A 278,261-nucleotide genomic window follows, 5' to 3' on the forward strand; every position below is an offset into this window, starting at 1 on the left:
AGTTCAAATGAAAATCCTTTTTAGGCTGACATGAAAATCAGCATATTTTTCTACTATGTGACCTTGATAAGGCTCTTGTTTTTGAATTCAATAAATGTCAGCCATGCCTGTCATTTCAGTGTACATGTGTGAAAACATTGATCATTGAAACTCGGTCTTTAGGGGATAAGAAACAAAGATAATTTCTGTGAAAGGGGAGAAACTTGGCTAGTAGAGATACAGTTAAATTCTGAGAATATTGTTAAGATGGAGGTTGGGGGTCTCAGAATGCACTAATTCATTCTAAATACTTGCTGGTCTGGAAATACATTTTTTTCTCCTTCATACAGTGTGACATTTAATCTTAGCAGAAAGAAAATGAATTTGTGCTCTTTTATTATTTATTTATTTATTTTGTGGGATCTCTTTTAAAGAGAGATTACTATTGGGACTGGAGAGATAGCTCAGGGTTAAGGACACTTGCTTCTTCAGAGGATCCAGGTTCAGTTCCTGGCACACATATGGCATCTCACAAGCAGCGTATGGCTCCAGCTTCAGGGCAGTAGATGCCCTCCATGGGCAATACACCCATGTGATACACAAAAATATATGCAAGCAATATGCCCATACTTATACAATAAAAATAAGCAAATCCTTAGAAAAAATTTCAGAACTTTAAGTATTATACTGAGTGTGGTGGCTCATGCCTGTAACCTCAGCATTTAGTAAGTTGAGGCAGGAAGATTGCCACGAGGTTGAGGCCAATCTGGACTACATAGTGAATTTCAGGCATCCCTGGGCTACCAAATATGATACTTTCTCAAAGCAAAAATAAAAACAAAAAAGAAAATCCTCAAACAAACAAAACTTAAAAGCCATCAATACTAAAAAGTGAAGAAATGAGACTAGAAAGAATATGGTCATATCAGACATTAGCCTTTCTTATTTGCAGGCTCTACATTTACCAATTGAACCAACCTTAGAACATATCTGAAAAACTGCACCTGTACTGAGCTCGTACATACTACCTGCTTGCCATTACTCCTTAAACAACTATTCAGTTAGCACCTATATTGGATTAAGTTTGTAAATAATCTAGAGATGGTTTAAAGTAGAAGAGAGAAGGGCTGGAGAGATGGCTCCTTTGTGAAGAGCATTTACTATTATTCCAGAGGACCTGAGTTCAGTTCTCATCACTTACACCGGGCAGCTCATAAACTCCTGTAATTCTACCTTTAAGGGACCTGAAGGCCTCTTTTGGCATCTTAGGGCATGAACTCTCACATATCATACATGTAACACAAACACACTGATGTGTATACGCAATTAAAAATAAATCTTAAAAGGGGAAAGTTGAAGGGAGGATGAGTACAGCTTTTATGCAAATGCTCTGACATTTTGCATGAGATTTGAACATTCTTGGAGTTTGGTATCCATGGGGGTCCTGGAACCAATTCCCAATGGATATCAAAGAATATGTAGGCATGGTGACCAAAATCAGTCATTGATTATATCCTGGTTTTTGTTTTTGTTGTTGTTGTTCATTTGAACTACTATAACAAACATTTTATACTGGATTATTTTCAGATAGACATTATTTCTGCAGTTCTACAGGCTGAGAAGTGCAAGAGCAAGGTGCCAACAAGTTTGATAGCTGGAAAATGCTTGTCTCTGCTTCCAGAGTGGCATCTTTTTGCTTCATCTCACGTGACCGATGGCAAGAAGGGCCTACCTGGCACCTGCAAGCCCTTTTGTAAAGGATTTAATCCTATTCGCGAGGGTAGAACTCTTCTACATTAATTACCTTCTAATGGCCTTAATTCTTAATAGCATTACATTAAGAATTATGTTTTAACATTTTTGTACACTTTAAAAAACTTTGTGCATGCATCCTCTCTCTCTCTCTCTCCCTCCCTCCCTCTCTCTCTCTGTGTATGTGTGTGAATGTGTGTGTGGGCAGGGAGGTCAGAAGGCAACTTCTAGTGAGTGAGTGTTGGTCCTCACTTTTGGCCTTGCTTGAAACAGAGTCTCTTTGCCAAACAAATTGGCTGGCTCAAGAGTTTCAGAGAGTTGCCTATTTCAACTTCCCCTCTCAGAGCAAGAGCTGGGATTGTAAGTGTGTGCTGACAGCCTCCAATTTTTTGTGTGGGGTCTATGGATCCGAGCACAGGTCCTCAGGCCTATTCTTCACACACTGAACCACTTCCCTAGGTCCTACAGCACTGATTTTTCTAAAACAAAACAAGCATAATCTTTGATAATTTCCTTTCCTCCTCTCTCCCTCCTCTTCTTTTTCCTCTCCTCTCCTCTCCTTCCTTCCTTCCTTCTTCTCCCTCTCCCTCTTCCTCTCCCACTCTCCCCCTCCCCTCTCCTCCTCCTCTTCCTCTTCCTCTTCTTCTTCTTCTTCTTCTTCCTCTTCTTCTTCTGGTTTGTTGTACTAAGGATTGAACCTATGGCACTATGCTCACCAGGTAGGAGTTCCACTACTGAGTTATATCTCTTTTTAAATTACTTTATTTTATTTTGTAGCATAGTCTCTCTAAGTTATCCAAGTTGGCACTAAACTAGTGCTGTAGCACAGGCAAGCCTTGAACTTGAGATCCTTCTGCCTCAGCCTCCCAAGTAACTGAGATTATAGCCTTGGCTGAAAATTTTCAAAATAAAAAGCTGAGGGAAAGCATTAATTCCAGCTCAAGTTCTTAGCAAACAAAACACAACAGAATAGAACAGAACAAAAGAAAAACCCTTAGGGAGCTTAATTATTATGGCTAAGATTTAGAACAGAGCACTTACAAGGGGAGTCTACTGTGCCTGGTTATGACTCGTCTCCATCAGACTGAAGCTTTAATTACGACATCGTGGAAACTCATACTATACCACCCTCGTTTATTTCCAATCAGAACTTTGAGTCATCAAAATAACTCTGCAGGATGTGCGCACACGGTTTGTTACTGGGCAGCCCAGATCCATGTTTCCAGGGATATCTGACACCCTCTGCCCTTTTGTTGCAGATGTGTCTCTGGCTTTTCCATGCCAAAACACAGCCCAAGATTAGAGCAGCATATACTTAAGGGTAGGTTTTCCCAGATGGTGGTGGTTGGGACCTGAAACGTAAGAGTGATTGAGAACTATGTGGAGACACTGCCTTGGAAAAGAAAATAGTTCTGGGAGAAATTTAAGTTACCACCAGTGGATAACCCCTTCCTTTCCCTAATGAATGGGTGTATTCTTCTCGTGTTTGTGTGTGTGTGTTTGCGAGCACGCAAGCACATGTCCAGGTAATATCTTCATAAAACGACATTCAAATAGAAGCACAAGTCTTTTGAAAAGAGGACTTGGATCTGTCTGTCATGTATAGAGACGTGAAGCACAGGGATTTCTTCTGTGTTTGGGGGAAGAATGACGAAAATCCAAGGGAAACAATTCTATGCTGGTGCATGATCCCATCCTTATTAATATAAAGTAGATTTTGACCAGAACCACCCCTCTCCCGGTAGCTAAGTAGAATTCCCCAAGATACTCTATTGTCCCTGCGATTCACTGTCCCAGGAAATTTTCCTGCCTTACCTCCGAGTAGAATACAACTATTCTCTGGCTGAGCAGTTTGCCCCACGCAGCTAACTGCCCCCTCAGGTCACACTGTGTCAGTTCAGGTTGCTGGGTAAGGGCTTGCCAACTCAGGCAAACTTCGTTACCAGTGATGACTGAGGTTTCGGGGTTTCCCCAGCCCTCCCACGCTGGGCCACGCAGCTAGCGTCAAAGAGTGCACCAACTCTCTACTCTGAGCTGCAGGGACGAAGCGGAGAACCCAATGCACCCTGGATGCAGCTGCCGCCAGCCCAGGGCTCCTGGCTGGGGGACGGCGAGCGCAGGGTGATTTTTCACCAGATGCCTTGTTTTCCTGCGGCAGAAACCCGAGGCGGGCTCTTTCCACCAGACCTAACTGGCCCGCAGCGATAGCCATGGAAGTTGCTGTGGCGCAGAGCGAGATCCAATCACTCTGCGCGGCTTTTTTTTGTGGATGTTTTTTCCCTACACAGGTCACTTCTTTCTTCCTCCGTTGGGTAAGTGGACTCAGTTTGTAAATAACCAATGAACGGGAACGGGTAGGGATTGACAGTGAAGGAAGCCGGTGGGGGGTGGGGGGGTAGGGGAGAGGAGCACAAAGAATTAATATGCTAATAGGTTTTTTGTTTTTGTTTTTGGTGGGGGTGGTCTTGCACCTCAGTTTTGCAAGAATTACATTTAATTTCACCACATGCATTGCAGGGAGGATACTGGGATTTATTTTTGTTCGGACTCCCCCCCTCCCAATAAACTTGTCTTTGAACACATCCTGAAGGGGGAATGAGAGAATGCCCCAGAGGTGGGTGACCAGTGAAAGGTAAGAGGGAAGGAATCCAGGGATTCAGTAGAGAGATGTTCCTCTAAGCCAGTGACCAGAGCAAGACTTCAACCCAACCAGCAGCTATATATTCATTCTGTTCCAAGTCTCACAGCCTCCACCTAACTGCCCTGATGCTCTTGGGGTTGGGAGGACCTTCATTACCCGGAGGTCAAAATCACTTCTAAAGAAGACCTACAACTTAACTTTGCACACAAGGGATGCTCTGTGTTTGTTGATTGGCTGAATGGTAAAGCATGGGAAGATGGCTGTTTGTTCCACAAAACCGTGCTTTGGGCAGTGATAGGATTCTTTAATGTTGACTCCTGAATCCAAGGATAGTCCAGTTCATTCTACAGAGGGCAAGAGGCTGGAGTGTTCGGTAGTCCATTATTTGGATCGTCATTGCTCCAAAAAACCCGTATGGTCAGATTCATGGTCCTGGGCCCCAAGGTTTTGCTATAGGTCTTTGGGTCAGGTACACTTGGGGTTTTGATCTCCCCTCTGTGACCTTGGGAGTGTTTTTTTATCCTCCTGAGCAGAAGTCTGTAAAAAAAAAAAAAAGAGGCTAGGGAAGGCATCCTCAGAGAGGTGGAGGAAGCTGATGGAAGAAAGAAGGTGAAGTTGCAATAAATCAACCTTCCTCACCTGGGAGGGATTTGGAGAGAAAGTGCTTCCGGCTGATTCCCCATTGGTACCCATGGAGAGGCAGGAGGGGAGAGCAGAGTCAGTGAAAGTGCTTCTGAGACCCCCCTTTTGGGAATCCTATCCATACCAGAGTCTCTGAACCTCACGATTGGGATGCACACATTGAATTTGCCTTCTTTTCCTGCCTTGTTCATCCTCACAGTCCAAGGAGGGGAAAGTGTGGAAACAGCCCACAGGAAGTCAGCGCTGATACTCCTTGGGAAGCCATCAGGGAGGGGCCCAGGAGGCAGGGCAGCACTCCTCTGTGGTGCCAGCTCTCCTTGAGCACGGACTGCAGAGAACTACAGGCTCCAGTTTGGGGCTTGTGAAGTCAGTGACAAAGCACTTCCCAACCTTTGCCACAGTCCATCTCCATAGAGCTTGCCCTCGGACTTAAAGACATGGATGTGTGTGTGTGTGTGGGGGGGGTGTTGAGAAGATAACCCAGGCCTCCACTGAACCTCAAGGTACCTCTTGAATGCTAGGCTGTTGTACGATTTTAGGACCACAGCTGGCAGACTTGGCAAGAGGTTGTCCCTTTCTCTTCCATGTGGTACGGCAATGGCAATCAACCTGACATTCTGACACTAGTTCTATGAAGGAAAGGTCCACTACAGCCTTACTCTTTGCCAGGTGGCCAAAACCTGGCACAGCAACGACACACAGAAGGGTTCTGGCATGTGTACTCTGAATGAACAATGGACTTAAGTAATCTTACCGACAAGGGTACCGAGTTGAACTTCCTATTGAACACCACAGTGTGCTAATCATACCTTCCTTTAGCAAACATTTTGGGGGGGCATCCCAGGGAACTTGTAAGCAGAATTCATGGTGATGCTTGGGTGGCTCTTTCAAGAGTACCGCAGCACCCTTGGCCTTTTCTGGAGACTTAGACTTTATCATAAACTCGGTGGGGTGGGGTCCTAACTCTGAGAACACAGCTGAGGTCTTCCTGCACCCACCGTTGGTGCTGATTTTCAAGGGCTCCCCGGACCACCCCTTTAGCTTCTCAGAGTCGCCCAGCCTTAGCGACTCGACTTTCCTCCGGGGCCTCAGTGCCTCTCCCCATCCTATCTCCCTAGCCTCCAAGCATGAGCCCCAGTCCGACTACAGGTAGCTGGGGAAAGGACCAAGCTGTGTCTGGGGAGCTAGGTGCTGTGAGATCTCAGCAGTGAGATACCAAGCAGTCCCAGAACAAAAGACTCATGGCTGGTGCTGGCCTCCTCCACTCAGAGCGCAGTGGGGACATGGGTTCGGGACTCAGGCGGGAGAACCACGCTGTGGAGCAGGTTGTGGAGTACCAAAAATGAACTGACAAAAGAGCAGGCACCCAGGGTGGGAGCGGTGAAAGAAGGTCAGCCCCCCCCCCCCTCAGGCCGAGGTCTGCGGTGGGGCCGGGGCAGGCCCTTTCCTCCGCCTCCTGCAGAGCTTCCAGGCAGCCAAGCGTGTCTCCGGCTGCAACTCCACCGAGCACGCTGTGGCCGCGCCAGTAAGTAGCAGCCGCGCCCTCTGCTCGCTGTCTCTGCGCAGCCCGGGGAAGGACAGGTCTGCCACCGCCCAGCTTCCAGACCGGGTGTCCGGATCCACGCGCGCTCCGCGTTCTCCCGCAGTGGCGCGGCACCTGCAGCGCGCCACGGGGAGGGTCGCCTTGGCCGCTAGCTTCTCCGGGCGCCGCGCCACCCTTCCGTCCAATGGCTTTCAGAGGGTGGGGAGTGGGGGGCGTCTCCCGGGAGCGAGGAGCCGCGGCTGGGGTGGGGCGAGTGCTCTGTGATCAGCCGAGTGAGGCTGACGTGCCCGCCCGAGCGCGCGGCTGGGTGTGTGCGCGCCTGTATGTGTGTGTGTGTGCGCGTGTGTGTGTGTGCGTGCGTGTGTGTGTGTGTGTGTATGTGCGTGTGTGCGAGCGAGAGAGGGGTATGAACACGCCTTTGGGGACCCGAGGGACTCTGCGGTGGGCTTCTCTCCGGCGTCGGCCCTGTGGCTGGCTGCTCAGCTTTGCATCTGCCTACCGCGCTTCTGCAGAAGCAACCCCGCTCTTTCATCCTCTCGGAACCACCCTCAGCATCCAATCTTACTTTTTCTTTCACCCACGAGGGCAGCAGCTGGCCGAGACCTCCTTAACCGGTGCAAACATCCAAGCCAGTGCTCAGTGTTTTCCTCAGCTAGTATTTTCCCGCTTGTCTCTCTTTGGGGGCTCCCCACGAGCCACTCCAATGCTCCTCCACCCTTAAAAACTGTTCCGTTGGTCTCTTTAACCGAAGAGTTGTAAATCTTGAAGACTTTATTATTATTATTTTGATTCTTTCCGTTTCATCCCCCTGTGGACAACGGAGCAATGAAATTTCCAATCGAGACGCCAAGAAAGCAGGTGAACTGGGATCCTAAAGGTTGGTATTGCCTACTTCGGGCTACCCTGGCTCTCCTCCACCAGCAGGTCCCTCACTGGCAGGAGTGGATGAGCTTGCTCCCGGCAGCACGCGTCCGGAGGCTGGGAAATGCGCCTGGCAACTGCAGCGTGGGTGGGAGGAGGGCGGAGGCAGCGTGGGTTCGGAGCCCAGATCGCGCCTGTCAAGATCACATAACCGTTGTCCCTCTAGGATGGCTTCACAATCTATTTAAAGATATACCAAGCTGGCTGTTTGTTTTGAAATTTCACCAAGTGTTGGTATTTGCTTTTGACTTTGTGAGTAAGTGTGTGTGTGTGTGTGTGTGTGTCCTTTGTTTCTGGTGATCTTTGTCTCTCTGGCAGATGGGTGGGGTGGCTCTCCCTGGACCTGGTGCTGCACTGCTCGGCCCCGGGTGTCCTCAGGGGGACAGGTTTCTTGGCAGCATCTAAGGCTGCGATCTGCAGCAGCTGTCCCTGGGGTAGCACTTCTCTCGTAGGACATGTAGAATAATGGAGCCCACAGGACCTCCAGAGTCTTTGCTCGGTCTTATTACTAATCCTGCCCGCTAGTTTGGCTCAGGTTGTAGAAAGGGTGTGGGGAGTGGTTTTCCTCGACAATGATGAGTCTGGGAAGGACTCATGGGATGACCTACAGTGTTCCCACTCACACAATGGTGTGGTATACTTTTAGGAATGTGAGGTCACTTTCTCTTCCTGTAAAAGAGATTAATACAAGTGTGGGGGTGCACCACACCCCTGGCCTTGGCTATTGCCTCTGACGTTAATGTACAGATATTACGGCTCTTAGAGAACAGCATGGGAACAGGAGAAGTTGAAATGGTGTGTCTGGTCGCCCCTTAGCTCATATACAGACTGAACTGAGGTAGGCAGTCAGTGCTTGAGTGTCTTGGGGTTAAAATTTTGTGTGTGTTTAAATTTCTTTTTTAAAGAATGTTTTTATGTAGTCTTTGACAGTTTCAAGCTATGCATCCTGATCATATCTAATTCCCGCCCAGTTCCTCCATTTAGATCTCTTTATGATTGCATTTCTTCTCTTCTCCAGACTGAAACCAGGAAAGCAAGTTATTTGTGGAGTAAATGTCTTATGAACTGGCTGGCTCACAAGTGAGGGAAGAGGCATTGCCCTTCATTCTGCAAACACCTTCAGTACAGCCCCAGCCTTCTGTTTGGTCTCTAAATCTCTGAAAATGACAAGTGTGATTTGGCTTTTATTTTTAATCCTTGCAGGACATATTTATTTGTCAAATACATGCTTCCCACCAGACACAGCCATGGCCCTGGAAATACAGTCAGGACAGAACAGACAAGATATGTGTCTTCTTGTAATTTACAGAGTGTGTGTTGGGTCAGGGAAGTAATTAAACATGTAGCACGTTCTGTGAGCACTGTGGGACTTTAAAAGAGTCTGATAGGAAAGACTGGATCCGGGTGCGGTGGTTCATGCCTACAATGCCAACCGAGCCAGGATTTCTGTAAGTGCCAGGTTAGCATGGGGCTATATAGTGAGTCCCAGGGCAACCTGGACTTCTATACTGTTTGAAATAAAGCAAAACAGATTGACAAAGGCCAAGGGAGGGGATGTTCAGGAGGTTTTTGTAAGGCTGGACTGACACCTCGAGTGGGAGTTACCTGGCCAGTGAGAAGGGGGTCTGCCTTAGGAAGACTGAACTACAGTGCAAAGGTCCCAGAGCAGAAGGAATGTGTGCGTTTGATGAGCTGGAGGTGGTGTCCCATGACCAGAGGAGAGAGGAAGTAAGGAACAGGTGCCGCAAGGTGTGTGTGGCTAGGAGAATCTACAGACTAGCTCTAAAGCTCAGGTGGTGGTGTTGATGATGGAGCCCGGTTTGGGATCCAGGAAGATGGGTCTTCATTTTAAGCCCTGAAGAGTTTTAGCTGGAGACATGTTATCTAAGTTTCAAAAGCATTGCCATGGGATGAGACTATGGGAACCAGATACAATGGTGACAGTGGGGATGGAGAGATGATGGATGGACGAACTGTGGTGACCAGAAATCAACAGGATTTGTGAAGGAAGCACCCAGGAGGGGCTTACAAAGGACTGGGGTGTGGCTGGGGCGAGCCCGGTGTGGAGAAAGGAGTATGCCCACTCTAGGGTGAGATGTCCCCAGGAGGCAGGCAGTTGACTGGGGAGGGGTAGACAGCTTCTGCACTTTTGGTAGAAGACACATTGAGGGACTGTCTTCCAGATGCTGGCTTTGACTTTGAAAACTTATTTCTGTAATAGCTTCTTGGGTCCCAGTGACAAGTACTTCTCACAAATTTCCCATATTTCACAGCCTGATATGGAGAAGAGAAGCATACAAGTAGCTTCTACAGTTACAACCATGGCTGCTAAAAATGAACACCTCAATAAAAATAACAGCATTTCATGAGCCAGTCCAGCGTGCCAGGTGCTTCATGTCCATTATTTCATTCAGGCATTCTCACAAATTTTTAATGAAAAATTTAGCTGTCATATGAAGAATGGGTTTCATGACGACATCTTCATTCATATATATCATTGTACATTGCTTATATTCATATCCTCCACCCCAATTATCCACACCAGTCCTCCTCCCTCCCTCTCACTGGTCCCCTCCTGGTTTGCTTTCCTTATTAAAAAAGAAACTATTTTGTTTTGCGTGTATGGCTGTTTTACCTGTGTATATCCGTGTGCCACATGTGTGTAATGTCCATGGAGGCCAGAAGTGTAGGTATCAGATCCCTCTCAGAACTGGAGTAACAGATGGCTCTTCAGCTGTCGTGTGGGTACCAGCAACGGAACCCAGGTTCTCTGGAAGGGCAGTCAGTCTCCAGGCTCCAAGTTTACAATTCTTATTTGATGGTGTGTTACTGTCCTATTTGAGCTTTGCCTGTCACTGTGAAGCTGCCTTCCCCTGAAGTGGTCCGGTTCACACCTTTAATTTCTGATGGTGCAGGTGGCTAGAGTCTGGCTATGGGGCAGGAGGAGAGTGGGTGTGTCTTAGGTTTATGTGCCGGACACTGGTCAAATACTTCACGTATATTAGTTTCCTTCATGTTGACAAATATCTTAGGGGGAAAGTATTATCCTGCTTTTAGAAATGAGGGAACCGAGGAATAGAGAGGGCAAGTAACTTGCTCAGAGTTGCATGGCTAGTAGGTGGTGGGACTAGATTAGAATCTGGGCTCCTAAACATTCTCCTAGCCTGTGTCCCATAAGATACTGGGACATTGGACTTTTGCCTGGTGAGTCTTCCATCACTCAGGGACTGCAAAATGTAGCTGAAGTTTTTCTCGTCTGGCCTGGTCCCACAGCCACTTTTAAAATAACCACTATGAGGTTTAATATTAATTACAAACTGTTTAGCCTATTAGCACAGGCTTATTGTTAACTAGCTCTTACAACTTAATTTAACCCATTTCTAGTAATCTGCTTATCGACATGAGACCTGCAATTTACCAGTGATGCTTGGATATCTTTTTCCTTGGCAGCTGGACGGTGTCTCTTAGACCCCACCTTCTATTTTTATTTATTTTTTACATTCTAATCCTAGTTCCCCCTCCTTCTGCTCCTCCTGCTCCCCCCATTTCCCATCTGCTCCTTGGAGAGGGTAAGGCCTCCCCTAGGAAGTCTACTAAGTCTGTCCCATCATTTCATTGAGGCAGGACCAAAACATCTCTCTACCCCCATACCTCTATGTCTAGTTTGGGCAAGGTATCTCTCCATAGAGAATGGGCTCTACTAAGTCAGTTTGTGCATTAGTGTTAGATCTTGGACCCATTGCCAGTGGCCTCTTATGTTGTCCCAGTCACACCATTGTCACCTATATTAAGGGAGTCTAGTTCAGTGTTATGCAGGTTCACCATTTGTCAGACTCCACCTTCTTTCTCCCTTATCTCTGTTTGGATTTCCTGCCTGGCTCTATTCTTCCTGGCTATTGGCCAAATCAACTTCTTTCTTAACTAATGGTAATAAAACATATTCATAGCATACAGACAGACATCCCCCATCAGTGAAAACTCTCTGGAAGGAGGAAAAAGAGAAGGAAGAGAAGGAAGAGGAGAGGGATTAGAAGAGGAAGGGTATGCATTCAATGTCACCAGAATCATTTAGTTGTACTTTCCTGCCTAGTTGGGATTTGCTTGCTGTGAAAGCATGTTAAAGGCTTTTAAGCCCCAGAAATATTAACGCAGAATGTTCTCATGTCTTGAGCGAATTGGATCAATGCAGTATAGAAAACTCAAGATTTGGGTGTAGAAGAGAATTAGCTTTTGGAGCCAGCTGTAGCAGTTAGTAGCTGCGTGTCTTCAGGTTATCCATTTAGCTTCTCTGGGTCCTACTGCTTTCCTCTTCCCCGTTCTCCAGAACTGAAAGACTATATGAGTGTGAGGTAGTGACGCCAGATGTGTGTGGCCAGCCAGACAAAGATCTGGTCATTATTGAGTTAATAGTAGACCTATGGCTGTTTTCAGGCGCTTAAATAGACTTAGGAAATAAGTAAGACCTTGGAACTGGGTTCCTTAAGAAGTTGCACTTTTAGAAAGGCCGTCTTCACCTCTTGTGTAGTACTTTTCAGTTTACAGAACACCTTTAACAAACGATGTCATTTGTTCTTCAGGAAACTATTTTTGCAGATATTAGAGTTTAGTCTTACTGCTGGGAAAGGTAGGATATATAAAAAGGATAAACAGCTTATTTGGGGCCTCCAAACTTCAAATAGGTGGAGCAGAGGCAGGCCCAGGCCATTGGCTGCCTCTGCCTGAGTAGTTTCCCTTACACCTTCTTTCCCTCCTTCCCTTCTGTCAGTTCCAAGGTCACTTCACATCCTACTCAGCAGTATATTCACAAATCTCTTTGAGAGGTATAGGTTTCCAGCTGTGGGCTGTTTCAACAGCTTGCACCTGCGTAGACTGACATACATGTCACCCCATTAGTCAGCATGTAGAATACAGTCAGCCTGTAGAAGCCCACCTTCCATTCTGCCTAAAAGAAGTCTGTGGTGAATGGGAGCTATATTGAGTTTGCGAGGTCCCATGAGTGCTGTCTTTGTTAGCATGTTTCCAAACACACATTTGCACAGTTTAGGTTTCCTGGAAAGGAAATCATCTATTTCTGATTTAATATCCAACTTTCAGAAGATCAGCATTCCAAATGCAATTATTAACGAGCCCAAATCACCATAATTAGTTCACAAAATAGAGCAGGATGATGTTCCAGAGACTTTCTGGGATGAGATTTGGTTCAAGCTTCCTTTACAGCATCGTTGGTTCTTCCTTTGTGGAATGAAGACAGGGTATGTGGAGGGTTGCTGTCCATCCCATTTCTAACACATCTATGCTTTGGCTTCAGCTTAAGTCAGGTCATTTGAGAAACACAGTGCTGTTTTGCCCCAACTGGAAACTTCCACTAGAACTGAGATACGGTTTGAAGAAGGCACACACACACACACACACACACACACACACACACACACACACACACACACAGAGATAGAGAGAGAGAGAGAGAGAGAGAGAGAGAGAGAGAGAGAGAGAGAGAGAGAGAGAGAGAGAGAGAGAGAGAGAGAAGAGAGAGAGAGAGAGAGAGAATGTTGAGTGATAGAGCAGAAAGAAGCCATTTGCCCACGGCCAATTAGGAGGCTTCAGTTTAGTCCCATGGTGAAAGCAGAAGTGTGAATAAAAATAGTCTTTTGTCAGATTTTGTTAAGATGAGTTAGATCTGCTTAGGGATCCATCCATAGGCTTTGTTGGGGACCCTAAATGTGGTGTTGGGAGTAAGGTCACTGTATTGATTTATACCCACCTGGCTTATTTTTGTCATTAAGAATCGTCCTCTTCTGGATTCTGGTCCTTTGGGTCCTTCACAGCAGCTTAGTGTTGTCTGTGACACTCATCACTGTCACCCAGAATGGGGAAAGCAGAGACCTCATATCTACTCTACAGAACATTTATCCAAGGTTTATGAACAAAATTTGAGATTTCTGTTTTATTCTTCTAATTGTCTGGAACTGCGTGCCATGGAGTGACATGAAGCCTGACTTTCCCATCCTTTACTTGAGGTTGGGGAAGGTGTGCGGACCACAGCCACTGGCCCAAGAAAGAGTGACCATGAAGAAAGTGCTCTTCCTTTACCATTTCCAGCCCTAGAGAGGCGGTGAGGAGTGGGCATTAAGGACTGTAAGTGTAGAATTATGGATGTTAAGGGTTATGAGTAGGGATGGGGATTTTGTGTATAAATTTGACTTTATTGCTTCTGAATAAAGAAACAGGGTTTGTTGCTGCCACACACAAGCAATCATCACAGGCAACTTCTCTCTCCTTCCTTCCTTCCTTCCTCTGTCCTCACTCTGTTCTTACAGAGTTCTGATCTCAGTTGCTATTACCTCTGTGAAATATCCTCTCTTCCTCCCTTACCCAGTTATTCAATGTAGGGAGTTTTGGTTCTTAAATGGATAGTGGAAGCACAATGAGATTTTTTTCAGATGAAAAAGAACTTTGAGTTTACTGATGCCTTTGTAGATAGGCTTGAAGTGCCAGTCCTTGTAATTATGACACAGAAGCCAGAAACAAGTATACTATGCAGAAAATAAGCTTCTTATATAGATAAGTAGACTATAACTCTCCTGAATTACAACAAAGTATTCTAGTTGGATAAAGATAAATATTGTAATTTAACCTGTGTGTATTGTGCATGTGTTATTGTGTGTGTATGTGTGAATGAATGTGTGTGGAGGTTAGGAGGTATCATCCAGTGTCTTCCTTAATTACTTTCTACCTTGTCTGTTATCTGTCTTTCTGTCTGTTTGTCCGTCCGTCTGTCCATTCATCCATCTATCTCTTTACTTTTTTGGAGACAGGGTCTCTCACTAAATGAAAGTCATTTGGGCCAGACTGACTGGCCAGGAGCTTCAGGGATCTTCACAGTCCTAGTCCTGGTGTTACAGATGTGTACTGTTGCACACAGCTTTTCATGGATGTTGTGTGGCTGAACTCAGTACAGTGAGTAGTTTACTGAGCCACGTAATTTACCCATTTTAATGTGATATGAACCTGGTAAGCCAAAAGAGATGCTGGGTGTCAGTTGAACATTCACCAACTTTGCCAAGTGAGAAAAGAAGTTACATAAATATTTAAAGAAATGACAAGAGGAAAATATTAAAGAATAAACGTTCCTACCTGATAGTTTATTTCCCACCTTTGCAAATTGGAAATGGTTTATTTTTTATTCATTTTAATCACAGACCAACCTGAGTCATACCCTAAATCTACTGGTTAAGATTGTTGCTTTAGGCTAAAGGTGTTCATTTCTCACTGCAGATTTTGAGATCGTATAGGAAGAACTTAGGTCAGATCTGGTCCAGCATATATATTATTAGAATTCAAGTTATAATTATTTAACTTAGACTCAAGGTGCAGATGGCAGCTGTGGAAAGGATCAGAGTTCCAGGCTGTCTCTGCTGCACCTATAGAAAAGAAGGGAACAGAGTTGTTGATCACATGAATCCCTTTGGTGTTCTTTTGAGCTGCATTGTTTAGTAGTAACTGACTGGAGGAAATTTCTTCATTTTGACTCGGTCTCTTTAACTGTAAGATGGACAAATTATAGCCAGCACATCCTTGGCTTGTTATACGGATGACATGAAATGAAATGATGCATCCAGAATTCTACTAAGCATGGCATAAATGATGGCTGCCCTATGCTGGTGTGAAGGTTCCAGCAACTCTCAGCTTCTTGAGATACATCTGAGTCATTGTCCAGGTTGCCAGGAAGAGTGACCCATGGCAGAGGCACACCTCTTGGGAGTTTCCCAGGGTCCCAATACACTTAGTTCAGGTTTATGAAACCTAGGCTGTTCTAGTTTTTTAAAAAGAGATCAGAGAAAGAACATAGGTTGCAATTAATGTTTGAGTTTGAGTTCTTGTTTTACTGACTTTATTGGCTGATGGTCTTAGTCCATTTAGACCAGTGTGTGGACTTGGAAAAGTCGCTTAATCTTTTGAGTCTTACTTTCCCATCCTCCATCCCCACCCCACCCCAAATAAAACACATCTTACAATAACATTTTTGGCCATTGAGAGAATCAATTGAGATAAATGTAACAATGATTTATAAGTTGTAAAATTCTGCACCAGCATTTCCCAAAGTGTGTTCTTGTGAAATACAGCTGGTTTCAACAAATGCTCTGAAGAAAAAGAAAAGTGAGGCCTGTTTGGGAATGGATCCTCCCCATGAAAACCAGAGATTGAATGGAAAAACTCAAACTTCCCTATTTTTAAGATTCTTCATAAGCTCTCATCTTTCATATATTTAGTGGCTGAAAGTCCAGCCTTTGGCTGTGTGTGGTAGATCACACCTGTAAGCCCAGCATTTGGGAGGATGAAGCAGGATGCTGTGAGTGCTAGGCCAGCCTGAACTACACGGTGATACCCTATCTCCAATACACACACACCCACCCACACCCACACCCACACCCACACCCACACACACACACACACACACACCCCAAAAAACAATGCCCTAAAACAAACTCCACACTCCAGTCAGTGTTCTCAAATAAAGTCAGAAGTAGCAGGGTGATCTCTGGACTGAGCAATCCAAATGTTGAGGAATGTGGTGTCCATATGCGTGATGACACCATCTGAATCGTGTGATTGCAACATGAATTGGTAGCTCGTTAAGATGTCAGGGACAGTGTGCCTGGGGTAACAGGCATACACAGTGACATGCTGGTGGAGGAGGACTGTTGGCACTCCCTGTCATGGTTCCAGTAAGCACTCTTTTGACAAACCGTTGCATCATCTCTGTAATCTTGAATAAATGGTTTCCTGGGAGTAGGCTGTATCAGGGCTCCCACGATTTCCCCGCATCACACACCTGGTTCATTCCTCGTGTGATTTGTATTTTGAGAGAAGTCTGGAACAGAACAGTGTGAGAGGATGGTATCTTTGAGTGTCACTGTGGACTTGAGCAGGATCAAGAGCTGGCAACTGTTGAGCATATCATTCTCCACACAAAGTGACAAGGATAGGGTCTAAAGCAGGGCGAGAGGGACTTCTGTGAGGCTGCCTCAAGCCACAGGCCTGTACTAGAGCCAGTTATTATGTTGTCTGTAGCCATGGTAACTAAAGACTGAAAGAATCTTAGGATGCCCATATGCCACTGTAACACCGCCCCTCAACTCCACCGAGCCTATTATTTTCCCTCTGTTCTTTCAACCTGGAAACTCCCTCTGCCCCTATAGGATGAATTCTTCCTTGGTACTTTAAACATTAAAAACTTATTTATTTGTCATATATGTATGTGTATATATTACGTGTGTATATTTTATATGTACATAATATGTACATACATACAGAAGGAGGGAGGGAGGGAGGGAGAGACAGAGAGAGAGAGAGAGAGAGAGAGAGAGAGAGAGAGAGAGAGAGAGAGAGAGAGAGAGAGAACAACTTGAGGAGTAGGCTGTTTTCTTAGACATGGGTTCTGGAAATCAAATTAAGGTAGTCAAACTTGGTAGTAAGCACCCTTACACACTGAGCAATCTTGTTATCCCACTGGTGCTCATGTACGTGTGTGTGTGACACACACACACACACACGTCTGTGTATAGATGTGGTTGCTCACATGTACCTGTGTACAGATGTGATTGCTCACATGTACCTGTGTATAGATGTGACTGCTCACATGTACCTGTGTATAGATGTGATTGCTCACATGTACCTGTGTATAGATGTGATTGCTCACATGTACCTGTGTATAGATGTGACTGCTCACATGTACCTGTGTATAGATGTGATTGCTCACATGTACCTGTGTATAGATGTGACTGCTCACATGTACCTGTGTATAGATGTGATTGCTCACATGTACCTGTGTATAGATGTGACTGCTCACATGTACCTGTGTACAGATGTGGATGCTTGCTCAAGTAAGCATATTTGGAGCCTAGAGGTTAGATTTGGAATATCTTTTTCCATATCTCCCCCTGCCCCTCCACTTGGAAGCAGGGTTTCTCACTGCACCTAGAGTTGAATTATTTTGCAGATTGGATGGCCTTGATCTCCTGTGACCCCCAGTACTGGGGTTACAGACATGTAAGTGGGCACTGGTGTTTCTATGCTTGCATAGAAAGCACTTTACCCACTCAGCCAAGGCCTGGGGCTTTTAACTTTCTGTTAATTGTACACTTCCAGAACCCTGTTTTCCTTCATTTAATTTATATTTCTGTGTATGGATTTTACCTGCATGTACGTCTGTGCACTGCATGTATGGCTGGTGGCTGTGGAGGCAAGAAGAGGGCGGATCCCGTGGAACTGCTGTTACATATGAGTTTCCATGTAGATGTTGCCAATTGAACCCAGAAGGTTCTGGAAGCCAGCTCCTGGATCCACAGTGGCTTTGTTATGACCTAGGCCTGGGTCACATGTGCATGATGTACTCAGCATTTCTGTTTCTGCTGTGAAAAGTTTCATAAGGGTGGGGTTGCACATGCTGCAGGTGTAATTACAATGGCCTGATAATGGTGGCTCTCACTCTGTGATGCTGACAGTGTTACTTCACTGGCAGCCCCGTTAGATGCTCAGAGTTTTGGATGTGTTCCCCGGGGAAGAGAGAAAGTCAACTGGATACATTCAAACTCTGGTCCTTTGTGGAGAGACTTTGATATTGACTTGAGGGGGATGTGTGGCATGGTGACTTCAGGGTGGTGACACGAAGAGTGGTCGCATTATGACCAGTGTAGCAGGTGATAGATGGGGTGCTTGTTTATTTCTTCAGGACAACACGATCCCCAGGAATAGTGTGACACAGGAAGATGATGCTAAAAGTTCATTTTAAAGATAATTTAAACCACTTGTAAACTGCACAATGGATTTAGCAAATGCTTATAATGTATAGTTGCTATGTGGCCAGAACACTGGACTTACCTGGGACATTTGGATCTTCTTGTGGAACTCATAGGAGCTGAAGAGCATCTTTGGTTGTGAGAACCAATTATGCAAAGGGGAGGTGTGTTGTGAAGCAATGGCTGTTGCATATTCAATTTCTTACTTGAAAGAACCTTTTCTCTGGCTTTGTCACTCAGCCCTTGATTCTATGGTAATTTATGCGTTTCGAGTGAACAAATCAATAAACGGAAAGCTATGGTGTGTCCATATTCCCCTGACTTCAAATGATTCATGGAAGCGTGCAGCTGTCGGTCCAACATAGCAGGCCTAATAAAGATTGCCAGCACCCCCCCCCCAAGCCGGCTGTTGCTTTGTTCATGGTGTGTCCGGAGGTATTGTAACACTGTGGTATTTTTCCTTTGACTATAATAGGACCCCTCCCTGCTTGTCCTGTCCTTGTGGCCTCAGCTCAGAAGTCCTCCTCCGAGCCTGAATTAATGAGAGACTATGACACATTGATTCCTTTCTCTGGCAGGGTGAGAACACAGCTTCTATAGGCACATGAATGCCAGATTATCAGGCAGTAAGTTCTGTATTCAGTCCCGGTTATAAAGAGAGGCAGACCAGACAGCCACAGGGGGCTGGATTTGGGGAGCTCTGGAAGCCCTTGTCCACTGTCACACTCACTACTGTTTCCCATGGCTGTCAGGAGGCCTTGTGTTGTTATCCGTCCATCTGGTTATTCTGAACACTTACTGAGTGAACTGAAACAGAGATGGGGCTGGGTACTGGATATAGACACATGGAAAGTCCCAAGTCTGGGCACCCAGAGAAGTCCCAGTCTGGCCATCAAGGCAAGTGTCAAGTCAAGCAATGATGACGCACCGTGAGAAATTCATTGCTAGAGATGGGGATTAAAGCCTGGTGCTTTCCGTCCAACCTGAGTTTCCTCTGGCGTATATTCCTGCTGTATGATGTCTTGCCTGAGCGCATGGAGACGAGCAAACATGAAGTGAACCTGCTGGGTAATAAGCTAAAACAAATAGTTCCTCCTTGCTTGGGGTTGAGTCTACACTGATCTTTATAGGCTCATGCTTTGACAGCCTTCTCCCCAGCTGGTAGCACTCTTTTTGGAGGCTGTGGAACTTGAGGAAGTAAGTCTAGACTGGAGAAGTAGGTCACGAAGGATGGTGGGCTTCTGAAGTGGTAGCCAGGCTCCTGGTTCTGGTCCTGTTCTGTTTCCTGGTCTGCTGTGGTATGAGGAGCCTCTGACACATGCTTTCTTCTCTGTGCTTTTTCCTCCACGATGGGCTGCAATATCTCTGGAATCATGAGCCTGGATACATTTTCCCTCCCACAAGTTGTTTCTGGTGGGTATTTTAATCACAGTCATTCAAACACAACCAACTCACCCCTATGCTGTTTCTAACAGGTATTTTTGCCACAGATTTGCAAAAAGTAACTAAAGCAGCAGGTTCTTCATAAAAATAACCCCACAGCTGGTTACAGTTGATATATGACTGATACCACCAGTATCTAACACACACACACACACACACACACACACACACACACACACACACACACACACCAGTATCTAACCTTATTGTCTTAACTCCTATCACTTCAGTACTCTCTGACTTTTTTTCATGGAGAGGGTTTTACTATGTAGCCCAGTCTAGTGTTGACCCTGCCACCCTCCTGTTTTGGCCCCTGGCATTACAAGCGTGGACTACCTGATGGTCGACAGTGCATCAGCACCTCAGCAATGGGTATGTTTTGCACGGGGCCTCAGTTTCCTCACGGTGATAACTCACTTGATGCTCTATCTTTTATTGGTTTCTTAGCAACCTTTCCTTCTGGGGCTCTCTTCTCTAATTCCCTCATGGTGCTTTTTGCACCTCCCAAACAAACTACACATTATCACTGTGGGTTCAGCTTCTTGGGGGAACTCAAAGGAAGCCATATGGTGAAGAGTTTTCTCCCCTGTGTCTCTGCCTTATGCATTAGGCACCAGCTTTGATGGTTGAATGAGGGGAGAGGGTATAGTACCCCAGAACACCTAATTTGTCGCTAATCTATACCTAAGAAGCCACTTCTCCAAAACATATTCCTTGAATCCTGGTTCTGGCAAATGAACCACAAGAATGTGATAAGCTAAAGCTAGATGAGGCTCACTCAAGCTCATCAGACCAGTTTGTTCCCATAATTCTCTTTCTCACGAGAGGGAAAATGAAATGCAGTTGATTTTCATTATTTACAATAATTATCATGTTCTACAAAGTTGCTACAAATACCCATTTAGCAAATGAAAACCATTGCCTCTATGGGAGGCACAGGGTTAGGTTCCTACCAACCTCTGGTCACAACATTCTCATCAAGTGATTAGGACAGACTGTCATCCTGTTGAATTTGTACTGTTGGTTCGTTTCACATTGAACTCCTGGCTACAACCCTGCCACGTGTGCCTGGAGGAAGCTCATTCAACACACTAGCTGTCCTCTTAAGTCCTTCATTATCATCTCTTATTTTTCTAGATAGCACTTCCTGGTAATGCTTACATATTTTAGACAGTGAGATCATAAATATATCATAAATAACACAGATGCTTACACTATGAAGGCTGAAGTGAGAAGGTACAGCACAGCTTGGCTGATCTTCAGCTGAGGGTGTGCCTTGTGACTGGATTCCCACCCCCTCACCCATTGCTTACCTCATGTCTGCAAATGACCACAAAGGCACCACAGATACTGATCGTGAGGGGATCTAGATAAAACTTTCAAACAGGAGAATACATGAAAGTAGAATTCATGAGTTATAATGAGAGACAACTGTCTTTCTGATCACACTGAGACTTGATTTCAATTTAGTATATTATTGAACACATGAGTCAGACTCCATGATTGATACTGATCTCGAGATATGAAAGAAATAGTCTTTGCCCTTTAAGGGTCCATTCCAGTAACTCAGAGACATCCAGTGACATAATACAGTAGACAGAAACATCCAGAAGAGAGAAACAGCCCTCATAGAGGACTTGGAGGGACATACCAGGTAGGTCTTGACAGGTTGCATTTTGAACACTCTATGTATCACTGGGAAAACATAGAACAACCTTGATTACTGTGACTGACTGTGCTAGGCTAGGTGCCCAGTACCCTCTGGGACCCTCCTGATCCGCAATGAATCAGGTATGTCTTTTTAAGATCAGCCTTTCCACTTAACACTGGGGTTCGCTTTGCCCTTTGGGCATTCTTTCTTCTCTGTAACCCCTGGTCTTTCCCTCTCTACATGAATGTTCCCATCTGTGTATAAATGGGCTTCAGTATCACATGTTTTCTCTCTGACCCTCCATCTCCTCTAGTCATCACTTCGTTTCTAGAAAGAGTGCTCTTAGGATGACATCTTCACTTACCTCACTTTATAGGTGGCCTCGGCTTCCCAGGGTCAACTTTCACAATGAGGGTTTCTTCATCTGTATGCCTTTTGAGTATGCTTTAAGATACTAGTGCTTCAATTTGCCAAGACATCGCCAGAAGTTCCTTGTTCAACATGGACACTGACTCACCAAATGAAGAAGTTCCAGGATTGACTCTGTTGTTCTCTAACACCATCAAGAACATCGTTCTTGTGGGTTCATTCACTTTGTTATTCTACTTCCTTGAAATACACCAGCACAGGTCCTGGATGGCAGTACAAAGACCCAGGAGCTCCCAAAGCCATTTTACTCTAAAGACAGCAAAGGGAATGAGGGAGTGACAGACTCTCCATCTACCCTTCCCCCCTAGGATATTTCCTTTCCTTTCTCCTTTTCTACCCCTCTCTTTATGCTTTTCTTCCCCTTGTCTTCCCCTTCCCTACTGTCTTAGTCATTGTTCTACTGCTGTGAAGTGACACCATGACCAAGGCAACTCCTTAAAGAAAGCATTTAATTGGGGGCTAGCTCGACACTTTCAGAGACTTAGTTCATTATCATCACGGTGGAGAGCATGGCAGCAGGCAGGTGTGGTGCTGGAGATTTAGTTGAGAGCTGCATCCTGATCTGCAGAGACTGAGAGCCTGGGCACGCTCCCAGTGACACACTTCATCCAGCAAGACCACACCCACTCCGACAAGCCCACCCACACCTCTTCATCCTTTCAAATAGTACAACTCCTTGTTGACTTAGCATTCAGATATATGAACCTATAGGGCCCATTCTTATTCAAATCACCATGCCTCCTTTTGCCCTTTATAACTCCAGCTTCTTTTTTCTTCCTCCCCTCTTCTCTCCTTCTCACTTCTCCCTTTCTTTTCTGTCTTGAAGGAATTTTCATTTCCCTGAGTCCTTCACATACTTCTTGTATATAAACCCTAAACACCATCACTAGCAAAGGGAGATAGATGTTTTATCCTTCTTAGCAAAGAACAATGAAGACTCATTCCTTGCTTCTGTAAGTGGGACCCATTTTCACTGATACGTTGCCATTTAACCAATCTTCAAGTAAAAATGGCCGTTTTAGCAAAAAAGGAAGAAAGATCAGAATAAAAGTCCCAGGCAATGGCTGCCCCATCTTCCTGGACACTTTGAAGCAGTTTTTACTTTTAGAAGGACAGCTGAGCCTTTTAAGAAAGTATTTCATTCTTGTTTGCAACAGGATGGGTTTTCTTTCAACACTCTTGCTATTCCCTGCTTTTCTGTTGGCTATTTCTCGTTTGCTTTTTCTCTACATGAATGAATGCTTAGACTGAAGGTCTTTCTTGTTTCGTTCTGTAGATTCTTCTTGGTTGACCTCAGCAGCCCTTTAGTGACATGCAAATGCCATAGTTTCTGTGTGTGTGTGTGCGTGTGTGTGTGTGTGTGTGTGTGTGTGTGTGTGTGTGTGTGTGTGGCTAGTTGCCCCCTTGATGTTTCTACTCTCATGCCTCAAGGCCCCCTTTCACCACGAAGATCATCACAGAACTGTGGCCTCTGCATTCCTAACCTGTGCTTCCCACACTGCCTTATCTCAGGGAATGGTACCACTTATAAAATCCAGTCATACCACCTGAGTCCTTTCTTTCCTGTCTCCCCTGTGGCCCTTGCACATTCTATTCTCCAGCAAGTCCTATCCACTGGACCTCTAAATGAAACCTAGAATCTTGGTTTCTGTTCTTTTCTTCTCCCACCTTCGATCTGTGTGTCTTCTTGGTTGGAGGGTTGAAAGTGCCTTCATATTGGTCTATGTACTTCTTTTCCTAGCCACTGATGCTCTATGGCATATCATTCCAGCCAAGCAGTCTCTACGGATGCTGGCTTGCAAAGCCTTGTTGTTAGCCTGCCTGCAACCTTGTTCGAAATCATCTCTCCTCAGTTTCCTCTGGGCTTCTTCCTTTTCCAAACTCTGTCTTATTGAAAGACCATTCCAAAACCTGAATTTCCTCCTTGAATTCTCTTCCATGCAGTCTTTCTGTGACTGGCTTCTCTTCACCTCTGAAATCCCAGCCCAAATGACATATCCCCAGAGAGCCTTCTCTAGCCACCCACTTTCACCAGCCACCTTCTGTTATAATTCTCTGCATTGGGCCTATAATTCCCTGCAAAACTTCTATTTGGTAATTTAAATGAACCAAAACTAATGAAATTACTAAACTAAAACCACTAAAATGATATCCGCATGCACTAAGGGGGCAGAGACTTTTAAGGAGGCAAACACAGCTAGCAGCATTTCATGCTCTTGCAAAGACTGAAGATAATGGTAATGATAATGAGGATGGCCAGGATGATGATGATGATGATGATGATGATGGGGACCACAGTAACAACTGATGCATATGGTTACTGTGGACCAGGAACAGTGCCAGATATTTTGCATATGTTGTAGTACTTAGTTCTGACATGGTTCACATTGTTGGGGAATATTGCAACTCCTATTCTATTATGAGATTTTAGGTGGTTAGTCATAGTGTCTGTACATGAAACTTTCAATGAATGTTTTCTATGTGGATAAATGAGTTTCCTCAAGAATTTGGTAAATAGTAGTTAGTACAGTTGAGAATCTATTTTAGGTCTGAGTGAACCCAAAGCATGCATTGTGAATGTGGTCTGTATTTGTTCATATGATGATTAAAATAGCCCCTAGCAGATTAAGAAAGGGAAAGACAATATAGGATACATGCTTGACTATATTTCAATATGTGGTAAGTAAAATTAGCTTCCACACAAGGATCTCTTAACTGTTGTCTTCCACCTGATTAATGGATGGTATAGTTACTGAGTTTTATGACAGTATTAGGAAGGAATGAGGTCAGGTATGATGGTACGTGTCTGTAATCCTAGCACTTAGGAGGCTGAGGAAAGAGGATCGAAGGTTTGAGGCTAGCCTGTGCTACAGATTGAGACTTGGTTAATAAAAAAGGTAAAGAAGAAGTTAAAAGGGAAATCCAGATTGAGTTATTTTCTCATTGCGACACCTGAGATGCTCTCTTACCATTGTATGGTAATTCAGCAGATCATCATATTTCCAGGTCTTTCGAGACTGTCCTCTATTCCACAATGTTCATTGAGCTTTAGGTTCAGGAGTAGTATTGCAGATCTATCAAGTGGTGGTAGGCACTCCAAGGTCAGTTGTTCTCTGCATTTTGGCTAGTGGTATCTTTCTGTAATGGTTTCTGTCTGTTGCAACAAGAAGCTTCTCAGATGAAGGATGATGTCTAAACTTATCTGTGGGTAGAAGGATGAGTGTTTAGCATGTGCTTAGGAATTTTACTTGTTTAGGAAAGTGGTGGTAGTAGGTTCTCCTCTAAGACTCACGACCTCAACAGCCATTTCAGTTGGTTAGATTTACAGGACCAGACATGCTTCCCTTCCTGTTCAGTGGGCCTTGAATCCATATAGACAACTATTAGTTACCAGCAATATATAAATACTACTATTGCCCCTTTAGGAATAGTTTGTCATGTTTGTCATTGTTACAGACCATAGGTGTTACAGCTGGGTAGGACTGTTGATTGTTTTCACAGCCTTAGTAAGTTGCACATCACTTTCTAGTACTATGAGAACTTGTCTTCAGGAAGACTTTCAGGTCAAATTCTGTAAGTCCTATGTCCAAAGAACATGGTGTCTTCAGCAACAGAGACCTTCCTTTAACTGTTAGGAGGCAAAATGGCAATAGCAATAGCTTATGTTGTTTAGGGGGGGTCTCTTGGACTCCCCAGACCAACAAACTCTAAAGGAGGTTCTTTTTTCATACCTGGTACTGGAGTTTTTGTTAGATAGTCAATGGCTCTTGAAGTATTATCTATAGAGTATTATCACTCCAAGTAGTATCACACACATATGAATATAATATATGCACATATACACATACACATATATATGAATATAACACACACATATACACATATGATTTTAGGTAAGTATAGAATAATAATACCCTATGTCTTTTTCAAGCATCCTTAGTGTTAATCTCCTTCTCTCCCTTTCTCTATTGTCCTCCTTCCACAGTATTTCCTATGCTAACTTCACTTTGTATTTAATTAGGAATTTTGAGATTAGATCTTATTATATAAGCTGAGATGGTCTCAAACTCTTGAGTCTCCTGCCTCAGCCTCCTAAATTCTGAGATTACAGATGTATACCACCATACCTAGCTAAGTTTCACTTTTAAAGACTTAAAAAAAAACATCAGCTTTCCTTTAAGTAATGATTTGTGCTGTACTTAGTACCTTTATTTAATTTATTCAACCATTTAAAAACAAATAAATATAGTCTTATCTAAGATAATAGCACCTATGTAATCACAGGCATTCTATTCTATTTTTCTTAGTGTTTACTATAAAATACACCCATAACCACTGCAAAAAAGTTAGATGTGTGTCACCTACTATTATCTTGCATACTTGTGAGATATACTTTTGGGACTACTCAAGGTACTATTGTTCACCAAATTACAGCTCTTTGATGGGTAATTTCAAGTGTCAACTGATTGAATTGGTAGCCTAGACGATTAGTAAAACACACTTCTGGGTTTGTCTATAGAGCCCTTTTCAGACATGATTAGATTATCAAGGTCCCGACCTCATCAAAGGTTTAATACATTGTTGGTTTTAAAATATGAACAAATCACTAGGAAATATTTTAAACTATGGAAGGTGGGACCTCATTGGAAGATGTGGGTTTCTTGGTATGTGTCTTTGAAGGGTTCGTCTTGGTCCTGTTCCTTCCTCTTACTCTCTCGGCTCCTATCACAAGGTGAGGAGCAATGCTTTCCCACACACACCCTTCCACATGATCATCTGCCTCACTGTAGGCTCAGGAATACTGAAGCCAGATGACTATAAACTGGAGCCTCTGAGACCACAAGCTGAAATCAATCTTACCCCTTTAGTTGCCTTTCACAGTAATGAAAAAGTTTACTAACACCAGCTCTCTCTCTGGTTGTGGCAAGAATGAAAACACATGATACTCATCCTATATCTATTAGATGCTTGCCGTGTCCAACCTCACATGCTGCAAAAGGTGAAAGTATGAACTGTATTCAGTCTTTAGTCTTAATGGATTTGGAACTAAGTGACTGGAGACTGTCACACCAATAAGAAAGTAAGATGTGGGTGGGCTTCATGCTCCCAATTCCAGTGGCACGGATAGTGGCTCTTATGTATGCCACTTGCCATCAGCTTTGCCAAGGGAGAAGCAGCATGAGCTCTCAGTTCGCAATCAGGGCTGGGTAACCTCTTTTCAAATTCAGTTTGCTCCAGTATTTGCCAGGGACTACACGATGCCTTGGGGACTATGAAGGAGATTATCATGGTTTATGGAGCAATAAAGGACTTTAAAGGAAGAGATGGTACAAAATGCAATAATAGAGGGAGGGTCCATCAAATGGAAGGGAATCAATTGGACACCAAAGAGGGAAACACGTACTTATTTGTGAAAGATCAAGTCTCCAGTTTTGTGGGGAGATGAAGTTAGGTGGGACCCTTGAGGTATTAGGTTGAATATAGATTTATTTCTGCGGGCAATGTGGAGCCTTAGAAGGCTCTCATATGTAAAGAATTGACCTTTTGGAAACAATGTGGTGCATGCATGTAGTCTAAATAAGCGGGAAAGAAAACAACAAGCCAGGAAGAAACTGCAGTAACCTGGGCGGGATATAATGAGGCCGTGGACTGCCACTGTGCGCCAGGTCTGGGCTAGAGAGGCCCCCGGGAGAGTGAGGTAGAAAGGCGTAAATAGCATAGAAGAGAGGACATTGACTGGTGACGTACTCTGCAAAGGCAGTTGTTTCTCTTAAATTGCGAGAGCTCAGCGTCATTTGGGAGCTAAGGTTAATGGGGACAGTGATGGTCTGCTAAGAAGACAATGATCGCAGTTCTAGTGTACAACGAGACAGGCCGTGGGTCTGACACACAGGTTATCCTTCACTGTGAAAGAGCAGAGGCGGTCCAGGCTGCGGTTAGTTTCCCATTTAATCTTTAAGCATCCTCAAGGATAAGTGGCAGTATCATTTCTGTGTAGATTTTCATGGCTAAGAGGCAAGAAGGTGGAGCTGAACACCGGCATTATTACTCTTAACTTGAACAAGGTTAACTTGCCCTGGGAAGCTGGCCCACCGCATTATGTGAGAAGTCACATGAATAACTCATCTACAATATTAGTTCTTTAAGGATTTTGTACAATGTATTTTGATCATATTTATCCCTCCACTAACTGTTCTCAGACCACCCCTGTTCCCTACTCTCCTGGCTTTGTGTCATTTATTTTCAAACCATTGAGTTCAGTTTGTGTTACCTACATACTCTTTGTTTATTTTCTGGAGTATGGCTGACCTACTAGGGGGCATCATACCCTTAAGTAGCCTCTCCCAGCAACTGTTAATTACTAACAGCTGCTCAGCTAGGGATGAGACTTCATACCAACCTCATCTGTCAATGCTGGGATTCTGTCTGACTTGAGCTTTTGAAGGGATTACACATGCACTCACAGTCACTTTGAGTTCGTATGTACAGCTCCCTTGAGGGACTGATTTTTGTCCATCAAGTAGGTGTTTCTTCTTAAATGTCTTCAGAGTCAGGGGTAACCACAAGTTCATCTGCTTTTGTGATATGTTTTCCACCTCAAAAGGGTCTGGTATTTAGTGGCTATGGATACAGTTCTGCCATCATCCAAAAGACTGTATGTTTATGCAAAGAGAGGACAGAAGTTTACTCAGAGCACAGTCTGGGATTTGATACTCCCACTGGAGAGCAAAGAGTACATGCAAATTTCTCCAGAGAACTCTGTCAATGTTTGGATGCTTAAAACCCAGGCACTGGAAGATGATTCATTTGCACCCTGAGTTCAAATCCTTAGCACACATAGAAGACCCGGAGTGATTTTGTAAAATCAGCACTGGATGGGGTATAGTCAGTTTAGTTGAATTCAGCAAGAGACCCTGTCTCAAAAATGATGGATAGCATGGCTCATTGTCTACCTCTGGTTTTCACACTTGCACATCCACCCACACATACATGGCTACTATACCCCTCCTCCACACCCCCAATCCATCCCATTTTCATCTGGTATTTCTTTTTCTTGATCTTTTAATTGTTTTATCTGATGCCTATCCCTGTAGTACTTTGGATAAGATGTACCAATTTTAATTGCAATGACTTGGACAAAACAACTCTTAGGGGTAGCTCTATGTAGAGAGTGGAGGCTGGGTTCTTTTAATGGAAACTTCTTTGGGAAACATGACTCATTGGCCTTCATCCTCATCACCATGCAGGGACTGGTTGAGCGCCAGGAAACAGCTGCAGGTCTACAGCTAATTTAGTGGTACAAAAGGGAGATGGTAGTGTTAAACGGATCTACATTTTCAATCAGCAAAGATGCTGATGCTGTCTCCTAGCTGATAGGAGACTCAAGTACACCCCAAGGATGCTGCCAGATGTTACTAAATAAGTACCTTACATCTCATAGTCTTAGATATTGAACAGTTAAACACATGATAGCCTTTGAAACTGTTGAATAGACACTGCAGTTTTAGATTTTATTACTGGATCAACGTCTAATGCAGTGGGTACATACTGTTTAGAGAGAATTTCACTATTATTTTAAAGATACATTTTAAGTGGAAGGATGGTGATGAGTATTTAATTTTCTTGTTTCACCAAAATTCTCTTTTTATGTAACAATGACTTACAGTAATGTGACTGTTATGAATTCCATGTATTCACATGTACATTTGTTCATTAAAGGCACATTTATTTGTTGGTTACTGGATTCTATACAGGAGTCAAAGAAGAAAGGCGAACAGTTTTATGTTGTATCAAGAGAAATGTTCTATTATCCACAATAGATTATAAAGTCTATTTTGGCGGTTTAATGATTTTGAAACCAGAATGTAATCCATCCACCTATTTGTTTGTCTGCTCATTTATTTACTTTTTCGGGGACAGAAATAGAACTCAGGGTCTCACACAAGACAGGCGAAAGCTCTACCTTGGATTTGTATTCCCAGCCAAAGAATATATTTTTAAATCAATGATATCAACTTTATTAGTCATTTAACATTACATAAGTTTCGAAGAAGGACACATTTTGTGACTGATGTGATGTTGCACTAGACTTGGTAGGAAATAGTTGCCCAGTACTAAACCAGCAGCTCACTTTGACCAGTGTAATACCTGGATTAATTGGAATTTACTTATTTGTTGAGCGTCTAATTTTAGAGGTTGAGGTAGATCAAGGGACACCAGAACTCAGATGGCTGGATGTCCAGGTCCAGGGCAGAAGCAGCAGAAGGGGGAGAAGGGCAGATCCTGCTGTGTAGATAGTAACAGCAGGATTGAGAGACATTTCCCAGTTTCTTCCATCTCTGCATCTTCTCACTTTTCTGGCCTGCTACATCAATTTGAGGAAGCCAAGTAGTGGGACTCTGTTAGACAGCAAACAGAGAAGGGGGCATGAGAGACAGCAGCATGGGCTGCGGCATGTGAGATGGAGATTGCCAAGAAAGATCAAGGCCAGTGAATGTACCCAGTTGTGCCTAGAGCTAATGTAGTGTCAGTAACATCAATTCATCTAGTGTTTGACGGTTGCTCACTTTAAAGACACTATTACTTTTAGTAATAAGACAATCCTGCCAGTTGGGTACTTCTTAAGCACCATTACTATCCTTCTTCATGTGTGAAACTGTCAGATGCCTTGTCTTACAGTACACAGGAAGTGGTGAGAGCAGAATCCAAGCTTTGGTGTGCAGGCACCAGCATTTTCATATTCAATGTGCTTCTCTGTGTCCCCAAATCTCAAATATGTTAGAGACATAGACTTAGCTTTTAGAGGGGCAGACATTTTGCTTTAAAAACTGTGGCAATATCGGGTAGTGAGTGCTAGTGTGCATAACGGTAATCACAGTTTCTTCAGAGGCTGAAGCAGAAGGATTTCTACATAGTGAGATGCTGACTTGAAAGACGTCCCTGAAACTTTAACATAGAAACCAACATCCCCAAGTCTCCCCAAACAAAAGGAATTGTGTCAATTTAAACTGTGATGCCAATGTTGGAGAAGGAAGGAAACATTTTCATAGAGGACTGACAGTCTGCCAAGCACTTGCTAGATGACTCACATATATTATTATTCATGAGGCATAAGACTCAAAAAGCACCCCAAGTACACTGTGTCTGACTCTGGAGAAAGATGGCTAAGTTCAATTCCCAGCTAAGCCTCTTACTAGTGGCATGTCTAGATTTAGCTTAAATGTAAAATTGAGTGGCAATTGTGCCTTGTACAGAAAGTAACTTTGATACTGAAATGAGGAAATGCATGGAAAATAGTGGGAATGATACCAGCTGTATAAAGGCTCTCAATGAATGACAGTGGTTTTTATTGTCTCCATATGGTGTATCTTAAGAGGTGAGAGAGTAGCATACCCTAGAGTGCTGTCTTCAGCTTGTTGACCAGCCAATGTATAGGATTCTTGGGTTCTATTCTTGGGTTTTGGCCCCTTTCAATTTCTTTTGATATGTTCTTATTGCTGTAATAACAACTCCCTGGCAGAAAAACAGCATTTTATTACATCACAGGATTAGGGCTGTAGAAATCTAGGCAGCACAGAGGGGATGGCTTGTGTTCTGTGATGTTTGTTATTTCACCAGGGAAGATGGGAGAGCTATGAGCACTTGTGGGAAGGTGGAGCGTGGAGGCTAGAATCTCCAGGAGACATTGCAGCCCATGTGACTGAGGGCTGAACATGGGATCAATCTTTAGTGGCTCTTCACATGAACTGACTTGGAGTTCCTCACAACATGGTCATCGATTCCAAGGCTTAGTGTCCCAAGAGAACCAGACAGATATGGCAAGGCTGTCTTTTCTGCCTTAGTCATAGCCTGTTCAGATTCAAGGAGAAGTAGCCTAGATTACACAGTTCCTTGGGTAGAGTGTTAAAATAAATGTAGGATGGGAGAAATGGTTGTGGTCAGTTTGCTTTGGAAAAACTGAATTGGACCCAGAGCTTAAATAGGAGGTGATTTATGAGATCATTGGACCTAAAGAATTTAATACATGATTTATAGTAATGATCCCAAAACATCAAAGAAATGGTGATTTCTAGACATAACAGGACATTTGCACATATGAACTCACAGTGACTGTGAAGGGATCTATAAAATCTTCACAAGTTCAAGCCAGATGATAGCCCAGCATAGAGGGGTTGCGGGAGGTGAGCATAAAGTCCCATTTGTAGTTGAGGAGTTATTGGCACTTGATAGCTACTGGGAGAAGGAAAGTCAATTTTGTTAAAGGATATGACTCCTAGTATACCAACCACACCCCAGGACAGGCTCCCCACATAAGAGTAATTAGACAACACAATTATACTAGATGTGTTTATAGTAAGACAAATCATAGAGTAAGGTGGGAAGGGTAGTAGGGATGGAACTGGGAGAAGTTGGTGGAGGGGATAGAATATGATCAAACCATACTCTATGAAATCCTCAAAGAACTACTCAAACTATGTTGCTGGTGGTTTCTTTCCAGGCAGGTCCTGCTGCTACTTCAGCCTGAAATACGCACACAAAGGTTTATATATTAATTATTAAATTGATGGCCGATGACTAGGGCCACTTATTGGCTAACTCTGTCTTAATTATTAGACCATAACTACTAATCTATGTATCTCTACATGGCCTTATCTTACCAGAGAACGTCTGGCATTTCCTATCCTTCTGGTCCCTCCACGGCATTTCTTTCTAGCACCTTTCTGCCTACCTTTCCCAGAATTCTCCTTGTCTCCTAGTCCCGCCTGTCTTCCTGCCTCTATTGGCTATCAGCCAAACAGTGTTTTATTCATCAACCAACAAGAGAAACATATATACAGAAATATATCTCCCATTAAAAATATATTAAGGAAAAGTCTCAATAAATCTCTAAATTCTGGATATACTCTGTGATTAGGATGTCTTTTACAGAGCAGGGTGTAATCTTTTGTTAACTAAAAGGTCTTGAGTGTTCTTAACATAAATTATTTCAGAATTCAAGAACTGAGTCATTACGACCAGTAAGCTTTCACTTACTTAATGAACACCGAGTACAATTGTATGGATTCTGAACTGTGCAAGTGTTTGTGCTAATTGCTGTGGAGGGTATATCGAAAGGCTATTAGAAGTCAGTGAGCTAACAGGTGAAGACAAATGCTTTGCCTTTCAATTAACTGGTCTCTGGGGAGACAGATGCTGACAATCCCTAATGACAGCTAAATCTAGTCAAAATAAGACAGAAAATGAGTTTATATTAAACTTTTAGTTAGCGTTGTAGCCCCTATTCAGGTGCACATCTCCAATTCCATAGACATTATCCATTAATTAGTCATAACTATAGCTAGTAATTATTTAGTGACTAGTATAGCCATTCAATAGACTAAGTACACTGAGTGATGCTATCCCTGGCCTGGCAGTCCTGACTTCTATAAGAAAGCAGGCTAGTATGCCATGGGAGCAAGCCAGTAAGCAGCACCCCTCCATGGCCTTTATTGACATTAGCTCCCGCCTCCAGGTTTCTGCCATGCCCACTGTTTTTGATGATGAACCGTTACACAGAACTGTGAGTGAAAAAAACGCTTTACTCCCCAAACTGCTTTTGGCCATGGAGTTTCATCACAGCACTATTAACCCTGACTAAGACTAGTATGTTGGAGTAGGTGAAGGAATCAGGCAGATCCCTGAGTCTTGCTGGTCAGCCAGTCTAGCTGAATACATGAGCTGCAGATTCAATGAGAACCCTTTTCTCAAAAACAAAAGCAAAGAGGATACCTGACAATGACCTCTGACCTCCACATACATATATGTACATATCCACAAACATACACCGCACACACATAACACACACACACATGTTTAAGTTTGATTATATGTCTGTTGCAATTTCCTGAGTAGTTTTGTACATAAACACATGCCAGAAAGAATGATCAAACTGAAATCTTTATTTCCACACAGCAAAGTTTGCCAGATGAGAAGCGATTAAAAATAATCTTAAAGTATGACAATCTTGCTTTTCTAGAGTAGGCAGAGAAGTTCTACAGACACATAGCAATTCTTCATTTGCTATTAAAATAAATGTGGATTTTCTGATGCAAGGACACTTGTAATATAATCCCAAATAAGCTGAACCAAATCTTTAGGTAAGATAACCACATATGGTGGTGCTGGTTGTATAGTGTGCACCTGTGAATGACACTTCCTAGAATTATGCAATATGGCAGCACTATGGGGAAGTTATGGACTTCAGCCACCATCGACTCTTCAGGATGGAAGGCTTGTTAGGAAGCTTCCAGGTTATAAGAATAAAAAGATCTTATGTACCGTCATTTCCAAGGTCGTTCCTCCATGTGCCTTTTAGAATCTTGAGAGGATTCCTAGGAATAAAAATGTGAATGTTTTGACATAGTGTATAATGTAGAATCCTTGGGGTAGATGCCCTTAGCCTTCATGCCATTAGCTGGTTGGTTTAGTATGCTGATTTGTACTAGGATATTCTCCCAAAGATGGAGTCTCCCAATCCGCAGCATTTGGACTTTGAGGTATTGTCTGGCTGCTTCCCTTTTGCTCCCATAGACCTAAGTGCAATCCTGAACACCAAAGACTGAAATCTGATTAGACTGAAGGACTTATTAGTGCTAAATTGAGAAACTCAAGCCAAGTTTCCGAATAAATGACATCATGGCTCAAGCAATTCTCTCATACAATTCCTTGCAACAGAATTCAAAGGTGATAAGATACGTTGATAGAGGTTACACTCGAGAGTTGATAGATGCCTTGTATCTGGGTTCTAGCATTTGCCTTGGGCAAATTACTCAGATCTTCCGGTTGAAGAAATTGGATAGCTAGCTGCTATCCAAAATGCCTTTTAAGCAGATTATTATTACAATGTTTTTGGTATAGCTATTTAACTGCAAACTTTTTTATTTTGGTATTGTGCACTAATTGTAGCATTATTGTTTACCAAGTGCTCACTTAGACCAAGTATGTTTAGTGTTTAAGAGTGAACTAAGTGAACAAATTATCTCCCCATGGGGGGTTTGTAGTATAGTGGGAAAGGTTCTGGGAATAATGGCGTATTCAACAGTAGACCATCAAATCATATATTTACATTCATGAGCCTTGCTGAGATAAAGAAAAATGAGGCGGTCCTTCAGATAAACAGAGTTCACAAGGGATGTTCTGAATACATTTTGAATTATAAGGACTTGGCCTGCATGACTGTAGAGGTGAGCGGATCTTGAGATCTACAAAATGAGTCAGCAAGCTGCAGGCCCAGGACAGCCAGTTGTTTAGTTCCGGTTCAAGTCTGAATCAGGGAAGTCAACAGAAGAATTCCCACTGGGAGAGAAGTCTGGAGGCTGAAGAAAGCTCTTGCACTTAAGAAAGCATAACCATCAGGTTCCGTTCAGTACTCTGGCTGACTAGATGACCACCCCATCATGGAGGATGAACTGTTTTATTCAGTTCATTGATTTAGTTGTTAATTTTACCTAAAAGGAACCACCTTCTATGGACCACCCAGAAGAATGTTTCCATGGATATCTGGGCATCCTATGACCCAGTCAAGTTAACACAACAATAATGCAATTATTTAAAGAGGCTAGAAAATACCTCCCTGATGTGATAACATTTAAACACAGACCCAAAAGGAAGAAGGGGGTTATTCACAGAAGATTGGGGGAAGGCCTTCCAGGCAGAAAAGAACGAAAATGGAATGAAGGCTGGAGCATGGAGGGAGAGATGGAGGGGCATGAGAGACGGAGGCAGAGGCCCTGTTTCCAGACCTTGAGTCATGTTAAGGAGTGTGCGTGTTATTCTAGATGGCTTCTTATGCATACAACTGGGAGACTGAGTCATGTGTGGCCATGATAGCGGCCTTGGGACTTGGTAACATGGAGGTTTTGGATATTTTGGCAAAAGCAGTCCTGATAGCATGACAGAAGTGGAGGCTTGCTCATTTGTACACATTTTCATGATTGACACTTAGTGCGTTTGCTGCTACTTTAACAAAACACCACAGACTTAGTTTTTATTAGAGAGAAGAAACTTGTTTCTCACAGTCGCGGAAGCTGAGAAGTCTAAACTCAAGTTGCTGGCACCAACATATGCAATCTCTGGGTCTGTATGTGTTTCTTGTGCTTTCTCTTTGGCTCTTTTTCTTCTGTTTGTTTTGTCATATTCTGGTCAGTTTGTTTTTATTTTATCTTGTTATTATGATTTGATAGGTTTGCAGTCTAATGGGAAAGAGAAAGAAAGGGTGTGGATTTGGGTGGATGGGGAAATAGAGAAGATCTGGGAGGAGTTGGGGGAGGGAAAACCATAGTCAGAATATACTGTATGGGGAAAACAACTGATTTTCAATAAGAAAGAAAAAGATGCTGGCATCCAGGGCCTCCCTGCCATGTCATCCATGGTGGAATATGAGAGGGTGAGAGAAGAGAAGGAGAAGGAACCTAACCCAGTTACTTTTAGAGGTGGTCATTTCATCTTAGCCCAGTCATGCATATGATAATAAAACAAGGATGCCCAAGAGACTGAGCATTTGGGATAGTGTATTGGCTGCTACTAATCTTAATGTGTATTGTTTCTTCATTAGTCACTAGGAGGGCTGCATTTACTCTAGAAGAATCAATTTACTCCATAGTGGTACCTTATATTTAAACTTGTGATGGCCTAATGACATTATTTAAATATGTAAGTCTGAGCAACCCTGCTTTTACAGCAAACCTACCTGCTCCCTGGACAGTGAAACTGGCTCACTTTTGAGAGTAGATCTTGTGTGGTCGGATTATCTCTTTGGGTTTTGTTCTGGGAACTGAACTAAGGGCCTCACACATGCTAAAGACATGCTCTGCTACTGCTGCTGAGTCACCTCCCCAGCTCCATCATGCTTATAGGTGCCACTTTTTAGCACTGTCACTTTGGCCATCAGGGTTGTTTGCAGCACATAAACTCTGAGGGACACATTCAAGCCACAGCATTGAGCATAGAACATCTAGTTTGGTTTTGACTGGTGTGCTGGATGGTTAATGGCTGTGCCAGATATCCAGTGAAATTTGAATTGCAGAAGAAAATTTGGGATACACTTAAAATTTCATTGTGGTTATTTGTGTAAAACCTAAATTTAACTGGTTGTCCTGCATTTTTCCTTGTAGGAATATGAAAGCTCACCTTTGAGTGTTCACTTTACGATGGTTAAGATGGCGATTTTTACCCACTAGTTCTAGTGGTAATTAATGCATTTACTAAATTCTCTTAGAACATTTTAGAACACAGGCTTCTGAGCACATAATTCTCATCGAATGCTGGTTTGATAGACATTACATTATTGTCTGGATGTAGCTTAGCTGGTAGAGTGTTTGGCTAGCACCCACGGAACCCTGAGTTGGTCCTTCATTACCACATAGGGAAGCTGTGGGTATCAGTGCATGCCTGCAGTCCTAAAACTTGGGATGTAGGGACAAGAGGAACAATTGCTCAAGGTCATCCTTTGTTAATTAGTAGTTTGAGGCCAGCCTGGATTCATGAGACCCTGTCCTTTAAAAACAAGGAGAGAGGGAGAGAAAGAGAGAGGAGGAAAAAGAAGAAGCAAAGAACAATTGTACCATGTATTCAGGTACTATGAAGAAAATAGGTTTATATTGACAGTTGAAGGGAAATGACTACCCTGTGCTTGATGTATAACACAGAGCAGTTGAGAACTGGGCCTCATGTGAAAGTCCTTGGTGAGCTAGTTGTGGAGTACTTTGGCCTGTACTTGTGGGATCAGACACCCCGTGTCCACGGGGCAAAGTCTGTTGAGTAGATCACCTTTTAGCATGGTGGTGTAAGTACAGCTGGCCTCTGAGGGGCCATTAAAAATCTTTAAGTGGCAAAGAACTCTCAGAAATGCCCACAAATTCCACAAGAGCCAGGCCGAGTCATTTGCTCTTTTAATTGGGTATGGCAATCTTTTCGCCCATTCTCCTCTTCTCCAGGAGGTGGAGGAGGCGAAACCACAAGACTATTGCAGACGACCTCTTTAGAGGCAATTTCAAGGAAATGAAGCACGGCGTGAATTAAAAATGTCTGATGAATTAAACATGAGCTAGAATTTTCTGCAAATATTCTCTCCCTTGGCTCGAACCTGAGAACCCGAAGGCTGGATCTTACTTTCTATGAAAATGGCTCTTTTTGTTTTGTGGTTTCCCCTGGTTGTGTTATATCGAAGGATCACATGCCAGCTGTTAACATTTCACTTAAGCTGGCAGGAATTCTTTTATTCTACACCAATTATGTAACACTACTGTATGCTACTATTAAGTATATAATTCGGTTTAGCTTCTCAAATAATAAATCTCGTGATTCCTTGGAGGTGAGTAGGCTTATAGGGGCTGCTAGTTGCATCTAACTGATTGTAGAGATTTTTGCCTGGTTACCTGTCTTGAGTCTGAGGATCTAAGGTGAGAAAAGATTCAGCTCTTGAAAATGTCTCTGGAACAAGCTTCTGCCCACCCTTGGTTTTGGACCGGCTACCCTGGATGGGCAGAAGGAGCTAGGTGAAGGTTGGCAGCTTTCTATAGGAGCCAACTGAGGGTGTGTGTAACCTCTGAGCCCTGGAATGAGTGCTGAGCCTTTTCTGCATCACATGATGGTAGAGGTGAAGGCCCCACCCTCTACTCCCTACAGCCAAGAAGATGCTTCTACCACAATAGCTCAGCTCCTGTACAACGGGGTTTCTGCTGCTCATCTTTGTGCACCTGGTGCCTCAGTTACAACTGACACTTGGTGAACTTTGTTGAGTTCCTTTTTCGGACTTGAACCAAGGTATTTATATTCTGTGCATTGAGACTGGGATTATGAAAGACCCAGAAAGAGATGAAAGGGCCCTCTGTCAAGGGACATTCTAAGGAGTTTACCCTCTGGCAGAAGGAATTGCTAGCAAGCGGTGATATTTTGGGGATGGGATGAGGTGTTCAACAGCTGGTGTGGAAAATTCCCTAGGAGGCTGGTTCAGCCCCAAGATATCCCAGGCAGTGCTGACTCTTGCCTTCAGCAGAGGCCAGCCTATTTTCCAGACCTGACTGCTACTGGGAATTCACAGAGCCATCTTCCTACAGGGAATCTAGTTCCTCAAGTTTTTAGTTAGTCTCTTGATTCCTTGAAGACTTCCCTAATCAGAGATACTACTATCTCACTCATAAGATGAATGAATTCACATGCCTCCGATGTCACTGTCTACACAGCCTCACGAGTAACTCTGTGGGCATCCTTTCCTTTCTAGTCATTCTCTTCCTGCAACCCACACACACTCCTTGCCTCTGATAGCTGCATTAGCAGCAAGTCACATGGAGATGGTGCTGATGTCAGCAGCACGGATGTGCATTTAGAGGAACCTTTTTATAGGGGAGATTACCCAGAGGGTGATGCTCAAATGCAAAGCTGTCTTGTAGGATGTTTTGTACAAAATGTCTTCTCCCTTTGGTGGATCTTGTTTATTTTCGTAGCTTAGTAGGCGCAGTGAAGGAAGATGTGTCTAAACAAATTTTTTCCTACTGAAGTTTGTCTGGAGGTGGTTTCAAGTGGCTGCAATGATCCAGGAGCACTGAGCAACTAGGCTGGCAAATGTGGTTAGCTGGGACAGCTTGCAAAGCAGAATGTGCTGGGGGCATCGAGCCTCCATCTCAGCAGCCAGGAAATAGGCAGACGCGGAAGGCACACCTCATTTGACATAAATAGTTTATTCTTTGAAATACATGGATAGAAGGCAGGTCCAGTTTAGGCGTACACAAGAGTGTACTATTTAACACTTTCTGCAGAAAATCCTTTTTGTAAATATGTATCTTGTAGAGTGTCTATGTCCATATCATGTCTACTTATAGTGAGGTTAACCTTAGTGTCTTCTTTCGTAACATTCCGCATGACAGCAGGGAAACAGGACAGGACCAGCTGGCGAAGGATACTGTGGCCTGAGAATGGCAGCAATCCCCAAGGTGATTTTGTCTCTCCAGAAGTATTCAGCATCCCACTTGTAGAGGCAGAGCACAAAGAAAGTACTTGTGAGAGGAACACTTCCAGGTATTCCAGGATATATGAGTTACTTTGCTCAATGCTGCAACAAAATAGGTGACAGAGCCAACTTGAATAAGTAAGGGATTATCCTGGCTCACAGTTCCAGTGGAGGTCATGACAGCAGGAGAATGAGGTGGTCGCTTACATTGCATCCACAGTCAGGAAACGCGGTGATGAGTGCCCGGTGCTCAGTCTTTCCCTTTTATTCAGTTCAGGCCCCAGCCCATGGGAGGGTGCTGCCCACACTCAATGTAGGATTTTCTTGCTTTGCTAAACACTTTTATAAAAAAAAACCTCAAAGACAGAGGTGTGTTTCTATGGTGATTCTTGTTTTGTTGCTGTTTTTGTTTGTTTTTGAGACAGGGTCTCTCTGTGTATCTCTGGCTGTCCTGGAACTAGCTCTGTAGACCAGGCTGGCCTTGAACTCACTGAGATCTGCCTACCTCTGCCTCCTGAGTGCTGGGATTAAAGGCATGCGCCACCATCTCTAAGTCTAGTTAAGATACAATGAAGGTTAGTCATCACAAAGAAGAGGATAAATGGAAAATTGAGTCCATTGGTTGAAGAGAAGTGTTGAACTCGAGATCTAAGCTGGATGCAGAAGAGATGGTGGGGGCACGTTGGTGGGGAGTGCAGGCAGGACACAGCAGAGGAGAAAGCAGAGGCAGAATATAAATCTGAGAGTAATTAGGGAGAAAGCTGGAGCGAGATGCTCAAGTAAATGTCTCAGTTAGCTTGTGCTGCTGTCACAAAATGTGGCGGGCTTTGAAAGGACAGAAATTTATTTCTCATGGGTCTGAGAAGTCCAAAGTCAAGACAGACTCAGTGTCCTGTGAGGGCCTGTTCCATGGTCCCAGGAGGGCTGTCTTCTCCATGCATCCTCACATAGATGTTGCTGTCTCTCAGCTCTGCTCTTCCTTGTACGCCATCTTCTAGTCTTGTGTGTTTTTCTCTCTGGCTTGTATCTATAACCTTCCTTTGCCCACTGGGATCTCTTTCTTGATGCCTATAGGAGTCCTTATCCCCCAGGGTTTTTCTATATATGATTACATGACTGGCTAAGAGGGTGAGAGCCCAGCTCCTGGGCTTCAAAGTTGGACAAACACTGGGAAGAAATTCTGACTCAGGAACCTCCCACGGGCTCAGTCAAAGACTAGAACTTTGCTTGGAATTACTCCCTTACTTACTTCTTACTTCCCTGCTTCTCCCACTCTCTCTAAAGGCCCCTTCTAAGTAAATTAAGTTGCCCTAAATCACAAACAGATCTGCTTTGGGGATCTATTACAAGTTCCCAGTTGAAATGGGCAGGGAGAGTGATGATGTAAGTGATGAGAGCTAGAGGCACCGGAGGCTTTGGTGTAGCATACTTTTTCACAGGAAAGGTGGTCTGGATGGAGGGATTTGGAGAATCAGGAAGAGAATTCAGGTCTACCCTTAAGGCCCACCAGGAAGATTGGGACGGGAGGGGCCAGGCCCATGTCTTAGAGCAGCAGGGTGGCCCTGCTATTACGGAGATTCAGTAGAGTCTACCCGAGCCTCATGTGGGGTATAGTGGGTTCTAGGAAAATGTGTAGGCAGATGTACCAAGAGGCTGAAGAAGTGGGCACAGTTCTGAGCAGAGGTTTGGGGTGGGGGTTGGGACAATGGGGAAGTGGATTGGAGGAGAGGAGGAAGCTCTGAGCAAGAGAGACATCGAAACTCAAGGATCAGCTAGGTGAGGTAGCACACACCTTAATTCCAGCACTCAGGAGGCAGAGGCAGGTGGGTCTCAGGAAGTTTGAGCACAGCTTGTTCAGCATAGTGAGTTCCAGGACAGGCAGGGCTGTGTAGACAGACAAACCAATAGCAACAACAACAACCCCTCCTCCCAAAACTCTAGGGTCATGGACACCCACTCTTGCCATGTACTACTCCTTGGTTGGCTTGCACTTCGAAGACTGGCTCTTGCAGTCTCCTAATGAATGGCAGCCTGGACATGGGGTATTAGGAAGTGTTCCTGGTGCAGAGTAGACATTCACTGATTGAATTAAAACTGATGAATATATTTAGTGTCTAGGTTATTATATATACCAGTGCATTTCCCTCTTTATAAAGTATTTTGTCATAGAATTTATTGACACTTCTGCAGCTGTTCACATCAGTGTGACTGGCTGAGAGTGAGGGACAGATTTCTTAGGCAAGAGGTATGGACTGAAGTTGTAGAGTTTTTCTTTCCCATAGGTTGAAATACATTTTTTTTGTTTCCCACTATGGATCTGTAAGGAAAGTTGGTGATAGCAGAACAGCTATTGGAAATCTACTCGAGTATATCTGAAGAAGACTTTGCAGAGTGAGAGAAGAGTGTGCGGAGGGGAAAGAAGGCTGGAGGAAGGAAGGGAGCCCTGTTCACATGGGCGCTGGAAGTCTTTGAAAGTGTTTGGTGGCACATGCCTTTAATCTCAGCACTCGGGAGGCAGAGGCAGGCGGATCTCTGTGAGTTCGAGGCTGGGCTGGACCGACAGCCTCCAAAACAATACGGAGAAACCCTGTCTCGTAAAACAAAAAAAAAGTGTTTTGGGGTTTTGATCAGGAGAAAGGTAGGGCTTTGGGGCAGGATTTCCTGGCTGTTGCTTGGAGCGATAGGAGGGAACCCAGTGAAGAGGGTAACAGCTTTTGACAAGACTCCTGGGAGAGGTAAATCTCTAACTTAAGGAAAGACCCTGCCAAATGGCATTCAGAATAGGATTCCAAATACTTGATCCCAGAAGAAAGAACATACTTTGAGAGAAGCAATTGCATATATTATTTTTAATCCTAAAGGGTGGGGAATGATCTTTCCCTGTAAAAGTGTTCTAGTTTATTTAGATTTCAGAGGGAAAAGAACATGGGGCATGAATCAAAATATATTACAGGAGCATTTTGAATTAACAAAAGGACCTCAGTGGTGGCTGTTCACCTCTACAGTCTTGACCTTGGTGGTCAGGTCAAAGGAGAGCACAATGGGTAGCTGGGTCCCCAGCCCAACAAATACAGGAGTCACTCTGGGTCCCAGGCAGTTTGTGCCTGAGCAGGTGGGGGAGGGTTTACTTTATTGAGGGAGGAGGTTCAATGAATTTATTCTGTCAGGTTCCAAGAGTTCCAGCAAACCCACGTGTTCTAGAACAGGTATTCTATTGAAGAGGGGTTTCTGGAAATCGGGAAGGCGTGTGGTGCAAACAGACACATGATTCTCTAGGACAGTAAAGATTCATCCGGCACATGTCCACCCTTGTGGGCCAGGCCACGTGAATGACGCTGGGTATGCCACATGTAGAGAACCCTCCGTCACTCTGCCTGACAATTCATCATCACTCCTACATCTAGGGTACGTCCCCACTTCCTCTCTGTTTTTTTTTCTCCGACTCCTTTCTGCATTATGCTCATTCATTGTCCCTTAAATGCTGCTCCCCTGAGCTCATCGTTTACTTTCTTCTCACCGTACAAACCCCTCTGGACTACTTCATTCAGTCCTGCGGCTTCAGTACCACTTAGATACTCATCACACTCATACCCTGGGGTCCAGATGCATTTCCCCTTGAGTTCCAGTTCCTTGTGCTTCGTGTGTGGAGGACAGCTCCTTTGGATGTTCTGAGAGATGGCACACCCAAGTCTCCTTGCAGAACACTGTGCCCTTTAACCCCCCCCCCCGCCCCAACACTTCTGACTGTCCATTAATCATAGGGACCTGTGGGTTTTACTTACTTCACGCCTCTTGTTGCGCTCTTTGTCTTCTTTGTGATTGTCTAAGTTGGGGACACAATGTAGGTGCGCATGCCTGGTGCAGAGATCAGAGGAGGGCATTGAGCATCTTCCTCTATCACTCTGTGCCTTGTTACTTTGAGAAAGAAAGGGTCTCCTGCTGAATCAGGAGCTTGAGGTCCTTCTGTCTCTGCTGCCGGCAGCTCTGCTGTAACAGATACACAAGGGCCCACACACAGCTTTTATATGGGTCCTGGGACCTGAACTCTGGTCCTCACGTTTGTGCAGCAAGTGCTTTTAATAGCTGGCCATCCCTCAAGCCCTTATCCCGTTAACACCTACCCACACTGTCCCCTGTTAGTCTCTTACTTCACAGGCTCTTTCACAGTGTTGCTAGACGCCGCTTGCTCACCCCCCACAGCATTCGGTGGCTCTTTTGTTGTGTTGGTCTTGATGGCTTCCCATGCTCACTAAGAAAACTTAAACCCACTTATGCCTCCTGCTGCTTCCAGATTTGCTTTTAAACCCTGTATCTTGACCCACAGACCTGGTTACATTTTTAAGCATCCCTGGAAGGCTCACAGTCTAGTGTGTTTGTACCTGTGACTGGCTCTACATCCTTTCTGCCTCCCCTTGCTCTATGGCAGACTTCTGATCCTCTTCCTGTATCTGTGGGCACCCTCTCTCTGAAGCCTTTCCCGGTCTCTGTACCCTCGCACCTCTGCCCAGCATAGCCGTTGCACACTTGTTGCCTGTATTTGTGTGGATTCCACAGTCCTTTCCACTCTGGATGATGTAGAAAGCTCATGTTCATTGAGTACTTGCTTGTAACTGAACATGGAGCAAGATGTATTGCCTCATGTATGGACCCTTCTGAATAGCATTCTGCTTCCTTACTTTCCCATGTTGAGGGAGGGGGCATGCTTGGAGCAGAGTCAGGAGAAGAAATGGGGGAACTAAGCCCTCTTTCTCCAGGGTGCTTGCTTTCCATCTGTCTTTCCTAATGCTTCTTATGAACTATGGCGCTATATTGGATTGCAAACTCATGGCAGGGAGTAGCCTGGATGACCATTTCTCCAGTCCTAGGAGCCTTATTCTCTGGGTTCCTTCTCACCCTGTGATTGCCATTGCTTGTGCTATAGCCGTGCTTAATAGATGCAGGAGATCTTGGGACAATCAGGAGAAACCGTGTGCTTACTAGTGCCCCAAATGGGGTTGCTGGTACATTAAGCCTCAAATGAGCCCGTTTCCTTTATACTCTTCCTGTTTGGGGTATGCGGTAATGGAGCATGGCAAGAAAAGCCCTACAGTCTTGGTTGTCTTCAAATCTAAGTTTCTTAGTCAGAAAGGAGGAAGACAAGAGGGGAACTTGGCCTGTTTAGGATGAGAGGTGAATCCTTAAGAGTGATTGGTGCCACTATATACATTCCTTTTTTTTACATAAAAAGATACCATATATATATATATATATATATATATATATATTTCTAGCACTCCCTTAAAAGAACAGGAGAGCCCAGAATGGAGTGTTTGGAACACAGTGCAGTGTCTCCTTCTAACTCGCTTCTATAAGTCACACACCACATGGTGCTCCAATCATTTTGTCTTCTGAGAACTTTAACTCTTGAGTCTGGATGTCTGCCTCTGAAAACATACAATAGCACCAGGACTGCTTCTCCATGCTGATTTAGCAACATCAATTTTTCTTTGGAGCAGGCATGTGAACTCAATATTGTAAGTGCTAGTAGGAATGAATGGATGAATTCAGGAGTCGAACAAACTCTAGTTAAGCGCCTTCTACTTCTAAGCACTCATGCATCCTAACCTGAGGCAGAGACGTAGGGTGTGTGACCATCCTGGGGTGTGACTGATCAAGGGGGACTTCTCAGTGTTGACACATGTGAGTTGCTGCAAGTTTGTCAAAAATGGAGTAAGAGGAAGGGAATGGGGGAACAGGGTCCTTTTTCTCCAGGACAGTGGTATAACTAGGCGGCTTAGCGTGGGCAGGCTTGGCTCTGGTTGGAGCAAAGGTTGTTTGTAGGGGTGTGGAAGGGGGTGGGACAGGGAGATAGGTGAGTGCCAAGTCCTGGGTGGGAGTCTTGGAGCAAGTCACAGGGAGTCTGCTCTTTACCCTGGACCTGGGCTACCTGCAGCAGGTCTGCTTCACTGGGGGCTCCAGGTAGCTGTGATGTGCAGGATGGAACTAAAGGAGAGGGGGCTGGAAACTGTGGCAGTGATTCAGGTGAGAGAAAAACGGGCATCTTGCTGGGAGCTAGAAGAAGGCAGGGGGCCAGCTTGCTCTTAGCCATCTTTTTCTCTTACTGTTGGCTCTTTAGGCTCTTACACCTTGGTCTGTTCTATCTTGAGCTTATTTTTGAAATGTTTTTATCATCACATAGTAATTATACATAATAATGTGTTCCACTTGGACATTTTTATACAAATCATACATACATATTTTGACCACGTCAATTAGCCTCTTCTACTTTTTCTCCTTCCTTCCTTCCTTCCTTCCTTCCTTCCTTCCTTCCTTCCTTCCTTCCTTCCTTCCTTCCTTCCTTCCTTCCTTCCTTTCTTTCTTTCTTTCTTTCTTTCTTTCTTTCTTTCTTTCTTTCTTGTCTCAATGAATTTCATCATGGCATGGGCAGAAAGAGTTATTGACAGGAACACGGACAACTTAGCAGTGGCCCCAGCACTGAAAAAGATGTCTCCCCTTCCCCCAGCAACCATTACCTGCTTATAGATCCTCGGGAGCAGAGGGAGTGCTAAGAGTTTAAGATCTTTTAAAATTCTGTTATTCCGCTGTGCTGAATTACATGTGGTTATTTTCATACATGTTTATAATATGCTTTGGTTACTTCTATCGTATCTAGGGTCCACAAATGAGAGGAAACATGCAGTATTTGTCTTTCTGAAGCTGACTTAATGAGCTTAATATGATTACCTCCAGTTGTATCCATTTTCCTGCAGTGACGCAATCTCATTCTTTATGGCTGGAAACAGCTCCATGTGTTCCTTACCTGGTCCTCTGTTGGTGGACTGCCAGATTGCTTCCCATAGCTTAGCGATTGGGAATGGAGCTGTACCAAGCTGTTGATGCTTTCGGGAGAGAGCAACGCTTAACTCAAAGGCACAGCTGCCCTTTCCGTGTCACACTGTGGGGCTTGTTCATTGTGTTTATACACTGGACTAGATTGCATTTCTCAAAGCGACTAGCTCGATTGCCTTTACAGTAAGGAACTGTCACACATCGGGGTCACATGGAAACAGGACAAGCCATGTTCTGCTGCTGCGGTATCTGGAATCCTAGGAGGGCACACTCTCTCCAAATGGTTGGCTGCTGGTCGCCTTAATAGCTACAGGCAGGTATGGTTGGTGCCTTGAAGGTGGATTTGTTGGCCTTTCACCAATCCTGCCCTATGTAGAAAGTGAATTCCACCTGGGCTTGGGGGAAGCCCTTTATGGAGTCTGGGCTGGCCTTAGGCTGGGGCTTTTAGGGTGCTCTGAGGCTGATTTTAGGCCTTGGGGGTAGTTGGGAGGTGAGGTAGGGAGGAGAGAGGGGGTGGATCTCCACTTCTGGTGAGTGCACCACAGACACAGTTGTACTCTGCCTGGTTGCCAATGGAAGTTCTGAGGTGGCTGTTTCAGGTTTTCAGGAGATCTTTAGCCCTTTGGATGCTGTTAGCTTTCAGCAGTGTGACAGGGTGGAGCGCTCAGGGTGAGGTGTCTGAAGACAGAGTGGAGCCTGACTCGTTCAGTAAAAAAGTGACTAGAGCTCATCTCTCTAGGCCTTAGTTTCCTTACCTGTGAAGGGAAAATAGGTTAGGATCACTGCCCCCATACATGACCTTGTGAAGGTAAGCTGGATTTGTGTATGCATAGGTGTGTGCCAATTCTGCTGCTGACTCTGAAGGCAAAAGAACGTGTCTTCTTCATTTACATATCCCCAGTACCAAGCATGGGACAAGGCAAGATCAAATGTGTGTTGATTGAGTTGTGTTGAATGAGCAATACCGTAAAGTCTTCAGGACATGGGAAAACCAAGTAATATAAAATTCACCAAAAATCTGACTTCCGCATGTGCTCCTGTTTCCATCCCCACACAGGCCATGAGGAAATGCTCTGAATATTCATGAGAAAACGTTTAAAAATGAACGGAAGGGAAGTTATCGCTCTTTGAAAATTTCATTCGTGTATGCATATATGTTGACCACATATACCTCTCACCCAACGTTTCCTTTCTCATCAACTCTCTATAGCCCTTTTACTGCTGTATACTTTTCTGTGGGAGCTGTGAAGTATGATAGACCATTGTGCTATGGGACCTATCCATTATCGATACACTCCATGGGGAAGAACTCCATCACGGAAACACAAGGTGTTTCCCCCACACATCAGAAAACATTTTCAGACCTGTCTGAAGTGAATTCCTTTCTGCATTTTGAACAGAAGGGCCTTGTTTCTTAATTGTGCCTTTCCTATGCTCCATTGCAGAGGTGACTTCCAAGTCAGAAGATTCTAGTTGTAGCCCTGCCTCTGCAATCCCAGCCACTTGCTCTTGGCTTAGTCCTCCTGTCTGTCTGGGTCTCATTGTCTTTGTCTTTGCAGTGGAGCTGTGATGACTGTGGACGTGCACTTGCAGGCCTCCCGTTGGAGGGTGTGAGATTGATAACGAGCTGTGGGAAGCTTCTGTGAGATCCATTGCCTGAGCTGTAGAGCAGGTGTGCTTCTCATGAGCTATTCTCAGCCCAGAATTGAACTTGCAAGGATGCTATGGTGGGATTTCATGGGATCCCCCAGAAATTCCTGGATGGCTGACTTTGGCTCAAGAACTCTTTGACAGATTTTCCAAACCTTTCTCAGGCTGTGGGTGTCTCAGAGTGCCAAAAACCATCCCTCTCCCCTCTCTTCTTTACTCAAGGGCAGACTAGCATAGTGTCTGATGGCTGCTCTAGTCAACTGACACTCCCCCATTTCTTTTCATGTATGCATTCCCCTTAATAAAAATATAAGCCTATTTAGCTCACTTTTGGTATCTGCTTCTGGGAAGATCTGGACACACATAGTGTGAAGGTGCCAGAGTGAGGATCAATGCAATGGTGTCACCAGTGTTTATTGGAGCGACAGGCATTGATTCGGACTCTCACCACCACCACCACCACCACCACCACCACCACCACCACCACCACCGCCACCACCACCGCCACCACCACCACCACACCCAAATTTGTTTCTTTGTAAAAGAAGTGAGAGACCATTATGACTCATCTAAGGTTACTGCTAGAGTGAAAGCAACTCTATGTTTTGAGAATAGGCAGAGTAATGAAAATACCCCCTGAAAATGTATTCGACCTCAAGGAGAAACAAACTCCTAATCCATTTCTAGCTGCTGAAATGCACAGTCATATTTGCTAAAGCAGCCAACTCCATTTTTAGTCAAATGCACAAAAGGTTTTGTAGCATTCTGAAGTCCCTGCCAGGACTCCTGATATCTGCAAATACACTCCAGTCAGTAAACCAGAGCAGCTCATTTGCCGTTCCTGAGAGCCCAAGGAGTTCAAAAGAAGTGAAGTTATTATTTACATTTCACAGATAAGCAAACAAAGAACACAAGTGACAGTTTCAAGGTCACCCAGTTGATTTTTTTTTTTGTGTGTGTGTGTGTGTGTGTTCCAGTGCTTTGCAAACTTAGTGATTTTCAGATTTGCTTCAGATCTGTTCCTGGGACAGCCCTTAGCAAACTGGTACAAAGAACTGGCCCAAAGCCTAAAAGACCGTTTTCCAGCCCAGTTCCACCTAGCACTGGGAGTGCTGGGATTTCTGGAACAGTCTGTTGTAAACTGACTGGAATAAAGAAAAACAGCAATCAGATGGGAAAAGACCTTTAAATAAGGTGCTCACACCTCGAGTAAGGCGGATGACTGGGATAGCCTGATTCAAAAAGCAAACAAAATTGGGGCGGGGCTACAAACATTCAGTAGAAATTGACAGGGGAAGCCCCTGTGAGGCAACCAGCTGGGGTTTCCCAGCGAGAGTCCCGTGTAGAAAGTATGCACCCTGTGAGGCTTCTGAGTTAAAGGAACGAATAGTAGCAGATAGACGTCACCGAGGCACCTGAAATCGGTAAAGACTAGGAGCCAACTGGAGAAGCTGAGGCAGGCCGCTAGAGTGCTGAAGGACAGAGCTTTGGATAGAACTTCCTCTGCATTCTCTCCATGAATGAGTTTCTGGCTTCCTGTTTCCCCTGCTGGCATGTTTATCCTATAGGATGGGCAATAGCAACTGCATAGTTCCCCTTCCTGCTGACCTCACCGACAGAGTATTGATAATGCCCTTAGAGGCTTGCTGTTTTCCTTCCTCTTTTATAGAGTTAAGACAGCAGTCATCCCTGGGACAGGGAGCTTTTTGGAGCCTCCTTGCTCCCAGAGTTGTTCCCTTCTTCTTTTTATTAGTTTCATGAGAATTTCATATATAATGAATTCTGATCATATTCACCCCCAGTTCCTCCAAGATCCACACCTCTTCCCTGCACACACAACTCTTATGTCTTTTTTAAAAAGTCTGTCAAGCTCCGTCTGTGCTGCCTATGCACTCTTGTGTGTGTGCCTCTTCATCCACAATGATTCCTGAGCCTTGAGGAAGGTGGTAAAGCCACCCCATTTAGGGCTGAGCATTCTGTACTCTTCCATTCTCTCACCTCGATAAGCTGTGGGTCCCTATGTCAATGGCATCTACTACAAAAAGGAAGCGTCTCTGATAGGGTTGAGAGATGCACTGCTCTATACCAATTGGCCTTTAAGAGTCAGTGTAATACAACGTCTATTTAGTAGAATAATAGGGGAGGTTCTCCCTTAGGGTCTGTGACCCGTGTAACCACAGGTTCTTGATGTTTTCAACAGGCTTTAGACAACACATGACAATTTACCTTTATACTGTATGTTATGTAACATCACATAAACAGTTTAAAGGCCAAATTATTTTGTAATATATAAAGTAGATAGATTTAATGCATTTAAAGCCGAATGCAAACAAAGACTTGTTAACTTTTAGCTTTTATTTTTGTCATAGTCCTGTTTCTTTTCTTGTCTGGTTAACTTGTCTATCTCATGTCCTGCTGCAAGACTATTTATTTGCCCTTAAGTTTGACGTTTCAATATTTAATTTATACATTTGTTGTAATCATATCACAGCTCCCTCCTTAAGACGTTGGGACCCAGTTCTTTGGAGTATGGTACAATGACTACTTTTGGCTGCTTCAGAGCTTTATAGGGACATCTGGGGGGGGGGGGGCGGGCAGTAAGAAGAGGTAGAATGTGTGGTGTTTGGTATTGGGCACATTAGATGATCCAGTTACCCTTGGTGGGAAGCATTCTTGGCCACCCTTAGTCAGCCTTGCTAAATGAAATTTTAGGACTTAGAATCTGGATAATATCGGCCGGGCATTGGTGGCGCACACCTTTAATCCCAGCACTTGGGAGGCAGAGGCAGGCGGATGTCTGTGAGTTCGAGGTCAGCCTGGTCTACAAGAGCTAGTTCCAGGACAGCCTCCAAAGCCACAGAGAAACCCTGTCTCGAAAAACAAAAAAAAAACAAAACAAAACAAAAAAAAAGAATCTGGATAATATCTATCACAAACGAGCAGAAGCCAAGGACACAAAGCAAATTAAAATATCCACAGTATGGCCTGATGCCTCAGGATTCAGCCTGGGAGAGAAAGGACCATATATTGTTGCATAGCAATTTGTTGAGCTCTGGAAGTGGAGAACCAGATCAGCTGTCTAAGGAGGCATGGGGAACCTTGCCTAGTCTCTTAGGTCCATTCAGTGTTAAACAAATACTTATTGTTGAGGTAATTAATGTCAATGCTTATTGTGGAGGCAATTCTGAGGTTGTGATTGTGGTAGTTTAAAATAATCATTACCAACAATGACTGACAGCAACAATAGGGAATAAGCACCCTTTCTTTGGTGCTGTAGCAAGAACTGAAGATGGACTTTCCACTGAGCCATGGTGCATACCTTTCATCTAGCATTTGGGAGGCAGAGATGGGAGGAGTTCAGATTAAGCCTAGCCTGGGCTACATATAGAGAACACAGTTGTCTAAAGAAGAAAGAAGAGTGAGGCTCTGCCCCAAAAGCATACAGGCTCATGGAGAGATAGGCTGTGGAGACAGGCTGAGGCGTCTGCATGGAAGAGTCCAGAAAGATTTCACAGATGAGGTGGCTTTGGGCTGAGAACCATGTGGATATGAGTTTGCAGGTTCTGGGCTGCTGTGTGGTGATTAGAACAGGGTGCTGCTGTGTCCAACCTGCTTTTCCATACTAGTAAACCATCATTATTTTTAGTCTGATAGTGCTTGTTCGAATTGTATGTGTGATTGCACTGGGCCAACTCTTCATTCCTTATTTGTCACCTTATCCAGTCATCATTGGCTGCCTACTGTGTGCCAGTCACCATACTGGTCCCTGGGTACAGAGAAGTGAAGCAGCCGATATGATGCCTGATTCTGTAGATCTTTTAGTCTAACGAGGGATCTGGGAGGTGAGTGTGCCATGTTAGTTGCCTCACAGCTGTGTGACTCCAGTCTCTGCTTTCGCCTTTATTCTCCACGTGTATTACTGCCATGTGGCCTTGTGATGACACCCACAGTCTAGGATAAACTCCGCACTTCAGGATCTTCAATGTTTGGCTATGTAAGGTACTGTTTTTACAGCTGACTATTTTTTTTTTCTGCTCACCTTGAGGTGGATGAAAAGAAGTACTTCAAGAAGTAAGGTTTAACTTGAGATTAACTGGCCAGGCTTGGGTAGAAGCAGAAATGGGGAAGTAATTTAGGAGACTACTAGTTTGATAGGGACAAGACATGCCAATGGCCTGCGTGAGGCTGTAGCCATGGATGGAGAGGGAGAATGGATGAGAAGTTCAGGCTGTGCTGAAGGAAACTGTCCTGGACACAAAGGAGGGTTCTTGGTGTCTACAAGGCCAAGTGGGACCCTGAGTTCAGTGTCTTTAGAGGAGGGTCAAAGAACATGATGCCCAACTGGATGATTCTAAATTATATAGATAGTTTGGAGACTATGAAGAATTTTGTATTCACGTTAAGCCCAAGAATAACTTAATTTTGAATAACTGTTGAACAGAGTAACATCAGTGAAAGGTGGGTAGTCAGCCTGGTTTCAAAGAGAAAAATGGATTTCTAGGGTCTGCCTAGGAGAGCAGATGTTTATAGACATAGATTTTTCTAAGAAGCCACCCCTGTATCCAGGTGGGTCAGGTTCAGACCTACTTTCCAGGAAGAGTGGCATGACAGAATCACCTTGACACTCCCAGTATAGAGATGGAGCAGTGTAGCCCCACTGGGCCAGTATTTATTTGCACATGTTATGCTAATACCTTATTTACACAACACCTGGGGGTGCTGCACAAGCAGAGGCCATAATGAGAATCAGGATAATAAAAGCAAGAACACGTCTCAGTGCCGTGACTGCTCATTGCTGCACAAGACAGAGCTCTGTCGTGCGTGGCACTATCTCCAACCCCCTGTTCTGGCAGAAAAACTGCCAGCTTAATGTATTTATTCCTAAGGTAATGAAATTGCCTTTATAGAGAACTGGGGACCTTAACAAATGCTGTGTTCTGAGCACCAGGGGAAATTTCATTTCCAGTGGCTTCTTATTGGATGACAACCGGAGGAAAAAAATTCCGTTGCTAATAGCTCAGCAGTGGTTACACCAAAGTCATTGCATTTTCTATTAGGCAATGCACTTGGGATCTATTTTATTCTTATTATTTTTTCAGGCAAGAGGGCTAATTGACATAAGCCATCACTCTTGCTTCCTTCCCCAATTATAGCCTAGCTAGGCAAGTCCCAAACCTTTCTACTGTGCCTGACCTTTGACCCTTCTTCCTTAGCTGGGAATCAGCTTCTTTGCTTCATTTTGTGAAAAGACAGGCTTTTAATTATTCGCTCTCTCATCTCTGTGTGTGTGTGTGTGTGTGTGTGTGTGTGTGTGTGTGTGTGTGTGTTTTGGGGGGTGGATTGTATGTATGGGAATGTTTTTGTATGTGGATTTCTTTGCATGTGAGTATGCGTGCCTGTGTGTGAATGTGGAGGTCAGAGGTCAGTGTTAGGTGTGTCCTACTGTTCTTTACCTTATTTTTTCTTGAGACAGAGAATCTCTCATTGAATCAGAAACTCCACAATTGGATAGACTGGTTGACCAGCAAACCAGGCATCTGCTTGTCTCCACGCCCACCAGTGCTAGGGTCACAGGTGTGGGCTGCTGCACCCACTTGGCTTTTTATGTGGGTGTTGGGGATCCAAACTCAGGCCGTCATGCTTGCCTGCACCATCTCCCTGGTCTCTGAGATGGGCTTTTAAAGTCACTGGATGTCCGTCTCTTCTCTGCTTCTGTACTTAGAGTAGCTGTGTGCCCTTCTTCTGTTTGCTTTTCTTCAATCTGAATAATAGGTTTGTTTTTCAAATATGATGATTTGTACACATTTGAACATGGGAGCCGAGGGAGGAGTTGAGGTATCAATAAATATAACTTTCCAGTTTGGATCTTTGTAGGAAAATATAAGTGCTTCTAACTCATTGATAGCCTTCCCTTTAGAATTAGAGCTCCTGATGCTCACTTTTAGGAAATCATTAAAAAAAAAAAAAGAACAACAGAAACCAGGTACTTAACAACTGATCAAATTCCCCAACTGCAGGCTCGGTGAACGATTCTTTCATCCTTACATTTGGAAAGGTGACTGAAGGAAGGCATCTGTTCTTTGTTTCTGATGACTTCAGTGTTTTGCTTTTATAAACAAATTCTCTCCTCTTCTCTACCTGCTTCCTCAGTGGCCGTGCCTGCAGCAACTCCACCCGTGTGCCAGCCCAAGAGTGCCACTAACGGGCCCCATCCGGTTCCCCGCCTCTCCATTTCCTCCCGAGCCACGGTGGTAGCCAGGATGGAAGGCGCCTCCCAGGGAGGCCTGCAAACAGTCATGAAGTGGAAAACAGTGGTTGCCATCTTTGTGGTTGTGGTGGTCTACCTCGTCACAGGTGGCCTTGTCTTCCGGGCGTTGGAGCAGCCCTTTGAGAGCAGTCAGAAGAACACCATCACCTTGGAGAAGGCAGAATTCTTGAGAGATCATATCTGTGTGAGCCCCCAGGAGCTGGAGACACTGATTCAGGTGAGCTGGGAGTGTGTCTACCATACAGCAGCCTTTGGCAAACGATGATGGGGTAGGTGTTGCCTTTATGGGTCACCAAGTTTTGTCTTTGGTGGTCAAGGAAATCTTCTCTAGGGAGCCAGCAAGTGAGGGGTGTGCCAATGTCGGAGATGAGGGGCCATGAAATGGGAACAGGCTGTGTTTTGTATAATACATTTTCAGATCTGGTGGCCAGAGGTGGCAGCGGGCAAAAGGATTTTAGAGTTTTCAAATTCAAGTCCCCTAATGCATGCTGATGAACTCTTTTTCTGGGAAAGAGCAGGGACAACAGGGTGCCCTGTAAGACAAAGATGGGAAGAAGTGTAAATAAGCATGGATGTATTAACCAATTCCGGGTTAAGGAATTAGTGAAAGAGAGAAAGAGCCTGCAGATGTAGGGATGAAGAAGGTATTTGTGGGTCATTGAGAGAGTTATAGAGTGGGCTTATGGGGGAGAAATAATGAAGATTAGAGTAACACTAGTCACCAGTCTGGTTGTTTGAAAACACCACACGCCAGATACTGTGCTAGGCCCTTTATATTCTCTGAATATTAGTGGAAGACAGATCCACTAGAACACAGAGGTAGAGAACCTGGAAGCCAGCTAGCATCAACAGAGGTAGGGTGAGGTTGCCGGCGGTGGGGGGGGGTGGGGTGGTGGGGGGGGGGGGGGTGGTGGTGGTGGTGGTGGTGGATGGGATAGTGACAGGCAAAGAGTCGTCTGAGGTGGTGTGAGCAGAAGGAATAGGCTTGAAAAGTCTGGGAGCTTGAAGAGGAGAGGGGAAAAAATGGTTGAGAGCTCTGCCTTGGAGATGAAGGAGGTGAGATGCCTCAGAAGTTGAAGTTAGGGCTCCTTTTCATGAAGCCTCTTGAGCTAGAAAGAATAAGGGAAAGGTGGTGACTCTCATGGAGGGGGAAAGCCCCCGCCACCCGTGTTTTCTGGGTTTCTAAAGTTTGGGAGGGGAGGGATGGAAAAGATGGGTTGTACGATTCCCTTTGGCTCTGGGGTGCTGGGCTTAGAATTCTGGTGAATACAGAATTTCAGAACTGTATGACATTCAGAAATCTGGATTGGCCTATTCATTTATTTCAAATATCATGGATAGGGCAGGGGACTTCAGATTCTGTACATGACTTGGCACCCTCAGAGTGTCCCGTCTTTTGAATTTGTCTTGACAGTATGACTTCCTTCTTAAATAAGTTGGAAAACAACCTTCTTTCTCTCTGAATAAATATGATCTCGTAATGGTTCTCTTCAGTTTTTATTAAAAAATAAAACTTTAAAGTCCAAGGGCAGTGTTTCATACATATATATATATATATATGTGTGTGTGTGTGTGTGTGTGTGTGTGTAATTTTAAAATCAATCCCAGTTCTCCTTCCCTCCTTTCATCCCTCTCCCCCTCCGCTCCCCTCATCCCACCCGCATCCTCTCCTCAGAGTGGGTATGGCCTCCCATGGGGAGTCAAATAAGTCTGTCCCATCACCTGGCCGAGGTCTGACCAAGGCCGGTACCCCACCACATGTCTAAGTTGAGCAAGGTGTCCTTCCATAGGGAATGGACTCCAAAAAGCCAGTTCATGTACTAGGGCTAGATCCTGGACCCACTGCCAGTGGCCTCATATACTACCCACTCTACTCTCTGTCATCTGCATTCAGGGGTCTAGTTCAATCCTATGCGGGTTCTGCCACTGTCAGTCTGGAGTTGATGAGCTCTCACTAGCTCAGGTCAGCTGTTTCTGTGGGCTTCTCAATCCTGGTATTGACCCATTTGCTCATATTATCACTTCTCCCCCTCTTCAAGTGGACTCTGGGAAATTGGCCTAGTGGTTAGTTGTGTATCACTGCATCTGATTCCATCAGTTACTGAATGAAGGTTTGACAATGATGGTAGTCCTTAATGTGATTACAGGCGTAGCATGGAACTCTTTTATAATAATTTAATTATTTGGATATCTTTGCCTTCTTTCTCTGCCTTTGTGAAAAAACAAAACAAAAATCCAAAAACTACTAAGTCTGTGTTAGGAGTGTGTTGCACAAATTAACACAGAATCCGAGACCTTCTATACCAGATCGAGTGGGAGAAGCAATTGTGAAGTCTTAAAGTAAAAGTATAATTACATTTACCCATGGTGTGTGGTTGGGACCTTACTGCAGTGAATGTCATAGCCTGAATGATGATCTGTCTTGAGTCTAAATCACATGTGAAGGTCCTTCCTTAGACAGTGGGACCATGGGGACAGGGAACATGTCTTTGAATCCTGTGTACCGGACCTATGTGTTACTTTGTGTCTGATTATTTCCCCACGGCTAAATACTTTGAGAAATGTCAAAGTACATCTGGGACATTGGTGACGTCACAAGATATCTGAGCTTATTCATGCACTGGGTGGTTAATTAAGTATTGCTTTATTGCCCAGGCTTTGACCCTCTACTTTATGAAAGAACTCAGGCAAAATAGGATGATGTGGAACAGCATGGAGGGCCTCATTCTGATGATGCAATTAACATGTGTCTTTACCCAACTTATTCATTTTATTTTGTTTGCTTTTTTATATTTAAGTGATATATGAAACTATATATGGGCTACTCAGCAATATCTTGTGGAATGTTCAAATCAGGGTAAATGTATTTATCTTCTCAGATATCTAGCATTCTTTATGATGCAAACATTCACAATTATTTTAAATATTTATTTAATGTGTGTGTGTGTAGTGGTGATGGTTGTGCGCTGCAGTGCACTTTGTGGTGATCAGAAGACAACCACGCTAGCCAATTTTCTCCTTCCCACGTGGTTCTGTGGATTAAAATCAGGTTACTGAGCTTGGCTACAAGTTCCCCTACCTGCTAAGCAATCTCTTCAGTCCTCAAATTCTTTCTTTTAGCTTTCTACAATATCATGGTCTTGTTGTGCATGAATGATGGGCACTCATTTTCCTATCTCACTATAACTTAGTACTCTTAGTTAAGCTTTGCCATTACACTTTCCTCTTGTACTTACCAAGCTCTGTTAACTACCATTCTTAGTTCAACTTCTATAGGATCAGTGTGTGTGTGTGTGTGTGTGTGTGTGTGTGTGTGTGTGTGTGCAGGTGCATGTGTGTGTGCATGAATGTACATACATTTAGAAGCCAGAGGTCAACCTTGGGTGTCATTCTTTATGAGTCATATACCTTATTTCCAAGACATTGTCTCTCACTAGATTGGGACTAGTTAAATAGGTGATGCTGGCTTCCTGGTGAGCCCCAGGGATCCTACTTATTTCCACTCCCAGTGCTGAGATTACAAGTGTATGCCACCATGCCTGTTTTTGTTTGTTTATTTTTTTCATGCATTCTGGGCTTGGAACTCATTTTACCAGCCAAGCTAACATCACCACCCTCTAAGATCAACTCTTACATTCTACATATAAGTGAGATTGTACCATGGTTTGCTTATTTCTATGATTCCTCTGTTACATGAGGTGTGTGTAGACCTAAGATGTTGTTACAGCTATTGACAAAGTGCTGTAGATACCTGTTAGGAAGCGGCCACTTTACATACATATATCATTTCATTCAATCTTTACAACAATGATTGCTCTGGTTTGGATATGATATATCCTCAAAGGCTTAAAAACTGAAGGCTTGGTTGACAACTGATCAACTTTCAAGAGCGACTGTATCATAAGGATAGAATCCCATCAGTGGATGGATGTATTGATGGATTTATACCTTCATTGTATTATTGGGAGGTGATGAAAACTAGAATGACTGTTGGAGGGAGTAGGTTAGTTGGGGCTTGAGTGTCTTGGGTCAGATCTTGTTTTGGCATGCTCTTGTTATGCTGTCTCCCAGTTTCCTAGCAACCATAAGATGATCAACTTTTGCTTCACTACAGGCTTCTTTTCATGCTATTCGGTCTCAACACATGCCCCTAATAATGGAATCAAGTCACCATGGATGACACCTCCAAAACTGTGATTAAAATACCTCTTTCTGCTTTTAAGTTGACTTCCTCAGATACTTTTCATGGTGATGAAAGTAACATAGTGTTCTATGTTGGCAGTATTACCTTCGTATGTTAAGTGAAGAAACAAATTCTGAAAGAGACTGAATAACTTCCTAAACACTGAGTGTCAGAGCCATCTGGGGTTCAAAGAAAGGGCTAGTACCCTGCCTCATTCATTGAACCCATGAGTCCCGATGAACTTTATTGTCTCTCTCTAATACTTGCATGCATTCAATATTTCCATTATTTATGAAGTAGAAAAGTACTGGATTGCCTTGCATCTGTTTCTTCTCTCCATACTCATTGAGTATCAGTCTTAGACCTGGGGTATTTTCCAGTCTGTCTGCTATGACATAGGAGTTTGTTCTCATCTCTATCTTCAGTCTTCATCACAACCACATTAAGTAGTTTTAATTGCTACATATGTTGCCAATAAAGAATCAGGTCATTGTGTTTGCCCTTCAGGTCTTGATACTTCCTGTGTATGCAAGCATCCACGCTTGTGGATCAGTGCAACAACTGCATACTTTGTCTCTGGCCAGCACTGGATATAGAGCTTCTAAGAAGCATAATATTTAAAAGTGGTTTTTCTTCACATTTGGAAGGATCACTGTGAGTTGTGATCTATTGCATCTCACAGTAGTTGGGAAGGAGTGACCACTGGGTAGAAATTTAGATTTCCTGTGCAGATTGCATGAAACTGTCATAAAGCAAAGCTAGAAGGCATAGTTTACATTTACTGAGAATAGACATAAATTATTTAGAACAGCAGAATTCTGACAGCTTGGAAGAACCAAAGCTGGGGATGGATTTTCTGATAAACTGAATCACTTTGGCACTGTGGGACTCCTGAGAGACTGATAGTTCACTGTCCCCGTGAGTCAGAAAACCATAGTTGTTATGGAGAAGATGGTCTCATTCATCACTTCATTAGTTCATGTATCATCTAGGTATTCACTCTTGGAAATGCTACAGAACTCCTCTGGGAGCTGGAGTTAAACAGGATGAGACCTAGACATAGCTTGAGTAAGTTGTTAGCCTCCCTGTGCTCCAATTTTTATTGTCAACAAAATGTAAGCTCTTCTGCCCTTTGGGTGCTAGAAGGCTAAAAGCAATAATTCACCTGGAAGGGCTTAGACTGTGGCATGCGATGAGCACTCTGAAGAGGCTAGTGATGGATGTAGCTGCTTTACTTTCTTGGAACTTCAAGCAGTAGTTCTTTTAAGGGGGCAGTATTGGCATTGATAGATTGAACCCAGGGTTTCACAGATTATAGACAAGTGCTCTAGCATTGGCCTATAACCCTGAGCTTAAAGCAGTATTTCCCAAGGGAGGTGTGGAAGTGTGGAGATTGCCTCTGTGGTAGCATTTGACTGTATGTAGAGACATTGATGTCACATAGCAGAGGTACTGTGGGTGGCCATGTCAGAGGTGTGTGTGTGTGTGTGTGTGTGTGTGTGTGTTTTCCTTTTTTTTTCTTGCTAGACCCTGAGAGTTAAGTTTTGTTCCCTCAGATAGAAAAGCCAAAGGCCCACTGACTCTGTAGTCTCCCCGTGAAGCCCTGGACTGCTGGAGGCTGGGCTTCATGGCAGTGATAAAGATATCTAGTGGGTAGAGACAGCTAACTAGCTTATAAAATACAGCATAAGGAGTAGTCTTATACTTAAGAACAGATTAGTTGTAAAGACCTGAAAGAGGAAGCATGTAACCAATAATTGGAATTCTCTGGATTGTAGCTATCTGAAAAATGATGGCCCCTGAGAGGCCAGAGAGTCAGACGTCCAGGGATATTTTATGGATATTTGTCTTCTTTCATCCTCACAACTATCTGTTCCATAAAGACTGTCTTTGGGGCTCCTCTACACATGAGGAAACAAGACACCAGGAGGTGAAGTTGATTGCTCAGGGTTACCTGAGTAGTAAGTGACTGATGCAGGATTTATTGGTAGGCAGGTTGACCACACATTTCATGCTCTCTATCAATGAGAGGGGTTCATTTGGATAGACCATAGTTCTCAGTGTCTTGAGAGGAAGCTATAGTGGTCAGCACAGCTTGAGCTGAGATGGATGGATGGAGGGTAGAGATGAATCAGTGAGAAATAGGGCTGGATTTGGAAGGTCCCTCCCATGCCTTTCAGAGGCTTTTAGATTTCATGCTATAGAAAGTGGAGACATGATAGAAATCTCATGCTTGAAAGATGACTCTTTTACCAAAGAGGAGGATGGATTGGAGGATGGAGAAGTGGGAAGACCTGTAGGGAGAATATTGCAACATCATGTGTAATGTAAAGGAGGGCAAAGGGTAGGAGTGTTAGAGTTGGGTGGATTTGACCTTTTACCCACTGAACCTAAGGCTCCTCCTTGGTGTAAAGGGAGGAGTCTATCATCACTTGGATTCCAGAGAATACTGGATGTGATAAGTGCCTGGTAGAGAACCTCAATATCATTGGCATTCAGGAACTGCTGTTTCTTTTTCTGACCACCTGCCTGTCTTGCTTCTCCAAGGAGACTTGCAAAGAATATAATAAAACTAACAAAACTAACCATGTTCATGCATTTCTTTGGCTGTGGAGTAAGATACCTCCAATGACACTCTCCCTTGTCACAATTGCTTATCTCCCTGTTCCCAGTGCAATTGCACCAGGCACTGACTAGTCTTGGCGAAAGCCATAAAACATTCATCTTCTGCAATCCACAAAGCATAAAATCATGTGGAGGCTGCAGTGGCTGGCAGGAGGGAAGGAAGGATGCTTCAGTTGTAGGGATGATGGTTTGCTGTGGTTGTGTATTAGGATTTGAGTTCTTGGGTGTTTTAAGACTTTGAATGTCCTCAGTGGAACTCATGTGGTTACTTGGCAGCTGTTTCTTCTGATAGATACATACTCCGAAGGTATTTCATAGGGGAAAGTTTCTGGTTGCATAAGATGCCCACCAGAGAGAACATTCTCCCCCTCCCATTCCAAGTGCCTGTATATCACATGGATTTGTTTTTCCCTCATTAGAAAGTATTGCTGGGGTGAGGGTAGGTTGGTCCCATCCCAGCAGAGTAAGTGTTAAGCAGGCTACCTCACTGCCTGAAAGCTGACTTTCTTGACACATTTCACTGCTGCCTGAGATAAATTGCTTAGAACTCCCTTGACCTTAATGTTATCATCTTCGGTTTGTGGCAGTCTTTCTGTCTGAAGAATCCCATAATTTCCATTTGCCTGACATAGGCCTGGTGTAGACTGTGGTGGAGTATGTGACAGTGTTTGTTCCTATCCTGCTGTTTCTTTCTCTCTATGACTGTTCAAGACTGGCCCAGTGACATACTGCTGGCAAACAGGACCTTCTTATTGGATTTTATTTCATGATTTCTCTTTCTTTTTAAATTTTAGGTATTTTTGTGTGTATGCTTGTGTGTGAATGTGTGCATGCACATGTGTTAACATGTATGTATGTGCATGTGTATGTGTATACTTGAGGGGAACAGAAAGTGCTTTAGATCCCCTGGATCTGGAGTTTCATGAGGCTGTGACTCTGTCAGTGTTCACTGGGTACCGAACTTGGGTCCTCTAGAAGACCAGCAGGTATTATTACCCACTGAGCCATCTCTCCAGTCCCTTTATGGCCTCTCATGGACTTTTAACACTTTAGAACCTGGACCTTGAGCAGCATTTGATGAGTACCACCTGGCTCTTCTCTTGAGCGTTGACTGTATGAGAACTAGAGAGAGCAAAGCGTTCCCTTTAGAATAAAATATAGGGTAATTGTATGATTGATCCTCCATCACTTTCTAAGTCTATAGGATTTGCAATTTTCTTCTGCTTAACCTCTCACTGAGTCATTCATACAGTGACTGTGTTGATTGTCTATCATGTGCCAGACACAGTTGTAGATCCTGGGGATAGGATGGTAAAATCTTTGTGCTTTAGGTGTTGATAATTAAGATGACTTACTGTACCAGTTCTGTGCTTCTGGAGTAATTGTTAATTATTACTTACATCTTTCAAAAGTGTCGGGCTTTACACATGCTATATTTGTAGATAGAGGGAGAGGCAAGCCTTGTGAATATTATCCTGTAAATATTTGTAAGTAAAATCAGGATAAAAGGGGAAACTAAGGCCCTGGGACACCTCTTGCCTCTGTCTCTCAAATATAGAAACCATAGACATGTGCTATCATGCCTGGCCAGAAAATCCTTTTCTAAAAATCTTATGTTTTTGTTGTATTGGATGTCATACCTAAGGCCTCAAACAGACTAGGCAAGATGAGTCCCCAGATCCAGGAAACTCTTTGGTTGCTATGACTGGTCATTTCTGGTCTGGTTGTCAATAGGGCTTCTTCCAATGATCTTTCTGTCTTGTTTAGGATGTAGCCCAACCATTTTAAGGAAAGCATGGTGTCTTAGCCAATGTTCTCTTGTTGCAAAAAGACGCTATGACCATGACAACTCTTATAAAAGAAATCATTTAATTGGGGCTGGCTTACAGCTCAGAGGTTTAGTCCATTATCATCATGGCAGAAAGCATGGCGACATGCAGGCAGACATGCTGCCGGAGAGGTAGATGAGAGTTCTACATTTGGCTTCGCAGGCAGCAGCAAGAGAGAACCACAGGACTTGGCTTGGGCTTTGGAAACCTCAAAGGCCACTCCAGGGACATACTACCTTCAATAAGGCCATACCTACTCCAATAAGGCCACACCTCCTACTAGTGCCCCTCCCTATGAGCCTATGGGGGCATTTTCATTCAAGTCACCACACATAGCTTCTGAGATATCCATATACCAGGCTGTGATTTCAGAGTCCCAAACCAGGTCATCTCTGCTTTATCCCTAACCTAAGCTGCTCCTCAGCCAGCCCGCCCAGTCAGGTGACCTCTGATAGTGATAGTCAGGTTCTTAGTGTCCAGGGACACAGCTCTGAGGGGGTGACATAATTCTTCCTGGCTGATGACTAGCAGTCAGAGGAGTTGCCCTTTAGTCAGCAAATCAGTCACGTAGAAAATTGTTCAGTGTGTGCAAGATCAGGCCTGCAGCCTCTGGCCTGTCTGTGCGGGTCCTCACTCATTATCATTATTGGCCCCCTCCCCCGTCACTGCTTTGTGAAAGGATCTCAGGCCTTCAAGCCGGATATTAAAGAGCTAATGGAAACTGGGCATGTGTTGTTATTTTGCTTAAGATTAGAAATTAGAAAACAAGAAAAAGAAAGCATTGCAGGAGACAGGAACTGGGGACGGGAACAGGCATGATACAGCATGAGCCATGGAAAGAACACGTTAACCACAGTTATTATAGCAAGAACGAAAGGGGGGGAGACAGACATGAGGGAGAGAATAAGGTAAGGGAAGAGAAGATGAGAGAGCGTAAGCGGGCAGGGGTCTGTCCTTTAAAGGGGTCCTTTGTACCTGCCTGCAGACCGGTTCTCATGGAACTCTGGGCTGGCCAGAAAACTGCCCAAGTGAATCCTGCCAGGTAGCAGGGTAGGCCAGAGTAATGCCTGGACCTTTCAGCATGACCCTGTAAAATAGCAAATGAGGGTTCAGTGTTCTAAAAACAAAACCCAAAACCTCTCAGAAAAATAGTACCAAAACCCAGAAATAAATGCTAGCATGCCTGCATTTCTACACAACTGCGTCTGTGTTGGCTTTTGTTTAAAGTGTTGCTGTATATATTGGGGAATAATGAATGTCTGATGGTGGTTTGTATAGTTATTGTTTCTAATCACACTATTCACTTGGATAATTGATATCTGACTACTTGTTATGAAGCAGATACCATGCTAGGCTTCAGCAATTCTAAAAAGGATGAAGCTAGTGTATGATGCAGACACTGTTCTCCAAGAGCCCTTCAGGAGTATGAGTTGTATGGCTAGCTCACATAGGCATAGTGCTTGCTGCTCTACTGCTTTGGGAGAGTGCCTTATCTACTCCCGTGAGGATCCTCAGAGGGAGTAAACAACCAAGGGACAGAGACTCAGACAATGTGCTCAAGCTTTGATCAGAGGAAGGCCTGAGATGCTGACAAGGCTGTGTGGCTCCAGAAACTTTGCTTTCTTTTACCACAAAGCCTATTCCTGGGTTGAGGAGACAGGCTTGGCTTGGATGGAGTCCAATGTGATGGGTTTGAAAGACTAGGATGCACTCAGGCTCCCATTCATGGGAAGAGAGAGTTGTAGGCTTGACTTCCGGCCCCCTGAGACGGGGTCATGGACCTGTGAGTGGTGTAGACAGTAATGATTGCTAGCTGGCTTCTACAGGAAAATGACTTTGTGTCTGAACACAGGTGTTAGGACTAGGCCAGTATGTTCTGTCTGAAATCCAGGGTACAAGAACAATTATTAAGAGTAGCTTTTCAGTCTGTGTAGAGAACATTTCTTTTTCTCTTGACAGAAATTAGAAGCAGAGGCCAAGTTTGTGGGTTCAGGATGCCCACTAAGCAGGCAGAGGCCGACCTTAGGATCCTGTAAAATGCAGGCAGTCATGTCAGTTCTGAACTGTTTGTGCCATCCTGAACAGTCAAAGAGCATCCAACAATGAGAGATGCACTCTCACCCTGGACTCTTGGAGGAGGGTCTAAGCCCTGCCCTGGATGAAATGATAGACTATGAACACCCCCATGGAAGGCCTCACCCTCCCTGGGGAAATGAGGGGATATTGGGGGGGTTGGTGGGAGGGCACGGGAGGAGGGGAGGGAAACGGAGAGGGACCTAGAATTAACATGTGAAGCAACCTTGTTTCTAATTTAAATTTAAAAATAAATAGTAATAATAATTTAAAAAAGCAGATGAGGGTTAGGAAAATGTTTAGCAGCTGGACAGAAAGTTGTCTATAGAAGACAGGAGAGGGCTAGTGTCAAAGGCTTTAAGCTGTCTTAGCCTGGTCATTTACCAATTCCCATAACCATGAACAAATTACTTCTGCTTGTAGTGGTCTCATTTGAGAATATTCTCATTGAGAGTAGTCCCACCCACTAGCCGGGGTTTTAATGAGAACCAAAGAGTCTAGCATATTGCAAATGCTAGCTACTTTTCAGGGTATTCCAGAACTTGCTTCAGAGTGTCTCTGTTGTCCCAACTTACTTATTTTCCCTGTAGTCAAACTGTGCATATCACAGACATGCTGGGAGTATGTATGGGCTCGTTCTTTACTGGGCTAAAGGCACGCCCTATGAATCTGGTGTCAAGGTTGAACACTAAGTGCAGTAATGGGTCACGTGATGGAGTGGAGAACAGTGAAAGCACCCGGGCTCCTTTTAGCCTGTTTTCATCATCACCTGCCTTCAGGCTCTCTCTAACGCTGTCTTTAAACTCATGCTGCTTTTGTAGACTAGCCAGTGATTTTATTATCTATTTTATTCTTATTACTTTCCTAACTACATTTTTATAAATTGAGTGTTGGTGGAGGGCATCACTCGTGTCACAGTGCCTACATGGAGGTCAGAGGACAACTTTCAGGAGTCAGGCAGTCATGTTTAGCAGGGGACCTTAATGTGCTGAACCATCTTGCCAGCCCTATTACTTATTTCTTTATTTGTGGTAGCAATTGGATAGACCCATGTCCAATAGAAATAGTTTAAAAGTATAGACCTGTGGAGCATTCATCAGATGTTCTCCTTAGGACCAGGGCGATTTTTCAACATTACTCAGCAAGTATGTTACTGAGTTCGTAGAGGCTGAGCCCAAACCGAGATGAAAGGAAAATGCTTAGTTAGTCTGAGAGTTTATTGATCCTATCAGTGTCCATACATATATTCTTGTTTCCTTAGTGGACCTGGTGCATTCACTATGGTTTATTTTGTTCTTCTGCTCAATTGGGTTGGGGGGGGAGGGTGAGAAATTTTATTATGTCATGTGGCAGAATTTAGAAAGAAGTTCAATAAGCTCCCCCAAATGTTGGTCCACCACAACAGTCTTTAGCTAAATCAGTTATTTGAATTGAGTTTTAGAACACACTTCCTCCTTGTTCAAAGGATTAACTTGGCATTATGAGAAAGTCTAGGTTGTCTTAAAACCATGGGCTAGGGATGCGCATGCTGGCTCATCCTGGGTTCCTCCAATCCTAGTAAGATCTGCTGCTCATCTCCCTTCTGCAGGTAGCTTTTCTTCTAGATTTATGTTAAGGATATAAAGTTCTGAGAAAAGCCTGCTGCTGCTACCTGCCACCCCTGGGATCTGAGGAAAGGCTAATATTTGCACATAACTGAATATTCAAAGCAGCAGGAAACAAACACCATGGTGATATTCACCCATAGCCCCAGGGGATGCTTCTCCCTTTGTCTTTCTGAGAACATCCTTTTGTGGGCATTGGGGGTGGGGGAGATAGGGGGTGGCTGTTGAGGGTTTTGAGGTGATGCAGTTAGGGTGGTCTCTGGATGATGTCAAATCCTCCCAGGCCGGCATAGGTCTGAAGTTACATGAACCCTCTGCCTGTGCAGAAGATGACCGTAGCTTCCTTTCTGTTTCCTAGTTCTCCCACAAGCAGTTGAGATGTTCCAGCCTGGTTATGACAGGTATGGTGAACTGAGTATCTGAGATGGTGAGGGAAAACAAACAGACAAACAAAACAAACAAAAAACCCTCACAGGATGGACAGATCCATTTTTTTCCAGGGTTTGGCTCAATGGGCTTTCTAACAGTATCACTGGCTAGATCTGCCATCCATCAGGTGTGGTTGTGGACCACATACCTCACTATTCTCAGTGTCTCATGTCCCTCGGAGACAGTAGTGATGACTGTCATGCACAGTCAGCGTGGGCTGCGTTAATACCTGCACTCATAGGAACGTGAAAGGGATCTCCATTAAATAATATGATTATAGAATGAGAGTTTGCTATCTGAACTGCTTCATGCACTGTTTTTGTTGTTTTGGTTTTTGAGACAGGGTTTCTGTGTGTTTGCCTTGGCTGTCCTGGAACTCACTCAGCAGAGCCTGCTGGCCTTGAACTCAGAGCTCCATCTGCCTCTGCCTGGGATTAAAGGCGGGCACTATCACCACCGTGTTTTGTCTCATACCATTTAAGAAAGCCTCCATAACAACCTTGCAAGGGAAATAGCCTTTCCCCATTTTATAGATGAGAAAAAAAGTTCAGAAGCTGAGGAACTTTCGCAGTCCACACATTTGTGGCTTTGTTTATATCTGCAAGAGTGACACCCTTTACCTGTCTGTACTGAGGCAAACATGTCTCTGACCCTGGCAGCAGGCCTGGTTCACAGGGCTCCAGACTTCCTCCAGCTCTCAATGTTGTCTGATGCAGCTAAATTCCCCTCCCTGAGCACCGGCATACTCCTTGCTGAGTTCATGAAATATTTATGTGTTAAGTACTTTCGAAGCCGGGGAAAGGAGGAAAGATTGCTGCAAACAAATTAATATCATCTTTCTGCTTCTCACCTGAGGCTCTTCCTCAGGAGTGAGGATGTGTTACCACCCCATCATTGGGGTTTTGAACCACCGAGGGTGTTTTGTGTTGTAATGAGTGTGGCTTCCTGTGCCTTTCTCGAGGGGCTTGGGGCTTTCTTTTCCTGTCCATTCAGGGCTGAACGCATGCTCACTTTTAGTATGCGTATGAAGCCGCTTCTCACACTCACACCCCATGCCACCCCTCCCCCCACCCCCGCTAAATATCCTGTTCATTAGCTCCTTTGCTGATGGTACTCTGTAGGGATGGAGAACCTTGGGGACCCAGAGCTGTGGGTGCACCCACAGATATGGTCTTTTCTTTTTGTTCTGTGGTGTAAATTATTAGCAAAATGACTGTGGCTGGGCTTATACTTGAGCTATGGCTCTCGTTTAATTTTTCACAGATGTAGTCTTTGTTCTGGATATGTCCTGGTTTGGACAATAAATCCAACGGTATCCTAGCTATGTGTGTCCATTCGTGTGGCACAAATCTGTTGATTTCTACAGCTAATCTGAGACAAGCCGATGATTATGGCTCTTCAGTTGTTTGTCTTCGTGGTGCCTCATAAGAAGAGAGAGGAACAGATGATCTCACCAAAGACACAGATCATAGGAGAAAGGCCCCAGACAGTTATTGGTCCCCTGTGGGGCATCATTTATCCCTGTGCAGCACTAACACTGTATGGAAGTGTGATTTACACAGTGCAGCATCCTGACGGAGGAGCCTGGCGGGGGGTCCTGCAAGGAAGAGTCACTTCTCCCTCCCCTGTTCACCTCACAGCAGGCTCATTCTGTGAGGCTGTAGTTTCTCTCTTACACTTCCAGAGTGGTCTTGATGCATGGTGTTGGAACATAGGGGTGGGGAGATAGAAAGATACAGATTCTTTCACATGATGCCCTCCTCCATGTCAGGTCACCTCTTGTTTTTGTCTCTCCCTTGTTTGTTTGTTTGGTTTTTTAGATGATTTCACAATCCCATACATGTATTTGTGGGGTAGTTGTTATTTAATGGTTATCTCATATACTAAGAAGCAGAAATGTTTTTTCATCTCTTGAAAAATTGTGTGCTTAGGTCTATTACCTTAGTGCTTGTTCATTTATTTAAACACTTGCTGTGGTGTACCCTCTTGAGTTATTTGTTAGGCAGCTGGGTTGGTGCTACAATTCCAACTCAGGGGCCAAGCAGAAACTATGACAAGTAGAATTAGAATATAGTCTTCTTACATGTAGCCTTTCTCTCTCTCTCTCTCTCTCTCCATCATCCATCTATGTATCAGTTTATTTTTCTGTTTATGAATCATCTACCAATGACATACCTATCACCTACCCATTTCCAGTGATATATCTCTCATCTATCAATACCTCATTTACCAGTAATCTGTCATCTATCCATCACTTGCCATCTGGCTGCTCCGAAGACCTCTTGGACTTGATAGTGGTGGCATTTGTAGTTGAACAGAAGATGCCCACCGAGAGGTTGTGACCCAAGTTGTGGTTAATGTCGGTTGAATTTTCACCACATACAACTTTAAATTTTTTGAGGTACTGGAGTTGAACCTAACTAAAGCCATAAACAGCTAGGCAAGTACTTACTGCTGAGCTGTCTCCCGAGCCCCATACAATGGCTTTTAAACTCAACTGTACTCATTTTAGCTGTGTCTTTTCATTGCTTGTATGCTCAAATGTCATGATATCCTGGATGCTTCCTTATCTCTCTCCCCCTCTTTTATTTTTTTTTATTTTTATTTTTTGTCTTAAGTCAGTGTCACGAAGCCCAGGTTGGCCTAGAGCTCTGTATGTAGCCTTGAACTTCTGATCTTCCTGCCTCAGTTTCCTATGTTCTGGGATTAAAGGCATATACCCCCATACCCAGCTTTAGCTTGACTTTTGTAGCATGAATAGAAAGATAATTAAAGCTAAAGAAAATTCATTTAATTATAAAATGTTCACATGTGTTCAAACCATTAAAATCATTGGACAATGCTTTAAAAATTAACAAAGTTAATTTTAAATAAATTTAATTTTAAATACAAATTAATGTTAAAACCATAGACTTACTTAGAATTACTGCCATTGAGTTAAAGCAGTGTCCCTAAAGTACATAATTTTAAAACACTAGATAAATTTTAAGTAGTTTCACTAAAAGTAAATGATAATTGTTTGGAGGTATAAATATGTTTACTGTATTTGAACACTAAACAATGTATAGTATATACCAAAGCAACATTACATGGTACTTCAGAAATACAGCGTTTTATTTATCAGTTACAATTTTAAGAATTTATCCTCCAAATTCAAGTGATAACAGTTATAACCAGGTTTATCGGTCATTTTAATTTATTTATTTATAATTTTTGCTTTGTTTTGTTTTGTTTTTGAAGACAGGGTTTCCTGTGTAGCCTTTGCTCTCCTGGAACTGTCTTTGTAGACAAGGCTGGCCTTGAACTCACAGAAATCCACCCATCTCTGCCTCTTGAACTCTGGGATTAAAGGTGTATGCCACCACTGCCTGGACAGTCATTTTAATTTTAGACAGAATCAGGTGCATAAAGCCTTACCAATAGTTTGGGGCCTCATTGGAAAGCATATTTTCACCTTCTTTCTACTTCCAAGTCTTGCTCCTAGTGGTTTAGTTCAGGTCATCTGTGGGGCCATGGTACCCAAAGCAACCCTTATATAGAATCTCCATAGAACTGCTTCCCTGGGCATTTGGTACACTGGCCACTTTATATATGATTTAGGGGAAAGAAGGAAGTTTACTTCACAGATATGAAACCAGTCAGAGTTGGCTATAGTTGGAGGTGCTTGTTGCAAGTACCCAAGCTACTGACTGCTGAGACATCCCTTCTGCCTACATTCTAGGACAGTGGCCATGCTTCATCTTCATGTATATAAGGATGGAAGCAGAAGTGGAGTGCATTCTGGGCATTCTGTGTAGAGAATTGAGCAAAACTATCCACTTTGGGTTAGACAGTGTTTGGGTCAAGGCTTCTCTATTTCCTGGCTTTCTGACTTCAGATGTATTACTCAACTTTCCCACGACTGTTGCAGCATCGCTGAAGTGGGAATGATGCTATCTTCTTGGGTTTGGGGAAAAAATAGACTTAGTGGTACTTCTTATGTACCTGGCTCAATGCAGGTGCTTCATGAGTGTTAGTTTCCTTTCCTTTCAGTTGATAAACTTCCTTTGAGGGTTACAATGCAAAAACATTAAATATTCATTAATTGCATTATTCAAAAAAAGTGAAACTTGAAATGGCATCTTACCTCAGATCTTTTGATGTAACAATAATCACTCCCATTTGTCTTTCTTGCAAATCTGTATTCTGTATTTGGTGCTGGGTTTATTTATGATGTTTGTGTGTAATTCTCAGCACTGTGAAAGCTGACTGAACATAAACGCTCCTTCAAGTTTTATGGAAGATGCAAATTATTAGGTATTGGTGGTGTGGTTTGAGGCCCGAGTGACTGAGGCCTGCAACTGTCCTGGAGGTATAATTCGTGAGTGGAACTATCAAAGGCGGATAGATAATGAGGGTGGATATAACCCTTGGTTAAGATAATCTATTTGGATAGCTCTCACACAGCACTGGCAAGCACTCCCCACCTGTCTCCCTCAAAAGCAGAGTAGAGGCTAGGGAGCTGGCTTAGTTGGCAGAGAGTCTGCTATGCAATTTGAGGATCACAGCCTCCACATAACCACCAGGTGGGATGGCATGCATAGGGAATGTCTATGCTGAGGAGGGAGAGACAGGTAGATCCCAGAGCTTGCTGGCCAGCCAGTCTAGACAGTTGGTGAGCTCCAGACTCAGTGAGAGATCCTGTTTCAAAAAAAGCTGGTGAGTGATAGAGGGTGACACCCAATGGTGACCTTTGGCCTCCACACATACATACACACCCGTACGTACGTGTGCCAGTGCGCAGTAGATCAGAATGTAGTGCTGGGTTAATAAGTAATCCTGTCACCTGAAGGTGATTCAAGCCATTGGCAAGAACATCTGTGCACATCGCATGCATCTGCTGTTATATGCTGGGGTGCTGGCGTTTATGTTAGAAGCCATAGCTAGCTTTACCCTTCATAGTGCTTGGTATTCCTAGAGGCAAGTAGGATTAGACTAAAGACAAACAGAGAATGTCTTTACCCTGCCACCTAGTCAGTCTTATTTGCATGCAAAATCTATTCAACAGCTTGTTTTCATACCACTTCTGAAGTAGGAAAGACATTTTTGCATATTTAAGCAGTTATTTACAAAAAAACAGAAAGAAAAAAAATAAGCAACAGTAACTCCATGTAGTATGCCAAGGCTAAATAAAATATTCACTGTGTGGCAGCAGTTTATACAACAGGTCACTTATCTCTGTCCTAGAAAGCTTGAGTGATCTTATTAAGCATTCATACTGAAGAGCATAGGGACTTTCCAGTTGTCCTCTGATTTGTGACAATGACTATGTGCCTGTCTGAGCCAAGATTAGTGGGCACCATTGAGGACTAATAGAAATGTGGTTTATTGTTTGTGCCTTGCCCTCTCTCCACTGGGTAATTCCAATGTTACCCAGGATATGGAGTCTCAATCTTTCTAAATAGCTCGTTCCCCTGTCCCCTCCTCCTTGAAGCTCCTGGGTGGAAGGCCTATCATTATAGCTCACGCCTGTGGACTGCAGGTGCCTGAGTGCATGATAGCAACTCGTTCTGCACCCCACCTGAAGCAGGATGGCAGGACCAGCTCAGGAATGGGCCCCTGAGAGGGCTTATCTTCTTCTGCTCATGCTGAAGCTCGGGATGAATTTTAGGGGTCTGTGGAACTGGTGCACAAACACAAGCCGGGGAAGGGGGGCAATTGTGGAACTGTAATGCATAGATTGAGACTTTGGAGGGGAAGGGGGCCTGATCTACTCTCTGGGCAGAGTTTGTGGGAGAGTGTACTCAAAAACGCGAGGGAGTGAGGGAGCATCCCTTGGACCTGGGAGATTTCCATTGCAGGGAGATGAGTGTTGGCCACCATTGTAGAGAATGCTGCAGTAATACTGAGATAGAGTGTGGGATTCCAGTGCTCACTGAGGAGTCATTCAGGCTGACTAAGAGAAGAGGGCAGGACTCCTGGGGCAATAGGGGGTGCCTGCCACTCCCGATGACCTGAGTTCCCCCAGCAGAAGCAGCATGCTGGAAGGAGAGACCTGGCTCCCTCAAGCTGTTCTCTGGGCACCCTCCACATGTGCACTGTGGTACCTGAACATCCCTTCCCCCAAACCAAATGTCAACGGTGAGGTAACCCAGTCACTAAAAGAGAAACATGGCATGTACTCTCTCATATATGGATTTTAGACATAGATCTGGGGAGTGCCAGCCTACAATCCTATGGCCAGAGAGTCTGGGAAACAGAAACTTCATTTAGTGGCTGATCGAAGAAGAGGCAGATTCTCTCGGTTAAGTACTGAGCTGAACTCAAGAAAGCCAGTAACAGAGAGGGAGGACTGATGATCAAAGGGATTAAGACTGGGCTGGTTTAACCCCCAGAAACAGCTGACCAGACAAAGGTCATCAGCCTGGGAATCCAGCATGGGACTGATCAAGACCCCCTGAATCTGGGTGTCAGTGAGGAGGCCTAGGTAATCTATTGAGCCTTGGGCAGCAGATCAGTACCCATCCCAAGAATACACACGGACTTTGGACTCCCATAGAACAATGTGAGGTGCACTCTCACCCTGAACACTTGGGGAAGGGTATAGGCCCTGCCCTATATGAAATGACAGACTATGGACACCCCCATGGAGGGCCTCACCCTCCCTGGGGGAATGAGGGGATAACGGGGGGGGGATGGGATGGGGGAGGGCACGGGAGGAGGGGAGGGAAAGGGAGAGGGACCTGGAACTGACTTGTGAAGCAACCTTGTTTCTTATCTAAATTTAAACTGGAAAATAAAGTAAAAAAAAAAAAGTAGTATTTGTGTGTGAGGCTGAGCATGTGCTTATGGAACTGAAGCTACGGCCATGCACCGCATAACAGTTCAGCCAAAAATAGACCACCTGCATGATGGTGGCCCCAGTAAACTTATTGATATCACGGTGATTTTTGTTTCTCTTGGTCCACTTTATGATGCTTATACACTGGACAACAGGGTCCCTGAGTCGCACAGCTGTCTTTGGTAAATCCTAATAGAGACAGGCATGGGCTAAGAATATTCAACGGACTACCTCATTAAATCGCCATAGCTGTGCAAGGCAAGGTCTCTCCTGCAATTTGCAAAGAAGTTAACTAGGCTTAGAGAGGTTGAGAGAAAGTACCTACTATTCTGGTATTAATAACAGGCAGAACCATGCCGGTCTGACCTGCTGCCTGAGTTTTAAACTCCTTTTTATATTGGAAGAAATTCAGTGTATAGAATTTTGGGAATACAGCAAGAAGGCAAGTGAAAAAGAGACCTATAACCTGCCTTTGCAGAAACGACCACTCTGGGTGAACACTCTGCTAGACCTCTCTGCACACCCAGCAGCAGGTATTCTTTTTGTATAATTGAAGTCACTTACGCCTGTGAGTTTTCTATACATTTATATGAAGTTTTATGTAACTGCTTTAAATTTTAAATTGTTCTCCCACTTAAAGGTCTGATTTTCATGGGTGTATGGAATGACACTTGATGCATGTACTTTCTTCTGCTTCCCCGGTGGTGTCTAGATCCTCGCAGGTTCTTGAGCACTACAGCAGTTTATCTGAAGCTTTAAAAAGATTCCTTCTAACCTGTTCTTTGGCCTTTTCCCTCTCTTCGCAGCATGCCCTCGATGCTGACAACGCAGGGGTCAGCCCGGTAGGAAACTCTTCCAACAGCAACAGTCACTGGGACCTCGGAAGTGCCTTTTTCTTTGCCGGAACTGTCATCACCACCATAGGTATCTGTCCATTTATTAATGTATTTGTTTTCCCTCTGCAGGCCCTTCTGAGAAAGGGTTAGACAAAACTTGTTGTCTTAAGATGTGGGACCAGGTTCTCCCAACTTGGTCAAGTGATCACAGCTGTTGTGGCTGCTTTCTGTAAGCACCAAAGCATGGTGGAGATTTGAGAATGAAAAGCATTTCAACTGCAGGAACCTAATGCCAAGCAAAAGTAGACTGCATGGAACGACCAACTGAACTCGGGTTGTTCTGTTGTGTTCAGATTGCATTTTAAAGATCGTGCTTCCTGGTAGGATCATATATCGTGGTATTAAAGTGTTCAAAGTTGGGTATGGGGGAAAAACACCCCTTTTTGATTTTTTATTGTTCCAGAGAAAAGAGCTTCCCTCTTATTGTCTGATGGTTTCGATACCCACCTCTGGGTTTTTAAAAGTCAAACTGGTATTGCTACTTCCAGAATTTTCAGTTTGGGGGACTGTTTTTCAACTTCCCACTGTGCAAACAAGCAGAAGCCTTGGTCTCTTCCTTCCTTCCCATTCCACTTGCAGGGGGCTCCACTTCCTTTGTTTCTATCTCCCTAATTACAAAAAACCTGGGCATTTGCCTGAAGCTGACTCTTACACATGCTCTTTGCAGTTTACCCTCATATAAGCCATCACTACTGCTATCCTGTGACAGAGTCAGGCTTATTTTATGCATTTATTTTTTTCTATTTTCTGATACTCAGATGCTGTGGGGTTTTGTCTTAGGGGTTACTTGATAATTATAATAATACATAAAAACTTTGATGTTCTAGTCCTTAGCTCATACACATTGATTTTGATTATGAGGGATGACATTTTCCTTTCCGATCCTTCTCCACCACACGATTTTATCTGGCACCATCTCTTCAATGTTTGCCTTAAAATGATAAGTATGACTTCTATTGTGTGTTTTGTCAGCTTTAAGTAATAACCGTGAGCTCTTACCTAGTCCACGTAGTAAGGCAGTAAACGTGTCCAGCATCTCAGTTTCCTTTCCCTCCATGTTCCAAGCATCACTCATTCTGCATAAGAGACAAGAGTATGCAATTTACATTCTGATTGCACAACCGCATCTTCACACTTGCTCTATGTTAAACTAGTGTCAGCGTTGGTGTATCTCCTCTTTTTATTAGTTTATTAATCATTAGATGACATTAGTTCCCTATCCTCACTTGTTTGACTAGAAATCACCTTCAGAAGTTAAGAATGGCTCTTGGAGAATCTGGAGGTGAGGGGGCACATCTGTGATCCTAGAACACAGAGATGGTGGCAGGGGGAGACCGTCAGATGGCTTTAACCTTCTGGAAGGAATTTCTACTCTGATTCTCTCTGAGGCCTAGTTTCTCCTTTTGAAAACTCTTAACTTTAGTTTATAGTGTGAGCAGTCCATTTTTTATTGGTGCATGTTTTAGAGGCTAAAGGTTGTTCTAGAGGCGTACATTTTTGTCTTTGTTTATGTGTTCACATCTAATCATAAGGTCTATGCTCTTGTACACTAGTGGAATCAAGAAGGTTATATGTGACACAAACATTCAGAATGAAGGAGATTGTCATTCTTACTGAGACTTGTGTCAGTCGAGGTCTTCAGGGAAGCAGAACTGAGAGGGTTTGTACATAGACATGGGGCAGTGGAATTGGCTTCTGCAACCATGAGCCCACGGCAGGTCTATTTGGCAGGCTACTTACAGTGGAAGCCATGGAGTGCTTTTGGATGGTTTAGTCTGAGTTCAAAGGTTTCAGATGCAGGGATGTTGATGGTATAACTCTCAGACTGAGGTCAAAGAGCTGAAAATCCACAAGGCCAGTGGAATTATCTGGTGACTACAGGCCAGAGAGGTTGGAGTTCTGATGTTGAAGGGTAGGAGAAGCAAAATGTATCTGAGCTGTGTATGACTATGTGGGAAGAGGAGACAGGCAGAGAGAGAGAGAGAGAGAGAGAGAGAGAGAGAGAGAGAGAGAGAGAGAGAGAGAGAGAGAGAGAGAGAGAGAGATTGAGATCTTTTTTATGCCTTCCCCTTTTTGTTCTATACAAGCCCTCAGTCAGTGATCCTGTCCACATTTTGGATTGATCTTTCACACTTAGTACATCAGCTCACTGGGTGATACCCTGTGTAAACATCTAGATACATTTTTATAGACATATCCAGTAATAACACTTTACCAGTTTTCTAGGTATTCATAACCCAGTCAAGTACACACCAAAAATTAACCACCAACCCTCTTAATCTAATTAAATGACAAGCTATTTTATATTTGCAATGCTTAAATTCATTAACATCATCTACTGGTCAGAGTTGCAAGTGTCTATTATACATGTAGAAGTGTCTATTATACATGTAGGTCTGCACCTAGAAGCCTCTGTGACCTTTGGATCAGGTTAGGCCATTGGAATTCACAGATTCAGTACATCCAATGGAGAAAAGCATGTAGCCTGGACCCTCATGTGCTATGAACCTCAGCCAACTCAAGAATATTACAGTCATCCATCAGATAAGAATGAATCATGTTAGAATGTGTTTGACAGTCTGGTTATTAGAATGAAGAAAGGCATCATGCATTTTTAAAGGATTTGTAAAATAATTAAAGTTGAGAAAGTCTTGACCATTTCAAAAGGTATACTTTGGAAAATACTCTGAAGTGCTAGTATTGGATCCATGAGCTATTAAGGGGTATCACATATAATTGATTGAAAAAAACCTATCATTTCCTTGTTGTATGAAATTACTAAATCAGGGCTTTGTTTGATTCATTAAAAGAGCAATATCTATGCTGGGCTCTGAAGTATTGGTAGGATTTTCAGCAAAGTACTAATGGTATTCATTGACACTTACTTGGTTTACCAGCTATCCAGCATTCACACATTTTTTTAAAGTTCATCTTTGTCTTAACAACAATATATATACTCTCCCTTAACAACTCATGACCCCCACTTTCTCACTCATGACTTTCTCACTCTGGAGAAGAATGACATTCAGTCCATGGCCAGAGTTATCAGTTTAAAGATGGCCGACAAGAACTTCTTGGGATTTTGCTTGAACTTTGGAGGGAATGTCTTCCTCATTTTCTTACTGATGGTAAACCTGGGGAAGGAAGAGCCAAGTCCCTGCATTGCCCCTTGTTGTCTTCCCTTGGTAGGTTACTCTGTCTAGAGTTGAGCTAACACTATTGGAGTAAGGAAAGGGCTAGGGGTAAGTGGATCCTAGTCATGTCCTGTGAGCTCTGAATGGAGCTACTTGCAAAAAATACTAAGAAACATATTAAATTTCTTGTTTTTTTTCAGAGTCAGTGAGATTTCTCATTGTTTAGGCTTAAGCTAGTCAGCATTGGATTTTCTATAATCTAAACATTCCTAATAAATGTGCATAGATAGAAAAGAGTTCCTGGAGGGGTCATAAGTATCCTTTGACCCCACAACCAGTGCCTGACTGCTCTGGCCACTATAGCTGCCATCTTTGGGTCACATGAGTTGTCCTGTTGGATGAGCCTCTAGATTCATGTGTTCTTGTCTTGGCTATTTGAGAGGCTGTTCCCTCTGCAGAAAAAGGCTGGCCACTGTGTCTGACCAATTGTGTATAGGATCAGTTCCTTTAATCAAAATCATAAAGATTGTCTACCAATAGGCAACCACCACAAAGCAAGTATGCAAACAAAAACGAACAAAAATGTTACCTGCCACTCAAAGTCTACAGCAGGCTGGGTTCTTGTTCTATGCAACTTAGAAAATGTCACTTTTCCGTCTCTCTTAACTAAAAATTGTAAGTTGAGTACTATTTAATTGAGTAAATTTAATTCCAGAGTAGAGGGTTTTATAAAGCCATACAGCTAGAGAAGTTTAAAAAAGTAACTTGATACAATGTAAGAAGGAACGAGGTGAGAAAACAAATTGCCAAATTTCAAAAAGCCAAGTACTTATGGTAAGTTAATTCTAAGGCTCTCAAGGAGGCTTGCAAGTAATCTCAGGGCTGGTCATTCTTCAGCTGTCCCTAAGAAGTTTCCCATTCTCCAGGAGTCAGGGAAGTGGCACAATTATTCCAGGAAGCTTTATCTCATTAACTGTGCAGTTCATATCCTGGTCTGCTTGCTCCAGGTCATATAGTTTCCAGGCTAATCTTGTTCACATTTCCCTTATTAGCAATGTTGGAGCTTTGGAGTTCTTTGCAAAGCCCATTTTTGATGGCCCCCTTGGGCTCACTCTCTATACTGTAGTCACATGTTGTGGAAGGATTAAGAAGTTTCTACTGTTGTGACCCTCTTAACACCACAGTGAAAACCTCTATGCAGGAAGTTGGTTGGTTCCTTGGAAAAGGTCCAAAGAAGTTGCTCTGTCAAAGGGCACAGAGCGTTTCAGGACTTGTCAAATCATTTTCCAGGAAGACTCTTATGAGCAGCATGGAGTTATGTGTGTAGGAATGGTCAATACACTTTTTAAAAGAACCTTTTGTGTGCTGATATATACAGAGATTATGCTTGTACAATTAGCCCTCTGTATCTGATATAATATCATATCATATCATAGAATCAACCAATTATGGATTGAAAATATTCAAATGAAAAAGATGTATGCACACTGGACTGTTTTTTCCATTTCATCATCCCTTAAACAATACAGTCTAGCAGCAATTTACATGTCGTTTACATTTCATTAGGTATGGTAAGTAGTTTAGATTATACGGAAGGAAGTGTTTAGGTTTATATGCAAATTTGGTGTTTACATAAGAGGATGAAATATCCATGAACTCTGTCATCTGCAGGGGCTCCTGAAACTAGTCTCCTATGGGCATCTAGGACCAGCGATGCAGCAAAGTAAACACATGTAGGAACCTTTACAAACCAGTAGCCAGACGAGAAGGAAGACTGGTTTGTAGGAACCTCTACAAACCAGTAGCCAGACGAGAAGGAAGACTGGTTTGGATCAAGGGTGCCTTGCACCTGTTTATTTCTTCATATCTACTTCTGATAGAAGTTCCCCTTGCCTTTGATTATTGCCTCTGCTGGTAGATCCATAGGAACTAGATTTGTAAGCTGGAGGTTGACATTTACTCCTGAATGTAGATGCTTTTCCACAAAATATCAGTTCCGGAAAGGCAGGAAATGATTACATTATTACTAAATGACAAGAATGAGGCCTGGAAAAGTTAAACAACTTACCTATCATGCCACAATAAGTAAGCAGTGGAGTCAAGTGTTATCACGGAGTGCCATTTACCGGGACCAGCAAGGGCTTGGTGCAAAATGGAAAACATGGCATATTATTAAAAAGTAATTAAGAATATCAACATGGAAGCATCAGAACATTTAACCAAGCACAGGACTGAGGAAGGTCCCTTCAGGTTTACAGCTGTCAAGGAAACGATATGGGTGAGGGAAGAATGAAACTCAACCAATCTTATCTAGGTAACTAGTTCTGGGCCAAGACTTCAAGAGTCTGACACCGGATCATTTACTTTGGCCGTATTTAAGCACAGTACAATTTTGGAAAAAAGTTTTCTGATAACAATTTACTCAGTACCAAGCACACAACAAATTTGAGACATGTTTACATTGCTATTCTTTACAATGTACATCTGTTTTTTTCTCAAAGATGGGTATGCTGATGAAGATACAGTGCCCAAGATTAAGGTCCAGGGAGAAAAACTGAGGCAAACATAATGCCTATGGGTGTCAGGATTGTGCTGGCCCTAAGATAACATAGAAGTCACCTAGTTGTAAAGTTCAAGTGACATCACTCATAAAAGGATGAGTTTTATGGACTAGAAGTAATGCTCAAGATTTATGTAAAGCATAAATTGTAAGAGATAAATTCAGGGCCTGGCTCACCAGACAGCAAAAGATCACCAGGTTGTAAACTACATCCATTCCCAGCATTCCAGGAGGAACAGCTAGGTCCCTCATTGCATTGAAGAGATAAACTAGCCTTTCCTGGCTTCCCCAGTGCTTATCCTTATGCACAAAGACTTATATTTTCCTCTCTGCAGGACCTTTCTGAGTGTGAGGTCCTATTTGACTTGCACAGTTCAGGCATGCCATAGAACATCCCTGCTAGCACAGACAGGTTGACTCTACAGTCACAGTGTGGGAAAGATTAGATTTTGGCACATACTCATGTGGAAAGTTCTTTGTGTCTCAGGACTAACACATTTTAAACATTAGCTCTTTCTTTAAGGACTTTGAGATGGTTTCTGTTTAAAGGTGATCAGAACCAAGACCCATCTGGTTCTCTGCTGTAACAACCTCACTGTTTCTCAGTGTTCTTGCCGGACTGGCATCCTTTGCTTAGAGTCAGAAGCTGCTGGTTGGTGAGGGGCTTTTGGACTGCCTTTGCTTCCCCACATCTCATTCTGATGTGCCGGTGTAGGTCTTTCTGAGCAGTTGCTCCGCTAGCAGATGAGCTATCGCCTCTAATTCTCAGCCTCAGTGGTGTTTGGCTACCTAAGAAGCACTATGTTAGCTACCCAGCCACCATGGCTATGGATCCACTTAAGTCACTGAACTCAAGGTACACACACACACACACACACACACACACATACACACAGAGGCACACATGCACACATGCATACACATGCACACACACACAGCAAGAGACAGACAGACACACACACAGAGTCACACACATACAGACAAACACACAGACACACACACACACACACAGATACCCACACAGACACCCACACACAGACACATACACAGAGACACATACACAGAGAGAGACAGACAGGCAGATAGACAGACAGACACATACATACAGAGAGAGAGAGAGAGAGAGAGAGAGAGAGAGAGAGAAGAGAGACAGAGAGACAGACAGACACACACACAGACACATACACAGGTATACACACACACAGACATACACAGAGACAGATAGACAAACACATACAGACACACACACAGACACAGAGAGAGACGAAACAGATGGACACAGACTTACACAGACACACACACATACACACACATGTGTACACAGAGACACACATACACACGCACACACAGAGTCACACACATTGTGTCAACTGTGTAATACATACATACATACATACATACATACATATAAGCACATATGATATATTTGAATATTGTCTTATTAACACCCTTACTGGAGAACTTCAATTTTATTTACTGTGGTATTCTGACCTGTGATATATTAGCCCATTCTACTACTGCTACCAGCAAATACTCTTTTTGTTCACATTTTCTTGGATGTTTCTGATACTATAAGACTTGGAGAGATTCCACAGGTCTAAGGACAGTGGGCTATTTTGAGGTGGATACGAAACCTCCTTGCTTTTCACTGTTGCTTCTCGGGTGGTGCCAGCATGCTCTGTGAGCACACTGGAGGGCTTGTGTAGAGCTGGGCTGGATTAGTAGATGCATATTCAGTAGACTCACTGCTTTAGTTTGCCCACATCTGCAATATCTTTCTGAGATGGACTAAAAGAAAACTCCCCGAAGTGAGTCTGTTTGTTAGGCAGTCAAGCTAAAATTGTTAGTGTCTCTACAAGCTTCTAGAATGTTTCCAAGGCACACCTTAAGCCCCTGTAATGTGAAGCTGCAGAGGCATGATCATTCTCTTTCTAACAGAATAAGTAAGTTAGTGAAGATCGGATTATTCTAGGTGAGTGTGCTTGGCCAGATCATTTTGTCCAAGCTTATGAAAGCATTAGAGGAAAAGTCCCCAAGAGCTTTGTTGCACATTTAAACCAACATGATAGTGAGCAAAAGGAAATAAGATTAGGAAGTCTTACCTGCACACTCATCTAAGAAATGGAAAGTGCAATTTAAATAATTTGTGGTAAGAGGTTGGAATGATTCTGAACAGAAGATTGTTAAGGAAAATAGCCAAGTGACTCATCCCTGAGGCAGGATGTAACAGCAAGCTTTGCAGGCCCAGTGGAGCATGAATGATGGACAACCAAGAACATAGCTTTCTTTTTTGGCCATGCTGAGAACATTGTTCTTTTTTGTGCTGTTTTCTCTAATATGTCTCTTGCTATAGACCAATACCTCATCCATTGCATGGATTCAGAAACAGGCCCTCCTTGAACTACCTGAATTGGGGAGAATGTTAAGTGGCTGTTGTAAGAGTGTAATGCTAATTGACAAGAAAATGAATATCAGTTACTTGAGGCTTTCACCCTATGTAAATTGTACTAATGCTATAAGCCTCTTTCTTCCAGTAATACTATCGCCAGCCCCATTTATATGGAATAAGCCTGTTTCTGCTGCTGTGAAGAGACACCAAGACCACGGCAACTCCTATAAAGGAAAACATTTAATTTGGGCTGGCTTATAGTTTCAGAGGTTTAGTCAATTATCATCATAGTGGGAAGCATGGCATGCAGGCAGTCATGAGAACTCTACATCTGGATCCTCAGGTAGCAGGAAGAGACTTGCCACAGAGCACAGCTAGAGCATCTGAGATCTCAAAGCCTGTCCACATTGACACACTTCCTCCAACAAGGTCATACCGACTTCAATAAGGCCACACCCTTTAATAGTGCCAGTCCCTGTGGGTGTATGGGGGCCACTTTCTTTTAAACTACCACAAAACTCAACACTCACTATACTTGAATTACTTTCATAATTTGCAAAACTCTTAAGAACACAGATGTTCTTATTTTCAAACAGCTATACTATGTGCAACTCATTTTAATTGATCTGCCAATAGATAGACTCTTTTGTGTTCAAACATCTATTCTATCCATAAACATTTATTAGGCTCTGACTGCTTTGGGTGTAAGGGTAGTGGATGGAGATTCAAGAGCCAGGGATTGTGTGCCATTTCTAGAAAAGAGTTGAGCAAATTAGACTTCACTGTCAATGGGGGAAAGAGACAAAGAGTCTTTGCTTACTTATTCATGTCTCCCCATTACCAGGCTTCCCAGGTTAGGGAAGAACAAGTCCTTTATCCCTTGTGAGTTTGCAGTAGATGATATTTCCTCTTTAATATTCAGTGCCTATTACCCTATGAGAGCAGATGTTGAATATAGTGAGTCCAGGCAAGGAGGATGCCTATGGGACAGTACTGTAAGATGAGGCTTTTGTCTATATTTTGTCTACATAAGCAAAGGTGAAACTTTTGATGAAACATGTTCAATCATGACCATGATGTGTGATACTTCTTAAGAGAAAAGTATCAATTTTCCATCAGAAATGCAAGTCAGGCCGACCATACATTTCTTAAGTGTATTAAGTTCTCAGAAACCTGGAGATATTTTATTAGGAGAGAGAAGCAAGGGACACTGTTTTGTAAAGGGCTCTGGAGAACATGAATTCTGAGGATTCTTTGGTCTGTGCTCTACTTTCTCTGCCGCTCACTGCTTTCCCTCGTTTTCTCTCTACTCTTTCTCCCCAGGGTATGGGAATATTGCTCCAAGCACCGAAGGAGGCAAAATCTTTTGTATATTATATGCCATCTTTGGGATCCCACTCTTTGGTTTCTTATTGGCTGGAATTGGAGACCAACTTGGAACCATCTTTGGCAAAAGCATTGCAAGAGTGGAAAAGGTTTTTCGAGTGAGTACTGCACCAATTTTAACCCCCATTACCGGATCCATTGGCTTAGGTCTAATAGGGTTTAGAAGCAGCAGCAAAGGCTCTGTCTGAATGAAATAGTTGAATGCTATGATTGTGTTTTATCTCTTGGCCAATGATTGGCACAGGACGGTGCCTAAATGTCTTTTTCTTGAATAACTTTTTGCCTTTGGTAGTATTTCCAGGGTCAAAGAAGGTTAAGTATGGGTTACCAACACAGATTTCCCCAAGAGGTCTGGCACACTCAATGTCTTAGTCTGTGTAAGCTGCTATAATGAAAGGCCTGAGGCAGAAAGGCATATAAACAACAGAAGCTTATTTCCCACAGGTTCAAGTCTGGATGTATAGGACTCAGGTGCCTGGTGAAAGGCTGAGCCCTCCTTTCGAGGTGGGATTGTTACCGTGGTCTCTAGAGATAAGGGTGCTAAGACCTCATGGAGTGGATGGATGAAAAGGAAAAATGGCTTGACATTGCAGAATGTCTCTTTTATAAGGGCTTTTACCTCATTGGTAAAGGAGGAACCCTCATGACTTAACCCCTTTAAAAGCCCAGCCTTTTAAGATTGCATTAGCCAACACCTGTCACATTTAAACCATACCTTCCCTTCCCTCAAAGATGGAAGACGGCAAACAGGCTAGACAGTTCTGTGGGTGAAGGCACCCATAAGCCCTACAAGCTGAGTTCAGTCTCCAGGACCCACATGGTAGAATGAGAGAACCTAGTCTTACAAATCATCTTTTTTGACTTCCACCTATGGGCTTTGTTCTCATACGTGTGCGCAAGGACACACACACACACACACACACACACACACACAATGAAAAAGATGGAGGATGGTTTTCTTATTGTTTTGAAAACGATGTGGAGAAATGCAAGCCCATCTGTTTCATTATTAGAATCCCTTCATTTGCTTTATTCCTGCAGTGTCTCCAGGGGATCCTGGATTCTGACCGTCTCTGTTCTCTGTTCTGTGATTTGTGTCTCTTGCTTCTCCTTGTTCTGCCTTCCCTCAGCGATAGAATGCACTGCAGTGTTCCCCTTTATGCTAAGGTGTGGGGAATTGCTATCACCTTAGTAATTCTTTTCTTTTCTTTTTCTTTTTTGTTTTTTTACGAGACAGGGTTTCTCTGTATTGTTTTGGAGGCTATTGGTCCAGCCTGGCCTCGAACTTACAGAGATCAGCCTGCCTCTGCCTCCCGAGTGCTGGGATTAAAGTTGTGCGCCACCACCGCCCCGCAGTAATTATTTTCTTTATATGAACATCTACTTGATAAAAAGAAAATATATGTTAAATTCTCAAAATAGAATATCTATATATTAGAATATTTTAAAATCTGATTTATTATTAACTGTTTTGTTATCATTGTTATATATTTATTATTAATAATAATAAGTAAATAAATATTATTGGTTTACCTTAAAAAATAATATCTACATGAGGAATTTATTTTCTAACGATGGCATATTTGACCTCTGTAGCAGGCACGTAGGATGGATATGAGTGGTATAAGGTTGCCAATGCCCTTTAACTTATACCTATTCATTTTATTTCATAAAACTCATGGTTAGTTTAGCTATTTCTCTGTTCTTATTCAGTCTTGATGTCATTCTCAAGTCTTTCTGTCTTTCATCAGAGAAGTCTTTCTTATGGTAACTTAACTGTGTACTGTGTGTGTGTGTGTGCATGCGTGTGTGCGTGTGTGTGCGTGCGCGCGCATGTGTGTGGTGTGTGTGTGCGTGTGCGTGTGCGTGTGCGTGCGTGTGTGTGTGTGTGTGTGTGTGTGTATGTGTATAGACCAGATGTTAATGTCAGGTCTCTACCCTGGTTGATCCCCACCTTGTTTTTTTTAATCAGTGTTTCTCACTGAACTTAGAGCTCACTGATTTAATTGGGTAGGTCAGCCAACAAGTTCCTGTATCTGGTCCCCAAGTACTGGGATTATATACACCCATTTCTATGCCAATTTTCTACATGGGTGCTGGGATGGTACTGGGGTCCTCATGCCTGTGTGCCAAGCGCTTTGGAGACAAAGCCATTTCTCCATCCTCTGACGATATAATTTTCCACAATGATATTTTTGAGGACTTTTTGGAATCTATAAGGATGGGTGAGTGGTGAGTTTTAAATCAGTGCACACCCCACCCTCGGAGACAGAATCTCTCAGATTGTTCCTTAAACCCTGAATTCTTTTTCCCTTCAACTGATGCAGGGGAGCTTCTCAGAAGGGAAACATGAGAGGTTCATTAGCAGATGATGAGAACAAGATTGACAGCTGGGTCACAGTCATGTTCATAAACCCAGCAGTCCCTCAAAGCTGCCTCCATACTCATCTGCAAATGGCTACAGAGAACAAATCAACTTTAGAAAGCTTTGGTGATGGCCAAATGAAATAATGGGTTGGGCAAGAACTTGACCCAGGACCGGAAACACAGAGCTCAGAGCTGCTGTCCCTCCTGAGAAGAGAGGTTGCTGGCAGGCTAGCCACTCACTCAGATTTTGTGTATGCGTGAGTTTTGCTGGAATGTCCCACAGCCTTTGCTCCCTGGGTGCTGGCTGGCTAGTCAGCCTCATTAGAATGTGCACCTGTCTCCTCAGCAGTCACCATGGAAACCATGGTGCTCAGTTTCTCAATGTTTAGATCTTCTTAACTCAGACACAGAGGCTTTGTCTCCAAAGGACTGTTTTGAACTCCTCGGAGGTGCTTCTTAGCTGTCTGCACAGCCCTTTGAGTTAGGAAAAAAATAGATGGGGTGGCTGAACACTCACAAGAAACAGGGTCTTAGAGCATTCCCACGGAGAAATGACTGATTTGGCATTTCCCGTTTTGTAGCTCCTCTTGGTTTCAGTTTCCTTGGTCATAGAAGAAAGGATTGGATTGCATCTTTCAGATCTCCTTAGCAGATTTAGTTATTGTACTTTACACGAGGGGAAAGATTGCAGTCATTTTATTGCATGCCTACCAAATTGGGATTGCATTCCTGTAACACAATTTAGACTACAAGTGGGCGCGTGCTATTCCCCTCTTTTGAACTGTTTCCCAAAGGCCCTTCAGTAGACTCTGGAGCCATGCCTGAACATTTACACATTGCGTTTTTGTGTGGAAGGCCCACTCAGGTCTTTGCACCATCAAAGACAGGGAGCTTTTCAGGAAGGTTAGGCATACATGCCTTACATGGTCAGTGTATCAACAAGGTCAAAGTCAGGGTGCTGGGCCAGATGAGGCTCCAGGTTTGAGGGAGAACCTGCTTCCAAGTGCATTCACATTTGGGAAAGAAAAAGGAATTACTGTGTTACTTTCCCCGAGGTGGGTCCTCTTCCTATTGCCCTTAGCTAGAGAAAGGAATGCCAAACCAAAGTAATAACTCCGTCTAAGCCTCACTGAGTGATCAGTGAGTTTTGGGATTGCTTACAGGGGAGTGCATGAAGGGTCAGGTACAGAAGCGTCAATGACTCAGGGAGCCACATTGCCAAACCCCTGTCCTCTTAAGGGTGATTACCCACTGCACCATGGAGCTCCCACTCAGTCTTCGCGTGGCTAGACTACTCAAGAGTCTCCTTCCCAGGGGTTTCTCACTGATTATTAAACCTTAGCAGGGTCCTCATAAATATTGGGAATTTCATGAGTCCTGTGATCCTCTCGGCTTCCTCTACAACCAATGTTTCCATCTAGAAAGAGCCACGGACATGGTTCTTTGTGGTTGTAGGATGGTAAACTCTGTTTCCTTGCTGGTTTCCAAGGAGCAGCTTGTCTGAATTAGGGTTTTTATGCTGTGAAGAGATACTATGGCTATGACAACTCTTACAAAGAAAACATTTAATTGGGGTGGCTCAATTACAGTTTCGGAGGTTCAGTCTATTGTCATCATGGCAGGGAGCATGGTGGCATGCAGACGATGTGGTGTTGGCTGCATCTTGATATGCAGGCCACAGAACCCCCTCACTCAATTACATCTTCAAAAAAACTTTCTGTCCTTTGCTGAGTAAGCTTGGCTGTTCTGAAACTTGTTCTATGGACCAGGCTGGCCTCAAACTCAGAGATCTGACTGCCTCTGCCTTCCCAGTGCTGGTATTAAAGGTGTGTACCACACGTAGCTCTCAGATTTTCTTTAGTTCCTTTTTACAAGTTGGAAATTTAGCTTGTGTGTGGGGAGTCTTGCCCTGAGGTTACCATTCCCTTTGTTTCATTTCTTTTTTTTTCCCCTTTGTTTCATTTCTTAATCTGTTTTTCTCCTCAAACACAGACTTCAGTTCTCTTCCACTTCCGGGGGTTCTTTTCCTCCTCAAAATTCTCATTTTTGTAATTTACCCTGCTCAGCTTGTTCTTTTATCATTAAACATTTTTATTAGAGTTGTCACTAAAAAATCACATGACAGAATCTATACTAGGCTGTTTTGAGATTTCCGTTGCCAGTAGAATTAATCCAAAAGTTAATAAAAAAATTCTTCACTTTAGCCTCAGGTAGACTCTTTGAACAAGGGCAAAAGGCGGCCACTTTCTTCACCAAAATAACACAAGAACAATCTCTACACAACATACTAAAATGTTTCTTTGAAACCTCTTGAGTGAGCCCCCAACAGTTCAAATAATTCTTAGCACCTCTGTCTTCCATGCTCCTACTAGTATGGCCCATTAAGCGGTGCTTAAAGTATTCTACTGCTTTCATGGCTCAAAGTACCAAAGTCCAAATTTCTCCAAACACATACATGATCAGGCCCATCATAGCCATACCCCGCTATCTGGTACCAACTTGTCATGGGGTTTTTATTGCTGTGAAGGGACAGCATGACCATGACAACTCTCATAAAGAAAACATTTAATTGGGGTGATTTGATAACAGTTTCAGAGGTTCAGTCCATTATCATCATAGTGGGCAGCATGGCATCATACAGGCAGGTGTGGTGCTGGTTACATCTTGATATGCAGGCCACAGGAAGTCTCACTTGGTGGTATACTGAGCATAGGAAACCTCAAAGCCTGTCCCTGCAGTGACACACTTCCTCCAACAAGGCCATACCTACTTCAACAAAGCCACACTTCTTAATAGTGTCACTCCCTATGAAGTGTGGGGGCCAATTACATTCAAACTACCACAGAGTCATTTTCTCTGTTTTGCCCTAATGCTTTGCCACAGAGGCTCCTTCAGTTTCAAAACCAAGGATGTACTGTATCCTCCTCACACTTGGACAGAGCTGGGGAAAAGCTCTTGATGGTGCAGAGATTAGATCAAGCCTAATCTGTTTTAAAGGTTAGCCATATTGTACCACATAGTTATGGGAACAATAGGTCACTGTGTCACAGGGGCTGGGCATTGGAGTAATCTATCTTCTAGAGGCATTGTAGACATTCTATCTTCAGCACACTCAGAGTTATGGTATAATTGGTAGTGTAGACCTTTTCCACAAAGACAGTCTGCCCCACTGACGTTTACTACATTAAGGAGAACTAAACCGAGTCCTCTCTTTCCAGCAAGATCATTACAACCAACAAAAGAAGGGCCTGAGCAGAAGTTGCTCACCTAAGCCCATCAGGTTAAGTCTCTAGTCAGGTTGGAAAGTGAGGATAGAGGCGCAGAGTGTGTCCTGCAACATTGATCATGATGCCAGGAAAGCAGGCATGCCCTTTGAACACTGATAAGCAGCAGCCAAAAACTGTGGGCACTCAATTTACCTCATATAGCAAGAAGCTTGGAGGCAGCTTGTTTTAAGTGGGGTCTGTCGGCCACACAGTGTGTGTCAAGCATATCAAAATTCTTTCTTTCTTGGCATGTCTGCTTTTCATCCACAGGCTCATTACCTCATGGTTGCAAGCAGGTTACAACTGGAACAGATATCATGGTTCCATGCAACCACATTCAAGGCAAGACAAAAGAGACACTTAAAGATACGTTATTCTAACTGTTTCATTTCTGTCTCTCTCAAAGACATTTTATAGCAGCTTTAAATTTATTGCCAAATGGAAAGGACAGTATATAGATTTACTATATATATGTATTCCTATTTATATGCATATATGTTTACACACACACACACACACACACACACACACACACACACACACACACACACTACCAGAGTGGCACATTTTTTTTTTATTTGATGAACGTACTTTGGAGCGCAATTACCACTCAGTCTATAATTTATGTTAGGGTTCCCCCATAAGGCTGTACATTCTGTGTTTGGCCAAGTGTTCAATGACATGGGCCCAGCATTATAGAGTCACACAGAGCACTCTCATGGCCCTCGCCTGTTCACCTTTATCCTTCTCCTAACCCTGAAAAGCAGTGATCCTTGTCTCCCGCTATTGTAGCTTTGCCTTTTCCGGAATGCCATAGCTTTGGAGCTATCACTATATAGCTCATTTCTCTTTAGGGCTGAATGATAATCTTTTTTTTCCCCCGGAGTGGCTATCTGGTTTATTGATCCATTTACCTACTGAAAGATAGCTTGTTGCATTCTACTTTAGGATATGAATAAAGCTGTTGGAACTACCTGTTTCAACTCCTTTGGGTAAACACCAGGAAACATGATCACTGGATTTATGAGCTCGCTTTGTGTTAAGAAACTTTCCACCTGTTTTCCCAAACCACTGTTATTTTCCATTTCTATAAAGAACAAATGAGAGTTTTCTCTTCCTGCTGCCTCACTTTCTTGGCAGCATTTGGTATTGTTTGCATTCATTCCAGCTAGTGTGCTGTGGTAGCTCCCTACTTTTAATTTACAGTTCTCAAATGACTTATGACATGGAATATTGTCTCCCATACTTATGTGACAGTTAAGAGATCTCTATTAATGTCTTGGTCCATTTTTAAATCAAGTTGTTTTTTTATGGCTGAGTTTTAAAAGTTTTAAAGTCTTTTATTCGATGCGACCTTTGAGAATATTCTGTGTAACCTGTCCTTTTATTTTAACTACATCTTTTGCAAAACAGAAAGTTTTTTTTAACATAGTCTAGCATACTGATCACCTTTTTTCATGCGTGTCTTTGGTATTTATTCAAAAGGTTATTGCTAGTCCTGCCTGAGGCCAGATAGGTTTCTTCTGTTATCTAGGTGTTTCTTAGTTGCATAGTTTACATTTAAGTCTGTGGTATATGTTGAGTTAATTTTCATGAAGAGTGTAAGGTCTGTTACTACATCTATAGAGATGTATGTGTGCTTGTAGTATGCACTTGCAATGTGTGTGCACATGCATGTGTGTATTTTTCTTTTTTTGACTCATCTACTAGAATTGGATCACTTGACCATTCTCAGCTGTAAGAGAGGTTAGAAAGGCAAGCATCCAACAAAGGGCAACTGAATTGACTTTGACCCTCAGCAGTCTGCATCAGCACCCTCTGGAAATTTTACACACTTGGAGGGGTTGGAGCTCAGCGATCTGTGTTTATCAAGCTTTCCAGGTGATTCTGGTGCTTGCTGAACTTTGAAGACCCTAGCGGTAGAGGAATTACCTATCATCCCTTGGGATGGCACACATTGCTCTAATGAATGGAATTCTAATTCTGCGAGCAGAGAAGGTGGGATAAGCAAGTGTTAGCATGCACTGGTGTCAGTCAACAGGAAGCCACATATGTCACTTTTCAGGAAACTGTCTCTTTTTCCTGCTTGCCATAAATTAGCTGGTCTTTGAGATCCTTGAATCATTTAGGGCAGGCTGGTATATGCTCTAGTAACAAACAATCCTGTCTTACCTGCACCCATGCTAGGTTTGAAGCATAGACAAATGTTCAAGCTATTGGCTTTGCTATGACAGGGGAAGAACTGTAAACTTCATACTGGCTTTTAAGAGTTTTGGCATCCAGCAAGAGGCCGTTGTCCTGAGATGGTCATGCAGCCCCAAAGGTTAATGCACTGACTGTTTGATCTCCAAAGGTGATAGAAAATTTGTGAATATCAAAAATGCTATTAGCATATTTCTTGAGTTGCTCTACTGGACACCTTTAGGATGACAAACATCCTGGGAATTTTGATACAGATGGCCTGTGCATCCATTTTTGGAAAACACTATTGTGTTTGTGACTCACTCTTTTCCCATCCAAGAAAACTGAGGACATCATTTGTGAAACCACCAACCTGAAGTCATGTGTTATTAGTGGTACGGTCTAGATCTGAACCAGTAATCCCGTTAGGCCTCTTCTAGGTGAGCCAAAACAAGTTTACTATCAGGCACACGGTTTCAAACTACACCACGAAGCCAATGTGGAGTTTGTGATCTTTCTGCCTACCTTGCTGGTTAAGAGCAAAAAAGGTCCCCCTGCCATCCCAAAGAGGGAAATCTGGCCAGTTAGCAAGGAAGGATAATTATTTGAGGTTGAGCAGGCCAGGTGCCAGCTCCCAAAGCAGGGTTTAGAAGTAAGCGGCCTCTCTCCCCTGCTGTGGGCTGCAGCTCTGCTGGCCAATGTTGACCACCACTTGATAAGATGCTTTAGCAAAGCCAAGTCCGGTTTGGACTGGATCCCACTCTTTTTCTCTGAGCTGGACTTTGGTCTCTGGGAGGAGGCAGCCACCGCTTTTTATCAGGTCCAGCAGCAGCAAGCTTTCTGATGTCTCTTCTAAAACCAAGGGACCCTCTATTTCTTCCTTAGCTGCCCCACCCCACAAGGAGAAAGCAGGAATGTTTATTTATTTTATTTTATTTTTTTGAGGCAAAGGAGTCTGGACACCACTTAGAAATGATGCATTGCCCTAGATCTGCTATCACGAAACTTGAGGACCCTCCTGGCCTTCCAAACACTTAAGAGAGGGTGATGGTTGCTGCCACCCGAGACTACGGTGATGTCTGAACCCAAGCTGCTGCTGAGGGCTATGTCTGGGTCTGTGGTCCTATTGCAGCCAGGCGCCGTGTTTGTGGTCTGTGCTGTCACCAGAAACCGTGCGGAGGTCCATCTGTACTTCTGTTGACTGTGAAGAGCAAGGAGGCTGTCTGCTGTGATATTGATGACTGTAGATGCACAGTTGAGAGGGAGGGACATGAAAGGCTTCTGTGACAACCCCTACCCCACCCCCACCCCCAAAACAATAACAACCTAGACAGGATGCCAGCAAAGAATTCCAGAATAGTTAATGCTTGCTCAAGGCCCTTTGCCCACTGTAGGTCTGCAGTTTTCTAGAAATCTCACCAGAAATGCATTGCACAATCTCTAGTGGCTCCTGGTTTTTAACTTATTAGGTTATCATCTCATCATCCCATCCAATGTATTCCCAGAGCCACTATGGTCTTTTACACACACACACACACACACACACACACACACACACACACACACACACACACACACACACAGAGGGAGAGAGAGAGACAGAGAGAGAGACAGAGACAGAGACAAAGACAGAGAGCTAGACACAGAGAGCTAGACACAGAGAGGTAGAGAGCCAGAATTTTCTTAGTAGCCCTTTAAGATGTATCTTGAGAGCCACCAAAATTCTCTCTCTCTCTCTCTCTCTCTCTCTCTCTCTCTCTCTCTCTCTCTCTCTCTCTCTCTCTCTCTCTCCACTTAATTGTGATTTTCCTATTGAGAAGCCCACATCCACATTTGGGTATGTCTTACTTTCTTTTTGAGTGCCTTTTTCTTATAATCCCCATACTTAAAATCAATGTGAAATGGTGGCTTTTAATAAACTGTGACTCTTTTTTTTAAAATATCTGTGGTGTGTGTGTGTGTGTGTGTGTGTGTGTGTGTGTGTGTGTTGAGACTCCTAAGGGACTGTGGGAACTCTTCACATGGCTGCAGGTGTGTCCCCATCCCTGCTGCTGCTGCTGCCTACATCTTAGTATGACTGATGTTTGGGTGTGTGTAATTCTTTGGCGTATGGCTTCCCTGTGCTTTATAGGGTGGGTCTGGATTTTTCCACTTACTAGATGCCAGTGTCATCCCTGTCCCTATATCAGCTCCAATGACTCCAGACACAATAAATGCCATCTGAAGATAAACGTGCCCCAGTTAAGAACCTGGTGGAGAGGAAGGGGCATTTGCGTCACAGTCCTCGATTCTGACCCCTTGTCAGAATCTTCCACGTGAGCTCTAGTGTCGAAGTCAATGGTGCTACCCATCCCTTTGGTGCCACACTAACACTGCCAAGAACCCGCCTATCTCATCTGGGTCCTTAAGGAGGACTTTGAAGATTTATACTATGGGAATGAGGTCATTTTTCACCGAGAAAGGAAAGTGCCCCGAGGCTTGACTCTGATGAGTAAGTTACAGAGAAAGATAGATGGCTCAGCTATGATTCTTCAGCAGGCAAGCATCTCGGCCTTCACTTTAGCTGATGGGGACTAATTTAATGGAATAGTCTTCCATTTTCTCAGCTGATCCTTAATAACTGGCCAGTGTCCCCTTGGCATTTCCTGTTGCTGTCTGAGATCACTTCAGGGGGTTTTAATGGATTTAAAATGCATCTTCACTCTTCTATAAAAAACAACGTTCTCAAACCCTCACAAAAATATAACTAAGTAAAACACTTCCCAGACAGTGGTCAACCTCTCCCTCTCCCTCTGCTTCTTCCTCCCTTCCTATGCTTATGTCTCAAGCTCTTATTTCTCTCTCTCTCTCTGTTTATGTCTCTCTGTGTGTTTTGTGTGTTTACGTCTCTCTGTATTTCTCTCTCTGTGTGTATGTCTCTGTATCTCTCTCTCTCTCTCTCTCTCTATGTGCTCATATTCATTTGTATATGGAAGTCAGATGTTAACCTTGGGTGTAGTCCTTTTGGAGCAATCTACCTTATTTTTTAAAGGTAGGTCTTTCACTGGGACCTGGGGCTCACTACTTAAGGCTGGAACACTGAGTCCTGGGGATCTTCCTTCTCTGTCTCCCCAGTGTTGGGATTACAAGCCACCTTGTCTAGCTTTTTACATGGGTTCTGGGGACCGAATCTCAGGTCCTCATGCTTGTGTCATAAACGCTTTACTGGGTCATTTTCCCAGCCCCAACTTCTTTTTAACATGTAAAGGGTAACGAGCATTGTCTCTCTTTCTGGCAAACTTCAATTGCATATAACTGGGATATCTGATTGTTCTTCAGGATGGGAAACCACCCGTGAAACTGTATGTGTAGAGGCCTTTGCTGGGAGCCTTGGGTTTGCCACTTACCTGATAGGATTGTCTGAGGTCAGAATGAGTGTTGTAGTACCTCAGAATTGGTGCCGGTCTTGTTTATCTGCTTTGACGGTGTGCTAGACTCTGGGCTGCTGGTTTTACTCAGAATAAACTGATTGTCTCAAAGACAACAGCATCATTTCCCTAATTTAATGAGCTCAGAATATTTTGCCTGCTTCTGTGACCTACCCTAGGTCTACCCAGCCAATAACTGATAGAGAAACGATGCTGGCCCAGGTCTCCTTTCCCCAGAGTACACACAGAGACTCAGCCAATCCTTTTCTTCTCTTTTAAGGATCACAGTGCCTGACAAGCCCAGAAGTGCTGGAAGGTTTAGTGAGACCTGGGGACAGATAAATACGAACATTTGAGAGGAAGCTGCTGCTAGCCCCGATTCTATCCCTTTTGAATGGGTTTAATTTTATTCTCTATGATGAATTGGATCATAGCCTCTAATTCTCTTTATGAACCCATCGTATCTCCCTAAGCAGTTCACATTTAGTGTGTACCTCCATGTTCATCTCCTTTGTGGTGGAGGCTAATCTACAATTTGGACTGCCCTTGCCCCTGCTGGATACTGCCACGCAACCAACACAAGAGAGATTGACAGGAGTGGGACCTCTATGGTCCCAATAGCTGATTTGCTCTGCTCTGCTTCCACAAGAGTACTTCACAGATGGGAGTATCCTGAGTGTGTTCTCCAGTCCACTGCTGTGCTTGGTACCATCTACTCTATGGAAGAAAATGAAGGACGCAACTCAAAGCCAAGCCTTCTGGGGAGCTGAGACATCTGGCCTTGCCTTCCAAAGGCATTCTCCAGGTTCTAGACGCATTGGTTTGCTAGTCTTAGAGTTCCACTAAAAGCGTTTTGAAGGGCAGGGAGTTGGAGGATAGCAACAGTAAGACTTTAATTCTCATTGGAGATTTAACTCAGTTCTAACCTCAGGGTCTGCTTTGCTAGGCTGCAATGTTTCTTCCTTTCAAGAACTGTTTGTAGTTTTTGGATTTTACTATCTTTCCTTGAGGCTTCTGATACCCTGCAAACAGCTACTGCAACCTTCTATTACATTGCATAAAGAAGATTCACAAAGAGGTGGAAAAAATAGCTTTAGTGGACTATTTGCTAACAGGAAGTAGAATTCATGGTCTGATCTTGTGGTATTTAAAATCCTCTCTCCTGTAGTAAGTCCTTACCAGCTAAAGCACTGTGACATCTCCCGTTGTCTCCACGAAGTTGATTGGAGTGCCATGTTCAAGTTTTCAGACTGATTTCATCTCCAGATCATAATTCTTAAAGCAATTTGTCTAAAAGGAATGGGGTGAACCGATTTATCTATGCTCTTTCTTTGTTTGCTGCTCCCTAAGGAAAGCCTGTCCAAGTTTACCTAAAAGCATTGTCTGACATAGGGAACCATCTAGAAACTTGTATGGGATTTCACTCTCTGCTATGTCTTGCCTGCTGAAGAGCCAATTGCTTCCTAGAACCCCAGGAGTCCTATTAATTAAAATGTTTTATATCTGCCCAATTTGGGGCTACTTTAAATCCAGGAATGTATTAGTTCTACCCTCATGGTAACCTGTATCTAAAATTAACAACAACTCTTGAGCTACTAATGTAATGAGAGTGTTTTATTAGCATTCACATTTTTACTGACATCATAACATCAACTTAATAGGCAGATGAATTCCCATGTTCTCCCTTTACCACCAGTTTCTATAGACTAGTTTGGTTCTTCTGCAAGGCACTGACTTAGGAGCCAAAATACATTTTTTCTTCTTTATTTTTCTCTAGTATTTTGTCACAGTGACAGAAAACTTAACACACTACTTTTGTGAGCCAAGAAAGTCACAGCTTACCAGTGTAGTTTACAAACTGACGCTCTCTGCTATTGAGTTTGCCTGTGCTCGAGCTGGGCATGTGATCTGCGTGTTTACAATAGCATGGCACCTAGGACAATTTCTAAGTGACTTGTATGTGCTACACCACTGAAGAATTCCAGATAGCTTTAGGACTTTTTTGCCTTAGGGAAGGGAAGATATTGATCACACACATTATTATTAGGAAATGTACTGACATTCTGAACTGTCGCTCCCTTGGGAGATGATGGCATGACAGGCATATTCAGTCACACTGAGGCACTGCTAGTAGAATGCTTTCTCCCTCATTCTAAATATTTTGATATATATTGTATATTTTGTGTGTGTACGTGTATGTGTGCATGTGTTTTGTGTGTGTGTGTGTGTGTGTGTGTGTGTGTGTGTGTGTGAATGCATCTTTGGGTACCTCTAGTAATCATCATTAATTTTTAGAAACAGGTTCTCTGAACCTAGAGTTTGCTGTTTCGGATAGCCTTGCTGGCCACCGAGCTCCAGGGATTCTCCTGTCCTCCTGTCTTTGTCTGCTAAGCGCTGGGGTTACAGGTGTACTCCACCACACTCTGCTTTTATGTGGGTGCTGGGGATCTAAACTGAAGCTCTCAGGGTGTTCAGTAAACACTTTTTTTGACTGAACCATCTCCCTAGTCCCTGGACTGTTGTTCACTTGAACCGAGCCCTGCCTGGGACATGAGTGTTTCCTGGGGAGGAAACACTTCATATTGGGCAATGCTTTGCTCTGATGTCCCGAGAAGGGCTGTGTTTGTGCAGCGCAACATGTCTTACTTGATGACTTTAGCTCTGTCTTGGCTGTCTTCTGCTGAGGTTTAGGCTCTTGTTAGCATGAAGCTGCAGTTCTTAACTTGTGTGTGGTGGGTCCCCAGGGGCCTGAGGTGCAGTTTGCAGTAACTAGAGTCTCTTTATATGATAAACAACACATCTCCTTCACATTGTATTGCCTCTTTCCAATTATAAATAGAACATTCATCATCAAGACACTTTAAAGCATAGTGTCAGCTGGAACCAAAACGTATGTTTAATGGGGATCACAGAATATTTTTTAATGTTCAGAAGGGATTTTCAGAATGTAAAAGCCAAAGTACATTGGCTTTTCAAATCAGTACTCTTTTTCTGTATCATTCTGGTATTGTGTGTGTGTGCACGTGGTGTGTGTCTCTATTTTTGTGTGTTATGTAAACTTGTCTTCTCTGTCCAACCCTCCCCCCCTCCGTGTGTGTCTGTGTGTATGTGTGTGTGTGTGTGTGTGCGCGCGTGCGTGCACGCTCTGCACATGCCCATGTAGAGATTACAAATTAAGTTGTAGGGTTAGTTCTCTCCTTCAACCATGTAGGCTCTGGGAATGGAAGTCAGGTTGTCAGACTTGATGGAAATCACTTTTATCTGCTAAAACACTTGCTGGCCCCATAGCCACCCTTGTCTTGGTCATTGTCCTCTTTACACAGAGGTTGTCTTTTCCAAGAAAATCATCCTGACAGAAGCACTTTGATGAGACATGGCTCAGAGGTTAAGAACATTATGGACTGCCCTTGCAGAGGACCTGACTGAATTCAGATCCCAGTCCCTATGTTGAGTGACTTACAACCACTTTCTCTCCCCCTCCTCTCCCCTTCTCTCTTCTCCTCTTCTCCTCTGCCTAGATTTCCATTTAATCTCTCTGCCTGCCAGCCCTGTCTAGTTTTTTATTAGACTAATCAGGTGCCTTAGGCAGGCAAGGTGAAACAGCAACATCTTTACCTAATTAAAAAATGCAGCATAAACAAATGTAGCGTAGTATCTCTACATCATTAACACAGGCAGCAGGGACAAATGTAACACACTTTTACACAGTTAAAGTAATATTCTGCAGCATAAACAAATGTGACACATCTTTGCCCAGTTTAAGTAATATTCCATAGCAGGTCACTTTGCATTTTTTATAAACTATAAAATAGTACCGAAAGACATCAGAAGAGGAGCTAAGTCTCTTCCACAAAGATAGCTGATCGTGTCTCAGCAAGGAAAATGAAAGATGGATTTTGCTGAGGTTAAATGGTGTGCCTCCCATCTTTCTCTTGTAATTTTCGCCATTTCTCTACTTAGCAGTGTTCCATTTACTTCTTTTCCCTTTCCTGAGCAGGAAGGAATTTTGCTGTGAGACATAGCAACCGCTCCTCTGCTTGAGCCTGGGCAGTGCTTAGAAGGACTGATACTGAGTTACTGCCATTGGTGTAGGGCTATCTACCAGTCTACTCCTGGGTCTGCGGACGAGGGGCAAACCATTTCGTGTTTGTATCCCATCCCTTCTAATGCCGATACTGCTTTGTAGATTAGACAATTAGAAACAGGGACACGTATCACCCACTTTAAAAGAGGAAAAGGAACTTGTTTGATTTTAAAAAACAGGGTGCAAGAAGCTTTGGTGTGTTTTCTTAAAAAAAAGAAAGAATTTTACTAAGTACCACAACAGAGTTAGAACTAAGATCGAACAAGAAAGCAAACGTCAACATTTAGGATGAAGTGCACGGCATACACACGCCACGAGGTGTGCTTGCAGGGTTACTGCAGCCCTTCTCAGCATCCATCCTGACGGCATCCATCCTGACCCTGCTACTTGCTTCTTACCTCTGCTGCTCTGTGAAAAAGTCTCAGTTCCTCTCAGCCCTTCCATTCTGCCCTTAGGTGGGGGTGGGTCTCTCACTTACTAACCCTTTGGAGGTCTGTTAACCCTTTCCTCAAGGACAAGGGGAAGACCTGTCCAGATGGCTGGGTAAATATGGGACACCTGCTTCCGTGAGCCACCATCAGATGGTCTCAAGAACTGATGGGATTGTCTCCTGCCTAGAAAATGGGCTCACATTCCTTCTTGTCTATCGTCTTTCTTTTGTTTTTTTTAAAAAATGTTATTTAATGATCACAGCAGTGGCAGTGGGGTAGGGACTGAGGCAGCCTGACTCTTGACTTTTCTCTGGAAAAGGATTCTAGGGCGAGCCAACATGAAGCTGAGAGGGGATTATCAAAAAGAGTTTAGCATAGCTTTAAGCATGGGAGTAAACAGACACTCATGGAAAAGATAGTACACCCTCAAGCGTGGCTGTGGGCTTCTTAAGGGGATCACACCTAAGTGTCTCAGCAGTATCACACATATACTTTTTGTTTTCTCTCCAGTTAGACCTAAAAGGGTTCTTCCCCCCCCCCCCCACTTCTCTTATATGTAGGATACATAGAATAATAGGATGGCTCCAGAAAGGTCTTGGATAAGATTGAAGTCTGACAAAACTACTGGTGATGAGGGTTGCACAAGGGGGTAAACTTGTGGCTTTTACTGTAAATGGAAGGTGTGTGTGTGTGTGTGTGTGTGTGTGTGTGTGTGTGTGTGAGAGAGAGAGAGAGAGAGAGAGAGAGAGAGATAGTCCTATAAAATTGGTTTAGCGAAAGCCTATATGGGCTTATGCATGAGATATTGGTGTTTTAACATTCTTATCTGGAACATATCTCAATAAAAGGAATGTTGTCTCTGTGTAGGCAACTTTCACAGCTTAACTGATGACTCAGTCTGATCTCTGGGGTGCAGGGCTCTCTTCCTGTCCCCATTGTCACAGGCACAGGAATGAGTCTAGAGGTCAGGGGCCAGTTTCCTGATTGTTGTGCCTCCTTAGAAGAATTGTGTAGACACACACGGGAAGTTTTATAGGTGATAGTTGATCATGGGGATGATCAGAGGAGCATGGAGGTGTGTCATATCTTGTGGCCTGGTTCTAAGAGGGCAAAGAGGGGGAAGGGGTGAAGCTAGGCCCATGGCCATCTTTTATGGGTCATTGGCTTAGTACTCTCCTAAGTTTTGAACATGTTCTGGTTGGGCGAAGTCATTGGTGGTTTAAATGAGAAATAGAAGCTGTAGTCTCAGGAATTTGAACACTTGGTCCCCAGTTAGTGACACTATTTGGGGACATTTAGATAGCAGAACTTTGCTGGAGGGAGTATGGCACACTGAGGGTTGGGCTTTAAAAGTCTCCACATCACTTCCAGTTGGCTTTGTGCTTTCAGTGAAGAATTTGAGCTGTCAGCTTTCTGCTCCTACTGCCATGCCTACAGATTGCTGTTATGGCTCCCCTTCATCATGGCACTGTGGAACTATAAGTTGAAATAGACTCTTCCTTGAGCTGCCTTGGTCATAGCGTTTTTAACATGGCAACAGAAAGGTAACCGGTTCAAAGCTCAAGTTAGTAAGTTAGAGTGTCCAGTCTTCCCGTTGCTGGCACCTTACAACTGTTGATCTCTGAAACTTCCTCTTCCTTGTTTACTATTTTCCTGCCTCACCAGGCCCTCCCACCCTATTTTCTGTCTCCTGTAGTAATCACACATATTCAGGGTTTTTTTTTTAATTTTTAAATTTAAATTAGAAACAAGGTTGCTTCACATGTCAATTCCAGGTCCCTCTCCCTTTCCCTCCCCTCCTCCCGTGCTCTCCCACCAACCCCTCCAATATCCCCTCATTTCCCCAGGGAGGGTGAGGCCCTCCATGGGGATGTCCATATTTCATCCAAGGCAGGGCCTAGACCCTCCCCCCAAGAGTCCAGGGTGAGAGAGCATCTCTCATTGTGGGATGGGAGTCCAAAGTCCATTTGTATACCCAGGATAAATATTCAGTTTTTTTTTATAAGTTAAGTGCCTCAGGTATTTTATTTTCATGACAAAAGTGGACTAACACACGGAACATAGTAAAATGCATTGATTTGTAAATTTTAAATGGTGGCTTTCATGGTATCTGAACTTTGTCCCATTGATGATACCATTAGCAAAGAAGAAAACCGCAGGACCAGCCCTCATCCATCCTTCCTAAGGTGGTGGGAAGATGTTGAAACACAGCCCTGCTCTTTCAGTGACACTCTTTATATTTCATTTCCTCATCAATATATTCAGTTTTTTTATATTTCTAGAAAAGTCTTGAATTCAAATTATTAGACTTGATTATTAAATATCAGAAAGTGACACTGGCTAGATTTTCTGTAAAGTTCATATTGCTAAAAAGTTTTTAACTTAAAATTATTTTAAGTGTGTGGGTGTTTTGTCTGCATGCCATCTGTGTGTCTAGTGCCCATGGGGGCCAGAATCAGGCAACAGATCCCCTGGCACTGGAGTTACAGATGACTGTGATCTGCTAGGTTGGACTTGTGAAGCAAACCTAGGTCCCTTTACAAGAACAACAAGTTCTCCTAACGGCTGGACCATCTCTCAAGTTCCTGTTGATAATATTTTTTTTAAAACTTTTTCATAGTGAAATGTATTTTCAAGAGTAAGAGCCTTGATGATTGTGTTTGGGGAAAGAGCACCACTTTACCTCAGAAAGTCAGAAGAGCCTCAGTGTTTACAGCGGAATTTCCCCACCCTGTCCCTAGGCTTGAATGTTATTTATGATCCACTCATTCCCACCCTCATTCCGCTGTCAGGGTGTTAGTTTCTCAGTTCAGTAGCCTCAACTCCCATTGCCTACATGGACGGCAACATTGTCTAGAGGAGCTACCACAATGCTGGGCACACAGAGGACTCTTAATCCACAGCTGGGCGGATAAATGACAAAGAGCATTACTAGATCTAACCTCACATATCTTGATATAGAAAATGACATCAGATGCAAATAAATGCCAATAGAGGAAGAGAGATTTTGACTTTCGAAGTAGTTGTTCTGTCAGAAGATGTTTCATCTGGGGAGCTGCCCCCACCTCACAATGCTTATTACAAACAATATTTGAGTTCGAGCCGAAGTGTAATTCTGCAGACTTGTCAAGTTAATTCTCTTAAAATATATAATTTGTTTTCACTTGGTAGTTGAGAAACACATAATATCACCCTTTCAGAAAATACTAGCACATTTTTTATTACGTTGAAATGAACACTGTTGATAGTACAATGCACTAGACACACTATTTTGAAAAAAATCCATGAATATTTCCTAGTTATAATATAAAGACAAAATGAAAACAGAATAAAATTTGTGTTTCAATAGTTAGTTGTGAGATACTGAGAAAGCAGCTGACCTGGTGACCCTCCAAATGCATTAGCTTTCAAGGCAGACTCCCTCAGGTGTGTTGTACTGGTGACTTAGAGGCCACCAGGGATTTCCTTCCTTTTTCCTTTCCTTCCTTTTCCTTTTCCCTTTTCCTTTCCCCTTTTCCTTTTCCTTTCCATTTCCCTTCCCCTCTTCCCCTCTTTCCCTTTCCCCCCCTTCCCCCTATCCCTTTTTCCCTTTCCTTCCTTTTCCTTTTTCTTTCCTTTCTTTTTCTTTTCCTTTCCTTTCATTTTTCCTTCCCTTTTCCTTTTCCTTTCCTTTTTCCATTTCTTTCCTTTTTCTTTTCCTTTCCTTTTTCCTTCCCTTCCCTCCCCTCCCCCCTTCCCTTTTCTGTTCCTAGTGACTTGTTTTTCCAAAAAAAGAGAACAACTCTCAACCAGACCCAAATGATTAAAATCCAACCTTATTGAAATTTGCTTTGATTCAGGCCTGGAGAGATGGCTTAGTTGGTAAAACATTTACTTCACGAGTACAAGGACCTTAGTTCAATGAAACTTTGGGTTTGGTGGCACACACTGTCACTCAGAGGTGGGGAAGCAGAGTCAGGAGGTCCCTTGGGACTCATTGTCCACCAAGCCTGTCCTACTCAGTGAGCCCAAGGACAAATGAGGGTCAAGAGACCCACATTTCCGAACCCCCAACACGCAAAGTTGTTTAAAGAACAACCCTGGAGGTTGTCCTCTGGTCTCCACACACACGGGCAAGAAGTACACTTGCTTACACATGTGTACCTGTACACATGTGAATACACATACACAAACACAAAATGTATTTTAATTACATTCTTGTAAAAACATATTCCCCCATTGAATACAGAATTTTCCATGTATTTACAAGTAGAAGAGAGTGAAGTTCTTGGCTCAGATTACCATAAACACAGTTTTTTCAGAACTCCTATGAAAAGTAGAAGAGTTATAACTTGTGGCAGAGTGTCCCTACAGGGTAACAACCACAAACATCCCAACAGACTTACAAGCCACCCCATAGGGTGGTACAATCTAAGTGGTGTTGGAGAGAAAAGCTCTAGGAAGGCCTTGTGTCGCTTCGGGAAATTTGCACATATGTCTGTTTGCCTGTCAACAGCCAGGATCACCTCCCCTTGGTGCAGCTCTCATTTAGATAGATACTATGTATGCCTGTATCTCTCTGTCCAATATACTTTAGATTTTTCACATGATAAAGTCTTGACAGTTTGTCTCTTATTGGATGCATACATTAATTTCTCTCGTAGATTATTTTAGGCCCACATTTTCTCCAGGAACTAAACCAGAAGGGAAATAAGTATCTCAGAGTTTCTTATGGCTATGATAAAGCACCACAACCAAAAGCAACTTGGGAGGAAATGATTTATTTCACATGCAGACTGCAGTCCATCATGGAGAGAAGCCAGGGCAGAACCTCAGGTTGGGACCTGGAGGCAGGAACTGAAGCAGAAGTCCTGAAGAGCGCTGCTCACTGGCTGGCTTCTCCAGGTTTGCTTGGCCTGCTTTCTTGTAGCACTCGGGACCACAGGCCCAGGAGTGGCAGTGTCCACAGTAAACTGGGCCTACCTCCATCAATCATCAATCAAACAGATGCACGATGGGCTTTCCCATAAATGTTTTCTCAACTGAGGGCCCCTCAATAGCTCTAGCTTCTGTCACGTTGATGTGAGACTAGCCAGCACAACAAAATAAGCCCATTATTCAGGGCACTGATGACACACAGATGGAGGTGTTCATCGTGTAGTAAGGAGACAGACAGACAGAGACAGGCAGCGAGGCAGACTGAACGGCCCTGTTGATAGGGAACATGCCCAGGACACAGCCGAGGAAGAAATGTTAACTTAAATGAGAAGGTGGAGGTGGCAGCAGGAGGTAAGGCTGGAATTGTGCTCTGAGGAATGAGCATTAAAAATGTCCTACGGATGGAGCAGCACTTAAAGGGGCCAAACCAACAAAGCAAAACACTATGAAGTCTCAACAGGACACGCAAGCACACGCTTTCTGGCAGGTGAACATCAGCACAAGACCGGCGGAGAGGGGAGTGACAAGGAATTTGGGGGCTGGGAAAGCACTCTGTGTGATACTGTAATTGTGGATTCATGTCGTTATTCATGACTGGAGACTGCACGACAGCCGGAGTGAGCCCTGGTGTAAATGATGGCCTTTGGGTACCTGAGAAATCACTGCGGAATAATCAGTAGTAGCAGATGTACCACTTTGGTAGGGCTACCAGGAGAGGCTTTGTGTGTGTGGAGGCATGGGGATTGATATTCTTTCCCGTCAGTTTTCCCATAAACCTAAAACTTCTTGCTCTATTAAAACAAAAAAAAAAAAAAAAAAAAGAAGAGTCTTGGATATCAAAGGGAACAAAACCACAACCTGGCATGGTTTTTGAGTATCAACAAACAGTGCAGCCCCTCCAGAGAGCAGAGGGCAGAGTCACTGCTGTTACAGATTGGGGTGAGGAGAAACCTGAAGGTGTGCATAAGCCATGGGGCTCCCCATCAGGTTAGCACAGGAGGCGGTACCACCTTCTGCAGGAAGAGGAGGTGACCCAGCAGGGCAGGCAGGATGCAATTACTGAGTTGGAAGAAGATCAGGTCCCCATGGCTTCTGCCACCACTTTTGGAAAATGTTCCTAGGATTCTGAAGGCCCAGACAAGGATTTTTTTTCATTGTGCTGTGGGAAACAGAGACTTTTCTAGTCTTTTCTCAAGGATGTAGTCATCACTCCTTATGCAGAAGACAGACAGTGTGTGTGATTTCCAATGACAGTTTGTGTTATTATCTTTGGGAGAAGCATGTGGGATCATGAACATGCTATTTTCTTTCTCTTCTCCATTCCCATGTTACCCACAGTGCTTATGTCTCTTCTGGCTGTAGCTATAACTGTTCTCAAAGTGCAGAACTGTGGGCCTGTCATCAGGAGATCTAATAACCAGGCTGTGTGCTTGGCCTGCCTCCAAGTGACTGAAACCAGCTTCCTCCTAGACCTCCCGTTTACTGGGATGCTCCCATATGATATACAGATCACTGGCCAGTTTGTCTTTGAGACATCCTGACATTACTATGTCCTTGGTGAGTTCCTCCCTTGTGACAAGGGAATAACAGACAGGAACACTTTGAGCAGGGGTATTAGATGCCTATTGAATCCCAGGAATGCTGGAGAACCAAACTTGGAAGGTACCCAGAAAAGAAGAATGGTTCAAGTGATGTCAAAGGGTTGGTCCCAGCAGAAGCCACAGTTGTGCCTGTCCAACACAGACAGGGTAGCTGCTGATGGTGGTGGTGGTGGTGGTGGTGGTGGTGGTGGTGGTGGTGGTGGTGATGGTGATGTTTGGGGGGCCTGGGTCTCAGAATCAGCACAGAACACACCCAGACACCAAATTCTCAGCACGAAGGAGATTTATTACCCAGAGAGACAAACAATGGAGGTGTAGGGGGTGTCTCTGGATCAGACAGTGGATGTTTCTGCAGGAGTGTCTTTTTAAAGGAGAAAATGGGGAGTGTCTTTTTAAAGGAGAAAATGGGAAGTCTGTGCTAGGGTAACTTGGTATGTCCTGACTGGACAGGTTAGCCAGTGTAGACAAACAATGAATTTTGACTGTTGGACCTTGATGCTTTCGTAGTTGAACCTTGGAGTTTTAATCAGGCATAAGGAAGAGGCCAAATAAGGGAATAGACCACGGGGGCTAGCTTTATGACTGTAGCCTAACAGTTTAGCAAGGCAGAGGGAAGGAGAGACGGCAAGATGTTAACCATGCTCGGGCCTGGAAGAGAGCCCTTCAATGGTCGTAATGGCGATGACAGTGGTGGTGGTGGTGGTGGTGGTGGTGGTGGTGGTGGTAGTGGTGGTGATGGTGGTGATGGTCCTGCTGCTGCTGTTGCTGCTGCTTAGAAGCACATTGGTGACTCCCCTGAAATGGGACATAATAGTACTATTTTGACCATCATCTCCCCAAAGAAACTCCCAGTTCTTCTTATTTAACACCAAATGGTGTGTGCACTGGTGCCACCCACCCAGTCCTCCCCACCATGGAAGCTCCTACATGTTCCATGTTGATCACTGGCTGAGGCCGTTCATAACTCCAAGTCTTTTTAGTTTCTATGCCAGATGGAGATTTACTTCACCATTCTGAAGAAGGGAAATCAAATAAAGAGTCAGCAGCAGCAGCAACAACAAAAAAGACCCATTGACTCAGTGCCATCACAGCATGGTAATCATGTGACTTGGCAGTTCAAAGCAGCACCAGTGGTGGCCCCTCAGTCAAGTGAAGGCTGAGCTTTACTAGGGTCAGGCAAATGCCATTTTCTAACTGTTCTAGCGTGGGGTGAGCACAAGACCTGATATCTTTTCTTTTGTCTTCAGGATCTCTGTTTCTAACCTCTGTGAAGAAGTGGCTATAAAAGAATAATCTTATGCTCTCAGTTAGCTTCATGTGCTCCTAATAAGAGCAGAAAATAAGAAACTAAAGTAAAAAGGGGAAGGAATAAAGAAGTAAGGGAAGGGAGGAGAAGGGAAAGAAAGACAGGAACCGAAGGGAAGGGACAATGGGGTAGAGCACATCACCTACTGATAACTCTAAGGCAACTTTTTATTGGTTTTACTGTTAGTCTGGCTGATGATCCTGGATGCTTCCTACATGTCTTCTAGCAGATGTGTTTCTCACTTACCTTGATTCTTGGGCATGTAATATATGGTGATTCCAGGCATCCCAGGAGAAGCTCACAGATACCTTCCTTCCATACCTCAGCATGGGCTGTGAGTTATATGGGGATCCTCTGACAGTTTTCTGACCTCTCACACTTGCTGAGTACTCAGCCACCAGTCATATGCTAAGAGATGGACAAAGAGGAGGATGAGTCGAGTGTCCCTGGACAATTCGCAGCCATTGAGTGGATGTTTGAATTTACCCAATAAGTGTTATGTCTGGTTTGTGACCACAGTCTCTGCCCACACCCTATTCCAGCTCCCAGGCAGCATTCTTATCCCTCATAGATAGCTTTGCTAGAGCCCAAGGCTTTCTCGGGTCTTACCTTATCAGAAGATCTGTTGTAATCTCACTCAGAACCTATTTAATGATGGTAACTGTTTCTTCCTGTTGAATACCCACAATTTAGAGAGGGGAAGTCACTTCCCTATAGGAAAACAAACCTCACAGTGCAGTAGATGCTTCAGTGTGTTTCCTTTTTCATAGTAGAATAATTCAGTTTCTCTTTTTAAGTTTTATGTGAAGGGGTGTTTTGCCTGCATGTATGTCTGTGTTCAGTTTGTGTACCTGGTGCCTGTGAAGGCAAGAAGAAAGTGTCAGATTCCCTGAAATTAACAGTGTCAAATTCCCTGGAGTTAACAGATGGTTGTGATCTGCCATATGGCTGTTGGGAATGGAACCTGGGTCCTCTGGAAGAGCAGCCAGTGCCCTTTAACCTCTGTGCCACATCTCAAGCCCCAGACTCTTAGCATTTTTTCCATTGCTAAACTAAGAAAGTAGTGGATTGGCCAATCTGCTGTAGGCTGCAAGGTGGCTCTGAGTCAGGGGCTGGTGACACTGTTTCAAAATCCAAAAACACTATGGTACAAACGAGTATAAGTAGAGATAGGGTGAATGAACATCTCTTCCTTGTTGATCTACGTATGAACTACTAAGTACTGTGGAATATTAGTTGAAGATGTATTACATTTGTTCATGCTGTGGAATGTTTGTTTGGTGATGCAAAATTGGTTTGTATTTGTTTAACTCTGTGAAGCTGTGTTACTTTGCCTGTCTAAAACACCCAATTGGCCTAAAAAATATCTGAATGGCCAATAGCTAGGCAAGAGAGAGAAATAGGTGGGGCTGGCAGGCAGAGAGAATAAATAGGAGGAGAAATCTGTGAAGAGAGGATCAAGGAGCCAAAGAAGGAGAAGGTGAGGAGGACATCAGAGGCCGGTCACCCAACCACACACCAAGCCACAGAGTAAGAGAAGTAAAGAAAGGTATATAGAATAGAGAAAAATAAAAACCCAGAGGCTAAAGGTAGATAGTATAATTTAAATTAAGAAAAACTGGGTAGAAACAAGTCAAGCTAAGTTTAGACATTCGTAAGTAAGAATAAGACTCTGTGTGTTTATTTGGGAGCTGGATGGGAGCTGGGTGGTGCTCCCCCAAAGAGCAAAAAATAAAGAGTAAAAAAAAGTCAACTATGAATAAGATTAAATACCCATACACTTAAAATAATAAGCAAGGAAGCAAACAAATGAATACTTTAAAAAATTAAAGCTTGTGGCAGTTACTACCAAAGGCTGTCTAGTCAGTCTCCTTAGACCATGTAGCTTTCTGAGGGTCATGATGCAGCAGAGGTTGTATACATCTGAGTGACCTGCACTGCCACCTAGGGCTATGTTGACACTGGACCCCCGGCTGCTGCTGAGGACCATGGCTGGGTCCACGGTCCTACCAAAGCTGGGGTCGGTGTTGACGTATGTGGCCTGTGATGCCACCAAAAGTTGTACTTGTGCCCAAGGTCTGGGCCTCCACTTATGGCTATGTTGATGTCCAAGAGCTGTGCTGCTGATGGGGCCATGCCAAACTGAGTGGCCTGCACTGCCGCCTGGGGCCATGCTGTTGCCTAGGGCAATGTCCAGGTCCATGGTCCTATTGCAGTTGTGGTTCCTGTTAGTTTCTGTGGCCCATGTTACCACAGGGGGCCATAGGAACCATGAATATTGAAATCTGAGGTTCTGTGCTGAGCCAGCACCACCCTTTGCTGGTCCTGGGAGAGCTGGCCTTGTCCCTCTCTGGCCACTACAACAGAACTGTTCTTGCCCCTCATGGGACAGCTGGCTCCATGCTCACTAGAGATGGCCCCAACCCTCAACATGGGCCTGGGAGAGCTGTCCCCAAAGGTATGGGCATAGAGGAGTTGACTCTACCCCTTCCCTGAGGGGGGTGGTCTCAATGGCCCTGACTAACCAAATCAGCTACTACCCAAACCTACTTCCAGGGCTTTGAGTTGGCCCACCCCAACATCTACCCCATCCATGACCTGAAAGAATGTGTGAAGGGACTGATGCTTCAGAACCATAGCTCCAGTATCTCCAGGACTCAGGCTAACAGCAGGATATCCAAGGGGAGTTTTGGTGAGGGCTCAGTATTGATGATGTACCAGAAACCAGAGGCCTTGGACCAGACCAAAAACTCATTGCAATGAACATTTACAAGTAAAATTAAAAAAGCTGAGTAGACAAAATGACATACTGCATGACACACTGCTGCTCCCAATGCCACTAAAACAAATGAAGAAGTTTTGGAGAGGCAGGAAAGATGGAGGATGGAAGGTTTTTTGTTTTTTGATTTGTTTGCTTCATTTTTTTTTTTTTTTTTGGTTTTTACGAGACAGGGTTTCTCTGTATTGTTTCGGAGGCTATCGGTCCAGCCCGGCCTCGAACTCACAGAGATCCGCCTGCCTCTGCCTCCCGAGTGCTGGGATTAAAGGCGTGCGCCACCACCGCCCGGCTCATTTTTTAATTAATATTTTAAATTTTTCTTGGTGGAGGAACACTATAGGGGTGAGGGGCAGATATGGAGGGATTGGGGAATATGTGAGATTGTGGCACCTAGTGTAAAATTCCCAAAGAATCAATAAAAGTTATGTTAAGAAATTGGAGAGAGAGAATATATATTCTCTCAATATTTGGTGAATATGGTTTATCTGTGAGCAGATGGGTTCCCTGATATAAACCCAGATGTGCAGTTGGACCTTCCTTTGGACCACCAGCTCCTAAAAATCAACACAGAGACTTATTATTAATTATGAAAGCTTGGTCTTCGCTTAGGATTGTTTTTAACTAGCGCTTATAGCTTAAGTTAACCCATATTTTAAAATCTACATTCTTCCATGTGCTCGTTACCTCATCTCCATTTTGCCAATCCTGCTTCCTCTACATCTGGCTGGAGACTCCGCCTTTCTTCTTCCCAGAGTTTTCTGTCCAGAAGTCATTCCAGACTAGTGGTTGTTTAGCTTTTATTAAACCAGTCACAGTGACATATCTCACAACAGACTTGGGATATCTTCTTGGGTGAATCTTGCTCCTAAATTGAAAAGAAGTGCCTGAGTTCCTGGGCCAGAGTAAGAGCATGGTGGCCACATGTGCTGAGGTGGGCAGAGCACCTTGCATCATTATGGGAAAATGAGTATCTATTCTACCAGAAGGCTCATGTGCCCTATCTACCATACAATACTTGGCAAATATTGATGGCGTTATCTAGTAGGATTGCTGGGTAACTCTGCTGTTATGGCTCCTCAGTAGGTTTCCCTTCTTTTCACACTTCAACTAGAGAAAATGACCCTTCTTCCACTTAGGTGTGGCCTGGGTGATTTCCCTGTATTGGGGCTGCTTGTGGATTCTTCTGGCTTTTGGGTCAAAGCTTCTGCGTGTTTGACCAACACAGATGCAAAGGGCATCCATGGTAGCTGACACACTGCAGAGGGCAGGAAAAGTCTCCCATCTGTCTTCACTCCCTTCATCCTTCTCCTTTTTCTCTAATGTGTCCTCAGGCATTGAAATTTTACCTGTAATAACTACTAAGGAAAGGTATCATGGATAGTGACAGTTTCAGCCACACTTCCATGTTCCCACCCCGGGACCAGTAAACTGTATATATGAAGAAAGAACTACTAAATTTCCAACCTCCCTCCCCCTCCCATTTCCCCTTCACTCCCCTCCCTTTCTTCTTGTCTTCCCTCCCTGCTCTCTCTTCTTCCTCTCTCCTTTCATTTCTTGTACTTCTCCCTCCTCCCTCCCTCCCTGCATCTCTCTCTTCCTCCCCCCTCCTTTCCCCTCTGTTTCCTTACTTCTCTCCCTCTCTCTTCCTAGCTTTCTCTCTCTCTTATCTTTCCTCCTTCCTCTGTCCCACCTCCTCCTTCTCTATCCTCCTTTCTCCCCTCTCCACTTCTGTCATGTCTTTCACAACTAGAACAGCCCAGGGTATATAAGAGGTTCTTATAATTAGGTTTTGAAAAAGAATGACTTTCCAATGCAGACCATCCATTCCAATAGCCATTTATTTCCAAAGGTTATTAAGACACTAACTTTTGAAAATTGCAATTAAAGACTTTCTGGAAGCCCAACTGTACTGTCCCCTGCCTGAGTGTGCCCCATCACCACTCCTGCTCCCCCTTCCTCCACTGGCCTTTCTTTTCTCTTTCTTCCTTCTACTGTAACCCCAGCCTGGGCCACTGGGACTCCAGCAGGTGACTTGGGGTGTCGGGTACCCTGTCTAGAACCTCAGGCCGCTGCTATCAACACGGGGCAGTCTTGAGTGTGTTTACAAGTCCTTGAGTCATCTTATTCAGAGAAGAAGGCCACACTGAGAATTTCTAGCTTCATCCCTCAAAAGCGGTGATCTGCTCTCAGAACATAGCCAAAGTCAGAAAAAAAGGAAGAGGCACAAAAGCAGTGGGTGGGGCTTAGAAGAAAGTCCTTACTATGCTGCTGCTCTGGACTGATTCACAAGAAAAAAAGTGTCAAATCTGAAGGCCCACACTTTCCTATTAAGCAAAAAAGAGACCATGATCAGGGTGCTGCCTTGTATATGAAGGAAGTAAAGAAAAAGGAAGCTGAGACGTGGACCTCTGTAGGATCTGTGTTTGATATCCCAGCATAAAGAAGCAGTGTTTGGGAAGGCCAGTCTGCCAGCTGGTGGTCCTCTGCAAGGGGAGGAGGAGGATGGTTGCCCTTGAAGTGAAATGGTCAGGATGAAGAAAGGACTCTTCTGCATTATGCTTTATAGACACCTAGAACAGGTACCTTCCATAGTACACGTGTGCTGCATGGATGCTACAGTTTACAACATTGCTTCCATTTAGGCTATACATCAGCAAGGAGAATATCTATCTATTCTGCTAGAACACGGTGCAGATTCAAATGTCACGGTTGCCAGCTCCTATGTGTTTGTAGAGAATATCTCATGGTAACAAAACTTCTAACTTACCGTACAACTTTTGACAGAAAAAGCAAGGATGTGTAGTCCCACTGTAAAGGAAGTACAGATGGAAGATAGCCAGACTTTAATTTATATAAAAGCAAACACACGTGCAATCAGTAAATGGAGTAAGCTTTCCGGTAAGTTCTGTGCTGGTGGTCTAGGTCCTACGTCCTTCAAAGAGGATGATTGTAACTTTGATGCCCCCTTGGAGGAGGTGTAAACCAATAATAAAGGCGGTACAGAAATAATGCAGAAAAGATGTAAGGACAGCTCTGAAAGCCTAACAGTTCCACACTAGAATTGCAAAAATAAGATAAAATAACTAAATCCCACAGAAATCAAGCAGGGAAAATTCAATGCTGAAAATATTATCTGAAGAGGATGAGGAAATTTTTTTAAATAAAAGAACACGTGTAGCTATTTCCTCTGAATTGAAACATTCCCTGATGGGAGGGAGAGGGAGGCTTCGAAGACTCCAAGTAATTGAAGTCTGTCAGGATGTTGGGGAAACTTGAAGGCACAGGAAGCTCCTGAAAGTTGCAAGATTCTCCACAGGATTATAGGAGCATCTGCAATTGGAGGAGCATCCTGTAGGCTGCTCTAGGGATGCAGCTTGAGCTGTCAGCCATGCTGGGGTGAGTTTTTTGGTGATGCGGGTGCTTCTTAGTAATTCATGGTCCCAAAAGTAATCCCTCACCTAGATTCCGATAAAAACCATCAGTGAACATGCTGGTTAACTAGGTTAGACATGTATGGAACTGTTTCTTTGGTCTGTTGTTGATGCCCTCTCTTGGAAATACCAGGTAACAAATGCATTGAGAAAAAACCCCCCACCTTCTCCTGTGTACTTTAGAGCAAGGAAAGGATAAAAATAAATGAGAAGCGCTGAAGTTACATTAAAAACAAGCCTCTGAACTAAGGCAGAAAGGAGTGTCAGTGAGTGTGAAAATGAACGATATCATTGCCACAAATTTAAAGCCCAGCGATTTTGAAAGGGATATTCTGATTAACATGCCTTTACAAACTAAGCAGCTGAGTTAGGAGACATTCCAACTGCTTTGATAATGTCACCAGAATTCAAATCTGCAACCGTGTGTCTCCAGAAGGACAGGGCAAGATTACTCTAAGAAAATTAGAACACTTTTAACAGCCACCCAGAGAGATTAAGATACATGAATGATCATGTGAGGTTCATTAAGACCACAGATAGTTTAGCAGAGACCCAAAACTCATAGAGGTGCCAATAGAGTCAACATCCTGGATAAAGCCAGCTCCTTGGTGACTATCTGTTGGAAATCTATATGAGTTGAGGACCCTACAGAATTTTATTTCTGAGAAAAAGAAATCTGATGGCACTAATTTCAAACCCATGACATTGGTAGAAAGCCTGGAAGTCTCTGGGCAGACTTGTTTTATTATTTTATTATTTCCCTTTGGGTTCCAGCATTTGGATACCATTCTTGTTCAACCACTAAACTGTTCAGATGGCTGGCACATGTTTAGGTCACAATACTGTATGTTAATGATGGGAGACAACAGAAACTCTACAGCTTATTGAAAAGCCCATGGGGATATCTTTTCTATGACTTTTGTTGACTCAACAAATGTATTAAAATCATCTTCCTGGCATGGAATAAGTTAATAGTATTATTACTTATGAACATAAATTTTTATTGATAACAGATTAAGTTTTCATTAGCCCCCAGTGATAAAAATAGTGCCATTTCATGTACCAAAAAACTTTTCATGTCAAAACCTCAGTGTCCTGAGTTGATCAACCCATTCCATGTGTTAGGCTGGATGTAACTCATATTTATCTATCTACCTATCTAGATATTGATATACAGCTGGTCCGTCTGTATATTTGAACTTTGGGTGTATGTGGTCTCCATGGAGATTTTTCTACATGATCGCACTAATGTGTGTTTAGATCCTCTCTGCCATGGAGATTATAGACAATGGTGTTCAAAAGCTTTCTTTAAGGTTATAGAGTGGCTGATGCTTTGTGGCTATTTGGTATGATGAACTACTAGTTATAAGTAGATGTCTTAGAAGAAATCTTGGCAAAAAAACCATAAAAAGAAAATAAAACCCAACCTTCAGCAATATAGTGCCCATTATCTTTCCACTGGGAGAAATTATCCTCAGTTCATCTGTATTACCATGGTGACTTATCTGAATTTCAACAAAGTCCAACTATACCACAAAGGAGGGCTCTGCAAATCTAGCTCCTATTCCTAGCATATTTTGTTGCAATGTCTTTGAATAAAATCTCCAATGCCCTGGCTAAAAACACACACTAAAAATACTTCCAAGGCAGACAAAACAATCTGGATAGTGTATGTCAGAATTCTAAGACATCACATAAAGACTAGAAGAAAAGCAGGTACTACTGCAAAGGAGTAAAAATCAAATGAAAAAACAACCAGCGAATGAACAGAAATATCTGCAAGCTTTCTAAAATAACATTGTTTCTGTAAACAAAAACAAGCAAGGGATTATGTTCACAGTAATTGGACATGTGGTTGGCCTCCTGAGGTCTGAAATAAGTAAACAGCGGCATGCACACATCCATCTCTGAGCTGGTCCCTTCCTCCTGATTATGAGGCTTATGTACAGCTGCACACACAGGGAGACAGATTTTGAGTTTTGCAAGAGTTTCTGTAGTTAGCGTCAGCTGGATACAAGAGCTAGTTTTGTATAACAGTGTTTTTTAGTATTTTGTAATGATATCTGTAGAAGGAGCTGACGACCAAGTCTTCAGTCCTAACCAGTTGACAGAGTGAGGAAACAAGACTGGGTCAGAAACACACAATGACCTTGTTACTTCTTCCAAACTACCACATCCAGACAGACAACCTTTGGTACATAAGTGATGTGATTTTGCCTAGGGACAGCATCAGGGAAATAGCTTTGCTCTGTATGTGGCATGAGACACAGGGTTTGAGGACAGAGAGGATGAAGCTCGGGCCTCTCAGTTCTCTTTTGCAGCATCCCAAATGCTAATGCCAGCTCTTAGCAGTTTCAGAAAGTTGATGAGAACCAGGAAATGAACAGAAAGGCAAATGAAAAAAAAAACCCTAACTAAACCAACCAACCAAGCAACCAGCCAAAGAAGGAACCCAACAAAAACCCTGCCAATGTTGTGAGCTGAGAGTGTCTAAGAGCATTAGATAGGGTTGGTACAGAAGAACCAAAGGAAGAGAAGGATTTTCCCCAAATTGAAAATGTCATGATTATATGGTGTAATGTGTCCAGGGAGGGACAAAGGTTGGTGACCTCCTGAACCTGAGTGGAAATCATCTTAAGCTAGAAGGAGATACTTCTCATCAGCAAAGAGAAGCAGTAAGTCTGGCACTGCTTACATTAAAGGAAAGACTTAAAACCTTCACACCAAAGGTGCCGGTTGAGAACCACTTGAGCACTTGGTAGACCCTGCACTGATCTTTAGACAAACTTCATCTTCTAAGCTACCCCCACAAAGGTGGGCTTTCCTATTTCCACTTTAGTGAAGTTGAGAAGTTTGCCTGAGGTCACTCAGCTGTTTAGTAGTAGGGACAGGAAATGCTCAGGTAGTCTGTCCCCAGACTCTCCCTAATGACCATTCTACAGTAAGAGTGTGTTCTTGTAGAGTCAATGCCTGGAACTCAACACATGACATGGACTGAGGCTCCATGTATGGTGAAATCTGCTTTTCAAAGAAGGAAGTTGTCTGTTCGCTGTTATCTAGAGGATAGTCAAAACAAATGCCCAGAATAACAGATATTGCTACAACTTGGGGCTCACATCTAATTTTTATGATCAAGCACTGATATGTGCATTACTTCATGCATCTCCACATAGTCATGCAAAACATTTCTTAAGTCCTCCAAATTCCTCAAATAATTAGATGTTCCAAATATTTTCTCAGCACAATTCCTGGGAGTCCAGAAACACACTCAGTGTGGGCAGGAAGCAGAAGGTGAAATGCTTACCTGGCTAGTGAACCCTCTAATGGACAATGACATCAGAGCACTAGTACCCAGTCTTGGCTATACACTTGCCTTCTCCTCCGTCAAGAAAACTCACTCCTGCCCATTTCAGGAGAGTGGGTAGATCTCCAGCTTCCCACATATTCACCACCCTTCTTTGCCAATCACATCCTCATTTAGAGGAGAGTTATATTCACATTCTCCTTAGGACTTAACAAGTATCACACAAACATTTAATTCACTTTAATTTCATTACACATTTGAGGGGGGATGATAGTCTCCTTGCCAGCAATTAGATGAACATAATAACCTGCGGTGGAATCTCCTTTTGGACTCTGAATTTTTTGCGCATGTCTACAAACTAAACCAGGTGAGTAAGTTCCTGGATTGTCAGAGGAGCACAGCTGCCCCTCCTCAAAGCTCTCTCATTCAACACAGTAATTCATGAAATAGGCAAAGTGTCCCCTGTGGTTCTCAAATAACCAACCTCTCCTATGGCACTTCTAGGAAAAAATTGGTATTTTCATTTGTCATGCTCTATCAGTATCAATAATTGTTTTCAGAAGGCCTTCCTGAGGATGTGGAGACAGGCATACAGGTTAAGTTTGTTGTCTTGTTCCACCTCTCCCTCTTTGTATGCTAACTGCCCTCATAGTAATCGGAGGGAGTGACTTGCTTTGTATTCCTTTAACTTTTCTCAGACACTGTATGCACTGACTACTTTTCATCTCTGGTCTTTCCATAACCAACACAAGATAGCCTGTTCTTCAAAAGGATTGCATCTGGTGTCTTGTGTTAGAGAGGGTCACCTTTATTTGGCAATTTTCTTTGAACTGATCAATTGTTGAATAACCTGGGAGCTGTTTCCATCATTAAGCACTGGGCTGAGAGTTAATTACATCAGAATTCTAATCTTGGCTCTGACCTTCATTAACAGCATCATTTTTGTGCAAATCCCCTGGCCCATCTTGGTATCTGTTTTATATCAGTAAAATGAAGAATATGGATGCAATTGGCCTCTCTGTGCTCTGAGATTCTTTGCCTTCAGAGAGACCAGGACCAATGAATGGGAAGCAGATTTCCTACATTGTCCCCAAGTGCTGTGTACATTTGCCAAAACCAACGTAGGCAATGTAGTAGACAGGCCATGCAGCCTGGTGGTAAGCACTCATTTCACATATTTATGCCATTAAATGGTCCCTCAGTGACCATTTTCTCTAGTATTAGTTCTAGTAGAGTCACTTTCTCTAGTATTAGTTCTCAGAGTCCAGAGAAGATTTAGTTAGACTACAGTGCATCAGAGGGCCCTACCAAGGATGACACTTGTCCACTTTGGAGGATGCTGGTGAGGTTCATTTATATTGATGTAGTCTCTAGTCTTCATGCATTTTTACTACCTAACTGCCCCCTGGCTCCCTTAGCAGTGGGCATAAGAGGGTCCTATTGACCTTGTAGAAAGGGACCTTTCATTCTGACTCATCTCCTATTATATATGGTGATGTGGTCAACATGCATGATAACCTTAGCACTAACTCAACTCAACATGTATTTAGAGAAATGCACATTTCACAGTGGAGAAGGAGATATACTAAAGCTTGACTGGAGCCTGCCACAAATGAGGGATGGTGGATACTTTTTTGTTAGTTTTCCCTCCTTTTGTTTGTTGGGAGGCATGAAGGATGCAGGTGACGATCCTACTGCCTCTTGAAAGCCAATGTCATTTCTCCCTCCCCCAATCTATTATTTTTGACAATGCCAATGTGTGAAATGTGCTGAATACCAGTAGATCAGTAGCACATGAAAGATGTCAGCATGATCTTCTTGGGAAGTAATTACAATTATGCTAGTGACTCAGATAGGAATTGGACTGTGGTAATAAAACCATGCAGGAGATATTTCAAGCACAAGTAGGCTCCAACTTCCAGTGTGAATCTTCATAGACTACCTAGAAACGTCTGTGTGTGCATTCCCTTGCAAGGAATCTGAAGATGTTATTAGATTTCTACACAGGTAATCATGACTGGTGGAAAGTTAAAAACCACAGACATCCAATCCCTTTCCAAGTACCTGTCTTCTGAATCTAGAATACTGCCTCTGACTTTGCCTATTCCTCTTATTCCTTTGCTCTTCCCAGAAAAAGCAAGTGAGTCAGACCAAGATCCGAGTCATCTCAACTATTCTGTTCATCTTGGCTGGCTGCATCGTGTTTGTGACGATCCCTGCTGTCATTTTTAAATACATCGAGGGGTGGACAGCCTTGGAGTCCATTTACTTTGTGGTGGTCACTCTGACTACAGTAGGCTTTGGTGATTTCGTGGCAGGTAAGAAACCTGGGCATTCCCAGTTACTTGAGCCTTGGTGGGGCAAACAATCTGTTTGGTGTCCTTTCAAAACCACAGCGTTAGGGGTTGGGGATTTAGCTCAGTTCTAACATGCCAGGCCAGCAATTCCAAGGCCTTTGGTCTGGGTACCCAGCTTTGAGAAGAAAAAAAATCAAAATCATGGTAATAAGTATTTTCCAGAGGAGACAAGCAAAAATGGCTCAGTGTTGGTCAACTCAGTGTGATATAAACAGCATCAAGTTAAAGAAAGCCAGACCCCTCCTCTTTAGGATGCTAACTTACTTACCACTGTCTTCACTACATGGATTATGTAAGGGTGAAGTAAATTTCTCATGGAATCTTTGACTTCTCAACTGCATTAAGATTTCTCAAGTAACTTGATAAAGAGCATAATTAGCCAAAGGCAAATATCAGACTTGGGAGCAATTAGCATAGAGTTTGGTCTGCAGAGACCCACAGGGAAAGCTCCTAACACTGAAGTGAGAGTCACTGTCTCTGCTACCTAACCACAGTGGCCTGGATGGAGTCCTAAAGCTCAGGAAAGAAACTGAGCCAAAAGGAGCAACTTTAAGCCTCTATAAGCCTGTTTAGGCCATCGTGTAGTGTCATCCATGGAAGACAGTCCCTGGGGAAAGTCGGATGATGGTGACATCAGAGGAGAAAGTGCTGCTTCACATTAATTTTAAACACTTCACAGGGTCATTTGCAAGAGGTAGTGTTTTTGTGATGACTGTGCTAGCATCACTGACCTGAGGACTAAGGATAATTTGTACACTGGTGACAGAACCTGCTCTCTAACCAATAGCTCTGTTAATCAGGAGAAAGGACAGAGATCTGGCTGTGAGAACTGGCCAAGTGTTTATTCCCCTCTCCCAACAGCTGACTGAGAGCAAGCACTCCTGAAAGTGGGAGTGGTCTGTGAGCTTAGGGAAAAACTCCAAGCCCCTTATGCTTTTTATTTATTATTACTAGCCACTGTGGACTGGGCTCTTGGTACATCCTGGCCCTTTATCATCCATTACTCCAGAGAGGGTGATCTACACTGTCCTCAGACCTGTACTGTTTGGGTGGGTCTTCCTTACTAGTGATTACAGAACTGTTCCTTTACCCAGAGACCTCCCTAGACTAGGGTCTCTTAGCATGCATAATGCTGACTGCAATGGATCAGGTTCTTGTTTTGTTTATACTTTGTATGTATGTGTATCTGTGTGAGCATATGCATGTGTGTGAGGGTGCACATATTGAGGCTCATATTTTCTTGCTTGGACCAGAAACCATCAAAACCCAGTATTTTTTCTGTCTCTGTCATGATTGGAGGTGGGATAACAGACCTGTGTGGGATGTCCAGCTTGGTAGGCAGATGCTGGAATCCAAACTCTGGTTCTCATGATTGTGCAAACAAATATTCTTGAAATTGATGAGATGTTTCTCTAGCCCCTAAACCAATCTCTCCCAAAATCCAGGTTCCGGAGCTCACACAGATCAACCTGTTGGTTGATGGGAATACTGATGGGAAATGCACTCAGTGGGAGTTTGTCAGTGCATTTATTACTAAATTGCTCTTGGTAACCTCCAGAGAATTGGCTTCGGGAACCATGTAGATATTAAAATCAACAGATGCTCAAGCCCCTCATAAAAAGCAATGTAACTTTAACGCAGAATTTGTGTGTACCCTCCTGTGCATGTTAAACCATCTGTGTGTAGATTACTTATAATACTTAATGCAATGTAAATGTTATACAAAAAGTCATCATACTGTATTGTTTAGGGAGTGCTGAGAATAAAAAGTCATGCACATGTCTAGTACTGACATAATACATTTTTTGATATTCTTGGTCCACCTCTGGTTCATTGAATCCACCCAGACAGCTTGTAGATACGGAAGGCCAATACTCTGACAGGGAGGGCTGCTGGACTGTTCAAATAATGTACAGGACCAAGAGTTAACAGTCACCGTGATCTTATTAGATAGCAGCTCTACTAGAAATACAATGGGGAATGAGCTACTCACGATTGGTTGCTGCTTTATTTTACAGCTGACCCACTTTGGGACAGCCTAATGACATGACAGTATTTCCCAACCCTGAGTGGGAGTGTACACAGAACTTGCAATTCCGGCCATGGCTGATGAAAGGCTGCGCTCTGTATTGTTGGTTAGCACATGCCCCAGTGACAGTCTTGGCTGGGTTCTAGTGACTTGCAAAGGTAAACATTTACTTAGCCCAAAGGGGAAACAACACTTAAGGAAATGAGTCTAGCACACAAAGATGACCGCTAATACTGAAGGAGGCTGGCTACAGGGGAGAAAACGAAGGCACCAGAACCAAAGCAAAGAGACACCTGACACCTCAGAACCTTCTGCCAGTGCTTGGAATTCACCCATACCCCCCTTATTTATATTTTTATCATATGAATGTTTTCCCTGTACATAAGAAGGCATAGGATCCCCCGGAGTATGACTTACAGATGGTCATCAGCCACCTTGTGGGTCCTTTGCAATAGTAGCAAATACTCTCAGCCCCTGAGCCATAACTCAGGCCCATTCCTGTTGCAGTAGAATTCATGGGTTGTGTGGAAGAGTAGGTTTGAATTTACTAAGGGTCATCGGTCCCAGTGGGTGTCCACCAGAGTTTGAGTTTTCAGAGTATTCTTGACACAGTAGAGTCAGCACAGCCTCGGGGATGCCACACATAGTGACAACCACAACCTGGTGGAAAAGGCTAGAAATCTTTTATCGCCCAGCGTCCCAACTGCTGGTATATTATCCACATGAGCTGTTGTCTTGGAGGCACCCTGAGAGCTCTCTGAGTGACTGGTGTTCTCAGCAGTGCTAGCAGGGAGGTTAGAATAAGTAGGCTAATTATTTGGAATAAATGACCATTTCTCTCTGTGGAATAACTAGTCAATACCATTAGGTTACTAGCCAATTTAGTTTGATGGATTTTCCCCCCCTGTAATCTTTATTTATAAGATGATGGGATTGAACTCGTTGGTCTCACAGGTACTGTTTAGCTATAGGAGGTGGTGATTCTAATTGCCTGGCCTAATTGACCCCGGGATGAACATTATGTAAACACCATCCCTCTCTTAGCATCAAATCTCTATTTCATGGATCAAAGTCTCAATAATGTTGTTACACCCAATTTTACTTCTGCATGCCCACTCACGTCTTCGTCAATGAATGTAAAATTTAGAAGGAAAGTGTTCCAAGTATTTGAAATCATTTGACATGGTTTGATATGTATGCACACACACACACACACACACACACACACACACACACACACACACACACACATTCTTTCTCCCCTTTCTTTTCCTCTTCCTTTTCCTTTCCTCGTTCTTCCCCCCCATCCTTTGCCCCCATCCTTTCCCTCTAGCCTCCTCTTCTGGCTTCTCTCTCTTTTCTCTTCTCTCCCCCTTCTGCACCTCTTGCTTCCTCCCGCTCTGTCTTCTTCCCCCGCCCAGCTCCCTCTCTCCTTTTCAGAGTCAAGTTCTCATTATGTAGCTATGGCTCACCTGGAACTCATTGTATATCCCAGGCTGGCCTTGAACTTACAGTGGATCCTCCTGTCTTTGCTTCATGAGTGTATGTACTACTATGCTGAACCCTCATGGTATTGAGCCTGAGTTAAGGTAAATTCAGAGAAGTTTGGGAAAAACAAAAGGACAGGTGGGCTGACATCTGAGATACTTTTCCTGTGAAACCAATTCTTTGTCAGTGAGACTAGATAACTCGAGGTGGCCTCTGACATTTTTCTGTTATAGAATTGAGGTTTATCTTTAGTGGCTAAGAATCAAAGACATTAAACTACAAGCAAGACTCCAGCTTTTGTTGTGTTTTGTATCCTGCAAACCTAATGGCCTATAACTGGACTATGGAGTGATATTTTCCTCTATGGAGTGAGCTGGGTGAATGCCAACTGCTGGCCAAATTAAAAGTACCACTTGGTTTTTTTCAGGGGGAAATGCTGGCATCAATTACAGAGAGTGGTATAAGCCGCTGGTGTGGTTTTGGATCCTTGTTGGCCTTGCCTACTTTGCAGCTGTCCTCAGTATGATCGGAGACTGGCTTCGGGTTTTATCCAAAAAGACAAAAGAAGAAGTAAGGACTCCTTCCTGACCCCAAGAATGTCCCTGACATCCCATTAACCCTTGTTGAGAAATGTCAGTTTCTGATTCCATGGAGGGGTTATATGGCTTCCTTTTCTATCTATTTAGAAGCAACACTGAGTCGAAGTAGCTGTTTCTAGATCATTTAGTAAATAACTGCTTAAAAATATAAAGGGAAAATTGGAAATGCCGAGAGATGGTGGATGGTTGCTATGGAAAGAATACAGTTGCCTGTGTTGGCAAACACATGGGAGTCTCTGTGGACTTGGAGGGAGCCTGGGGAAGTTGGCCTGCCCTCCAGGTCTCAGGATTAGCATGGAGTTGGCACATTGGACACAAGGTGAAGGTCACCGTGTCCTCCCATAGTCATATTCTCAGATTTTATTCCTGTTGGCAGGTACCTACAGTCTTTACTCCTTCGAGAAGTTTATATGAAACTCTATACCCCTGATTCTCAATCTTCCTAATGCTGTGACCCTTTAATACAGTTCCTCATGTTGTGAGGAACCCCCCAACCATGAAATTATTTAATTGCTTCTTCTAAGGAAGTATTATAGGAAGGCTTTGGTGGCAAATGACCTTTTCCTGCACCTAAACCAGGGAAATATGTTCATTAAGTCCCTTGGAGGGGCCTCCTCAGTCAGGACAAGTCCCATAGTTCATAGCATGACTCTGGTAGAGGATGACTAACCATCCATCACAGTTTGCCCAGGACTTAGGGGATTTCCTGGGACACAGGAATTTTTTTCTTTCCTAGTACCCCCAGGAATTGAATGCTGGCACCTTGTACATGCTAGGCAGGTGCTCTACCACTGAGTTCTATCCCCATTGTTTGGTATTTAGGAAGGTGGGACAGGTTGGTAATCTTACCTAGACAGAAGTATTGGGAAGGCAGGAAAGATCAAAGATTTGCTGAGCACTGACTTTATGGCCAAGATTGAGTTGGGTGTGGTCTTTAATGTTATGATAGATGATCCATGAGACAGATTAAAAAAATGGGACCATACGATTGTGGACAGGGAGAGAGGAGGAGGGAGGGAGGCAGACAGAGGGAGGGAGAGAACAAGTAGAACCAAAATCCTGATCTCTCCTCCAGATGCTTTTCACCTCTATTCAGTCACAATTTTCCAGCCTCTAGTGCTTCCGCACTCTTCTTACTCCATTAGTAAGTCACTAGCCAGTCCTGACATGGGATGGCAGGAAGTAGCAGAGAAACCGATGTAGTGCTTCTCTCTTTTCCTAGGAGACCATCATTCCTTGGTCTCCCCCAAAGACAGCCTCACTCCTGGGATTCGTGAGGGCTGTGGGATTTTGAGAAGTTTGAGGTGAGAGCGATTTCTTAGTTCATTTGTGCTCTTCTGTCCTGTCCAGGTGGGTGAGATCAAAGCCCATGCAGCCGAATGGAAAGCTAATGTAACCGCTGAGTTCCGGGAGACAAGAAGGCGGCTCAGCGTTGAGATCCATGATAAGCTACAGCGAGCAGCCACCATCCGCAGTATGGAGCGCCGGAGGCTGGGCTTGGACCAGAGGGCCCACTCCCTGGACATGTTATCCCCAGAGAAGCGGTCTGTCTTTGCAGCCTTGGATACAGGCCGTTTCAAGGCCTCATCCCAGGAAAGTATCAACAACCGACCCAACAACCTGCGCCTTAAGGGGTCAGAACAGCTCAATAAACATGGGCAAGGCGCTTCTGAGGACAACATCATCAACAAGTTTGGGTCCACCTCCAAACTCACCAAGAGGAAAAACAAAGATCTCAAAAAGACCTTACCCGAGGATGTTCAGAAAATCTACAAAACCTTCCGGAATTACTCTCTGGATGAAGAGAAGAAAGAGGAGGAGACGGAAAAGATGTGTAACTCAGACAACTCCAGCACAGCCATGCTGACAGAATGTATACAGCAGCAAGCTGAGATGGAGAATGGAATGATACCCACAGACACCAAAGACCAGGGGCTGGAGAACAACTCATTACTTGAAGACAGAAACTAAATGTTATAGACACTAGAGTTGGACTAAGTGTTGTCTTGTTTTTTGTTTGTTTTGTTTGGTTTTTCTTTTTCCTTTTTAAAAAAATTATTCACACTGAGACACGTGCCTTAAACAGACTTGTTAGTCCAAAATTACATAACATTGAAGAATATATTTCACTGTGCCATACACAACTGAAAGCTTGCTCTGCCAAAAGGGATCAGACAAGAGCTTCATTTCAGATAGTGGTGGCAGGACACATGGGGAGCGTTTGCATACAAAGCAAGTATAGGCTGTCCCCTTGAGGGGAGTTCCAGGGGCAATGCTATAGCCCTCACAGAACACCACTCTGACGTGGCACATAGACAGACAAGGGCAGCTGTTCCTTAGACTAGCCTCTGAGAGGACAGGTTTGTCTTTTGAATGCAGCCTCCATTCCTGAACCTACCTTTAGTGATAGGTTATACACAAAATGGGCAGCTGTGTGCAGGTGACCTGGTAACTTCAGCTAGGGTTTCATTGGGCCTTTTGGCATGTCCTCAGCTTGAATTTCGACAGGCCATAGTGCAGAACATCTACTCCAGATGATTGTCCTTGGGACCCAAGAGTACCTGGAATTTTTGGAAGCTGATCAGAGCACACATTTTGTAGGGTGCAATTGCTTTTCTCATTTAAAAAAAAATCAGACACATCCCACTGTGGGCAGCTCCTTAACCAATGATAGAAGCCCACTGAATTTTGTCCTTTTGGTAGGATGGGTAATCCATGTAGGCTTGCAAGCGTTGGTGAAAACACCACCTTAGCCACTACCTGGTTGGAAGGCAAATCTTGCATTTTCTTCAGTGGGTGAAGATAAACTGATTTTGGAACATTCATACTCACTTTTCTACAGGAACTTTAATTATAACTTGTTTTGATAGGAGGGAGGAAATACCAAAATTATTGCCTTTGCATGATGCCAGTGGCTTGCTGTTCTGTCCAGCTGATCCTAATTTTTTTAAATAAAAATAAGAATAGACATCTTGTGTTTGTGAGACACACCAAGGAGGACTATGGCATCTTTCCATCTCAGGGCTTTTTGTCCTTTTGGGTGTCTTAGAGTAGACAAAGCTATGAGACTCAATCTTGCTATTTCCATATAAAAGGAAAATGAATCTCTCACTCAGCTCTTGTATATTAAGATTGAAATGGTTTAAGTTGTTTGCAGCTTAAGTGCATTAATCCCATTTAAAGAGTAATACTGAAAAGGAGTATTTCAAAGATTTTCACTTCATTCTTGCGTTTCATCACGCCATTGTCAATTTCACTTTATGTTTGTTTCTTTATGCCTTTATTATGGGGACAAACCCTCCCTCATCTGTTCATCTCACACCTGCTATTACTCAAATGGTAACTACTCCCCTATCATTGTTTCTAGGCAAATAACGATCAGCATGTAATCAGTGACTGTTTATCGGGTTACAATGCTCAGTGAAGGAACACTGCAGGAAAGGTCCAATTGTAGGTTTGGGGAGAATGATCTTTTAAAAAGGATTTTCATCAGAAAGGTGAAATTCATAGCAGGCTTTCGGCTCACCTGTGTATGCTTCAGCTTTAATCAGATTTGGTAACATGTTGGTTCAGCTAGCTAGTGATCTGGGCCCCTGCACTTAAACATTTGGATTCTAAAATTATGAGAAAATTGCTGGCTATGCAGCACCACCTTTGGTATTTTATGGATTTTTCTATAACTAATTCACAGAGCATATTTAACGAAAGATCATAGCACAAGTGGATACTTCCAGAATCCATCCATCATTTTCTAACTCTGAGGGGGAATTATGCCCATTGCCTCTCCTTGACCACTGGTACCATGGAAGACCCATCACCCCTGTCTATTTTCCCCCAAATGCACTGCTTATAGCTGCCCCTTCTTGGAGCACAGAAGCCCCTGTTTCCCAGATCCCAAACCTTCAGGATCTTGTTAGAGATCTGAGAAGTCAAATAAGAATCACTATGGTGAGGCTTTTTCTGTCAAGACTTTGTCTGGGATAACTCTTGTCTGGGATAACACTGGTGTTCTGCATAGTACGGCGTAGACTCTAGGATATGAGACTTATACAGGTGTGGGTGCTGGGCTTTCATTATGGCAAGGGTCCAGACTGACTCATTGTGTTAAAGAACAGATAAGTGGGATTTCTCTTGTTCTGACAAGTTTCCCAATGACACTGCACGTGGATCTCATTCATTTAGGTTTCCACTATATGGTACCTTGGTATGTCTTTACGACTGTGTTAAAGCTGCAGGCACTGGATCTATATCTGATGGAGAAGCACCCCTGTCATTTGTTTGGTGTGCCTTTCATGGGCTTGACACTGGATGGGTACGTTCTATGGCTCTCACTGAAACCTCACCGTGTCCTATGGGAAGCATTCTCACACCCTTTGTAGAGACGAGGATGCAGAGACTCAGGGAGGCTAAGCAACTTGCCAGTAGTGCACAGCAGGAAGGTGGTGGAGCCCAATCTTAGTGTTGCTGCAGTGTCCACATGGTGTGCCCTTGTGAATGAGAGAGAGCATGTACATGTGTGCGGTTGTGTGTGTTGCAGTGTGCACATGCACACACCTTACAAATTTCATGAGCACAGTTGACAGAGGTGAGGAGAAGACAGGCATTTTTACCCCTATGAGGGCACAGAGTTTTGGGGGTAAACCTGCCCTAAAAGGTTGCCCTCGAAGATACCCGCTGTATGCTCTTGACTTGGGGAGGCCATGGACAGCACCTTTTCTCCATTGCTACAAACGCCCCTCAAAAGCACTCTTTTGCACTTTACTTGATTTTCTTGCAGGAATTCTTCAGGCAGCAGGAATTAGACAGCTCAGAGGTCTGTGATATGTGATCAGCCAAATGGAACAGGTGCCCCAGTTGGGTGTGTGCGTAGTTGTATTCAAGAGAATCAAACCGCAGTAGTACTGAGAATCAAACATAATCTTGGATTGAGAGTGTGCAACCCATCTCCTGAGTGTTGGATACAGGTTCTAAATGATGACAGAGAGTACCCTCTGTGACAAGAGTGTATGTGGACAAAGTGTTCCAAAAACTGTGAAGTACTCTCCAAAGGAGAAGCTGAAGGGGGTCGAGAGATTTCTCATCGTGTGTACATGCTAAGCCTATATTGGTGGTTTTGATGTTACCCCTGTAAAGGTGGGGGACAAATAACATGTGATAAGACAGCTTCTGTGTGTTACATACAAACATCAGCCTAGCCCCTCTCCTTCCCATCAGTACCCCTGCCCCTCTTAAACCCAGAATAAATGCAAGGATGTTACACTTGGGAAGGGCACGTGTTTGGTGTCTTCAGTGGGCAGTTTTTTGCTTCATTTGGTGGCTGGGTACATAATTGTTCTCTCATCTGGAGGTTTACTGGTGGGAGCCAAAGGACAGCTTGGAGAGACTTGATTATAAACCCAGTCCTAACTTCATATGATTCACTCTGGCTGTTTGTTAGTTTTGGTATAGGGTTGTCTAGTGTGCATGTGTGTGGCATGTGTGGTGTGAAAGGGGTCACTGACCTACAATTCAGGTATCTGAAAGTACTGCTTGTGTTCTCCCCCCATTACAGCCTATGCTCACGGGCAGGCACACTTCCTCACAGTGTACCTCACCTGCACACCAAGAGGATCAAGCACAGATTATTACCAAACCTTTCCCCAGTTGTATAGTGCTCAGAGAGAACACTTCCCACTCCATGAGTTAATTTAATCAGAAAATAAGTTAAGTTGAATTTCTGAGGATTGACTAATGGCCCCATCCCATCCTCGGTTTGTTTCCTGCATGGTTGGTGGAGACCATATGTATTTGAGAGACTAGTGTCCAAATTAGGATCATGTCCCATATAGGCTCTGTCCACTGATCTAGTATAGCACTCCTTCACCTGGCAGATCACGGGATGAAAGGTTTTTATTTTTTGGGTGGGGTGGGGTGGGGCAGGGCAATGGTATTAAGACTAGTCAATGATTTGTAAACCATTGCTATTTGCACTCAGTTGTCCTAAAACTCCCTTTGATTGAGTTGTGAATTCCTGTCCTTCTCTCTTCTTCCAGTACACAAAGACACACATGCATGTAGGAAATGACTCTTTGGGTTCTACGGGGACAACTTCATGTTCTAGTTGTGCTAGAAAACTACCCCTCTTCCCCTTTCTGAGGTGTTATTTCTTGGGGAAGTCAAAGCTGCTTATCTATTTGTATGCTTGGTCTGGGGGATTAGTGAAAATGTGTGCCAGGGTTCTGATTGAGGTAGTCATGGGATAGAACGTGAGCCATCCCGTGTGCAGAATGGTTCTAGTATCAGCGCAAAGACTCCAAAAGGAAATGAAGCAAAGCAAGCTTGCGGAGCCTCTCTATAAAAGAAAACGAGTCCCACTGCCTTCTGCAGCTTGGCCTTCTGCGTTTTGCCAGTGCTTCCTGTCTGGCAGCCTTTCTCACCATTAGGATACATCTGTGTGCAAAGACAGTGACTGAGTGGACATGGGAAGGTTCTTCTGATACAGCATAAGAACTACTTAATAATGGCCTCAAAGAATAGCTATGTTACACTTCACTACCCTCTTCCATGGTCCTTTCATTTCTGTGTCATATGACACCAGCTTAGTGGTATGGAGAAGTGAGAAGTGTTTACAAATGCCTGAGATTGGGGACCCCCTTTTGTTCTCTGTCTTTAAGTGAAAACAGTTTCCCATGCGTTAAAAAGAAACCCCTTTGAAGACTTCCAGTTCATTAACTCGGTAGACTTGTGCCACAGAGACTGCTGCATGGCCTGTTCCGTGTGGCTAGGGCTCTAGTTAGAAGGGCAAAGCTGCAGCCAGGACTAGAAGTGATATGCAAACCACCCTGTGTGCTAACCTTTTCATCCCTTTTCTGTCCAGAGCTCAGGCAAGGGACCCAGTGATGGCAGACAATAAACCCATGTGTGGAGATGTTTTACCTATTTTTCTCTTTGTAGGACTTCATGGTGCTTTTATTTATTTTTAAGAAAAAGGCATTTTACAGTTAATGATGTGTTTGGGGGGCATTTCATATTGTTCGTAGGAGAAGTGGGAATTTGCTTGTAACATTTCAATAAGCTGTGCTGCTATTGTCTTGATGTAATATTTTTTTTCCCAATGGTGGAGAACATTGCAACAAAGATCTTCCTGAGGATCCAATCTGACATCTGTTCTGTTTTCTTTCTGTTATGGGATCTGTGCAGTTCATAGTGGCTGGATTGGGCACCCTGCTCAGGACCATAGGGGAGGCTCCTCTCCTGGCTTCCACTCATTCATCAGCATATTGCACTGTGTTCATGAGTACAGAGTTGGGGGAACCTACTGTCTTGAGGAGGAGTCAGGAATCCCTCAAGGAAAGGGAATCTTTAGTAAGTCAGCATTTTGGCTGTGCACTTACATTCAATTTTATTTTTATTTTTAGCTTATCTCAGTTGCATGTTGCTAGGGTTGGGTGGCACGACAAACCACACTTTCTGTGTGAGAAACTAAATTTGGGCACTGTAATAGGCCTGCCACTCTATAAAGTACAGCTTCTCTGGCTCAGATGTTTCAAGATATGTTGATATGATCTTGCTGCCTGTGTCTTCCATGATGGGGGACAATAAAAGGCAACCAATTCTGGGCACCTATTATGTACTAGGTAGTCTACTAGCAGTTGACAAGCATCTCACTTCACCTTCTGGATGAAAAAAGTCTCATCATTTTGTAGGCGACCTCTTTGAGGCTCTGAGAGAATAGAAGGAAAAACCTCTAACCAGCTCAATCAGCCTGAGTCTCTCTCACACATGCTAGGAGTTCACCAAGATTGTTTGAAACTACAAATAGGCCAGTGGATTTTCTTGGCCTTCGGGATAAAATGCAATAATATGGTCCACCAGGCCCTGCTTTATGTCATGTCTCATGATAAATCAAGCTCTTCCACCTCCATTTTGAATTCGAGATCATCAAATGGCCTGCTCTTCTTCCTCTAAGTCTTTGTACCTGGGGCCCTTGTAGGAATCATCTTCACATGTGTCCCATTCCACTCTTGTCGGGAAGAGTGGAGTTCTTTGGAGTGAAGTAGAAGAGGTATCCCCAAGAAGTCCTTTCTTAACTTTCCCCATCCCTTAGAGCAAGTTACTTGCCTTCAGCCCAACTTGACCTTTCCCCAACTATGCTGCTTGCTAGACTGGGTTTTCACTTATGTTTCCCATGCCTGTTTTACTGGGTAATAAGCTCTTATGCCAGGGCCTGTGTCTGACCTTCTTGTCTTCTGCAGGAGCAAGATACTGAATACAATACTGAAAAAAGTGAGTGGGCCTGTTTGATTGCAGACCGAGCACATTTTCATCCTTCAAAGAGGATTTAAATTGTCACAAACTGGAAGACCACCTGGAGTCAAAACCGGTGGTTCGAGTTATTTACCCACCCCCCACAAACTCCTTAGTATCATTTGAGTAAACTTTAGGAAAACCAAGTTCATCTATAACAAGACTTTTAAAAAATTCTGAATTTTTAGTCACACATAGTAGCTGAAATAATTAGACTGGAAAGGTGACTCTCTTGAAGGGCAGCTCTCATTTAGATTGTTGGATACTGGCAATGCCCATTTCAAAGCCAGTATTATTATAAAAAGAACTGGACATTATATGTAGCCAGGCAATAAGAGATTATACTCCCTGGGGATATCTGTGGTCACAGCTCATGCCTGTGCTTGAGGACCTTGTGGTCACCAACCACAAATTCCCTTCCCAACCCTGTTAACCTGGCTGTGCTCTTAGAGTCCATACTAAGATTATACTCCCAGGTAGTGACTGATTCTAAAAATGTTGCAGTGACCCTTGTATGTCCTTGAGATGCCTTCAGGGGCTCCATGAGGTCTGAACCATTTCCAGCATAGTACAAAGACAGCATTTGCCTCTTTTTTTTTGTTCTCATTCTCCCCCTCCCGCCCGCCCACGAGAGTACACTATCTACAACTGAGTCTCGGCACACAGGCAAGTGGATCTGATACCTTTTAAGGAGTATCGTCGCTTTCCAAAATGACAGCCAATGGGTCTGCATTTCTTAGAGTATAAAAGGTACCAGATATAATAGTTCTATTCAAAAGGGCTTCCTGATTGCCCTCCTGGTAATGGACCACAGCTGTGGCCACAGAACTGTACTTCCAGCTTTCCCCAGCTGCTGCTCTCAAGGCTGTTTCTTGGCTACTGTGTAGCTAGTTAATACTTTCTAGACGCTTCTCTGGTACTCCTAAAAAAACTTCAGACAGCCTCCTGGCCATGCTTAGGCCACATCAGCCTTCCTATATTCATTCTTTCCCCTCATATATTGACAGTTCCTAGAGAGCGCCCTCTTTCTCCTGTTTTCAAGGGCTTTGTCCAGGACACAGGAGAAGAGTTTAAAAGATGTATGCCATAAACCACAGCATTGAGCAAAAGGAATCTGCAGAGTCCCAGCAGAAGAGAGCTCAGATCTGGCTGCTTGGGCAGGGAGCCTCGTGTGAAGAGTCTGGGACAAAGGGCAACAGGGCAGATAAATGGAAAGTCTTCTGATAATTCCTGTAATCAGAATACTGACCACTCTGGAAGGTTTACCCTAGTTACATTTATGAACTTGCATCAACCAAGGGAGCTGAAATAGTGCAACATGCTTGAAACAAACAAACAAAAAAACTAGTTTTAAAATGCTAACACACATCCGAGTGTGTGCTTTTTCAGATTTGTTTTTAAGTTGAGAAGGCAGACAAGTCACCCCGTCCTTTCAGTGCCTTTGAAGTGCTTTACATTTCTGTTATTTCAGTTTCTTTTGTCCTTATATATGAGAAGTCACCCAAAGTGCCCACCCTTAAAAAACAGAAAAGCGTATTTTCTCACACAATTAATGCAACAGAAATGCTTACTAAATGAGTTTGGAATACCATCTCTCATGATTTGGGGTCATTTCCTTCACTTGTGCTGAAACTACAGTCTTTTTCAATATAGTCACCTGAATTTTTTATCAATTGTCTACATTACTAGACTTTTTCAATTATTTGCAAATACTGTAGGCACAAAATGATAGCAGGACCTTCAAAATATATGAATTCACTTCATAATGGAGGACTTTGGAGAATGCTAACATTCAATGCCAGCTGTAACTGGAGCAGGAGCAGGTTGGCACATGGTGCCAGCGTAACTTACAACTGTACATTTATTTTACTTTTCATTTTTGAGATTATAATTGCATCTTTCCCCCTTCCCTTCTTCTAAACTTGCTCATATACCTCTCCTTGTTCTCTTTACAAGTCATGGCTTCTTTTTATTTTCTTATATTATATATATATTATAGAACATTCACCTATGCCTTAAATAAAATCCTGCTCTTCCATCTTCAAAAACAATTTTAAGACCACAGGAGGAGGAAAATAATGATCCACTCGCTCATTTTCATGAGGGGATATGAATCCAAAACAGTTTCTCTACTTATTGTCCTAAGAGGGAGGAAGAGAATTAATTAATAGCAGTGATAGCTGGTTAAAATTTCAGGAGCCATGTGGTCGTTGAACACTTATGGAGCCCTGTTCTGTATGAGGTCTTGAAAGAGGGACAGGGACATCTTAGCCACAAGTTCTCACACAGTAGAGTTGAGCTGCCCTGTGTTGTGTGTTCTTGGCAAGGAAGCAGAGGGAAGTGTGATTCTGTTCAAAGGCAAACAGAATGTGCATGCCAGTGACTGAAATTAGAGAGCCCCTGGTTAGAGTGTACCCAGGCTGTCAAAGCAAGCTTCCCAGAAGAGGAAGCATCCTGAGGCAGCTGCAGGACCTTTTATGGAGCAGGGTAACTTCAATAGTTCCAAGATAAAATCCTGTGCAATTAAAAAAAAATGTATCCGTGCTGAGAGTACTGCAAATGTATCCTCTGTTGCTATAATAATTTCCGGTGGTGGTGGCGACGCGCTTTAAAATGACTGAAAATGTATCACAGATGCTAAACCAAAGTGAAAGGCAAACAGAAGATCGGCACTACTGGCCATGGATTACAACAGGAATTCTAACTCCTTCTGAAAGCAACTGTGACTGACCAACACATAAAAATCTTAGCGTTTCTTCTTCCCTTGGCACTGCCCATCCCCTATGCGCTCCTGTGTCCCGCGAAGCAGATACCACCATGTTATGGCTTCGTTTCCTAACGAACATGTTGGCTGGAGTCTTCCCGACCCTTTCTGCCAGACATACAAAGGATTTCTCATCACTGGGAGTGGAATTGGAACACAGACAGCCCTCGGTGAAACAGGCTTCTCCTTAGATTGGAGGACAGGTCATAGATAATTTGGTCCTACACTTTGTATAGTGACACAAATCGAGAGGCTGCATCACCGCAGATAGCCATGAGGGTCAGGGCCATGCTGCTGAGGACTGGGATCCCAACTCAGACCATCTACCTAGCCACATACAATCTCCCATCGTTGTAGGAAGGATAATTTTGGCATTGTGACTGATGGAGAGGGCTTTTCTGTTTCTTGCATACACAGACTTTTTCACTTTTCTGTGCTAAGTGGTTCGTTTTGACTTGCATCTATATCATAGTGTTTCTGAGGCACAAACAGGGGAGGATTGGCATGAATATGTGGACTGTGAATACGAGCATCATTTTAGCAGCTCAAAGTCTTCCTTCAAGGAAAGGCCAGGGAAGCCAGTTTTCTATAACTGGGCGCCAAGAACACCCACAATAAACTCTTACTATCTTACACCTTTCTGCCTCAGTGAGTAGTTGTGAGGGTACAGAGGAGAGTGTGCTTCCCAGAGACTGGGCAGAGTTTGCCTCCTCCTGGGGCATGGGGCAGAACTCAGAGATTGCCCTGATGGGAGAGGGGACTCGGCCAGATGCATGACCAACCAAATCAGGTTGAAGACCCTGAACTTCAAAAGCCCAGTAGGCTTGGCTACTCTCTGGGAGTCAGATACATACCAGTTCCCATTCTTGTGTAAGCTCCCTTCCCTGCTTCAACTCTGGAGAGCAGGAAGTACCAACTTCCTGCCTATATGTGGATGCACTTATGCCAATAAACAGGCATGTGTGCATTCAGGAAAGGAATAGAGACACCCTAGTGTCTCCTGTTCCTCTCCCCAGACCTACAAGAAACTCCTGGAAGAAGTTAGCTCTATGGAAGTCACAGTACTTTGGTTGCACAGTTTGAATGAGCCTGACAATACTGCACAGCCTAAAATCCTTTTCTCCTTGGATTTTCTCTCACCACTCCCATGGTCTATTTCCTGTATTTATCTGCTGATCCTAACTCAGGCAAGAAAAAAAGGAGACAAATGGTAGGGAAGCAGAAATAGCCTAACATAATTCTGCCTCTTTATTCTCTCAGATGCCTGAATCCTTGAGGAAATCCTAACAGCATAAAAATACACAAGAAAAAGATACGGGGTACAGGTAAAATCGTCTACAAAAGAGCAAAGGAATCCAGGCATTCTGGGGGACAAAAAAGAAAAAAAAAGAAGAAAAGGTCCTGTAGCTTGGGCAGATAAAAATGACAGAAGCAAAGAGGAAAAAGGCAGGATCTAGAGAAGGGAGGCCCATAAAGGGCCTTATGTCAGAGGGCATCCAGGCAGGGGTATGGACTCTGCAAGAGGTAAAAGTGAGGCTCCTTGGAGAACAACTTAAAATCATATGCACATGGATTCCTCTGCCCTCACCCACGCACAAAGCAGATGTATTAGAAAATGCCTTTAAGTCTAGAGAGGGCCAGGCTCTGAACAATTAAGAAGTTTAGGAAAGATGACTTCAGAAAAAAAAAATCTAAAGCAGAGGTTCTCAACCTGTGGGTCTTGACCCTGGGGTTGAACAACCCTTTTGCAGGAGTTACCTAAGACCATCAAACACGCATTTCTTTCCAGCAGTCTTAGGAGCTGAGCCACTGCTCTTCCTTCTTTCTGTCTCCAGGACGGTCAGCCCCCTTACAGATACCTGACATAGTAGGACCTGGCATGACGATATCACCGCACCTATCCCATCACATAAGCCCCGGAACAAATACAGGTGGTTGTGACAGGGTTGGTGCCATAATGTACTTGGGCAAATCAGTCATATGTATACAGGGCAGCTACTGTGTTGAAAGCAGCAGTATTGGAAGTAAAACAACACTTCATGGATTAAAATTACTTGCTAAATATAAAACCATGCACTGTGAAATCATCAGCTACTACTATAAAACAAAAAACAAAAACAAGCAACCCCCCCTCCCAAACCTGTACCATGGGAACTTAATCTGCATGCTGATTGGTTTTCAGCTGTGGCTGATGTGCATACTGCCCCTTTGTGAGAGTAACAGGTATGTAAAAACAAAAAACAAAACTCACAGAGAACTGTAAATCATAGGAAGTTTCAACGAACTGTATTGATGGAACTATGCCCTGTATCATCTTTTGCATTATTAAGGCTATTGCTATATATTATTTTCATTAGAAAATCATCCCATGACAATGGATCATATAGAGAAGAACATTGAGAAAATATAGAGAGGATTTTTTAACAGTATGGTTTTACCCACATAATTAAAGCAGGAATTGAGGAATTGCAATGTGTTATCTGTTGTGAAGTCCCATCAGCCGAATCTATGAAGCCAAGCAAACTAAAATGCCATTTTGAGAGCGAGCATCTAAATGTTGCTGACAAGGATACCAACTATTTTAGAAGCAAAGCCGTTGGGCTCAAGAAAGCCAGACTTGACACTGGTGGCAAATACCACAAACAAAACATAGCACCCTTTGAATTTTCATATTTAGATTCTAAAGGGAGAAGGATTTCCCTGCTGCAAATCACAGCCAATTGAAGAGACCTAAAGGAGTACCTATAGGAAGAAAAGTGGGCAAAGAGGTACATTCCTTTTGTTTTCCTTCAGGGTGTCCAGCAGCTGTCATTATGCTGTGCTCCAGAAGGAGGCGGCCTCAACAACATCAGCCCTTCCCAGGGTCTGAGACAAAACAGCCTATCCAGAAATATTTGAAAATCCATGGGAAACTTGCTTGATTCTTACTAGAGCATCTTGAAGATTTGTGGTCAGATACCAAAAGTGCTTGACTTTAACTTGAGCTGTTGAAAGCTGGCCTAAGGCAACATAGGACAGATGCCACCAGTAGCACTAAGTTATATGCTAAACCCAAGAAATATATCATGCTTGATACTTCCACACAAACAGATTCCATGTTTCAGAAGTGAGGCAAACAAGCTTGTTTGTAGTTACCAAATACGGAGGCCAGCTCAAAGAAATGTCTAGTGACTGTCCAAGTTAAAAAGCAAGTCCTTTGCCTATGTAGCTGTCGTGGCGGTGGTTTTGTGATTCATGTTCTGAAGATATATGTCAAGTAGAGGGCAATGTGACTCTCCACTAAAGGCTCCACCCTTTATGGTGGTGAGTATTTTTTTCTCCAAGTTTCTGCATCTTTAAACCTAGACTCCTGGGTATTTTCTAATAGTAGAGATCCCCCTACCCCAAGATACCAAAAGGAAAAACAATGAAAAAACTATGTGGCTGCCTAAAAGAATTTTTAAAAGACTCAGTCAGAATTTTCAGGATTAGAATCTCCAATAGATAGTGTATATGAAATACCTGAGTATGTACTAGGTACATACATGCATAAATTTAATTGTCAATATTAAATATTTGTTAATATTAGGCACTTATATGCTTCTGTTTATTTTTATCCTCTTTGATAATGTAAAAAAGACCCAGTGGGGGAAAATATAAACACACAACTAATTACTTGGCTGCTACAGACATTTGCAAAGCCTATGTAGAGTTCACTTGGCTTTTGAAGACTTGAGGCTAGACACAAGAGATAGAAAACATAAAGATAATTTAAAAAAACCTTTTAGATTAATCTTTCTACAACAAAGGAAGTCAAAGAGTCTTCTAGAAGCTACTGACATATCAAACCAATTGAGAGGTTTGACCATGTCTCTGGTGAATAAAACCAAGCCTCAGTGACTACTTGTTGAGGTTATGTCCTTGATACAGGACAAGATAGTGACTTGCCTGACAGCCTACCCATCACCAGTGAAGTCAGAACTGAGTACAAAAATCTAGCTTGTGCTTAGCTCCATTTCTCACATTCTTCTCCTGCTCATTTCCCCATACAACCAACCTCAAAGTCATAACTTAGCTCCACAGATGCCACCACCCCTTTGTCATTGGCGGTATCAGAGGAACCAGGATGTCCCAGTCTTCCTGTCCCCTAGGTCACTTGCATTAATTTCTTATGGATGAGCAGGCTGTCAAGCCTGGGGATTTGGAGACCTCTTTCTTCACCTGAAAGATAAGCACCTGTCTGTAGGGAACTCCAAGTTTTATGTCTCCCCTGATCTCAGGTTAAATCACTGAATTTACAGTGAGGTCAAACTGGGGGAGTTTATGTTACAATGACCTGAATGCAAATAGCACCATGCCCTGTTGCTCACCTTCTGCCTGGCCCACCTCATAAGGGCTGTCTGTACTGTCACTGTGGTGACAAGGTCAGAAAATCCCTGGCTAGTTGCTTACATGTTGGCTACTGTGTTGGATAGTCTTGAGTTGGTAGAGGGTATCTATGGGAAAGTATAAGCTGATTGTCTTGAATTTTCCTCTCGTTTCCTAGGTCATGTCTTTTCAGAAGCGGATAAGGGTAAAGAACTGCCCAGGAGTCTTTGTAAAGATGGTTCAACCATACCCCAGGAAAGGCTTCTTATTCTGGATGAGTTCTTTCTGTAGTGTGGCAGAGATCGGGAGACTCTTCCTCCCCATCTCTCGCCTTTCTGGTCCTCCTTCCTTGCATAGTCTGTTCCAGCTCTGTGCCTGTGACTTGCCTTAATAATCAGGGACTGGTTTTGATCCTAGGGTTCTACTTACTATGTGTAAAGTCTGTTTTTAAAATGCCTAGTCATGTCGTGATCAGTTCTCACTGGAAGAGCTCCTTCTAATTGGTCTTAGCAGAGTAAGGCTGGTATCAGGGAGATTTGGAAAACCGGGATTGTATTTATATTGTATTTAGTAAATTACATTATTGTGACTTGTGTGTGCTTTAGAACTCACTCTCTGTGTGACACTTTTCAGTTTCGTTTTTAAAGGTCCATCTCATGAGCCTTGAGGAACCTGGGAAGGGTAGGTAATGGTGGTAGAGTACATATGCACAAGGTAAGGGCCAGAGACCCCAAACAATGTGCCATCCCCATTCTATGTCCCCTTCTTACATAGAAATGACACTGCTGCCCCACCCTGACCAGGCAAAGTACCAAGAGGGCCTATTTCATAGGTTCCTCATGGGCAAAGAAAATCTTTCCTTGCCACCTATTGGATGATTACAACAACGAAGATGACATTTTGTTGTTCCACCTCCCCAGCAGGGCCATTCGACTTTTCACTGCTGCCAAGTGCCAGGTCCTTTTCCTCTCACTGAGAGTCTTGTGTCAGTTGTGACAGGCGTTTGGAGTTTGCTACCACCCTCATCTTTTGGCCTGTCTTTCACGAATCTTCCATCATTGTTCCTCTTTACTTCATAACGCTCCAAGAGCAATTGCAATCAGGCAATTCTGAAGGCAAAACTAACATGGAGAAAACAGTAGTGAGATACAAAAGCAGGCTTCTCTGGCACTGGTTCCCCGATGCTCTGTGGGCACAATCCAGGGAGTCCACTCGAAGTAACTCTTGTGCAGGACGCATCAGCCATCTTTTTTTTCACTCACTCTTCTGGATGTCTGCCCTGAGCAGTTTCTAGTGTTCACACTGGTGGGCCAACCATGGATGAGGTCAGAGGGTTCTGTGGCTGGAACGTAGCTGAGGGTGGACATTGAAGCCAAGGTCAGGGAAATGCTTATATCAGGCATCAACACCACCACCACAGAGCCTGCTTCTGTCTTGCACACCTCTTTGGGTAACCCAGCGGTTGCCACAATGTCTAGTACATACAGATCTGGAAGTGGTTCTTCATTTAAGCTTTGGTTTTTATAAACTGCAATGTCCACTTTTGTTTTCACAGGTCGAGCCTCAGAAGAATCCAAGAGAGAAATCTCCATCCTTTCCCAAGGCAAGTGTGGAGGGGGGGGGTATGTGGAAGTTTGGATCCTTTTCAGTTTTGACTGAGAAGGGATTGGAAAGGGGTGTGATAATATGGTCTGACTCAACAGGCTTACTCACAGGCTCACTGCAGATTCTCCAAGTTTCACTCAAAGATGGAGACATGACAATAAAGAGGCAGAGGACACTAGGCTCTCTTATTCAAACCTTCTCAAGGATCCCAAACTGCCTCTGTGGTATAGTGTGTTGTGTGCTAGCTGTTGTTTGGACATTTCCTCCAGGAGTTGATCTACCCCAACCCACAATCTCTTTGAGATCCCAGGAAGACATTTTAATAAAGATCTATACTTCTGATACCTCCCAGCGAACTCAAGGCCAACTCTGAGGGCTCTTTTTTTTTTAAAGTGTGTGTGGCATTAGTGTTGCTATGGTTCCACCTGTGTGAGATGCTCAGGGTTTAGTGTGCCCTTGAAGTGACAAAGGGGAATAAGAGAGAAAGGAGAGAGGGCATGGGGAGAGAAAGGGCACAGAATATGCATCTGTCAAGAGGTCGGAGGGGAGCAGTGACACACAAAGTGGTTTCAAACTTAGTGAGCAGCCTTGTAAAGGACAGCTGGGTTTCAGGTGGGGGAAGGGAGAAGGTGACTGATCATTTACCCATTTACCCAACAAACATTTATTGAGTGCCTACTACATGCCAAGCACAGTGTTGCTAAGTGGGGACCCAGAGTGGAGATAAGACACTTTTTTTCTATTCAAAAAGAGCCATAGTATATTGAGGATGAAAACCATGGAATTGATCAATGGACTGTCTGGGTATGAGTGAGGGTGCCCCGTGCAGAGTAAGGAGCCATGGCTGCACTTGTTAGGGGCTTGGAGATGGGTGAGTGTTCCAGGCAGAGCAGCACTAAGAACTAAAGTATAAGGTGCCATGAGTTGGGGGTAGACTCAAGGGACGATGAGCCTCATGGTGCTACTAGAAAGACCAAGATGGACAATGGGAAGCTATCAGGCCCCCTCGACTCCTCAGATACAGTGCTGACAAACTCTTCTAGATCATGGGGAAGCACTGAAAGTGGAGGAGGGGAGCTCATTCAAGACTCTGGGAATACAAACCCAGAACCACCTTGAGGGACAGCACCAAGAAGATGTGTGCTTCCCATCCTCTCAGGAAGAGAGACATCTGGCCACAAGGTCAAAGGGACCTTATCCATCTGAGACCTAAACTCTCCTATTTAAAACTTTGTCTCAGTGCCTCTTCTTAGAAGACGACTCCACAAGAATTTCTGAGATGTTTAGTGGTGGACTGGAGATGAACACTGTAGTCCATTTTAGTTTGTCGAGCTTTCTATGTGATTACTAGTTACACCCCACTAATGCCCACTTCTTCCCTCCCCTTTCTCCATATTTCCTTTTCCCTCCATTCCACTCCTCTCACTTCCCTGTTTTTTCTTTCTTGTTGTCCTTCCTTTCCTTCAGCCCTCTTTGTCTCCCTCCCTTGTATCCCTTCTTCCTCCTTTCCACGTAAATGTAAGGTCCAGTCCTACATGTAGAAAAACACAAACCTGTCTTCCTTCCCATCTCATGGACCACTGACATGTATGTGTCTTCTGGTTCAAGCACAGGACATTTTTCCCACCTCCTTCATCCTTTTGGATGAGGCCAACCAAGCTGATCTGTCAGATCAGTGAGAGCAGAAGAGAAAGGAAAAAAGAATGCAAATGTGTCTGAGAATGGGAGCTAGATCTGCTCCTGGCCTTGGGTTAGGGAGAGTCCAGAACAGAGAAATATGATGAGAGCAGAGTGGTGTAGATCAATTAGGAGGGAACGAGATGCTGAATCTCAAGCTTCTCAACACAGCATCCACTACCATCCATTAGCAGAGCGGCCCATTACAGCGAACACATCAGCTTTGTCGGCAGTTATCTGGAAACGTCCTCAACTGGAACAGTAAGCTTCCTTCTCAGAGTCAACTTCTCACTTCTACCTCTCTCTGGCCACTAACTTAGAGGCATACATTCTATTTCATCAGGTCCATGCGGGTGGGTGAGAAAATTTCCCTGCCATAAGAGGTACCAAAAAGCAGTCACATCATGCAGGAGCTGGGAAGAGCCTTAGAGATGACCATCTTCACATCCATCAGACACACTTTTCAAGTGTTCTGTTTGCCCATCTTCAGCGTACCCTGTGTGCCTTGAACACACCAGTACAGTGGGGCTCTATGTGAATACTGAGCCCACTGAATTTTTCAGTAATTCTACAGTTTTAGGGAGGATGTATCTTTGAGCTGTCTGCTTTAGACAGGGACTGCTGCCCATTTTAGCTTTCTCTTTCTCTGTTCTTCTTCTCTGCCTTTCTCCCCACAAGCCTTTCCATTTTCTTTCTTTGCTTTTATGCTCATTGGGGAGGGGGGAGGTGCTTCTTTGTGCTAGGCCTATAGGGATGTACTAAGGTGAATAAGTTGCCTGGAGCCAAATTGGGGATGAATAGCGACTGTCAGAGTCAGTGCTCACAGAGTGGGAGTCAGAGTCATATGAGAGCAATGACAGTTAGAGTCCTGAAGCCCCTGAGCCCTCTCCAATCTGGGATGGGGGAGGGTTTTGCCTCTGTCAAAGTTCCATTCCGTTAAACTGCCCCTTAGGCTACTCCTTGTACTGACGACCCTCAGAGACACAATATCAGATTTTGTTTGCATGTGTCTCGTGACACCTCACATCTCAAGGTCAATATTGAATTTCTCCAACTCCTGTCATTTTTTTCTCTGCATGTGGTTTTTATGGGGTTTTCTCCATCTTTTTTTCTGTGATTTTCCCAAGAACTTAGAGCCAAAGCTATCCAGGGAGACAGGTAGCTTGTTCTTGAGTAGAAAGTTAGTTAAGAGGTTAGAGCAATTTTCTAGGCATCTCATTGGAGGTGAGCAAAGCCTAGAGGGATCCAAGATTATAGTGGTCACCCAGTGAATCATCAAGAGTCTTGAGAGATAAAAGTCATGTATGTGAAAAGAAATCAGTAGAATCCTAGTTACTATGTCATAGAATATTTTGACCCTTTCTTACACCTCAGAGTCCTTTTTTGAATAAATAACAGGAGATAAATTTAGCAATACATTTTCAGCAATTGAACTAACATTATGATTTTTTATTGACCAGAATTGTTTTATTTTTCTTAATGTAACATTTAAAGGAAGTACCCACCTCTTTAGTTTTTGATTCTCTTAAAGGCAATATTTTTTGGCGATGCACACACACACACACACACACACACACACACACACACACACACACACACACTATACACCCATAAGCTACCTCCAAACCAGACAATGCAGTTCTTGCTAGTCTTTACAATATACTTTAAAAAGATAAGTAGAAGAATAGATTATTATTTTGGTTGAAAGAAAATCAGAGTAAATTTATTTATAGGCAAATCCAAGGAAATAATTATATGGAGGTTTTATTTGTCTTCTACTTCTCCTCCCATGAGAACATGTTAAGCCCCAGTATTATGTATCCAATCTCCTCAGTGTTAGATGCTTATGGCACCAGGATTTCAGGATGCAAAATTCTGGCAAGGGGGTGGAGGCAGAACAAAATCAGTCAAAAGTCACCAAAAGAGTCTCCATCTGTCTCCCTTGTAAAGCTCGGTAAGACTATAAGGAAAAGCAGAAATGAGAGTAAACATACCTATATTTTAAAAAAGCTATTTGAAAGGAAAATATTAAGGAAGGTGACTAATTGAATGTAGTGGTACCTTCTAAAGAAAATGAAACTTGGATATAGGAAAATGTTGCACAGGCCTTTTTGTTTATTATATCTTGGGGTGATTTTCTCTTCATCTTCACTGTATTCCTAAAATTATCACATTTTGTCATATCCCCTCTCCTTACTTCTCGAGATGCCTGGGGGGTGGGGGAGTGAGTTTGGAGAGAGCTGGCTTGGTTTTGAATCTTCTTGCTTTTTGATTTTGGCACTTACTAGCTTTGTGACCTTGAACAAAATTAGCCTTGATTGGGCATGCCTTCCCTCTTCTGTAACATGAGAATAACCTCCATCACATAAGATATTAAGTATAGCCAGGCTACTAAAAATGCCAAGTGCTAGCACTTATCAAAAACCACTTCCGTTCCTCAGAAGAGCTGGAAACTTTTATTTTTTAATGTGCAAAGCTATATTCTTCAAGTATACCTTCAATGCTGCACATCCATGAGTTTATACAGGCTTTTTTCTCTCTTGTTTTCAGTCTTTAATCTTGAAACCTTTCCTGTAGGAAAGTAACGAAACTTAGTGAGTTTGTGACTTGGAGTGGTACAAAAAGAAGAATCAGTCTGAGAAAGAGGCAACCAGCATTCTTGAGAAATTGGTTGACTTGGGATCACCATTTTTATCCATGGAATGTGAACGTGAGGAAGAGCCTTCTACTTGAGCACATAGTCTTAAAAGATTAGAAACTTGGGAATGCCAAAGGAAGAGGAAAAAACCAGCAAAGGAGACCTAGGTGGAGTTAAAGCAACAGAGATAGGGGAGAAAATGGGAGACTGGAGTCAGAAACCAGAAGCCTGGACTAGAAAAGATGAAGAGATTAAGAAAGGAGTACCAGAGTGTATTCCCCAAAGGTAAATGTTCAAAGGTATTTAGCTGAGCCTGCTTTTGATATTTAGCTGAGGCACTACACATTCTGTAGAATATTACCAGTGCAGAAGTGTGAGATCTTTGGTTGAGGTGAGTGAAAGAAGGAAGGGAAGACAGTAGAGCTGATCTTTCTGCAGGCTTGGTCAGAGAGGAGGAGGAGTTGCTAGAGAAAGACAGATCAAGGGAATCTCACCCCTTTGCTATAAGTATGGCAGGCACTGGGCATTTCTAAGCCACACACAAGGATAGCCTTTTGAGGGGAGTTGAGAATGCAGGGACAGAGCAAAAGCACTAGGGATGTCTCAGGGTCACTGAAGGAGACGAAGAGAGGATGGTGGAGCAAGGTATTACTGGCTTGATGGCTTTCAACACCAAAACAGGCAGTAAGGATGGATACAAATTTAGATGAACTCACAGGCATAGAGAATCCTTTTGAGGCCTTCACTTTTCTCAAAAGGTGCAGCCCACTTCCTGAGGGCAAGAATCAGGGAGGAGATGGTGATTTGGTAGAGGTGATGAGGGTTTGGGACAGCTGTGGTGTGGGATATGGGGGAAGGTTGCTATGGAACTATATGACTCTAGGAGGCCAAAGACCCCTGCCTGGGCTCAGCATACAGGGGTAGATGCATGGGAGGGGCAATGTTTGTACCGATCCAAGGTTGGTAATAGGCCAGATAGAGCTGGAAAAGAGGGGCTTGTGGCATGGATCATGTAATGAGGCACAGAAAAGGGATTCACTCACCACAAATTCATTCAGGACTGAACAGGAAGCAGAGACATGAAACTGATGGGGATCCGGGGCTGGGGATCCACAAAGCTGATATGATGATGGCTCAGATCATGGCCAAATGAGGTGTCAGGATTTTAGCATTTCAGAGACAATACCGTTTTAGGGAGGGGTCAGGCTATTGGGGTTGACTACTCCAGTCATTTTTGGTCGAGCTGTTCCAACTAACTGCAACTGCATATCCCTGCATCTCGACACTGTAAGAAATCCACATTACCAAGGACACTGTCCTTTTGAAACCCTCCCATCTTGAGGAGTTTTAGTATGTATCCCTTTTTCCTCTCTTCATTTTCAAGTTTTTCAAAGAGGTCATCCATACAGTTAGAGGGAGTCACAGTCCTTAAATAAAATTCCCTCTAATTTTGTAAAATGCTGCCTAGCTGGGCAAATCCTTTTTTTTTTTGTGCTCATAACTTTGATTATTTGGAACAAGAGATACTGTCCCTGAAGAAAGGACACTCTTCTACACAGGTACCAGAAGTAGGCTTCTCAGCTGTCATAGAGGTCCACTTGGTCCCTGACCGAGCTCCTTGTTCTAACCCTGAATTGAAACACATAGCTGGACTCTAGAGTTTTGTGCCTCTTTCAGGGAATCTGCTATTTTCTGTAAACAGTGAGGAAAGAGGAATGCGTGTTTTGCTAATAGTTTCTTCTTCTGGTCTTTTGTTATTTCTGTGCACCTTGCAATGAGGGAAGGGAAAGAGATTAAGGAGCACCCTGACTGGTCCAAGCTGAGCTCACACGTTCAGACTGTCCAAGGTCTCTGAAATCCTTCCATGAGGGACTCTTCTCATCTGGTCTGGAGCAGTTGTCCTTCAAATGGGGATCTGGGTTTAGTTAAGTCGCTTTGAACTTCACTCAGTGTCATGGCATGCAGGCGCTTGAGCATACCACACGTGCTTACACCCTAGCACACCTACACGTACTTACCCATTTCATGGAAACAGAGATCAGAGTGCTATGCGCATCTCTGATAGAGTCAGGCAAAGCTAGGTGCAAATGCCTCACTTAGGAAGGACGTGGAAACTTACCTCTCCACCTGTCTTCATTTCTGTACTCGTACAGCCTTGGCAATCCGAAAGGAGACTTTCACTATTGCAAATGATTTGATTCATCTGTAGTTCACCCATTTGTACAGATGCCTTTTAGCATGGAATGCAGCACCCGCCTCATTTGTCCTTAGTTCCCTAATGCCTTCAGTAGGTAGAGACAGAGGCAACATGACCCCGCATTCTCTCTGCAAACATCCTTCTGCTTTTCCTCAAGTTTTTGGATTGCAGGAGAAAGTAGTTAAGAAAACAAATAGTCATGGTTTGGTTTGAGTTGTTTTCTACGTTTTTGGGGGTCGGGGCTAGTTCTAGGCTTGGCTAAAGAACAAGCTTTGCCCACTTACTTTTAGCTTGCATTTTAGAGTGGCTCTGGATACACTCTTTCTCCCTGCATCACTTCCTGACACTTGTGCTCGCCTCTTTTCCTGTCCCTTTTTTGTCAAGTTCTCCGGATACAGTTTGCTTTCATGGTATTTACTGGTTTGGGATAAGCACTTCACCTAATGTTCTTTAGCTTGGGTTGTCATCAGGTACACGTGGTTTTAAAGAAGCACCTCAACCAATGGGATGTCCAGGCTGCAAAGGACAAGGTTCTTGGAACCTAAAGTTGGATTTTGGACTAAAAATCCTAGCAGCATCATTTGGGAATACACTAGGGTCCAGCCCAGGACCAGAGGGGTTTCCCTTTCACAGGCTCACCAGGTACATTTCATGCATGTTAAAGTTTGAAAAGCGTGAGTCAGACATCATGTCAAGGGTGTAGGGGAAAGAGGAGTGCATTATCACAGAGGCTTAGTGTTCTTTAGAAAACAATAATTCTGATGGGGGTCAATAGACACCACTGAGAATTAGAGAACACAAAAGGCCTGGAGGTTGTGGCATTGTGAGGCTATGTTCCAACTATCTTAGCATGCTGCATGCCTGTCATCCTATTATCAACCGCCTATGAATTTGCCTGGCAGGTGAGCACACAAACAGGATTGACAGCTCCAGTTTCCATCCCAAGACTTACCATGCAAATTGTAGTGCTATATAATCCATGACTTCAGAGAAATAGTCCTCTGAGGGATGATTCCCCCAATCTGTTGTCCAAACCCTCAGCCCTGAATTCATATATATACAAGCAACACTAAGTGGACTAGGTAGGTTGTATTTACATATTTATTCATTATGTATGCACTAAACATTTTTAAAACGGTGCTATGAGATTGAATTGGAACGGGGTGGGGTATGGGAAAGGTTGAGGACAGAAGGGGGAAATTACATAAAATTAAAAATAAAAATATAACCCCATAGATAGTAATTCCTAAGTAGGTTTTCAGTGAGAAGTGGGAAGTTGTTTTATGAGTTTTTTTTTTAAACTGGACCACTAAAAGCCATTAAAATACAAATAGTAGTGTGTGTTTTGTGCTATTCTGATAACAAGTGGCACCTTACCTGTGGTTTTGCTGAAGACTTGGGTTGGTGACTCAGGTTAGAAATAGGACAGTGAAAAGATGTCTCCTGAATGCCCCTGGGTGCTTTTGCCTTTGCATTCTGCTGGAGTGGAGTGGGATGCATCATTCCCTGCTGCTACTGATTTTGGATTGGTTATGTTCTGAGAGATTTCCTTAAAAAAATTCCTGTGTTGGTGGTAACTGGATGCCTGATAACACGTTTCAATCATTGAGGAATGTTTGACTTTCTCTTGCCACATTGCTTAGGAGTAGGGCAGAAGGCTTAGGAATTTCTGGTAATGAGAGTTATAACCGCTGGGTCTTGTCTCATCCCAAATTTTTACTCAGGTAGTTTAAAAAAGTTTTACTATTACCTGCTCAATATTAAATGTGGGCACCATTAAAGGAGAGGCGAGCAATTAAAACGCTACCTGCAGTAGTGTATACCCAAACCATCAATATTTATGCTCAGACTGACTGAACTTCTTCCTTCAGATTAAAAAGATGGGTGGGGATTCATATTTAGAGTTGTTTCCAAGAAAAATCTTCCTATTTTGGGCTTGTACTATGTACATTTTCTCACATAAGTGTTGTTTGCAATATGATACTCATTGTCCATGACTATGCATCGCAGATCCTCTGAGAAAGGTAGATAACCAGACGTGGGTCAGACCCAGATATGATCAAGAGGTATACGGGGATTCAGTAGACTCATTTCGTGTCCACTGGAGAAGTCATCTGAGTGGTTTCTTGTCTTCCTGTCTTGCACATGGACTCTCTCACTCTCCTCTTTTGGTCTTCATGGAGTCATTAATTACCACATCTTAAGTGATTCCACTCGCCAGTTTTCCAAAGGATTTAGGGTTCTGGAATTGTGTTCTTCCAAAATTCTCAGTTTTCTCAAACTTATGTTCTCCATCTGTATCTAGAAGTACCTGGTGCAAAAGGCCAGTGCAGGGTCTATAGGATATGAGTACATGCTGAAGAGGGGTAGAACAATTTGCTCACAAGAAGTGCTCTGCTCTCTTCTGATCTTAGCAAAGTGACCTTTTCTCATTCCCATACTCATGATGGACAACAATCTCTAAGTGATTCTGAAGTTTGGGACTGAAAGACACTATCAGGTGTTCTAGATAAGCTTCTGAAAGCAAAGTTGCCATTGAGTGTCCTTGGCGAACACTTGAGTGTGACTATTAGCTTCCCACATGAGAAGTTTGAAATGTGGTCCTACACACCATGACCCCTATCCTCCCAGGCCACCTTTACCTCATGGTACCAGCTCACATTAACCTGGCATTCAAATGTATTCATTCACATTTCTGAGGAAAGTCCTCTAACTCTACAGAAATTCCGTGCAGAATTTCTCTTCCAACAGGGGCGACTTTCTTTTGTCTTTCGGTTGTAAATCCCATCCATTGACCAAATTCAGCTTCTCCATACAGCAATGCAGGCTTCCAAATTACTGGCTCAGGATGCTCACATCACAAGTGGACATTTCCCAGTTAATGGTCTTCACACAGGCTTAGTTGCCAGATTATGTGCTTACATGTGTATATTTGACTGTATGCCCGTGTATATAAACATATCCCCATTTGAAGCAGTAACTCTTTTCATAAGACAGGTTAAACTGCCTATAAGATGGAAGAGCTATAGGAAACTTTTTTTGGCATTTCTTTTAAAGTAGCTCAGGAGCCTTGTAAATTGCTTTGACATCATGATGGTGGACATGGACTTTAAGTTTCTTATATAAGCCATGGCTAGTAACATAATACATTAGAAAGTCTTTATTGTATTCTCAAAGAGGTGTGTCGTCTGCTTGAACTGTGAGATCCAATCAAAATTAAAACATTTTAATTTTTGGAATCTTTGGGATAGAGAGATCAAACACAGAAATAATGGAAGGTGATGAAGAATCTACAAAATGAAGAAACATGCGAAATCAGAATTCTGTCTTTTCTCCATCCCTCCCTCCTGATTTCTTTTTCTCCACTTGGACCTCATCTGCTGAAATACTCTTTATATCTGCTTATGTCACTCATAATTTTACACAACTATCAAATTACACTCAAAGCCCTTGAGAAACATTTGTGAAAAGGGAATTTCCCTGAGAGTGCCTCATAATGCAAAGAGCATCTGTAGGTGCAAGAGTCTAGTAACAAGGCCTTTTTACTTGCATGATGACTGGCCCATGAAATCTAGACACCCAGGGCCACAGAGCCTGAGGGAATCTTTCTCTAGCAAGCTGCCGGCACAATTAATCCTAATGTCTTGCCAAGTCCAATCTTACCTTAGACCACGTATTTCCACAAGGAGGATCTACTTTCTTTGGAGACAGCAGAATTGAGGTCAATTCAGTTCAAGTCCTGGACAACACAGACCCTGCTATAGATGCAAGGGTGTATAACCAAGACCCTAGTAGTAGCTACCTTGGTGTGGGTTAGAGGGGAAGAGCTCTGCATAGGAAGCATTATCAGATATAAATCGGCCCTAGGGGTCCCCCTTTTCCAAAAGTGATCAGTATAGGAGATGTCCTCTAGGTGGTATTAGAAAAAGCTTATGGGATCAGGGAGAGGGAAATTCTCTGATTTCCAAGTACTGGCAATCTCAAACTCTTGTCAACGTAAAGTCAGTGGATGTGGAGGTATTGGCATCCACAGTTAAGATTTCTCCATCCTATATACAAGCCTCTTTCTGGAAACCTTTTCTGCAGGCAGAACACTTGGATTCATTCCTCTCTCTTTTCAAGCCTCCTCCCACTCCATTTCTCAGTCAATATGCCTTCCTGAGTGAGGAACCACTCCTGGGAATGTGACATCACTCTCTGGTTTCTCTGCATACATGTAGATAGATAGCAAACTGTCAACCAGTGAGTCCCATTTCTCTGGTCCATTCTTCCAATCTTAGAGGTGTTCACCGACTCTTTTGCATGTAGGTTCTAGGATGGTATATCTGAGGGCCTACGCAGGTCTCTTGCCCCATTGATCGAACACACTGAGAAAACATTACCTTGGTGGATTTCTTTGAGTTCACATTGCCTTGAAGAGCAGGTGGATGAATAATATGCCGATATGGGCATCATATGAACTATGCAGATGTTAGTTTATCCAAATTATTTGGGATGCTACCATTTCAAAGTTTCGATTTGATGATACATCACATTCCTTCCTTCTGGTCTCTTTTCTGACAACTCTTCCAAATAGACCCCTTATTTCCTGAAGGTCACAGAGCAGGCAAACTCAGTATGGACAGACCAGTTTCTGAAGCACTGAAAAACACAGCCTATGTTCATGGGTGGCTCTCCATCCCCTGCCAGAACTAGGTCTTTTGTCTTGGGTGCAGGTGTAAGAGAATTCTGTGGCGTTACCCCAGCCCAAGGAGCCAGCCAGCCTTCTGTGTTTTTGCTGCTTCCTCTTGATGCTGGCCTTTAGTTGTCTGGAAGTTCATATACTTTACAGATATGTACTGCAGCCATATCCACTGTGATTTCATCCTTGCTTTCTTTTGTTGAGATGACATGCTTCCCTGTATGATATATTGCTTGTAGGGAGTGTGGTGAGGGATATGGATTAACTTTCTTCCTCCGAGCATTTTTTTAAATCGAATTCTCCACTTTGCTATCCAATGGAACATATTTTCTGCTACTGTCCCTGTTGACATATTTATTTTTCTCAAAGTCTACAAATGCTATGAGGAGATGAACCCTGTTTAATTTACACTCCATACCCCATATCCCCGAGGCCAAAGTAAAAAGCAGACACTTAATAAATGCTTGTTGAATTTACCTACTAGGCTCCTCAAAGAGTGCTTCTTTCCATATGGGTTTATAAGCCTATGGCACATTTGCCTAGGAAAACTCAGTCAACGATTTCTCACTTGATTGGGCAATTATACTAATAACTTCACTTTTCCAATATTCACCAATTTTTAAATTTCCAGGGCTTCACAGGAGTCTAGAGTTGTGCTCGTTCTCTGCCTCTCAGAGGGCCCACCCATTCACTGTCAAATAATTCAAGAAAAGAACTGGAGTTTGGGTTAGCTTGCTCTCCTAAGGAAAATTTAGGTGCAAGCATCATGGTTGCATGAAGCCACGGAGTTCTGATGACAGTGCATTTGGTAACAGGGTTGCTGAAGAAAGATTTCCCATTTGTTAAAGATCAGATAATTTAGTGATTATTGAGAGTCTAGAGGACTCAAAATCATCTCCTCACACGAAGATCAACTTCCTAAGATGAAGTTGAATATAATGTTTTGGGGGATAAAAGTTTGCTTTGTAATCATTTTCTCTAAGTTAAACAATTATTTTCATATTCAGGGAAAGGGGGGAGCAGTCTGAGAAATCCTAAAGGAAAAAGGTAGTTGACCTTGGTCAGGTAGATCACCATGTTCTTATTTTGAAGGCTGTGGGTTTCTGAAAGAAAACAGCAAGTTTCTCTTGTCATAAAATTTCTGTGGAGTATCAAATTATTATAAAGATGCCAGAAGAAGCACACTACAGGACAGTCTTTGGATGTGGTATGCTTAGTAAAGACATTCCCTAGCGGTTCTCCATTAGAAGTTTAGAATCAACCATCATCTCTCAGTCTTGTGACACTTTCTGAAGGCAAGTACTTAGTGGTTCATCTTTCTATAAATGATCCCTAAAGGACTTGTGTTCTAAAAACTGCCATGAGAATAAATCAAATTGCCATTAAACAATTTCTTAACACTGAGAATGTGTCAGATCCACATACATAGCTGGGTGGTGGTGGTGCACGCCTTTAATCCCATCACTCGGGAGGAAGAGGCAGGTGGATCTCTGTGAGTTCGAGGCCGGGATGGACCGACAGCCTCCAAAACAATACAGAGAAACCCTGTCTCGTAAACCTCCCCCCCCCCATAAAAAAGATATTCTAAAACTACACTTCTTACTATCCCAGTGCAAAATGCTTGACTTCCTTTTGATGATATTAGTTTCTTCAGCAACCATACCCTCTTTGGACACAACTTTACATGTGCTCTTTAAATGTCAAATAGTAGATTTTTCAAATCTTACTGTTTTGATTTATATCCATAATTATTGCTGGAACTCTGCCCAAGAGCATCTAGCAGTAGCCATACCACAACCTGACTGCTGTGCTGCCTGGTAATTTTCTGTCAACTTTGCCTGACATGTTTAAATTTATACTGCTACAAATTCTCAGGGTATGGACAAATTGTAGACTAGTTATTCAACAGAATGTCACACTAGTGTCTACTCCAGTCCCCAGTAGTCATTTCCATTTTGGAAACCATTATCATTTGCATCATCAACAAACTTCTGTCAGCATTTCTCTAAGCAGTGTGGTCTTCTGAGCTCTCACCAGAATTGTGCATTAATCTCAATTTACAACAATTTAAGGCCCAAATTTTGCAGCTTTGTTACCAGTTCCAAAGGATTCTGAACCATGTGCCCGTGTGTGTGTGTGTGTGTGTGTGCGCGCGCGCGTGCATGTGTGTGTGTGTGTGTGCGCGCGCGTGCATGTGTGTGTGTGTGTGTGCGCGCGTGCATGTGTGTGTGTGTGTGTGTGTGTGACCTTTTTGTGACTGTGCCAAAACAACTGACACAAACAACTTAAAGATTTATTTTGGCTTACCATTTGAGAGGTTTTGGTCCAGGGACACTAGTCTTGTCACTTTGGACCTATGATGAGGTAAATTGAATATCATGGTGAGAAGAATAGGGTAGAGTAAAGTGTTTACTTAAAATTCCCTGGGAAATAAAAAGAGCACCCTCTCTTTTATAATAAAGCTTTTCTCCCCAAACAAATTAAACCATGCATCCACAAATGGATTAGTCCACTGATAATGAGGTCAGAGCCCCAAATGCAGTTTCTACCTTTAAACATGACTGCTTTGGAAAGAAAGCTTTAAACCAACTGAACATTTGGGGAGACAATTAAGATCCAAACCACAACATTACTGAGTGAAATGATAAGTATGTTATTTTTCTTGATTATAATAGCTATTTCACTATGTATAAATATACTAAAATGTCACATTATGCTTCTCAGATGTCTACAATTAAAAGTTACTGGGGAAAAGGACCCTAAAATGAGGGCAAAAGTTGTCAAGTTGAATACTTATTTCCACTTTAAAGATATAGAAACTGATGTTGAGAGGAACAAAGACTTGCCTAAGGAAAATAGAATCAGTCAGTGGCAATATTCTGGCCATCTGACACCAGAAATAAATCTTATGTCACAACCTTGGGCTGTTTCTGCATCATAACTAAAACAAGGAAACTATTGTGTGAGACTGGGGAGTTAGGGAAGCTAATGGACACTAAAAAAATCATAGTTGAAAAGCAATCCCAGATTTTTGGTGTGCCTTTGGGAATTTATCAGCATACCCATTTATTCCCTGCATTCAGTGGAGTCTTGCTTAAATGGATTGGAGTGTTTAGAAATGGATCCTTTAAAGATATAACCCAGAACATCACTTGGAGGTTGGTTAAAAATATACGTTAAGTATTTGGGAATAAAGGTGTCTATGTCCTGTGAAAAGCAGTAAATGTTGACCCCATGTTGAGCCCCATAGGTCTGTTAAGTTATTGGACATCATGGATGTAAGCTACTCAGGGGGCCAGAGATTTAGAACAACTAAGATGGATGGTTGTCTTGGTAATGTTCCCAACAAATTCTATACAAAAGCATCAGATGGCAGGCCCCTCTTTTGTGTTTTCATCACATAGTAAAAGTCTGCAGGAACCCACAGGTTTCATGGCACAAAATCTGCCTGATTGAATTTCATTGAACAGGTCATATAGCAAGGTCCGTTGAAGGTTCAGTGCTCTGATTCTCCTTAGTTGTGAGTGGAATCTTCAAAAGAAGGGTAGAAAACAATGTGCTCTTAAATGAACTAGAGTCAAGTACAAAAGGAGCCAGAGGAAGAGGGTGGTCCTCTAGAGGCAGGAAGATATGAGGATATCCAGATTTAAAAAGGTATAAGGATAGTGCTAGCAAGTGGAAAATATTCATTGTTAGAGAAAGCCTGAGGATACTTGACCTAATGCAAGCAGAATTGACATGATGATGATTATGAGATGAGAGATGCATCCCCTCGGTATCAAGTCACCTGGTTATGGATGCCAGTTTTGGATGGTGGGAGTCAGTGCTTCTTCCAAATACATGAAAGAGTTTCCCACAGACTTGGAATATATAAATCATTTTGTTTCTCTCTGCTTTCCCAGCCTCTCATAACTCTTTCTTTTATGTCCTTGTAACTTCAGTTTGAAATATTGATTCTATTTTTGGAGATGAAAACTTGGAACTAATGGAGGAGATTTTTAGACTTGAATAGAATAGGAAACAAGATGTGCTTATTCTTTCAAGCTATAGAGACTTCTCCATAGGCCACGCCTCTCCCTGGATTAGGCCACACTTCTCCTTGGCTCTCCCATTGCTGCTTTTGGTGCTGCCTACCTGCCCATTTCTTCTACTTTTCTTCAGATCCCCACTGTACTCCACCCCCAGCCCTGCAAATGGTGGCATCTGAACACAGCTGCAAAATTCTGGTTTCTTTACTAAACAAGGGAAAATCTGGCACTTGTTGGGTTAATCCACACCCAGCGGCTCAGTAGCCTTGCTTTTGGTTGGCATAAGAACATGAATTACATCTCCCTATCCAGTGATGGAGCATGCCAATTTCTTTACATTAAAGACAAAGTAGTGTTTTTAACTAACATTTTCCTTCTTCTCCTCCTACCTCTCCTCAAATATGGTCAATGTGTTTAATAGGGTGAAAGGAATAAAGGGCCATTGGAGTATGTCCCCATGTCATAGCTCAGCCAGTAGCAGCAGGGTGTGGTAAATTGCTAGTGGGTCTCCTGTTGGATTTATTATCTTTGCCCTGGGAGCAGCTAACTGATTGTGGGTGGTTATAGTATCTGAGTAGATAACTTAGAGGACATCATAGATTTGATGATTCAAGACCTCAGTTCAATGTGACCTGAGAGGATTCCCAAATATAAAGGAAAATGATGTTTTCAGTGGCTTTAGCTTTGTGAGTATGACCTTCTGTTATCGAGAGGCACTGTCCATCCTTGGGGTTCTGGGTTGCACGACCTCATACCTGAGCCTTTTCTGCTTCTTGTTCCTGTGTGCTGGTTGGTGTTTAGCTGTTGAAAATATCTTCTCATATATAAGTGTACAGGATGTGCTGTGAGTGGGTGGGGCCTCAGTACTGGGCACACAGATGCCAATGACTTTCCCAAGTTAGTTAACAGAAGTTAGTAAATGGAAGGGCACTTTATAGACCTCTAGAGATTTATTTTTGGCCTCGTCTTGTCCTGAATCAACCATCGGACTTAACTTTTCTCTCTTGGTACTTCTGGAGCCACTGAGAGTTAAGTCTCTTACCCTCAGCCTCCAATCATTATCAAGTTGCTCACCATGACACATAGGATTCTGCCCTGTTGACTTTAGTAACATACTCAGTTCTTAAGGATGGACAGACCCACTGTTTGGAAACTTATGTGTGTGGTTCTGTCCACTTTCTGGACAAAGTGGTTAAATGTGTGAGAGGAATTGGTGAAAGCACTGAGAGAAAACAAATTTTGTGGTAGACTCACGCTTGTTTGCAGAACAAATGGCACAACAAAATCAAATCAAAATCATCAAAGCAAAACCAAACTCCAGAGTTTTCCTAAACCTATCGCCTTTATGGTAAATACGGTTTGTTTTTCAGTGTTGGATCATTGAATTATGTACGTGCTTCCTTTCTGGAGTTTTGAATGCACTGTTTAAAGCTTGGGTCAGTTGTTTTTCTTAAAACTATTGCACTCCTGCCTTTATGTACTTTTCTAGCTCACTAGAAGTCTTAGTCCTGCTGAATATTCCTGCTCTTACCACACCATGGAGGATGCCTATAGAGCATCATCATACCCAGGGAGGCATGCAGTAACTGCTTATTAAGTTTTAGAGGAATTTATAGACATTTAGGTTTATTTAGAGCAATGAAAATCATCTCACAGTTGGTCCTAGAAAAGGCAACATGGATTTCTTATGGTCTCGAGGTGAAGAGCCTCAGAGGGAAGGAACCCTTGTTTTTTTTGTGATTTCAATGTTCAACCTGTGGAAGCCTAGCCAGTACTCTGGAAAACGTCCCATCAAATATTGACAAGCTTTGATTCTACTGGCATCGTGATAACCCCGAAGGCTTCTTTTGTTATTGCCGTTTTTAGTCAGGTCCAAGTTTAAACTGAGAATCTGAGTTTCAGCAACTGAGATGCACAAAAGCTGGACCTAACTTCAGGTCCCATGGTTCCCACATGTTGTTCTTTACTCTTTCAGCCTCCTCAATAAAATCAGCCAGATCACACGGCACACCCCTACTGCGTGAAAAGAAAAGTTGCATCATAAGTTAAAGAGGAAGGCAGGAATTGGTGGTGCTGCACTAATAAAACTAGGGGGTCTTAAAAGGGTTCAAGGATTCAATATCATGGCCCATGTTGCTCTCCCCTTCTTGGTTATCTTTCTCATTAGGGAAACATGAACTGGGACTCCACATCATCAATCCAATGACTCAACATTTTTTTGGGAGCAAATTCTACAAGAAACAAGAAGACATTCAGTCAAAATGTAATTTTCTGGCCCAATTACTTATAACATTTTTCGTAGTTCCCACCTTGAATGACTCCCAGGAAGAAGTGGAATACAGGCATGCATCAAGGAAATATGCAGATCAGGATCAAGGAGCAGCACCCCAGGGTTGTCCTGTGGGAGTCCTCCTGCTCCTTGGTGGGAGCAGGTGTTTGAGTGAGGTGATGCTGCATCCAGGTATAGAAAATACCTTTCCACAGACATCACAATGGTCTCCCTAAGCAACCAGGGCTATCTGAGAAAGAAGTGACTGTGGGGATGAGTCTTGGTCTGCCAGACCATATGGTGTATGGAGGATGCAGGGAAGAGGAGAGCCTTCTCTGGTTATGGTATCATTTGGGACTGAAAGGTTGTATGTAAACATTCACCTTGCCACAGTTACAGAGAAGATGATGTGCAGCTCCAGTTTTATAAATTTCAAATGTGAAACATGGACAAACTACTTCTCTCTATAATATTGCTTGAAGTTCCTTTCCTCCTCCCCAAACAGTTCAAATACCTGATAATCTTATGACCACCTCTGTGAACCTTCTTAACCTTCATAACCAGATCTGTGGTAGTAGGTGGCAGAAGATGAGGGTGTCTAACTGGTCTGGGGGAGGAAAATGTGCTTGTGGTCAACATGTTAGAAAAATCTTTGCAAGGGCCTTTGCTGAAGGGACATGGGAGTAAGATCTAAGTTGTTGAATCAAATTATTTCATGGCACAATGTCAAAGACCACAGAAAGGAGGAGGAAGTGACTAGTCAAATATTATCAGAACTAGTTAAGAGGGTAGTCTATAGGCAGGTATATTCTTGTCTAGAATGTTCTTCTATGTGTGCTCTGTGGAGGACAGCATTGGTGAACTTCGCTGTGTTTATTCAGAGACAAAGTGAATCCTTAGCCCCATAACGCTTGGGTTTCCTTCTGTATGTTGATCACAGCAGGCTGCTCCTCCAGGGTTCCCTTGTGGGAGCGTATTGTGGAAGTGAGAAAAGAGGTTCCCAGAAACTAATTGTTTTGGCCTAGCTTCTTCTTGGTGGAAATAGCTACCAACATTGGTGATGGTTTTCATGGAGCTGCCGCTCCATGCTGGATTTGGGATCCAAATATGGGTCCCCAGAATTTGTAGAAAGTGAGCCAAGGACTGTTGAATATGGCGTTGGTGGAATCAAGGGAAGATACAGAAATATATTTGAAGCAAGGTTGACAAAAACTTGAAGGTCATTGGCTCCCTCAAATGGCTTCTGGTAATGGCCTTCCATTTTGGGCACAGAAAGTGGTGTGCCTGCAATTTTCCTTGGAGAGCCAGAAGATAACTCCAGTTTCTCTAGAAACAGTGGAGGTTAATAGTTTGATAATTCTCATGAGCATAGCTGGAAACCACAGACTGGTTTTTGCAAGAAAAAAGGAAGACATACAATTTTGGTGTATTTATGAGCCCCTTATTGCCTTCCCACAGGTCTGGACTTGAATGTCCGCCTTTCATCCCCTTTCCCATGCCTGAGGATGTAAGAATCCCATAAGGCATCATCTAGATTTTTTTCCTGGAATATGTGCCAGTTACCTGTGTTACATCTGCACTGTATCTCAAACAAAATTGAGGGCAAGACATCTCTGACTCCTCCAAAATCCTTAATACACACTAGATGCTAGGATGGGGATGTGCTGTCTGCAGTAAATGGATACTGGAGAAGTTTCTTTAAAACCATGTGGCAGGGACCATTGAAATCTTCATCAGCAAGGTAAACTTTACAGAAATAGGTAGAAGTAGAAGTACTTTTTACCGGGTCACATGACTGCCCTATGAATTAGGGGAGGCTTCAAAGCTGAGAAACACTCCGCCCTCCCCCAATATACTTAGACTCAGTCTCAGAATAAGAAAAGTGTCAGATTCCTGACTTGGAAAGATGAGCTGCTTTCCATCTTTTGATAATTCAGAGATCAGGGACTTGGATGAACTGACCAAAAAGGAAGAAGTACCATCCCAACATTCTCATCTGTGCTCCTACAAGTCATGCAAAGCTAGAGGGGTCCATTTAGATGCCATGGCTACATCCTATTAAAGATTAGATGCCAACTTTTAAAAAGAGGACTTTTGGGGTGTAAAATATGGTCTCCTTGGAGCTGTGAGTGACTTCACATAGCTGGGTGTCCAAGTCTCTTCCAGTCTCCCTTGTCTCAATATTGAGACTCTGTCTACCACCCAGTGCTCTGAGTGCTCTCAGACTCCTCTGTTTTCATACTTCCTCATTCTCCCCAGGTCCTTGGGCTTTGTGTGAAGTGTGAAGCTGTGGCTACAGACTCCCCTAAATCAAGGTCCTTTCTAATGGGATCCATTACTGCGCACCATAGTTTTTCTAAAACCCCTGGATCTGGGCACACAGAGTCCTGTTGTGTGTGTGAGAGAGGTGGTCAGATGAAATAGTTTGGATTAAAAGAAAGAGTGTGGAAATAGTTGCTTAGACAGCAGGACAAAATATTTGAAATCAGGACTGTTCTGGAAATTCCATCACAAAGGTGAAATCCTATATCATGGTTCAGGTGCCTTTCCAAAGACATTCATGTAGAATGAGTGGTCTCACCTCAACAAAGTGCCCCCATCTCTTATTCTGTAAGGTATAGGTTGTACTGAGTCAAAATGTATCAAGATATACTCACATCTGGCTAAAGAATGTGAGTTCCTTACCTGTTGTCAGTGTTATTCAATTTTAAGGTGCCTCTGCCACTGTACAAATCAGAACTTGGCAGTGTGAACAATTTATTCTTGCTGAGAAATGACCCAGGTAGGCAGTGGTCAGGTTTGAATGACCACCAGCATCACTATTATGGTGGAACAGACTGCAACTCACTCAGTTTAGCAACAGTTTCCAATTCTGGAATGGAAGGGAAGCAGATACAGCTGATCTGCCTTCTCTGGAGGCCAGACAAGATGGCCTTCAGTGGGGTGCAAGCTCTTGAAATTCAGGAGACAGAAGTCCAGGATGACTAGCTAATATTGATAAGGAAGCTTGGAGTGGTCAAATGGCCTAGGATGTCCCAATATATCATGCTGCCAGCATCAGCATCATTGGGAGTGCACAGCAGACCACTCAACTTGGCAGCTGATGGGGGATGTCCTTGTGTATATATTTTTCTCTTATTGGTTGATGAGTAAAACACTGTTTGACCGACAGAGGCAGGAAGATGAGCAGGGCAAGGAGAATTCTGGGAAAGGCAGAGAAGCACCTGAAAGGATGCCATGGAGGGAACGGGAGGACAGGACACTCCAGGTGTTCTCTGGCAAATTAAGGCTTTGTAGAAATACATAGATTAGTAGTTATGGGTTAATAATTAAGACAGACCTAGCCAGTGAGAAGCCCTAGCCATTGGCCAAAAGTTTAATAATTAATATATCATCTGTGTGTTTATTTGGGGCTGAAGTGGTGGGGCCTAGTGGGACAAGAATCTCCAACAACAGGCAGCAGTTTCCCATTCTGAATGGGAAGGAACTAGGTACAGTTAATACATCATTCCTAGAAAGGGCCTTGCTGCAAGCAAGTTCTCATCGTGAGGTTTGGCCAGGGGCAGTAGGTGCCAAGACATCTAAGCTCAATGACTGTCATCGATCAGAATGCTTCTCCTTCCTAAACTCTTTGTGTTTTGTTCCTTTTCTGTGTTTGACATGGTATTTGTATTACTGTAGAAACAGTCAAGACTTGACCCTCTTCTGTGAGCTCACAGCCTGCTAGAGAAGGCAATCTGGTTGAAGCAGACCTAGAACAGAATTTAAAAAGGAAATAATTGATAACAAGGCATAGGGGCCTCGGCAACCTCACATTGAGAGACCTTTCCCTGCTGGGCAGAGTCACGAAGGTTACCCCGAAAGGTTGTTTCTGCCCCAAATCTGTACCTGGCCCCAGGAAATGCATGCAGAAGAGAATTGAGCCAGTCATGTTGGCAGGGCGTGTCACCAATGTGTTATACAGCTGTTCAATCCCTGGTGGTGAGTGCTGGGGTAAGGAGGTGGGGGGTGCTGGGGGGCTGGAAATCATATTTTGGAAAAACACATTGAAGAATCAGAACAGGACCTTATAATGCTGTATATAAAGTATGAACCCAAGCCTATGACTTGGGACAACAGAGACTATTACTGTGGAACTCTTCGTGGTGCAGGAGCTACACATGCACACGGGAGGTTGTAAACCATAGCCCTCTCCAGGGCACAGACAGGAGCTCAAGGATCAGTTCTGGGGCCCACACACAATGATGGAGTCTAGATACCATGCCTATTAGCATCTGAACATGGGTCTTAAAGCTAAGAGGGAGACAGGAGGAAGCTTGGTTTGGAGCTAGACGTGGTGTGACGTGCTGGCCTCTGATAAGTCTAGTTATGCTTGGGTGGGCGTGGGGTTGGGGTGGGGGAAGGGGAGGGTGGCAAGTGGATGTGGTGGTGTGAATGTACTGAGAAATTATTGACACTAATGCTTTGGAAAGCTGGGAGCTTTTCTGGCTGTAGAAGACTCCATCATGTGTGAATCAGGGCTTAATGAGGACTAATAATAAAGTTGAGCCAGCATGGAAGGGAAACTTTCCAAGGTTTACCCAATCAGTTTGCATCAGAAGCATTATAATACCAGAATGTTCCTGACCCTTGCTGCATGTCACTTGTCTACTCGGGACATCTCCTGGGAGATGATGGCAGCTAGTGGGCTAGCTTGGATTCTGCTCTTTTGTCTTGGTTCCCCTCAACCTGCAACCTACCCAATTCAGTCAGTCCATTTCTGTCTGTATTTAGGGTCTCAATATTCTGGTCCTGGCTTTCTGCCTTAAGAGAGTCTTTGTTTTCAATACTGACTGCTCTTCAATCCATTTCAAAATCCCTGCCCCAACAAGTCACTTAGTCCTGGAAGCCAGCTTTGCCAAACTTAGCTCTAACCTGAACTGCATGGTTGGCCACAGTTTTACTGATCTTATGTCTCTGTGCCAAGGTCAAGCCACTACCTAGAGCAAGGCATAGAATGCTGAGAACGAGGCACCTGCTGCTACCTGGCCTCATTTACATAAGAGTAACTTCTGATGAAGGAAGAGCCTGAAGAATAATGTCTTTGAGATAAAATTGAAGATTTGGGAGACACAATGGCATAAAGGCGAAACATAACTGTCAATAGAGCTACCAGGGTCTATCAGTCGGGATAGAATTTGGCCCATGGTAAGACAAAACTGGCATGGAATGGCACTCCTGCTTGTTCTAAGACTCCAGTGGCTTCATTTTTACCTACTTTTGCATGTTACCACTTCCTTGCTGGACTCAGACTATATATCCGCATATACATACATACATACCATTCACCTTTAGTCCTCAAACTTGAGCCCAAGACTCTTATTGGGTATCAGTAGTTTTATTCTGACTCTATTGGTCCAATGGCTCTCCTTTCAGATCAGAGATCCCTAAAGGTTACTAAATTATATGAGCAAGGGCGTCATCTCTGAAAAAGCAATTTAATGCCTCTAGAGAATGTTTGTAGCCTCTGGCTTTTTGTGGTGTTTTACCAGAAGGACTAAATGCAGTGTATATGAAGAGCTCAGCCTGAAGCTTCAAATGTGGTAGGACAGGGTAAAATGCATGTGTAGTTAAAATTGAAGCTTTATAATTAATTCCAGTAACTTGGCTGACATATATGCTATGAAGCCAATAGTCTAGTAAAGACTGTCAAGGAATTCATACATTTCTGGAGGGAAGAGGTATCTGGGTTCTAATATAATGGTGTCCAGACCAGATGGTTAGATGACTTCCTCTTCTCTGACTCTGTGGATACCTGTGATGCTGAATACTGCTGGGCCAATACTTGTCTGAAGCTGGTGGCCCCCTGGAATGTAAGGAAAGATAGCACATCTATAATCAGGTCACATTTAGGGTGACTCTAGACTAAAACAGAGCTGCTTGAGGAAGCACATTCACAATAATGGTGGTGTCACTTCGGGCTTCCAAACACCTCTGGTGGGCTTTCATTTCCAGAAAACGGCCGAACGTCTTAACCATGACAGCAATTTAAATAAACTGGCTTTGCCTCCTGAAATAGGATTTATATTTGGAAATCTGTATTTAATGCCCCCCAACCCTCACTGGACCCCAGTGATTTGTGAGAGGCAGAGTCCTGTGTCAGTCAGCTCTGTGTCACTATGACAAAATGCCCAAGGTAGGTAGAAAGAAAGGTCTTTCTCATAATGGAGAAAGACTTATTTTGACTCACAGTTTCAGTGGCATTAACACATTGCCAGTTGGTTTCATTGCTTTTGAGCTTGTGGTAAGGCACACAACTTGGTGGGGAATCTGTGTCAGAGCAAAACTTCTTCCATCACCATAGCCAGGGAGCAAATAGATGGGGTCCGCAGGTTCTATAGTCTTCTAAAAGACATACACACAGTGGTCCCACTCTCTTCTACCAGCCCAGTTTGCTAAAAGTTTGACTCCTTCCTAGTGACAGCTCAGGCTGGTGACCAAACTTTTAACACATGGGCCTTTGCAGGATACTTCAGATCCAAACTGCAGCATTTCACCGTTAGTCCTCAAAATGGGCCACTTAATGAAAAAAAATGCATTTAGCAGATTCCCAAGTTTCCACAAAAGATAAATAGTTCCAAACTTTGCTCTAAGATCCTAATCCATAGACTCCTATGAGACTCAAGGCAAAATTTGGAACATGAGCCTTACAAAGATCTAAAAGCTACATGTCTCCAACAATCAAGACCCAGGGTAAGCATTACCATCCCCACAGAGGGGGAAAGGTAGATATAAAGATTAGACCAAAGGAAGATCAAACCAAACATAGGTTTTAGTAAGCCTAATAGCTTCATTCCAAGGTCCATGACACAGAGTGGGATAATAGGAACTTCAAAGGGCTTTCCACATTGTTGACCACAGTACAAATAACCTCTCTTAGTTATCTTTACTTGATGCTTACAACGCCCCCAGCAGGTATTTCACTGTTCTGACATCTCTGACTTTCTGGGGTCTCCATTGCATCTTTGGCTTGACTCTTACAGCATCACATATTGCTCTGTTAGGGATTGCTTTTTAGAAGTCTGACCCTGTCACACAATTCATGGACTCCCAAGCCATTCTCTGCAATTTTGGTGTCATCTTGGATGAGCCTATAACTCTTGTATCTGCACCCCTGTAAAAACTAATGCCACATGTATGATGCCAAGGTCTGCTACTGGTTTGAGTAGTAGCTGGGCTTCCATGGCCTATGGCTGTGAATGTTGCTGAATACTCCAATATTGGAACTACAACTCAGGGAAATAACTCCGTTAGTTATCCTGTGTGAACAGGGCACCCAGGAGTTTCATCTCAAAAGAAATTTCTTAGCCTGTAATGGGTTCTTGTTGATTCCCAAGATGTACTCAAGTCATCTTTCCTATGATTCTGGTGCAAAGCAGTTGGCTTCCTTTAATTGATACTAATTATTTTTGAATCAGCCCTTCTTTGGTCGCAACTTTACATGTGCTTGCCTTCAAATTTTCCTGCTTTGCTACTTGGCAAAGTACTATAAATATCCACAAAAGTGGCCAGTGATACCCATGCTACCGCCTGAATGCTGTGTGCTTTGAGATTTCCTCCATTAGATTAAGTAGTCTGAGTTCAGCTCAACCTCCCACAAAGTCTTGATGCATGGAAAAAAGTAGATGAGTTGCTTGTCAGAATGGCTTCTGGTCCTATTCCAATTGTCTCTGCTCTCACTTGAGTCTTTATATGTACAGTCTTTTCGGTTCGCACCCCCATCAGTGTTGTGTCTTCTCAGTTCCAATCAGATTGGTCATTAAGCTCCACTCAACATTCTAAACTTTCTTTAATCTGCTTCTCTTAACTTTTCCAATTACCTTGCCAAACCAGTTCCACTGGTGTCTAATGCACAGTGTCAATGACCACACTTCTCAGTTTCAGTTTTCTGTGTTAATCAGCCTTGTGTCACTTCCACAAAATATCTTGACACCTTCCCACTCTAAGATATATTTTTCGTTACTCATCATTTCAGAAATGGCAATTCATGGTCACATGACTCCATCACTTTGGGTCTGTGGTGAGTCAGCACATCATGGCAGGAAGCACGTGGCAGAGAAAAGCTGCTCACTTCATGGCAGCCAGGAAGCAAACAGAAAGAGAAGAGGCCAGAGTCCCATTGACCCATTGAAGGTCATGCCCTGGATGATCTCACATCTTTCTACCAGCTCTGCCTCCTAAAAGTTGCATCCCTTTGCAATAGCAAAACAGGATGGAACCAAGTCTTCACCAAAAGGGCCTTTGGGAGAGGATATTTCATGTCTAAATCACACAATGAACTTATTTGGGGGTGTGATATAATAGTCATGAAGACTATTATTGATGATATAGAAGAAGCTCCTAGTTCAGAAAGATGCATTCTCTTGAAACTTCCTCATTGCTCTGTGGTAGGATGGTAACCAGGTATGGGCTTATCTTTCAGGAAAAGCACCAGTTAGGAAAATATAATTGAAGCTAAAATGTTAAAATATGGAGATGCATACTTATGAGGGTGTGTAAAGTATTTAAAAACAAAGGTCAACTTGCCTTAAAACCTAAACATGTAGCTAGAATGCTTATTTCTAAAGAGATGGATCTGTCATCTGGGACTAAGAGACTCAGCCAAATGAGCTGCACTTGGAGATAGTTGGGAGAAGGATGTCATCCCTAAGCGCAGAAATCACTGATCCCAAATATAGAGTTCAGTTGCTTCATGTGTTCTTCAGGGCTCATATCAAGCAAATGAGCACCTGTCCTTATAGCCTTCTGTAGGAATTTGTTGTACCCATTTGTGCCTATGTTGCACAGGTTGTTAAATATTTTTGAACATCAGCTCTACCTAGTCTAGAATAGAACTGGGAGAACTGTAGCATTTTGAAGGATGTGAATGGGTACTGTCCCCAAGGAAAAGTCTGAGTTCAGACAGCAGTCAAGAGGAGGGAAGATAGGATGGTGAGGGGGAATTGACTGAGTGGCACAAACTGAGCACCAAAGGTTCCAGTGTGACACATCAGCATGTGAATTTTCAGGGATGTGGAGCAGGCTAGAAAGTGAGGTAAAGCCAGGGTTTAGAAGCTGATGGAAATGTGAGACTGAAGTCAGGTAGCTGCCTGAGTGAGCATGGCGAACAGAGCGGACGTGTGAATAACTCTATGACTGGCCACCAATGATATGGTGGATGCAGCTGGCTGCTCTGGCATGCTCTGGAGCCATGAGGTGATGGCTAGCACAGCTGAAGTATTCTATTTTCATTCCTGTTGTTTCTGCATACCTTTGCACATATTCCTGAGGGCTGATGCATAATGGATACTGTCCCATGGTATGCTCTGGCTGAAACTCAAGACATTTCCCTTTTCTTATACTATCTCTCTAATGGCTTCCTGGCCTGTTGCTGTTTTCAAAATGTACCCTAGAATGCTGAAAAGGAAAAGTTCAGTTTTGCCTTATTTCGTGATTATTATTATGTTGTTATCCATTCAACTTCAACAGTTGTCATAAGTAAAAATCAGAATGCTTAATTTTTCCCCTAGCAGTTTTACTATGTGGCCTACAGAAAATATGATAGAATTCCTAGAAGTGACAGGCATTTGACTTTAAGATTTTTCACTGGACCATTTGTCCTTGAGACAATTAACTGCCTACTCCTTTATGAGGTGTGATGGTAAGTGGGATTTCATCTTTGCTATCACACATCACTATGAGGGGTATTGAGCCAGCTGGGCACAAGCTGAAGTTGACCTTGTTGAATGTTTTTCTTCCTATAAATTACATGGGTATAACAGAAAGTGGTTTCTCTTTATAAAATTTCACTCATTTTTTATCTCTTGATTGCTTCTGATACCTTTTGGTATTAGGGAGAACAGTTTGTGTTTAATGAGCTACTGCTGTCTGCTGATTAAGGATTTTTGATTTGTAGTATGTATGTGGTTAATTTTTATAATATGCTTCCTAGAGACATGTAAAAGAGGAGGCTAAAGACTCACTCGGGTCAGCTAGTAGTTGGTGCTCCTTTGGGGAAATGATGCCCAACCTGTTGTTGAAGGATCAGGTATGTGGTGCTGGAGCAACACACAACCCTTTGTACAGAGAGAGTCCGTACTAGTGACTTCTCACTCCCCAACTTACCCAGCAGAGAGAAGTGGAGGGAACTATGAAAGCCAGATGCTTCACCGCATCATCTAATACTGTGATCTTCCTGCCCTCACTGGCCATTCACAGAGGGAGAATCTGCAACGACACTTGAAAAGGAACTTTCTACACTGGAACTTTACTTGACTCCTTAAATCTGTGGCCAATGAGCCAAACAGAGCTGGGCATTCATTTCTAGGCCAAACAGACTTGTGTTTGGAACAATTTTGCCCACTGTCAAAGTCTACTTCATGGACTGAAAGGCTGCAATTCAGTAGGCTAATTATTTTGATGGAGATTTGTCAGAGGATAACCAGGGAGGAGACAAAAGATGACTGAGACCTGTATTGCCTTTTTTTTTGCTTTCATTCATTACTCAGATGAAGCTGAGTTAGCATGACTCATGGCCTGGGGTTATCTTTTCTAAGGTGGGGAACATTTTAAATATTCTAGATGAATGCCTTCTGGGGTTTAGAAACTCATTAGTTTGCCTAGGGTTGCTATAAGAACACAGAGTTCATTAGAAAGGTATGACAGGTATCCCTTGAGAGGAGACGAAGTTGAGAGGCAAACAGTTAGGGCATGCTGAGCAGAGCTGGGTGTTTTGTTTTAAGAGATGAGAGTATATCTCATAAGGCATCAGACAATTATGGGGAGGATCCAAGATCAAGCTATCTCAAAAGATCCATCTGTACAGGGAAGAGGTTCCTATTGGCAAGCTGTCTGGTCTGGAATCACAAGGGCTCGGCTGACGGAAGCGTTTTATCTAGAGCTTATCACTGGAGGACCCCTAGATGGTTTTTGGCACCCAATAGCTTCTTTTCTTAATTAAAGACAGCATTTTCCTGACTGACACAAGAGAATTCCTTGCCTCATATATGTAACATTTCATTTTTTCTCTCATTCCTTGTGTATCCGAGAAACTACACAGTGTTTTGGGAAGAGTGGAGTATAGTAGGCTGAGGAACAGTGGTCCTCTCCAGAGGCAGATTCCCAGATCTGAAAACTAGACTGGACTGGGTAGAGGAAAAAAGTTTTAATTGACTGTGTGTGTGTGTGTGTGTGTGTGTGTGTGTGTGTGTGTGTGTGTGGTGTGAGTGTGGCTAAAAGGATTTAAAAGGTATGGAATCTGTTGCAGGCATTGTTGAGGGGAAACCATTTTGTTAAACTATGCACAAACGTGACTGCAGTCTGCACCCAAAGCTTCACAGTGCCACTTGCATACTTCTCTGGCTGTTTTCTGAGGACATACCATGATAATGGTGGCTTCAGACAAAGAAGCATCTATTCCACTCTATCCAAAGGTAGGCAAGAATTCACTTGAAGGGGACAGAGGCATATCTTCCAAGGAAAAAGTGTCACAAGGAAGACACACCCTAGACTATTTTATCCTCTCCCAAACCAGAAGAAGACTCTTTGGACTCTGGTGTGTTTTTTCTAAGATGTTTATTATTCCTTTCCCAAAGAGTTTTGTAGTCGCCCCTTCTTCTCTATTGGGGATGATAAATCAAATGGGGCAAGGAGTTGCGAAGTTGGAAGAAGACATCACAGGAGAAGCTTAAAATTTTAAATCTAGCTTTTCAGAAATGATTCCCTTTTTTTTTTGGTCAGTCATGTTTTGTTCTATCCTAGGTTTCTAGGCCATCCAGCCTCTGGTCCCTGGACATCCAGGCAATGTCAGGCCCCGGCTTCCTCTTGCCATGTGGGTCTCAAGTTGGATCAGTCATTGGTTGGTTGGCCACTTCCACAAGCTCTGTACCACCTTTACCCAAGCACATCTTGTAGGCAGGACAAATTGTAGGTTGAAGGTTTTGTGTCTGGATTGGTGTCCCAGTCCCTCCAGTGGAAGCCTTGTCTGGTTATAGAAGATGGCCAGTTCAGACTATGTATCCCCTATTTCTAGGAGTCTTCACTAGAGTCACTCTCATAGATTTCAGGGAGTTTCCAATGTACTAGGTTTCTACCTTGTCCCCAAAATGTGTCCCCAATTCCTGTCATCTCTGCCAATACTCTCTCCTCCCCTCTGATCCTTCATGTTTCCATCCCCACAAGCTCCCAGTCCACCCGTGAAATCTAGTCTATGTCCCCATCCCAGGAACAGCTGTGCACCCCTCTGTGGTGATACATTATTTATGATTTATTAAAGCGTGCCTGATAAACAGTATACTACCTACCCTCATTGAGCTCTCCTTGTTACTTAGCCTCCTTGGGTCTGCAGATTGTAGCATGATTATCCTTTACGTTATAGCTATTTATCCACCTAAAAGTGAGTACATACCATGCTTGCCCAGAAATGATTAAGCTGCTTGTCATTATTTAGGTAAAAATGTGCTAACAAATAAGTTTGGGCTTATGACTGTAGAGTTAATGATGAGCCAATAGTGGGTGGCTTTCAGCTAGCTCAAAAAAAAAGCCCACTAGTAACAAAAAACAACAACAGTAGATGCAGTTACCTCTTTCCTCTCCCAAACATTCACCTTAGATGTTGGGCCACATGGAGCAGCTCCTCACTGACTACAAACTTAAACTAATAGTAATAGCATTATGGCTAATTATTTCTTCATTCATTGGCCCCAAAGACAGGAGCCTAGGTTTCATGGGCAAACATGGTTTGCAGGCAGAAGTCTGTTTGCCCCTTTCCAATTTAACCTGCAATGTAATCCTCAAAGAACAAAGACGTGAGACAGCTAGTTCTTTGTTCTGCTCCTGGCTTAGCCACTTTGCCCTGTGTAGGGTGCTCTAGCCTTCCTCTCTCTTTTGCTGTCTTTAAAAGTTCTTTTAACATCGCTACTGATTTCCATTTCATTTTTTTGTCAGGGTATGTAAACTAAGAGAGGTGTGTCTCACCTAAGGTCTTCCCACCCTAAGATTGAGGAGCCTTTTCCAGTTCTCTGGTAACAAAAAAACCAATGTTTTCTGAACTTGCAATATCAGAAAGACTTTGAAATGAAGGACTGAGCTCCTGATGGAAACATAGTCAACTGTAAACAGATTATCACTTTCGGAACATTCCACAAACAGTGTATCAGTATCTGTATTCATACTAAGAAGGAAAAGCAGGCAGGGGTTTGCTTCATCTGCTCCAGAAGCATTTTCTTTTTTCGCAGAGTTCTCAATTGGTGACCTGATAGCAGACTCAGATTAATGAGAAGCAAGGATGGTCCACCAGCTTTCTTTGTGAACGAAAGGTCACCAGTCATTTATGCCCATAGTTCTGATTGAGTCTCTTCCTCTCCCACAAATAGCTTGAAGTGGTCACATATAAACCTGAGGATCATTTGCTTTGGTTTTATGACGGCAGATCTACCTTAAATGTCACAGGGGTACATTTCTAAGAATAGGAAGGCATTTTTGATGTCTACAAGGACTTACTGGAGCTCTTCTTTGGTAGTCCTTTCATCTGTAGACTACATCTGTAGCTTGAATCATGCTTCCTCTTGGCAGAGGCAGAGAGGCAGAGGCAGGGGCAGGGGCAGAGAGGGGAGCATGATGTCAGAAATGCAGAATCATGGCTTGTCTTTCTGGGCCACCATGAATGTCAAATGAGGCCTAAGGCTCAAATTTAAAACGTTGTTGAACAACTTAAAGGCAAGAATGCTGCTTTATAATATTTTCAGCTCTTCTAGAAGTTGTCCTTACACTGTCTTTTGTCTGGGGGAGGGGAAATCAACCCCTAATGCCTACACTCTAGCCTGTATGATCTTCCCTCTTACTTCTAAGCTCGAGCTCCAAACTTTATCTATTCATCTTTTCTTTTAGAGCAGGTCAGATTTCCCATTACTAGTCAAACATTTTATATTACTTTTAGTTTGAGTCAAACATTTCACAGTTTTGATGGTATAAGGAGAGTATAAGGACATGCTCTCATTTCTCAAAGGCAGAAACTGTAGGAACCAGTGCCCAGAAAACACTAGTGGAGGAAGATAGATTGGTGGGCATCTTCTAGTTTTGCAGAAACCATTGGATGAAATTCATGAAACTCTCTTTAAAAAAGAACAATGTTTTGCTTGTTTGGTTTTTGGAAGTACTAGGGTTTGAACCTAGGTTCTCAGGCATGCTAGACAAGTGCTCTACCACTGTGCTACATCCTCAACCTCTTAAAGTTGGCATTTTAAGACTTAGGATGTCAGTCTCTTTTTATCTAATCTTGACAAAATCTCAACCTCAGTTGAGAGACTGGGTAGCCAACTCAGACAGGCAGTAGGGTTTCATCAAAGGTCTTCTGTTCAGTCCAAACTCATAGCTTCCCTCTAAGGTTAAAGCCAAGGGAATTGGGTGGGTTTCCACTATGTTAAGCAATGGAGAAGGGAAGGATACTGATATACTGAATTAGTCTCTTGTATAGGCACTTCTTAATAATCAAGGAAAAGGGGGCCGAGGTCTAGGAAGGCAGGGATCAGCCTGAATTCACAATAAGTTTCCTTTCCCTGTCTCCTTGCTGGGAAAGGCATCTCACATGGAGTCTGCAGTTTTCTTGGGTAATATATTGCTTTCCTGGGTAATTTTTATCCTTCTGGAGAAGGTACAGGTGCACAACATATCTGAAATTCTGGTGGAGGTAGCTCATGCCTGGATCAATAGACAATCTGTATTCATAGCACTGCTGTCTTCCTGAATTCCAATTATAATGCTATCTGGGGACTTTTTCCCCTGATTGCTCCCAAGAAGAAGAGTAATCCAGGGCCTCCAGGCTTAACAGCTCTGAGAATAAATACTGCTGAAACCGTTCCTGGATTGAACATGGTTTTCTGTGGACGATCTTAGCTGTTGGTTAAGGATGTGCTGACCATTACATCTTAGTTTCTCTATTCAGAGTGTCAGCTTCCACTCTGTCTTGACGCTAGCTTTCAACAGAAAGTACAGAGTATACATTGATGTCACTTCCAATAGACCAAATAGAGACACACACATTTGGAAGGAAGCACACCACTGTGACTAAGTGTCATTTAAGGCATCTTATAAGCTGCAATCATCTTGAGTGGAGAATAAGGCAGAAATGGTGTGCTTCTGGATAGGGTGGTAAGTGGCCATGCATGCCTGTTCTTGTTCCTTCTTGAAACACAGCAAAGTTATTTTTCAGTTTATACAGCTATAAAGATGGGCGCACATTAGGCCTAATATTTGCCGTGCTCTTGGGCAGAAGCATACATATTTGAAAGTTACAAATTAAGCTAACAAGCTGTTACAGTTTGTCCTTCCACCTTGACAAATATCCTCTCAATACAAAGGGGAATGATGTGTGAATATTTGCTTCAGCTGACAGCAAATAACTGCAGAGACTACAGCTTCAAGGCTAATTTTATTGCTGTTAAAGCTGTGACTTGCCATGGAGAGAGATTAGGGTGCAATCTTTCCACCCTTACCTCAGCACATTATAAGTCACTCTATGCTCCAGGTCTAGGGTGCACATGTTGGTGATGCAGACGGGTGCACTGGTGCATGAGTCAATATCTGAAAGCACTGAAGATATCTTGGAAAGGGAATCTGGGATTCTGTTCCAGGGGACCGTGAAGACTTCGTTAAGTGCAGCCCCTGATTTAAGCAATCTGTGGCATTCAGGAGGAGGGCAAGGAGAAGCTTGCAGTCATATTCTCTTGTTCGTAGATCCTGGTTGACATGTATGGAGTAACCGGAAGCCTGAAATCACAATGTCTGAAACTGGAAAACAGATTAAAGAGTAAATGATCCAGAAGATGCAAGAAGGGCTAACTTGTCAAATGTAGAGAGAGAAGAACCGACCTTTTTCATACTACAGTCTTCCCAAAGCACCCAAGTTCAGTGTGTTAGCTCAGGAACTTCTAGAAAGATGGTCTCAAATACAAAGAATTGAGAGCTGTTGACATGGTAAGATCCTTTGATCTGTTTTCTTACTGTGAGTCTTCTTCTCCCTCTCAGTAAGTCTGTGTGTTCAAAGCATCAGAGCACGACTCAAGAGGTGTGCCTAATGTAAATGTGGGGTTTCCATCACAGAAAGTGGAAAAGGCACACCTACCTCTAGCCATCTTCTACTACAGAATCTGGATACCAAGAAAGAAATTTCAATCTCCTCTGAGTTAACAGGATCCTCCGTCTGGTTAGAATATCCTGCTAACTCTCCAGTGTTTCATGAGAATACTCAGCTGACTAAACGATGATCTAAGGGCTTTAAAGAAGGAAAGCAACAAGCGAGAGCACTCCGGAGGAAAACAGTATACATGGAGAATGAAACAAAACACTACAAAACAAAAAACCCCGGAAGAGAAAAATGTCCCAAAAGCAACAACAACAAAAATTTCAAAACACTTTTAAAAAATTATAGCACCTGTGGCTGAGAAAAAGGATGACATATAGAAAGGTGTTGAGGCCATAACACAGCTTTAAAAACTAGATAAACGAGGTAACCCAGTCACAAAAAGAGAAACATGGCATGTACTCTCTCATATATGGATTTTAGACATAGATCTGAGGAGTGCCAGCCTACAATCCCATGGCCAGAGAGCCAGAGAATCAGAACCTTCATTCAGCGGCTGATGGAAGAAGAGGCAGACTCCTACGGCTAAGCACTGAGCTGAACTGAAGAAAGCCAGTAACAGAGAGGAAGGACTGATGACCAAAGGGATTAAGACTGGGCTGGTTTAACCCCCAGAAACAGCTGACCTGACAAGGGTTAACTCTTGAACCCCAGGCTGATGCCTGGGAATCCAACATGGGACCGATCAAGACCCCCTGAATGGGGGTGTCAATGAGGAGGCCTAGGTAATCTATTGAGCCTTGGGCAGTAGATCAGTATTTATCCCAGGTATACAAATGGACTTTGGACTCCCATCCAACAATGAGAGATGCACTTTCACCCTGAACTCTTGGGGGAGGGTCTAGGCCCTGCCCTGGATGAAATGACAGACTATGGACACCCCCATGGAGGGCCTCACCCTCCCTGGGGAAATGAATGAGGTGATATTGGGGGGTTGGGAGGGCACAGGAGGAGGGGAGGGAAATGGAGAGGGACCTGGAACTGACTTGTGAAGCAACCTTGTTTCTAATTTAAATTTAAATTTAAAAACTAAAGAAATATTAGAATATATTATTGAAGAAATTTCTCAATAAATTTAGCAAAATACCAAATATAAAAAAGCTAGGAAGCAAAATCATAAAAAGTAGTCCAGGTACTCTAGTGTCTAAATATCAAGCATTCAGCAAGCAAACTAACCACAGCAATCATGCTGATGGGAGACTATAATCCATACAGAAAGATATGAGTTCTCATGCTACAAAGCTTAACTGTTATAAAAAGAATTACTATCCCCACATGGATAAGATAAAGACACACACACACAGCCAAAATTGAAAAGGGAACACAAAAGAATAAAAACAGAACTTTTGACTCCATCATGGAGACACAGAAGTTGAAAGGTGTTATAGCAATGACCATAGAATTCTGAAGGACTCCATATTTTCCAGCTAATACTCTCAGACATGTAATTAATGACTGTAAGACACAGCATTTAATTTAAAGTTTAATTTAAATTTAAGACAATTTAAAGTTTTAAGGACTCCATATTTTACCTAGATAAAATCATTTCCAAGAAGGTTCTGGCAGTTATGCACCATCATATAAAAGGAGAAAGCCAAGAAGCCATCGAATTTCAGAGAACCCAAGTGCTTGCCATACCATCATCCTTGTAGGATGCTGGAGGATGCAAACCCCAGTGACCCTGAGAGACATGTTGTAATTATCATAATGGGATCATATAACTCCTTCTTGGTCTGGTATATCCTTCAGGGTTACTATGAGATGAAGAACTACCTGCCACACACTGGACTGTGACATGAGTGAGAAATAAGAAATTATTAAATGTAGTCTTTATTTGGGGATTTTCTTTTGATAACAATCAGCACTTTGGTACACAGGCACAGGAACATGAGTTATGTGGCATATGCTGATTCAGTAGGAGGTACAAAAGAATCAAATATCAGAAACTTGGAAGATAGAGCTCCACATAATCCCATAGCAAGCAGCTAATTGTTACTTAACTGGTGTAGACTAAGAATCAGTTCTGGGCAAGGATTTCTGCCAGCTGGTTATTCTTGGTGCCATTTGGTTCCTTGTTAGAAGAAAGAGATGGTCCTAGAAGATAACTGATTCATCTATAAGAAGAAATAAGAGCACACCAAACATCTGAGCCTATTTATGCTTGCAAACCACAAGAGAGAAGAGATGTAAAACTGACAACAGAGCTTCTTACTAAGATAAAGTAACTTGAGCAGGATGTTCCATTCTACCTGGTGGCCCGTGTTTGCCGCTAATTTGGAGAAAGATGCACCATGAGGAGTTGATAATGAGTGCAGTCTATGCCCGGAAAGTAGAAATCTGTCCAGCACTCCAGGTATGGCTATGACATCTGATTTTGTCTACAAAACTCTGGGCCCCCAAGGAATCATCCTGCTGAAGAAACCATGAATCTGGCCAAGAGAACCTCAAATTCTTAGAGAAAGGTTGCCATGACCCAACTCTGTAGACAGTTTCAAGGCTTCCAGGGCTTCCTAAGGCTCCCTCCCACTGCAGCATGACTGACAACACTCATGTCAGACATGAAAGAGAATGGAGCATAAGTCAGTGCAGAGCAGAGCCAAGGAGTCACACAGCACAGTCCAAGTGCTTTTGCTATTCTCATTGTTATACCCAAATATCTGACCGAAGCAGCTTAGAGGAGGGAAGATTTGGTTTAGTTCATGGTTTCAGAGGGACAAGTGCAACATGTGGACAAACTACCTGCACTGACTCTGCCCGTAGTGATGGGAACACATAGAGACGGATCACTATATCTTGTCAGAGAGACAAGGACTGAGAGTAGGGCTTGGTGATAGCCTCAAAGACCCTTCATTATTGCCCTTGATGACCTATCTCCATCATCCAGGTCCCATAACCTCCAAAGGTAGAGAACCTCCACCAGGTGGAGAACAGGTGTTCAAATATGCGAGTCTATGAGGGACATTTTAGATCCAACCAATAAGCTCCAGCAAGCAAGAATTGGGGTCAATCTGGGAACTACCTCTGCCTTCCAGCATTCAGTGGGACCTCAGAATTTTGCTACAAGGTGCAATTCTTTAGGCATTTTACTCGTCACCTTTTGAAGAGTTGTCCCTAAGCTGCACTTTACTTTGGGACTGTGCCAGTGAATATTTTGCATTCTGTAGTTTATAGGTGGCTGAACCCAGGGAGTAAAACACTATCGTGGGTATTGGCTAACAACGTAGGCCCCAGGTTGTTCTTTTGTGTACATAGTAGACAAAATGGTTTGATGATCAGATTTGCGGGCTTGGCGGGTGGTGCTCCCTCCTGCAATTTTTCTCCTTAGCATGCAGTGAAAACATACCCCTAATGTCCCCTGCTAGCATGATGACCTTTATGACTGAGTTCTGACCGATAGGAAGTGGGATTGTATATGAGTCGTTTTCCTTAAGAATACAAAGCATCTCCCAGTTCTTTCTTCCCTGCATGGAAAACTTTGGAGACACCTGTTTCAGATGACTTGGTCAAAAAGTAAGGGCACACACATACACATACACACACACACACACACACACACACACACACACACACACACACACTGTACCTGTTGCAGCCTTACAAGTTTCTAGGTTCAAAGGTTTGTGTCACTTGAGACCTCTTACTTTGAGATTCTTTGAAGATACAATGTGCTGTTAACACATGTAAAGTCCCTGGGGTAAATTGACTGTGCCAAGTGTTTTAGGGTCACTGATCTGGGGTGAACCAGATCTGAAAGCTCTGAAGGCATCTTCCAAAACAAGAAACTGATAAGCATATGATTTGAAATACTGATTGTTTTTGGATGAGGCTTCGTGTATCCCAGTCTGGCCTCAGCCTAACTGTGTGTGTAACTGAGGCCATCCTTTACCTCTGGATCTTCTCACCCTCACCTCCAAAATGCTGGGATTACAGGCATGCACGACTATGCCTGGATGAATGGGTGTCATAGAAAACTGCTAGAAAGTTTGAATTAGAAAATAACTAAGCATTAACGATAAGAAAAAGCAAAATGTGTTTCCAAAAAAAATAGTAGTTTGCTCATGTTTCACTTGTGAAATCCAGAATAATTTATCGCATTGACATTACCATACGGAGCAGAAGGAGTTGAGGTAGAAATGATTAGAACACGATAAGGACAGACTGAAAGACCCCTTTCTTGTGGTCTTTCATTGCAGAGGAGGAGAAATGATTTTAAAATCCCTTTCAATGGGCCGGGCGTTGGTGGCACACGCCTTTAATCCCAGCACTCGGGAGGCAGAGGCAGGCGGATCTCTGTGAGTTCGAGACCAGCCTGGTCTACAGAGCTAGTTCCAGGACAGCCTCCAAACCAATACAGAGAAATCCTGTCTCAAAAAACAAAAAAAAATCCCTTTCAATGGTTATGTTCGTGCCAGTGGTCTTGATGGTAGTTATTCTTCAGGCAGCCCATGAAGAAAAATGAGATGTGTTGGAGATACAGAAAACACCCTGGCAATCCAATGACTCTGCTCATCTAGCCCTGTCCTGTTTTCCTATATGTGCTCAGATCATGTCCTTGTCAATGGTTTCTCCTTAGATAAACCCCAAATCCTAGTTGCCCTTTGCAAGCGATGTTGTAAGACCCAGTCTTGTCCCATCAACACACACAAATGGCAGTCATGGCAGCATCTGTTTCTCTGGTTTTCCTCCTCATTCCACTTTGATGCAGCCAGGGGTCAGCAAATCTGGGACATAGGCTAAGTCTGGCCCATCCCATCTTTTAAAGAATAGTTTTTCTTTAGTCTCTCTTCATTTAGGTAGTAATGGTTTTTTTGAGACAGAGTTTCTCTGTGTCTTTGGAGGCTGTCCTGGAACTAGCTCTTATAGACCAGGCTGGTCTCAAACTCACAGAGATCCATCTGCCTCTGCCTCCCAAGTGCTGGTGCCACCACCGCCTGGCCATATATATATGAATATATATGTATTTGCTAATCAATTAACTTGTCAAAGAATCAGTTTTGTTACTTATCCATTGCTGGTGCAGTATCTGTACAAAACACGTGACAGTAGATGTTCATAAAGTTTGCCTTCTCAGTAGCTGGTGCATAGCAGGTCCTTGGTGAATGAATAAATGATTAGATGTATAATAGGCATGATGGTGAGCCTATTACATATGAAACATGGGATAAAAGAAGTGGTCCTCAAATTTAATCATCTTAAAATATAGATGAAACATCTTATGATGGTGGCATCTGCAGGCAATTTTTACTTTAGTTGGTATAGAACATTACCTTCAAAATGGGGTATTAAGATCTCTGTGTCTCCCCTGGTATTACATAATTGTCCATTCTAATTTTCTCCTTTTCTTAGTCTGCCTCTCACTTCTTCTAATAAAGTCAAACACTTCCTCTTTCGTAGTTCTTATTGTGGCATGTTGCTTTGTGTTATGAAAACTCCCGGGCTTGACCGGAGAGTCTTTTAGTTGATAGAACCAATAACCTCATCAATTGTTCGTTTCTCTGGCATGGATTTCTATAACAGATGAAGCATAGTCTAAGAAATGACAATATTTGGCCTTTGCTGCATTTACTTTCTTTAGTTCAGAAAGATCACTAACTTTGGGCCATCATTTTAATGATTTACTCTTTTGCCCTTCACTGTTATCAAGAAGTACATAGATCTTCAGAATCCAATGAAAGTGAAACAGAGTGCTGATGAGAGATAATGACATCCAAAAATGGCCCTACCTCTTTGTACCATCCTCTCAAATGTGTTCCACATAAGTGAGTCCTCTAGTTATTCTCAGTGACCTATCCCCAAGATAAAAAGAGAAGCACCTGTGAACAACTTAAGAAGACAAGGTCAGTGAAGGTTGATACTAAACTGTAAAGAGACTATTTCAAGTTACCTTGAGTAAAACTTATGAATGCATTATGATTTTCTTTTAGTTTTGATATACTTTATATCATAACTGTAATATGTATTTGAATATACTGTTCATTCTGATTTACTTTGAAAAGGAATCTACTGTTCTCTATTTTTTGGATGTAAGATTAAAGACATAAGGACAAAATTTGGTCAAGTTACGTACCATTTGATTCTCCTGGATGTAATTATTTAAAACCAAGTGAAATCACAATTTCTAATAGAATTGGTGGTGTTTTATATTTTTCTTGACTGCGTACATTACTTTTAAATTTCCTGCAATTTGAGCTTGCTGTCTCAGACAACTCAGTTCTTCTGTAACTGGCAAGAAAATGAATGGGATGCATAAAGCTAAGAACAAGTAGCAAGGAGGCTGACTTGATACAGGGCCCCTTAATAGGACCTTTTTTTAAAGATAGATGCTAGACAAATAAATCAGACAGAATCCCTAAGAGAGTGCAAGGTAGATAACATGCCCTGTAAGATATGCTAAAGATGCTATAAATAGAACACATGATGGAACAAGAGTGCTTGCCACTGGAATAAAGGCTGCAAAGAACAAGTCATAAAACTTGATGATGATACTAGGCTTAAACTGGCCATCTGTCGGTGACCCCCAGTGCTATTCTATCATGCCCTATGACTGAGAAGCTTAACCAAAACCTGCAGTTATTGAACAGACTGATTTCCAAGTGACTGCTGTGGACAGGCACCAAACACTAATGCTTGCTGTGATCCACACACTTTCTGTCTGCTCACTCCTGTCCGCACTTTGGCTCCGGACTTTCCAACCCTCCTGTGTTAGTCAGGGTTCTTTAACAGAACAGAACCGATGGAACAGATATATGCATCAATGTGGTATCTATTAGATTGGTTTGATGAAGAATCTAATGAAGGTAAGAGAGAATTTATAAGAATTAATGAAATCTAAAAATGCCCCCCCATCCTCTCCAACATGTTCCATATAAGTAAGTCCTGTTGCTATTTTCAGGATTTGGTCTGTATAGTCTGACACTGTCCATCTTACACTAGATAGGCTGGGGATCTGGTAGCTGTTCAGTCTGCAAGGCTGACTGTCTCAGCAGTCCCTGGATTGGTCTCTGAAAGCTTAGAGGGTTCCTGGAGAGCTGCTGCTCATCTTGTATCTACATTGGAATCCCAAAGAAGTCGGGAATGATGGTGAAGGAGCCCCGCAGCAACAGGATGGATGAACTTGCCAATGAGAGTGAGGAGAGCGCGGGTAAACAGCAGCTTCCTTCTTCCATGTCCTTTTACCTGTGGGGCCAACGGAAGGTGCTGACCGCTTTTAGGGGAGGTCTTCCTGCTTTCTACAGTGTGAGCAAGAACATGCCTCACGGGAGTGCCTGCCTCCAGCTTGTGTTTTAGCTGGCTCCAAGTTTAGCTATCACACTCACCATCCAGGTTAAGTCACCATGTGGGCACCATGCGACTCTAAGTCTTACATAGTATCAGCAGCTTTTCTTCTGTGTCTTACTTTTCTGGTGCACTGCAGCCTTCCTGGGGCTGGCCCTCCATTGAAAAGAAAATACTCAAGACTGTTGTACCCACTTGGAGTAAAGATAAATGCAACCAGGCCAAATCACACCTCTTTTTTTTTTAAAAGCAGTTTTATGTGTTCTTAAAGTGTGTGGGTCTGATTTCTATTGGGTCGAAACAGGTAAATCAATCCCAATTACATTTGTGTATATATACCCTTATGTGAAGCGCATTCACTTAACCACAACCCTTTGCTTGACTTTTACTTTGTTTAAAATTGGAGACCAGTGTGCTCGAAATGTTTTATTTTGGCTGCTGAGCATTTCTGTCCTGTAATCTTTGAGATAAGACATTAGACATTTTCTGGCTATGATGAAGTAAATGACACAGGGAGGAGAGATGTTTTTTTGATTATTGTTTCAGAACTTCCAGTATGCAGTTAGCTCGCTCCATTTCTTTGGGGCAAAGGTGAAATGTCTGGAGGAGGAAACTGCTTACCTCATAGCAGTGCGAAAGAGAGCGAGAGCAAGACAGCACGTGTATGCGTGAGAGACAGAGAGAGAGAGAGAGAGAGGAGAGAGAGACAGAGACCTGTGACAGCTCCCAAGAATATGGCCCCAGTGATCTAATTCCTATAGCTAGGCCCCACCTCCCAAAGCCTCTGGAGCCTCCTAATGTCACGTACTGGAGACTAAGCCTTCAATACACTACCTTGTGGGAAATACTTCATATCTGAATCATAAGGACCGTCTTGCCTGGGAGTACAATGGAGGGAAACAGCGTCAGAGAGGTTCCTTGTGACAGTTCTCAAAACCACATGTTTGCACAACCATCTGGCAAAAAACTTATCTCAACTTTCTTTTTGCTTTTTTAAAATTTAAGTTAGAAAAAGCTGGGTTTTACATGTCAATCCCAGTTCCTTCTCCCTCCTTTCCTCCCCTTACCCCACTGACTTCCCCTATCTCATCCCCTTTCTGCTCCCCAGGCAGGGTGAGGCCTTCCATGGGGGAAATCTTCAAAGTCATATCATTTGGAGCAGGGCCTAGACCGCCCCCCTCCGCCATGTGTCTAGGCTGAGAGAATGTCCCTCTATGTGGATTGGACTCCGAAAGCCCATTCTTAAACTAGGGATAAATATATAAATATTGATCCACTCCCAGAGGCCCCATAGATTGCCCAGTCCTCCCAACTGCCACCCACGTTCATGGGGTCTGAATTGGTCCTATGCTGGTTTCCCAGATACCAGTCTGGGGTCCATGAGCTCCCCCTTGTTCAGGTCAGCTGTTTCTGTGGGTAGGATTGCTCATCACTCCTCCTTCTCTGCAACTGGATTCCAGGAGTTCAGCTCAGTGTTTAACTGTGGGTGTCTGCTTCTGCTTCCATCAGCTACTGGATGAAGGCTCTAGGATGGCATATAAGGTAGTCATCAATCTCATTATCGGGAAGTTCCCTCAACTTTTATCCTTGCAAAGAGAGGATATAATTTTTAATTCCAATACTGAACTTTTTATTGTTAGAAGTTAATAACTGGAAAATAGCAAGTTTATCTTTGATTGTCTAACATAGAACTTCATAATTACACAATGGTTTACATTATAACAATTGACTGCATGTGTGTAATCTTGATAGCTTTTAGCAATTTAGGTTAAGGGTTTATGAGCAATACTGTGATTCAGAATTTTGTTATCATATTTTATGATGAATATGCTTATTTGGCTAACATATTTGACTGATTAATGACTTGAGATAACTTTCTATGTTCATTAGATCCATATTTTTAATAAACTGAAGTGAGCTAAATATGTTACACCTCTTTCTTTACTGTATATTCACACATATATGTATCATGTATTTATGCATGTAATTATCCATAAAGTCGAAGTTAGCAGTACTATGGTGCAATGTTATTTAGTTTCTGTGGCTTAGTAGCATAATTTGAGATCAAGCATTTGGTTATCTCCAGTATTCCTCTTTCTTGTTAAGATCATTTTCTGCTCCCATATACGTTTTAGAATTTTCCCTAGATCTTTGAATGTTATTAAAATTTAGATGAGGGTTTCATTGGATTTGTAGATTGCTTTTGGCACTAGAGTCAATTTTGCAATATTCTGTATAGTGAATTGTAACCTGTCAATTTGGATATCTCTGTCAGTTTTACTTTGAGAGGTTCTCATCAAGCAATCTACTCTTCAAGGTCCAATCCCCAGTACCTGTCAGAAGTGATAAAGCAAACTGTTGTAACTGCAATGACACTACATAAACACACATTAAATAAACACACTTTAGATGAATTGAAGCTGACTAAATCAATGCATGACTGTAAAACAGAAAATGACAAAACTAATGTAGAGTGTGATGAAGTTAAAAGTTATTTATGGTACATGTAGAAATAATAGATAAAGGAAAAAGTCAGGGACGTGGGACACAGGAGAAGACTGGTTAAATGAAAGACAGGAAAGGAGAAGAGGGATGGAGGAGAGTGTTACAGAGAGGCAGAGGAAAAAAAGAGATAAAAACAAAACATATTCAGGAAGAAACCATCCTGAGTGAGGTAACCCAGTTCCAAAAAGACAAAAATGATATGTACTCTCTCATATATGGCTTTTAGGCATAGAGAAAAGGATTACCACCCTACAATCCACACCACTAGAAGAGCTAGAAAACAAGGAGGACCCCAAGAGAAAAACTCATGGCCCCCTTAAGAAGGGAAGGGGCACAAGAAACCCCTGAGCAAATTGGGAGCACTGAGGGAGAGAAGAGGGAAATGGAAAGAAGAGAAGGGGAGAAGGGGGGGGGAGAAGAACAGGAGGATGGAGACAGGGGAAGGAATAGAAGAGGGCAAGAAAAGAGATGCCTTTATAAAGGGAGCCACTATAGGTTTGGAGAGAGGTCTGGCACAGAGGAAATAGTAAGGGATCCACAGGGATAACCCCAGCTAAGAGTCTAGGCATTGGTGGAGAGGCTGCCTTTGATGCCCTTTCCCTATAACGAGACTGATGACTACCTTGGTTACCATTCCCAGTGCCTTGATACAGCAGCTGATCGAAGCAGAAGCAGGCACCCACAGCTGAGCACTGAGCCATGCTCCTGGAATCCAGTTGCTGAGAGGGAGGAGAGATGACCAAATGAACCAAGACATAACTGTAGATACCTGTAGAAACAATTGACCTGACCTAATGAGAGCACGCAGACCCTAGTTGTAAAGCAGGGAAACCAGCATTGGCCCAAACCAAGCCCTCTGAATGTGGGTACCAGCTAAGAGGCCAAGACAGTCTATGGAGCCTCTTAACAGTGGAGCCAGGGTTTATTCCTACACCACAAGTGGACTTGGGGCGCCCATTCCCTATGGAGGGATACTAATGCAGCCCAGATACGCAAAGGAGGGCCTGGGTCCTCCCCCAAATGATGTGATGGATTTTGAATATCCCCCGTGGAGGGTCTCACTATCCCTGGGGAGTGAGTGGTGGGTGGGTTGGGGGGGTTCAGTGGGAAGCTAGAAAGGATGGGAGGGGGAGGAAAGAGGGTAGGGATATGTAAATAAAAGTGTTTCTAAAAATAAAAAACCATTTTAAAACACTTTCTTAATGAAAACAATTCAAATACATGCATGCATGTGCATGCATGTGTGTGTGCATGTGTGTGTGTGTGTGTGTGTGTGTGTGTGTGTGTGTGTGAGAGAGAGAGAGAGAGAGAGAGAGAGAGAGAGAGAGAGCTTCTATGGTAAAAGGTTTCTGTATATCGTTTTCAAAAGGTCTTTAATGTTTATCCCTCTTTGTATTTCTTCTACCCTGACATCCTGTTGCTATCCCAATTCAACACTTCCTATTCCATTATTCCCCTTTAACACTTGATACCAGTACAATTAATGGCAGGGACATTATGGGAGTAACTAACTACTTTGCAATCAGATTTACAAGGTGAAACCTGGCATGATTATCAGGCAGGGAACCTGTGGCTAGGCAGGTTATTATTCCCTTGAGCGACAAAACTCACCTTGTTATGAGTTGGATGGTTGGGGGAAAAGCACAGGGCTACAACCATCCAGAGTCTATGGATCTCATCCCTGTAGTAACCAGGCTTTTCCCCAATAAGCCTGACTGGGGGTTGCCCCAGGGGAGTAACAGCCATAGCGAGGAACAAAAAGAGGTGGCGGATTCCTTAACAAGCAGTCCTGCAGGGACAGGTGGAGAACCAACCACGGGTTGCAGCAGGGGCCAGGACAATAAGGTGTGAGAAACCCAGTTCTTCTACAGCTGGGCCAGGAGCCCAAATCCCTAGAAACAGCTGCCGGCTTCACCAGGTGCCCTGCGTCCTCAGGCTAGCCCTCTACAGCGTTCTCTGTGGACCCTGCCCAGACCCCCAGGGATTGTTGTCCTCATCATCTCACCAACACGTTTCCATCAGGAAACTAGCTGAACCCTTCGGACGTAAGACAGCGATCTTCAACCTTCTGAATGTTGTGACCCTATAATGTAAGTTGTTCATGTTGTGGTGTATCCACAACCATAAAATTATACTGTAGCTACTTCATAACTAATTTTTCTGTACTGTTGTGAATTGTCATGTAAATGCTTTGGGAGAAGCATGTTGGCAAGAGGATAGAGACCTACAGATTTTGAACCTAGGTGTCAGTAAGGAAGATAAAACTGGGCTAAGTTTCTTCTGGATATCAAGCCCACGCCCCTCAGATATTTGTCATCAAGATCATGTAAAATGTGACTGACTCTAGCAAGGGCAGCTGGGGCTTCTGGATAGCCTTGCCCTTGGCCTGCAGTGTGACTCCAAGGGGCCATCTCCTTAGCCCATCTCCTCACTTTTCTGAGGCCACAGCAGGGCAGTCACAAAGCAGCCCTGTGAGGACAGCACCTGTGCCCTGAAGACCGGCTCTGTGTGTCCTTTTCCTTTTTGAGAACCTCAGGCCAGATTCTTTTCATCCCACCCAGATCATGGGGAACACCTGTGCCTGTCACCATTTCCCCCCCACTCCCCTCCCTCATCCTTCCTTTTTCTCTCAGAAGTGTCATGGAGCCCAGGTTGTCCTCAGACCCAATTGTAGTTGAGGATGACCCTGAATTCCTGGTCCTCTGCCTCAACTCCTCTAGTGTTGGGATTACATCACCATGCCCAGTTCTCTGTGGGGCTAGAGACCCAACACAGGGCTTTGCACAGGCTAGCCCAGAATTCCACCATCTGAGACCCACCCCCAGCTGCATGGAGACCCCAAGGCCCATGCAGGCATTTCCTGCTTGCTTTATGTCAACTGGACAGAGCCTAGAGTATCTGAAGGAGGGAGGCTCAACTAAGAAACTGACTCTATAAGACTGGGCTGAGGGAAGACTGTGGTGCACTTTCTTAATTAGGGATTGATGGGGAGGAGAGACTCAGTCCCCGGTAGGTGGGGCCAGCCATGGGCAGGTTACCTGGTTTCCATAAGAACATAAACTGACCAATCACGAAGACGTAACCAGTAAGCAGCGCCCCACCAGGATATCTGTTTCAGTTCCTTCCTGGAGTTTCCGCCTAGAGCTCCACCCTGATTTCTGCCAACAATGGAGTGTGCCCTGTAAGCCAATAGACCCTTCCCTTCCCCCAAGAGTGTTTTGGTCAGTCTTTTTGTGACACTAGTGTAAAGAAATTGGGGACAGTCCCTGAGCCAGAGAGAACCTTCAGTGGCACAGCCTTCACAGTGGACACTCACCATCCGCCATCTTGAGTCTGGCTGGCCCACTGCAGGTTTGGACTTGCTCTATCATCGTGTGCCAACTCCAATCTCAAATCCTCCTGCAGGCACACATGTCCCATTGGCTCTGTTTCTCTGGAGTGTGCTGACTATTCAAGATAGCCTCTACCCTGAGCATTTCCAAATAAAATTAGAGTTGTCACATTAACCACCTTACGCCAGTCCCAAAGCCTGATGGGATTCAGATTTGCATAATCAGAATCTGAGTTTGTGTGAAAAGAATTAAGAGGTCCCCCATGTTGGAACCAACAATCCACATGTCTCTCTGAGTTCTAGGCTGTCTTTGATATCATTCTGTGGTTTTCTGTTGTCTAATTTTAGGTTTTTAGAGTCAGGCCCTTTAAATGTTACAATTTAAAATTCTGTGTTATGTGTGCTTGCTGACAAGATGGATGTGGTCTGAATGAGAATGGTGCACAAAGCCTTGTGCCTTTGATGTTGAAATGGACCAGCAACCAAACTCACAGTGACGAAATGTCCAGAAGATGTCACACAGTGCTCCTGTAATGTTTGGGGGTCAACTTCCACTTTATGCTTTAGAACCTAGATATAGACAGACCAGGCCAGCACAGAACTTAAGTAAAAGCAGTGAAGTTTAATTAGTTAAAAACAAGTTTGGGGCAGGCGTTAGGGTCAGCATCACTTCTGGGAACCAAGTCCTGAGCATGTGGGAGAAGTGACCAGATGCTCCCTGTGCACATCCTATTGTGCCTTCAAGCACGGAACACAGAGTTCTCTGCACAGCACCAGGTCAACTTCCAGACAGCATTGGTAGCTCAGAGATCCACAGGGCATGGAGTCCCCATCCATACCAGCTCCACAGGCACCTCCAGATCAGAGTCACCCGAGGGGCATGCTGCACTGGGAGCCCAGGGGGGAGGGGTTCAAAGGGATGAGAGGTCTTTAGAAGGACAATCTGTAAGGTCAGCATCACAGGCAAAAGAAAGTCACAGCTTGTACCCAGGAAGGGAGAAGGCTTAGGATACAGACAGCCAGGCTCATGAAAGCAGTTTATCTGACGTTCAGGGCTGCCATGCCGGAGGCACTGCTAGACTGGAGACCTAGGGAACAAGTAGAGAAGTAGATGTATAAATTCTTCACTGAGGGTTCAAGGCTCAGGGACCTGAAGGGCTACCAATACCTAGAGAGGACCAAGGAGAGACTGCTTAGTGAATCCCTGCAGAATTGGAAGCTGAACCCAAAGTCTGTGCTCCATCCAGTCCAGCTTCATTCCTGCCTCTGACCAATCTCTCCTCAACCAGTTAGTGCTGCCTCCAAGCTGGGGGAGATGCCCAGTGTAGGTTCTCTTAGGCCAATACCACACAGCACTCCAGTGTGATTAAACTGGAGAGACAAGGTCACTAGGTTCTAGTCCCATCACTGCTATCCCAGGGCTCTGTGGTCTCAGGACCTGCATTCTGATGCCCAGAATCTGTTTCCTTAGCTGTGACAGGGAGCACTGGACATATGCAATTGTTTCCAGGACTGAGGGTGACTATGTGCTTACTGTGTGATTAGTTGACAGCACTTATACCCAAAGGTGAAGGGTGACCACACAAGGAAAGCTCAGGGAGAGCCCCCAACACTCTCTTCCTATACTGAGAGAAAGATTTCTGGTGCCATCTCACCAAGTTCGGGCTCCTTCAGTAGGACGATATTTGCTCTGTTTTCAATCTGCAGGAGAGGGAACAGCCATCAGAATCCTGGATGACACAATCTAGGCAACTCTAAGACAATGACCATTCAGACTTGAGGCAGCACAGAGGGGAAAGGAGCAGAAGGGGATCTGGGGTGAAGATTCTATAGCCAGAAGGAAGCATTACTTCCACATTGCCCAGGTGTGCCCAGGTACCCACATGTGTGTTCGGATACATTCTCCCTTTCCATCCTGTTCCTCCTCTATTGTGTTTATAGCCTCCTGAAGTAGAGAAGTCAACAACAATATCTTCAAGAACTCCCTGAAACTAACCAAGATGAGGTTGGTGATATCTGCACTTTGGTCTGTTATAAGTTCCATATCTGGGATGAGGAGATGAGTATATTTCATATTCTCAGAAACAACTTTGTCACATAACACAACTCCCCAAATTGTACATGGAAAAAGACCCTGTTAGAGCCCCTGTACGAAGAGTGAATGAAGGAGAGGTGAGAATCTTCCTGGGGAGAGCTGTTCCTGCCCCTCATCAGCTGACGCTCTCAGGAGAGTGTCCCCTCTGCCACACCTGGACAACACTGTGCAGCCTTGGAGATCTGACCCTGAAAAATTAAGCCAGGACAACTGGCCCCGTCCTTTGCTCATCACTGCAAGAGGCGAGTTTTCCAGGGCAATGCTGGAGGGCTCAGCCTATGAGGGAGGACAAGGCAGAGCTGGCAGGCTGAGCAACCCTGCCCTTACCCAGGCCCAGATCCAGGGTTTCTTGTTGGTCCTCCCCACCATCACCACCATCTGTGATCTGCCATTGCATGTGAAGGGAGTGAACCTGCAGACCCAAAGACGCACAGTTTCCACTACAGGTACCAGCAGATAACCAAGAGGAGTTCCAGTGAGAGCCCAGCATGAACAGTGTAGCAGAAACCAAAGACCTTGAACCAGATCAATGAATCTCTGCAATAAAGTTTTTCAAGTAAACATATATGGATAAGAGTGTTTATTACATGACTCCCTGTGTCATACAAGAGTTTCCATGATGAGGTTTATTTTTCCTCATCCCCCATTTCTTCTTTTTTCTCTTAAATTGTATTTTTGGGTGAAGAGGGGTTGCAATGCATTGGATAGATAGGAGGGGGCAGGGAAATGAAGGGGATGGGAATATAAGAATAAGAAAAAACCTTCCTAGGGGTGGGAGAGTATGAAAAACATTTGCATCTGACACCTCATCTGCTGAAGCTTTCAATGGGAGGTATCAAACACTTACGTAGTAATGGTCCACTAATTTCCAGACGCTTAAGTCTGCCCCAGAGTATATAAACATAGAATGTGTCTGCCACCCACTGGGGAGACATGTAAAACTTGGGAAGAAGCGGGTCAGGAGTTCCTTGCAGCATTCGCCCACATGCCACAACTTGACAATGATAGAGTCTCGAGGCTGAAGGGAGTAGAGGGGAGAGGTACATTAGGGACAGATACCTTTAGTCATACCTGGGTGCTGGCCTAGACTTTTTTGCAAAGGTCAAGATGAGAGGTTCCAACAGACATAAACACATCCTTGTTCCAACACCTGTGTCTTCCCCAGGGCCTGGGATGTCTGCTGCTCTTCTGCCTGGTCTGACCCTGTCCTCCCTCTGCCCATCCCTGCTCATCCCCAGCTTCTCCCACACAGTAGCCACAGTCTCCAGACACACAGCACCTTTCACGGATGCTGGATTGGCCCCTAGGGCTCTCTCTCAGTCATTTCCAAAACCGAGACAGATTCTGGAGAGACGGCTCCATAGCTTCACAGACATGAGGACCTAAGTTTGACTTTCCAACTCCCATGTAAAAAAGTCACAGTCATACATGTGCCAGGGCCATGGAAAACTGAGATGGGAGGACCACTGGGGTTTCCTGACTGCAGTCTAGCTCCAGATTTAGTGGAAGATGCTGTCTCAGGACATAAGGTCGAGAGTGACAGAGCCGGTCACCCGAACATTCATCAAGCATAACACACGTATGCACACACACACACACACACACACACACACACACACACACACAGGGCACAGGGCAATGGTTTTAACAATAGAAATGCAATGTGGTGTTGATGGTGAGCTTCATGTGCCTTTGATAAATGCGAAACAGAAACCTTAGCCAGCACAGAAAGTCACAAGGTGAAAAAGTTTCCATAGCCAATCATGATGTTGCCTGCCTTTAATCCCAGCACTCAGGAGAGAGAGGCAGGCTAATATGAGTTCGAGATCAGCCTTGTCTACATAGTAAGTTCCAGGAGAGCCAGGAGTGTTACCCAGAGAAACCCTGTCTCGAAAAACCAACCAACCAGCCAACCAACCAACCAACCAACCAAAGGAATCAGCCACTATAAACTATAACCAAATGTCAGTTGTGACCACAGAGTAGAAAGCATGTCACAGACTTCCTATCTGTGTCCTCCTGTCTTCCTGTGAATGCTTAGATTTCTTTTCACCTGTCACACTGTGGCAGGTCACTTTACTGATTTTTGCCCTAATGTTTTTTTGTGAGAGCCTGTCCCTCTGTGGGTATTCTGACTTTATATTGATATGCCACCTGGTTTTTTGTAAATGATAATATATTTAAAACTCCCATTGCCTCTGGATGCTTTGCACCAAGGTAGACCAGGGAGTGTTCCCAAGTCCTCAGAGCCTACAAAATGAAAAGCTTCTCTGTGAGGTCTCTAATTGATAAAACCTCCTGATCTTTGCCAAGTTCACACTGAGAAGGTCCTGTCCCAGCCTACAACTTCATGAGGGAAATAAGACATTACATACACACACACATAGTCACACTAACACTCTAACACAAAAACTGACACACACAATCTCCCACACACGCTAATACATATCACACGCACACACACACATCAGAGACACACAATCACACACAGTAACACTAATTCATACTCACACTCCCTCTCACCCACACTCCGACACACACATTCTCACACTCACATGCACACACTACTACAGTGTGAGAGAGTGAGTTGTGAGAAGGTGTGAGAGAGTTAGTTGTGAGTATGAGAGTTGTGAGCATGAGAGTTGTGAGAGTATGTGAGTGTGTGATAGCATGATTATGTGTGTACAAGTGGTAGAGTGAGAATGTGTGAGAGAGTCAGTGTCTGTGAGGTGGAGTTTGTGTGATTTGCCAAAAGCAGTCTACAGATTCAGTGCAATCCCTATCAAAATTCTGGCACAGTTCTTCACAGACCTTAAAAGAACAATAATCAACTTTATATGGAAAAACAAAAAACCCAGGGTAGCCAAAACAACCCTATACAATAACTTCAGGAGGCATTACAATACCTGATTTCAAGCTTTATTATAGAGCTATAGTCCTGAAAACAGCTTGGTATTGGCACAAAAATAGACACGTAGACCAATGGAACCGAATTGAAAACCCTGATTTTAACCTAGACACCTATGAACACTCTGATTTTTGACAAAGAAGATAAAATTATACAATGGAAAAAAGAAAGCATCTTCAACAAATGATGCTGGCATAACTGGGTATTGGCATGCAGAAGACTGCAGACAGATCCATGTCTATCGCCTTGGACAAAACTTAAGTCCAAATGGATCAAAGACCTCAACATAAATCCAACCACACTGAAACTCTTAGAAGAGAAAGTGGGAGATACTCTTCAACGAGTTGGTACAGGAGACTGCTTCCTGAACATAACACCAGTAGCACAGACACTGAGATCGACAATTAACAAATGGGACCTCCTAAAACTAAGAAGTTTCTGTAAGGCAAAGGACACAGCCAACAAGACAAAAAGGCAGTCCACAGAATGGGAAAAGATATTCACTAACTCCACATCTGACAGAGGGCTGATCTCCAAAGAACTCAAGAAGCAAGTTTCCAAAACACCAAAGGATCCAACTAAAAAGTGGGGTACAGAACTAAATAGAGAATTCTCAATAGGGGAGTCTAAAATGGCTGAGAGACACTTGAGAAAGTGCTCAACATCCTTAGCCATCAGGGAAATGCAAATCAAAACAGCTCTGAGATACCATCTTACTCCTGTCAGAATGGCTAAAATCAAAAACACCGAAGACAATTTATGCTGTGGAGGATGTGGAGAGAGGGGAACACTACTCCACTGCTGGTGGGAGTGCTAACTTGTACAGCCACTTTGGAGATCAGTGTGGAGATACCTCAGGAAAATTGGAATCAATCTACCACAAGATCCAGCAATTCCATTCTTAGGCATATATCCAAAAGATGCAAATCCATACAAGGACATCTGCTCCACTATGTTCATAGCAGCATTATTTGTAATAGCCAAAACCTGAAAGCAACCTAGATGCCCCTCAACTGAAGAGTGGATAGAGAAAATGTGGTACATTTACACAATAGAGTACTACTCAGCAGAAAAAAAAATGGAATCTTGAAATTCACAGGTAAATAGATAGCACTGGAAGAAATCATCCTGAGTGAGGTAACCCAGTCACAAAAAGACAAACATGGTATGTACTCACTCGTATATGGATTTTAGACATGGATCAGGATAGTGCCAGTCTGCACTTCCATTGACAGAGAGTCTGGGGAACAGGAAAGAACCTAAGAGAGATATGCATGGTACTCCAGAGAAGAGGAATGACAAAATCTTCTGAACAGATTGGGAACACGCAAAGGGTGGGGGAGGGAGTGGGAACTAGGAAGAAGAGAGGGGGAGAAGAGGAAGAGAGAGTAAGTCATGGGGGAACAGGAAGGTTGAGTGGGGGGGTAGGATAGGGGGGAGGGCAGATTGAGAAATATCATAATAGAGGGATTCATAGTTTAGAAGACAGATCTGGCACCAGTGAGACCTCTAGTGATCTAAAGGGATGATACCAACTGGCAAGCTAAGCAATAGTGGAGAGACCACCTTAAATGCCCATTCCTGATAATGAACTTGACGTCTACACTATATGCTATCCTAGAACCTTCATCCAGTGACTGATGGAAGCAGAGGCAAACACTCACAGTTAAACACTGAACTGAATACCCATGGAACCCAGTGACAGAGAGAGAGGAGCAAATTGGCAAGGAATGGGCTGGCAAAACCAGCAGAGACAGCTGATCTGAACAAGGGGGAGCTCTTGGACCCTAGACCGACAGCTGGGAGGCCAGCATGGGACTGATCCAGACCCCATTAGTATGAGAGTCGGTGAGGAGGCCTGGGCAACCTATGGGGCCCTGGGCAGTAAATCAGTGTATATCTCTGGCATACAAACGGACTTCATGTGTCCATAACACAAAGAGGGATGCTCTCTCAGCCTGGACTCTTAGGGGCGTGCCTGGACCCTGCCCTAAGTGAAATGACAGACTCTAGATATCCCCTATGTGGAAGGAAGTGGGGATAGGATGGGAGGCTGGGGGGAATGTTGGGGTGGGTGCAAGAGGAGGGGAGGGAGAGGGATCTGGGATTGACATGTGAAGCAAGCTATTTAAAATTAAAGTAATAAAAAAGCTAAGAATTTAAACGTCAAAAAAAAAGAACTCAGGAAACTAGACATCAACAAAACAAATAAATCCAATTTAAAAATAGGACACATATCTAAACAGAATTTTCAACAGAGGAATCTCTGATGGCTGACAAACACTTAAATAAATGTTCAACATCCTTAACCATCAGGGAAATGCAAATCAAAATGACTCTGAGATTCCATCTTAGACCTGTCAGAATGACTTAGATAAAAAACACAAGTGACAGCTCATGGTGGTGAGGATATGAATCAAGGGGAACACTCCTCCATTGATGGTGGGAGTGCAAACTTACAACCTACTTTGGAATTCAATATGGTAGTTTCTCAGAAAATTGGCAATCAATCTACCTCAAGTCTCAGCTGTAGCACTCCTTTATACCCAAAGGATGCTCCAACATAACCCAAGAAGTCTTACTCAACTGGATTCACCACAGCTTTATTTGTAATAGCCGTAATCTGGCAAAACCTAGATGCCTCTCAAATGGAGAACAGACAAAGAAAATGTGATATATTTGCATTTGCACAAGAGTATTACTCAGCTGTTTAAAACAATGATATCATGAAATCTGCAGGCAAATGAATGGAACTAGAAAAAATCATCCCGAGTGAGGTGACCCAGATCCAAAAAGACAAATATGGTATATTTGCACTATCTATGTATGCACTCAGTTGTAGGTGGACATTAGCTGTGAAGAAAAGAATAGTCATGCTACAACCACAGACGTAGAGAGCTAAATAACATGGAGAGCTCAAGGATGGGACACAGTGATCTCTCTGGGAAGGGTGCCTTTGCCTATCTTATTGTAACATGTTTTTCCTGGTCTTTTCTTTTGAAGGGAAAAGGAAAAAGAGTGGATGGATGAGAGATGAAGAGGGGGAGGGACTGGGAGGAGTTGAGGAAGGAGAAACTGAGGACAGAATATAATGTATGAGAGAAGAATAAAAGTTTAAAAAACAAAACAAAACAAAACAGAACATAGACTATTTCTTGGCATACTTACCAAGAGAGTGAAACAGAGACAGACAGACAGACAGACAGAGAGAGAGAGAGACAGAGAGAGAGAGAGAGACAGAGAGAGAGAGAGACAGAGAGAGAGAGAGAGAGAGAGAGAGAGAGAGAGAGAGAGAGAGAGAGAGAGAGAGAGAGAGGAGGGAATAAAGGAAGAAGATGGACAATGTTGGGCCTGTTATTACACCTGGAATCCCAAAGGACTCAAGAGGCTGTGTCAGAAGAACACAAGCCTCACTCCCTCCTGGACTACAAGCAAGTTCAAATGTCACTCCATGGAACATCTAGTGTATGTATCCCTTAGCAACACCGTTGTCTGCGAGACTCAGGTTGATTCTTTTACAGGAGCCATCAGATTCTCCTTGCCCCCTTTAGCTCAGTTGCCCAAGAAGCTGTTCTGCATGCTGCATCTGCCCCTCTAGGCACACGTGGATCCAACAGCTACTTTAACCCAAGGCTGCCCAGAAGAATGATGCTGGGAGACATGTGGCTCTAATGAATTTATTGACTGCACAAACTTTCTCATGGAAGCTGTTTTGTTTACCTCCTCACTAACAGAATTCTTTTCTGAGTTTTTTTTTAAACTAAAAATATTTGGTGCTAAAACTTTCCATATTTGATTTGGTGTAGGTTTGAAGAAAAACATATCGACTTGAGGATTTTATTTTTATGGTGCTATCGATGAATTATCCCTTTGCTAGTTTTCCAAACAGGGACAAACTGAGATCCGATAACATATCAAAGTTGGCCCCAGATAAAGGGGGAAAAAGGATGAAAAAGGAAGGATGTGACTGCTTCTAGGTATGGAGGAGAAGGTTTATTGTAGATAAAAGGGAGAGCACAGGCAGGGTGAGTTTGAAATGAACATGACTGTGAGCCTGACCATGTGAGGAGAGGGGGCGAGGGAAGAGGAGATGACAACCAAGTGGGGTGGCCTGGGCCAAGAGACTGGCATAGACAAAGTGGCTGAGTTATATAGGAAAGGACCAGAGTAGGTGGGCTGTGATGGGAAAGTTGGTTGTTGGGGCTCAGGCCTTGGGCTGCACAGTACAGGGTAGAGGGCAAGCAAGTCTGCCATTCCCTGAAACAGGATGGGAATGAGGGATGCTGGGAGAACTTGATGTCCAGAGGCCACTTTGATATGTTAACTGGCACCTCAGTCATTTATCCCAGGTGTCTCAGGCAGGCAACAGGCAGAGAACACATATTATCTACCACACCTACACTAGATCTTTGCCCTTAAGTAACATCTCAGGGGCCTTGGGGAGCATTCTTGATACCTAGAAACTTTTTACTTGCAGAATCACAGAGTAGTATAGAGTCCCAGGATCCATTGTAGCCTAAAGCCACAGCCTAGAGAAGTATTCAGGGTGATTATCTACCCCAACACACATAACCTAGCACACCAAGGCTACCAACAAGGTCAAGATACAGACTCCCTGGAGCTCAAAACTCACCATGATATGACTTGGATGATCGGGAGAAATTCCCAGGCCTACAACCATCCAGAGTCTCTGGTTCTCATCCCTGTAGTAACCAGGTAATTCCGAGGTAAGCATGGAAGGGTGAACCAGGGGAGCAGCAGCCATAGTGAGGAGCCCAAGGAGCTGGTGGTTTCCTTAAAATGAGTCCTGCAGGATCAAGGGGGGAACTAACCATGGGTTGCAGCAGGGGCTGGGATGATAAGGCATGAGAAACCCAGTTCTTCTACAGCTGGGCCAGGAGCACAAATCCCTAGAAACAGCTGTGAGCTTCACCAGGTGCCCTGGATCCTCAGGCTAGCCCTCTACAGGGCTCTCTGTGGACCCTGCCCAGACCCGCAGGAATTGTTGTCTTCACCAACTCTCCAACACATTTCCACCAGGAAACTTGCTGAACCCCCTGGATCTAGGACACTGGTGCTCAGCCTACCTAATGCTGGGAACTTTTAATACAGTTCCTCATGTTGTGGTATATCCCCAACCATGAAATTGTTTTTGTAGCTACTTCATAACTGTAATTTTGCTACTGTTGTGAATTGTCATGCAAATGATTTGGGGGATGCATTTTGGCAGGGTGATGGAGAACCATGGATTTAGAGCTGAGGCTTTGGGGGTTTCTGAGGAAGACACACCTGGACTAAGTTTCTTCTGGATTTCAAGCCTTTGCCTCTCACATGTTTGTGATCAAGGCCATGTAAAATGAGACTGACTCTGCCAAGGGCAGCTTGGTTTCATGCTAACCTTGTCCTTGACCTGGAGTGTGACTGCCCAAGGGGCCATCTCCTCAGCCCATCTCCTCACTTTACTGAGGCCACAGCAGGGCAGTCACAAAGCAGCCCTGTGAGGGCAGCACCTGTGTCCTGAAGACCAGCTCTGTGTGTCCTTTTCCTTTTTGAGAACCTCAGGCCAGATTCTTTTCATTCCACCCAGATCTTGGGGAACACCTGTGTCCTGTCAGCATTTCCCTCCTTTTCCCTCCCTCTCATCCTTCCTTCCTTTCTTTTTCTCTCAGAAGGGTCTCATGTAGCCCAAGTTATCGTCAGACCCAATTGTAGTTGATGATGACCCTGAATTCCTGGTCCCCCTACCTCAGCTCCATGCCCAGTTCTCTGTGGGGCTGGAGATCCAACCCAGAGCTTAGCAGAGGCTAGCCCAGCATTCTGCCACCTGAGACCCATAGCTGCATGGAGACCCCTAGCCCCACGGCAGTCATTTCCTGCTTGTTTTATGCAACTTGACAGAACTTAGGGTCATCTGAATGTAGAGAGGCAAAAGTAAGAAAGTGACTCCCTTAGTTTGGTTTAGGCAAGGTTGCACTGTATTTTCCTAATTACTGATTGATAGGGAGGGGAGAGTTCAGCTGGTGTAGGTGTGGCCAGCCTGTGCTGGTGCTCTGGGTTCTGTAGCATGAAGATTTAACCACTAAGCAGCGCCCTTCAGTGACCTCTACTCCATATCCTGCCTTCAGGTTCTGGCCCTGCTTGAGTTCCATTTATATTTTTCTTCAGAGATCAACTACAGTGTGGGAGTGTAAGACAAGAGAACCTCCCCCAACATACATGTGGTCAAGGTGTTTCTTTGCAGCAATAGTGACCCTAAGACACTAGGTACTGCATCTTTAGACTAGAGACAGCAGACCCCATTCCACAGAGGAAGAAACTGAGGCATGAATGGTGTGGCCTATGGTGGTTGGCAGTGGGATCCTGTGACTCACCTATTCTTGGCTCTGACGCTTTGCTGCCAGTCTTAGCTGAGCCCCTAGAATTACTGGGTCACAGGGAGAGGCTGAGAATGTATCTCTGGAAGGAATGATGTTCATGGAAGGTGGTCCTTTTGTCCTCTGTCTAGTCATTGTCCCCACCATGGCTGACAGGAGGTAATGTATCCTGGCCAACTGGCCCCTCTCTGCTACCTGGCATGGAGAGATGTTGAGATGCAGCATAGTCTGCATTTAATTTCTCTTCCCCATCCATGAGCTCTGCCCAGCAATGCTGACCTCTCCCTGCAGAGGGAGCCCTTCTCAAGTCCCAGGAACTGAGTACAGGTGCATCAGCTGGAGTGGGGGTGATTCCAGACCACAGGCACAGGCAAGGGCACTATGCTGGCCTTGGGGGACTAAGGGAAGAGCACTGTGCTGTTGGCACACCTCTCTCTGACACTCCAGGGTACTGGGCTAGACATGAGGTAGAGAACCTACCACATCAGGGCATGGTTGGACTTGGAAATGAAGAACCATGATTTGAGATGCAGATAGGGAACTCAACACATTAAGAGACCACACAATGATGGGTGTCCTCAACTCCTGGGACAAAGGTTCAGACAATGACCTGGTGCTCTTTCTCAAGGGAAGGAAATGCTAATTCAAGCAGAGGTAGGGGCATACCCATGTCTGTCTCTGGACTCTATTTCTGTTGCAGGCAATTATTGTGCCTACGTTTGAGCTGAACCTTTTGTCTGTAAAAACAATAGAAATAAAATGGGTCTTCACAACTTACAGTGTCATCTGTTACCCCAAAGCTTTGCTTTTCTGATCATCTGTTGTGGTGGCCAGATTTACCTCTCAATTAGAGCTCATGTTTACTTCAGTGACTTGGGGTAAAGTAGATTGGCTTCTTTATTGTGTGTGAGCTTCATCCCATCAGTTGAAGGATCTCACCAGAACAAAAAGACCATCTTTAGGCTGGGGAGATGAGTCATCCAGCAAAGGTGTTTGCCACTCATCATGAAGACTCAAGTTAGATTCCTGGGCATCACATGGTAGTGAAGACAAACTCCCACAAGTTGTCATCTGGCCCATATATATATATATATATATATATATATATATATATATATATATATATACACATATATATATCATGATGCATACACACACACACAGACACACACACACATGCATGCACACACAACAGACTATATGACCTTTTAATTAAAAAAATGACTAAATTTAAAGAACAATTTCCCAGAGCTGAGTAGTTTTTGTCAACTTGACACAAGCCAGGATTGGTGTGACAGGATCCAGCTGACTGTGGATTATGACACCCATGATCTGGTGGTCCTGAGTGCAGGCTGAGCAAGACAAGAGGAGTAGACTGGAAGCAGCTACCTCCTAGCCTCTGCTTCAGTTCCTGCTTCCAGGTTCCTGCCTAGAGCTCCAGCCTGGCTTCTCTCAGCAATGGAGTGAGTCCTGTAAGCCAATAGACCCTTCACTTCCCCAAGAGTGTTTTGGCCAGTCTTTTTGTGACATTAGTGTAAAGAAATTGGGGACAGTCCCTGAGCCAGAGAGAATCTTCAGTGGCACAGCCTTCACAGTGGACACTCACCATCCGCCGTCTTGAGTCTGGATGGCCCACTGCAGGTTTGGACTTGCTCTATCATCGTGTGTGCCAACTCCAATCTCAAATCCTCCTGTAGGCACACATGTCCCATAGGTTCTGTTTCTCTAGAGATTCCTAACTGATCAAGAAAGACTCTAACCTGAGCATATCCAAGTAAATTTAGAGTTGTCACATTAACCACCTTATCCCAAGCCCAAATCCTGATGGAAATCTGATTTGTGTAATCAGAATCTCTGAATCTATGTGAAAAGATTTAAGGTCTCCCCCATGTTGGAACTGACAATCCACATGACTCTCTGTATTTTAGACTGTCTTTACTTTTATTCTGAGCTTTATTACTGCCTATTTTTAGAATAGGTTTTTAGAATCAGGCCCTTTAAATGTTACATTTTAAAATTCTGTGTTTGTGTGTGCTTGCTAACAAGATGGATGTATCTGACATCAAAAAAAATCATCGGCCATGATCAAGTAGGTTTCATCCCAGGGATGCATGGATGGTTCAACATACAAAAATCCATCAATTTAATCCACCACATAAACAAGCTGAGAAAAAAATCACATGATCATCTCACTAGATGCTGAAAAAGCCTTTGACAAAATTCAACACTCCTTCATGATAAAGGTCTTGGAGAGATCTGGGATAACAAAAACATACATAAACATAATAAAAGCTATATACAGCAAACCAACAGCAAGCCTCAAACTGAATGGAGAGAAACTCAATTTCCTCTAAAATCAGGAACAAGACAAGGCTGTCCCTTCTCCCCATACCTCTTCAATATTGTCCTTGAAGTTCTATCTAGAGCAATAAGACAACAAAAGGCCATCAAGGGGATACAAATTGGAAAGGAAAAGGACAATCTTTCACTATTTGCAGATGATATGACAGTTTACATAAGTGACCCAAAAAACTCTATTAGAGAACTCCTACAGCTGATAAACACCTTCAGCAAAGTGACAGGATACAAGATCAACTCAAGAAAATCAGTAGCCCTACTATATACAGACCATAAAACATTACCCTTTACAATTGCCATAGCAACATAAAATACTTTGGGGTAACACTAACCAAAAAAGTAAAAGACCTATATCACAAGAACTTTGAGTCATTAATGAAAGAAATGAAAGAAGACACCAGAAAACGGAAAGATCTACCATGCTATTGGATAGGTAGAATAAATGTAGTAAAAATGGCAATTCTGCCAAAAGCAATCTTCAGACTCAATGCAATCCCACTCAAAATTCTAGCACAATTCTTCACAGACTTTGAAAGATCATTTCTCAACTTTACATGGAAAAACAAAAGACCAAGGATAGCCAAGACAACTTTGCTCAACAAAGCAATGTCCAGAGGCATCACCATTCCTGACTTCAATCTCTACTATAGAGCTATAGTCCTGAAAACAGCTTGGTATTGGCACAAAAATATACAGGTATACCAATGGGATCGATTCAAACACCCTGATATTAACCCACACACCTAAGAACACATGATTTTTGACAAAGAAGCTAAAATTATACAATGGAAAAAGGATACCATCTTCAACAAATTGTGCTGGCATAACTGGATATTGGCATGTAGAAGACTGCAGATAGATCCATGTCTATCGCCATGCACAAAACTTAAGTCCAAATGGATCAAAGACCTCAACATAAATATAGCCACACTGAACCTCTTAGAAGAGAAAGTGGGAGGTACCCTTGAACAAATTGGTACAGGAGACCCCTTCCTGAACATAACTCCAGTAGCACAGACACTAATATCGACAATTAATAAATGGGACCTCCTGAAACTGAGAAGCTACTGTAAGGCAAAGGAAACAGTCAACAAGACAATAAGGTAGCCCATAAAATGGGAAAAGATATTCACTAGCCCCACATCTGAAATAGGGCTGATCTCCAAAATTTAAAAAGAACTCAAGAAGCAAGTCTCCAAAACACCAAAGGGTCCAATTAAAAAGTGGGCTACAGACTAAATAGAGAATTCTCAATAGGGGAGTCTAAAATGGCTGAGAGACACTTGAGAAAATGCTCAACATCCCTAGCCATCAGGGAAATGCAAATCAAAACAACTCTGAGATACCATTTTATTTTACTAAAATAAAAACTCCAATGACAGTTTATGCTGGAGAAGATGTGGAGAAATGGGAACACTTGTCCACTGCTGATGGGAGTGCCAACTCATACAGTCACTTTGGAAATCAGTATGGAGATTCCTCAGAAAAATGGGACTCAGTCTACCACAAGACCCAGCAATTCTACTCTTAGGAATATACCCAAAGATGCACATTCACACAACAAGGATGTCTGTTCCACTATGTTCACAGCAGCATTATTTGTAATAGCCAGAACCTGGAAGCAACCTAGATGCCCCTCAACCAAAGAGTGGATAGAGAAAATGTGGTACATTTATACAATGGAGTACTATTCAGCAGAAAAAAATGGAATCCTGGAATTTGCAGGCAAATGGATGGCACTAGAAGAAAGCATCCTGCGTGAGGTAACCCAGTCACAAAAAGAGAAACATGGTATATACTCTCTTATATATGGATTTTAGACATAGATCTGGGGAGTGCCAGCCTACAATCCCATGGCTGGAGAGTCTGGGAATCAGAAACTTCATTTAGTGGCTGATCGAAGAAGAGGCAGACTCCCTCGGTTAAGTACTGAGCTGAACTCAAGAAAGCCAGTAACAGAGAGGGAGGACTGGTGATCAAAGGGATTAAGACTGGGCTGGTTTAACCCCCAGAAACAGCTGACCAGACAAAGGTTAGCTCTTGAATCCCAGGCATCAGCCTGGGAATCCAGCATGGGACTGATCAAGACCCCCTGAATGTGGGTGTCAGTGAGGAGGCCTAGTAATCTATTGAGTCTTGGGTAGTAGATCAGTATTTACCCTGGGTATACAAATGGACTTTGGGCTCCCATCCAACAATGAGAGATGCACTCTCACCCTGAACTCTTGGGGGAGGTTCTAGGTCCTGCTCTGGATGAAATGATAGACTATGGACACCCCCATGGAGGGCCTCACCCTCCCTGGGGAAATGAGGGGATATTGGGGGGTTGGTGGGAGGGCATGGGAGGTGGGGAGGGAAACGGAGAGGGACCTAGAATTGACATGTGAAACAACCTTATTTCTAATTTAAATTTAAATTTTTTAAAAAAATATATAATATTCATCCTTTGACAAAAACATTGTACTCCATCGCAATGTTAATTAGAGTTTTACAACCAAATATTTACTAGTTATATGAAAATACTGCTTTTAGAGAAATAGGACAAGTATCCAAATGACACAGGAGACAGAATATTAAGGTCTTCTGTATTCCACAGATCTCATATCTTAAGTTTTACAATCCAATGCTTTATTATCCCTTTTATCAATAGAACAGTGCACTGCCCTGCCACGTTTGGATTTTAGAAGAGCAGTGAACACCCAAGTGAGGGTTGCATTTATTAACTTTGCTTGAATTTATATATGAACACCTGAATAAGAACAATCCAAAGAAATGAAAACAGAAGTGATATGACAATTTCTGTGTCACTTCTATGGCAGGAACTTACTTATTGCATGTTCTTGTTTGCCTCCTGTTGGAAGGCAGGGAGGATGCCAAATGAGTTTTTCATATGGGATATCTGATCCGATGGAAAGTCATGCTTTAGGAGGTAGAACAGCAGGGTGGAAAAATCTGGGACTTCACGTGACCTTGTGGAGTAGAGCTCACGTACTTTAGGCAGTGAAGCAGAACTGGACAGCATGTTGAGTACATGAAATTAGTTTTTTTTATTTAAGTTAGAAACAAGCTTGCTTCACATGTCAATCCCAGCTCCCTCTCCCATATTGTGGCATGGGTGCTCAAAGTCTATTTGTATGCCAAGGATAAGTACTACCCATGGTCCCATAAATTACCTAGGCCTCCTCACTGACACCCATATTCAGGGGGTCTGGGTCAGTCCCATGCTTTCCACATAGCCATCAATCTGGAGTCCAAGAACTCCCCCTTGTTCAGGTTTCTATGGGATAAACCAGCCAGTCTTAACTCCTTTGCCATCAGTTCTCTCTTTCTGACACTGGATTTCAGGAGTTGAGCTCAGTGTTTGTCTGTGGGTATCTGCCTCTGCTTTCATCAGTCGCTGGATGAAGGTTCTGTTTCATAGACTCTCTGGCAGTGGAATTGTATGCTGGCACTCCCCTGATTCATGTCTAAAATCCATAGATGAGTGAGTACATACCATGTTTCTCTTTTTGTGACTGGGTTACCTCACTCAGGATGCTTTCTTCTAGTGCCATCCATTTGCCTGCAAATCTCAAGATTCCATTGTTTATTTTTCCGATGAGTAGTACTCCATTGTGTAAATATACCACATTTTCTCTATCCATTCTTCAGTTGAGGGGCATCTAGGTTGCTTCCAGGTTCTGGCTATTACAAATAATGCCGCTATGAACACGGTGGAACAGATGTCCTTGTTGTATGAATTTGCATTTTTTGGGTATACGCCTAAGAGTGTAATTGCTGGGTCTTGTGGTAGACTGATTCCCATTTTCCTGAGTAATCTCCATAATGATTTTCAAAGTGGTTGTACAAGTCAGCACTCCCACCAGCAGTGTAGGAGTGCTCCCGTTTCTCCACATCCTTTCTAGCATAAACTGTTGTTGGAGTTTTTGATTTTAATCATTCTAATAGGAGTGAGATGGTATCTCAGAGTTGATTTGCATTTCCCAGATGGCTAGGGATGTTGAGCACTTTCTCAAGTGTCTCTCAGCTATTTTAGACTCCTGTACTGAGAATTCTCTATTTAGTTCTGTACCCCATTTTTTGATTGGACCCTTTGGTGTTTTGGAGACTTGCTTCTCCAGTTCTTTGTAAATTTTGGAGATCAGCCCTTTGTCAGATGTGGAGTTAGTGAATATCTTTTCCCAATCTGTGGGTTGCCTTTTTGTCTTGCTGGCTGTGTCCTTTGTCTTACAGAAGCTTCTCAGTTTCAGGAGGTCCTGTTTATTAATTGTCGATCTTAGTGTCTGTGCTACTGGAGTTATGTTCAGGAAGCTGTCTCCTGTACCAATTCATTCAAGGGTGCCTCCCACTTTCTCTTCTAAGTGGCTCAGTATGGCTGGATTTATGTTGAGGTCTTTGATCCATTTGGACTTAAGTTTTGTGCATGGCGATAGACATGGATCGATCCAAATTCTTCTACATGCCGGCATCCAGTTATGCCAGCACCATTTGTTAAGGTGCTTTCATTTTTCCATTATGTATTTTTAGCTTCTTTGTCGAAAATCAGATGTTCATACATGTATGGGTTAATATCAGGGTGCTCAATTCAATTCCATTGGTCTATATGTCTATTTTTGTGTCAATACCAAACTGTTTTCAGGACTACAGCTCTATAATAGAGCTTGAGTCAGGGATGTTGATGCCTCCAGATGTTGCTTTGTTGATTAAGGTTGTTTTGTCTATCCTGGGTCTTTTTTTCCATTTAAAGTTGATTATTGTTCTTTTAAGGTCTGTGAAGAATTGTGCCAGAATTTTGATAGGGATTGCATTGAATCTTTATATTGTTTTCAGTAAGATTGCCATCTTTACAATGTTGATCCTACCTATCCAAGAGCATGGGAGATCTTTCCACCTTCTGGTGTCTTCTTTAATTTCTTTCTTTAAAGACTCAAAGTTCTTGTGATACAGGTCTTTCACTTGTTTGGTTAGTGTTACCCCAAGGTATTTTATGTTGTTTGTAAAGGCTATTGTAAAGGGTGATGGTTCTCTGATTTCTTTCTTAGCTCTTTTATTGTATGTATATAGTAGGGCTATGTCCCGCGCTACCGTCTCGCCAGCAAGAACGACGCAGAACACTCGGATCCTTCTGCAGTAAAGCTTTAATGCATCTTGAGAGATAGATGATCAGCTTCTTAGAGGGAGACCCCAAGCTAAGAAACCCAGCCCCTTATATAAGCCTAGGAGCTCCGAGTGAGACGTGTAGAGCCGGGATTGGTGGTTTGCACATCACCCCAGATGACGCCACGGGAGAGGCACAGCTTAAACGGTTAACTCCAACTGACAGCAGATGTCAGCGCCATCTTCTAACGGTTAACTCCAACTGACAGCAGATGTCAGCGCCATCTTCTAACGGCAATAGCGATAGCGAGGGCGGCTCCTCACATCTCCCCCTATTCATTTATTTTTGAAGCAATAGGACACCCACAACTTTGGAGTGGAGATAGAGGTCAAATCCCCATGTGCAAATTCGGAACATGTACAAAGCTCCTCTCCAGGGTCTTATCCCCAGAGGAAGTCCTGACCAGTCCGATGTCTTTTTTCTGGGGGAAGGAGATCATGACATAGAACCTTCATGCAAGATGACTTATCTCCCAGGAGAAAGTCGTTATACCGCAGACCTCTCCTGTGCAGTGCTTAGCCTTGCAACTCCTTGGGCTGCTGAAGCCTACCCACTCTATCCCGTGCAATGAGACTAGCCTCGTGGGGTGCAAGAGCTGGGAGGCCAGCGACCTATTGCTTTAACATGGTTAACCAAATGTCAGGGGATGCTCCGTGTTCTAAGGCAGCAAGTGCTTGTGCCACCACCACTTTCTCCTTTTGTTTGGGCTCTGAGCGTACACACCATCCAAAGCATCAACACTATTCCACAGCAGAGAACTAGGCTAAATGATCCTACCCCCACCCATTCCTTAAAATAAGAAAATGCAGATGAAATCCAGGGGAGAGGTCTTCCATCAGAGAAAGATCCAGATGCGTCGAATTCACTTGCAGGATCGCCATTCTCAACTCACGGAGTGTCTGCTCAAACTCAAAAGTCCAATTCTGTAATAAATGTTGAGACAGAGCTTTTGACAGGTTAGCTGCTCTTGTAAAATTCTCATATTGTACTAAGTGACACAAAGGCCAGGCAACTTTGTTCACATCCCAATTTGGCCATCTGCCACAATATATCCAATTGTTCCTGAACCAAATTAATCTGTTGGTTTACCAACATCAGGCCTCCTTGTATCTGAGAATTGGCAGTGGCCTGTTTATCTAGGACCATGGTCACAGTGGCCTATAGTTCATTAATGGTTTGAGTTGTCTGCACAGTGGCAGAAAGTGCAAGGGCCGAGGCGGTAACCGAAGCAGTAACCGCGGCGGTGGCTATCAGGCCCACAATAATAGCAGAGATCCCAAAAATCTCGCTTTTCCCTAAACAAACTCAAATTACTTGGCGCCTCAACAGGAGCTGGAATAAATCGAGGCATGCGCATTACCAAAGCAAAAGGGTGCTTAATAGCATCCCAGCATAATGCATAAAAACAATTCTAAGCAGAACAATTTATTTCTTTCTGATTCTTACCTAAGGTATCATTACTCACAACCCAAATAAAGGGCAGCTGAATAATTAGTTCTCTTAAAAGGGGTATACTTAACATTGGAGGAGGACCAATCAGATGATCCAGAGCTCGGTCCCTCACTCAGACTGTTGCCTAATGCCCCTTTCCAATCTGTCCCTTCTCACTATCATAGGAGAAAGATCAGTACAGCTTCCATTAATTCAAAAGGATTAGCATTAGATCTTTCTGGATCCATATGAATAAAATTATCCTTTAATGAAGAAATCACAGTAAAGCACAAGCTTCCTACTAATGACAAGGTTCTCTCATCCTGAAAACTCTGTATCTGAGGATCTAAAGGCAAAAAGGCAAGCCCCAACTCTCTATTATTTGTGAAAAATCTAGGGAACACCTGGGCATTCTGCATCACTGGCATCGGTAGGGGGAAGGTAGACATGATGGCCCACCGTAACTCTCCCATCATACTAGGAACCATCATCCCGAGTAGGAGAGTCTTCATCACCCACTTGGCCTCCATCCTTCTTATTCTGGAGTTGTGAAGGAGCTCTTCGAGTGAGTCTTTCAGGGATCCACAGGGGGTTTTCTTCCTCCTGTGGAAAAACACACACAGCTCCCCTGGATCTTATAAGAATAGGATCCGGGCCTTTCCAGAGATCAGTCAAGACATCTTTCCATTTTACCATTTCTTTTGGCCTATCAGGCTCTAAACTGTGGCGATCAGCCGCAGTGTGGCCTTGGGCATCACAGTTCAAGAAATTAAGGGTAAAAAGTGCCATGGATACAGCAACTCTTGGTACCGAGGGTAGAACATCCTCAATACTCCCCTTTTGTTTAATCAGATATGATTTGAGTGTACGATGGGCACGTTCCACAATGCCCTGTCCTTGAGGGTTATAAGGTAGGCCAGTTAGATGGGTAACATCCATTTGCCGACAAAACTGTCGGAATTTTTGAGAGGTATATGCTGGTCCATTGTCTGTTTTTAAAATTCTGGGTTTTCCCCAAGCACTCCAGGCCTCAAGGCAATGTTGAATCACATATGAGGCCTTTTCCCCTGTTAGGGGTGTGGCAAACATTACGCCAGAACAGGTGTCAACAGAAACATGAACATATTGAAGCCTTCCAAAAGAGGGAATATGAGTAACATCCATCTGCCACATCTGCAATGGTCTAATGCCACGTGGGTTTATTCCCATGTGGGGAGTAGGTAAGAATTCGCAGCAATTCTGGCATTGAGTAACAATTTCCCTAGCCTCTTTCCTGGATAGAGCAAAACGACGGCGCAAGGTCTCAGCCGTCACATGAAAGCGCTTATGGAATTCTTTTGCTGCTTGTGCATGGGTAGACAAGGCAGCTTGTATCTTCTGAAAGATGTTAGCAACTCTGCTGGAGGATCTTATTATTCCAGCTATCTCAAGGAGATTAACTGCATTAACCACATAAGAGGAATCTGATACAATATTGAGGGGTCCTGGAAAAGCCTCAAGAACCTCCAGTACTATCAGACATTCTACAACTTGAGGTGAAGTTTCATTATATTGTTTAGATATAACCCTATCCTTGACCACATAAGCTCCCATACCAGTTTTTGATCCATCAGTGTACACCACAGTCCCATCTGGGAGTGGGTCTTTAGCTGTCACTTGTGGAAACACTATAGCCTGGTTTAGGGCAAACTGTAAAATTGGATGCTTTGGAAAATGATTATCAATTTGTCCTGAAAAGGAAGTAACTAAAACTGCCCAATCACTAGATGTGGCTGCCAAGGTCTGAACTTGTGCAGCAGTATAAGGCACAATCAAGGAATCAGGATCCCTGCCAAAATGTGTAACAGCTGCTTTTATTCCGCGAAGCGCGAGCTGTGCAACAGCATCAGGGTACCAGTCAATAATCTTAGCAGGGGAAGCATTTGGATGAATCCAAAGTAATGGTCCATGTTGCCACAGGACTGCAGTTGGCAATTGAGCTGTCTTAAAAACACACAGATTAAAAGGTAGTGACTCCTCAATTCGTTGTAATTGTGCTTCCTGTAAGGCCTCTTCCACCATCTGTAAGGCTCGGTGGGCGGCAGGGGTAAATTTTCTGGGTGAGGAGATATGAGGCTCACCCTCCAGGAGATCGAAGAGGGGTTTTAGATCAGCAGATGGAATTTTTAAAAAGGGCCTCAACCAATTTATATCTCCCAGAAGTTTCTGAAAATCATTTAATGTTTGTAAGTGGTCTTTGCGAATTTCTATTTTCTGAGGAACTATATTTTTGGGAGTAATCTTTGAGCCCAAAAAGAGCCTGTATCTGCAATTTGAACCTTTTCTGAGGCAATCTCTAATCCCCACTGTTTTAATTCAGCCACCAGCATGGGAAAAGCCTTTTGTAAAACATCTAACTCTTTGTGACAAATAAGAATATCGTCCATATAATGGATAACGATTAAAGATGTAAATTGCTTCCTAATTGGCTCCAAAGCCTCCTGCACATACAGCTGACATATTGTTGGGCTATTGGCCATGCCTTGCGGCAGTACCTTCCACTGAAATCTCTTGTCTGGTTCCATATGATTAAGAGAAGGGATAGTGAAGGCAAACCTTGGTCTATCCCGTGGGTAAAGTGGAATAGAGAAGAAACAATCCTTAATATCTATAATAATAAGCTTCCAATCTTGAGGAAGTGCAGAAAGCAAAGGAAGGCCTCTTTGAACAGGGCCAAAAAGATGCATCTGATTGTTAATGGCCCGCAGGTCGTGGAGTAATCTCCACTTCCCAGATTTCTTCTTAATAACAAAAATTGGTGTATTCCATGGGGAGGTAGAAGGCTCTAGATGCCCCAGCCGTTCCTGTTCTTGCACTAATCTTGTGACAGCCTCTAATTTTTCAGAGGATAGAGGCCATTGAGAGACCCATAACGGCTCCTCTGTTTTCCATGGTATGGGTCGTGAAGCCTCAACGGCCCCTAAATAAAACCCAGTCCTTTTCTACCCCGATTTCCGTGTTGTGTAATGGGTTTTATTCTGCCTTGTTCTTGCCTACCCAAGCCTCTACCATTTGTATACCCCATCTTTGCCATAATGGCTGATGCCTGGGGGAGTATTCATTAGTTAGGGTCATGCCCATGGCTTGTAACACATCTCGTCCCCATAAATTTACAGGGAGTGGCAACACATAGGGGGTAAAACATCCCTGTTTGCCCTCAGCATCCCGCCAGGTTAAGGCTGAGGCACTGATGGCAGGAGAGGACTGGTATCCAAGACCTTGTAGAGAATGAGATGAAACAACAGTGGGCCAAGACTTCGGCCACCAATGGAGTGAAATAATGCTTTTGTCTGCTCCCGAATCCATTATCCCTTCAAATTCTTTTCCATTAATTAACAATTTTATTGTAGGTCTCTCATTTAGGGGTATAGCCAGATAGGCTGAATCACTTCCAGAAGATCCCATAGCCCTTTTTTTAAAGTGTAGGTTTCTCCATCCCCGAGGGAGGGCAGCAACACCAGTTGTGCAATTCTATCTCCCTGCTTTATAGAAAATACACCCCGAGGGCTAGAACAGAGAACTTGAATCTCCTCTTTATGATATGGGTCAACAATCCCAGGATATATAATGAGTCCCTGTAAAGTTAAGGAGCCACGGCCCAGAATAAGCCCAATGGTGGCAGGGGGCAAAGGTCCAGGGGAATGGACTGGGACCGGTTGAACATTCATTTGGGGCATGAGTAAGAAGTCGGAGGCGGCACGCAAGTCCATTCCGGAGGTTCCTCGGAAACCTCTACTTCCTCTTGATTGCTTTTCTGAAATTGGTTCCCATATTTCTGAGGGCCCTGGGACCATGGGCCCCGTGACCCGTTTTTTGATTGGGGTACCTTGGATTCTTCAATAGGGGGCAGAAGCCTCCCTTTTACATCCCGGACTGACCTGCATTCGCTAGCCCTATGATAACCTTTACCACAACGATAGCAAAGCTTCGATTCTCTTGTTCTTTCAGGGGCTTGACAATCTTTCTTAAGGTGCCCCATTCTCCCACAATTAAAACAAGCTTTTCGATTAGATAAATCTCTATACCTGTGCGTTTGTAAAATGGCGGCAGCTAGTCCTGCATTGGTTAGGGGTCCCCCAGCTCCCTGCACACTCTGAGCCAATCTTGTAAACCTTTGCTTTTGCGAGGGCGATAGCCGCTCGACATTCCTGGGTTGCTTGTTCATAGACAAGTTGCTCAATCAGGGGCATAGCTTGTTCTGAATCACCAAAGATGCGACTGGCGGCCTCTGTCATTCTGGCCACAAAGTCTGAAAATGGCTCTTGGGGTCCTTGGACAATCTTTGTAAGGTGTCCACTGGACTCTCCCCTTTTGTGAGGGCCTTCCATGCTTTAATAGCGGCGCCGACACCTGACCATAGACGCCCCAGATGTAGTTGGTTTGATTAAGGGCATGTTGACCCTGACCTGTCAGCATTTCAAATGTCCACTGCCTCTGATTCTCATCTTCAGCCGTGGCATTAACTCTAGCTTGTGCCTGGGCTGCATCATACCAGAGAGCCTTCCATTCCATGTATTGTCCCATGTTGGGAAGCACTGCTTTCACTGTCGTTTGCCAGTCAGTGGGAGTCATGGCAAAATTAGCAAGCCTTTCCACCTGTAATGTGGTAAAGTTAGCATTGACCCCATAATTACGAACGGATTCGGCCAATTCTTTAATTTGATTGTAATCTACGGGGTATGTACTCTTCCGCCTTCCACATTCTCGAATACTGGAAAAGCCATTTGTATTTTTCTCCGTTCCTCTAAAGGTAAAAAGGAGTCAGTACCAGTATTCAGCCGAAGCTCATACTGCGGAGGCGCTGAGGGGCGTGAGCCCGCCGGATTTATAGGCGGTGGCCTCACATTCATTTTTGTTTTCAGTGGCCGGTGTCTATCAGGGTGATATCTTTTTCCTCATACCGTGCCACCTCCTCCTCTAGACCACCTTCTTCGCTAGAATCCAGAGTGTCAGAATCAGAATTATCTAGCTCCAAGGCTTCTAGCTCTACTGCAGGGTATAGACTAGATTCTGGCTTTTTCTTTTTCTTAGATTTGTTAAGGGGTGAATGATAACTCCCTTCTTTCTCTCCCCCTTTCTTAACTTCCTGGGGAGGGCCTTTTTTCTTAGACATGTCTTTTCTTTTGCGAGCTCCCATTCTCTCACTCCGTTCAGTTTCTGACATGCTATCCTGAACTTCCTCTAAGGTTCCCTGACTTTCTATTATAGCAGGGTGACAGGCCTCATCCTCCAAGCAGTTTTTAACTAGCTTCCAAATGGCTTTGGTACCTAAGCAGAGATCTCCTTCTGCATGCTTCCTGTCTAGTTCTTTACCTAGCTTGTTCCATGAGGCCACAGTGAGGGACCCGGAACAAGCATACCATGGTGCCACTCTATCTACCTCCTTCACAAAATTTTGAAGTGTTCGTGGTGCAATTTTAAGATCTCTTTGTTTTAGCACAGTCTGTAAGGCTGTAACCACTGACTGTGACGACCCCATCGCGCTGACAGCTTATCTAAAAACGCGCTCAACTCCGTTACCAGACTGACAGCACCAGACTGACAGCACCAGACTGACAGCACCAGACTGACAGCGCCAGATGGACAGCGCCAGATGGACAGCGCCAGATGGACAGCGCCGTTCTGTCAGCACCAGCCACGATGAAGGAGAAGGACAAACAGGACTAGCACCAAAGCCTCCACTGACCCGTCCCACGGTGATGACAAACTAAGGCCAAAGTCGAGAAAAGGGTTGTTCAGGATAAAGCATACCTCTCTGAACCTACGTCCCTGCAGTTCTGAATCCGCCCCGTCTTCCGAGGGGTCTCCCGCGGCGCCGGCGATGTTGAAGAGTTCCCGGGTTTCGGCACCAGATGTCCCGCGCTACCGTCTCGCCAGCAAGAACGACGCAGAACACTCGGATCCTTCTGCAGTAAAGCTTTAATGCATCTTGAGAGATAGATGATCAGCTTCTTAGAGGGAGACCCCAAGCTAAGAAACCCAGCCCCTTATATAAGCCTAGGAGCTCCGAGTGAGACGTGTAGAGCCGGGATTGGTGGTTTGCACATCACCCCAGATGACGCCACGGGAGAGGCACAGCTTAAACGGTTAACTCCAACTGACAGCAGATGTCAGCGCCATCTTCTAACGGTTAACTCCAACTGACAGCAGATGTCAGCGCCATCTTCTAACGGCAATAGCGATAGCGAGGGCGGCTCCTCACAGGGCTATTGATTTTCTTGAATTGATCTTGTATCCTGCCACTTTGCGGAAAGTATTTATCAGCTGCAGGAGTTCCTTGGTGGAGTATTTTGAGCCACTATATCATCTGCAAATAGTGAGACCTCTTCTTTTCCAATTTGTGTCCCCTTGATCTACTTTTGTTGTCTTATTGTTGTAGCTAGAACTTCAAGCACAATATTGCCGAGGTAGGGAGAGAGTGGACAGCCTTGTCTTGTTCCTGATCTTAGTGGAATTGTATTGAGTTCCTGTCCATTTAGCTTGATGTTGGCTGTTGGTTTGCTGTATATAGCTTTTATTATGTTGAGGTAAGTTCCTGTTATCCCAGATCTCTCCAAGACCTTTATCATTAAGGAGTGTTGGATATTGTCAAAGGCTTTTCCAGCATTCAGTGAGATGATCATGTGGTTTTTGTTTTTCAGTTTGTTTATATGGTGGATTATATTGATAGATTTTCATATGTTGAACCATCCTTGCATCCCTGGAATGAAGCCTACTTGATCATGGTGAATGAGTTTTCTAATATGTTCTTGGATCTTATTTGCCAGTATTTTATTGAGTATTTTTGCATCAATGTTCATGTGGGATATTAGTCTGAAGTTCTCTTTCTTAGTTGTGTCTTTGTGTGGCTTGGGGATAAAGGTTATTGAAGCCTCGTAGAAAGAGTTTGGCAAAGACCCTTCTGTTTCTATTGTGTAGAATACTTTGAGAAAAATTGGTATATGCCGTTCTTTGAATTTCTGGTAGAATTCTGCACTGAGGCCATCTGGCCCTTGGCTTTTTTTGGTTGGGAGACTTTTGATGACTGCTTGTATTTCCTTAGGGGTTATAGGTCTATTTAAATTGCTTATCTGTTCTTGATTTAATTTTGGCAAGTGATGTTTATCCAGAAAATTGTTCATTTCCTTTAGATTTTCAAATTGTGTGGAGTACAGCTTTTCAAAGTATGCCCTGATGATTCTGTGGATTTCCCCAGTGTCCATTGTTATGTCCCCCTTTTCATTTCTGATTTTGTTAATTTGCATGTTCACTCTCTGCTGTTTGGTAAGTTTGGATAAAGGTTTGTCTATCTTGTTGATTTTATCAAAGAACCAACTCTTTGTTACATTGCTTTTTTTTGTATTGTTTTCCAATTTCTGCTTTATTGATTTAAGCCCTCAATTTTTATTATTTCTTGGCGTCTACTCCTCCTGGGTGAATTTGCTTCTTTGTGTTCTAGAACTTTCAGCTGTGCTGTTAATTCTCTAGTGTAACTATCCTCCAGTTTCTTCATGTGAGCACTTAATGCTATGAACTTCCCTCGTAGTAGTGCTTTCAAAGTGTCCCATAAGTTTGGGTATGTTGTGTCCTCATTCTCATTGAATTCTAGGAAGTCTTTAATTTCTTTTTTATTTGTTTTTGACTCAGGAATGGTGCAATTGTGCATTATTCAACTTCCATGAGTTTGTAGGTTTTCTTCAATTTGTGTTGTTGCTGAATTCTAATTTTAACGCATGGTGCTCTGATAAGGTGCATGGAGTTATTGCAATTTTTTTGTACCTGTTGAGGTTTGATATGCTGCCAAGTATGTGGTCGATTTTTGAGAATCTTCCATGTGGCACTGAGAAGAAGGTATATTTTTTTATTTGGGTGGAATGTTCTATAGATGTCTGTTAATCCCAATTGGGTCATAACTTCTATTAGTTCCTTTGCTTCTTTGTTAAGTTTCTGTCTGGTAGTCCTGTTTAGAGGTAAGAGTGGGGTGTTGAAGTCTCCCAATATAAGTGTGTGGGGCTTTATATGTGATTTGAGTTTTAGTAATGTTTCTTTTATGAATGTAGGTGTCTTTGTATTTGGGGTATAGATGTTCAAAATTGAAACTTCATCTTGGTGGATTTATCCTGTGATGAATATGAAGTGCCCTCCCTCATCTCTTTTGATTGATTTTATTTTAAAATCTAATTTGTTAGATATTAGGATTGCTACCCTGGCTTGTTTCTTGGCTCCATTTGATTAGAAAATCTTTTCCCAACCCTTAACTCTGAGGTAATGTCTGACTTTGAGGCTGAGGTGTGTTTTTTTGTATGCAGCAGAAGGACGGGTTCTCTCTTCAAATCTATTCTGTTAGTCTGTGTCTTTTTAAGGGCGAGTTAAGACCATTAATATTGAGGGATATTAATGACCATTGATTGCTCATTCTTGTTTGTTTTGGAATAGTTTATGATGGTGGAATTATATGTGAATTTCCACCTCTTTTCTTTTGGCTGTTGGTAAGGTGGGATTACCTATTGCCTATGTTTTTCTGGTTGTAGTTAACTCCTTTGGGTTGGCGTTTTCCTTCCAGAACTTTCTGTAGGGCTGAGTTAGTGAATATGTATTGTTTAAATCTGGATTTGTCATGGAATATCTTGTTTTCTCCATCTATAGGGATTGAAAACTTTGCTGGGTATAACAGTCTGGGCTGGCATCCATAGTCTCTTAGTGTTGGTAGAATATCTATCCAGGACCTTCTGGCTCTCAGATTTACCATGGAGAAGTCAGGTGTGATTCTGATAGGTTTGCCTTTGTATGTTACTTGGCCTTTTTCCGTTGCTGCTCTTAATATTCTTTATTCTCTATGTTTGGGGTTTTTACTATTATGTGGTGAGGGAATTTCCTTTTGTGGTCCACTCTATTTGGTATTCTGTAGGCTTCTTGTATTTTCATTGGCATGTCTTTTTTTAAGTTGGGAAAGTTTTCTTCTATGATTTTGTTGAATATGTTTTCTGGCCCTTTGAGGCATATTTCTTCATGGTGTCCCATATTTCCTGGATATTTTATGTTAGGGATTTGTTGGACTTAAGATTTTCTTTGGTCGATGAATCTATTTCCTCTAGTGTATCTTCAAGACCTGAGATTCTGTCTTCCATCTCTTTTATTCTGTTAGTTATGCTTGTATTTGTAGTACCTGACCGTTTTGCCCAGCTTTTCTATTTCCAGTATTCCTTCAGACTGTGTTTTTTAGTTGTCTCTGTTTCAGCTTTCAATCCTTGCACTGTTTGAATTGTTTCTTGTAATTTTTGTTTTGTCTTTTCCTCTCTTTCTTGCATTTGTTGAAGTATTTGGTTTGTCTTTTTTTCCATTTCTTGCATTTTTTGGATTTCTTTTTCCTCCATTTCTTGTATTTTTTGGTTTGTTTTTTCTTCCATGATTTTAAGGGCTTTTCCCATATCTTCTTTGAGGGCCTCTATCATTTTCATGAAGTTGTTTTTAAGGTCTTTCTCAGCAATGGATTGTTCAGGTCTTGTGGGTGTAGATTCTCTAGTTTCTGGTAATGCCATATTGGTTTTTCTGTTGGTGGGTGTGTTTTTGTATTGTCTCCTTCCCATTATTTCTTCCTGTGGGTGCAGAAGGTGTCTCTTCCTCCCCTTGGTGGGTATGTTCCCAAGATTCCTTCCCAGTGGGTGGGAGCAGGTCCAATGCCCTAGTGGCTTTCCTCTTGTATGGATGGAGGCCGTCCTAGTATCAGGACCTTAGGAAACTCTGGGTAGGCTGGACCCTCACCTTGCCTGTCCTGTGGGTGGAGAATGGGACTTGGAAGCTGGCAGTCTCTGGGAGGGCTGAATCCCGTTGGGCGAAATTAGGTTTTCTTTAAGATTTATTTGTGAGTGGTGTGTGTGTTTGTTCATGTACAGGTGTGTATGTTTGCGTACATATTTGCATGTGTTGTATGTGTGTACTCATGTGCAATATTTTTTGTGTGCCTGTGTTTGTACACATATGCTTGTATGTGCGTATGGTTGTGTCTTGTCTGTATGTACACATGTGTATGTGTGTGTTTTGTGTGTATGTATACATGTGCATGTGTGTTTGTATATGTATACATGTGCATGTGTATGCATGTTTGCGTACCTGTGTATTTATGTTCACATGTGCATGTGTGTGTGCCTGTGTATTTATGTACACATGTGCATGTGTGTGTGCCTGTGTATTTATGGACACATGTGCATGTGTGTGTGTCTGTGTATTTATGGACACGTGTGTGTGTGTCTGATTACTTATGGACACATGTGCATGTGTGTGTGCCTGTGTATTTAGGCACACATGTGCATGTGTGTGTGCACCTGTGTATTTAGGCACACATGTGTGTGTGCCTGATTACTTATGTACACATGTGCATGTGTGTGTGTCTGTGTACTTATTTTCATATGTGCATGTGTGTGTGCCTGTGTATTTATGGACACGTGCATGTGTGTGTACCTGTGTATTTATGCACACATGTGCATATGTGTGTGCACCTGTGTATTTATGGACATGTATGTGTGTGTATGCACACTTACGAATTTCAAGGAGAGCATCAAATTCCCTAGTGCTGGAGCCATAGGTGGTTGTGAGTTGCCTGATGTGGATGCTGGGAACATAATCCTGCTGTTCTCCAAGAGCAGCGAGAGTTCTTAACTGCTGAGCCATATCCCCAGCCCCATGGAATTAGGATTAATTTCATGGGCAAATTATGTTGCAATCGCATCTGAAAGGACTCTGAATGCCAGGATGAAGAACTTTGAGTTGATGCTAAAGGCATTGGGGAATATTTGACAATCAATAAGAGGTGGCTTAGTCATCAGAGATCAGAAAGCAGTACTGGAATGACAAAGATGGATTTGAGTTGAAGCATAGGATTAACCAAGAGCTCAGTACATCCTGAATGTCACAAAATACTGAGAAAATACCTTTGAGTATTCAAAAATAGCTTCTACAACAATAGAGTTGTTCACTTCAGTAATTCACTGAAATTCTCACACAAAACTTTGATATCTCAATCTATCTCGAAAATTGGTAAATGTTTCCAACAAATTTAAGATTGGAACTGCAGTAGATCATAATAATTAGTTGGCTATGAATATAAAAATTCAGCAGAAATAAAGGGAAACAAAAGAATTTCTTCTATGGAATTTGCCATAGATATTAGCTATGCCCTACTAGAAGATTACCCATCTATTAATACCATTTATTTAAGTTATCTACAATAAAATAAAAATATCCATAGTTACAGGAAGTAGGTTGTCTATCTAAATCTACTTAGCATTTTATTCAATATATTCACAGTTGTGAAACTGTCAACATAATCTAATTTTGGAACCTCTTCAGTTCCCTAAAAGGAAACCCTATGATCACCAAGAGTCATTACTCATTCCTACTCCATAATTCTACTACAGATGCAGGGAAACTGATTATTTAGTACATTCCCATAGCACAGTGTTATAAATATGTTTACAATACTTTTAATTTTATTTATAAATCATGACACTTATTCTCTGTAATTATAATAGTTGAGTAAGGCACAAACACAGTATGAGGAAAAGACAGTTAAATATTTATGTGCACAAAATTAGAGGTATACAGGCTTAAATGACAAACAATTATATTCCTATCACTTTTCTAAGTCACAGTATCCACATCTGGAATCAACTACAAGTTGCTAATATTTTCTACTATTGCAAAATAAAACTCTAATGCAAAAAGGAAGATAGTACACATCTCTGAACCATATGGTTTCTGTCACAATTACCTCTGCTACTGGAGCATATAAATATACTAAGCTAATACATAAGTTAGTGGACTTGGACACGTTCTAATAAAACTAACAAGAATCAGGTTGCATTTGATTAATGAGCCATATTTTGTTGAACTTTTCCAACTATTGTGTAACACTGTTGCTGAGTGACAGGACAAATGTCTACTCACCCCTGCTAGGGTACTGATGACGGAACAAATAACAGATATTGTTGAAACACAGCCTGTTGAGCCAGTGACTTTTTATTGGGGTTGCTAGCAGGAATGGTATGGGGGAAGGGTGACAGGAACAGGGGTGACTCAAAAGCAACTGAAATGCTGGAAGACTACCTCATCACAGTTCCAACTCACAAAGGTTCACTGCACACTTTCAGGCAGCTCAATAGGTCAGAGAGAGTCTCGCCCATGCAGCTCAGCTGGTCTGACTCTTCTGTGTTTATTGTACATAAGCTGGGGGAGGAAGGGGCTTTGTGCACCCGGTCAGTTCTAGGGACTTCCTGAGTTGTTTGCTTCCTAGTCTTAATGGTCCCCTTTAAAAAATTTCCAAGTCTTAACAAGCTTCCCTCCAAGGTGTAATTCTTTTTAACTTGGAGGAAGTTCTTCTTGAGAGTAAGAGTGTTGCAAGATCTTATAGAGTGGTATCCTTAGAACACGGCACTGTTTGTAGAACCCATAGCAAGAAAATATTAGTTGTTAAACTGTGATTATGAGACAGTAACAAAAATGAATAAATTAGTGCCATTTGAAGAACATGGCTAATACAGTGTTTAGCATAGAAAGCTTAAGGCAAAAGAGTACATACTATAGAGATAACTTTTTATGAGTTTTAAAAATTATGAAAAAAGTTGATTTTCTTTTAGTATTGATATAGCAGAGGCTAAATTTACTTTCCCACATCAAAGTGTATGTATATATGTATAAATGTATAATTATACATAATATATTATGCATTATATATATTATACACAAACTATTTTATGTATGTATTATATGCACAACTTACACACGCACACACACACACACACACACAACTATCATCAGGTAGTATTGGCCTGTGAACTCTTGGGAGAAATGAAGCTATGCCCATGATCAATGCAGTGAGACTTCCTGCAGGAAGGAGGATGCCCAACACACCTTGGCGGCTGTGATGAGAAGGACATAGGAATACCTGATCAACTAGAGCGTGGCGAGCATGGTTGTGGCAGGCCTTGTCCTTCTCCCATTCTCCCTGCCTTGCTAAGGCCAGTGTATTATATTCCTAAAGCTAGCCACCAAGGCCTATTTCCTTATTTGGCTACTTCCTCCTCTTGATGTCTACTACCTAGGTCCAGCTATCAAAGTATTGAAATCCAACAATCAGAAGCCCCCTTTTTGGATCATGTAATTAACATGCCCAATTACAATTAAACACCTCATCCTAACACAAGGTTTCCCCCTTTACGTTTATAAATCTCATTTGCCCATGTGCCATGTCTGTCTCCTCTCTATCCGGAGGCAGTCCTTTATCCTTCTGGGACAAATACCCCTTCTCCCTTTCTCTGGTCACCTTCTCCTTTGTTTCCTATCTCCTTTGCCACCGCATCCTAGCCCATTCTAACACAGACCTCCCATTTTGCTCTTCTTAAAAATGACGCCTGTAATGTCATTTGCTGCTGTTTTCTGACTGAATCAGAAAGTGGCCGCTTTAGCTTTTTCTTCCCATCTTAATAAAGGATCTTTCTGTGAAAACAGGTGTTTGGATATGGTTTATGCTTAACCCGGGTCCAGGAGAAAGCTCCCACTATGTGGCAATCTTCTTCAATACTGATTATGAAAAATCAATGTGGCTAGAATTTTGAGACAGGGGAGACAAATGGCTCCTTGTAGAGAAGACCCCGGCTGTGTACTAATCTACAGAAGAGGAAACTCCTGAGCTAGGTAAAGAAACACACCAGCCAGGCAGCACTAAAGAAAACAACTTCCATTATCCACACAGGGCAAACAGAGGCCTATGGTATGAGTGATGGAAGGAGACAGCATCAAAAATAAGGTTTGGGGTTCAGTCCTTAAAAGAATGTAAGACTAGGGGTGGAGCTGAAATTTAAGACAGTGCTTGATAAAAAGTCTTGAAAAGACGAAAGTGATTTAAAATAAGCAAGTACCAGAATAGAGTCCAACACAATTTGAAAGGATACTTTAAAGTTGTGCACTTCAAAGCATAAAATAATGTCTGCCTGCCAATTAAAAATTATCAGGCATTTCAAGAGGTGTGACATTCTGGTCCTCAATACAGAGCAAAGGTAATAAAGCAGGCTCCCAAATTATTGAGTCTAAAATTGACATTAAAAAATGAAATGACTTTTCTAAACAGGTTGCAGTCATATGCTAAAGGAAGAAGAATAAAGCATAAGCACACCGAGGAGATAAAGTAATAACAGAGACCAAAGAGAGTTCACCGTGGTGAGAAATTCAATACCAGAAATGAAAGATTCTCCATATTACCAACAGAAAATTAGACACCATAGAAAAAAGGTAAGTAACTTAAAAATGCGCCAAGACAGACTTAAACTACAAGAGCAATGTTGTGGGGAATCACAGAGGTGTCTTGGGAGTCGGGGAAAGGAACACATAGGTGAGGAATGAGTAGAGGGTATGCTTTTGTAAATGCTGAAACTTCGAACTCAATCCTAGAAGATCAATAAATACTACACAATAAATTTAAAGACCATAAAGGCAGTCTAAAACCATGTGCAAATCACGATAACGAGAAAACTCAATAAGCAGCCAAAGAAAAATACACAGTTCAAACCAGATGAGACTGGCAGCAGGAGACTGACATCAGACTTTGGATCAGGAATTATTATAAACTAAAGGGAAATTGAGCAACAATTTTACCTCACCAGAAGGTGGTGGGTGAGAAACAAAAAACCAAAAACACTATGAACAACTATCTAACAGTATGTAATATCTTTCAAAATAGAAAAAAAATAAATGTTTTTCACAGAAAAATCGCTTGTAAAATTTAACATTGGCAAACCACCAGTTCAGGGGATTATAAAAAGATCTTCAAGCAAAAAGAAATGATAACAGAAATTTGGATCTCACAAATGGAAGTGCTGAAATTGTCACATATAAGGGTAGATAGAGATACAAGAATTTTCTTCATCTGAAACCCTTTTAGAGAGACAATTAACTTTTAAAAATTATCACAATACACACAAAAAACATTTAATAAAATACCCGGTACCTGAACAGCAACATCTCAGAACCAAATAGGAGGAAGGGCTGCATCGCTCCTGCTCTGGGTGTGCAACTCAAGCTGTGGGAAGACAGAGCATCTGCGGGTGCAATCCCAATGTGGCCTTAGTCCCCAGTGTTATACAATGGCACACTTTCTTAATGAATGGGGTCTACCATATGAGAACATAGATGTACCCCAATATGTGAATGAACTAGAGACTATATTGCAACCCCCAAAAGTGATGGGATCACTGGCAGGCTGTGACATCAGTCACATGACCTTTGCAAGGAGTTGAGAAGACGTGAAACTGGGGCTAGGAGGATGGCAGTGGATGAAATGCACACAGACTCGAGTTTGGGTTCTCACACCCACATAATTACCAGGCATGGCGGCATATGTGATGACAGAGACAGATAGCTCTCAGGGTCTCACCTGGGATCTCAGACTTGTTCAAGTAGCAAGCTCCAAGAGCACACAGACTCGAGTTTGGATTCTCACACCCACACAATTGCCAGGCATGGGGGCATATGTGATGACAGAGACAGATGGATCTCAGGGTCTCACCTGGGATCTCAGACTTGTTCAAGTAAGCAAGCTCCAAGAGCACATAGACTCGAGTTTGGATTCTCATACCCACACAATTGCCAGGCATGGCGGCATATGTGATGACAGAGACAGATAGATCTCAGGGTCTCACCTGGGATCTCAGATTAGCAAGCTCCAAGCACACAGGCTTGAGTTTGGATTCTCACACCCACACAATTGCCAGGCATGGTGGCATATGTGATAACAGAGACAGATGGATCTCAGGGTCTCACCTGGGATCTCAGACTAGTTGAAGTAGCAAGCTCCAAGCTCAGTGGAGCCTTGTGTCAAGAATGAGGAATATAGCAATAGAGGAAGACACCCCCAATCCACCTCTGGCCCCCAGAAGTGCAAACTGATACACACATGCGCGTGCACCCATTCGCCTCTCACAAGGCATGGAGTTAAGGCTACCATTTACCCAAGAGCTTGCCCACGCAGAGGAGATTTCACATAAGGAAATAGATGATGTGGGTAGCATATTCCATGTTAGCCACTGATTTATACAAGGTAAATTGCTCACAAGAGAGGTTGAGATGGTACTATTTATGACTGGGAGAGGAGATTTGTTCTTGGAATAAGAAGTTAACATTGACCATATCCTCTAATTTATGACAAATAGTGGACTTTGTGATTCGTGGGCTAATTCTGCAGAAGGTTACCAAACATCATCTCTGTCCAGTTTGAAGGCCCCAAAGAACGACGGGCAGTGGGACAGTTACCTCCTAGGCCCTCACTCCTGCCATTTCATTTTTACATTCATATGCCAAACAGGCCTTTTGTAGTCTTGATGGCCCTCCTGATGAATGTTTTCTTACTTAGAATAATCAAATTTAGAGATTGTGCTGGAGGAAAAAGCTGCCACGTTGCATTATATTATAACTGTGACTTACCTGGCAACTGTACCGTAATTCAATCACTGAGGCTCAATCATTTACAGGCATAGTTTAGTTCACTTATGATTAAGAGGAGGATAGAATAATAAAATGTCCCATTTGGTATTGTTGAAGGCAAACAAAGAACTGGTCCATTTGACGGCTTGAGGGAGCCAGAGCAACTGACTGCCAAGAGTAGGGAAAAGTATTGGAGTACTGATCAGTCATCAGAGGAATGCTCATGGTTAGTGGGGTTGCACACTGGGTACCATTCACAATGCCTGAGGACAGTTGCATAAGAAAGTAGTCTTATATCCATAGAAAAATGAAGATCCTGAGTGCTGTGGCTTGTTTGAATTGTCAGATCACAGGAGGTGGCAGACCTTCAGGTTTTCTGGCCTGATCCCATTACCTTCCTGTTTACTCTCTGCTTTGTGATTACATAAGAATTATGTCCAGGCATCTCCCACACCCTGCCATGATGTACCATATCCCCTTAAACTGTATGCTACCTTAAATTGCTGCTGATCATGCATTTGGTCACAGTAATGAGAAAAGCAAAGAATCCGGGGAGGATCAGAGGCAGTGCCTCATTCAAGGTCACTTGGCTGGTTGTAACAGAACTGGGAGGAGAAGCCGAAGGCAAACCGTATCCTTCCTCAACTCCTGCATAAAGAAATGCCCAAATGGTAATTCCTAGTACCTCAGAATAAGACCTTTTTGGAAAGTCTTATGAATATATCTTAAGTTATGTCATATTGGTGCATGGATGGTGTCTTTAGAAGAAGAAGAGACATAGAAGTGAGAAAACCATGGGAGATACAGAGATGTAAGAACAAAGCCATGTGACTATGAGAGCAAAGAGGGGGGTGTATCTATAAGTCAAGGAACACTGTCACCAGAACACAGAAGAGTCACAAAGTACATTATTCCTCAGAAGTGATAGCCTGAATTTGTATTTCTAACCTCAAGGACTGTGAGCAATAAGTAAGTGTTCCCTTGCACCACCCAGCTTGTGGTCTTTGTTACAGAACTCCTAGGGGACCAATAACAACCTCTAAAAGCAAGACAAGCTTCCATTTATATGGAGTTGGTGATGAGCCAAGTCCTTTACATACATTACCACAAAATCTTTCAGAAAGCTCTGAATATATTCTCAACATCAGCATTTGCAATGTTTACCTTAGGTCAAATTACCAATAAATGCTAGATCTGGGATCCTAACTGCAGGCCTGAGTGTAAATCTATGTCATTTATACTATGTGCTTAAGACATGGTGGTGTTCCAAATGTTTGAGGCAGCGTTAAGCAGAGTGACCTACAACCCTTTTGAATTCATCTTTTCTTTTAAGTCCCCAGGGTAACTACTAACCCACTTTTAACTTACCAATGCAAATTCACTTGCATTTGTTAGATTATGGTCTTGAGAAGATCATCCAAATAATTCTAAAAGTGGTTACAAAGCATGTATTCTCTTTATTCGTTTCAGAAATAATTGCTGATATTTCCTGAAGAGTGCAATGAACTATTTAAGCTCTTTTCCTCCTTTGGTACTGCTGTAGAATATTATTTTAACTATGTAAAGGTGTGTTATATTTGTTTATACTGTAGAATATTACTTTAACTGTGTAAAGATGTGTTGTGTTTTTTATGCTGAATTTGTTTAACTATGTAAGAATGTGTGTTTAATTATATAAAGATGTGTTTGTTGTTTCTGTTTCATCTCACCTGCCTTAGGCACCTGACTGGTCTAATGAAGAGCTGAATGACCAAATAGCGAGGCAGAGAAAAGACAGGCGAGGTTGGTGGGCAGACAGAATAAATAGGAGGAGAAATCTAGGCTCCAGAAATAAAGATGAATGAGAAAGAAGGAGGAGGAGAGAACCAAGGAGAGATGCAGAGGGCCAGAAGCCAGGCAGCTGCCAGCCAGCCAGAGACACAGACAGCAAGAAAGTAAGAAGTGGTAAAAAGCCTGAAGACAAAAGGTAGATAAAGAGAAACAGGTTAATTTCAGTTAGAAGAGCTAGCCAGAAGTGTGCCTAAGCTAGGATTAGCATTCAAAACTAACAATAAGTCTCTGTGTCATGATTCGGAAGCTGGTTGGTGATCCAAAAGAAAAAGCCTCCACACGGTGCATTCTGGAGTAAGTACTAACATCTCTCATCTTTACTCTATCAGACCCAAGGACAGGAAGGGATCAGCTTTCCCTTTTAGTCCTTCATAGCTCCTGTACATAAGGAAGGGGCGAAATCTCTCCCCAGAACATCCATTTGGGTTCACACTGTCTTTTCTAGGGTCCAGGACAGGCTGCAGACATGCTCTTATCTGTTACAAGGTTTGAGTGTCTATGAAGACTGTATTTCTTGAAAATTCTAACATAAAATATCTTGGGGTGATGCTAACCAAACAAGTGAAAGACCTGTATTGCAAGAACTTTGAGTCTTTAAAGAAAGAAATTAAAGGAGACACCAGAAAATGAAAGGATTTCCCATGCTCTTGGATAGGTAGGATCAATGTAGTAAAAATGGCATTCTTGCCAAAAGCAATCTACAGACTCAATGCAATCCCCATCAAAATCCCAGCACATTTCTTCACAGACCTTGAAAGAACAATTCTCATGCTTAGTCTTTGAAGGTGCTTTTGTCTAATACATGCAGATTCCATAGGCAGCTTATTCCACCTCACGATAGGGCAGCCCGGTTGGCATATTCAGATTCTTAGTTATATGGGAAATATCCATAGGTGAGCATTAGCTGAAACAGCACATAAAAGCACTCACAGCTCTCCTTCTCTCCACTTCTGTCCCATGTGGACTTTGAACAAGATGCTTATACTTCCTGAGCCTCAGTGTCCTTAAACACTCACAGTAATGTGGCCATTTTGGGGTTAATGTATGGAGTAGAAACTAGTGTCTTCGATAGCCTTTACCTATGTTAACAGTTCAGAGCTTGTCTTCATCTGGCAGGGGAACATAACAAAGTGTGAATGGATGGGCGGTTTATTTCCTCAAAACTCTGGAGGCTAGGAGTCAGGAATCAAGTTGTGGACAAGGCTATCTCTTTGAGAGCTCCTGTCTTGGTTTGTACATTGATGTATTCTATGTCTTCATATGTTTTTTCTCCCTTGATACATTTCCTCGTGTCTTAAGGAGTCCATTCACATTGGATTGGGATATACCCTGGTGATCTCACTTAATCTTGATGAACTCTTTTAAGAAACTTTTCCCCCTGTAGTCCCATTCTAAAATATTGGGGCTTTGACTATAACCTGTGAGTTTGGGGAAAACATATTGCAGCAGATCAGCATACCTCATTTACTTCCCACAGCCCCCCCCCCACTCTGTATTATTCTTCCAACTCACACGGAAGCTGGTCTACTCTGTCTGCAGTGTTCCAGTACTCATGGAAGCTACTCAACTTTACCTGGAATTTCCCAGCTGCCTTCTCAACAGGCCATTTTCTCATTTACCAAGGCCTATGACATCTGTAGGAAGAATTCTTTTTTAATTCCTCAAAATTCAAAAGGAATTCGTCTCTTCTCCTAAGTTCCTAGTGGAGTTTGATTGTATCTGTATCAGTGAAACATATTTCACTCACTTCTACATCTCTATAACCCTTGGGCAGGATGTAGTACATAGTAGGAATTCAAGCAATAACCCTCTCGATTCACACTGCATGCCAATTAGGCCAACACTTTCTTCTGGTCAGAAATTCTTTCACCAGCAATGGAGTACCATTAAGGAACTTACCAAAGGCAGGCAAATTAATTTGATTTTCCTCTTGTACATTTTATACTTAAAATGTATATTTCAGGATAAGTTTGAGACAGCATAACTTTTATGAATACCAACATGAATGTTAATTGGCTTTTCTGATTTATAAATATAGAGTTTTTAATCAATATGAAAAAAAGCTATTCTCAGGAAGTTTGAAATAGCCTGTGTGGCAATGACCTAAGCTGTTCTTGTAGGAGGATAGACAGGGCTGGAATGAAGCCTATTGAGGAAGTGTGCAGAGAGGGGACAGACAGCGCTGTGCCTAGGAATGTATGAAATATATGTGCACATATTTTTAAAAATATTATTTTTATGTTACATGTATGGGATTTTTGACTTCACTTATGTCTATAGATAATATGTAGGCAGTGGCCACAGAGGCCAGAAAAGGGCATCAGATTCTCTGGAACTGGAGTTATAGCCAGTTGTTAGCTGTCATGTCAATGTGGGAACTGAACCCAGGTCTCCTGCAAGAGGAGCCAGTGCTCTTACCTGGGCTATCACTCCAGCCCCCATATACATATTTTTAACCTTATAATTTTATTTCCTAAGTATATTTGAAATTGTAGCACAAGTCCACAAGTAGCTATGTGAAATGATCCTCACTTGTGAACCCGTTTCCTATGTCACATTAACTGCAAACAAAGCAAAAATGTATGTTTCACACACACACACACACACACACACACACCTTATACTTGCTAGGTGCACGTGCAAAACTACAGAAACACTAAGCCAGAGAGGATAATATTCTGTTAGCAGCTCAGTAGTACAGGCTCTATATCCATATGCCACCTAGACAGTTACGTATCTTACCGTCTTTATTGCCCATGGTGTGTGTGTGTGTGTGTGTGTGTGTGTGTACATGTATGGAGACCAGAATTCCAAGACAAGCTAAACCCAATGGGTTATAATGTGAAACCAGAAACAAACCATGAAAGTGGGATGGGATGAAGTGGGGAAGAATGGTGGTGGGGGAGGTGGAGAGGGTGGAGAGGCGGATGTGTCCAGAAGCTATTATACATACTCGTGAAATTGTGATAGTAAACTAACAAAAATTTGTATTCTTATGAAAGAAAAAAGATTCTTGTGGAATCTTGTGGTGAGAAGTCACGTCTTTATCTGCTGATGACCCTGTTTCCTGCCTCATTGATTTGCACCTTTTCCTCAGTGCAAACCAAAGACAGCTAACCATGCTTCTCACTGTTCATATGCATTCAAAAGGCCCCTCACCAACTGCAGAAAGTGAGAACTGAACAGTCCTCGTGTTCTGATGGTCCAGGTCCCCACCCAGCTTACCTCCGGTATCTGTCTCCTTCGTGCCTTACTGCTTCTGTGGCTTTACCTATGCAATTCTGTCTTTGAGGGGATCGTCTTTCACCTGGCACTTGGTGGGTAGTTTGAAACCAAGCTCCGGAGTAGTTTCTGCAGGAAATGTTCATCAGATTTCCATCAGCCGGCCTTAACCAAGGGTTAATAGCTCATTGCTCAATGCCTCATATCTGTACTCCCTTGTTCTACTTTTGCCTTTAGTGTACCAGGTAGTCTTTTACCTGTTTACTTGTTGTTCTCAGCATAGTTCTTGGCCACCATCAGTTCAATGACTGCTCCTTAATCAGAAGTATGGATGAATGAATGAATGAGCAAGTGACAGAATGATGCCATTACATTCTCTTAATGCTTAATAAACATTCCACACTGAATCTTCCCTTTGTAAGCAATGTTAATGAGCACTTACTTTGATGCATACTTTCTTTGTATTTGGATATTATCATAATTGTCTAGTTCAATCTTAGCAACCCCGAGAGATGTATTACTATTCTCATTTTACATATGGAATAGCAAGACACAGAGAGCTAAATAATGCATCTCATTTCTTTTTTAGTTTTCTTGATTATAGAGAAAGTGGTGGTGGGAGAGAGGAGAGTTTTGTGTGTTATCATGTGTTTAGAAGTGCACCGGCCTGGCAATTGCTGGATTTATATGCAATGCTGGGTGACCAGGGACTTGCTGCTATTCATCTCTGGGCTTCAGTTTTCTCATCCACAACAGAAGGGGGTGTCTCAATCATATAAGTTGTTTTTTTTCCCCAGATCTCAGTGTGTTTTTCTTCCCTTTACAGCAACTTGCAATGTGGGCCTCCTCCACACCAATATGCTACAGTCACACAGCTGCGATTTTGCTAAAAATGGACAGTTTATAAATGTTAAAGCAGTACATGTTAGGGAATAGTCAGTTTTGATCCAAAAAGGGAAAACTCCACTCTGCTAGGAATAAACATTAGAGCCTTGGCTGCCACTCAGAATCAAACCATTTCAGAACAGAAGCTGTCCAGTGACACCATTTAAAAGACTGTGTCTACATACAGTTAGCTACAAAATCAAATTTAAGCTTGGGAGTATATTAACTGAAAGAGCACATCCACGCATCCTGGATTTTCTGTGACACGGCTTCAGATAGGATCACGGGCAGTTCTATGCAACACTCATGTGTGTCAGGGCACTCTATGAAGACTCCCTTCTTGAGTTATGTTGAGAATCTTGAGAGATCTCAGTAATGTCACCCTTTTTTCTTCACTTGGGTTCTGAAACAGTTGAAAATAGGGCAAAGTTGTTCAGCAGATGGAGATCAATATATCATCTTTGTTGGTGGTAAAGATAGTATTATTGGAGAATATGGTGTACATTTGTAGCCAAGGAAGCCTCCTAGTACTGAAAACTAGAATTAGTCGGATCCACCCAGCCCTAGTAGGCTAGGGTTATCTTGATCCCTAGTAAGCATACTAAGTAAGCATGTTCAGTTTCTCCTTTTAAATCCACTGTGGCAGAGACTGCGAGTTATCAATTCAAACATTTTTCCCTCTTCTTTGGGTATTCACTTTCATAATTTAGCAGAGCATAGTGGCTCCCAAGAAGAGAGACTGTGTCTCCATGCTTCCTTTGCAGCTGAAGGGTTGTGATTTTGTTACTGGGGGCAGGGGCAAGGGGAAGAATTGCTCTCGGTTTTTGAGAACAAAGGAAATCTGAGACTTAGTCCTCATTTTCTTCCTCCATTCTGGCAAAAAGAATGCAGGAGCTACAGGGCCCATTTTGGTTCATGAAATGGAATTCTTAGTTTTAATGATAGCAATTAAACTGTAAGGAGCCTGTTCAGAATACTACTTTAACTGGGCAAAGATGTGTTACATTTGTTTATGCTGCAGAATATTACTTTAACTGTGTAAAAGTGTGTTACATTTGTTTCTGCTACCTTAGTTAATGAGGTAAAGATGTGTTATATTTGCTTATGCTGCAGAATAGTACTTTTACTGTGTAAAGGCGTGTTGCATTTGTTTATACTACCATTGTTACCAAGGTAATGATGTGTAACATTTGTTTATGCTGTGAAATAGTACTTTAACTGCATAAAGGTGTGTTACATTTTATTATGCTGCCTTTGTTAATGAGGTAAAGATGTGTTACATTTGTTTAAGCTGCATTTGTTTAACTATGTAAAGATGTGTTGCATTTGTTTCACCTTACCTGCCTAAGGTACCTGATTGGTCTAATGAAAAGATGGACAGCCAATATTTAGGTAGGAGAGGGATAGGCAGGAATGGCAAGCAGAGAGAGTAAGTAGGAGGAGAAATTTAGGCTAGAAAGAAGACAGAGGAGAGAACAAGGGACAAAAAGAGAGGGACAATCCCAGGGCAAGAAGCTAGGCAGTCACCAGACAGACATGAGAAGCAATGAAAGTAAGATATATAAAAGGAAAGAAAAGTCAAAAGTCCTGAGGCAAAATGTAAATAAAGAGAAACAGATTACACTAAAAATGCTAGCCAGAAATGAGTATAAATAATGATAAGCCATGTGTTGATTTAGGAGCTGGTTGTGCCCCACCCCAAAAAAAAGCCATGGCCATGAGGACATCACTCTATCCTTGAATCACTAACTTTGGATTTTTCTTGTGTAGAACAACTTTTAGCTTGTTGAAGCCTCTACAAGTTAGACTCTCCTGTCACTCAGGACTAAAACATGCCCACAAGGATTGTGTTTGTTATGGAGTGATTAAGAAGCAGGTTGGCAGGCATGTTACACAGACTGATGTTCCTTCCCATGGAAGGGATGAGGAAAAGAAAGCTCCCTTCCTGACATGTTTAGTACTTCAGCAAACAACTGTGTCTACTTGCTATGTAGTAAGTATTGTCTTCATTTTAATTATTGATTCTCATAATAATCCCAGATACCATTAATATGCATATTTCACAGATGTGGAAATAGAGATAGACAGTTAGATAATTTGCCCCAGGCGTGAGTTTTACAAGTGAAGGATGTTATGATAAAGTGTGTGGGGGACCTTGGCAGAAGATTCCATGGCAGGCGAGGGTGACCCCAGCAGAAAGACAAACATGAGAGGCAGACAGAGCTTAGTGAGTTTTATTAGAAAGGGGAGAGAAGGGGGAAGGAAAGATAAAAAAGGTAAAGAGACCCAGAGACAGAGAGAGGACAGAAGAGAAGATGGAGACAGGAAAACTCCTGTCTTCCCCAGGGAAACAGGAGGAAAGAGAGAGGGAAAGAGAAGAGAGGGAGATGGGCCCTGAGAAGAGCCCACACTCACCTGGAGCAGAGGGCAGAGGGCAGAGGGCAGAGGGGGGGCCAAGACTGAGGTGTGGCCAGACCTCAGGGTGGTCTGTACTGCCAGGGTGGGTCCACTCTGCAAAGGGAGCAGGCCCAGGAAGACCCAAGGAGGGGATGTAGATCCATATCTATCACCATGCACAAAACTTAAGTCCAAATGGATCAAAGACTTCAACATAAATGCAGCCACACTGAACCTGTTAGAAGAGAAAGTGGGTGGTGCCCTTGAATGAATTGGTACAAGAGACTCCTTCCTGAACATAACACCAGTAGCACAGACACTGAGATCAACAATTAATAAATGGGACCTCCTGAAACTGAGAAGCTTCTGTAAGGCAAAGGAAGCAGTCAACAAGACAAAAAAGCAGCCCACAGAATGGGAAAAGATATTCACTAACCACATGTAATGGAGGACTGATTTCCAAAATATACAATGAACTCAGGAAGCTAGTCTCCAAAACACCAAATAATCCAATTAAAAAGTGGGGTGCAGAACTAAATAGATAATTCTCAATAGAGGAATCTAAAATGGCTGAAAGACACTTAATAAAGTGCTCAACATCCTTAGCCATCAGGGAAATGCAAATCAAAACAACTCTTGAGCTACCATCTTACACCAGCCAGAATGACTAAAATAAAAAACACCAATGACAGTCTATGCTGGAGAGGATGTAGAGAAAGAGGAACACTCTTCCATTACTGGTGGGAGTGTAAACTTGTACGACCACTTTGGACATTAGTATGGCGGTTTCTCAGGTAAATGGGAATCAGTCTCCCTCAAGATCCAGCAATTCCTCTTTTTAGCATATACCCAATGAATGCACATTCATACAACAAGGGCATATGTCCAACTGTGTTCATAGCAGCATTGTTTATAATAGCTAGAACCTGGAAGCAACTTAGATGCCCCTCAATTGAAGACTGGATGGAGAAAATGTGGTACATTTATACAATGGAGTATTACTCAGCAGAAAAAAAAATGGAATCTTGAAATTTGCAGACAAATGAATGGAACTGGAAGAAAACATCATGAGTGAGGTAACCCAATCACAGAAAGACAAGCAGTATATGTACTCACTCATATATGGATATTAGACATAGAGCAAAGGACTACCAGCCTACAATCCACACCACCAGAGAAACTAGGAAACAAGGAGGACCCCAAGAGAAGAATGCAAACTCCTCCAAAGAAGGGTAGAGGGACAAGAACCCCTGAGCAAATTGGGAGCATGGGGAGAGATTAGGGGATTGGGAAGGGGAAAGAGGGATAAGGAGAGAGGGGAGGAGAACAGGAGAGAACAGGTGGACTGATCCAGGGGAGGAATAGAGGAGAGAAAGAAAGAAGATACCTTGATAAAGGGAGTCAGTATAGGTTTGGAGAGAGGTATGGTACAGGGGAAATGTTAGGGGATCCTCAGGGAAGACCCCCACCTAAGAATCTAGGCAGTGGTGGAGAGGCTACCTTTGATGCTCTTCTCCTATAATGAGACTGATGACTACCTTATTTGCCATCCAAGATCCTTCATCCAATAGCTGATCAAAGCAGAAACAGGCACCCTTAGCTAAACACTGAGTCATACTCCTGGAATCCAGTTGCAGAGAGGGAGGAAGGATAAGCCAAGGAGCCAAGAAACCCACAGAAACAGTTGGCCTGACCTAGTGAGAGCACAGAGATTCCAGTTGTATAACCTGAGGAAACAGCATTGGACCTAACAAAGTCCTCTGAATGTGGGTGTCAGCTAGTAGGCCTGGACAGTCTATGGGACCTCTAACAGTGGAGCCAGTGATAAGTCCTAGTGCACAAATAGCCTTTGGGAGCCCATTCCCTATGGAGGAATACTATTGCAGCCCAGACATAAGAAAGAGGGCCTAGGTTCTCCCTCAAATGATGGGAATGACTCTGATAGTCCCCTATGGAGAGTGGGTGGTTCGGTAGGTTGGGTAGGTTAGGGAGATCGGTGGGGAGGGTGGGAGGTCGAGGGAATGGAGGAACTGACATGTAAAGTAAGAGTACTTCTAAAATAAAAAGAAAGGAAAAAGAGGAGAGGGAAAGAGAAAGCAGGAAAAGAGAGCTGAAAGAGAGCATAAGTGGGCAAAGGTTTTTCTTTTAAAGGGGTCTTTTGTACTTGGGCTGACCAGGGTACTGCCTGAGTGCATTCTGCCAGGTGACAGGGGCAGGCCAGCATAATGCCTGAATTCTTACAAATGAGTTTAGATGAAAGCCAGGAAACCTAAGTAGAGCTTACACTTCTCATAGAATCAGGCAATATCTTGTGAGGTACAGGATCAGAGATAGGCTGGTGGTATCCCAGGTAAGGGATGGCTACGTTTAGACTCAGTGGAGAAGCCTGACAAAGAAGGAATGTCTTTGTGATCACATAAGATGCCCTGGTGTCTGGTCATCTCAACATCTGTCTGTCCATCACTACTCTGGGGTCACCAACATGACGACTCATTACCCTGCAGTATTTCTAGTTACCACTATCCAGCATTCTGCTTTCCTACTGCATCAAACTACTGGCCTTTGCTTCCTAGCTCATGTCATTTGTTTATATGTGGTCCCTGCTACTTGCATCATCCTCATTTTGCCTTCTTTTAGGCACACATCTCTACCTACTTTGTTATTCCATAACACTCAAGCTTTCATAGGATAACTCAAATGTAACTGCTGGTTTCTAAACCCTCTGTGGGAGCTTTAAAATTTAAACTTGAAGAGAAGAAAGCTAGTTGTAAGGTTCCTCAGACATTGGAATAGCTGGGTCATGTGTGGTAGCTCTTTAGTTTCTGGAGAAACTTGTATATTGTTCTCTGTAGTAGCTGTACTAATTGAATAAACATGAATGCCTCGTAACAGATGAACTGAGACCCGAAATATGGTTTGCATATACAATGGGATATTATTCATCTGTAAGCAGAATGGTATCAGTTACAGAAAAATGCATAGAAGTGGAGGTACTGTACTAAGTAAGCTAAACTATACAAAGAAAGACAGACACCATACATTTCTCGTCCACATGGAGATGTAAAAAAAATGTCAACTAGAAAATGTGATGGTGTGTGTCAAAGGCTATGAATAATGTTCTTAACACATTGAGAAAGGGGCAATAAGTTCCAGTGTTCTATAACACCATACAGTTCACAAGAACCCATTATGTAGTTTACGAATGCTTAGAGGACAGAAGCCCGAAAGCTTCAAACTGTCAGCTAATTACCAAGACCTGAGAGCATTGTTCTTATTTGCTCATACATATTGTATACAAATCTTGAAGCACCATACCTTACCCTATTGAATGGGTATGTGCAATTATGATAGTCTGGAAAGAATGTAAGGGCTGGAGGTAAGGAGGAGTGCTGTGAAATGCTGTCTTGACATGTGGCCATTGCGCACAAGAACTCACAGCAGGGATGGTGGTTGCCTTCACAATACCTGCACCACATCAAGCCAGTGTGGATGGGGTCAGGGAAACACAAAGTCCCCATAGCTAGTGGAGGGGCTACTGGCACTTGCTGGCTGTGGTGGAGGTGGAGGGAGGGTGGCTGTTTTTAGAGGGTGTGGCTATTGGTAGGTTGTTCAGTGCCCCCAGTGGATGGGCCCACACTTGGATACACACACACACACACACACACACACACACACACACACACATTTTAAGGACATAAACCTATGAAGCAAATGTACTATGGGAGCCCCCAGATATTAGAATACTCTAGTGGAGCATTTATGATCAATATATGCTTTATACGTGTATGGGAATTTCAAAGAATAAATAAAAATATTATTCCAAAATCATGTTTAAGAAAATAGGAATGCTGCCTTGGTTTGATCATTGTATACCATAAACATGTATCAAATTACTGCACTGTTCCACATAATTTAATATAATTAAGTAGCAATATTAAGAGAAAGGATAGCACTTGGACTGGGAATTCTAATTTGTGCTTCTGGCTCAACGAGAGCAAACTCAAAGCCTTCTATATTTCTTTTCATTTTTAAAATCTCCTCCATTTTATTACAGGTGTAAATTATAGTCTTGAATCCTGATACAATCCATTAGTGTTTTATGGGGTCTTATTTTTATTTTATGCGTATGTGTGTTTTGTCTTGCATGTGTAGCTGAGCGCTGTGTGCACGCAGTTCCCGTGGAGGCCCTTGTGCTGGAGTTACACACTGCTGTTAGCCGCCTTGTGGATGCTGGGAATGGAACCCAGGTGTGACTTAAGTGTCTTCTGCTGCGCACGTCTCAAAGCAGTGCATGGTGTCTGGCAGGCTGTGACTTCTCCAGACTGGGCATGGAAGCTCCTGCAGGTGGTCAGTTTGCTTCCTTGAAGCTGTGAGTTTTGTAGACACAAGAGAGAGCAGGAGTCTGTTGGTGTCAGTGACCTCTCAGTCAGCTCTAAGGGCTCGGCTGATCTGATGAGGCCCTCCCGGGAAAGTCTCTCTTTTGATCCAAATCTGTGGTTGGGAACCTTACCTTTAAAAAGTATTTGTTTTAGTCTTTTAAATGATGTGTACTTTTGTGTGTATGAGCACACATGCGTGTGTGTATGTGTATGTATGTATGTATGTATGTATGTATGTATGTATGTATGTATGTATGCATGCATGTATGCGCACAGGCGTGTGGGTGCCCATGGAGGTGGTGGATCCAGGCTGTTGTGAGCTTCCTCATTTGGGTACTTGAAAAAGAACTCGGGTCCTCTTTAAGAGCAGCAAGTGCTCTTAACCACTGAGCCTTCTCTCCAGCCTCCCCATCCCTACTTCCTCAGTTGAAAACCCTGTATCTTTGCCATACAATATCACTTAATCACGTTTCACAGCCCATCCATTTTGTCCTGCTGTATTAGTTAGAATCAAGTTATAGGTCCCTCATGTCAGGTGATGGGATTGTATGAGTGTGTGTCACTGAAGCTTATTTTAGAAGTCTTCCTGCCCCTCCACCTGTATGGGATTCTTCTGATAACTGATGCAACCATCTCCCTTCCTCCCAAATATCTCTCCTCTCATTTTTCCATTTCCTGTAGGTATATTTATCTTGATATTTCCTTTCTGGTCACTTAGTATTTATGGTATTAGTGTTTGTCTATATTGATATATGCTTTGTAACCCATTCACTTTAATTGCTATCTAATAGTCCGTTGAGTGAATGTTTATATGATAGATTTATCCTGTCTCATGTTAATAGATGCTTGAAATGTTTCTAGAGTTTTTTGTTATCGTAAAACATGCTGATATGAACACTTTTATATATGTCTCTTTATATATGTCTCCTGTAGGTGGATAAGAATGTATTTTGGGACTATATGTAGGAATGAAATTTTCAGGTCATAGAATATATGAATTTAACTTAAATATAGAATGTCAAATGTTTCCAAATTCACATTCCATCAGCAGCAGATAGATCCTGTCTCTATTTTATCTCTAATTCTTGGCGTAGATGGAGTTTTACATTTTTTGCCTATAAAAGCATGAAAGTCGATACCCTATTCTGTCCTTAATTTGCATTTCCCTGCTCAGTGATAATTTTAAATATGTCTTCATATATTTGCTAGTCATGAACTTCTGTGAAAGATCTGTTTGTGGCTTTGCCCTCGCTTAGCTGAGTTGCTATTTTAATGTTTATTTGTAGGCATTCTTTTTGAAAATTAGTATTATTATTAACATCCTGATCACAGTTTCCCTCCCCTTCTAACCTCCCAGTTTCTCTCCCTACCTCTCCTCTGTCCCCCATCCATATCTCCTCAGTTTCTCCTCAGAAAAGGGCAGTTATCCCATGGATGTCAACAAAATATGGTGTATTTAGCTGCCGAAAGACTAGGCACCGCCCCTGATATTAAGGCTAGAAAGACTACCAGTGTGATGAATAGGGTCCTAAAAACAGGCAAAAGAGTCAAGACAGCCCCTGCTTCCACTTTTAGGAGTTCCACAAGAACACCAAACTACACAACTGTAACATGCAGAGTACCTAGGCCAGTCCCATGCAGGTTCCCTGGTTGACTGTCCAGTTTCTGTGAGCCCCTATGAGCTCAGGTCAGTTAATTCCGTGGGTTTCCCTGTAATTTCCTTGGCTTCTGCAATCCTTTCTCCCCCTCTTCCGTAGGATTCCCTGAGTTCTTCCTAAGGTTTGGCCGTGGGTCTGCATCTGCTCCCATCAGTTGCTGGTTGAAGCCTCTCTGATGACAACTGAGCTAGGCACCAATCTGTGAGTATAGCAGAATATCATTAGGAATCATTTAATTGGCATTTACATTTTTCTTTGCCAGTCCTCTTCGGTTCTATCCTAGGTCTCTGGGCTATTCATTCTCTGGGTCTTGGTGCGCCAAGCAGTATCAGGCATGGGCTCCCTCTTGTGGCATGGGTCGTCTCAGTCTGGACCAGTTCTTTGTTGACCACTCCCACAAATTCTTTACCCCAGCACATCCTGTAGGAAGGACAAATTGTAGGTCGAAGGTTATGTGGCTGGGTTGGTGGTCCAGTCTTTTCAGTGGAGGTCCTGCCTGGTTGTAGGAGATGGCCAGTTCAGGCTCCACATCCCCTACTCCTAGGAGTCTTATCTGGGGTCACCCTTGTTGATTCCTGGAAGCTTTCATTGCACTAGGTTTCCACTTCACCCCCAAATACCCTTCTTCCCCGTATTCTCTTCCAGTTCTCTCTCCACCTGATCCCTCTTGTCCTTGTCCACCCCCAGTCGACCTCACGATTTCCTCTTCCCAGAGAGATCCAAGCATCCCTCCCTGAGTTCTCTTTGTTCCTTAGCGTTTCTGGGGCTGTGGTTTGCAGCACAGTTATCCTTTGCCTTACAGCTAATATCCACCTATAATTGAGTACATATTGTGTTTGTCTTTCTGGGTCTGGATTACCTCACTCAAGATGATTTTTTTATGGTTTCATTCATTTGCCTGCAAGTTTCATGATGTCATTGTTTTTAACAGCTGAGTAATACCCCATTGTGTATATGTACCAAATTTTCTTTATCCATTCTTCAGGTGAGGGACATCTAAGTTGTGTACAGTTTCTGGCTATTACAATAAAGCTGCTATGAACATAGTTGAGCAAGTGTCCATTTGGTGTGACAGAGCATCCTTTGGGTATATGTAGGCATTCTTGATATACATAGTTTTCATTTTCTTATAAATGTAACAAAGTTGGAAATGACTGCTCAGTCCCTTTGTCTCTGAATTGAAATGATAACTAGTGCTATGCTTTTTTTCTTAGAGCTGATATGAGATGTGTGAAGACGGGGAATTGTATATAGAGACAGCAACGCATATCGAAAGCAATTGGTGGTTTGTTTTAGTGGTAAAAGAAATTTTAAAATTAGGTAGGTATAGAAATACTCCTTTCAACTGGGAGGCACCTAGTGCAGTTGATTGAACACACAGATGTTTGTACTAGGTCATGAGTCCAAAACTTGACTTTTCCAGGACCTTAAGTGATTTGCATAACCTTCATGCTCAGTTTCCTTATCTATCAAATGGGAGAGTGATAGCATATATTCCATTTGCATTTTATAATTAAGTGAATTAATGCTAAGAGTATTATCCAGTACATAATAAGCAGTGTCTTAATATTTGATGAGAGTATTGCTTGATCAGAATTTCCACATCCCCATTGGAATTTCTCCATCCTTCTGCTGAAATGGAAGAGAATCACTTTCATACACTCTCACATTTGTTTAATATTGAATCATTTCTAACAAAGCAAAAATGGATTCTTTTATGAAAATCCCTGAGTGGTAGGGACTCAGCAGTTGATAGAAATATGAACCCAGGCCACTGACATATACATATAATGAAATCACACAAAGAATATGCTATATAATCCATAATTTTGCCCAGAAGCTCTCCTTGGCTTTCTTTAATAGCCCGTGCCTCTGTAAGGGGTGTTGAATTACTTACTCCAGGTTGCTCAAGGAAGCGTGACACTAACACATGACAGAACTTAAATTGAACTGCTTTGTGAGTCTGAAACCACATTTTAAGGCAATAGTCATTATCCGAGCAAAACGGACTGCCAATTATTTGAACAAAGAGAACTAGTATTGTCCTGTATTGACTATCTTTCCCCAACTAATAAATTGTATCCATTCCTATTTTTCTACCTTTTCCTTTGTTCTGCAGGACTTTCTTAAGATTGCTGAATCTGTAGATAGTCTTATCCGCTGCAGACAGATGGAGTGCATCCTTCTAGTGGATATATTTTTAGCATCCATTAAAGCTGATGTATCCTACTCTTCTGAGCAAGCAGCATCCTGCTGTATTCAGAACCACCTGCATTCAGCCTTCAGGGGACAAGATGGCTTTGCTTGTGGTTGAGCTAGAAACTAGAGGTACAAACATTGCAGACTGTGTGTAAAACAGCTAATTATGCTAATACGGTTATTAATAATGCAAGATGTAAAAACAAAAACAATAATTTGAAGCCATACATCTTTATTTCTTCTTCCCATCCTCTCACTCTGCACTCTGAACTCATTCAAAGGACAAAATAGCAGAGGAAGCTGGCCTTTCTCCAACTAGTCCTGGGTTCTGAAAAGCAGAGGAAATTGGTAATAATATTACCTATCACGAGGTGCCTTGGAGCTACACTTTCCAAAACAGTTTGATCCAATGTGTGGGCCTCATTAGAGACGTCCTAATTTATTCTTCAATTTAAGAATAAGGGGAGGTTCGATACATGAGCAGGTAATCTTGGATGTACTGGAAGAACCAGGCTTTTCCTTTCCTGTAGTCAAAGTAAAAATAGGTGGATTAGGGCTGGAGAGGTGGCTCAGAGGTTAAGAGCATTGGCTGCTCTTCCAAAGGTCCTGAGTTCAATTCCCAGCAACCACATGGTGGCTCACAACCACCAATAATAGGATCTGATGCCCTCTTCTGGCCTGAAGGTATACATGCTGAGCATTCATATTCATAAAATATAAATAGGATAAAATACTTAAAAATTAGGTGGGTTAATGTTCACAGGATTCCCATCACTTGATATAACACAGTTCCTTAGGCTAAGTCTTTAATAGAGACTTAATATGATCATTGGCAAACATGACTGTTGCTGCATAACAAGTGCCCTAAAAAGCACTTGTTATCATCATCATCATCTGTCCTGGCTCTGTAGGAGGTGAGTTTAAGTTAACAATCTCTGATAAGGTCTCTCATGCAATTACAGTGAGACAGGGGCTAAGATAGGGGCTGAGGTCACCAGAAAGGTCACATGGACTAGACACCCAGGGTGGCCCCACATCTCACAGGCCAGCTTTCTCAGGTCTCCTCCATGTGGCGTTATTCTGCTACATCTTGTTCTTTAAGGAAATTTAAGGATAACCCAAGAAACTCCCAGATAATAGAGTGGTATGTGGGTAAAAGAAGAAAGGAATTGACAGAAAAAGACTTCAGAGAAACGCTGTAGTGCTGCTTCTACCATTTGGGAAGTCTTCAGGACACTTACCCTGTTAGGAACACAGGAAATTAAAGGAAGTCCTTGCCAATTAACTACTTTTCACACTTTACATCTCAGCTGAAGCATCACATTTCTTGGGTCACCTTTGAAAGTACCCATCATTAGATTAAGAAGCTTTGTGGGTTTTTTTTTTGTACAGCATATTTAATTTCACATCTCTAGGGCATAATATGTCACCAACACTGGACTGAACCCCACAAAGGCGGGTCCCCCTGTTTACATGCTCCGTGTTGATTCTCCGGACTTAATATATTGCTGGCTGTTGATCAGTGTTCAGGAAATAGTTTCAATGAATTAAGGAATGGATAACATGAACACATGCAGCCTTTCCAATTAGCTTCTCTGGTTCACACAAGGCTTTCCATGAGGGAGAGACAGAATCCACTTTCATTATTTTGTAATATTTACTGTGTTCAAAGCTAGCCACCTTGCCTACCATGAGATGCCAAGGGTTTTGATCTGAATACAAAGAGGCAGAAGTGAATTCTGCCTTCAACGTCTACAATCTACTCAGGAAGACTAACAAGCAACCCTCCCTCTCCCCATCCTTCCCTCTGTCTCTCTCCCTCTCCTTTACTCTCTTCTTCTCTCTCCCTTTCCACCTTCCTCCCCATTCTCATTTTAAAGCACATGGATTCCAAAACAAGAACTGCTGGTTTATGCTGTAGCATGAATGAGAATTACACTTTCATTTGTGGTCATAATATTTTGAATTATTTTGAAATGACTAGAGGGTATACTTCTTTGATGAAAAGATAGAAAGCACATTCACATTTTATGATGAAAGACAGTTGTCTTAATCAGCCGAGCCAGTATCTACAAAGGATTGAAAAGTTCATGAAACTTAGTGTCAGAGTTGAGTATTCTAATCTTGCATTATACAGCTAAAACCTATCCTTGAATCTGCTCTGTATATGGTTCACCCAAGTATTAATGTTAATGTGAATAAAAACAACAGTTTCAAAGTTGTCCAGCAGTGATGAAGTTAATTTCAGGTCAGTTATTTATCATTCTTTGAGAACTACAGAGCTAACGTCTGATACAGTAAGATAAGTAAGGGGTTAAGAATTTTTTCCTGAATGTGAGGTTGTTAGAGGATTTCTTTATTTAAAAAAATCAGGTATCTATAGGTATGTGCATTAATGTCTGGGGCTTTGCTTTCATTCCATTGATCAACCTGTCTGGTGTTTTTGTTTGTTTGTTTTTTAGTTTTTCTGAGACAGGGATTCTCTGTGTTACAGGCTGTCCTGGAACTCATTTTGTAGACCAGGCTGACCTCGAACTCATGGAGATCTGTCTGCCTCTGCCTCCCAAGTACTGGGATTAAAGGTGAATGCCACCAATGCTCAGCTGTTTTTATGACAGTACCATACTGTTTTTATTATTATTTCTTTGTAGTATATCTTGAAATCAGGGATGGTGATATCTCCAGAAGTTTCTATTGAACAGGATTGTTTTTAGCTATCCTGGAATTTTTATTTTTCCATATGAAGTTGAGTATTTTTCTTTCAAGTTCTGTAAGGAATTGTGTTAGAATTTTTGTGGGAATTGCATTTAATCTATAGACTGCTTTTGGTAAGATGCCTTTTTTATTGTGTTAATCCTACCAAACCAGGAGCATGGGAGATATTTCCATCTTCTGATATCTTCTTCAATTACTTTCTTCAAAGACTTGAAGTTCTTACCTATAGGTCTTTAACTTGCTTGGTTAGTGTTAAACCAAGATATTTCATACTATTTGTAGCTATTGTGAAGGGTGTTGTTTCCCTAATTTCTTTCTCAGCCTATTTATAATTTGTATATAGGAGAACTACTGGTTTTTTTAATCTAGTCACTTCATTGAAGGTGTTTATCAGCTGTAGGATTTCCTTGATAGAATTTTGGGGGTTTCTTATGCTTTGGCTTCTTCCTTTCAAATTTGTATCCCCTTGATCTTTTGTTGTTTTATTGCTCTAGCCAGATCTTTAAGCACTATATTGGACAGATATAGAGAAAATGGACAACCTTGCCTTATTCCTCATTATAGCGGAATTGCTTTGAATTTCTCTCCATTTAATTTGATGTTGGCAATTGACTTGCTGTATATTTCTTTTATTATGTTTGGGTAGGTCCCTTGTATCCTATCTTTTCAAGACTTTTCTCATGAATGGGTGTTGGGTTTTGTCAAAGACTTTTTCAGCATCTAATGAGATGATCATGTGGGGTTTTTTCATTAAGTTTGTTTATGTGATTGACTGCATTGGTAGTTTTTTTGTAATGTTGAAACACACCTGCATCTCTGGAGTGAAGCCTACTTGATCATTGGGAATGATCATTTTGATGTGTTTTGGATTTGGTTTGCTAGTATTTTTTTGAGTATTTTTGTATCTGTGTTCATGAGGGAAATTGCTTTGTAATCCTCTTTCTTTGTTGAGTTTTTGTGTGACTTGGGTTTTAAGGTGATTATGGCCTCATAGGAAGAATTTGGCATTGTTCCTTCTGCTTCTATTTTGTAGACTAATTCAAAGAATATTTGCATTAGTTTTTCTTCGAAAGTGTGATAGAATTCTTCAGTAAAACCACTGGGCCCTGGACTTTTCTTTTCTTTTTTTGATTGAGAGACTTTTAATAACTGCTTTTATCTCCTTAGGGGTTATAGATTTATTTAAATTGTTTGTCTGATCTTGATTAACTTTGGTAAGTGCTGTCTAGCAAAAAAAGTTCTTTTTTTTTTAGATTTTCCAATTTTGTGGACTACAGGTTTTTGAAATGTGACTTAATGATTCTTTGGATTTCCTCATTGTGGTAGTTTGAATAAGAGTTTGTCTCTTATTCAACAAATTTTCTCAAAGAGCCAACTCTTTGTTTCATTGATTCTTTATATTGTTATCTTTGTTTCTATTTTATGGTTTTCTAACCTCAGTTTGATTATTTCCTGCCTTCTATTCCTCTTGTGTGTGTTTGCTTCTTTTTGTTCTATAGCTTTCAGGTATGCTGTTAGGTCACTAGTATGAGATCTCTTGGATTTCTTTATGAAGGCATATAGTATTATAAATGTTCATCTTAATGCTGCTTTCATCCTGTCCCTTAAGTTTGGGTATGTTGTGCATTCATTTTCATTGAATTCTAGGAACTCTTCAATTTCTTTCTGTATTTCTTCCTTGACTCAATGGTGACTCAGTAGAGAGTTGTTCAGTTACAATGAGTTTGTAGGCTTTTTATTGTTTCTGTTATTCCTGAACTCCAACTTTAAGCCATGGTGATCTAATAACGTACAGAGGGTTATTTCAGTATTCTTGAATCTTTTGAGACTTGCTTTGTGACTGAGTATATGTTCAGTTTTGGAGAATGTTACATGAGATGCTGAGAAGAGGTTTGTGTTTAGGTGAAATGTTCTGAAGATATCTTTTAGGTCCATTTGAGTCACAACATCTGTTAGTTCCCTTATTTTCCTGTTTAGTTTTTGTCTCAAAGTCTTACCATGGGTCCCTAGAACTTGCCTGGCCTTGGGTAAATAGTAAAGCAAAAGTCTTCTGCTGGAGTTGTGGATGGAAATAAGGAGTCCGGGAGAGGGGGTGCTGTCAGGGGCTGTTGGGCGGACTTTACCTTTATATGAGGAGACTGAATGGCAGGTAGCACAGTAACAGTAGCATTTATCAAGAAGAGGAGATGCTCACTGATGGAGCTGATGGCATCTCGTCTTCCGCATATTATTTACTTTCCTCCTCTAATTTGATGCATCTTTAAAGATAACCATTTGCATGAGTTTCTAAACACTCTGAGAAATTAGCCCTCATTCAGTGGCAGTGATGTATGGTGCTTGAAGCTTTCTCCAGACTAGTGCTGGGAAGTGGGAGGAGATAATCGAGTCTCTTAGATAAGTACATTTCTGCCTGTGGATGCAGGATGGGGGTGAATTGGGCTCCAAATAAACATGATTCATTGTTTACTGGAAAAACTGAAAAGTCTCCCTGAAAATGAAGTAGAACATCAATTCATTCTGCTGCAATTATCGGTATTGCAATCTGTTCCCAATGAATGCAATTATAAATTCAGTTCAGAAGGAGTATGATTGGGGATTGTGTTTGCTTGCAGTTAACCTTTAGATGCCTCAGCAGTGCTTTGGAAATGAATTCCCCCAAACTCTTTGGGTTCTGTTGACTTCTACATCCCAGCCCCTGACACAATGCCCAGAACACTCGGCAAGCTTTGCTAGTATTTGCTAATGTTGAAAATGTCCCCATTATATAGTCTCTCTTGCATGTTTGCCCACCTGACACTGAGTGTCTCAGAAACTTGTATAGTTGTTTTTATGTGACTAACTGTTAAACATGTTCCCTGACCTCAGTAGTCTTTCTTGGTTCTTAATTTGTGTCAACCTGACATATACCCTTTCCATCCTACTTAAAGTGAAAATGTGACATTTGATGTAATTGGAAAGAGAAAAAGAAGAGGTGCTTAATTTAGTTTAAAATTCCTGCAATAAAGGTGACCAGGATTAAGCCACTTATAATGAATCTTCTCAAGAGGGTATCACACATGATAAAGAGACACATTGCAGAATTTCCATGGAAGACTGGAGCTAAAATGTGACCAAAAGTGGTTGACTTGATGGCTGGCTTCTACATTACTACATACAGGGATTAAACAGTACAGTGATATCTATCATGTCTTTGAAAGACATACACACATGTCTCACAAGGATACAGCATTTGAGTTTGGGGCACAAGGAAGTGGCTGTGTGGGGTTAAGCGAGAAGTATACCAATGGACTTTAAAGAAAAGGAAAGGGTTTTTGCTATGTCCTCTAGTCTAAGTAGTGGGACTTAAAGGGTCAATAGAACAGGGAGAAGCTGGAGAAAGAACTCATGATTAGCATACATAGCAAGGGCCAAGGAGGAGCTTGCCTGGAGAAGGAATGGGAAGTCTATCTAGGCAGTCACAGGGAGAAAGGAAAGAGCAGCACCTTAGAATCAGAAATGAGGGTCAGGTTTTGTTTGAGATTGGAAGAAATAAAGTAACTGAAAATGAGGTTTGAAAATGGAAGGGAACTGTTCATGGAGAATAACAGGACTAGAAGACCAGTGGCTCCATCTGGAATATCATCAAAGGGCAGAGAAGGCAACCTGGCACAACATACGGGAAGAAAGCAGGAGGGGAGAAATGAAATTATTCCAGCTTGTGTCTGTGCTGAATGCAGATTCTTCATTAAACTGCTTCCATGAGCTTTGTATGTGTCACTGCAAGTTCATAAGTGAGCTAGAGGTGGGAGATCCCTGCCCCCAGCATCCCTGCTCACATGCAGATCCCAGCTGTAACCACCTCATTACAGGTATTTCTCCTTCCGGAATCTTTTTTTTTTTTTTTTTTTTTTTTTTTTAATCATTTTTTATTTTAATTTTAAATAGCTTGTTTCACATGTCAATCCCAGTTCCCTCTCCCTCCCCTCCTCCCGCACTCCCCTTCCACCCTCCCTCCCACCCTATTGCCAAATCCCTCCACATAGGGGATGTCTAGAGTCTATCATTTCACTCTTGGTAGGGTCAAGGCACTCCCCTAAGAGTCCAGGCTGAGAGAGCATCTCTCTTTGTGCCATAGGCACATGAAGACAGATTGTATACCAGGGATAGACACTGATCCACAGCTCAGAGCCCCATAGGTTGCCCAGGCCTTCTCACTGACACTCACATTTGGGGGGTCCAGATCAGTCCCATTCTGGCCTCCCCACTGTCGGTCTGGGGTCCAAGAGCACTCCCCTGTTCAGATCAGCCGTCTCTGCTGGTTTTGCCAGCCCATTCCTTGCCAATTTGCTCATCACTCCTCTCTCTCTGTCACTGGGTTCCTTGGGTTCAGTTCAGTGCTTAGTTGTGTGTTTGCCTCTGCTTCCATCAGTCCCAGGATGAAGGCTCCCGGATAGTTATAGACATCAAGTTCATTATCAGGAATGGGCATTCGAGGTGGTCCTTCCACTATTGCTTAGCTTGCCAATTGATGTTATACCTTTAGATCACTCGAGGTCACTCTGGTGCCTGATCTGTCTTCGATCCTATGATTCCCTCTTCCTCCTATTTTACCCCCACCCCCTCAACTTCCTGTTCCCCCATGACCAACTCCCTTCCTCTTTACCCCCTCTACTCTTCCCAGGTCCCACTACCCCCCCTCGCCCTGTTCCCCATCCATTCAGAGGATCTTGTCTCCATCCTCTTCTCTTGGGTACTATGCATATATGCATATCTTTTAGGTTCTTTCCTGTTTCCCAGACTCTCTATCTGTGGAAGTGCAGACTGGCACTATCCTGATCCATATTTAAAATCCATATATGAGTGAGTACATACCATGTTTGTCTTTTTGCGACTGGGTTACCTCACTCAGGATGGTTTCTTCCAGTGCTATCCATTTCCCTGCGAATTTCAAGATTCCATTGTTTTTTTCTGCTGAGTAATACTCCATTGTGTAAATGTACCACATTTTCTCTATCCACTCTTCAGTTGAGGGGCATCTAGGTTGCTTCCAGGTTCTGGCTATTACAAACAATGCTGCTATGAACATAGTGGAGCAGATGCCCTTGTTGTATGAACCTGCCTCATTTGGATAAATGCCTAAGAGTGGAATTGCTGGGTCTAGTGGTAGATTAATTCCCATTTTCCTGAGGAATCTCCATACTGATTTCCAAAGAGGCTGTATGAGTCGGCATTCCCACCAGCAATGGAGGAGTGATCCTCTCTCTCCACATCCTCTCCAGCATAAATTGTCTTCGGTGTTTTTGATTCTAGCCATTCTGACAGGAGTAAGATGGTATCTCAGAGTTGTTTTGATTTGCATTTCCCTGATGGCTAAGGATGTTGAGCACTTTCTTAAGTGTCTCTTGGCCATTTTAGCCTCCTCTACTGAGAATTCTCTATTTAGCTCTGTACCCCACCTTTCAAGTGGATCCTTTGGTGTTTTGGAGACTTGTTTCTTGAGTTCTTTGTAAATTTTGGATATTAGCCCTCTGTCAGATGTAGGGTTAGTGAATATCTTTTCCCATTCTGTGGCCTGCCTTTTTGTCTTTTTGATTGTGTCCTTTGCCTTACAAAAGCTTTTTAGTTTCAGAAGGTCCCATTTGTTAATTGTTGATCTCAGTGCCTGTGCCACTGGTGTTATGTTTAGGAAGTGGTCTCCTGTACCAACTCGTTGAAGAGTATCTCCCACTTTCTCTTCTAAAAGTTTCAGTGTGGCTGGATGTATGTTGAGATCTTTGATCCATTTGGACTTAAGTTTTGTACAAGGCGATAAACATGGATCTATCTGCAGTCTTCTGCATACCATTACCCAGTTATGCCAGCACCATTTGTTGAAGATGCTTTCTTTTTTCCACTGTACAGTTTTAGCTTCTTTGTCAAAAATCAGGTGTTCATAGGTGTGTGGGTTAAAATTAGGGCTTTCGATTCGGTTCCATTGGTCTACCTGCCTTTCCGGAATCTTTAAGGCTTCAGAGTGGTGGTCTAGCTTCCATCATGGTGCTTAGCCATTCTTTTCTCTCTGGATGGAAACTTGTATTCCTCTTCTCAGACTGTAGTTCAGCAACCTCTTCAGGAATGAAGGATATAGCCTTGAGGTGTGCAGAGAAGGGTAGCAAGCATCCCAGAATACTCTAGAGGTTTTTTTCCCAAGAAATAAAATCTGCAGGTAGGTCAATAGGTGGACATTCCTCTGATTTGATACACTATCATTTAGGTTAAAAGTAAGCAGGACTCGTGCTCAGAAAAGAAAGCAAAAGTAGAATGGTAAGGGAATCCTGGATTCAAACAGAAAAAAATCAGTGGGGTGCCTTGGGTGTTAGACATGAAAACCACACAGTGACTTTTGGTGTGTGCTTTTTATATCTTCTTTGCAAGTTTCCGGTGAATTTCCTATTGAGGGACATTGTATCCATTTGACTGAAAGTTGCAGGGCTCCAGCCTTATTATATAGATATTTTTTCTAAAATTATTTCAAATTCTCATTTGCTTCCAATAAATGAGTTCACCTTGAAAAGTAAAAGCAAAATATTGGCGGATGAAAATGATAGTGGACGGGATTTGATGGGACACGGTTAAAAGCATCCTTTTTAGCAGCCTTCCGTGGTAAGATTGTGTCAGGAGTGGCAACATTTAATAGTTCTAAGCTCTGATATCCTTCCAGTAGTCCCAATTTCAGCAGCCTGTTTGAATGTACAATCTTCTAAGGTAGGGACCTTCAATTTACCAGCGACTATGCTTCTAGCTCCAAAGCATCTTTCCAATCAATTCTCATCTCTCTACCCATATTTTCACTCCTTTTGTCTGGTCACCTGCTTGGTATCTTTGCTTTTAATCTGCTTCTTTGGTCCACTGCCAGTGCAGTAACTAATGTGGTAGCAAATGAAGTGCTGTTTGAAGATTCACTATCCATTCACCAGGAGAATGGATAAATGGTAGAAGGACATCTTGGCTGCTCTCAAGGTTTAGAACAATATGAACACTATTACTGTAAACACCCATGTTCAAGTTTTGATGTGGATGTAAGCTTTCAAACATTTGGAGAAGTGCAATAGTTGCATCGTATGGTAAAATATGTTTACTTTTTACGGAAATTACCATGCTGTCTTTCAAAGTAGCTGTGTAATTTTGGATTTCCATCACTTATAACTAGAAATTCTTGCTCTTGGATATCCATGCCAATGCTTAATGTCAATCATTCAGACTTTGATCATTCCAGTAGGTGTTTAGTGGTATCTTGTTATTTGTAATTCTCTAATAAAATATGATGTTCGGATGTCTTTTAGTCTGTTTTATGTTTGTGAAACTTTTTCGCCTATCTTAAAGGTTTGTTATACATTTGTGTACACATCAGTGTGATTTCATGTATTATGTGGGGGTGCTTTGTATGGGGTGGGAGGCCAGAAAGAGGTCAGGTGTTATCCTCTGTCACTCTGTGTCTGTTCCTTCAAGGCATGGTCTTCCCTGATCCTGGGGCTCACATTTTCTTTGCCAAGTCAGAAGCCAGCAAGCCTCAGTAACTCTCCTGTCTATGGTCCCCATCAGAACTGGGATTTATCCAGGTGTACACTTGATACACAGCTTGTCTTGTGGATGCTGGGATCAGAGTTTTTGGTCCTCATGATTGTACAGCAAGAAATCTTAACTTCTGAGCCATCGTCTCCACATCCCTTCTTCTACACACGTTTAGACCAAGTGTTTGTTGCTTCTTTTTAAGAGCTCTTGGTACAGCGCTTTACAGAGTAGAAGCTTTCAATTAAAATGGCATCCAGAATATCAGGTATCTCTTTCCAGAGTCATCACTTTGGTGATGTATATAAAATGCAGTTTTTACACCTCAGATGACCTAGACTTTCTTTTAAATTATCTTAGGTTTCTGGTCACATTGCCTTAATAGTCAGGAAGCAGACAGCAGACAGCAAAGTGGGTCCAGACGGTCAAACTTCAGGACTTACCCTCCCACCCCAGCTCATTGTTCCAGCAAGACTCCACTCCCTAAAGTTCCCACCACCTTCCAAAATGGCATCACCATGTAGGGGCAAACTGCTCAGATGTATGTGAGGCTGTTTCACATTCAAACTACAAACTAAGTTAGCACAGGGCATCAAATGGTGAAAGGGAGGGAGTATGTGTGCACCCTACCGCTCTTTCTATAAAGCTCCCAGGATTCAGTCATGGGTCCTCCATCCAGATGACCTAATCTCTTCCCAATCACCTTCCTTGACCTCTGGTTCTAAAGACCAGAGTATCTTTAGGTTCCCACCTTTGAAATAATCACAATGGCACCAGAATTCAGTTTGTTCCTTTGGAGTTATCAGTCATATTAATATCAGCAATGAATCTAGATGTATGTCTTTGAACAAGGATGTTCAAATTTTCCAACACTATTTGTTGGAATGTAGTTTTGTGTCATTTTTTATTGCATTTGCTCTTTTCTAAAGACTCTATGTTGGCCTATTTTTCTTTTATCTCTTTTTGTTCAATTGTACATTACATTTTCTTTAATATTACACAGTTTGGGTTTATAGTAAATCTAGAAATTATGTTCAGCTAGTCTTCTGGCTTTATCCTTTTTCAGTGTAAAATTAACTATTTGTCTTCTCCATATACTTAGGACAACTTTATTGGTAGTCATAAAGTAAATAGTTAGAATTTTAATTATTAGTAGTGAATTTTTTACACATCAAACAGGAAAAAATGAGACATTGATAGTATTAAGTTTTCCTTTCATTGAACATAGAATTCATCTTCATTTATTTAACTAGTTGATGTCTTTTAACAGAACTTATCAGTTTTCCTCACCTTTGTATTGTTTTTAAAGGCTTATTTTGATTTTTAGTTTTGTGTTACTTTTGTCTGTATGGGTATGTACATACATGCATTACCTATAAAGGCCAGAAGAGGGCATGGGATCTCCTGGATCTGGAGTTGAAGGCAGATGTGAGATGCCATGTAAATAATGGGAACCGAACTCAGTTCTTAACTGAGAAATCTCTCCAGTCCTTGTGTGTATTTCATTAGATGAGTCACATCTGTATATTCTAGTTTCTATCATAAATGGTGGTGTATTCTAAATATCAAATTTTGCTTGCCCAGAGTTGACATAACTGAAGTTACCAACTTTTATCTAAAAATTTCTCTTATTATGAACTCTTGCTACATTTCCTTATTAGTCCCTCAAGGGTAGTTTATATCAATTCATATTTTCTACATGGTTAATCACGTCATCTTTGAATAAGGACTTATATTTCAGGCCTGGAGAGATGGTTCAATGGTAAAGGAACCTCACTGCTCTTACAGAGGAACCAATTTGGTTCCCACCATCCGTACCAGACAGTTCTTAACTTCCTGTGACTCCGGCTCTAGGAAATCTGATTCCCTCTTCTGACTTCTGTGGGTGCCTGCATACTTTCTCTCTCTCTCTCTCTCTCTCTCTCTCTCTCTCTCTCTCTCTCTCTCTCACACACACACACACAACTCTCTGTCTCTCTCTCATACACACACTCACACACACTGTCTGTCTCTCACACACATACATACTCTCTCTCACACACACTCTCTCACACTCTCTCACTCACACACGCACACGTACACGTACATGCACGCACACACTAAAAGAAAGCTTAAAAGGGGTGTGTTGGGAGCACAAAGGTTCTTGTATTCACAGATAAGCACTAGGGAAACCAGGGATATTAAACACATAGGGGTGTGAGGAAATAAGCTGGGAGTGGATGTTGTCATCAACTTAGTGATCTTTTGCTGACTATAGAGGTAGACCTCACCTAAACTCCCCAGAATGTTTATCTCAGACTCTTCCTCCCTAGGCCTTTATCTTTAGCTCTCAGTTAATAGAACCATTCCTTAGGGGAGATGTCACATGTACTTTGTGGCCTGATGACCTCTACATTATCTGGGTCAGAGACCACACCAGATCCTAGACACTTAAGCTATAGAACCCATCTTCATGGTCACATATACTTTGCAAAGGAATCTCTATGTAGTTATGCCTTAAGCTTTATTGTGTACCTGGAATTGGAATGATTGTTGCCTAGAAACATTTTTCCAAATGGTACTGTGTTGGAAAGAGACCTGGCATCAGACTCTTCCCCCCTCCTTTTCATTATTTTTTATTATATTTTTTTAGAAGAGAGCTTGCTTCACATGTCAGTCCCAGCTCCCTCTCCCTCCCCTCCTCCCACATCCCCGCACCATCCCCCCCAGCCTCCCACCCTATTCCCACTTCCTTCCACATAGGGGATATCCAGAGTCTGTCATTTTGCTCAGGGCAGGGTCCAGGCACTCCCCCAAGAATTCAGGCTGATAGAACATTCCTCTTTGTGTTATGAACACAAGAAGTCCATTTGTATGCCAGGGATAAATACTAATCTACTGCCCAGGGCCCCATAGGTTGCCTAGGCCTACTCTCTGATTCTCACACTCAGGGGGTCTGGGTCAGTCCCATGCTAGCCTCCCAGCAGTCAATCTGGGGTCCAAGAGCTACACCTTGTTCAGATTAGCTGTCTCTGCTGGTTTCACCAGCCCATTCTTTTCCCATTTGCTCATCACTCCTCTCTCTCTGTCACTGGGTTCCAGGGGTTCAGTTCAGTGTTCAGCTGTGGGTATCTGTCTCTGCTTGCATCAGTCACTGGATGAAGGTTCTAGGATGGCATATAAGGTAGTTGTCAAGTTCATTATCAGAAATGAGCATTTAAGGTAGTCTCTCCACTATTGCTTAGCTTGCCAGTTGGTGTCATCCTTGTAGATTGCTAGAGGTCTTACTGGTGCCAGATCTCTCTTCAAACCTATGACTCCATCTATTATGGTATTTCTCATCCTGTTCTCTCCCTATTCTTCCCCCAACTCAACCTTCCTGCTCCCCCATGACCTACTATCTCCTCCTCTTCTCCCCCTCTCTTCTTCCCAGCTCCAACTTCCCCCTCCCCCCACTGTGCTCCCAATGTGTTCAGGAGATCTTGCCTCATTCCTCTTCTCTGGGATACCATGCATATCTGTCTTAGATTCTTTCTTGTTTCCCAGACCCTCTGTCAGTGGAATTGCAGACTGGTACTCCCCTGATCCATGTCTAAAATCCATATATGAGAGAGTACATACCATGTTTGTCTTTTGTGACTGGGTTACCTCACTCAGGATGCTTTCTTCTAGTGCCATCCATTTGCCTGAAAAATCTCAAGATTCCATTGTTTTCTTCCGATGAGTAGTACTCCATTGTGTAAATATACCACATTTTCTCTATCCACTCCTCGGTTTAGGGGCATCTAGGTTGCTTCCAGGTTTTGGCTACTACAAATAATGCTGCTATGAACATAGTGGAACAGACGTCCTTGTTGTATGAATTTGCATCTTTTGGGTATATGCCTAAGAGTGGAATTGCTGGGTCTTGTGGTAAATTAATTCCCATTTTCCTGAGGAATCTCCATACTGATTTCCAAAGTGGGTGTATGAGTTGGCACTCCCACCAGCAGTGAAGGAGTGTTCCCCTCTCTCCACATCCTCTCCAGCATAAATTGTGGTTGGTGTTTTGGATTTTAGCCATTCTGACAGGGGTGAGATGATATCTCATAGTTGTTCTGATTTGCATTTCCCTGATGGCTAGGGATGTTAAGCACTTTCTCAAGTGCCTCTCAGCCATTTTAGACTCCACTGTTGAGAATTCTCTATTTAGTTCAATCCCCACTTTTTATTGCATCCTTTGGTGTTTTGGAGACTTGCTTCTTGAGTTCTTTGTAATTTTGGAGATCAGTCATCTGTCAGATATGGGGTTAGTGAATATCTTTTCCCATTCTGTGGGCTGCCTTTTTGTCTTGTTGACTGTGTCTTTTGCCTTACAGAAGCTTCTTAGTTTCAGGAGGTCCCATTTGTTAATTGTCAATCTCAGTGTCTATGCTACTGGTGCTATGTTCATGAAACACTTTCCTGTACCATTTTGTTCCAGGGCACCACCTAATTTCTCTTCTAACAGATTCAATGTGGCTGGATTTATGTTGAGGTTTTTGATCCATTTGGAATTAAGGTTTGTGCATGGTGATATATATGAATGTATCTGCAGTCTTCTACCCACCAGCATCCAGTTATGCCAGCACCATTTGTTGAAGATGCTTTTTTTCCATTGTATATTTTTAGCTTCTTTGCAAATATCAAGTGTACATAGGTATGTGGGTTAATATCAGGGTTTTCAGTTCAATTCCATTGACCTGCTTATCTACTTTTGTTCCAATACCAAGCTGTTTTCATGACTACAGCTCTATAAGAGAGCTTGAAGTCAGGGATGGTGAAGCCTAGCCCCTTCCCGCATCCCCCATGTACATTCCTTTATTAAACAGGGTTGTTTTGGCTAACCTTGGTCTTTTGTTTTTCCAAATAAAGTTGATTAATATTCTTTCAAGGTCTGTGAAGAATTGTGTGTGCCGGTATTTTGATAGGGATTGTATTGAATCTGTAGATTGCTTTTGGCAAGATTGCCATTTTTACTATGTTAATCCTACCAATCCAAGAGCATGGGAGATCTTTTCATTTTCTGGTATCCTCATTGATTTCTTTCTTTAGAGACTCAAAGTTCTTGATATATAGGTCTTTCACTTCTTTGGTTAATGTTATCCCCAGATATTTGATGCTGTTTATGGCTGTTATAAAGGGTGATGTACCTGTGATTTCTTTTTCAGCCACTTTATCATCTGTAAATAATAGGGCTACTGATTTTTGGAGTTAACCTTGTATCCTGCCACTTTGCTGAGGTGTTTATCAGCTCTAGGAGTTCCGTTGTGGAGTTTTTCAGGTCACTTATGTAAACTATCATATCATCTGCAAATAGTGAAAGCTTGACTTCTTCTTTTCCTATTTGTATCCCTTGATCTCTTTTTGTTTTCTTATTGCTCTAGCTAGAACTTCAAGCACAATATTGAAGAGATATGGAGAGAGTGGACAGCCTTGTCTTGTTCCTGATTTTAGAGGAATTGCATTGAGTTTCTCACCATTTAGTTTGATTTTAGCTGTTGGTTTACTGTATATTGATTTTATTATGTTCAGGTATGTTCCTGTTATCCCTGATCTCTCTAGGACCTTTATAATGAAGGGTGTTGGATTTTGTCAAAGTTTTTTTTCAGCATCCAGTGAGATGATCATGTGGTTTTTCCTTTGCAATTGTTTCTATGGTGGATTACATTGATAGATTTTCGTATGATGAACCATCCCTGCAGTCCTGTGATGAAGCCTACTTGATCATGGTGGATGATTTTTCTGATGTGTTCTTGGATCTGATTTGCTAGTATTTTAGTATCGATGTTCATGAGGGAAATTGATCTGTCTGTAGTTCTCTTTCTTAGTTGTATCTTTGTGTGGCTTGCATACCAAGGTAATTGTAGCCCTGTAAAAAGAGTTTGGCAGCAAACATCCTGCTTCTATTGTGTGGACACTTTGAGGAGTATTGGAATTAACTCTTCTTTGAATTTCTGGTAGAATGCTGCACTGAAGCCATTTGGGCCTGGGCTTTTTCTGGTTGGGAGACTTTTGATGATTGCTTCTGTTTCATTAAGGGTTATATGTCTGTTTATATTGTTTATCTGTTCTTAATTTAGTTTTGGCAGGTGATATCTATAGAGGAAATTGTCCATTTCCTTTAAATTTTAAAATTTTATGGAGTACAGGTTTTCAAAGTATGCCCTGATGATTCTCTGGATTTCCTCAGTGTCCATTGTTATGTCCCCCTTTTCATTTCTGATTTTGTTAATTGGTATGCTTTCTGTCTGCCTTTGGTTGGTTTGGACAAAGGTTTGTCTATCTTGTTGATTTTCTTGAAGAACCAACTCTTTGTTTCATTGATTCTTTGCAATGTTCTCCTAGTTTCCATTTGATTGATTTCAGCCCTCAATTTATTACTTCCTGGTGTCTACTCTTGGATGAGTTTGCTTCTTTTTGTTCTAGAGCATTCATTTGTGCTATTAATTCTCTACTGTGACTGTTCTCCAGTTTCTTCATGTGGGCAGTTAGTGCTATGAACTTTCCTCTCAGCACTGCTTTCAGAGTGTCCTATAAGTTTGGGTATGTTGTGTCTTCATTCTCATTGAATTCCAGGAAGTCTTTAATTTCCTTTTTTATTTCTTCCTTTACCCAGGAATGGTGCAAGTGCATTGTTCAATTTCCATGAGTTTGTAGAGTTTCTGCGATTTGAGTTATTGTTGAATTCTAATTTTAATGCATGGTGGTCTAATAAGATAAAGGGGGTATTATAGTTTTTTATATCTGTGGAGATTTGCTATGTTTCCAATTATGTGGTCAGTTTTAGAGAAGGTTCCATGTGGCACCGAGAAGAAGGTATATCCCTTTGTGTTTAGATGGAATGTTCTATAGATGTCTGTTAAACCCAGTTGGGTCATAACTTCTGTTAGCTCTTTTGTTTCTTTGTTAAGTTTCTGTCTGGAGGTTCTGTCTAGTGGTGAGAGCAGAGTGTTGAAGTCTCCCACTACTAGTGTGTGAGGTTTTATGTGTGATTTGAGCTTTAGTAATGTTTCTTTTATGAATGTGGGTGCCTTTCTATTTGGGGCATAGATGTTCAGAATTGAGACTTCATCTTGATGGACTTCTCCTTTGATGAATATGAAATGTCCTTCTTCATCTCTTTTGATTGATTTAATTTGAAGTTTAGTTTTTTAAATATTAGGATTTCTACACCAGCTTGTTTCTTGGGTCCATTTGATTGGAAAATCTTTTCCCAACCCTTTACTCTGAGGTAACGTCTGTCTTTGATGTTCAGATGTGTTTCTTGTATGCAGCAGAAGGATGGGTTCTGTCTTTATATCCATTCTGGTAGTCTATGTCTTTTTATAGGCATGTTGAGACCATTGACATTGAGGGATATTAATGGCCATTGAATGATTATTCTTGTAGTTTTTGATTTATTGGTAGTGGTGTTATTGTGTGTAGGTTTTCCTCCCTTTTTCTTTTGGTGTTAGGTAAAGTGGGATTATCTATTGCCTATGTATTTGTGAGTATAGTTATTTTCATTAGGTCTAAGTTTTCCTTCCAGCACTTTCATGGGTATGTATTGTTTAAATCTAGCTTTGTCATGGAATATTTTGTTTTTTCCATCTATGGTAATTGAAAATTTTGCTGGATATAGTAGTCTGGGCTGGCATCCTTGTTCCCTTAGTGTTTGTAGGACATTTGTCCAGAATCTTCTGGCTTTCATAGTTTCCATTGAGAAGTCAGATGTAATTCAGGTAGGTCTGCCTTATATGTTACTTGACCTTTTCCTTTATCTGCTCTCAATATTTTCTCTTTATTCTGTACGTTTGATGTTTTGATTGTTATGTGGCAAGGGGACTTCTTTTTCTGGTCCAGCCTATTTGATATTCTGTAAGATTCTTGTATTTTCATAGGTATAGCCTTCTTTATGTTAGGGAAGTTTTCTTCTATGATTTTGTTGAATATGTTTTCTGTACCTTTGAGCTATATTTCTTCACCTTCTTCTATACCTATTATTCTCAGGTTTGGCTTCTTCACGGTGTCCCATATTTCCTGGATATTTTGTGTTAGGGATTTGTTGGTTTTGAGATTTTCTTTGGTTGATGACTGTATGTCCTCTAATGAGTTTTCAACACCTGAGATTCTCTCTTCCATCTCTTGTATTCTATTTGTTATACTTACATCTGTAGTTCCTGATCCTTTACCCAGCTTTTCTATTTCCAGCATCCCCTCATTCTGTGTTTTCTTTATTGTTTCTATTTCAGCTTTCAATCCTTCATCTGTTTAAGTTGTTTCCTTCATTTGTTTGGCTATTTTTTGGTACTCTTTAGATTCTTTAAGAGATTTTTTAATCTTGAATTTTTTGCTTCATCTTTTCCTCCATTTCATGTATTTTTGTTCGTTTTTCTTCTATTTCTTTAAGGGATTTCCATATTTCCTCTTTGAGGGTATCTATCATCTTCATAAAATAATTTTTAAGGTCTTCTCTTCTGCTTCATCTATGTTGTGCTTTTCAGGTCTTGCTGATGTGGCGTCTCTAGATTCTGGCAGAGTCATATTTGTCTTTCTATTGCTGGGTGAGTTGTTATTCTGTCTTCTTCCCATCTCTTCTTCCAGTGGGTGCAGGTGGGGTCTTTCTGTCTCCGCTGGTCTCCTTCTTTCCTGAAGCTGGGCATGCGGGGGAGGGGGGAGGTTGAGATGGTCTTTCCTGTGTGGGCTGGTCCTCTTGATGTCAGGAGCAGCCTCCAGAAGATTGTGGGAGTGGTTTATTGGCAGGGAAGGGGTCCCTAAGAGGACCCAAGCTCACCTGAAGTTGGGAACACTGGGGGTAGGATCAGACTCTTTAGAAGTTTAAGCCAGTGTGGACTACGTCAGGCTGAACTGGGAGTTTTCATTTTCACTTCATCCAGGATTAGTTCTCTGCCAGCCCTGATTCCTGCAGGAGTTTTACTCCTCCCACTTTATGTAACTTTTCCTTTCTCATTGCAGTATCTAGGATTTCCAAGGTGACTTTTAAAGTTACTATATGCCTTGATCCTACTTTTACCAGGAAAGCTTTGAATGTATCTCCATGCTTGCTGTGTGTTATTCTGTGTGTTTACCAATATGAAGAATTTGCCCTCTGATCTTGGCTTGGTAAGTCAAGTCTTTAGGATGAGTCTGTGTTGCATTTTCTCAAGTGGTTTCCCCTGTTTCTATTGATATCTCTTTTTTTCCATCTGTAGCCTGCTGGTGTGATTGATAGTATTAGTTCAATTTCAAATGTTGAACCTGTCTGGCTGTCTTGGGATAAATTCTATTTGGTAGTGGTGTACAATTGCTTTCAATCAGTTTTTTAAAGTGCAATTTGCTAATATGTTGTTAAAATTTTACATCTCTGCTCATAAGATAAATCACTCTGTTAGTTCCTTGTAATGTCTTTGGTTTTGGTATTAAGTCAACATTGACTCCATTGAATGGGATCCTTTGCTTCCATATTTTGAAAGGGATTACAGAGAGTCAGTGTAACTTCTTCTTTAAATATGTGATATATATATATGAGTGGACTCTACCTCTGGTGCCTTCTGGGTGTATGGATGAATTATTGATTACATTTCTTTAATAGATATACTCCCAATCCAGACAGGGCATTTCTTCAAATAATACTATACCTTTTATAGATAAGACAACTGATTTATGATAGCAATAAAACATTGTACTTTCCTTTCTCATGTCCCTTGTGTCATTGCTGTTACTAATTTCACACACACACACACACACACACACACAGAGACACTACTTTTTACAAATGCATATATACTATATATAGTCAAATAACATCACAATTTTATTTTGAAGAAATTGTTATCTTTTGGATCCATTAAGAATAAGAAGCAGAAAAGTGTTCATTTTACTTTAATTTACTCCTATGATGCTCTTTTTCTAAATTTAGATCTGAATTTTTGAAGTATGTCAATTTTCTCTCTCTCTCCAAGAACCAATGTCATGACAAGCAGTTCTACTGGGGAAATCTTCTCTAAGTTTTCATTTGATTGAGTCTGTATTTATCTTTTCTTTCCTGAAGGATACTTAATGTGCTATAGAATTCTAGATTGGTGTTTTCACTAACCTAAGATTTCCTCTCCATATTAAAAATATTTCACTCTACTGTTCTTGCTTGCATGGGCTTCTTAGGAGAAGTTAAATATAATTTTTGTTTCCACTCCTTCAGAGGAGAGGTGATATTTCTTCTGAAAAATTTCAAGGTATTTCTTTGATTCTTGATTTTATCAAGTGTTATAATTCTTTGGTGTTAACTTGTTTTGGTTTAATTTGGGGGACATTTTAGTTGTTTCTATGTGGACTTTGTTTTTCATTTATCTTTCTTGGCTTTATCTGACTGCATATCTGTTTTGGTGTCTGATGTTAGTTTGGAGAGCTCCTCAGCCATTACTGCTTAGAACATGTCATGTGTGTCTTCCTCTCTTCTCCTCTTGATAGCGACTTTGTGCCACGCCCTTTCTAATCCTGTACTTGATTTTTTCCACTGTGATATTGTGACATTACATCTTTTCACTAAAAAATTACTATTTCTTATTCAAGAATGAAAAATTGAGTTTGGAGTTTGGTTAGTTTGTATCTGAGAGAAGTGAATACAAGAAAACTTTAAATACCATATTTTGGTAAGAAAAGCATTTTTAAGAAAAACAAAGAACCTACAATGAGCTGCCATCTGTGAACTTCATTTTTTCCACTAACTTTCAAATACACTTTTTAAACATTATTGATTCCTCATAATAAATACTTCTACTGTCAACATCATAAAACATAAACACCATTATCTGTCATCACTAGTTGTTGAAATCCATCATCAGCCAGGCAATGGTGGCACACGCCTTTAATCCCAGCACTTGGAAGGCAGAGACAAGTGAATCTCTATGACTTCTAGACTGGCCTGGTCTACAGAATGAGTCCAGGACAACCTCCAAAGCAATACAGAGAAACCCTGACTCAAAAAACCAAAAAGGAAAAAGGAAATCCATCATCAACGATTGTCCAATCATCCTGTGATTGCCTTGTGAATAACTATCAAGAAAACTTTAAAAAGTTAAAGAGAAAGGATTTAACCAGAACCATTCTCTGTGGAAGACAGTCACTGATGTGCCTAGTTAATCCTAAAGTAACATTGCTCACCAGTTGTTGATATATGGGAGATGATGCTTTCCAAAGTTGACAGTCCTTGAATTACTGAAGATTTTCCCCCAATTCATCCTACAACCCCCGAACATTCTCCCCAAACAGGTTGTAGAGAGGAATACAAAATAGAAAAAGAAGGAAACTACATCACACTCAGACTCTGCATTGTCACTAGTTCTTGACACAATGCATGATTTTCCGTCTTGATATTAAATGTTGGTATTTAGATCTATGAAAAGGACTACCTTGCTTCTCAGATAAGGATACTAGACCAGAGATTAAGTGCTCAAGGATATTAGGGCCTGTTACTTGACAATCCTGACCTAAAGCTTTTTTGTACTTTGAGTTTTGGGCAGGAATAATGTCTTAAGGAAATACATCTAATTTCAGCCACCTGTTGTCTCTCAGCCTGCCTGAGATACCTTTGTGATGTAGCCAACAGCTAGTCCCAGACATTCATTGATACTTGAGGTCTACCCAGTGGGTCACCAATAGTGTTTCTATCCCTTTCGTTGGCTTAGAGTTAAAGGAACAAATGAAGTCAGTCCTTAAAATATCTAACAATCATGACTATGAATCCAGTATAAGAAGTGATCTTAACATCTGTAGAAAGTATAGAGGTGCCTCAGAAAACAGCTCAACAGCTTCTTTCCACAGGCTTCACCATCCTGTAACTATGACAAAACCAAGCTGTTTGAGGAGGTTTTGGGAGACTCTGATGGCCTTTTCACACAGATCTTTATTCCACCACAGTTAGAATGGTCTCTTATCTGGTACCTGTGGTGTTTCATCTTATTTATGAATCTCCTAATGCTTAGAGAACAATTAGAATTATTACTTTTATCTATTACTTTGATCTAGGCAGACCTCTCTCTCTCTCTCTCTCTCTCTCTCTCTGTGTGTGTGTGTGTGTGTGTGTGTGTGTGTGTGTGTGTGTGTGTGGTGTGTATACCTATGTATGTATAAAGTGTGTTTATGTGTGTGCTACATAAAGAAGGAAACAAGCTTACTGCTAGGATGAAGAACTTTGGTTTCGGAAGCTTCTTGGGGACTCTGGGAGACCACACATGGACCTCAGGATAAGCATATGGGCTATTTACTGTACTGGTTTTACTGAGGATGGCAGGCACCAAGCATGCACTTGTTTTTCTAATTCCAGAATCTTTGAACTTGTTATCTGACAAAGCAGATCAATTTGTATATGAGACTCTGTTGAGGATATTGAGACAAAGAGATGGTTGTGGTTTTGGTTGTGTCCATTAAATCTTAAAATATGCATTTTTCAAATTGATATGGCAGCGAGGATAAAATTATAGTTATAAACTTAGGAAATAACAAAATTTCCATAGCCACTAAAACAATAATTATCCAGTTTAAAACCTGCTCTAGGGAGCAAAGCAACTCACTTTAGGAAATGCACATTCGTCATCCAGCCAATCACTGTCAGTTCCTAGCTTCTTCTGAAAGTTATTCAGTTAACTGTGGGTTTACTTCAGTAAAAACACAGAGACTGAAAACCAGTGAACAAGAGTCTCACCAAAGCAAATATTCTTCTACGAATGTCACAAGCTTCTTACACCTAATCCTGGAATTCTGTGTTGTAACCTCTCAAATATAACATCAATGTTATGTTCTACAGAGAATATATTTAGCCACTTAATTCAATTATTATTATGGTGAGCAATGAATTCAGGATTTTTCTGGCTTCACGTGTCCTGTGACCATTTTTATTATTTCCTTTTTCTTTGTAGTGTTTGAATGTATATCACTGTATCACAGTTTCAACACCTGCTCTAGGCATTACAAGCATAACTTACTGAAGTCTACTGCTCTAGGCATTACAAGCATAACTTACTGAAGTCTACTGGTGCTGCCATGTAATCATCAAAAGTCAGAAACTTAGCTTCACATTATATCCCTTTACCCTCTTCCAATAGCGTAAGTGTTTTCTGCCTATACCCAGAAACATGTCAGTGTTAAAAAGTTTTGCTTTAACCATTGAACAACTTTTAGTAAACCCCAGAAGAGAGGAACAGTGTTTTGTATCCAGCCTGTCTGTTCTTCCTGATGTTTCCTGTTACCTTCTTGTAATTTGCCTTTTCTTTCGAGAACTATCTTCAGCCATTCTTACAGTAGGTCTCCTGGGACAAGCTTTTGTAACATCCTCTCATCGAGATTATCTTGATTTCTCCTTTATTCTTGAATGATATTTTGTTAGATGTAGAATTCTGGGTTGGCAGTACTTTCAGCAACTAAAGTATTTCTGTCTGTCTGTGTTCCCATGAGGCATCAGATGTTGGTCTGATTGCCTTCTCGCTTGTTGATGATACATTGTTTTTCTCTTATAGCTTCTGAGATACTTTCTTTGTATTTAGCTCTCAAAAAAACTGGACTACAATGTGTCTCAGTGTGGATGTCTCTAGATTTATGCTGTTTGGGGTTCATTTGGTTTCTTGTATGCAGTTTTATATTTAGTTTGCCACATTTTAGAAAATTTTAATCTATCATTCTTCGGATATTTTTTAGAACCCACTTTCTTTTTCTCTTGTTTGAGATTTAATATAACCTCTCATGCCTTTGAGGCTCTCTTTATTTAATTGACCTACAAAGTAATAGGTTTCCATGTGGCTTTTTCACACATTGTTCGTCTTGGCTAAGCCCCCTTCTCTGTCTCTTCAACTACCTAGTCCTCCACACATTTGCTTAAGCCTCTCCAACTCCATTTATCTCCCTCCCAATTTCATAATACATATGTATATTTACCCTCCTCCACTAAATACTCCACCTTGTGACTCTTTTGTTGTTTCTTGGCTTTTCAGATATTCCCAGGCAAACACACAAATTTAAAAACTCAAAGTTTAGATCCTCACATGAGGAAAAGCATGCAGTTTTTGTCTTTCTGGACCTAGGTTACCATATTTTCCAGTTCTATCTAACTACTTAAGAAATTAATTTATCCTTACAGCTGGATAAAATTCCATTGTGTATATATGAACCACATTTTTTCATTATGTATTCACCAGTTGATGGTCATCTAAGATAATTTCAATTCCTAGATATTGTGAATTGAGCATATCCTAACGTGTACATCCTTACTGAAATTTGATTTTTTGTTTTCTTGATTATAGTTATTCTGACTAGGATGATATGGAAAAGCAGTTGATTTTCATTTTTCCAGATTACTGAAGGTGTTGAAGATGTTTTCACCTATTATTTGTCACTTATACTTCTCCCTTTGAGAACTCTCTTTCAAGTTTATTTGCCCATTAATTGATTGTATTCTTCAGTGTTTATTTTTAATTCTTCATATAATCTGGATATTAATCTTCCAGGTAAGTTGACAAAATATTTTTCCTGATTCTGTAGACTGTCTCTTCATCCTGTTAAAATTGTTACCTATGATGTACAGAAACTTTTTAAACTGATTCAATCTCCTTTGTCCATACATGCAATTATTTCTTGAACCATTAGTCATATTCTGTAAATCCTGGTCTATGCTTATACCTTGGAGTACTTCCTTGTTATCCCCCAGTAGTTTTACAGTTTCAGGTTAACGCCGTGTTTTTGATCTGTTTTGATTTTATTTTTTTGTGCAAGGTGAGAGATCGGGACCTAGTTTTAGTATTCTCTATGAGTTTATCTTATATGTTTGAGGTTGAATCTAAAGTCTTTTTGACTTTCATAACTGGGATTATAGTACAGATCTTTATTGAGTATCTAGAGATACTAAAACGCTTGTAGTGTTTATGCTGTTTTATCTTGAGTGTAAGTACTATAAATCTTGATTATTTTTAACTTTTATCCTTCTCTTATACATTACATTCTGACCACAGTTTCCCCTCCCTCCCAATCGCTTCTCTTTCCTTCTCTGTTTCCCATCAAAAACCAACCAACCAACCAAACAAACAAACAAACAAAATAGCAGTTTCCCCAGGAATATCCACCAAACATTGCCTAACATGATACAATAAACTGGGCACAAACTGTCATATCACAGCCAGATGTAGCAACCTAGTAGGAAGAAAAGGGTACCAAGCATAGGCAAAAGTGTCAGATACTTCCCACTCCTATTGTTGGGAGTTTCACAAAAACACCAAACTACACAACTATGAGGTATATGTAGAGCACTTAGAACATATGTACATAGAGTCCACGTTGCATCAGTTTCTGTGAGCCCCAATGGGTCCTGCTTAGTTGATTTTGTGGCCTGTGTTCTTGTGGCATCCTCATGGCACAAGTCCACAGGATTTGCTGGGGAGGCAGAGGCAGGAGGAGGATTACTAGTTCAAGGCCAGCTTGAGCTACACATTTTTTAAAAATCTATATTTTTGTAGGTGAGACTAAAAAACATTCTGGATATAGATTAAGAAAAATGGTAATTAGGATGTCCCTTCTTTTTTATTACAGGACCATGGTGGCTTAAGCAGGACTGTGAAATGGATTTATTCTCGTATATTGTTAGAAGAGAAATCAGAAATCCATTTTGACCACAAAATCACAAACACATAAGACTTGTGGCCATCAGGAAACCCAGGCAAAAACAACCCAGGAGAGGACTTAAGGGGATTTCTTTTGGGTCATGATTGAATCATAAATAACTTAGGGTACTAACATTGGATCTGGCATAGAAAAAGTGGATTTAACATTAGATATCCTTTGCTGAATTCCCACTTATGCCATATTTATAAGATGACCTATGACAAGGAACATCAGTGTTTCTTATTTTCTCTTTTGATGAATAAGAGACAAATTTGATTATTCCCTGGCTATATTATAGTGATTATTTGGGATGAAAGACTGCCATAGTTCAAGTTCTGACTAGATCTGGAATGACTACCACATATATGCTGTGATATATTAGTTACTTTTGCTTAGTCGTCCTCTAAAGTACCTGAGAAAACTATGTAAGGGAGGAAAGATTTATTCTGCTTCAGAGCATCCCAGGGTTCAGTCCCTATTTCTTGACTCCATGAACTTGGGCAGAACATTGTAGTTACGGAAGTGTATGGAGAATCTGATGGCAGATGGGACTCAGATAAAGAAACAAAAAGGGAAGCACAGCCAGATAGAATCTTCAAAAACGTCTTTTCTTCCATTGACCCACTTCCTTCAGCTAGACATCTCGTCCTAAAGTTTACACCACTTCCTAAAACAGTGCCGTCAACTGGGCCCTGAATGTTCAGTGCTCGACTCTGTAGACAGCACTTACATCAGAACCATATCATGTGATAATTAATAGAACCTCAAGAGACAGATAAAATTCCTTCTTGAAAGGGCAGACTGTTACATCTTATCACTTGCTATAGGCAACCTTCTGTAGCCTTCTTAACTACCTTCAAAAACCTGTGGAAATAATGTGATAATTTTTGTTACAGTTTTAGAAGGAAATAGGTGGTGATTTGATTATTTTTTTAAATGGGATTTGATCACTTTAGAAAAGCATAAGGTCTCCCAGAAGCTTTGGGGCATGTCTACTTGGTGTAACTTACATGTAAAACATGTAAGAAGAAGCCCTCTAGTGGGAGGTTCCAGAATCACCCAAGTAATGACTACAGACAAGAGGTATTAAGAACAAGCTGGATTGAATACTTTATTACTAATACTTATTTGCTGTAGTTTGTGTCATTACTTTAAGTTTTCATCAGTTGACCAGGAAATATCCACTATAAGTCTCTACAGATCTCAAGTAGACAGTGTCTTGCTTCCTATCCATCTAGAATCACCTTTGATCACTATGTTGGCTCACAGTTGCTGGATGGCACAGGATATTTGTAACTTTGTGACTGAGAGTGAATCCTGACTCTGATTCAGAAGATTTTATTCAGAGGTGACTTGTAGAGAGGTATTTAATCTTCAGGTTCAGAAGTTAGTAAGACTTTGGGTCAATTTATCTATCCTGATTTTAGTCATTTTGGAACTTCCTGACTTAGTCTCCCTAGAAAATATACCAATTGAATAATTCTGTTAGACATGGTTATGCCACTGAAGCGCCTCCATTTTTGTTAAATGGTGACAGTTTCCTGAGATCACAAAAATTAGCTTTCCCATTACTAAAGTTAGTTATTTTCCTAGATTCCTGCCACACCCAACCCCACTGACCTCTGGGAATGGCTGGCCACAAAAGCAGCTGGTTGACACCCTTCTCCAAACCTTCCCTGCTTCCATAACTACCCATGCTTTGTACATGGATAGTGAGCTCTCCAATACCTTGATCTAGAGACCTCCCTTCCACGATTTCTTTTTTGAACTGAACCTGTTCTGTTGTTGAAGTCACTCCTTTCCTTGTCTGCCTTTCCTTACCCAACCTGAAAAAGGGGGTATTGCTCCAAACATTTTCTCATGGCTCCCCAACTTTTCACACTCCTTTTGTCTCAACTCCTCAGCTATCTTCCTCTCTGAAACTTCTACTTTCATCCATCTTGTGGTCAATTGGTCCAGCGTTTGGATGTCTGTACCCTGGTCTTTCAATATCCAGACAGTGAACTCCTTCCTAGTAACCAAACAACAGTTATTCCCCATTTTGGTTCATTCTTCTCCTTGATCACATCTTTCCCCCGCCTACTCCCCCTCCTTGTGGGCCTGAGTATATTTTCCCCCCTTCATGTATGTATATCTAGCATCTCTTTCTCAATCCTCTGTTTCTAATAGCCTTCTCAGGCTGTTTCAGATGCTGTAGGTGGAGGAACTCCTACATTATACTAACCCCACCCCCTGATGATGGGTGGGGCACGCACAGTGACCTGGCTACATCATCACTCAGTGCACATGTGCAACTCCCCCCTTTTAAGCTCCGCGGCCACCCTCCTTTCCCTCTCTCTCAGCTCTGCAAGGGTTGGTTCCTTCTCACCCCCTTTCCTTTCCTGTCTACCAATAAACCCCACATGGGACCGTTGACTCACAGTTCCCGTCTTGTTACTGGGTAAATGTCAGACATTTTGAACAACAGTAGGTACAATAGCCACCTCAGTTATAACCTTCTAAACCCAGATAGACTCCCTTGCAGGTGAGTTCTGGACCACATGAGAAAAGAGCTGCCCATGCTCCCCTGTAGGAAGACTGCTGCTGCTATGTAAACTAGTCCTGATTAGTCCAAGATGCAGCAACGTATGTCAGTGATCCAGTGTGTAAACTTTGCTGATACTCTGCTTCTTGGGGACAGTGGCCTGACCATCTCCTTTCTTGAGACCTCTTCACCCTCTTCCTCCTCTTGAGTCTTATGTCTTGTCTTCTCAGCTGCCTAATACAAACACAAGTCAGGAGGGGTAGCCACGCCCAAGCCATCTGGTGAAGCTCCTCTCTTTTGGTTGAACAGCGATTTGGTCCCTGGAAGGAAAGAAACTTTACTTCTCTAGCATTTTGACTTCTCTTCCCTAGGAATTCACACTAAGGGTCACCAGGAAAGAGGCTTATAAATCACTTGGCATCATTTCACAGAATACTTGATGGATATTCCTAGTAAGAGCCCAGTAACTACAGACTAAAAATGGAAAATTTTCAATTCCTTCCTTCTCCTCTTCCTCTGAAGCCTGCAAGAAAGGGCCTCTCACTCTGTCATGCAGTCCTGCTCACTACTCAAAGCCCCTCTACAGTGCTGTCTTTTTGTCCATCCCAGCTGTTAATGATACATCTTATAAAGTCATATAAAATAAATCTCCTACCTAAATGACAGTGTCCCCTTGAACCCTTGGACTTTACTACAACCTTGTTAATATTGTGTGTACCGATTGCCTACTAAGGTAGTTAAGTGATACTGTGCAAGATTTCCACCTCTATTTTGCACAGTTTCCTTCCATACAAGGAAGCTAATAATATTTCCTCTTAAGGTTGATATGGGAATTCAAAAGTAAAAATTCCTTAGCTCAGTTCAAGGAGAAAAATCAAATCATTAAAAATGTCAGTTATTTTCTTAAGTGCCTCTCTTCCATTTTAGACTCCTCTATTGAGAATTCTCTATTAGTTCTGTAGCCCACTTTTTAATTGGATCCTTTGATGCTTTGGAGACTTGCTTCTTGAGTTCTTTGTAAATTTTAGAGATCAGCCCTCTGTCATTCATGGTGTTAGTAAATATCTTTTCCCATTCTGTAGGCTGCCTTTTTGTCTTGTTAACCGTATCCTTTGCCTTACAGAAGCTTCTCAGTTTCAGGAGGTCCCATTTATTAATTGTTAATCTCAGTGTCTGTACTACTGGAAGCATCCTCCTGTACCAATTTGTTCAAGGGTACCTCCCACTTTCTCTTCTAAGAGGTTCAGTGTGGCTGGATTTAATGTTGAGGTCTTTGATCCATCTGGACTTAAGTTTTGTGTATGGCAATAGACATGGATTTATCTGCAGTCTTGTACATACCAGCCTCAGTTATGCCAGTACCATTTATTGAAGCTTTCTTTTTTTTTTCATTGTATAATTTTAGCTTCTTTGTTGAAGATCAGGTGTATGGGTTAATTTTGGGTGTTCAAATTAGGTTGCATTGGTCTACCTGTCTATTTTTATGCCAATACCAAGCTATTTTCAGGACTATAACTCTATAATAGAGCTTGAAATCAGGGATGGTGTTGCCTCTGTATGTTGCTTTGTTGAATAGGATTGTTTTGGCTATCCTGGGTCTTTTGTTTTTCCATATAAGGTTGAAAATTGTTCTTTCAAGGTCTGTGAAGAATTGTGCTCAATTTCCATAGCCATCAGGGAAATGCAAATCAAAACAACTCTGAGATACCATCTTACTCCTGTCAGAATGGCTAAAATAAAATTAAAAAACCAGCAATGACATTTTATGTTGGAGAAGATGTGGAGAAAGGGGAACACTCCTCTGCTGCTGGTGGGAGTGCCAACTCATATACCCACTTTGGAAATCAGTATGGAGATTCCTCAGGAAAATGGGTATCAGCCTACCACAAGACCCAGCAATTCTACTCTCTGGCATATATCCAAAAGATGCACATTCATACAACAAGGACGTCGGTTATACTGTATTCATAACAGCATTATTTGTAATAGCCAGAACCTGGAAGCAACCTAGACGCCCCTCAACTGAAGAGTGGATAGAGAAAATGTGGTATATTTACACAATGCAGTACTACTCAGTGGAAAAAAACAATGGAATCCTGAGATTTGCAGGCAAATGGATGGCACTAGAAGAAAGCATCCTGAGTGAGGTAACCCAGTCTCAAAAAGACAAACATGGTATGTGCTCACTTATATATAGATTTTAGACATGGATCAGGGGAGTGCCAGCCTATAATCCCACTACCAAAGAGTCTGGGAAACAGAACCTTCCACCAATGAGGGAAGCAGAGACAGACACCCACAACTAAACACTGAGCTGAATTCAAGGAACCCAGTGACAGAGAGGGAGGACAGATGAGCATAGGGGTCAAGACTGGACTTCTTTAACCCACAGAAACAGCTGATCTGAACAAGAGGGAGCTCCTGAAGCCAAGACTGACGGTTGGGAGTCTAGCATGTGTCTGATCCAGATCCCCTGAATGTGGGTGTCAGTGAGGAGGCCTAGGCAATCCATGGGGCCTTGGGTAGTAGATCAATATTTATACCTGGCATACAAATGGACTTTGGATGCCCATCTCACAATGAGAGATGCTCTCTTAGCCTGGACTCTTGGGGGAGGACCTATGCCCTGCCCTGAATGAAATGACAGACTATGGCTATCCCCCGTGGAGGGCCTCACCCTCTCTGGGGAAAGGAGTGGCGATTGGGGGAGGGGGGGCTGAGGGGGTTGGTGGGAGGATGTGGGAGGAGGGAAGGAAAAGGGAGAGGGAGCTGGGATTGACATGTGAAGTAACTTTGTTTCTAATTTATATTAAAAAATAAAAAAATAGCTTACTGACTAAAAAAATAACCAGTTACTGTGATGACTGAAAATACTACATTAGGAACATAGAATCTATCAAATTAGGCTGCTTGGAGCTTATGTAGCTAACAAAGAGGCTCCATTTTCTTATTGTAATTGAACACAGTAAGAATGGCTAAATTGGTGGCCAGTCCCAACTTGGACACATCGATGGATTGTTTTACAAGATCAAAAGTTAATTTTCTAAGTGATTCTACATTTTTATAATTTATTACATATGAAATGCCTAAGTATGGATTATGAAGATGATTTTTGAACAGACACACTTGTGTTTTAGAAGCTTACTGAACACATTCACATTGGAGTATCTGGGTTGTCTTTTTTTTCCTCTCTACACATACCAGCTTTTACCAGAACTTCCCTTTCCCATAACCACTCTGGTTGAAACCAAGTCCCTGCGCTGTTTAAATCGCAGAGGATGTTTTGGCATAAGCAGAATTCTGTGCTTTACTTTTTCAATTTTAGATCATGACTCATGTCTGTTTGTTCCTTAAAATTATTGTCACAGGGTTAGATTTCCTGTGAACTTGGTTTGTCTGGGCAGATGGTAGCTTTCTGGAGAAGTGGGTGGCCTTTCCCAGGGAGACCAGGACCGAGGTGAACCTTCATGATCAGCGTGTGAAAGAAGGAGATGCGGCGAAAGGAAGGAAGAGGCTAAAATAGCAGGAAGGATGTCTGAGGACATCAAAAGATATCATACTAACTAACTACCTAAAAATACCATCACACACACACACACACACACACACACACACACACACACACACACTTTCCCATCTGTGCTAACAATGCCCTCCCCAAAGCCTCCACCACCAGGCATGTTGTAGGTTATTGTTTTTGTCATTGGTTCCCCCCAGAGGAAGAAGGTAAGTTCTTATTGCTGAAGACAATGTGCACTTCAGACACATGATCTAGAGGAACTGAGAATATAATTTTTTAATGTGGAGGAAGAAGGACATGAAGTACAAACATGGCAAGACAGTATCATACATCTATGGGCAACTTTGCTGATGTTACAACTTTGTCCCTGTCTATGAGAGTCCATTATCATGAACTAGGTCACCCTGGTTCTTTTCTCAGACCCTTACATGTTCTGTGGAAACTGTGTCCTCCCATGATAAAGAAGGGACCATGGTCTGGAAAGTTCTTGTCAGAGTCTCCAGACAAAGCTAATGATGTGGCGTTTCATGATTATCACAGAGATATTAGGGGCAGCCTTTTGGGTATGTACATTTATGCCTTTGCTCAGTGTAAACAAGCTCTGTGAGTAAAGATGCCATCTTTCTGGAACTCCCGAGACAGAGCAGACCTGAAGAAACTCTGCCAGTGTAGAACAGGCTGCAGACACTACCCCAGATGACTAGATGGACATCTAACCCCAGGAGAATACAAGGGAACTTGGGTCATTGGTTTTCTAAAGACACTGAGAGGAGCCACCATTCTGTTAAAACCTTTTCAGAAAGCATTTCATCTTTTAGACTCATTTCTCAACAAGACCAGCTTGCTCTGTGCAGATGTCTGATTTGCTTTAGATAATGGAAAGTTAAACACTCTTCAAGGTGTGTGTGTGTGTGTGTGTGTGTGTGTTCATTCCAACATTTTAGAGAGAAGAAATCAAAGCAAAGACCTGTATCTCAAAGCATTTCCCTTGTTCAACTGTCTTTAACCACCATACCGTAAAGCAACCATTTGTGAGATACTGAGATTAGATATACATGCCCACACACCACCTTATCCTATAGCTACAGAGCAAGTATAACTGTAGATTAATTAATTATGGTTGATCTGTGGGTTTCTGTACCTATCAACCCCTTCATCTTACCAAGCTCCACATGCTGCTGATACAGGCACACCACCCCTACCTTTACTTTTTTCCACACTATGTTCACCCTCTCCCTCCTTGAAACAAAATAAAGCCTTTGCCCTTTTGCTTTTGCACCTAGGAAAATGACTGTTAATGCTAGATAAATACCTATTTCATCATATTGCTGAATGAAAACAAAATGGTGGTTGGTGAGAGGACTTCATTGGTAAATAGATTGCCAAGTAGGCATGTGGACCTGAGTCTTGGACTGCCAGCATTCATTGAAACGTCCAGACATGGTGGTTGTGCTTATACTCCCATTGCTGTGGGGGCAGAGACATCCAGATCTCTGCATCTCACTGGCCATCCAATCTAGCCAAATAGGCAAGCTCCAGGTCCAATATGAGACTGTGTTTTAAAAAGGTAGTGAATAAGTGGGAAAGAGACACTGTGAATGTATGGCGGGCCTCTACATGTGTGCATACACACATGAATGCACAACTCACAGCAGCATGCAAACATGCACATGATCATATACACACAAAATAAACAAATAAATGGAACAGTTTTGCAATAATTCTTAATCTTGGAAAACTGATCAACAGAAAGTTCTAGAGTTCCATGCAAAGAGTCTTTCCCAAAAACTTAGTTTTGAAAGCAATTATTAAACAGCATAAAGTCAGTCGGCAGTACTTATTAAAAATAAAGACTAAACATAAATACGTAATAGACACACCCAGGCTCCACATAAATATTTTATTAACTCTTCACATTGAAAGAATATGAACAACCTGAACTGATAATGTTTCATATTTATGCCATTAGTGACTTGCAAATAATTCATTTGCCAACTAAATAATGTAATTGACCTTCCTGTTGTATCAAATATTCCTTGGAACCAGGCTAGATCCTTTCCTAGGGAAGATTGATTTGTTTGTAGTCATCTCTGTATATCTTCAAGGTCTGGTTGTCCTATATTGACATTTCAAAAGAAAACAGACTTGGATTCTGATCCAAAGCAAACAGCTCTCCTGGAATGAGTCATATGGCTTTGCGAAGTCCTCTGGTGGAGATGATGGGCTTTCAGAACAGTAGATATGGAAAGTTATTATCTAAATGCCTCTTGATTCCTGTGATGTCTCACTGGGAGCTGATTTCTTTGGATCTCAAAATTCCCCCTTTCTCTTTTGAGTGTTTCTTTGTAAAATTGGGTCTGTGACCTATGCTATCTCATTTCTTGCAAGTAGAAGCTTTATGCATTTTGTTGAGAAGGATGACCATCAGCTGGGTGGTGGCTGGAGGTGGGTATGGGGAAAGACCTGGGAGGATGGTATTGGAGTGGTGGTATTTGAAACTAAGTCTATATTAACCAAATGTAACATCCACTATGGATGTCTGTGAATGGGGTTAATGTCTTAATAGGAATCATAAGAGAATAATAAATAAAGCCCTCCCACCCCCAAGCCACACCTGGGTCTTAAATCTCTGACTTAAATCCACTGTGGCTCAGTGATAATTTGGGTTCAGCATAGTTCAAGAAATTGCTTTCTCAAAAAGAAGATGCTAATTCTAGTTTCTATGAGGCTTGTTTTTGTGGTGACAGTAATGATGCAGGCCAAGTAGTCAGAAAGGGCCTGGTTGATAAGGTGACATCTGGGTACCACCTTAAAGAAGCACAAGAATGAGTTACAGGACAACATGGATCATGCCATCCAGAGTGGAAAGAACGTGGCGAAGACTGGACAGAGATGAGAATGAAGGAAGAAGAGAAAGACGGAGGATAGACACAGAAATATCTCAAAGGTTTCGATGAGAACACAACAGGAGCAGCAAGAAGAGCAAAAAGAGGGCTCTGAGGACAGTGACCAAGGGATTTAAGTGCTCCAATTAAAAGATGTACATAAATTAAACATTCATATATAAAATTAAACTTATGAAGCCGGGCGTTGGTGGCACACGCCTTTAATCCCAGCACTTGGGAGGCAGAGGCAGGAGGATCTCTGTAAGTTCGAGACCAGCCTGGTCTACCAAGTGAGTTCCAGGACAGCCTCCAAAGCTACAGAGAAACCCTGTCTCGAAAAACCAAAAAAAAAATAAACTTATGAATACAAGTCATTCCAGTTTATAAACTAGAGAATTAAGGGATTCCTCTGGCTGATGCTATGGGGATACTAGGAGCAAAAGAAGAAATAAGAAGTCAAGTTAGAAAGACCTTTGGCATAGACAAAGTTCAGTAGTGGCGTTGCAGTCCAACTGAGTTTATGTACGCCAAAGATGGATGGAAAATGTTTTTCCATGGGCTGTAGGGACTCAAAATCTTCCTAACTCAATGCTCACAGAAATGCAGACAGAAGAAAGTAGACACAAGGGTGTCTCTATAGCCTAAGAAGTCACCTTGGTTTTAGAAAATAGGATAGGGGCAGGGTAGTTGAACAGCAACAAAAGGTCCTTCTGACCTATCTTTTAAGGAAGACCCAAGAAATCATGTTGAGCTGCAAAAAAATGTTAAGAAGCATCATCTACATCCTGGAGGACCAGACATCCCAAGGAAAACTTACTCTCATGTGGAAAAAGAAAATTAGGAGATTGGGGGGCTGGATGATTAGTCTGGGCCACAGACACTATTGTAATGATCGAGGTGAGATACCATGTCGATGAAGGTTGTGAGAAGTAGTCCGATTCTGGACATAGTTTGAGACAGTCAAACCAGAATGTGCTGATGACTGGCTATAAGGCTTTAGAAGAGGGGAACAGTTAAGTCTAATGAATGCTGGCAATTAAGTGATTATAATGTGCCACTTGAATTAAGCTGGCTTGAGGGAAAAGACAATCAGTGGTTTGATATTTTAGAATGTCAATTTTGAAATAACTACTAGACATCTAAGTTGGGATGTCAAGAAGGCAGTTGGCTAGGCAAGCCTGAAGTTAACAGAAATGTCTGGCTTAGAAGTAGAAATTCGGGGTCCATCTGTAGACATCTGATAAAGGCTACAAACTTTGACAAAATCTAGAAAAGGAATTTTGTGTGCAAAACACAAATACAAAGGACAAGGGCTGGGGCACTCCAACATTTTAAAGGTCGCTTTACATTCAAAAGGAATCCTTAGTAAAAAAGGGCACAAAACCACAAAATAGGGGTCTGTGGAAGACCAGAGAATAAAATATCACAGAATAAAAATGAATAGTAGGCTATATCAAATGATGGTGATGAGATGAATGAGAGGGGAATAAATAATTGGCCATCTGCGTTTGATAATGTGAAAATCACTGGTGATCTTGATCCAAGCTGCTTCAGTCACATCTCGAGGAGGAAAACCTGCCTGGATTGGGCTCAGAAAAGAATAAGATTATAGGAAGGAAGAGAAAGGAATGTAAATTGTTACTTACTGGAATATATCTTTTAAAAATCTAGAAAATAGGATGGAAGTTGAGGGCTAATGTGTACTCAATTTTTTTAACTCCATATTTTTTAACCAGGATAGGTTGCAAGATGTTCTGTGCAATGATGTTAGAAAGCTCCATCATGGAGAGGAATTGTGATGATGTCGGAGAGGGAGGACAGAGCAGTTGGAGTATAAGCCCTAAGTAGAAGCAAGGAAATGGTGCCCAGTGCACATATGGAGGATTTGGCTTTCCAAAGGAGCACAGACAATTCACACAGGAGGGAAGGCAAATTGCCCAGGAACAGGTGCAGGTGGGCAGCACAGAAGGCAGGGAAAGCTAATGGAGATTCTCCCTGATCATGCCTATTTTCTTATTGAAGTGGAATTTAAACTTATCAGCAGAGAGAGAGAGAGAGAGAGAGAGAGAGAGAGAGAGAGAGAGAGAGAGAGAGAGGGGAGGAAGAGGAAGAAGAGAAGGAAGGAGGAACTGGAGGTGTCTGGAGAGAAGAGAAAGAATGAAATAGCTGTGTGAGACACTGGGTGAATGGATGCACTATGAAACTGCAGTGTGGTTGCTGGGGTTGTACTATGATCTTATTTTATACCAGCAGTCTTGAATTGAAAGTGGAAGCTAGCCACAGGAGTCTGTGAGTGTCGGAGGAAGCAGAACTGGATGAAA

At 42.7% G+C, this 278,261-nt stretch overlaps 2 protein-coding genes and 2 long non-coding RNA genes across 8 annotated transcripts; 1 reads left to right on the top strand and 3 right to left on the bottom strand.

Annotated features, from left to right (window-relative positions):
- The first annotated feature begins 3,704 nt into the window (after positions 1 to 3,704).
- Positions 3,705 to 131,142, top strand: Kcnk10 (potassium two pore domain channel subfamily K member 10). 2 transcript variants are annotated; one of them, XM_040742659.1, is made up of 7 exons: positions 3,705 to 4,043; positions 54,415 to 54,749; positions 74,902 to 75,019; positions 84,398 to 84,558; positions 119,666 to 119,852; positions 123,836 to 123,978; positions 125,358 to 131,142. In XM_040742659.1, the coding sequence occupies exons 1-7, from the start codon at positions 4,001 to 4,003 to the stop codon at positions 125,976 to 125,978; spliced, it is 1,608 nt and encodes a 535-aa protein (XP_040598593.1). In that variant the 5' UTR covers positions 3,705 to 4,000; the 3' UTR covers positions 125,979 to 131,142. The 2 variants fall into 2 exon arrangements, with proteins under 2 accessions (XP_040598593.1, XP_005068482.1); XM_005068425.4 differs by lacking the exon at positions 3,705 to 4,043 and adding an exon at positions 6,798 to 7,434.
- On the bottom strand, positions 106,951 to 112,240 carry LOC121139280. Of its 3 annotated transcripts, none has more exons than XR_005876195.1 (4): positions 111,484 to 112,240; positions 108,630 to 108,731; positions 108,267 to 108,428; positions 106,951 to 107,727 (listed from the first exon to the last, which is right to left on the bottom strand). It is a non-coding gene; the product is annotated as an uncharacterized LOC121139280 (long non-coding RNA). The 3 variants fall into 3 exon arrangements; XR_005876194.1 differs by having other exon boundaries at positions 106,951 to 107,509; positions 107,642 to 107,727; positions 108,267 to 108,731; XR_005876193.1 differs by having other exon boundaries at positions 108,267 to 108,731.
- Positions 131,143 to 153,105: 21,963 nt separating the features above from the next.
- LOC121139459 lies at positions 153,106 to 158,657 on the bottom strand. Its single transcript, XR_005876415.1, has 3 exons — positions 158,540 to 158,657; positions 154,510 to 154,556; positions 153,106 to 153,305 (listed from the first exon to the last, which is right to left on the bottom strand). It is a non-coding gene; the product is annotated as an uncharacterized LOC121139459 (long non-coding RNA).
- Positions 158,658 to 188,689: 30,032 nt separating this feature from the next.
- Positions 188,690 to 197,652, bottom strand: LOC121139281 (protein TCL1B2-like). Of its 2 annotated transcripts, XM_040742661.1 has the most exons (4): positions 197,403 to 197,639; positions 190,709 to 190,879; positions 189,422 to 189,467; positions 188,690 to 188,854 (listed from the first exon to the last, which is right to left on the bottom strand). In XM_040742661.1, exons 1-4 carry the CDS (start codon positions 197,532 to 197,534, stop codon positions 188,805 to 188,807), a joined length of 399 nt encoding a protein of 132 aa, XP_040598595.1. In that variant the 5' UTR covers positions 197,535 to 197,639; the 3' UTR covers positions 188,690 to 188,804. The 2 variants fall into 2 exon arrangements, with proteins under 2 accessions (XP_040598595.1, XP_040598596.1); XM_040742662.1 differs by lacking the exon at positions 190,709 to 190,879 and having other exon boundaries at positions 197,403 to 197,652.
- Positions 197,653 to 278,261: the final 80,609 nt, after the last annotated feature.

Source organism: Mesocricetus auratus, unplaced genomic scaffold (genome assembly GCF_017639785.1).
Source record: "Mesocricetus auratus isolate SY011 unplaced genomic scaffold, BCM_Maur_2.0 Super-Scaffold_15014, whole genome shotgun sequence".
In the NCBI taxonomy this organism is placed as follows: Eukaryota; Metazoa; Chordata; class Mammalia; order Rodentia; family Cricetidae; genus Mesocricetus; species Mesocricetus auratus.

What these genes read in the sequence shown, in the direction of transcription:
- Kcnk10 (XM_005068425.4), top strand. Translation starts at nt 7,383, where the DNA reads ATGAAATTTCCAATCGAGACGCCAAGAAAGCAGGTGAACTGGGATCCT. An exon ending in AACTGTCATCACCACCATAG is followed by an intron (nt 75,020 to 84,397) that starts GTATCTGTCCAT and finishes CTTTCTCCCCAG; the next exon opens with GGTATGGGAATATTGCTCCA. An exon ending in CCAAAAAGACAAAAGAAGAA is followed by an intron (nt 123,979 to 125,357) that starts GTAAGGACTCCT and finishes TGTCCTGTCCAG; the next exon opens with GTGGGTGAGATCAAAGCCCA.
- LOC121139281 (XM_040742661.1), bottom strand. Translation starts at nt 197,534, where the DNA reads ATGGCTGCTGCTCCCCTGGTTCACCCTTCCATGCTTACCTCGGAATTA. An exon ending in AATTAGTGGACCATTACTAC is followed by an intron (nt 189,468 to 190,708) that starts GTAAGTGTTTGA and finishes CCTCTCCTGCAG; the next exon opens with ATTGAAAACAGAGCAAATAT. An exon ending in ACTGAAGGAGCCCGAACTTG is followed by an intron (nt 188,855 to 189,421) that starts GTGAGATGGCAC and finishes CTTGTTCCCTAG; the next exon opens with GTCTCCAGTCTAGCAGTGCC.